The following is a 288,358-nucleotide window of genomic DNA, read 5'->3' as shown; positions in this document are numbered from 1 at the left end:
AATAAGTTGGGGGGAGGCAACATCTCTATGGTTCAGGTTCATGCCACATATCTGTACATGTTACCATTGGTACAATACATAGGGATATACCAGAGTCATCAGAGAAAGTCCAGTGGTACCCTGATTCAGGGAAGATTCTCTCCCAAACATGGCTGGATTAATAAACACTCCAGGTTTCAGGCAGCAATGAACACCTTCAAAGAGGCAATTACTGGTTGGCTTAATGTCAATTCCTGTCAAGACTGTAGAATGATAAATTAAAAGGATAGATTTTTTTAGCACATAGGGAAGATGCATGATTCTAAGAACATATGATGTCAGATGAATCTACTTTTTTTGACAAGGTTAATAAACTGGCAGTTAAGAGGAGTGGCATTTATATATATAGCATGTGGATTTCATGAAGACGTTTAACTGGATCCTGTGATATTCTTTGAAATAAAATGGAAAGAGGCTAGATAAGAGTAAGTTTAATGACTCAAAATTATTGAACAACTTTATCTCAAAATGTTTATTAATGGATCGATTTTAGTTTGGGGGAATTCTTTAATGCCAGGTTACAGGATTAAATACTTGTTGTAGTCAACATTTTTCTAAAATATAACCCAGATATGGACTGCCCCATCATTCTTCTGTTCCATCATGCTTACATGCTGTTGATAAGGAGTCCACTCACATCAGAAAGTGAGCATTGTGGATTTTACTGAAGATTCATAAGTCAGGGGAGAGGTTTTTATATTTTATACTCCAAAGTTAACAACTTATTCCTTCCATCAGAATTTTCTGAGTTTTATTGTCTCTTTGCTGCAGTGTCACCACTGAGAGTTATTTCTCTGTACTTTTTATGATACTTTGCCTAGCATTCCTGGCTCTTGTTTTTCCTCTGTCCTCAATTTTCCGTAGGCATTTTGAATTCCTTTATAAAGCAGGGCTGTTCATCTTGAGCCTTCTTTCTACTTCTAGCTCCTCTCTCCAAGTTTATATACCCAAATCCATCATGGCATTTGTCAAAACAAGGAACCCTCTAGAGTGACAGGATACACCCTCTTTGGAAAGCAGGCAAGATTATAAAGGAAAAGATTTCCATAACAGCCTTGACTTAGATGAAAAAAATTAGAACATGTATATACGAGGGTGAAGATGATAAGGGGGCTCAAAACCATGTTGTCTGGTTATCTATCACTGTGTAACAAATATCCTAAAGTGTGGTGGCTTAAACAACAATTCGTTATTTTCTCCATGGTTCTGAGAGTTGACTGTGCTCAGCTGGCTGGTTCTCTCTTGGGGATCTCACGTGCAGTTGTAGTCAGTTAGTGACTGGGACTGAAGTCTCCTGCAGGCTTGACTGGGCTGGATAGTCACACATCTGGTAACCTCAGTGCTGCTCCACACACCTCTTTTTCAGAAGAGTAGCCTGGACTTTTTACATGGTGGCTCAGGGCTCTAAGAGGAATGGACTTAAAGCACATGTTCTAAGGCAGAAGCTGAGGCTTTTTATCACCCATCCATGGATGTCCTAGAACTTCATTTTCACTGTATTCTATTGGTCAAGGCAAATCATTAAAGCCAGCCCAGATTCAAAAGGAGGGGAATTAGATTCCACCTTCTGAGTCGAGGAACAGCATGCATGTGTGAGTAGGGAAGGAATTGATGGTGCCATCTTTGACTTTCTTCCATTGTCTCCCCTGCCACAATTCACATCCCTCCCACATGCAAAATTACAGTCATTCTCTCCCAAGATCCCCAAAACTTCCTTTTATTTCAGCATTGCATCAGAGTCTAGGATCTGCTCATCTAATCAGGTACAGATACAATTCTTTGGATACCACACCTTGAGTATGGTTTCTGTTAACAAGAAGACCTTGAGCTAAAGAGACAAGGGTATCTGCCCTCTGCACACCCAAGATACTGTGGTGATACAGGATAGGATAGCTATACCATAAATTAACACTCCTGGCAAAAGGACATGGTAGTCACTGGTCCAATTCTGAAAACCACCTTTTCCTTTAAATGGGCCCATCCTGCTCCCTGACAATGATTCTCCGTGGTTCTTGGTTCTGAACTCTGAGTCATCCTTCCTTTTCTATAAGAAATGGTTCATGTTTGCAATGAAGTAGTTTTCTCAGCCTGCACCCCCATAGAAGTTTCGGGGTCCAAAGATGATCTAAAGGTATAAAGTGATATTTCATTGTGGTTTTAATTTTCATTTCCCTGATTACCATAAATATTAATGAATTTGAGTATCTTTTTTATGTTTCTAGGTAATTCATATTTCTTATTCTGTGAAACGCATATTTATGTCTTTTGCTTATTTTCCTTAAATGGATTGATTCCAATGGATTTGTAGAAATTCTTTATATTTTCTGGATTATAATCCTGGATTTTGTGTTAAAAATACCTTTTCCTAGTTTGTGGCTTGTCTTTTTACTTTCTTTATCATGTCGTTTGAACTGAAGTTATTAATTTTAATATATCAAACTTATCAGTTCCTTCTTTTGTGGTTGTGCTTTTTTGTTTCTTTTTAAAGAAATTCTTCTTTACCCTGAGATCATACATATATTTTTTATTTTCTTTGAAAAGTTTCATAGTTTTGATTTTCATATCGACATCAATTCATAAGCATGGTGTGAATTAAGGATCAATTTTCATTTATTTAATATGGATAACCTGCTTTACCAGCCTCATTCAACATTATGTACAATGTCAGCTCTGCCTTAAATCAGGTTTCCATATATTCTTGAGCTCTCTATCCTGTTAGCTGTGACCAATACTACATTGGCCTCTGTGATCAATACCATATTGCTTTAGTTATATATCTTTAAAATAAGTCCTAATATCTACTATGGCAAGTCCCCCAACGTGGTTTTCAGGACTGTCCTAGATCTCCTTGACCCTTTGTGCTTTCATACAAATTTTAGAAGCAGCCTGTCAGGTTCCATAAAAATAAAAGAAAGCAAACAACTCCTCATTCATGTTTTGATTGCAATTACAGACATTACTGCATTTTCACTGTCATTCACTCTCATGTCCTCATTTCCTTCCTCACCCATGTTTACTCACTCCCTTGCAAATACCCTTAATTCCCTTGTCCCTCTCTCCCTTCTTTTTACTGCTACCACATAATTGCTTTCTCTGTGCCTGTACCCAATTTCTTCAGCTATAATTGCTGGAGAAAAACAAATAACTACACTGAGTGGTTTCGTTTAAAATTCATGACGACAGATTTCAAATAAGGCCTCAATACTATTTAACATTCCTCTACACTTAACCGTTCTCCGAAATTACCTCTATCATACCTCTCCCTCTCTTGTCAAACCTGTTTCTTCCTGTTCCCTTCCCTTTTCACTCTCAGAAGATAATCTTGCCTCACTTGATTGAGAAGGTCAGAGCAACAAGGAGAAACTCTCTTATTATCCTATCTCCAAATCTACCTACCACATCAGTCCCAGTTTCTGCTCCCCTCCCACCACCTGTTCTTGGTTGTTACTAAAAACAAAACTCACTGTTCCTATCAAAGGCCAGCTCCTTCCTTGTGTTCTGGATCTCATCCCCTCTCATCTTTTCAAGATGTTTCCTTTTGCATTCTCTCTCATCTACTTCATGAAGTTTTCACTTTCCACTGACTAATTTCCATCAGCGTAAAAACAGGCTCTATTATCAAACTAACAAAAAAGCAAAACCTCTTAGGATCTCTCCTTTCAGCTAATGTCCCAGTAGAGGCAATATGATGTAGTGGTTAGGAATATATAGTCTGATGCCAGATTCCTTGGGTTCAAATTTCACCTCGTCACTTACTAGTATTGGGACCCTAGGCAAGCGACCCTATCCAGTTCAGTAGACACTAGCCACATGTAGCTATTTACATTTAAGTGTATATTAAAATTCAGTGAATTATTTTATTTATTTATTTATTTATTTATGGCTCCGTTGGGTCTTCGTTACTGCGTGCGGGCTTTCTCTAATTGTAGCGAGCGGACGCTACTCTTTGCTGCGGTGCGTGGGCTTCTCATTGCGGTGGCTTCTCTTGTTGCGGAGCACAGGCTCTAGGTGCCCGGCTTCAGTAGTTGTGGCACGTGGGCTCAGTAGTTGTGGCGCACGGGCTTAGCTTCTCCGCGGCATGTAGGATCTTCCCGGACCAAGGATTGAACCTGTGTCCCCTGCATTGGCAGGCAGATTCTTAACCACTGCGTCACCAGGGAAGTCCTAAAATTCAGTAAATAATTTAAATAAAAATTTAGTTATTCAGAGGGACTAGCCACATTTGTGGCTACCATATTGGACGGTGCAGCTGTTGAACTGTTCCATCATTGCAGAAAGTTCTATTACACACCACTGGTCTAGAACAGCAGGCTTCTTTTTTTTTTTCCATTTTTAAAAAAAATTGAAGTATAATTGATTTACAGTGTTTCAGGTGTACAGCAAAGTGATTCAGATATATGTATGTATCTATGTGTAAACATATATGTATATATATATATATTTATATTCTTTTTCAGATTCTTTTCCATTATAGGTTATTACAAGATGTTGAATATAGTTCCCTGTGCTATACAGTAGGTCATTGTTGTTTATCTGTTTTATACACAATAGTGTGCATCTGTTAATCCCAAATTCCTAATTTATCCCTCACCTTCCCCCTTTGGTAACCATAAGTTTATTTTCTATGTCTGTGAGTCTGTTTCTGTTTTGTAAATAAGTTCATTTGTATCATTTTTTAGATTCCACATATAAGTGATATCATATGATACTTGTCTTTCTCTGACTTACTTCACTTAGTATGATAATCTCTAGGTCCATCCATGTTGCTTGCAAATGGCATTATATCATTCTTTTTTTATGGTCAAGTAATATTCCATTGTATATATATGCCCCACATCTTCTTTATCCATCCGTCTGTTGATGGACATTTAGGTTGCTTCCACGTCTTGGCTATTGTGAATAGTGCTGCTATGAACATTGGGGTGCATGTATCTTTTCGAGTTAGAGTTTTCATCTTTTCTGGATATATGCCCAGGAGTGGGATTGCTGGATCATATGGTAACTCTAGTTTTAGTTTTTTAAAGAACCTCCATACTGTTCTCCATAGTGGCTGCACCAATTTACATTCCCAGCAACAGTGTGGGAGGGTTCCTTTCTCTCCATACCCTCTCCAGCATTTATTATTTGTAGATATTTTGATGATAGCAATTCTGACCAGTGTGAGGTGATACCTTATTGTGGTTTTGATTTGCGTTTCTCTAATAATTAGCAGTGTTGAGCATCTTTTCAAGTGCCTGTTGGCCATCTGTATTAGAACAGCCAGTCTTTAAAATTTTTTTTGATTTATTTTTACAAATTAAAAAATTATTTATTTTTCCAGCTTTATTGAGATGTAATTGACATATACATTATGTAAGTTTAAGTTATACAATGTGTTGATTCAATACACTTACATATTGCAAAATGATTATCCTGCTAGCATTAGCTAACACTTCCATCACATCACATAATTGTCAGTTGTTTTCTGTGATGAGAACATTTAAAAACCCCTTTCTAATTATATTCTATCATACCACAATTTAAGTTTTTATCAGCATTTGTCCCTATCCGATATAGTTTATGTTCACTTATTTGTTTATTTATTGCCTGTCTTTTCCTATCAGAATTCAAGCTCTGTGGGAACAGTTTCTGCTTCACCATGTGATTCTCAGTGCCTAGAACGATGCCTGACACTACTGAGTTCAATAAATATTTATTCAGTGATGGCTGATCAGACATTAAAAAGCTTTGGGCTGGGAAGAGAAATGTTTACTGAGACATAGTGTACTCATTTTTACATCGTTGATGGATATTAGCTGTAGTGTATTGATAATGAGGGATATAGTAATTACTAATATTTAGAGTTTGGTGAAAGTCAAGAAAAAGGAATAAGCAGCTATACTGAGACTGGGAGACTGGGTCCTGGTGTTTGTGCTGTGTCAGCAGTAGAATATTACAAACTAGCCCAAGGGCCTGATTAGAATATTTGAAAGTTTAAAACTTCGAGAACACATGTGAACCATTGTTGAGGAGTTAGACTCTATGTGTGAGTTTAGTTGCTTTGGAAGTAGGCTGCCTCACATTCTCGAGAATGTTCATTGCAGTATTGCCTGTGAGAGCAAACAGTTGGAAACAACTTAAAAGTTCTGCAATATGGGAATAGATAAACACATTATGGTACAATCATACAATGCAGCATTGTGGAGCAGTAAAATGACTAAAGTAGATCTCAATTTATCATTGGAAATAAATCTCAAAATCTAATAATGAGTTGAAAAGAACAATTTATAAATGGATAAATATGGTATAAACACATAAATTTTAAAAATAAATTTATTTATTTATATTTTATTTTTGGCTGCGTTGGGTCTTCGTTGCTGTGCACGGGCTTTCTCTAGTTGCAGCGAGTGGGGGCTACTCTTCGTTGCAGTGTGCGGGCTTCTCATTGCGGTGGCTTCTCTTATTGTGGAGCACAGGCCCTAGGCGAACGGGCTTCAGTAGTTGCAGCACACGGGCTTGCAGGCTCTGTAGCGCAGGCTCAGTAGTTGCTCCGTGGCATGTGGGATCTTCCCGGACCAGGGCTCGAACCCATGTCCCCTGCACTGGAAGGCGGATTCTTAACCACTGCACCACTAGGGAAGTCCAATACTTACATAAATTTTTTTTTTTTTTTTGGAATCAACAGTCAAGTACCTTATTTTTTTTATATACTACCCAAAGCAATCTACAGATTCAACACAAGCCCCATCAAACCACCAATGGCATTCTTCACAGAACCACAACAAAAAAATCTTAAAATTTGTATGGAGACACAAAAGACCCCAAACACCAAAGCAATCTTTTTTCTTTTTTTAACACCTTTATTGGAGTATAATTGCTTTACAATGGTGTATTAGTTTCTGCTTTACAACAAAGTGAATCAGCTGCATATATACATATATCCCCATAACTCCTCCCTCTTGCGTCTCCCTCCCACCCTCCCTAACCCACCCCTCTAGGTGGTCACAAAGCACTGAGCTGATTTCCCTGTGCTACGTGGCTGCTTCCCACTAGCTATCTATTTTACATTTGGTAGTGTATATATGTCCGTGCCACTCTCTCACTTCATTCCAGCTTACCCTCCCCCCTCCCCATGTCCTCAAGTCCATTCTCTATGTCTGCAACTTTATTCCTGTCCTGCCCCTAGGTTCTTCAGAACCATTTCTTTTTTTTTTTTTTTTTTTAGATTCCATATATATGTGTTAGGATATGGTATTTGTTTTTCTCTTTCTGACTTACTTCACTCTGTATGACAGACTCTAGGTCCATCTACCTCACTACAAATAACTCAATTTCATTTCTTTTTATGGCTGAGTAATAATCCTTGTATATATGTGCCACATCTTCTTTATCCATTCATCTGTCGATGGACAGTTAGGTTGCTTCCATGTCCTGGCAATTGTAAAGAGAGCTGCAATGAACACTGTGGTACATGACTCTTTTTGAATTATGGTTTTCTCAGGGTATATGCCCAGTAGTGGGATTGCTGGGTCGTATGGTAGTTCTATTTTTAGTTTTTTAAGGAACCGCCATACTGTTCTCCATAGTGGCTGTATCAATTGACATTCCCACCAACAGTGCAAGAGGGTTCCTTTTCTCCACACCCTCTCCAGCATTTATTGTTTGTAGATTTTTTTAAAATAAATTTATTTATTTATTTATTTTTGGCTGTGTTGGGTCTTCGTTTCTGTGCGAGGGCTTTCTCCAGTTGCTGCGAGTGGGGGCCACTCTTCGTCGCGGTGCGCGGACCTCTCACTGTCGTGGCCTCTCCCATTGCGGAGCACAGGCTCCAGACACGCAGGCTGAGTAGTTGCGGCTCATGGGCCTAGCCGCTCCGCGGCATGTGGGATCTTCCCGGACCGGGGCACGAACCCATGTCCCCTGCATTTGCAGGCGGATTCCTAACCACTGCGCCACCAGGGAAGCCCTGTTTGTAGATTTTTTGATGATGGCCATTCTTACTGGTGTGAGGTGATACCTCATTGTACTTTTGATTTGCATTTCTCTAATGATTAGTGATGGTGAGCATCCTTTCATGAGTTTGTTGGCAATCTGTATATGTTCTTTGGAGAAATGTCTATTTAGGTCTTCTACCCATTTTTGGATTGGGTTGTTTGCTTTTATGATATTGAGCTGCATGAGCTGCTTGTAAATTTTGGAGATTAATCCTTTGTTAGTTGCTTCATTTGCAAATATTTTCTCCCATTCTGAGGGCTGTCTTTTCGTCTTGTTTATGGTTTCCTTTGCTGTGCAAAAGATTTTAAGTTTCATTACTTTATTTTTGTTTTTATTTCCATTTCTCTAGGAGGTGGATCAAAAAGGATCCTGCTGTGATTTATGTCATAGAGGAGTGTTCTGCCTATGTTTTCCTCTAAGAGTTTGATAGTGTCTGGCCTTACATTTAGGTCTTTAAGCCATTTTGAGTTTATTTTTGTGTATGGTGTTAGGAAGTGTTCTAATTTCCTCTTTTACATGTAGCTGTCCAGTTTTCCCAGCACCACTTACTGAAGAGGCTGTCTTTTCTCCATTGTATATCCTTGCATCCTTTATCAAAGATAAGGTGACCATATGTGTGTGGGTTTATCTCTGGGCTTTCTATCCTGTTCCATTGATCTATATATCTGTTTTTGTGCCAGTACCATACTGATTTGATTACTGTAGCTTTGTAGTATAGTCTGAAGTCCGGGAGCCTGATTCCTCCAGCTCCGATTTTCTTTCTCAAGATTGCTTTGGCTATTCGGGATCTTTTGTGTTTCCATACAAATTGTGAAATTTTTTGTTCTAGTTCTGTGAAAAATGCCAGTGGTAGTTTGATAGGGATTGCATTGAATCTGTAGATTGCTTTGGGTAGCAGAGTCATTTTCACAATGTTGATTCTTCCAATCCAAGAACATGGTATATCTCTCCATCTATTTGTATCATCTTTAATTTCTTTCATCAGCGTCCTATAATTTTCTGCATACAGGTCTTTTGTCTCCTTAGGTAGGTTTATTCCTAGGTATTTTATTCTTTTTGTTGCAGTGATAAATGGGAGTGTTTCCTTAATTTCTCTTTCAGATTTTTCATCACTAGTGTATAGGAATGCAAGAGATTTCTGTGCATTAATTTTGTATCCTGCTACTTTACCAAATTCATTGATTAGTTCCAGTAGTTTTCTGGTAGCATCTTTAGGATCCTCTATATATAGTATCATGTCATCTGCAGACAGTTACAATTTTACTTCTTCTTTTTCAATTTGGATTCCTTTTATTTCTTTTTCTTCTCTGATTGCTGTGGCTAAAACTTCCAAAACTATGTTGCATAATAGTGGTGAGAGTGGGCAACCTTGTCTTCTTCCTGATCTTAGAGAATGGTTTCAGTTTTTCACCATTGAGAATGATGTTGGTTGCAGGTTTGTCTTATATGGCCTTTATCATGTTGAGGTAAGTTCTCTTTGTGTCTACATTCTGGAGGGGTTTTATCATAAATGGGTGTTGAATTTTGTCAAAAGCTTTTTCTGCATCTATTGTGATGATCATATGGTTTTTCTTTTTCAGTTTGTTAATATGGTGTATCACATTGATTGATATGTGTATATTGAAGAATCCTTCCATTCCTGGGATAAACCCCACTTGATCATGGTGTATGATCCTTTTAATGTGCTGATGGATTCTGTAGGCTAGTATTTTGTTGAGAATTTTTGCATCTATGTTCATCAGTGATTTTGGCCTGTAGTTTTCTTTCTTTGTGACATCTTTGTCTGGTTTTGGTATCAGGGTGGTGGTGGCCTCGTAGAATGAGTTTGGGAGTGTTCCTCCCTCTGCTATGTTTTGGAAGAGTTTGAGAAGGATAGGCGTTAGCTCTTCTCTAAATGTTTGGTAAAATTCTCCTGTGAATCCATTTGGTCCTGGGCTTTTGTTTGTTGGAAGAGTTTTAATCACAGTTTCAATATCCGTGCTTGTGATTGGTCTGTTTATATTATCTGTTTCTTCCTGGTTCAGTCTTGGAAGGTTGTGCTTTTCTAAGAATTTGTCCATTTCTTCCAGGTTTTCCATTTTATTGGCATAGAGTTGCTTGTAGTAATCTCTCATGATCCTTTGTATTTCTGCAGTGTCAGTTGTTACTTCTCCTTTTTCATTTCTAATTCTATTGATGTGGGTCTTCTCCTTTTTTTTCTTGATGAGTCTGGCTAATGGTTCATCAATTTTGTTTATCTTCTCAAAGAACCAGCTTTTAGTTTTATTGATCTTTGCTATTGTTTCCTTCATTTCTTTTTCATTTATTTCGGATCTGATCTTTATGATTTCTGTCCTTCTGTTAACTTTGGGGGGTTTTTGTTCTTCTTTCTCTAATTGCTTTAGGTTTAAGGTTAGGTTGTTTATTTGACATGTTTCTTGTTCCTTCAGGCAGGATTGTATTGCTATAAACTTCCCTCTTAGAACTGCTTTTGCTGCATCCCATAGGTTTTGGGTCATCGTGTTTTCACTGTCACTTGTTTCTAGGTATTTTTTGATTTCCTCTTTGATTTCGTCAGTGATCTCTTGGTTATTAAGTGGTGTATTGTTTAACCTCCATGTGTTTGTATTTTTTACAGATTTTTTTCCCTGTAATTGATATCTAGTCTCACAGCGTTGTGGTCGGAAAAAATACTTGACACGATTTCAATTTTCTAAAATTTACCAGGGCTTGATTTGTGACCCAAGATATGATCTATCCTGGAGAATGTTGTATGAGCACTTGAGAAGAAAGTGTATTCTGTTGTTTTTGGATGGAATGTCCTATAAATATCAATTAAGTCCATCTTATTTAATGTATCATTTAAAGCTTGTGTTTCCTTATTTATTTACATTTTGGATGATCTTCCATTGGTGAATGTGGGGTGTTAAAGTCCCCTACTATGATTGTATTACTGTTGATTTCCCCTTTTATGGCTGTTAGCATTTGCCCTATGTACTGAAGTGCTCCTATGTTGGGTGCATAAATATTTACAATTGTTATATCTTCTTCTTGGATTGATCCCTTGATCATTTTGTAGTGTCCTTCTTTGTCTCTTGTAATAGTCTTTATTTTAAAGTGTATTTTGTCTGATATGAGAATTGCTACTCCAGCTTTCTTTTGATTTCCAGTTGCATGGAATATCTTTTTCCATGCCCTCACTTTCAGTGTGGATGTGTTCCTAGGTCTGAAGTGGGTCTCTTGTAGACAGCATATATACGGTCTTGTTTTTGTATCCATTCAGCCAGTCTATGTCTTTTGGTTGGAGCACTAATCCATTTACATTTAAGGTAATTATCGATATGTATGTTCCTATGACCATTTTCTTAATTGTTTTGGGTTTGTTATTGTAGGTCTTTTCCTTCTCTTGTGTTTCCTGCCTAGCGAAGTTCCTTTAGCATTTGTTGTAAAGCTGGTTTTGTGGTGCTGAATTCTCTTAGCTTTTGCTTGCCTGTAAAGGTTTTAATTTCTCTGTCGAATCTGAATAAGGTACTTGCTGGATAGAGTAATCTTGGTTGTAGGTGTTTCCCTTTCATCACTTTAAATATGTCCTGCCATTCCCTTTTGTCTTGCAGAGTTTCTGCTGAAAGGTCAGCTCTTAACCTTATGGGGATTCCCTTGTATGTTATTTGTTGCTTTTCCCTTGCTGCTTTTAATATTTTTTCTTTGTATTTGATTTTTGGTAGTTTGATTAATATGTGTCTTGGCGTGTTTCTCCTTGGATTTATCCTGTATGGGACTGTCTGCATTTCCTCGACTTGATTGACCATTCCCTTTTCCATATTTGGGAAGTTTTCAACTATAATCTCTTCAAATATTTTCTCAGTCCCTTACTTTTTCTCTTCTTCCTCTGGGACCCCTATAATTCAAATATTGGTGCATTTAATATTGTCCCAGAGGTCTCTGAGCCTGTCCTCAATTCTTTTCATTCTTTTTTCTTTATATTGCTCTGCAGTAGTTATTTCCAGTATTTTGTCTTCCAGGTCACTTATCCATTCTTCTGCCTCAGTTATTCTGCTATTGATTCCTTCTAGAGAATTTTTAATTCCTTTATTGTGTTTTTCATCATTGTTTGTTTGCTCTTTAGTTCTTCTAGGTCCTTCTTAAATGTTTCTTGTATTTTCTCCATGCTATTTCCAAGATTTTGGGTATCTTTACTATCATTATTCTGAATTCTTTTTCAGAGAGACTGCCTATCTCCTCTTCATTTGTTTGGTCTGGTGGGTTTTTACCTGGCTCCTTCATCTGCTGTGTGTTTCTCTGTCTTCTCATTTTGCTTAACTTACTGTGTTTTAGGTTTCTTTTCACAGGCTGCAGGTTTGTAGTTTCCGTTATTTTTGGTGTCTGCCCCCAGTGGCTAAGGTTGGTTCAGTGGGTTGTGTAGGCTTCCTGGTGGAGGGGACTGGTACCTGTGCTCTGGTTGATGAGGCTGGATCTTGTCTTTCTGGTGGGCAGGACCACGAGCAGTGGTGTGTTTTGGGGTGCCTGTGAACTTAATATGATTTTATGCAGCCTCTCTGCTAATGGGTGGAGTTATGTTCTGGTCTTCCTAGTTGTTTGGCATTGGGTGTCCAGCACTGGAACTTGCTGGTCATTGAGTGGAGCTGGGTCTTAGTGTTGAGATGGAGATCTCTGGGAGAGCTCTTGCTGATTGATATTATGTGGGGCCAGGAGGTCTCTGGTGGACCATTGTCCTGAACTTGGCTCTCCCACCACAGAAGTTCCGACCTGACACCTGGCCAGAGCACCACGACCCTGTCAGCCACACGGCAGGGTTATTGCAGTAGCCTCCTGGTCTTCTTGCTTCTGTTCTTTTATGCTTTTTGATGGATTTTCAGAACAGCAGCATAGTGATCCTTTCTGCCCTCATCTCCTACAAGTCTTCTCCTCACCTTTGTTTCAGTCAGGATAGCCTGTTATGACTGCATGTCCATTGGGAGTTTGCTAGAGGCTCTGCTCTCATTGTCTTCATCTCAGGACCCAGTGTGACTAGAGTCCCTTACATAAATTTTAAAAACACAGAAAGTAGCATCTATGGCCAGATATATGAGTAGTCGAAGTATTAAAATGTTAATGGTAAAGACACATATCTAAATGAATACCTTCAGGGAAAGAGGTTGGAAATGGCATCAGGGAGAGGCACAAAAGACTTCAGCAGCATCTGCAAAGTATTATTGCCTTAAAATTTTGGAAGCAAACATGACAATCTAAAAATCGGGGTGCTCATTGTTATTCTCTAGAGTTTGCTATATATTTGAAACATTTTGTAACTAAAAACAAAAACAAAAAGAACATGAGCTGTTTCTATATCAAGTGATGGTGTATCACATTAATTCAGTAGTATTTCTTAAGAATTGACTGTGTGTGTGTCGTTGTGCTGGGTGTTGAGGATTATAGAGAAGTCATGTAAGGCAGGTCTTGCTCCCCAGAAGTCTGCTTTCTTAGGTGACATGGTAACACATCCTTACATAATGCAGTTGAGCCATGGAAGGTATCAAAATGAGGAGTAGAAGTCTAGAAGTCAGAGTTTCTGGAGAAGCTAGAGAAGACCTACTGGAGTAGGGGTAACTTGAAGAGTGAATCTTGGTAGACAGAAGGGAGGTTAAGTACTTTCTAGACTGAGGAAGATAAGTTTGAAAGGGATTAGTGAAAACCATCCTGTAGAAGTGTTTTTTGGAGAGAAAAACTGAATAGATAGCATTAAAGGTACTCTGAAATACTTTAATGACAGATCTAGGAATTTAAACTTTATCCAGTAGTTAAGTGGGGAACCATTCAGAGCTCTGAGGAATTGGAATGACATGTTGACTTTATTTCTTTGACTACTAATGTGATTGTGGCATGCAGGGTAGAGTAGAATAAGGGAAGACTAGGAACCTCGGCTAGTCTAGCAGTTAGCAGATGAAGGCCTCAGGTGAGTTGGTAGTAATGGGGATGGAGAAAAGAAGGAGCTAATATTTTCCAGCAGGGTAGGTATTACTGGTCACAATTTACAAAGGCCCAGAGGAGGTACATGTTTTAGTTGGCTTGGGCAACCATACAAAATACCATAGACTGGACAGCTTAAACAATAGAAAATTACTTCTTATGGTTCTGGAGGCTGGGAAATCCATGATCAAGGTGCTGGTGAGGTATGTTTTATTCTGAGGACTCCTCTTGGCTGGTAGGTGGCCAGCATCTCACTGTGTGCTCACAGGGAGAGAGAGGGCAAGTGGGCTCTCTGGTGTCTCTTCTTATAAGGGCACTAATCCCATCATTAGAGCCCTGCTCTCATGAACTTATCTAACCTTAATTACCTCCCAAAGGCCCCATATCCAAATACCATCACATTAGGTGTTAGGGCTTCAATACATGAATTTGGGGGGGGGGGCACAAACATTCAGTCTATAACAGTAAGTAATTTGTCCAAAGTTTTCATAGCTATTAAGTGCCAGAGTCTACAATCAAATCTAGGTCTTTTTTACTCCAAAGTTTGTGTTGAAATTTTGAAAAATGGACTTGAGGAGTGATTGGATTTAGAAGATGAAAGAGAAGGAGGGATAAAAGAACAACGAGGTTTTGGTTGCCAGTAGAGTACTTGATGGAAACTGGAAATTTGTGAGGTTAAGCTAGTTTGATGGAGAACAAAATGAGTTCATTGTGGAAGATGGAAAGTTGTTGGTGCAAATGGCTTGTAGACTGTTGGTACTCTGGTGGTTTAAGCTCTCCAGTCTAAAGTGTTGAAAGTCATCAGCATGGAGGTGGTGATGAAGGTCTGAAGACAGCAGTTCCCAGAAGGAATGAGTAGAAATAAAGAGAAGAGCCGACATTGTGTGCTTTAAGAGGGTAGATTTCATGGTAAGCATTCCTATTACAATTTAATGAGAGAGAAAGAGGGAGGGAGGGAAGGAAAGAGGGAGAGAGAGGGAGAAAGGAGGCGGGAAGGGGGAGAAAGTGTCTTTAGGAATGCTCACACTTAAAATTTTTCATTTGGTGAAATAGAACTGCCAACAAGGAAAGCAATAGAGGAGCAATCAGAGGAGAAAAACTGTTGATTTTTTGTTTTTTGTTTTTTTGTTTTTTGGGTGTGTGTGCCACTGAAGGCTGTTCATTGAGGGGAGTTTTAGGAAGAAGGGGGTGGTTGAATACATCAAATATAATAGTGTTGGTTAAAGAGAATGACAACTGGCACTGGATGGTCATAATATTCTGTGATTCAATGAAAAAGCCTTAGGATTAAGAAGAGATCTTCTAAAAAGTGTGGTTCCCAGACTTTTAGATTTCACAGACCAATAATATTTCAAAAAATATTTAGGGAACAAAATAAGACCATTTAAAAACACCACAATCTTGGGACTTCCCCAGTGGTGCAGTGGTTAAGAATCCGCCTGCCAATGTAGGGGACATGGGTTCGAGCCCTGGTTCAGGAAGATCGCACATGCCGCAGACCAACTAAGCCAGTGCGCCACAACTACTGAGCCTGCGCTCTAGAGCCCGCGAGCCACAACTACTGAAGCCCACGCACCTAGAGCCCGTGCTCTGCAACAATAGAAGCCACTGCAATGAGAAGCCTGCTCACCACAACGAAGAGCAGCCCCCGCTTGCTCCAACTAGAGAAAGCCTGCATGCAGCAGTGAAGACCCAACGCAGCCAAAAATAAATAAATAAATAAAATAAAATAAAATAAAAACACCACAATCTCTGATCAACCTAATTTTCATAAAAGGAAAAAACCTTTTAACATAAATTTAGAAGGTCATAATCATAGGGTAAGGGATGGTTTTAATGTGAACTGGCGCAAAGTCAGACTCGGACTGAGGCACAATCTGAGAACTTGCATTTGGGAACCATTGGAACAACATTTGTGGTGTCTCCTCTAACTCACACTCCCGGTAAGTCTGGTGTGTTATTGTTTTTAAAACCAACTTTTGTTTATAAAACATCTTTCCTCAGAGTACCAAAGAAGACATTTCAGGAAGTTTAGTAGATCCTTATACACATAATGAAGACAAATTAAAATTAACTAAGTGGTGAGGATGCTTGTGGAATATTCTTCCTGATGAAAGCAACTATTTTTGTTGAGGAAAGAGTGAGATTGTGGAAGTAATAATAATTTGCTCCATTAAATTGTTGTTGAATTTCCACACATGGCTAGGAGAAAAACCATGGATTATTTATTCCTTGACATTTCAAGGTATATTCAGTTCCCAAAAGGAATCCAGGGGTCTGATAATTCTCTAGGTCTAATCACCTTTGTTGTGATGTAAAGACAACCCTAATGATTCTGTGAAGTAGCTCCTGAAATATTACCATTTTCTACCTTCTGTCTGCCTGCCCCAACCAAAACTGAGTATTGGAAGCATGACTTCATCACTAAAGCTGCAGGAACTTGACAAACTCAGAAATGGGCTGACCTCAAGGACTGGGGCTAGCTTGGGGACAGATCAGATTCAGAGATAAAATAAAAATAAAAAGGCACTAACTGTCCTGTAATCCACTGCAGCAAAACTCAAATGGAATGTTTACATGTGGAACCTGAAGATTTATTATACAAAAACGGTTTTCTGCTGGTTTAACAAAGAAAAAATAGGAGTAACAACAACAACAAATCAACAAGTAACAACAACAAAAATGTATTACGCATTAAAATCTGTTTTGATTTTTAAAAATAAATAGCTCTTAGGCAGACACTGAAATTAACAGATTTCAGTGCCAAAAAAGATAAAAAATTGCCCACCCACTTACCACAAAATATTATCCTTTATCTATTACATATGTTTCTATTGGTTCTGCAGTTATATTTGGTAGTCATTTTTTTCACCAACTGTTCTCTTGATTTTGAAAATACTGTCTTTGGTCAAATTCTTCATTGGTGTGATCTACAAAAAGTGGACATTTCTAAGTTCCGGGAAAAAGCTTGTACAGGTCAAAATAACACTGTGATGATGCTAATGAAACCACCAACATGAAAAACATTTCCCCAGATAGTACTCTTTGTCATCAGTCTCCAAGGAAAAAAACAATTCTTACAAAATGTATTTACAAAGGCATTACTTAACTTTTCTCCTTTTATTGTGCAATAAAAAGTATATACAGAAAAGTACACAATATGCATGTACAGCTTAATGAGTAATTATAAGGCAACAACTCACGTAATAGCCATTCAGATGAAGAAATTGAACAATATGGATACAAAGTTCCTGTGCCTCCCTTCCCCATTGTATCCCCCCATCTTTCTCTCTAGAAATAGCAGATATTTACATTTTTAAATAATAATGCCTTGCCTTTTAAAAAGTTATATCTCTGGCTGATTTTAAGAGGATTTTCTTTTTGCCTTTGCTTCTCAGAAGTTTACTAGATGTATTTTGGAGTTGGTTGCAGGTCCTGAATCTTCTGTTGGTTTTGGAAATTTCTCAGCCATTATCTCTTCGAATATTGCTCTGCTTCATTCTCTCTTTCCCCTCATTCTGAACTATAGTTATACTTTCTGTAGGGCTAGTTCTTCCCTGCCCTTTGGATGAAATCACAGATAATTCTCTGTCTTTTCTAGTTGTTTTCAGGTAATGAAGTCTTCTGGTCACTTTAGTCCTTAAAGTAGTTCTGTAATTATAATGTTCATGTAAGAGTAAAAAATTCTAACTTCTTTTAAAAAATTATTTAACAGCTTTATTGAGGTCTAATTTACATGCCATAAAATTCATCCATTGTAAATGTACAATTTGATGGTGTTTAGTAAGTTTACGCAGTTGTGAAACCATCAGTATATCCCAGTTTCAGAGCCTGTCCATCATCTCGAGAAGTGCCTTCCTGCTCATTTGAGTCAGTCTCCACTCCTGTTTCCGGCTCCAGGCAGCCACTCATCTGTGTCCTGTCTCTGTTTTTGCCTTTTCTAGAAATTTCATATAAATGGAATCATATAAATGAAATATGTGGTCTTTTGTGTCTAGCTTCTTTCTTTTAAAAAAAATTTTTTTTAAATTTATTTTTGGCTGCGTTGGGTCTTCGTTGCTGCACGTTGGCTTTCTTTAGTTGCGGTGAGCGGGGACTACTCTTCGTTGCGGTGCACAGGCTTCTCATTGCGGTGGCTTCTCTTGTTGTGGAGCACGGGCTCTAGGCTCGTGGGCTTCAGTAGTTGTGGCTCGCGGGCTGTAGAGCGCAGGCTCAGTAGTTGTGGCACACGGGCTTCGTTGCTCCGTGGCATGTGGGATCTTCCCGAACCAGGGATCAAACCCGTGTCCCCTGCATTGGCGGGCGGATTCTTAACCACTGTGCCACCAGGGAAGTCCCTGTCTAGCTTCTTTCACTCAGCCTATTTTTGAAGCTCATTCATGTTGTTGCAGATAGCTATATCTATCTATCTATATCAGTAATTTGCTCTTTTATGTTGCTGAATGGTATTCTGTTGTATACCACATTGTGTTCGTCTAGTCACTAGTGATAGAAATTGGGATTATTTCCGGTTTGGGGGTACTCTGAATAAGCTGCTATGATCATTTACATAAGAGTCTTTGTGTAGACTTACGGTTTTGTTTCTCTGGGGTAGATAGAAAGGAGTGGAATCTCTGGGTGATATGGTAAGTTTATACTTAACTTTCTAAGAAACTGCTGAATGCTTTCCAAAGTTGCTGTACCAATTTACATCCCTACCAGCAATGTAGGAGCATTCTCCACATCCTTCTAACAATTGTTATTGTCTTCTTTAACAGCCATTCTAATGAGTGAGTAATGGTATTTTACTGTCATTTTAATTTGCATTTTCCTAGTGACAAATAATGTTGAACATCTTTACTTATTAGCTATTCATGTGTCCTCTCTGGTGAAGTGTCATTTCAAATCATTTGCCCATTTGTTAATTGGGTTGTTTGTCTTCTTATTGAATTATAAATATATATAACACACACACATGCATATATAAAGACACACACATGCTGGTTATACCTCCTTTATGAGATATAGGATTTACAAACATTTTTTCTCAACCTTTTCATTTTCTTAATGGTATCTTTTGGAGACAAATGTTTCTAATTTTGATAAAGTCCAGTTTATTATTTTTTCTTAATGGAGCATGCATTTGGTGTCATATCTAAGAAACTGAGGAGCTGTCAGAAGGGTTAAAAAAAAAAAAAAGGAAATCATGGTGTCATGAAACCCCAGGGAAGATAAAGTTTTAGGAAGAAGGAGGAAAATCACTAGTACCAAAACCTGCAAAAGGTTCAGAAAGGCTAAATGAGGCAAAAAGGTCACTAAATTGGAGAATAATAATAATAATAATACTGATGACTGATATTTATTGAATGCTTATTTTATGCCAGAGCCTATACTAAGTGTGATCTCTTTTCTAGTTTTAGTAAATAGATGGAGATTAGATGCTTTTCTTGAATTTTGGTATCAACATATTTTTTCCCCTATACCTCTAAAAATATTGATTCAGAGAATACAGCATAGGATTTAGAGACAGGAAGTTGTATTAAGCTTGAGTTCTACAACTTATTAGTTATGGGTGAGCAACTTACCTTTTTTTACCTATTACCTCACTTGTAAAGTAGGAATAATCATTTCTAATTTGGGGCACAGGGCTGTTGTAAAAGATAATGTAGCAGGACTTCCCTGGGGGCGCAGTGGTTGAGAATCCGCCTGCCAATGCAGGGGACACGGGTTTGATCCCTAGTCAGGGAAGATCCTACATGCCACGGATCAACTAAGCCCGTGAGCCACAACTACTGAGCCTGCATGCCACAACTACTGAAGCCCACGCGCCTAGAGACCACGCTCTGCAACAAGAGAAGCCACCACAATGAGAAGCCTGTGCACCACAATGAAGAGTAGCCCTGACTCACCACAACTAGAGAAAGCCTGCATACAGCAACGAAGACCCAATGCAGCCAAAAATAAATTAATTAATTGAAAAAAAAGATGCATTTCTTTTTGCTTAAAGAGTCCTAGCTAATAGAGAGGATTTCATCTTGGCATTGAGATTCAAAGGATAATAGGCAATGAGGAGCCATTAAAGAATTTTGAGCAAGGGAGCAATATGAACAGATTTGTGGGCTAGGATGTTTGCTCTAAAGGTGGCACGATGGAACCAGAATGGAGGCAAGAACACCAGTTATAGGTTAGTTGCTGTTGTCCAGGTGAGAGATGATGAAAGCCTGAGCTAGGACACTGACAGTGGGAATGCAGAGAAGAAAATATATATGAAAAATATCAAGGAGAAAGAATTAACAATGGTAGAATGACTAGATGGGAGAATAAAAGAACAGGGAGAAATTTGGATGACTCTCAGTTTTCTGGCTTGGACAGCTGTATGGATGAAGGTGCTAATCATCAAGATGATAGGAAATAGGGCTTCCCTGGTGGCACAGTGGTTAAGAATCCACCTGCCAATGCAGGGGACATGGGTTTGAGCCCTGGTCCGGGATGATCCCACAGGCTGCGGATCAACTAAGCCCGTGCACCACAACTACTGAGCCTGTGCTCTAGAGCCTGCATGCCACAACTACTGAGCCCACACACCACAACTACTGAAGACTGCACGCCTATAGCCTGTGCTCTGCAACAAGAGAAGCCACCGCAATTAGAAGCCTGCACGCAGCAACGAAGACCCAACACAGCCAAAATAAATAAATAAAATAATAAATAAATTTATTTTAAAAAAGCTGATGGGAAATAGGGTGTGTGGAGGGAGGACAATGGGAAGAAAGACAATGAGTTTAATTTTGGATGTGTTAAAATAAAAGTGCATGGGTTATTCAGTTGGCTTATGCGGGAGGCAGTTGGGCAATCAGATATAAACTGTGGTTGTTGAGAGATTACTCAGAAAGAGTTTGTGTGGTGAGAAAAGAAGAGGTACTGACCCATGGGGACACAGCCATTTAAAATTGTGGTTAGAAGGAGCAGCCAGAGAGGGAAGAGAAATAACCAGGGAGATGTCATAACCAAAATCAAGAGTGAAATAACTCTAAGAAGGATGGAGAGATTAAGGGCATCTGATATTCCAGAGAGGCAATTTTATAAGAGCTGAAAAGAGTGCATTGAATCTGGACACTAATAGGTAACTGGTGATGAGTGCAAAAAATGTTTTCAGGGGGCTCCATGATGTAAGGCCCAGACTGCAAGGCTCCAAAGAGGACTGGGAGATGAGGTAGCCTTTTTTGACCAGTTTTTCTCTGTTTCACTGTGAAGGACAAGAGAAAAAATAGTCCAGAAATTGGGAGCACATAGGCCTAGGAACGGTAGTTGTTTTTCACTTATGGAAGAGATGAAGCATGTTCATGTGCTTTGAAGAAAGAGTAAATGAAGAAGAAAAGGATGAAGATAAAGGAAAGAGAAAGAATATTAATGGAGCAAGGACCAAGAGGATGGAGATGAGGATGGGATCCAGAGAGCAGGTAAAGGGATGAGTAATGGACAAGGTAGTTGACCTGGTAGCCGTTTCTTTTTTCTTCTAGTTTTTTTAAAGTTTTGGTAAAATACACATAACTTAAAATGTACCATCATAATCATTTTAAAGATACAGTTTACTGGTATTAAATACATTCATAATGCTGTGCAACATCACTACCATCCATCTCCATAGCTCTTTACATCTTATGAAACAGAAACTCTATAAACATTAAATGATAACTCCCTATTCCCCCCCTCCTCCCAGCCCGTGGCAACCACCATTCTACTTTCTGTCTCTATGATTTTGACTACTCTAAGTATCTCATATAAGTGTAATCATTACAGTATTTGTCTTTTTGTGATTGGCTTATTGCATTTAGCATAATGTCCTCAAGGTTCATTCATGTTGTAGCATATGTCAGAATTTCCTTCCTTTTTAAGGCTGGATAATATTTCAATATATATGCCACAGTTTGCTTTATGGACACTTGGGTTGCTTTCACATTTTAGCTACTGTGAATAATTGTGCTACAGACATGGGTGTACAAATATCTCTTCAAGAGCCTGATTTCAATTCTTTTGGGTATATATCCAGAAGTTGAATTGCTGGGTCATATGGTATTTCTATTTTTAATATTTTGAGGAACTGCCATACTGTTTTCCACAGCAGTTGTACCATTTATACATTCCCATCAACAGTGTACAAGGGTTCAATTTCTCTACATTCTTGCCAGTGCTTGTTATTTTCTGTTGTTCTGATAGTAGCCATCATAATGGGTATGAGATGATATCTCATTGTAGTTTTGATTTACATTTCCCTAATGATTAATGATATTGAGTATCTTTTCATGTTCTTATTAGCCATTTGTATATATTCTTTGGAGAAATGTCTATTCAAGTCTTTTGCCCATTTTTGAATCAGGTTTTGTTGTTGAGTTTTAGGAGTTCACTGTATATTCAGAATATTAATACTTTATGAGGTGTTTGCTAACATTTTCTCCCAAAAAGGTGGGTTGCCTTTTTATTCTGTTGATAGTGTCTTTTGTGCACAACATTTTAAAATTTTCATGAAGTCCAATTTGTCTATTGTTTGTTGTTGTTGCCTCTGCCTTTTGTGTCATTTCCAAGAAACACTGCCAAATCCAATGTCGTGAAGTTTTTCCCTATGTTTTCTTCTAAGAGTCTTATAATTTTAGTTCTTGCATATAGGTCTTTAATCCATTTTAATTTATGAATATGGTGTTAGGTTAACAGTCCAACTTCATTCTCTTGCATGTAGATACCCAGTCTTCCCAGGACCATTTATTGAAAAGAATGTCCTATCCCCATTGAATGGTCTTGGCACCCTTGTCAAAAATCATTTGACCATATTTGTGAGGATTTATTTCTGGGTTCTCTGTTCTATTCCATTGGTCTGTATGTTTGTCATTATGCCAGTACCACACTGTTTTGATTACTATAGCTTTATGGTAAGTTTTGAAATCAGGAAGTGTGAGTCATCAGCTTTGTTCTTCTTTTTCAAAGTAATTTTGGTTATTCAGGGTCCCTTGAGATTCCATATGAATTTTAGGTTGGGTTTCTCTACCTCTGAAAAAACTTCATGGGATTTTGGCAGGGATTGCTTTCAGTCTGTAGATTGAATTGGGTAGTATTAACATCTTAACAATATCAGGTCTTTCAGTCCATGAACATGAGATGTGTTTCCATCTATTTATGTCTTCTCTAATTTCTTTTAGCAGTGTTTTGTAGTTTTCATGTGTTTCACCTCTTTGGTTAATTCCTAAGTATTTTATTCTTTTCGATGTTATTCGAACTGGAGTTGTTTTTGTAATTTCCTTTTCAGATTGTTCATTGTTAGTGTATAGAAATGCAACTGACTTTTGTGTGTTGACTTTGTATCCTGCTACTTTGCTGAATTTTTTTATTGGTTCTAACAGTTTGTGTGTGTGTGTGTGTGTGTGTGTGTGTGTGTGTGTGTATAATCATCAGGGTTTTTTGGATATAACATTATATTATCTGTGAACAGAGATAATTTTACTTCTTTCTTTCCAAATTGGATTCCTTCTATCTGTTTTTCTTGCCTACTGGCTCTGGATAGAACTTCCAGTGCCATGTTTAATAGAAGTGGTGAAAGTGGGCATCCTTGTCTTGTTCCTGACCTTAGCAGAAAAGCTTTCAGTCTTTCACCATTGAGTATAATGTTTGTTGTGGGTCTTCCATATCTGGCTTTTATTATGTTGCAGTGGTTTTCTTCTGTTCCTAATCTGTTAAGTGTTTTTATCATGAAAGGATGTTGAGTTTTGTCAAAAGCTTTTTTGCATCAATTGAGCTGATAATGTGGTTAATGTGGTATATTACATTGATCAATTTTCATATGTCAAACCATCCTTACATTCCTGTAATAAATCCCATTTGGCCTGTCATTAGGTGGATAAGTGTTTATAATTGTTATATCTTCTTGCAGTAGTAAACTTTTTATTAATATATAATGTCCTTCGTCTCTTGGAAACTTTTTAGATTTAAAGTCTATTTTGTCTGATATTAGTACAGCCACCCCTGCTCTCTTTTGGTTACTATATACATGGAATATCTTTTTCCATTCTTTCACTCTCAATGTATTTGCATATTTGGATCTCAAGTGAGTCTCTTGTAGACAGCGTACAGTTGGAGTATGTATTTTTATCCATTCTGACAATCTCTGTCTTTTGATTGAAGAGTTTAACCCACTTATATTCAAAGTAATTCTTGTTAAGAAGGGACTTACTTTTGTCATTTTGCTATTTGTTTTCTGTACTCCTAGAGCTTTTTTGTCCCTCATTTCCTCTATTACTGTCTCCTTTTGTGTTTAGTTGATATTATTGGTAATGAAATGTTTAAATTCCTTTCTCATTTATTTTTGTGTATATTCTATCATTTTTATTTTGTAGTTACCATGGGGGTTACATTCAACACCCTAAAGTTATAACACTGTAATATGAATTTATACCAGCTTCACTAAAATAACATACAAAAAATCTGCTCCTTTATAGCTCTATCCCCACACCTTTCAGTTGCTGATGTCACAAAGTTTCATCTTTATACATTGTGTGCCCTAAAACACAAACTAAAAATTCTTTTATTTTATTTTAAAGATTTATTATTTATTTATTTAATCTATTTTTGGCTGCATCGGGTCTTAGTTGCGGCAGGCGGGATCTTTCGTTGCGGAGCGTGGGCCCTTCATTGTGGTGTGCGGGCTTCTCTCTAGCTGTGGTGTTCGGGTTTTCTCTTCTCTAGTTGTGGTGCGCAGGCTCCAGGGTGTGTGGGCTCTGTAGTTTGCAGCACGTGGGCTCTAGTTGTGACACGCGGGCTTATTTGCCCTGTGGCATGTGCGATCTTAGTTCCCTGACCAGGGATCGAACCTGCATCCCCTGCATTGTCAGGCGGACTCTTTATCACTGGACCACCAGGGAAGTCCCTAATAATTCTTTTAAATGCATTAGTCTCTTAAAATATGTAGAAAACAAAAATGTGGAATTATAAACCAAAGTTAAAATAATACTAGCTTTTAGACAAAAATTTTTTAAAATGTATCAGCTTCTTAAACCGTGTAGAAAAGACAGAGTTTAAAAAGTTGTTACAATAATCCCAGCTTTTATAATTGCCCATGTATTTACCTTTTTTGAGATTGCATTTCTTCATGTGGCTTTGGGTTACTGTCTAGTGTCCTTTCATTTCCTCCTACAGGACTCCCCTGAGCATATCTTTCAGGGCAGGTCTAGTGGTCATGAGCTCCCTCAGCATTTGTTTACAGAGGAATGTCTTAATTTCTCCCTCACTTTTGGAGGACCGTTTTGCCAGACATAGGATTCTTTTTTTTTTTTTTTAACATCTTTATTGGAGTATAATTGCTTTACAATGGTGTGTTAGTTTCTGCTTTATAACAAAGTGAATCAGCTATACATATACATATATCCCTATATCTCGTCCCTCTTGCATCTCCCTCCCACCCTCCCTATCCTACCCCTCTAGGTGGTCACAAAACACTGAGCTGATCTCCCTGTGCTATGTGGCTGCTTCCCACTAGCTATCTATTTTACATTTGGTAGTATATGTAAGTCCATGACACTCTCTCACTTCGTCCCAGCTTACCCTTCCCCCTCCCTGTGTCCTCAACAGACATAGGATTCTTGATTGATTATTTTCTTTGAGCACTTAGAATATATTGGCCCACTGTCTTCTGGCCTCCAAAGTTTCTGATGAGAAATCTGCTTATAATCTTACTAAAGATCCCTTGACTATGATGAGTGCTTCTCTCTTGCTGCTTTCAAGATTCTCTCTTGTCTTTCAAAAGTTTGATTATAATGTGCCTTGGTATGGGTCTTTTCAAGTCCATTTTACTTGGAGTTCATTGAGATTCTTGGATACTTATATTCACATCTTTCATCAAATTTGGTAAGTTTTCAGCCACTTTTTTTTTTCAAATATTCTCTCAGCCCTTTTCTCTCTCTTTTGTGAGACTTTCCCTGGGCACATGTAGTCACTTTCTAATTTCCCCCATACATACAGTTATTTATGAATATCCTAGTTTGCTAATACCTGGTTCCTAAAAGGATTAAAAAAGAAAGACGACAGAGATAAGGGGATGAGCACCAGCCTTTTAAATCCTGTGGGAATCACTTTAGCCACAAGGAGAGGGGTTTGCAATAATGGGGGGGAGGTGCAACAACAATGGCTGCCCACCTTTTCGTTTGCACAATCAGCAGTCAGCAATCAAGCAGAGCACAGATCACTGGTATTTGGAGGACAGGGTCTTTTTGCCCACCCTAACTCCTGTACGCTGTGTGCAACCTGCTCCAGGCACACATGCACAAGTGCCTGACACATGGCTGAAGGTGGGAGATAGGTAGCTGCTGCTGTGGTAAGAGCTGCAGTGGACTGAAATGGACCACAGTTTGCCATCCAAGTCTTCCCCTGGAGGTTGCAGAACTTCAGAATGCTCCAGGATTCCAAAATGGTTACATCAGGCAGATTCTGCTGGTGCAATTGCTGTCTAGGTGGGGAGAGAGATTCCTGGTGCTTCCTACTCTGCCATCTTCCCAGAAGCCCTCTCCCTAACTATTTCTTGTCACATTGTTGTGTGTTTATATAGTTCCTAGTACTGTGCTATTTTGTGGGCATACTGAATATGTATTGGGTTGGCCAAAATGTTCATTCGTTTCTTTCTGTAAGAGCTTTAGTAGCACTTAGTTGCCTTTAACTTCATTCGAAACAATTTTGTTAGATTGTATTGTGACAGCTCTCACATCAGTGTGCATTTAAAAAGGAACTTATCAAAATTGGTGAATTTTTGTGTAGCCATTTTAATATTGAAGATGGAAGAAAAAAAGCAACATTTTCAGCATATTATGCTTTATTATTTCAAGAAAGGTAAAAATGCAACTGAAACGCAAAAAAAGATTTGTGCAGTGTATGGAGAAAGTGCTGGGACTGATCAAACGTGTCAAAAGTGGTTTGCAAAGTTTTGTGCTGGAGATTTCTCGCTGCACATTGCTCCAAGGTGGGGTAGACCAGTTGAAGTTGATAGCAATCAAATTGAGACATTAATTGAGAACAATCAATGTTATACCATGCGGGAGATAGCCGACATACTCAAAATATCCAAATCAAGTGTTGAAAATCATCTGCATTAGCTTGGTTATGTTAATCACTTTGATGTTTGGGTTCCATATAAGTTAAGGGAAAAAAACCTTCTTGGCTGTATTTCTGCCTGGAATTCTCTACTTAAATGTAACAAAAATGTTCTGTTTTTAAAACAAATTGTGACGGGAGATGAAAAGTGGATAGTGTACAATAATGTGGAATGGAAGAGATCGTGGGGCAAGCAAAATGAACCACCAGCAACCACACCAAAGTCCAGTCTTCATCCAAAGAACGTGATGTTGTGTATATGGTGGGATTAGAAGGGAGTCCTCTATTATGAGCTCCTTCCCGAAAACCAAATTATTAATTCCAACAAGTACTGCTCCCAATTAGAACAACTGAAAGCAGCACTCGATGAAAAGCATCCCGAAGTAGTCAACAGAAAACACAAAATCTTCCATCAGGATAATGCAAGACCGCATGTTTCTTTGATGACAAAGCAAAAACTGTTACAGCTTGGCTGGGAAGTTCTGATTCATCCGCTGTATTCACCAGATATTGCACCTTCAGATTTCCATCTATTTCAGTCTTTACAAAATTCTCTTAATGGAAAAAATTTCAATTCCCTGGAAGACTGTAAAAGGCACCTGGACCAGTTCTTTGCTCAAAAAATTAAAATGTTTTGGCAAGATGGAATTATGAAGTTGCCTGAAAAATGGCAGAAGGTAGTGGGAAAAAGGGTGAATACGTTGTGCAATAAAGTTCTTGGTAAAAATGAAAAATGTGTCTTTTGTTTTTACTTAAAAACAGAAGGCACTTTTTGGCCAACCCAATAGAAGCTACGGTACCGAAGACTATTGTGAAGCTAATTTTAGCTGGAGAGACAAACATGAAACAAATATTGATGGGTGTTAAGCAATCAATAATGCATAACAAATTACAAGGGTTTTGAGAGGAATGGCCAGAATATGACACTTTTACCCTTGCTTGTCCCTTCTTGACCCACAACAAACAACAATAACTAATTACAGTGTCTTTTCTGTGACCCAGTCTTGGACACATGATTCATCCCAGTGTTTTTGGCCGTCTCAGTTGATGAGTTGGTGCTTAAATTGAAAGCTATTTGCCATCCCTGGCTTATGGCAGAGATGGTAAGTACCGTAAGAACTAGAAGAAAGTTATACTGTTTCCTGGAATAAATTGTATGTTTTTCAAGGAAAAGGACAATATGTTCTATTTCTTTAGTACTTTCCACACCATTACAATCAGAGGCTCAATTAGGGCTTGTTGAATTAATTTAATAATTTTAAGAGATCTTATCATAAGGAAATAAGTCAACTTAAATATGTTAACTCACTGTTTACAGCACTTCTGTAAGTGCTAAAGAAAAAGCATAGTCTTTTCTTTAAATGAGTTTATATTCTAGCATCTGACAGCTTTTCCTACCCTTGCCATTTAAACTCATTTTCTCTTGTTTTCTTTGTTCTTATGGAAGATGGAAAACAGCTGGTCAGCATCCTCAACTAATACTTGTTAAATGCCTTCTTAAAAATAATCCTTTAGCTTGAGGACATTATGCTAAGTGAAATAAACCAGTCACAGAGGACAAATACTGTATGATTCTACTTCAGTGAGGTACCTAGGGTAGTCAAACTGGTAGGACAGAAAGTAGAATGGTGGTTGCCAGGGCCTGGGGGGAGGGGGCAATGGGGAATCAGTGTTTAATGGATAAAGAGTTTCAATTTCGCAAGATGAAAAGAGTTCTTTGGATGCAGTTATGGTAGCACAACAATGTGAATGTACTTAATGCTGTGGAAGTGAATATTTAAAAATAGTTCAGATGGTTAAACACTTCCTTACATGCAAAGCGAGGCCTATCTTTACCCTGTGGGGGTATCAGAGAAACCATTACCCAGTAATGTCATCCTCCACAGCATTCTTTGCTCTACTTCCATTTGTTTCTCATCTTTCTGTGTGGCCCCTTTTTCTGTTCTTCCAGTAACTTTTGTTCTCTTCTCTGGACCATCTTCAAGTCTTCCACAAACCAGATGTAGTTTTGGAAAGATGGCAGAGCCGGTGTAGTGGGGAGGCTGTCTCAGAGGTCCTCAGGTTTTGTGCAGGATTAGGGTTGCTGTGTTTGCTTGACTGCAGCCTGCATTGCCCATGGTTTTTACTAATCCATAGACATGGCTTCTGTTCTTTTCATCTATAAAGTTGGGGTGGATGAACTAGATGAATTCTAATGGAATTTACAGCTCACCCTTTCCTTGGGACTTTTTCATTGTGAATTTACGTATTAACATTGCTATCATTTTGGAATTTTATGCAGTGAAATGTCATACACCGGTTTTTCAAAATTATGAATTCAATACAAGCTAAACGCACCATGCTTGTGAACTTGTTTTTCCATTTTCCCCATCTCTTTTCTGTACTGAACTTCACTCTGTTGGAATGATTTTTTAAAAACAAACCCCCTCACTTTTTGATTAAGGACTATGATTCCTAAATAGAGCACCTGAATACAATCAGGCATTACGTCTAATTAGCGTGCTTTCTTTTACCCCCAGATACACTGAGCTGAGAGTCCTTAATTTCCTAGTTTGTAACCTACAACTAAATGTTATAGGTTGCAGGCCTTACTGGGAATGCCTCATCAGTTAAGTAGTTCAGCTGGCTTAGTTTTAAAACTCTCTCCTTTGCCCTTATCTAGCAGAAGGGCCTTTGGGTGAAGACCTGGAAACTTGGAAAGGAGTTCTTACTCTGTTCTAGGTAAGTGAGTGACTATTTTTCAGATTCCTCAAGGGAAAAAAGTCAAATAGCAGAGATATGCTCTTATGTTCTTGTCCTCATGATCTGACAATTATGTTGTTGGGTGCAGTATTAGCTTTCACTCATTAGCTGTTTCAGTGAGGAGCAGAGGAGAAGAGATGGGAGGTATTTAGTAGAGCAAGAGATTAAGATTCGCCCGCCCCCCCCGCCCCCAAATAATCTACCTAGAAACCCAACCCAAACTTTCTGCTTCTCTTTCTAAGATACAATTAATGTGAAATTGATGTTGTGCTAGTTAGAAATTGCACGTGTGTGTATGTGTATGTGTGTGTATCACCTCTGTAACCACCATCCAGAAGCCACTAACCTCCCAAAGGTTATGCTGGAATGATTTGGTGTTGTTGCTATCCATCCTGTGGGCGTATACTGCAATAAATATGGCTTTAATTTTGGTAGACCAATCACATCCCAGGATTTAAGTGAATCTGGATCTGTCCTCGTACTTAATATTCAGGGTGCTGAAAGGTGACACTAGTGGAACTGCTGGAGAAGTCAGATGTGGCATCTGTGGTAGGTCCAAGTTTTGCCCTGTACCAGAAGAGGTTAGATGCTACCACTGATTTTATAGAAGTTGATGTTGGTCTGGAGCTTGATGTCATGCTGGTGCCATGCTGTCTGCTGGCCTTTCAAAGGGAATTCTGGTCTTCTTAATTTGACTTCATATTTTTTGGATGACCCATGTATTTTGGACAGTATACTGCCTGTGTGGCAGAGTTTATTGGCACCGTTAAGCTCTGTGTTACCAGAAAGCATTGCTGGCAGAGCCCTTACATGAGCTGGTTGCTACATGTCCCTTGTTGGTCTTAGACTTCAGTCCTTGTTACCAAGCTGATGCTCCAAATGGGCCTGGGTGAGTTGTTTGTATTCTAGTCTGTATACAGTCAACACAACAGGGCAGTTTCAGAGTATCTTGACAATCTCAGTAGCTTAAGGAGAAAGCTGTTTCCCCAGTGTCTGGAAATGTGCAAACTTGTACTCCCAAGGGAGATGACATAGTGTTGATTACATAAAATCTATTATACCACAATATTGTTGTGTTGATGAAGTTAGAGCACTCTAAATTTCACACATGCAATCACATAATGCTGGGGAAGATTATTATGCTGGCAGATGAATCACAGAAGCTGTTCCCCAGCTCCTAGCACAATGTATGACAATGAATATGCACTCAAAATATGTGTGAACAAATGAACAAATTTAATTAGTAACTCTCAAAGTCTTGTCCTGCAAATTGTATTTAAAATTTCCAGAAAGCCTTGATACTGTTCCTTGCCATTTTCGTCTACCTGTTATGTAGCAAATATCACATTGCCCAACTATTTTGTAGTCTGAAGCTACAGAATGTTTTTCAGCAACTGATATTGAGAAACTAATCCAGGAGACTTTCTCCAGGGATTTTAGAGAGGAAAGGAACATGACTTCCAGTGCCTCCTGAGAATTTAACTGAGATTAGAAGAGGGCTACTCATCTCAACACTGTAGAAAATAGCAAAATACCTCTGAGAACTCAGGAGAGTAAAATTCAGTAGTAACTCACACATGGGAATCATCAGCTCAAAATTCAGTACCATATGTGTGTCACTGCTAGACTTTGTTGACATATCAAGGAAAATACTGCTGTTTTCAGAAGGTTGTTATAGGTTTTGAAACTGTTGGAGAGAAAGGCTGCAGGAACAGCTTTCTCTCAGTGTGAAAGGGCACAGCCACTTAAAAGGTGTCAGAAAAATAATACGTTCAGAAGAGGAGTCCCTAGGGAAAAGCCAGTGCTTCAGTGGCAACTATGGAAGACATAAGGACCAAAACTAAGAGGACAGGGAAGAGTCAGAAACGTGCCATCCTTCCCCAGCAAATTTACTACACGTGAAAGGGACACAGGAAGAATCATCTACCTCATCCTGGACACTAGGGAAGAAAGGAGAGGTAGATGATTTCAGATCAGTGTAAAATAGACTTTAAACACTGCCTAATGATCAAATCCTCATAGAAGGCATGTCTGCTTTCAACTGGAGGACGATTGTTTTTCTTTTCTTTTTTTCTTTCTTTTGTTTCCATCATTACCATCACAAGGGTTAACAGGTTTGAAAGAGTGAGAAATAGTGCAGCCTAGTTGTTTGTTTTCAGTTATTTCCTCTCTAATGTAAACAAAACCTTCCCTTATGTGTGTTGCTTGGGATATTTTAAAAATCAAAGGGAACAGTGGGAAGTCCAGGTGACATGGGAATAATCGGGGATTGTATCTGAAAAGGCTCTTGCCCCAGCAGGCGCATCCTGGGTTCCATTACTGGCTGTCCCTCCCAGTCCCTCCTTCCCTGTTTGAAGCAGCTGGGCGGACTGCCTATACCTGGAAGCTGATAAGACATGCTCACTGCCCTCTCTCATCATTTTCCAAGAAAAATAGCAAAGAATGCACTTGTGTTGAGGTACAGCAGTCGCTGACTGGCAAGGTCTCTCAAGAATCAACATGCCCACATTTCTACCTCCTCTCATGTTCCCAAGTTGATTCTCAGCTCAAAATGAATAAAATCAATGTGTTTTTGTAAATCAACAAGTATAGACCCTCCACTCCTTCTTTAAATATTGATGTGCCGATTTAAAAACATTCCCCTCTGCTCAAAACATTACTCTGCTGACAGCATTTGCAGGAAAGGCATTGTCCAGAAACTGGAAGTAGATAGTTGTAACTTTGTGTACGTTTGTTCATATTAATGATAATTCAACTAATATTTCTTGAGCGCCACTATGAGTCAGGCTCTATGGTTGGTAGTGGGATCAGGGCAGTGAATGAGTTTCCACCCTGAGAAGCTTCGATATTTAAGGAAAGGACTTGGATGTTTTTGAGGTGGTATTGCATAGAAAAACTGAACACTGACATTGTGGGTTTAAAAACATTGTGTGGCATTACACACCACGTATAACTTCTCAAAGACTTGTTTTTCATCGTTTTCTTGGGGAAGAACATTTAATGTCAAAATTTCTATTCTGAGTGGACATAATTAAAGAGGAGAAAACTCAAACCACAGAGGCTTGTGATTGTAGCAGAAGAAATTTTTTTTCAGATATCTGCCTCACCGAGTGCATCCATGGGATGCATTCTCATTGCAAGGAAGTTTAGCTTTGGTCCTCTTTCTTAGTCACCTGCTGTGTTTTGGGATTGAGGAGCAGCCATTTGTAGGAGAAGTGTCTGTACTTCTATTTCAAGCAGATTTACATACATGAAGCATAAGCATTACGTACTGTTCGTTTCCTTCCCGCTAGGTTGTACCCTATTATTTTGCAAAAGAGCAACCATACTTTAGAGCAGCGGGGATTCCGTAACTATTTCCTCAGGTTCATCTGAAACATCTCATTTGAGATTGAGCAGGGATGGAACCAGATTTCTGTGGAGTGTACTTGTTTACAACCAATGTTCTCTTGGAGCTTTCTTCGTTTCTTTTTTTGGTATGTCCTTTTACCAGAAATACTAGCCTCAAGATAATTAGCTCTATTTTGATGTGTTTTACCTGGCAGTTGACCTTTTCTCTTATCTTTTCTTGCCCTTTGCCTGCTTGCTCTGGACACCGTCAGGCTGTATGTTCCTTTTCTGAGTATCATTTACCTGGTCAGGCTGCATGTAAAGATAGCCTCAACCCTGCACTCTCATCCACCTCTGTAGCCTCAATAAGAAAAAGCTTTGATATGAGGAAATCCTAAGTTGAGTGGGTGAGGGCAAGCTGGTGCTCCTTGAGAGCCAGGGCCAACATGCACCAAGCTCCATGCAGGTGCAGCTCTGTCCAATCCCGAGCGCTTGGAGGAGCTCATTTTTATGTCCCCAGCAAGCACGCATAATCTTAGGCAAACAAACAGTCCTGCCAGAAGGGACATCCAACAACTCCTCAAGACAGAACAACAATTCTTGGCTCCTGGATCAGTAAAATTATCTATTTTCAAAACAATCCTTTTAAAAAAAGAAACCAACAAAGGGGATAGTGTTGTTTATGTAACTTCTTTGTCAGGTTATAAAACGTTTTTCTCTCTACGTACAAAATGGGTACAGTATGTGTTCCCAAGTCTAGAGAGTTTGTTTGGGAAAGCTATGCGATCTCTTGGGATTTTCCTTTGCTAATGATTTCAGACTCTCTCCCTTGTGGAAAAAAATTTTTTTTAATGTTCCACTCTGAAAGTCCTTAGGAATGGTTGCTGGGAGCTGGGTAAGTGGGATGGCCTCTCTTGCCCCTGGGAGCTGTTCTCAGGTCCCATGAGGTGGACAAGCAGGGGTGATCTTTGTTGAAGTGGGACAAGGTGTGGCAGGGTGGTTGCAGCAGCTCTGGATGCCCACTGTGACTCATTTAACCTGGGCCGAACACATTTTTCTTTCAGATTTCCCTTTTCTTACCTCTCCTTGGCCGTCAGCTTCTGCTAGCAGCCTGTCAGTTGTTGAAATTAACAAATGTGTTGGAGGAGGGAGGGACTTCATAATAGACTTCATGCAGCCTTAAAAATGGAATTGAAAATGTAAAAATGCACAAATAAGAGATTCAAAACCCTTATGTGCTCAGAAGGCTACTGTAGAGGGAAAAGCAAAGATGAAAGGGAGCAAAGGGCGCGCTGCCATCTTAAACAAGGAATTCAGAATAAATTGCTGTGAAGGGATCTTTGTAGAGGGAAGAATGTCCAAACAGAGAGATGAACACAAAGCTGACTTGAGGTCCAGGTGAAATGGAGTTGATGGGTCAGTGACTTCTCACCTAGCACAAGACCAGTGACAGCCAGGGGATGTGAAATATGGGAGGCTGTGGGATCTAGCCTCCACACCAGGCATTCATGGGCTTTCAGTGGGCGCCATCCCCAGAATGCTGTGCCCCGGGACTACCCTCCTTCATGCTGGTTGCCTGGTCAGTTAGTGGGGACAGAAGTGACTAAGGCAGTTATTTCTGTTTCAGGTCAGCTGTATCTATTAGCTGTATTTCATTTGTTTGTTTTGCAAGAGTAATTTAGGATGTGCAATCAAATTGTTGACTTTGCTAGTTGTCAGTGAGAAGCATTTCACAACAAATGTCAGCTGTATACCGTGTTTTCATCTTGGCTTCAGGCTTAGACTGGACCTGGTCTTGGGCCTCTTTGGGATCTGAGGGTGTTTCATTGCTCTGTGTTTCTTGGCTTAGGGAGAGTTTGCAGATATGTCTTAACTTTACTCATTTGTTAAGGGAGAATCTTTCAGGACAGGGTGAGGAATAAGGATACTGGGCCAAAGGTCATCTGTTGGTTTAGAATTTCTGGAAAACATAAAAAATGTTGTTATTACTTTTGACTATATGAGTAGAGCTTTAAATGTTAGTTATTTTATTTTATTTTAAAAGTACATCTTTCTCTTATTTTGGAGAAAGACAGTTCTCATCTACCAAGCATCTATTAATTTCGTACCTGCTAAATTCTGTCATAAAGCAGAATATAGAAAGGGCCTGGTTCATGTTGCCCATAGATTAGGGTAAGGCTTACCTGAAGTGGGCTTTGATAAATGAGTAGGAGCTCCTTAGATGGAGATGGGGGAGGAGGACATTGAGAGCATAGCCGAGTCCATGAAAATGAACAACCTGCAAGGGACAGTGGCAATTCCTAAGTGATTAGAGCCAGTCAGGTGGTGGGGCGAGAGGATGCTGAAGTTAGGAAGACAGATCAGGGTCAGGCACTGGGCATTCATCTAAAATTCTTCATCAGTGTCATGATGTGGGAGGCGTAGTGCACACTTTTCACTCTTCCAGAATTATGCTGGAGAGACAGTAGGGAACCTGCTTCCTGTGTTAGAGGAGTTCCCCACCTTGCGATGCAGAGTCTGCGTCTCTGCAGAAGCTGAAAGTGTTGTGTACGTTGTCTCCCAGTCTCACATGCAGTTGAGGAGTGGGCATATGACCTAGGCTCTGCCAGTCAGATGTCTCCACTCCAGACCTAAATCGTGACATGAAGAAGCAGGGACACCAAGAAAAATCCATTTCTGGAGATGGAGCATTCATTCCTAGAGGCAGCAGGGGGCAAGCACCTGAGGGTCAGGGCCTAGTGTCCGCTGTTTTGGGGTAGTGGTGGAAGCTGTAGTGTCTCTGCCCAGCATCAGCAATGATGTTATTACCTCACTGTCACCCCAGCATGATTTTGGACATGACTGCTGGCTACATAGCCTCTAAAGCTGGTTTCTCCAACTTTCCAAGAGATCCTGTGAACTATCCAATCCAGTTTTCTTTCTTTCCTTTCCTCTTCATTCTTTCCCCTTCTTTCCTTCATTCTTTCTTTCCTTTCTTCCTTCCATGTCATGTCTACTGAGGTATAACTCACTGACAATAAGATATACCCTTTTAAAGTTTATAATTCAGTGAGTTTTGCCAAGTGTATTCAGATGTGTAACCTATATCATAATACAGACTATTCCCATCACCCCAGAAAGTTCCTTTATGCCCCTTTATAGTCAGTCCTCTCTCCCTGTTCCCAGCCCCTCATTTGATCTCTTTGTCCTAGGAGTTTTGCCTTTTCCAAACCCTCATATAAATGGATCATACAATATGAGGCTTTTGTGTCTGACTTTTTTTTCACTTAGTATAATGCTTTTGAGATTCATCCATGTTGTGTGTAGCAATTCATTCCTTTTTATTGTTGAATAATATTTGATTATATCATAATTGGTTTATCCATTCACCAGTTGATGGACATTTGGTTTCTTTCCAGTTTCTGCCTATTATATACAAACTGCTGTGAATGTTCATGTACAAGTCCTTGTGTAGACATATGTTTTTATTTTTCTTAGATAAATACCTAGGAGTGAAATCACTGGGTTATATAGTAAGTATATGTTAAACTTTAAAAGAAACTGCCAAATTGTTTTCCAGAGTGGTTATATCATTTTGCATTCCCAGTTGCTCTGCATCCTCTATGACATTTGATATTGTCAGTTATATTAATTTTAATCATTTAGTAGGTATGTAGTGATGTCTCATGATAGTTTTCATTTCTTATGTCTTATAACATACTTGTAAATGATATAGTTTTTAAATTTCAGTTTTCAGTGGTTCATGGCTAGTATATACAATTGAATTTTTAAAAATATTTATTTATTTATTTATTTATTTATTTGGTTGCACCAGATCTTAGTTGCAGCAGGCGGGCTCCTTAGTTGTGGCTCGAGGGCTCCTTAGTTGTGGCATGCAAACTCTTGGTTGCGGCATGAATGTGGGATCTAGTTCCCTGACCAGGGATCGAACCTGGGCCCCCTGCATTGGGAGCACGGAGTCTTAACCACTGGGCCACCAGGGAAGTCCCTGATTTTTGCAATTGATTTTGTATCCTGCAACCTTGGTACACTCACCTATCAATTTTTATAGCTCTTTTTTTTTTTTTATAGATTCTTTAAGATTCTCTGTGAAGATAATCTTGTCAACTGTAAATAAAGATAGTTATATCTGCTCCTTTATAATCGGTATGATTTTTATTTCCTTATTGCTCTGGCTAAGACCTCTTTTTGAAGACTGTTGAATCAGTGGGAGCAGACTTCATTTTCGTGAAGTTTGTACAGCTTCTTTACTTGTACTGCTTCTTCACTTGTACAGCTTCTTACAAGGCTCTTTCTTTTGTCTAGATGCATATTTAGTTTTATACTTTTATACCTTACTTTTATAAGTAAGTTATATTTACTTTTATACCTTACTTTGTGTGACCCTATTTAAGAAAAAGAAGGCGAATTGTAAAAGCGTCAGTCCCCACCAAATCTGGAGTCTCCTGCCCTCTGCTTCCTTGGATCATTGCTTTATTTATTTGGTTATCCTCCTAGGCTTTCTGTAATATTATTTTTAATCTTTTCTGGGCTTTCAAAAATCTGATCAGACTGAAAAGAAAAAGAAATGTCATCTTAGTCCAGCTGAGGTTATTGGAACTGGGTGTTTGATCAATTGATTCTTGGTCAGGACTCAAAACTTGCTCTGGTGGTCCAAGGGGACTGTCACCAGGCCGTGGGTCACCAGCTGAGCTTCCTTTCTGTTATGTCTGTAAGACTTCTTAAGTCATACCTTTCTCATAGGTTTTTTTTGGGGGGGGGTATAGTTGCTTTACAATGTTGTGTTAGTTTCTGCTGTACAGCGAAGTGAATCAGCTATATGTATACATATATCCCCTCTTTTTTTGGATTTCCTTCCCATTTAGGTCACCGCAGACCATTGAGTAGAGCTCCCTGTGCTATACAACAGGTTCTCATTAGTTATCTATTTTACACATAGTATCAATAGTGTATATATGTCATTCCCAATCTCCCAATTCATCCCACCCCCGCCACCCCCGCTTTCCCCTCTTGGTGTCCATACGTTTGTTCTCTACGTCTGTGTCTCTATTTCTGCTTTGCAAATAAGATCATCTATACCATTATTCTAGATTCCAATATGTGGAATATACGATATTTGTGTTACATATATACATATGTGTTAATATACGATATTTGTTTTTCTCTTTCTGACTTACTTTACTCTGTATGACACTCTCTAGGTCCATCCACATCTCTACAAATGACCTAGTTTCGTTCCTTTTTATGGCTGAGTAATATTCCATTGTATATATGTACCACATCTGCTTTATCCATTCATCTGTCGATGGACATTTAGCCACTATGGAGAATAGTATGGCGGTTCCTTAAAAAACTAAAAATAGAACTACCATATGACCCAGCAGTCCCACTACTGGGTATATACCCTGAGAAAACCATAATTCAAAAAGACACATGCACCCCAATGTTCATTGCAGCACTATTTACAATAGCCAGGTCATGGAAGCAACCTAAATGTCTCATGGGTTTTAATTTTTTGCAACCTGATGTCTTTCCTCAAAATCATGGGCTTTCATTCTCACTTGGGCAGCAGTATATAACCTGTTGTCCTGTTTGATACATTGATGGGGACTTTTGCAGTTTTGAAAATTCATGTATTCCCACCGATATATTATTTTGTTACATTTATTTGGTCACCTAAAGGCTTCACTTCCTAGACGAGGAGGAATTGAGTCTGTGGAGTTAGCAGGACTCTAGGAGAGTTGGCTAATTAGTTCTCAGAACGTGCTGTCATCCTCACCTTCTCCTTGGTTATTGTATGTGAGCAGCCCACAGTTCCCGTTGTCTGGGACTATTTGATTTCTCACAGGTCTGTGAGTTGCTTTCCTTACCCAGGTGGGAACAAGTAAGTACATATACTTTATAAATAGATGTCTACTTAATAAAAAAGCAAAGTACCCATGTGTGTTAACATTATGTATCAAAATTAAAAAGTTAAACCTATCCTATTACAGTCATCTTTCTTGTGTGTTACAACTACATTTTTTGCACTCTTTTTCTATTTGGAACTTTCCTTTTTGGATTGTCATCATCAACTCATGGTCTTTCACAGATTCAACTCATCCAATAAGAATGACAATAGCAATAATAAAATAATTATCATATAATTATTGATGCTACAGAGTGAGGTTGGTTGCTTTGTCCTATTAGCACGGCTGGTGTTTAAAGCCTTATGGCTTTCTGACAAGAGGATGCTCCAATGCCATCTAGCCTGATTTGTTTTCCCCCAAGATGTGGGCTTAGTGCCCCTCCTTTGAGTGGAGAATGGTACACATGAGACTTATGAGAGTTGCTGATGGGGAGCAGACCTAATTTGTGTGTGTGTGTATGTGTCTGTGTGCATGTGTGTGTGTGTGTATTTGAAGTGTAGTTGATTTACAATGCTGTGTCAGTTTCAGGTGTACAGCAAAGTGATTCATTTTTGTATATATATATATATTTTTTTTTTTTTTCAGATTCTTTTTCATTATAGTTGTTATAAGATATTGAATACAGTTCCCTGTGTTATAGAGTAGGTCCTTGCTGTCTATCTATTTTATGGAGCAGACTTACTTTTAAAGGGAAAGCATTTGGTTTCTCACCACTAAGTATGATGATAACTGTAAGTTTTCATATGTGTTCTTTACCAGTTTCAGAAATGCCAGTTATACTAGTTTGCTGATAGCTTTTGTCATGAATGAATGTTGAATGTTGCCAAATGTTTTTTCTGCATTTATTGAGATCATCATTGGAATTTTTCTCTTTCTGTTAATATGGTGAATTACAATTGATTTTTTTCAAAAGTTGGTTCAAATGTTGAACCAACTTTGCATTGACGCTACTTGGTCCTGATGTAATATTATTTCTTTTTTCTGCTGGATTCAATTTGCTTATATTTGGGGAAGTAATTTTCATAGTTAGTTTTCTTTTCTTGTAATGTCTTTTTCTGGTTTTGGTATCAAGGCAATGCTGACCTCATAGGATGAATTAGGAAGAGACTGTGTATAATTGATATTATTTCTTCCTTAAAAGTTTGGTACAATTCATCAGTGAACTCATCTGGGCATGAATTTTTCTTTGAGGGAAGTTTTAAAACTAGGGCTCCAATCCTAGAGCCCTAGGCTTAATAAATATAGGGTTATTCATGTTATCTTTTTAAAAAGTGAACTTTCAAATAAATTATATGTCATCCATTTTTATCTGTTATCAAAGTTATTTGCCTTAATTGATTCAAATTTTTCCCTATTATCCTTTCAATATCTGTAAGCTCTCTAGTGATGTTTCTTCTTTAATTCCTAATATTGATAATTTGTATCTTCCTTCTTTTTTCTTGATTAGTCTGGCTAAAGGTTTATACATTTTATTGAACTTTTCAAAGAACTAGCTTTTAGTTTTATGAATTTCCTGTATTAATTTTCACTTTTTTATTTCTTTGGTTTCTGCTCTTTATCATTTGCTCCTTCAGCTTCTTTTGATAACCTACTCTTCTTAGTTTTTTAATATAGAAACTTAGATTATTGATTTAAGACTTTTTTTTTTCCTAATATAAGCATTTAATGCTATAAATTTCCCTCCAGGTACTGTTTTAGCTGCATTCAACAAATTTTGATACACTGTATTTTCATTTTTATTCCATTCAAAGTATTTACTAATTTCTTATGATTTCTTCTTTGGTTCAAGGGTTATCTAAGAGTGGGTTGTTTAGTTTTCAAATCTTCAGGAATCTTTCTATTATTGATTTCTCATCTAATTCCAACATGTTCAGAGGACATACTTTGTGTGATTCAGTGCTTTTATATTTGTTGAAAGTTGTTTTATGGCCCAAAATATGGTCCACCCTGATGAATGTTCCATGTTCACTTGAAAAATGTTTATTCGGCAGCTTCTTCTATCAAATACTAAGAGAAGAGCGTGTTGAAGTCTTTAAATATAGTTGAGAATTTGTCTATTTTTCCTTTTAGTTATATCAATTGTCCCTCATATATTTTGAAGGCTCTGTTATTAGCTACAAAGACATTTAAGATTACTATGTCTTCTTGATTAATTGACCCCATTATCTATAGGTAATATTTCTCTTTACCTCTGGAAATATTCTTTTCTGTAAAGTCTACTTTGTTGGACATTAATATAGTTACTCTAGCTCCCTTTTTAGTAGTGTTTGCATATTATAGTATATCTTTTCCCATTTTTTTACTTTTAATGTATCTATGTCTTTATATTTAAAGTGACATCGTTTTCAATGAATTTTTTCTTTCAATCTTACAATCTCTACCTCTTAATTATGTTAGACCATGTACATTTTATGTAATCATTTATGTGGTTGGATTTACATCTACCATCTTGCTAGTGATTTTCCACTTGTCCCATCTTTTCTTTGTTTTTATTCTTTTCCTGTGTTCTTTCAAAGTTATTGGGTTTTTAAAAATAATTCTATTTGTCTCTACTATTGGCTCATTAGTTACTTGTATTTTTCAAAAGATTTACTCTTGGGATCACAATATACATCTTTAACTTTTCACACTTAACCTTCAAATAATATCTTATAACCATATACTTTCATTTCTTTTCTTCCATCTTTTGTGCTACTGTTTCACTTGTTGCTTCTATATATGTTATTACCCCCCAAATATATAGTTACTATTTATGCTTTAGACAGTCAATAATCTTTTAAAAAGTTTGAAACTAAGGAAGAAACTTTAAAAAATATACATCCATTTTTTACCATCTTCAGGACTCTTCAGTTCTTTGTATAAATCCAAATTTTCATCTAGTTTCAACCTTTCTGCCTAGAGAACATTATTGTAGTACGTCAGTGCTAGCAATGAATTTTCTGTTTTTGTTTGTCTGGAAAAGTCTTTATTATTACTTTTGAAAGATTATTGCTGGGTGCAAAATTCTCAGTTGACTTTGTTTTTGTTTTTGTTTTTTAGTACAAAAACACATTGTCACTTCTGTTGTCTTCTGGCTTTCATATTTTCTGAAAAGAGCTTGCTGTATATCTTATCTTTCTTTCTTATTATGTAATGTTTCTTATTTTTCTGGATGCTATCTAGCTTTTCTCTTTAACATTGATTTCTAGCAGTTTGATTCTGATGTGTTTAGGTATGTGTGTGTATGCTTGAGTGTGTGTGTATTTTAAATTTATTCTGTTTGGGGTTCTCTGAGCTCCTTGGTTCTGTGGCTTGTTAATTTTGGAAAATATGTGGCCATAATCTCTTCAAATATTCCTTCTGTCCCATTCTTTATGTCTTCTATTTTTGCATCTTCAATTACTCTTATTTGATATTATTCCACAATATCTTAGATACTCTTTTTCCCCCTTACTCTTTTTTCTTCTCATGCTTCAGGTTGCATAATTCCTATTTACCTATTTTCAAGTTCACTAATTCTTTTCTCTGTTGTGTGTAGTCTACTGATAAACCCATTAAAGGGTTTTTTTTTCCCCAGAATTTCCATTTGACTTTTAAAAATTAATTTCCATCTATTGGCTGAAATTCTACATCTGTTATGTATATTATTTACCTGTTCCACTGGATCTTTTAACACATTACTTATAGCGACTTTAAAATTCCTTTCCAGTAGTTTCAATATCTGGTATACTGGATCTGGCTATGGGTCTGGTTCTGTTTATTGTTATGTGTCTTGAAAATGGCTTATGTTTTCTTGCTTTTGGTAATACTTGTAATTATCCCTGGATGCTGGACACTGTATATAGAACAGCAGAGAGTGAGGTAAGTCAGAATCAGGTATAATTTTTATTCTGCCAGGCCATTGCTGTGGAGGGTTGAGTCAGTCTAGTCAGCAGTCTAGATGGGCTTGAATTTTGTTGTTTCTATGGTTACATTCAGTGTACCACAGACTTCAAATTCCTCTGGTGATGGGCTGCTTTTACCTTATGCTTTGTCAGTGGCTCAGAATGCTGGAGGGCTTTTCTCAGTGTATGTATGTTTTTTTTGTTTTGTTTTGTTTTTCCTACTTCTACCTGTAGCTTTTAGCAGGCACTTTTGATCTGATAGGCTCACCAAAAGTAAAAATTTTTACACTACATTATTCAGTTTTCTATATTGTTAGGGTGTCTTGTGATTTTCTACATCTTAAGTGGAAGCAGAATTACACTTAATATTCTTTTAATAAACCCCTTTTCTATTTAAATCAGTTTTATGCAACAAAGGATTTTGGCTGATAGAAGAGACAATGTATGGTAGTAGTTAAGGTCAAACAAAAAAGGGTTCAGACACAACTGATTTTGAATGCCATCTCTACCACTTACCTTATCACTAACTTTACTTGCTAGGTGATCTTGAGCAAACCGTCATTCAGCTTCCTCATTTGTTAGATAAGGATGGAATAAAATAATATATGTAAAATGCTTAACACAACTCCTGACCCCTAAAAGTGCTTAGTGAGTGATCATTATTATCAGATTTGAATTTTATATGAGTAAGCCTGGTGACAGAGTGGAGAGTAGTCTGTAGGGAGGAGAGCCTAAGAGACTACAAGGCCAGTTAGCAAATAAATTCAGAAGGTCAGATGAAAGTCATGAGGGGTTGAAATAGGGCTACAACAAAGGAAATGGAAGAGGTGGACTCAGTGATTAACAGTCCTCTCATGTGCTGTCATGTGTTTGTTCTTCCATCTTCCCTCTACTTCTCTACCTTCTCCATTAACTTTTGTTCAGTCTAGTATCACATAACCTTATAATTGTGTGTTTGGATGTCTTTCTTTGTCTACTAAATGGGAATCCTTTGAGGGATGGGCCAAATCTGATTCATTAGTGTATTCCTAGTGCTTCATACAGTGTCTGGCATATAATAGCATCAGCAAGTTTATTACATTAAACTCAATAAGAAAGTTGCTCTCTTCTGTTTCTTGCTACTATAGCCACTGTTCAGATTGTCTGTAGTTGAATGTACAATTGTTGGACCATTTCCATCCCAGTAGCAGTGTCAAGCTGAGTAACTCTTCCATTTTAATTCTAGCTAGATCCTAGATTTTCTGGTGATCTTGTCCTATCTCTTGGTGTTCTGTAAAGAAAGACAAGGAGAGGACAGAGGCTAACTGTGAAATGTGTCGGGGACCTAGGCCCAAATCAAACAGCTAGACCATCCCACTGCTTTGTTTGGGAGCTTTATACTGTTATGTCAGATTCCCCAAAGATGTTTTCTTGATTTAAGTCCCAATTTTATTGACTATTAGTGCACAATTAACTAATGGGTTACCTGAGGGGCAGAAATTAGTGCAGAAATCCTTTCCTTCAGCATAGGAAATCCATGAAGGTTGTGTGATTTCTGCCTTCTTGGGTTTATCAGTTTATTGCTCTATGCCAGTTCTGCAAAGATCTTTATGTAACAAGAGAAAGAAATTGTATTCAGCAGAATTCCTTTCAGCAAGAGGGATGTTTTGTTTAGAAGAACTTCCTTGACAAACTTTCTTGGGTTAAAAAAAAATGAGACCTCATGGAACCTCACTGAGAAGAGAACAAATCTGAGTGAAAAGATGGGAGATTTGTCCATGGCCCCTGCAGGAGACCAAGGATCTGAAGCCAGAGAGATGGTGGGAAGCAACTTGTTTGTAATGTGACACCTCATGATTCCTCCTCATGATGTCCCATGTCATCAGTAAAGTTACCAACTTCATATCATGCTTGGAATGAGAGGCTTTAAAAAAGAAACAAAATTAATGTAGGAAAGAATTGAAAACAGGTGTTCAACTAAAAAACTTTTGCATGAATGTTGGAAGTAACCCAAATGTCCATCAATGGATGAATGGACAAATAAAATGTGGTACATCCATACAATGGAATATTATTTAGCCATTGAAAGGAATGAAGTACTGTTACAGGCTACAACATGGATAAACCATGAAAACACTATGCTAAGTGCAAGAAGCCAGACACAAAATGCCACATGTTGTATCATACCATTTATATGAAATAACCAGACTAGGCAAATTCATAGGGATAGAAAGCAGATTACTACTGGTTGCTAGTATGTAATATGGATTGACTACTTAATGGTTATGGGGTTTCTGTTTGGGGTGATGAGAAAGTTCTGGAACTAGATAGTGGTGAAAGTTGTACAACATTGAGAATGTACTTAATATCACGCAATTGAACACTTTAAGATAGTAAATTTTGTTTTGTATTTTAACACACACACACACACACGCACACACACACACACAATGTAGGGACTAGGCTCTGAACATACATGCGTTGGAGAGGGCAGCCAGGGCAGACGAGGGAACGTGGAAACAGTGAGAGGAAGTAAACTACAAGAACACCTAGAAAGAAGTGGAAGGCTTTTGGCTATTTTAGCCTAAGGCACTGGGGTTTGGGCCAAGGTTAACCAGATCCCTGGAAGCCCTGATGAAGACCCAAAGAGAAAGGAGAACGTTATAGAGGGTTTTTTAAATTTGAAAGGGTAAACAACATCTGAATGCTGTGGACTATAATGAAATCCAAAGTGTATAGACATTTATAGATTTACTGTTAATCCAAGTTTACAACATTGTTAAAAATGATTTTGTATAGTGCCATGAACTGAATGTTTGTGTTTCCTCAGAATTCATATGTTGAAATCCTAATCCCCTATGTAATGGTATTCAAAGGTGGGGCCTTAGGGAGATAATTAGGTCACGAGGGTGGAGCCTTCACGGATGGCATCAGTGTCCTTTGAAGAAGAGACTTGAGAGAGCTTGCTTCCTCCCTCTGCTCTTCACTGTGTGAGGGTACAATGAGAAAATGGCCGTTGGCAAATTAGGAAGCAGCCCCTCGTCGGACATTGGATCAGCCGGCACTTTGATCTTGGGCTTCCCAGCCTCCAGCACTGTGAGAAATAAGTGTTCGTTACTTAAGCCACCCAGTCTGTGGTAATTTGTTATATAGCAGCCCAACTGACAAGACAGAGAGTTGGGTGATCACTCAGTCTAATAAGCATTATCAATTGTGGGTATGGTTTAAGTCTGCTCAGTGGTAAAATCCTCAGATCAAAATTCAGTTTCGTGAATATGTAAATATGACCGGATATCAATCTTTATTGCCATGACTGTATCTCAAGGATGGATATACAAATTTATTTAATAAGAATGGACCTAGGATAAAGCTTCTCTGACAATTATCCATGGAAGATGATGCTAGGGACCCATAATTACTACAGAGGCAGCCGGGAGCAATGGGAAGAGAAGGGGCTTTGTCATTAGAACACCTGCTTGGGTCCCAGCTCACTAACAACTCTGATGTGCATGACTGGGAACCAGGGCCAGCATCTTACCCTGAGGAAGAGCAGAGGAATGCTGGGATTGTCCGCCTGTCTTCTTGTCTTCACCCCAAGTGTCTCTGTTGGAATCCTGAGGGCCAGCTTATCCTGGATGTCTGGGTCATGGTGGTGGGACTCCTTTTATGAAAAAATCTCACAGCATTTCTTCAAAGCTTCATCTCCTTCAAGTCTTTGGTTAACTCTGACCTTTTTAACAAAGCCAGCCCTGGACTACTTAATACTACTCTCTCCAACACATTTCCCACCCCCGACTTTGCAACACTTTTTCTTTTTCCAGTAGAATTTATAATCTTTTAACATAATAGGTAATTTATCCAAATTGTTGTTTATTTTCTGTGTTCCCTCTCTAGAATATCAACTCTATGAGGGTGAAACTTCACTTGTGAGGAATTGGTATCCTTCGCAGTGTAATTGTATTGACCTTTTGCCAACTTAGAGATGACTTTACCTACATAATGTCATCCTGCTATATGAGCTGTCAGGGATGCCGTTCTCACTGTTCATCTCACCAAGGTCAATGCTGCTGGAAACCCAGTTCAGAGACATCTGACTTCTGTGGAAGTCTTCTCAAAAATTAGCTTTTATTTTACATGTTAATAATGTTGATTTTGAACTTCAGTGAAATAGTTGAAAGTGCAGTATGTACAAATTTTTAAACACATTGGAAAAACTAGATAAAGATGTTGCCAATTCTTAAAATAGTTTGTTTGGCTAGTAAGAGTCACTCTTTTTTTGAAGTTTCAGCTACATAATTTAACATTTAAATTTTAGCTTAAAAGTAATTCATGTGCTTATTATAGCTAGCATAGCCCTGTTCTAGAATAACTCTTAGTGGAGGGCATTTAGGAGGACACCCAGTAAGGTTACACAGCTCAGTAACATTTCCAAACATTTCCTTAAAAACATGAAGAGAATAGCCCCATTGTTATAGACATAAACAGGGCAGTTCTGGTCCTTCTTAGAGGCTGAGGACTTTGATGATTTAGTCTATTTTTTCACATCACAAAACTTGCATATTTCAAAGGTTAATTTGACCTGAAAGAAGACTGTGGGGGTCAGGAAAAGTCGGGACTAAAATAGGCAGTTTGTGCTTTATCACCTTTTTACCTGGTAATGGATGTGTTCAGGAGATTTTATAGTATGAAATTTACAGTTTTGTTGTATGGTCCTGAAATTCATTCATTCATTCAGCTCTCTCTCTTCTTCCCTTTCTCTCTCCCTCCATCATTCCATCATTTCATGTATCAGGCATCATGCTGGGGTGGGGGAGACTGGGAGACTGAGATGAATTAAACTTTGTCTCTATACTAGAGAGACTCACAGTGTAGTAACAACTTACAGTGTAATGAGTAGGTAAAGTTAGTATACTGCAAACTTTTACCACTTAGATTCTATAACAGGCATTGTCAAGATCTGGTATGGCGGAAAGAGACTTAGAAATAGTACATTAACAATCTCTCACACCTGAAGAAACATTATTTTCTTCAAAATAAAGTCTTAAATATTTTTGGGCCTTCCTAATAACAGCAATAAATCAGAGTCCAGGCCAAGGGATTCACTGAGATTTTCCTAGCCCCATAACTATCCAAAGTCCCAGGCATGAGAAAAGCACAACGTGATTCTTGGTTGAGGCCAGCTGTGTGCCTTGAAGTTAGGACAGCAGTCATGTTTGTTAAAATTCAGAAGAAAATAAACACATTAGTGGTAAACCTTGACTAGCATGTCGTGTTCTGCAGTGCCTGAAAGGAGGCCAGAACACTGCTGCCTTTGGTTGTTGATTGGCCCAAGGAAGTAGACAAAAACCAACAAAGACAGGGCAAAGTTCTTAAGAAGGAGATGGCAGTAGAAGACTCCAGCTAATGTAATAGGTTTTTTTTTTTTTCAGTGTTTTTTTGCTACCCACCTCCCAGGAGTGTCAGAATCTCATTGTCAGATGGAGAACAAGGTCATGAGTATGGATAAGTTGATGGAGATATGGGGGCTAATTTAGGAAGAGGACCAGGAATACTAACAAGGCGATAACAGCATGGAAAAGCAAAGCCAGATGCGCTCCCCATAAATCATGCTGTCTGCAGCTATTGTCTGTGTCTGGCTTTGCCACTGCTGGGTCTTGAGGTTATATTGGAAGAAGTGTCTATTCCCAAAATATTTTTATTGAAATATAAAGTGACACTGGTTGATTGTTGGTTTAACAGTATAATTCTTTTGATGGTTGCTAGCTGCATGATTGGAGACTCACTCAGACTAACTCAAAGACTGGATGGCTTCACCCCAAGGATTCACACAGACCTAGGTTGTAGTCACATTGCCAGGCCCACGGACACCCAGGAACCGTCCTGCAGCTGGGCCTCTTGAGTCTGGAAAATAGTTCAGTCACCAGAAGGTCAATCAGGATGCCCGTGACTCTAGTGGCAGAGTCTTTTCTTTTCCCTTCAGCATCAGGACTTCACGAGATTAGCTAGCTGCCTGCCGTCACCTGGGTTCAGTCACTCTAGGGCTCTTTGTTCTGACTGCCTCTGAATGTCTTTCTTCTTTTGCGCCTGCTACCAACTGCTTCTTCTTCTGCAAACCTCTTAAGAGAGAAGATCGTTTGCTTCATCCACCATCCAGTATGGGATTCCCTTCTCGGGCTGAGATTGCTCCACGCCAGCTTATAGGTTGAGGCCACTCCAATCTAATCACCGATGGCCAGGGTGGTAGGTCATGTGCTGTAGAACGCGTGTAGGGTAGCAGGGCCTGTAAATATCGTGGTCTCCCTCAGAAAGAGCCAAATGAGTTAGGTGCTCAAGGTTCTTGCTGGAGCCGCTTCACTGTGACTGGAAGGCATCTAGCCATCTCATGCCCAGGGTAGGGTGAAGTAGATCACATACAAGTGGTCAGGGACGGCCAGGATGTCAGACCCTTCTATTCATAAATAAGCTATGATAGCACAGAATTCACACTAATATATCACTTGTCTCCCTACACATGTCTGGGCCTTCATCCAGATAATCCGAATGCTGCTAAGAGGATGGGCAGCAAAGTGAGGTGAAGGGCAGTCTTTGGAATCATAGTCTTGGCTTCTAATCTCAGCACTGTGACTTACCTTTCTATACCTGTGATGCTAGAAAACTTCTCTATGCCTCAGTTTTTCTCACTTGTAAAGTGGTTATATGAGTACCTGTCTCATGGAGTTGTAGTAAGGCCAGAGGAGAGAAAGTATGTATTTTGAATGTTACAGGCTCCCCAGCATAGTGTAAAACATATGGTCTGCTGCTCAATGCCTCTAATGTCACCTGGGCAGACCCTTGTCTGCCTGTTCTTGTGCCATTTGGGAGTCCCCAGTGGGCCTGAGGTGGTCATCCACTGTGTCTAGGCTACTTCCTGTGAATCTGTAATTCTTTTGACATGATAGTTTTTTAGGGTCTTTCTTCCAGCCACCTGACCATCTTCCCACTGAACTCTTTCTCTCCAACCAGAAGGAAAATACCTTTCCCCCCTTTTGTCCAGTTCTAGTTGAGAGATGGCAGGACCCATAGTGGTAGCAGCTTTTATCACCCACCTCACCTCCTTGGAATGGGGCACTTCCAACAGCATGGGTTGGGCTTTAGTGGCATAGTTTATTTTTACCCCAGGATCCTTCCTTTCCAGGACCCCCAGATAGTCCCCAGAGGGCTGTTTTTCCTATATTTCTTCCTCATTTAATGGTGATTTCCTTCCTCAAGTTACTTCTCTTGGCTCTCACCCTTCTTCATTACCCATGTCAGAATTCAAGCAATGGACAGGGATTCATTTTTCTCTTATGTGGCTCAGGGAAAACCAGTGAGGTGCTCCATACCGGCAAAGAGTCTTTGGCTGTGTTGTGCACCCAGAAGAACTCTTGAATGGTGACGCTTTAACTTCACAGCCAGCGACTTTAAATCCTCTCCTGCCCACCTGCAACCCCAGGGCGCATATGTAAAATGCTTGGCCAGTTCCCAGCACCTGAGAGATGCTTAGTCAGTGGTTGTTAGAATCATTATTTTTATTGATGCCTCAGGCCTGCTTTGTAAGTATTGCTCTCTGTTTATATCTTTCTTTCTGTCTGTTTGTTTGTCTATGTATCCATCCATCCATCCATCCATCATCTACCTATATTATAGTTATCCAGGGAAACAGGGAACAGGAAACAGAATCAACACCACTGCCCACCCACACTGGGGAGGGCAATCTACTTTACTGATCCCACAGATTCAAATGCTAATCTCATCAAGAAACACCCTCAGAGACATACCCAGAAATAATGTTTAATCTGGACACCCCGTGGTTGACACAAAATTAACCCTCATGCCATCATGATATCTGGTTTGTGTGTGTATGTATATATATATATCAAGAATACACACACATACACACATTATATATATATATATACACACACACATAAATGGTTACATGCACACACATCTACATGCAATCAGTTTTTCTTTGAAATACTGCCACTCCTGCTGGCTCCTCATCATACTTGGTATTTTCATGGCTTTCTTTTTTTTTTTTAATTTTTAACTTTTAACATTTTTATTGGAGTATAGTTGATTTACAATGTTGTGTTAGTTTCAGGTGTACAACAAAGTGAATCAGCTATCTATACATATCCATTCTTTTTCTGATTCTTTTCCCATATAGGTTATTACAGAATATTGAGTAGAGTTCCCTGTGCTATACAGTAGGTCCTTATTTGTTATCTTTTTTATATATGGTAGTGTGTATATGTTAATCACAAACTCCTAATTTATCATTTCCCCCCATGTTTCCCCTTTGGTAACCATAAGTTTGATTTCAAGATCTATGAGTCTGTTTCCATTTTGTAAATAAGTTCATTTGTTTCATTTTAAAAATTAGATTCTGCATGTAAGTGATATCATATTTGTCTTTGTCTGACTTACTTCACTTAGTATGATAATCTCTAGGTCCATTTCATGTTGCTGCAAATGGCATTATTTTGTGCTTTTTTATGGCTGACTAATATTCCACTGTATATATGTACCATATTTTCTTTATCTATTTGTCTCTTGATGGACATTTAGGTTGCTTCCATGTCTTGGCTATTGTTAATAGTGCTGCCATGAACATTGGTGGTGCATGTATGTTTTCAAATTAGAGTTTTCTCCAGATATATGCCTAGGGGTGGGATTGCTAGATCATATGGTAGTTCTATATTTAGTTTTTTAAGGAACTTCCATACTCTTCTCCATAATGGTTGTACCAACTTACATTCCCACCAACAATGTAGGAGGGTTCCTTTTCTCCACACTCTTGCCAGAATTTATTGTTTGTAGATTTTTTGATGATGGACATTCGGACTGGTTTTTGTGAGGTGACACCTCATTATAGTTTTGATTTGCATTTCTCTAATAATTAGTGATGTTGAGCATTTTTTCATGTACTTTCTGACCATCTATATGTCTTCTTTGGAGAAATGTCTATTTAAACATTAGATCTTCTGCCCATTTTTTGATTGGATTGTTTGTTTGTTTTGATATTGAGCTGCATGAGGTGTTTGTATATTTTGGAGATTAATCCCCTTTTGGTCTCTTTGTTTGCAAATATTTTCTCCCAGTCTGTGTGTTATCTTTTCATTTTGTTTATGGTTTCCTTTGCTCTGCAAGAGCTTTTAAGTTTAATTTGTTTATTTTTGTTTTTATTTTCATAACTCTAGTAGGAGGATCAAAAAAGTTATTGCTGTGATTTATATCAAAGAGTGTTCTGCTTATGTTTTCCTCTAAGAGTTTTATAGTATGTGACCTTATATTTAGGTCTTTAATTCATTTTGAGTTTATTTTTGTGTATGGGGTGAAGGAGTGTTCTAATTTCATTCTTTTACATGTAGCTGTCCACTTTTCCCAGCACCACTTATTGAAGAGACTGTCTTTAATCCATTGTATATTTTTGCCTCTTTGTCATAGATTAGCTGACCATAGGTGCTTGGGTGTAATCTCTGGACTTTCTATCCTGTTCCATAGATCTATATTTCTCTTTTTGTGCCACTACCACACTGTTTTGATGACTGTAGCTTTGTAGCATAGTCTGAAGTCAGGAAGCCTGATTCCTCCAGCTCCGTTTTTCTTTCTCAAGATTGCTTTGGCTCTTCAGGGTCTTTCTGTGTTTCCATACGAACTGTGAAATTTTTTGTTCTAGTTCTGTGAAAAATGCCATTGGTAATTTGATAGGGATTGCATTGAATCTGTAGATTGCTTTGGGTAGTATAGTCATTTTGACAATCTTGATTCTTTCAGTGTAAGAACATGGTATATCTCTCCATCTGTTTGTGTCATCTTTGATTTCTTTCATCAGCATCTTATAGATTTCTGAGTACAGGTCTTTTGCCTCCTTAGGTAGGTTTGTTCCTAGGTATTTTATTCGTATTGATGCGATGGTAAATGGGATTGTTTCCTTAATTTCTCCTTCTGATCTTTTCTTAGTGGATAGGAATTCAAGAGATTTCTGTGTATTAATTTTGTATCCTGCAACTTTACCAAATTGATTACTTAGCTCTAGCAGTTTTCTGGTAGCATCTTTAGGATTCTCTATGTATAGTATCATGTCATCTGCAAACAGTGACAGTTTTACTTCTTCTTTTCTAATTCGTATTCCTTTAATTTCTTTTTCTTCTCTGATTGCCGTGGCTAGGACTTCCAAAACTATGTTGAATAATAGTGACGAGAGTGGACATCCTTGTCTTGTTCCTGATCTTAGAGGAAATGTTTTAAGTTTTTCACCATAGAGAATGATGTTAGCTGTGGGTTTGTCATATATGGCCTTTATTATGTTGAGGTATGTTCCCTCTACCCACTTTCTGGAGAGTTTTTATCATAAATGGGTGTTGAATTTTGTCAAAATATTTTTCTGCATCTATTGAGATTATCATATGGTTTTTATTCTTCAGTTTGTTAATATAGTATATCACATTGATTGATTTGCTTATATTAAAGAATCCTTGCATCCCTTGGATAAATCCCACTTGATCATGGTGTATGATCCTTTCAATGTGTTGGATTCAGTTTGCTAGTATTTTGTTGAGGAGTTTTGCGTCTGTGTTCATCAGTGATTTTGGCCTGTGCTTTTCTTTTTTTGTGGTATCTTTGTCTGGTTTTGGTATCAGGATGATCGTGGCCTTGTAGAATGAGCTTGGGAGTATTCCTTTCTCTGAATTTTTTTGAAATAGTTTCAGAAGGATAGGTGTTAACTCTTCTCTTGATGTTTGTTAGAATTTGCATGTGAATCCATCTGGTCCTAGACTTTTGTTTCTTGGAAGTTTTTATTTTTATTTATTCATTTATTTTTTTTAACACCTTTATTGCAGTATAATTGCTTTACAATGGTGTGTTAGTTTCTGCTTTATAACAAAGTGAATCAGCTATACATATACATATATCCCCATATCTCCTCCCTCTTGCATCTCCCTCCCACCCTCTCTATCCCACCCCTCTAGGTGGTCACAAAGCAACGACCTGATCTCCCTGTGCTATGTGGCTGCTTCCCATGAGCTATCTGTTTTACATTTGGTAGTATGTATATGTCCATGCCACTCTCTCACTTCGTCCCAGCTTACCCTTCCCCATCCCAGTGTCCTCAAGTCTATTCTCTATGTCTGTGGCTTATTCCTGTCCTGCCCCTAGGTTCTTCAGAACCTTTTTCTTTTCTTTAAGATCCCATACATAGGTGTTAGGATACAGTATTTGTTTTTCTCTTTCTGACTTACTTCACTCTGTATGACAGACTCTAGGTCCATCCACCTCACTACAAATAACTCAATTTTGTTGCCTTTTATGGCTGAGTAATATTCCGTTGTGTATATGTGCCACATCTTCTTTATCCATTCATCTGTTGATGGGCACTTAAGTTGCTTCCATTTCCTGGCTATTGTAAATAGAGCTGCAATGAACATTGTGGTACATTACACTTTTTGAATTATGGTTTTCTCAGGGCATATGCCTAGTAGTGGGATTGCTGGGTCATATGGTAGTTGTATTTTTAGTTTTGTAAGGAACCTCCATACTGTTCTCCATAGTCGCTGTATCAATTTACATTCCTACCAACAGTTCAGGAGGGTTCCCTTTTCTCCAAACCCTCTCCAGCATTTATTGTTTGCAGGTTTTTTGATGATGGCCATTCTGACCGATGTGAGGTGATATCTCATTGTAGTTTTGATTTGCATTTCTCTAATGATTAGTGATGTTGAACATCCTTTCATGTGTTTGTTGGCAATCTGTATATGTTCTTTGGAGAAATGTTTATTTAGGGCTTCTGCCCATTTTTGGATTGGGTTGTTTGTTTTTTTGATATTGAGCTGCATGAGTGGCATACAAATTTTGGAGAATAATCCTTTGTCAGTTGCTTCATTTGCAAATACTTTCTCCCATTCTGAGGGTTGTCTTTTCATCTTGTTTATGTTTTACTTTGCTGTGTAAAAGCTTTTAAGTTTCCTTAGGTCCCATTTGTTTTGTTTTGTTTTTTGTTTTTTAATTTTTATTTATTTATTTATTTTATAACATCTTTATTGGAGTATAATTGCTTTACAATGGTGTGTTAGTTTCTGCTTTATAAGAAAGTGAATCAGTTATACATATACATATGTTCCCATATCTCTTCCCTCTTGCGTCTCCCTCCCTCTCACCCTCCCTATCCCACCCTTCTAGGTGGTCACAAAGCACTGAGCTGATCTCCCTGTGCTATGCGGCTGCTTGCCTCTAGCTATCTATTTTACGTTTGGTAGTGTATATATGTCCATGCCACTCTCTCACTTCGTCTCAGCTTACCCTTCCCCCTCCCCATGTCCTCAAGTCCATTCTCTATGTCTGTGTCTTTATTCCTGTCCTGCCCCTATGTTCATCAGAACCTTTTTTTTTTTTTTTTTTAGATTCCATATAGCATACGGTATTTGTTTTTCTCTTTCTGACTTACTTCACTCTGTATGACAGACTCTAGGTCCATCCACCTCACTACAAATAACTCAATTTCGTTTCTTTTTATGGCTGAGTAATATTCCATTGTATATATGTGCCACATCTCCTTTATCCATTCATCTGTTGATGGACACTTAGGTTGCTTCCATGTCCTGGCTATTGTAAATAGAGTTGCAGTGAACATTTTGGTACATGACTCCTTTTGAATTATGGTTTTCTCAGGGTATATGCCCACTAGTGGGATTGCTGGGTAGTAGGGTAGTTCTATTTTTAGTTTTTTAAGGAACCTCCATACTGTTCTCCATAGTGGCTGTATCAATTTACATTCCCACCAACAGTGCAAGAGGGTTCCCTTTTCTCCACACCTTCTCCAGCATTTATTGTTTGTAGATTTTTTGATGATGGCCATTCTGACCGGTGTGAGATGATATCTCATTGTAGTTTTGATTTGCATTTCTCTAATGATTAGTGATGTTGAGCATTCTTTCATGTGTTTGTGGGCAATCTGTATATCTTCTTGGGAGAAATGTCTATTTAGGTCTTCTGCCCAGTTTTGGATTGGGTTGTTTGTTTTTTTGATATTGAGCTGCATGAGCTGCTTGTAAATTTTGGAGATTAATCCTTTGTCAGTTGCTTCATTTGCAAATATTTTCTCCCATTCTGTGGGTTGTCTTTTCCTCTTGTTTATGGTTTCCTTGCTGTGCAAAAGCTTTTAAGTTTCATTAGGTCCCATATGTTTATTTTTGTTTTTATTTCCATTTCTCTAGGAGCTGGGTCAAAAAGGATCTTGCTGTGATTTATGTCATAGAGTGTTCTGCCTATGTTTTCCTCTAAGAGTTTTATAGTGTCTGGCCTTTCATTTAGGTCGTTAATCCATTTTGAGTTTATTTTTGTGTATGGTGTTAGGGAGTGTTCCAATTTCATTCTTTTACATGTAGCTATCCAGTTATCCCAGCACTACTTATTGAAGAGGCTGTCTTTTCTCCATTGTATATTCTTGCATCCTTTATCAAAGATAAGGTGACCATATGTGAATGGTTTTATGTCTGGGTTTTCTTGTTCCATTGATCTATATTTCTGTTTTTGTGCCAGTACCATACTGTCTTGATTACTGTAGCTTTGTAATATAGTTTGAAGTCTGGGGGTCTGATTCCTCCAGCTGTGTTTTTCTTTCTCAAGATTGCTTTGGCTATTCGGAGTCTTTTGTGTTTCCATACAAATTGTGAAATTTTTTGTTCTAGTTCTGTGAAAATGCCATTGGTAGTTTGATAGGTATTGCAGTGAATCTGTAGATTGCTTTGGGTAGTAGAGTCATTTTCACAATGTTATTCTTCCAATCCAAGAACATGGTATATCTCTCCATCTGTTTGTATCATCTTTAATTTCTTTCATCAGTGTCTTATAGTTTTCTGCCTGCAGGTCTTTTGTCTCCTTAGATAGGTTTATTCCTAGGTATTTTATTCTTTTTGTTGCAGTGGTAAATGGGAGTGTTTCCTTAATTTCTCTTTCAGATTTTCATCATTACCATATAGGAATGCAAGAGATTTCTGTGCCTTAATTTTGTATCCTGCTACTTTTCCAAATTCATTGATTAGCTCTAGTAGTTTTCTGGTAGCATCTTTAGGATTCTCTATGTATAGTATCATGTCATCTGTAAACAGTGACAGCTTTACTTCTTCTTTTCTGATTTGGATTCCTTTTATTTCTTTTTCTTCTCTGATTGCTGTGGCTAAAACTTCCAAAACTATGTTGAATAATAGTGGTGAGAGTGGACAACCTTGTCTTGTTCCTGATCTTAGAGGAAATGGTTTCAGTTTTTCACCATTGAGAACGATGTTGGCTGTGGGTTTGTCATATATGGCCTTTATTATGTTGAGGTAAGTTCCTTCTATTCCTACTTTTTGGAGGGTTTTTATATAAATGGGTGTTGAATTTTGTTGAAAGCTTTTTCTGCATCTGTTGAGATGATCATATGGTTTTTCTTCTTCAATTTGTTAATATGGTGTATCACATGATTGATTTGCCTATATTAAAGAATCCTTGCATTCCTGGGATAAACCCCACTTGATCATAATGTATGATCCTTTTAATGTGCTGTTGGATTCTGTTTGCCAGTATTTTGTTGAGGATTTTTGCATCTATGTTCATCAGTGACATTGGCCTATAATTTTCTTTCTGTGTGACATCTTCTTCTGATTTTGGTATCAGGGTGATGGTGGCCTCGTAGAATGACTTTGGGAGTGTTCCTCCCTCTGCTATATTTTGGAAGAGTTTGAGAAGGATAGGTTTTAGCTCGTCTCTAAATGTTTGATAGAATTCACCTGTGAAGCCATCTGCTCCTGGGCTTTTGTTTGTTGGAAGATTTTTAATCACAGTTTCAATCTCAGTGCTTGTGATTGGTCTGTTTATATTTTCTACTTCTTCCCGGTTCAGTCTTGGAAGGTTGCTTTTCTAAGAATTTGTCCATTTCTTCCAGGTTGTCCATTTTATTGGCATATAGTTGCTTGTAGTAATCTCTCATGATCCTTTGTATTTCTGCAGTGTCATTTGTTACTTCTCCTTTTTCATTTCTAATTCTATTGATTTGAGTCTTCTCTCTTTTTTTCTTGATGAGTCTGGCTAATGGTTTGTCAGTTTTGTTTATCTTCTCAAAGAACCAGCTTTTAGTTTTATTGATCTTTGCCATTGTTTCCTTCATTTCTTTTTCATTTATTTCTGATCTGATCTTTATGATTTGTTTCCTTCTGCTAACTTTGGGGTTTTTTTGTTCTTCTTTCTCTAATTGCTTTAGGTGTAAGGTTATGTTGTTTATTTAAGATGTTTCTTGTTTCTTGAGGTAGGATTGTATTGCTATAAACTTCCCTCTTAGAACTGCTTTTGCTGCATCCCATAGGTTTCGGATCATCTTGTGTTCATTGTCATTTTCTTCTAGGTATTTTGTGTTTTCCTCTTTGATTTCTTCAGTGATCTCTTGGTTATTAAGTAGTGTATTGTTTAACCTCCATGTGTTTGTATTTTTTACAGATTTTTCCCTGTAATTCATAACTAGTCTCATAGCGTTGTGGTCAGAAAAGATACTTGATACGATTTCAATTTTCTTAAATTTACCATGGCCTGATTTTTGACCCAGGATATGATCTATGCTGGAGAATGTTCCATGAGCACTTGAGAAGAAAGTGTATTCTGTTGTTTTTGGGTGGAATGTCCTATAAATATCAACTAAGTCCATCTTGTTTAATGTATAATTTAAAGCTTGTGTTTCCTTATTTATTTTCATTTTGGATGATCTGTCCATTGGTGAAAGTGGGGTGTTAATGTTCCTTGCTATGATTGTGTTACTGTTGATTTCCCCATTTATGGGTATTAGCATTTGCCTTATGTATTGAGGTGCTCCTGTGTTGGGTGCATAAATATTTACAATTGTTATATCTTCTGTTTGGATTGATCCCTTGATCATTATGTAGTGTCCATCTTTGTCTCTTGTAATAGTCTTTATTTTAAAGTCTACTTTGTCTGATATGAGAATTACTACTCCAGCTTATTTCCATTTGCATGGAATATCTTTTTCCATCCCCTCACTTTCAGTCTGTATGTGTCCCTAGGTCTTAAGTGGGTCTCTTATAGACGCAGATATACAGGTCTTGTTTTTGTATCCATTCAGCCAGTCTATGTCTTTTGGTTGGAGCATTTAATCCATTTACATTTAAGGTAGTTATTGATATGTATGTTCCTATGACCATTTTCTTAATTGTTTGGGGCTTGTTATTGTAGGTCTTTTCCTTCTCTTGTGTTTCCTGCCTAGCGAAGTTCCTTTGGCATTTGTTGTAAAGCTGGTTTTGTGGTGCTGAATTCTCTTAGCTTTTGCTTCTCTGTAACAGTTTTAATTTCTCCGTTGAATCTGAATGAGATCCTTGCTGGGTAGAGTAATCTTGGTTTTAGGTTTTTCCCTTTCATCACTTTAAGTATGTCCTGCTACTCGCTTCTCACTTGCAGAGTTTCTGCTGAAAGATCTGCTGTTAACCTTATGGGGATTCCCTTGTATGTTATTTGTTGTTTTTCCCTTGCTGCTTTTAATATTTTTTCTTTGTATTTAATTTTTGGTAGCTTGTTTAATATGTGTCTTGGCATGTTTCTCCTTGGATATATGCTGTATGGGACTCTCTGTTCTTCCTGGACTTGATTGACTATTTCCTTTCCCATATTAGGGAAGTTTTCAACTATAATCTCTTCAAACATTTTCTCAGTCCTTTTCTTTTTCTCTTCTTCTTCTGGGACCCCTATAATTCAAATGTTGGTGCATTTAATATTGTCCCAGAGATCTCTGAGACTTTCCTCAATTCTTTTCATTCTTTTTTCTTTATTCTGCTCTGTGGTAGTTATTTCCACTATTTTATCTTCCAGGTCACTTATCTGTTCCTCTGTCTCAGTTATTCTGCTATTGATTTCTTCTAGAGAATTTTTAATTTCATTTATTGTGTTGTTCATCATTGTTTGTTTGCTCTTTAGTTCTTCTAGGTCCTTGTTAATCATTTCTTGTATTTTCTCCATTCTATTTCCAAGATTTTGGATCATCTTTACTATCATTACTCTGAATTATTTTTCAGGTAGACTGCCTATCTCCTCTTCATTGTTGGTCTGGTGGGTTTTTGCATTGCTCCTTCATCTGCTGTGTGTTTCTCTGTCTTCTCATTTTGCTTAACTTACTGTGTTTGGGGTCTCCTTTTCCCAGGCTGAAGGTTCGTAGTTCCCGTTGTTTTTGGTGTCTGCTCCCAGTGACTAAGGTTGGTTCAGTGGGTTGTGTAGGCTTCCTGGTGGAGGGGACTGGTGCCTGTGTTTTCGTAGATGAGGCTGGATCTTGTCTTTCTGGTGGGCAGGACTGTGCCCGGTGGTATGTTTTGGGGTGTCTTTGACCTTATTATGATTTTAGGCAGCCTCTCTGCTAATGGGTGACGTTGTGTTCCTGTCTTGCTAGTTGTTTGGCATAGGGTGTTCAGCACTGTAGATTGCTGGTTGTTGAGTGGAGCTGGGTCTTAGCGTTGAAATGGAGATCTCTGGGAAAGCTTTTGCCATTTGTTATTATGTGGAGCCAGGAGTTCTCTTGTGGATCAAGGTCTTGAACTTGGCTCTCCCACCTCAGAGCACAGGCCTGACACCCGGCCGGATCACCAAGACCCTGTCAGCCACACGGCTCAGAAGAAAAGGGAGAAAGAAAGAGAGAAAGAGAGAAAGAGAGAAAGAGAGAGAGAGAGAGAGAGAGAGAGAGAGAGAAAGAAAGAAAGAAAGAAAGAAAGAAAGAAAGAAAGAAAGAAAGAAAGAAAGAAAGAAAGAAAGAAAGAAAGAAAGAAAGAAAGAGAGAGAGAAAGAGAGGAAGGGAGGAAGGGAGGAAGGAAGGAGAGAAAGAGAGAAAGAGAGAAAGAGAGAGAGAGAGAGAGAGAGAAAGAAAGAAAGAAAGAAAGAAAGAAAGAAAGAAAGAAAGAAAGAGAGAGAGAAAGAGAGGAAGGGAGGAAGGGAGGAAGGAAGGAGAGAAAGAAGGAAGGAGAGAAAGAAGGAAGGAGAGAAAGAAGGAAAGAGAGAAAGAAGGAAAGAGAGAAAGAAGGAAAGAGAGAAAGAAGGAAAGAGAGAAGGAAGGAAAGAAAGAAGGAAAGGAAGGAAGGAAGGAAGAAAGGAAGGAAGAAAGGAAGGAAGAAAGGAAGGAAGGAAAGAGAAAAGAAAAGAAAGTTATTAAAGTAAAAAAATAATTATTAAAAATAAAAAAATTAAAAAGTAATAAAAATAAAAGAGAAAGAAAGAAAGAAGAGAGCAACCAAGCCAAAAAACAAATCCACCAGTGATAACAAGTGCTTAAAAACTATACTACAAACAATAGAAAACGGACAGACAGAACCCTAGGACAAATGGTAAAAGTAAAGCTATACAGACAAACTCTCACAAAGAAGCATACACATACACACTCACAAAAAGAGAAAAAAAAATACATATCTATATATTAAAAAAAAAAGAGAGAGCAATCAAATCAATAAACAAATCTACCAATGATAATAAACTCTAAATACTAAACTAAGATAAACATAAAACCAGAAATAAATTAGATGCAGAAAGAAAACCCCAAGTCTACAGTTGCTCCCAAAGTCCACCATCTCAATTTTGGGATGACCTGTTGTCTATTCAGGTATTTCAGAGATGCAGGGTACATCAAGTTGATTCTGGAGATTTCATCTGCTGCTCTTGAGGCTGCTGGGAGAAATTTCTCTTTCTCTTCTTTGTTCGCACAGCTCCTGGGGTTCACCTTTGGATTTAGACCTGCCTCTGCATGTAGGTCGCCTGAGGGTGTCTGTTCTTCATTCAAACAGGACTGGGGGTTAAAGTAGCAGCTGATTAGGTGGCTCTGGCTCACTCAGGCCATGGGGAGGGAGGGGTACGGAATGCGGGGCAAGCCTGCAGTGGCAGAGGCCAGCATGACGTTGCAACAGCCTGAGGCACGCCATGTGTTCTTCCAGGGAAGTTGTCCCTGGATCATGGGACCCTGGCAGTGGCAGGCTGTAGAGGCTCCCGGGAGGAGAGGTGTGGATAGTGACCTGTGGTTGCACAAAGGCTTCTTGGTGGCTGCAGCATCAGCCTTAGCGTCTCATGCCCGTCTCTGGTGTCCGTGCTGATAGCCGTGGCTCACACCCATCTCTAGAGCTTGTTTAGGCGGTGCTCTGTATTCCCTCTCCTCGTGCACCCTGAAACAGTGGTCTCTTGCCTCTTAGGCAGGTCCAGACTTTTTCCCGGACTCCCTCCCCGCTAGCTGTGGCACACTAGCCCCCTTCAGGCTGTTTTCACGCAGCCAACCCCAGTCCTCTCCCTGGGATCTGACCTCCGAAGCCCCGAGCCTCAGCTCCCAGTCCTGCCCCACCCTGCAGGTTGAGCAGACAAGCCTCTCAGGCTAGTGAGTGCTTGTCGGCACTGATCCTCTGTGTGGGAATCTCTCCGCTTTGTCCTCTGCACCCCTGTTGCTGTGCTCTCCTCCATTGCTCTGAAGCTTCCCCCCCGCCCACCTGCCATCTCCACCAGTGAAGGGGCTTCTTAGTGTGTGGAAACTTTTCCTCCTTCACAGCTCCCTCCCCGAGGTGCAGGTCCTGTCCCTATTCTTTTGTCTCTGTTTTTTCTTTTGACCTGCCCAGGTACATGGGGGAGTTTCTTGCCTTTTGGGAAGTCTGAGGTCTTCTGCCAGCATTCAGTAGGTGTTCTGTAGGAGTTGTTCCACGTGTAGATGTATTTCTGATGTATTTGTGGGGAGGGAGGTGATCTCCACATCTTACTCCTCCACCATCTTGAAGGTCTCTCTCCTGTTGGAATTTTTAAAATCACAGTTTCGAATGGTTGGTCTGTTCATATTTTCTGTTTCTTCCTGGCTCATTCTTGGAAGGTTGTACCTTTCTAAGAATTTGTCCATTTCTTCTAGGTTGTCCATTTTATTGGCATATAGTTGCTTGCAGTAATCTCTTATGATCCTCTGTATTTCTGTGGTGTCAGTTGTAACTTCTCCTTTTTCTTTTCTAATTTTACAGATTTGAGCCGTCTCCCTTTTTTTCCTGATCAGTCTGGCTAAAGGTTCATCAACTTTGTTTATCTTTTCAAAGAACCAGCTTTTAGTTTCATGGATTTTTTCTATTGTTTTCTTCATCTCTATTTATTTCTGCTTTGAACTTAATGATTTCTTTCCTTCTACTACCTCTGGGTTTTGTTTGTTCTTCTTTCTCTAGTTGCTTTAGGTGTAAGGTTAGGTTGTTTACTTGAGATTTTTCTTGTTTCCTGAGGTAAGATTGTATTGCTATAAACTTCCCTCTTAGAACTGCTTTTGTTGCATCCCATAGGTTTTGGATCATTGTGCTTTCATTTTCATTTGTTTCTAGGCGTTTTTTAATTTCCTCTTTGATTTATTCAGTGATCCATTCGTTGTTTAGTAACATATTGTTTAGCTTCCAAGTGTTTGTGTTTTTTTCCCTGTAATTTATTTCTAATCTCATAGCATTGTCGTTGGAAAAGATGCTTGATATGATTTCAGTATTTTTTTTTAATTTACCAAGGCTTGATCTGTGGCCCAAGATGTGATCTATCCTGGAGAATGTTCTGTGTGCAGTTGAGAAGAAAGTGTATTCTGCTGCTTTTGGATGGAATGTTCTATAAATGTCAATTAAGTCCGTCTGTTCTAATGTGTCATTTAAGGCCTGTATTTCCAGATTTATTTTCTGTCTCGATGATCTGTCCGTTGGTGTATTTCATGGCTTTGTAGGTGGTCTATATTAAGCTTTTATTACTTTAGCAACTCTTATATGAGGCATAAATTTCTTAAGGAGGAATTAAGTGAAAGATCTTCATCATTTATTTTGTGTGTGTATGTGTATCTAGCTGATATAATTTCTTCTGACAGAAACCTTAGAGTTTAGAATAGGCAGAACTTTTCCAGGGTATTTGGATTTTCCTCTTTCTTTTCTCCTTTATACACAACTGAACATCTCCACTGAAACTGAAAGTGAATGAAATGCTGAGCCCGCTGTGGTTTTTGCCTGCTGATGACCACAAGGCCCATCTCTTTAGGTACATGGGTGCACCACAGAAAACAAAAGACAGGGAAAAGGAAGGTTGGCTTCAATCTGATGCCTGAGTTTTACTGTGCTGACAAAGCCTTCCTAGTGTTTGCCTCCTAGTGGTGAGTGCCTTTCATCTGGGAGGATGCCAGCAGACCTATTTATTATATGAATATGGTGGATGCTATTCTTTGTGTATAACCATGTTACTCTGCAGAAGAGATGTTTTTAGTAAGTGGGACTCATAAACACTGTGTCAGGATCTAGGGTGTCTTCGAAAGTGAAGACTTTCGGAGAATTAGTGAGGTTTCTCTCTTTAAGAAGACTTCTGTTTATATGTGCACCAGCAGATTGCCTGCTCTCTGATGGCTGATTGATAAGCATTTCCTTCAAGACAGGTTGGTACCTTTATAATTAGGTGATGAAGAGAAGCATGGTGTCAGAAGTTTGACCTGCTCGTGCATGTGTGAAGGTGGAATTTCCTGAGCTTTCCTATAGTCTGGCTCAGCTGTCCAAGGATGTGTCTGGTTGCCTCAGAAAGAAGGTACAGCCCTGACCCTGAAGGACTGCTGGGCTGGGCGGGGGCTGGGTTCGTGCAGGTGTGATAGAGGGGATTTGAACAGTTAGACTGGGCCACTTGGAGGCCCCTTCAATCCTGAGCTTCTTCTGTCTTACAGTTCCAGAAGTTTTCATTTGAGAGAATGAGGCAATGGCTCCCAAACCCCAATGCTCTCTATTCACTTATTACCATCCTCTCTTTTTCCTTCTGTTAAAATGAAATAATTTCATTATAATTTTTGAAAACAAGACATCCAGTCCCGATGGGCAGAGATGAGGACATAGCCTGAGGTCAGATGATACAATGCTCTAGCTCCTTAGTAAGCATGCACAGGGACATGGGAGTTAGAAGGTAAATTAAATTGGAATATTTAAAAGCAGTTGGGAAAAGCTTCTTTAATTTTTCTTATCCTTGGGCATCTATTTTCTGGATATATTTGGGCTAAATCTATCAACCTTGGAGTTCCCTATTGATATGCAAGGTGGGGTTTGTGAGGAGGTGGAAGAAGGAAAGAAAACATCAGCTGAGAAGGGCGTTTGCCTAAAGAGGACAAAGGACAAAGGTCTCCTTGAAGTGGGAGCTTATTTCTACATTTTGTAAACTATTATCCTTATTTTTACCAACTTCAAAATCAAAGTGGTCTCTTTCACTCTCGCCTTTGGACAGCTTTCCTTCTAAACACAAGCAGTTTATTAGAAACCTGAGTACCAAGCACTCTGGAGCCAAAGGATTGTTTCCAGGGCTGGATTCTGATGTCAGCATCAGGGTCTTGGACCACCAAACATTTCTCTGAATTCAGGGCGCCTGAATGCCGGGGATCATGAGGCTGAATCCTGGTCTTTGTTGAGACGCAGGAGCAGCCTCTTGGTGTCATGTTAGGATTCAGAGTTCATGCCAAGGCAGATCCACGGGTGTAGACATTGGCAGGTTTGCCACATGGGCAGCCAGGAGAGAGGTGATAGCTGGCACGCATTACCCACCTGCAGACCACATGGGGGGGATCACATCAGACACTGTGCCAGGAGAGAGACAGAGCAAATCACAGATGACATCTGAGGAACGAGAAAATTGGTTGATTTATTTCCTTCCCTTCCTGTTACTACAGCATAGGGGACAACTTGGGACATTTTGTGGTTCTCCAAGAGGAGATATTTGAACAGATGGCTACAGAGAGGCTGGTGAGGGTCTTGCCTTCCTGACTGGAGGAATAGGATTGTGTACACAGAGGAGGGCTGCACCTTTGACACCAACTTTTAGCAGCTGAGAGAAGTGTAGAATGGGGCAGAGAATTTTGCTTTGCTGTCTATATAATCTTGCTCCTATGCCCGAGGACTTGTGTCTTGGCCACAGCAGGCTTCTTGAACAACAGAGTGACACCAGAGTCTTTAGGAAGGTCTCGGGCACATCCCTGATGTAGCCACGTGGAGCCCAAAGGTTGCAGTGTTGAGGGCCTGGCTCCTGGGTTCTTGTTTGTGAGAACCACTCCCAAGGCGCTCATAGCACCTTGTGGCAGGAAAGGTCTCTGCTGGACCACTTAGCTGTCCCCTGAGTGGATCACAGAGTCCTGCCCTTGAGAAACTTACATCATGGGACTTAGTCATAGCTGACATGGACCGAGCTTCAGACCTTGTAACTAGCACTTTCATGGATTATGTCATTTAATCTGCACAACAATTTTATGAGATTGTAAAATTATTTCCCCTTTGTAGAGATGAGGAGGTTGAAGCTTTCAAAAATTAAGGAGCTTGCCTGGGGCCACACAGGTAAGAGGAGATAAGGCTGGGGTTGAATGCAGGTAGTCTGGCTCCAATGCTCAGTTGTAGATTAGTATTTTTTAATATAGATGTTAATATCAACCTGTGTAGTGTTGCATAGCTGTTCTTGATTTTTCACAAATGGCAAGATGTGGTAAAACCAGCTGTTCCTATACAAAGTATTCTATGACAAAGCCAATGGTACTTTCTTCTCTTGATTCTTATCCAGGGTGTCTGAATCTCAGGAATGACAGGAACAGATGGCAAATCAAATGGTACTTTTAAGTCACGGAGGCTAAAGAAGGAGAATTTTAAGAAGGGAGTAGACAACAATGTTAAATGCTATGGAGAGAGAAAGTAAAATGGGAACTTAAAAGATCCTATCAGATTTGCGATTAGATTTTGTGAGCTGAAACAATCTATTGTCTCCTGGTATATATACCACAAAAGGTCTCTCCCCCCACTCAATTTTAATGAAGTACATAATGCACATACGGTATTAAATTCAAAATATATAAAAGGTAGACAATGAAAAGCCTCTAGGTCTCCCTCACATACCTGTACCCCAGGCACCCTTTCCAGGAAGCAAACACTATTACCAATTTCTTGTGTATCCTTCCTGAGCTATTCTATAGACATATAATAAGTGTACATACTTTCTTTTTTCTTTTTTTACACATAGAATACTATATGCAGTGTTCTGCATCTTTTTTTTTTAACTTAACAGTATATCTGTAGTCTTGTAGACTATCCCATGATAGTACAGCAAGAGTTTCTTTATTACTTTTTGCAGCTGCACAGGGTTCCACGGTATGGATGTGTTCTCATTTATTTAATGAAGATATGTTTTCAGCTTGCCCTGAAAAAACACCAACATCTAGGAAAGATACTGGAAAGGACTTTCTCTTTCAAGGACAGAAAGGCAACTATCTGAAGGAAGTAGTTAGAGCTGAGGACCATTCACGTGCTAAGGGTTGCCTGTACTAGGTCTAATTGAACCCAGCAAGAACTAGCTTATTGCTCAAGGGTTTTCTTACAACCTACCACCCTGCATATGATTTAGAAACTTCATTTCTGAAAATGGTGTAACTCCTTATACACTGGCTAGAAGAAGTCAAGATACTGTCTCCAATCTTTTGGGAAATGAGGGAAGTTATAATTGTGTCTTTTTGACTTTGTAACTCTAGCATCCCCAGAGTATTTTGCACATAAGAGGCTTTTAATAAATGTTTGTTTACTTGAATGAATGAATGAGGGCACATGGCCACATTGGATTTCTGAAACAGAGTCAGTGAATGAGGGTTTGTGGCTAGAATTTTCATTCATCTATCATCTAACCTCCCATCAAACATTTACTGTAAGTACCAGCCTCTGCTAGTCAGTCCTGGTTATTGAGCAAACATATACATTTGGCCCTCCATATCCTCTGGTTCTGCGTCTGTGAATTCAACCAGCTGTGGATCAAAAATATTTTTTAAAAAAATTCCAGAAAGTTCTAAAAAGCAAAACTTGAATTTGCTCCACACTGGCAACTATTTACATAGCGCTTACATTGTATAAGGTATTATAAGTAATCTAGAGATGATTTAAAGTATAGAGGAGGATGTGCTTAGGTTATATGCAGATACTATACCATTTTATATAAGGGACTTGAGCATTCATGGATTTTGGTATCTATGGGGGTCCTGGAACCCATCCCCATGGATATCAAGGGACAACTATACTTAGACAAGTCATCAGGCTGAAATAACTTGGTAGAAGTATCTCTTAGTATCTCTAACCTCTATGTCCTCTAATTTCTAATATCCTAATTTTCCTAATATCCTCTAATTCCTCATTTCAAAAGAAAAGGCTCTAGACTCAGATCTGAGCAGTACAAATTCCACCACTTACTAACTGAGTGACCTTGTATAGTGGCTGAATTCTGAACTTATATTTCCTCATCTGCAAAGCAGGAATAGTATTACGTATTTTCTTAGGGGTTTTATGAGGATTAAATGAGCTAATATTTAAAACACCTAAGAAAGTCCTTGTCCGATAACAGAAGTTTAAAGCTGTTAATTTCCTCTTCTTTGGTCTTCTGCCTCTCATAAGGTATGACCCATGCAGTTGACCACTGCTGATTTTTAGTATGTTAAGTTATCAATAAATTGGAATACAGGTTTATAAATCAGTTTTCTGTAAGTTTGGTTGTAATCTTAGAATATTAATTATGGTAGGGCACTTGAGGATTGTCTAATCCAAGTTGTCTTTTGTTTTTTAAGTAGAGGATACATGATCAGAAATTTGTTTGTGTGTAAACTGCATAATGTAAAAAATTACTCACAGAATTAACAATTAAAAACATTTTAGCAGCACAAACAGAAAGTAGTCCATAAACAGTTTAATCAATTTTATTCTCACAAAGGTTCATAGTTTTAGGCCTAGTGTAAGTAACTGGTCAAATATGAAAATCAATGAGAATTCTTATATCTAACAGACTAGGGAGTTCTTGATTTATGGCTTGTATTCTGCAGACACATCTCAATTCTGAATCTACATCCACGTTTCTGTTGATAGTAGCTGTCAGCATTGGTTTTAGCAGTTCTGTGAAAGAGAATGTGTTTTCCCAGAATCAGTTAGACTGATATAATTTCCAGAATTTGGCAACTATTTCATGGCTTTTTTGTTTGTTTGTTTTTGTTTCTGTTTTGTTTTGTTTTGCAAATGGCAGAAAGTCCTCTCAAACTGTCTTAAGCCAAAAAGTGAATTTATTGACTCAGGTAATTGGCATAAAAGAGCTTCAGGTATGTCTTAAGGCTGTCACTGTAAGTTTATGGTCATAGAAAACACTTTTGTTTAAAAAGTTGACTTTTGGTTCATTAAACCCCAAACTGAAAAAGCCCAAGTCTTCTTAAGCTTTAAGTTCAATTTATAAATATGATTATTCTACAAATATATCTAGCAAATTTTTAATCTGAGACATTGAATGTTTTATTTCTATTAAGTTCAATTGGGGCCTTTTAAAAAATATCCTCTACATCGCTACTTAAAAATGCTTAAACTTTCTTCTACCTTCTTGAATATATGGAATGTAGTTATAATAATTGTTTTAATGTCTTTGTCTATTAATTCTGTCAGCCCTGGCATTTCTGGGTAGGTTTCTATTGAGAATTTTTCTCTTCATTGTGTGCTTTACTGTCCTATAATCTTATCTGATAAGTTTTGATTGGATTTTAGACACTAATTTTTTTTTATTGAAATATAGTTGATGTACAGTGTTGTGTTAGTTTCTGGTGTACAGCAAAGTGATTCAGTTATACATATATATATATATATATATATATATATATATATATATATATATTCTTTTTCATATTCTTTTCCATTATGGTTTATTACAGGATATTGAATATAGTTCCCTGTGCTATACAGCAGGACTTTGTTGTTTTTCTATTCTATATGCAGTAGCTTGCATCTGCTAGTCCCAAACGCCCAATCCAACCTTTCCCCACTCCCCTCCCTCTTGGCAACTGCAAGTCTGTTCTTCTATGTCTGTGAGTCTGTTTCGTAGATAAGTTCATTTGTGTCATATTTTAGATTCCACATATAAGTGATATCATATGATATCTGTCTTTCTCTGTCTGACTTGCTTTGCTTGGTATGATAATCTCTAGGTTCATCCATGTTGCTGCAAATGGCATTATTTCTTTTTTTTTATGGCTGAGTAGTAAGCCATTGTATATATGCACCACATCTTCTTTATCCATTCATCTGTCGATGGACATTTAGGTTGTTTCTATGTCTTGGCTATTGTAATAGTGCTGCTATGAACATTGGGGTGCATGTATCTTTTCAAGTTAGAGTGTTCTTCAGATATATACCCAGGAGTGGGATTGCTGGATCATATGGCAACTCTATTTTTAGTTTTTTGAGGAACCTCCACACTGTTCTCCATAGTGTCTGCACCAATTTACATTCTCACCAACAGTGTAGGAGGGTTCCCATTTCTTCTCACCCTTTTCAGCATTTCTTATTTTTAGACTCTTTAATCATGGCCATTCTGACAGGTGTTAGGTGATACCTCACTGTAGTTTTGATTTGCATTTCTCTAATAATTAGTGATGTTGAGCATCTTTTCATATTCCTGTTGGCCATCTGTATGTCTTCTTTGGAGAAATGTCTATTTAGGTCTTCTGCCCATTTTTTGATTGGGTTGTTTGTTTTTTGTTGTTGAGTTGTATGAGGTGTTGGTATGTTTTGGAAATTAACTCCTTATTGGTCACATCATTTGCAAATATTTTCTCCCAGTCCGTAGGTTCTTTTCTTTTTTTTATGCTTTCCTTTGCTGTGCAAAAGCTTATAATTTTGATTAGGTCCCATTTGTTTATTTTTGCTTTTATTTCTATTGCTTTGGTAGACTGACCTAAGAAAACATTAGTATGATTTATTAGATGCTGTAACTTGTATCTTGTTGGTGGCTTAGATATGTTTGTATTTCTCTATTCTTGAGCTTTTTTGCACAAGGTTAAGTTACTTAGAAACAATCCTTTTGAATTTTGCTTTTAAGGTTTGTTAGATGGGACCACAATAGCATTTAGTCAGGTTAATTTTCCCCACTACTGAGGCAAAACCCTTTAGAGTACTTTGCCAATCCCTGCATGATTTATGAGGTAATTGGTTGATGGGAACAAATACTATTTCTGACCCCACATGAGCAAAGACAATTGTTCCTGCTCCCTGTATAACTCTTTTAGGTAGTTCTTTCCCTACCTTGGGTAGTTTCTTCACACACAGGTACTGATCAGTATTCATCTGACCCTCTGAAGATCTCTAGAACTCTCTACCTGTGTAGCTTTCTTCTTTCCATTATTCTACCCTATGACCTCAAGCTGCCTCAACCTTCCCAGATGTCCAACTCTGTCTCCTCTGGACCAGCCCTGCCTGTGCTGCACCCTGAAAAAAGTCTCTCCAGGAAGTAAGCTGGTGCAATTGTAGGGCTCATCTTGTTTGTTTTCTTCTCTTAGGGATCCCTGTCCTGTGCTTCCTGACATCCATTGTCTGAAAAATCACTGTTTCTTATGTTTTGTCTGGTTTACATTTCTTTGGCTTTCAAAGGATGTTGCAATCATCCGTTGCATTTTACTGTGTCTGCCTCTGGCTCCAACACTCAGATTTGAACCCAGCAGGTTCAAATGATGTCATTAGGACATCTCTGGGCTCTGCATTGGTTTCATTCTCATGCATCTTGTGGCAATATCGACAACCTCATATTTAAGGCCGTCCAGTTTAAGTCCAGCAGAAAAGAGAGTGGCCCTGTTTTGTCTCAGCAGGAATCTAATTGCCTCTCCTTGGCTGGATTTGTTTACTTATCTATCCCTTAACCATTTACTTGTCAGGAATGGTGTCGGCTCCACCTGAGTCACATGGTGAAAGAAGAGGAAGAAAAGATTGGGGTGACAAAAATCAGGGAACAGGATACTGGCAGAAAAGTCAACATGTTATTACAGCCACTTAGCCATGGTCCTTCAGGAGAGTCTTGGAGTTGATGTAGCTATCTCTGGATTCTTAGGATACCATGTCATCTTCGTACATAGAGCTTGCTTTTAGCACAATCTGCTGTTCCTCTTGAAACTGAGCCACATTGATGGGGTTGAGATGATTGATAATTTAGAATCATCCTGAGGTTTCCATGATAAAAGCAGCTACAAACATTTTTTTTTCTACCTTAATTTTTTCCTTCTCTTTTTTTTTTTTAACATCTTTATTGGAGTATAATTGCTTTACAATGGTGTGTTAGTTTCTGCTTTATAACAAAGTGAATCAGTTATACATATACATATGTTCCCATATCTCTATCCTCTTGCATCTCCCTCCGTCTCTCCCACCCTCCCTATCCCAACCCTCTAGGTGGTCACAAAGCACCGAGCTGATCTCCCTGTGCTATGCGGCTGCTTCCCACTAGCTATCTATTTTACATTTGGTAGTGTATATATGTCCATGCCACTCTCTCACTTTGTCACAGATTACCCTTCCCCCTCCCCATATCCTCAAGTCCATTCTCTAGTAGGTCTGTGTCTTTATTCCCGTCTTACCACTACGTTCTTTGTGACCTTTTTTTTTTTCTCCTTAGATTCCATATATATGTGTTAGCATACTGTATTTGTTTTTCTCTTTCTGACTTACTTCACCCTGTATGAGAGACTCTAAATCCATCCACCTCACTACAAATCACTCAATTTCGTTTCTTTTTATGGCTGAGTAATATTCCATTGTATATATGTGCCACATCTTCTTTATCCATTCATCTGATGATGGACACTTAGGTTGCTTCCATGTCCTGGCTATTGTAAATAGTGCTGCAATGAACATTTTGGTACATGACTCTTTTTGAATTATGGTTTTCTCAGGGTATATGCCCAGTAATGGGATTGCTAGGTCGTATGGTAGTTCTATTTTTAGTTTTTTAAGGAACCTCCATACTGTTCTCCATAGTGGCTGTATCAATTTACATTCCCACCAACAGTGCAAGAGGGTTCCCTTTTCTCCACACCCTCTCCAGCATTTATTGTTTGTAGATTTTTTGTTGATGGTCATTCTGACTGGTATGAGATGATATCTCATTGTAGTTTTGATTTGCATTTCTCTAATGATTAATGATGTTGAGCATTTTTTCATGTGTTTGTTGGCAATCTGTATATCTTCTTTGGAGAAATGTCTGTTTAGGTCTTCTGCCCATTTTTGGATTGGGTTGTTTGTTGTTTTGATATTGAGCTGCATGAGCTGCTTGTAAATTTTGGAGATTAATCCTTTGTCAGTTGCTTCATTTGCAAATATTTTCTCCCATTCTGAGGGTTGTCTTTTCGTCTTGTTTATGGTTTTCTTTGCTGTGCAAAAGCTTTTAAGTTTCATTAGGTCCCATATGTTTATTTTTGTTTTTATTTCCATTTCTCTAGGAGGTGGGTCAAAAAGGATCTTGCTGTGATTTATGTCATAGAGTGTTCTGCCTATGTTTTCCTCTAAGAGTTTGATGGTGCCTGGCCTTACATTTAGGTCTTTAATCCATTTTAAGTTTATTTTTGAGTATGGTGTTAGGGAGTGTTCTAATTTCATACTTTTACATGTAGCTGTCCAGTTTTCCCAGCACCACTTATTGAAGAGGCTGTCTTTTCTCCACTGGATATGCTTGCCTCCTTTATCAAAGATAAGGTGACCATATGTGCGTGGGTTTATCTCTGGGCTTTCTATCCTGTTCCATTGATCTATATTTCTGTTTTTGTGCCAGTACCATACTGTCTTGATTACTGTAGCTTTGTAGTATAGTCTGAAGTCAGGGAGCCTGATTCCTCCAGCTCCATTTTTCGTTCTGAAGATTGCTTTGGCTATTCGGGGTCTTTTGTGTTTCCATACAAATTGTGAAATTTTTTGTTCTAGTTCTGTGAAAAATGCCGGTGGTAGTAGCTACAAACATTTAAAGCCTGGTACACACTCATCAACATCCAGAAACTTCTTTGGATATAAACTTTTTAAAATTGAAGTATAGTTGATGTATAATATTATATGTTACAGGTGTACAGTATAGTGATGCACAATTTCTAAAGGTTATACTCCATTATAGTTATTATAAAATATTTGTTATATTCCCTGAATTGTATAATATATCCATGTAGCTTATTTTATGCATAATAGTTTAATAGTTTGTACCTCTTAATCCCCTACCCCTATATTGCCCCTCTCCCCTTCACTCTCCCCACTGGTAACCACTGGTTTGTTCTCTATATCTGTGAATCTGCTACTTTTTTGCTATATTCACTAGTTTGTTGTATTTTTAGATTCCACATATAAGTGATATCATACTGTATTGTCTTTCTGTGTCTGACTTATTTCACTTGGCATAATAACCTTCAAGTCCATCCCTGTTGCTGAAAATGGCAAAATTTCATTCTTTTTTATGGCTAATATTCCATTGTATCTATGTACCACATCTTCTTTGTCCATTCGCCTGTTGATGGACACTTGGGTTGCCTCCTTGTCTTGGCTATTGTAAATAACGCTGGATATAAGCGTTTGAGATTTATGATTCTGTTGAACCCAGGGCAATTCAACAAAGCAAAGTTGAATAGTCCCTAGTTCTCTCTGCTAAGTCTATGTCTAATTTGATGTGGTCACTATAACAAATCAGAAATTCAGTTTCCAGTTTTCTTTAGTCACATGTCACCTCAGTACAGTCTCATCAGCCCCTGGAGTCAGGTTTCTCTGTGCCTTGCAATCTTAAAAAATCGTGAAAAAATTTCTCCAAATGTCTATGGTGCGATGATCTGGGTCTATTGAAGTAAGTTAAAAAGTCTTCACACAACTTCTATTCACCTTCTTTTGAATATTACCTAAAAATTGTGAATTTTAAGGGCATGAGTTGAAAATTCACAGTTTAGATCACACTGCGATGGGGTCTGTCTTGCAGTTTGTCACAGCACAAAAGTACCCAATGGTGAGGAAACAGAAGCTTCCGTTTCAGGGCAAACTTCCGTCTTCACTTGAATTTCCTCTCAGTCCTTTTTAATTTTGCCTTTCCCTTTCATTGCAGAGCCCCATCTGACCTTTCCCACGTTTATGCCAAACTACTCAAATTCTTCCAGACAGGCGGCTGAGTCTGCCAGTTCCTGTGTGTGAACTCATCGGTAAGGTGTTTGTTTTGTTGAACATCCTGAGCTGGCTGGTTCAGGTGAGCTGCATTGCCTGGAGGGCCCCATGTTAGATGCCCCTACTCTGTACCACTCATTATGCACAGGAGGAAAAAGAGGGGTAAAGTGACTGACTCAGGTTGATCGGTGAGGAGTGGCTTGGCAAGACTCCAAGCTTCCTGCTTCCTCAGCCAGGAGATTTTCAGCAGTGGGACTTAAAGCAGACAGATGTGCATGCTGTCTTTGGCTCCACCATGTACCAGCCTTGACTTTGAGCAGGGTATTTAACCCTCTGAGTTTTGCTTCCATCTATAAAATCGGAGCTGTACCACCTACTTGACAGTGCTGTTGTGAGGATTAATTGATGCATGCAACTTTTGTAAATCACCTGGCAGAGCAGTTCCCTTTCCTATTGATCTTTGCCTCTCATCTGAGCTTTCTCGGGGCAGGAATCAATTCCTCTGAAGAGAATAACCCTTGTGGAGACAGATGAAACTGGTTTCTGAATCAGTCAAGCTCTGGCCTTGCTGGTTCAGACTTGCTGAGCTCCCTAGCCCAAGATAGCAGCAACTGTGACCCTGGCAATATTGTGGATGACCATGCTAGGTAACGCACACCAGGACAGATGGGACTAAGCTTGGATAGTTTGAGAAAGGCCAAAGTTTCCCCAGAGATTTCTTTAAAAGGCCCAAAACCTTTATAGTCCCACAAAAAGGTTTCTGTATCAGAACATTTTATATGAACTTAAGGCAAGCTTGAAAGAAATTACTGTACATTCATTGACAAGACTATTTTTCTAACTCATTTTTTTCTTCTATTTTTAAAATTGAAGTAGAGTTGATTTACAGTGTTGTGGTAATCTCTGCTGTACAGCAAAGTGACTCACACACACATATATATATATATTTATATTCTTTTCCATTATGGTTTATCACAGGATATTGAATATAGTTCCCTGTGCTTTACAGTAGGACCTTGTTGTTTATCCATTCTAAATGTAATAGTTTGCATCTACTAACCCCAAACTCCCAGTCCATCCCTCTCCCTCCCCCATCCCCCCTTGGCAACCACAAGTCTGTTCTCTATGTCTGTGAGTCTGTTTCTGTTTTGTAGATAGGTTCATTGTGCCATATTTTAGATTCCACATATAAGTGATATCGTATGGTATTTGTCTTTCTCTTTCTGACTTACTTCACTTAGTATGATAATCCCTAGCTGCATCCATGTTGCTGCAAATAGCATTATTTCATTCTTTCTTAATGGCCATTGTGTATATGTACCACATCTTCTTTATCCATTCATCAGTTGATAGACATTTAGGTTGTTTCCATGTTTTGGCTATTGTGACTAGTGCTACTATGAACACAGGGGTGCATGTATCTTTTTGCTTTTTTGGTTTTTTTTTAATATACTGTTTTATATTTGCTTCAAACAGTGGATTATGTTTTTTTGTTGTTTAGTTTTTTTAATCTTTATTGGAGTATAATTCCTTTACAATGTTGTGTTGGTTTCTGCCACACAACAAAGTGAATCAGCTATATGTATACATATATCCCCATATCCCCTCTCTTGAGCCTCCCTCCCACCCTCCCTATCCCACCCCTCTAGGTGGTCACAAAGCATCGAGCTGATCTCCCTGTGCTATGCAACAGCTTCCCACTAGCCATCCATATTATATTTGGTAGCATATATATGTCAATGCTACTCTCTCATTTTGTCCCAGCTTCCCCTCCCCCATGTCCTCAAGCCCCTTCTCTACATCTGTGTCTTTATTCCTGCCCTGCCACTAGGTTCATCAGTACCGTTTTTTTAGATTCCATATATGTGCGTTAGCATACAGTATTTGTTTTTTTCTTTCTGACTTACTTCACTCGGTATGACAGACTCTAGGTCCATCCACCTCATTACAAATAACTCAATTTCGTTCGTTTTTATGGCTGAGTAATATTCCATTGTATATATGTGCCACATCTTCTTTATCCATTCATCTGTCAATGGACATCTAGGTTGCTTCCATGTCCTGGCTATTGTAAATAGTGCTGCAATGAACATTGTGGTACATGTATCTTTTTGAATTATGTTTTTCTCAGGGTATATGCCCAGTAGTAGGATTGCTGGGTCATATGGTAGTTGTAGTTTTAGTTCTTTAAGGAACCTCCATACTGTTCTCCATAGTGGCTGTATCAATTTACATTCCCACCAACAGTGCAGGAGGGTTCCCTTTTCTCCACACCCTCTCCAGCATTCAATTGTAGACTTTTTAATGATGGCCATTCTGACCCTAACTCATTTTAAAATGCAAAGGTAAGAAAAAAAGAGCATTCTGAACATTTATTTAGAGTCTGACTTCTCCATTTCTAAGGAGACAGGGACGTTGCTTTTTCTCCTCTGTAGCTTATCACCTTGATTAGCCTTATTGTCTTTGCATAATGGTCTCTCCTGAAGCCCTGAGTGCCAGCCACTTTGGCAGATGTAGTGCTATGGACTGAATGTGTCTCCCACAAATTCAAATGCTGAAGCCTTAATCACCAATGTAATGGTATTTATCTTTATTTTGTATTGGAGTACAGTTGATTTACAATGTTGTGTTAGTTTCAGGTGTACAGCAAAGTGATTCTGTTATATGTATACACGTATCTATTCTTTTTCAAATTCTTTTCCCATTTAGGTTGTTACAGAATATTGATCAGAGTTCCCTCTGCTATACAGTCCTTGTTTGTTGTTTATTTTAAATGTAGTAGTGTGTATATGTCAAACCCAAACTCCCAATTTATCCCTCCCCCCCACCCTTCCCCTTTGGTAACCATAAGTTTGTTTTCTAAGTCTGTGAGTCTGTTTCTGTTTTGTAAATAAGTTCATTTGTATAAATTTTTTTTTTTTTTAGCTTTCCCATATAAGCGATATCATATGATATTTGTCTTTCTCTGATTTATTTCACCTATTATGATAATCTCCAGGTCTATTCATGTTGCTGCGAATGGCAGTATGGCATTATTTCATTATTTTTAATGGCTGAATAATATTCCATTGTATGTATGTACCACATCTTCCTTATCCATTCCTCTGTTGATGGACATTTAGGTTGCACTTAGGGACATTTATGTTCCCTTTCCTCCACACCCACTCCAGCATTTATTGTTTGTAGACTTTTTGATGACGGCCATTCTGACTGGTGTGAGGTGATGTCTCATTGTAGTTTTGATTTGCATTTCTTTAATAATCAGCAATGTTGAGCATCTTCTCATGTGCCTGTTGGCCATCGGTATGTTTTCTTTGGAGAAATGTCTATTCAGGTCTTCTGTCCACTTTCTGATTGGGTTGTTTGTTTTTTTGATATTGAGCTGGATGAGTTGTTTGTAAATTTTGGAAATGTATCCCTCCTTGGTAACATTGTTTGCGAATATTTTCTCCTATTCTGTGGGTTGTCTTTTCATTTTTTTTATGGTTTCCTTTGTGTGCAAAAAAGCTTTTGAGTTTAATTAGGTCCCGTTTGTTTATTTTTGTCTTTATCTCCATTGCTCTAGGAGACGGATCAAAAAAGATATTGCGCCATTTATGTCAAAAATTGTTCTGCCTATGTTTTCCTCTAAGAGCTTTATAGTATTAGGTCTTACATTTAGGTCTTTAATCCATTTTGAGTTTGTTTTTGTGTATGGTGTTAAAGAATGTTCTAATTTCATTCTTTTACGTGTAGCTGTCCAGTTTTCCCAGCACCATTTATTGAAGAGACTGTCTTTTCCCCAATGTAATGGTATTTGGAGGTAGGGTCTTTGGGAGGTAACTGGGTTTGGATGAGGTCATGGGGTGGAGTCCCCACAATGGGATTAGTGCCTTTAAAAGGGGATGGAGGGACCAGAGCTTGCTCTGTACTCTCCACCATGTGAGGACACATGGCTGTCTGCAAATCAGGACGAAGGTTCTCACCAGACAGTGGCTCTGCTGGTACCTTGATCTTAGAATTCCCAGCATCCAGAATTGTGAGAAATACATGTTTGTTGTATAAGCCACCCAGCCTATGGTAATTTGTTATAGCAGTCCAAACATGCTTTAAATTTCATCCCAGGAATAAGTCAGATTAGCCAACCACTACCCACCTAGAATTATTTTTCTTGACCTGTGCTTTGGTACCATGGCATTGACTCATGGTAGGTGGGGGTGCAGAAAGAAGCAGTTCTGTTAATTAATCTGTTGTTTTATCTATTATCAGGATGTTGTCTGTAACACTACAGATTTCTCTTGATGAGGCTCATTAGGAGGAAAAGCTCCCTGGCCTTTATAATAGGAACAGTTTTTTTCTCTGGAGCGATTGGTTTGCTTTTATCTTATGACTGCCTTGAGATATATAACTGATCAACATTCCTTTTTAGTGCTGCGTGCCAGGCAGATAGGAAGGTTAGAATCAAATTTAACACTTACTTTTACATATTATTTAGAACTTTACAGGATAATATTTTGTATTTGTCCGTTCCAGATGTTAATGTTTGACTTTTGACATTATATAAAGGAGGGATTTTATGTGATAAAATGTATGTAGGTGTGCCAGACAGAGAAGAGACAGACATTAAAGTGGCTATAAACTCTAGAGGCAACATGGGAAACAAACCATGGGAAGGTAATTTTACAATTAAAATGCATACAATTTAGGAGATGTAGGAGATTCATGAACCAATCAAATAACACTTGTATAGTACATTCTTAAATTTTTACTAGCTTCAATCATAACATATTGGTTATTATATTAATATTTTAACATTATATTCAGACAGAGCTTTCCTTCCTTCCAAAGTACTTTCTTTCTCATTTGTCAAACATAACAGGAGAGATAATGTACAATGTTAAAATTTATTTCTGAAATGTTTTATTGTTTTAATCAGTACACATTATATTAAGTATAGAATTTCCTTAAAAATTAACAAATAACTCTAAGTTTCACTGTTAGGACATTGATATGAAGAAAGGAAACATCTGGCTCTTTTGACTTTTTACATTTATCCAAGTTCTAAATAGAGTCTCATGTTAAGGTTCTTCTGTGTTATTTTTGTCCAAGTTGTGACAGCTAAAACAAAACAAAACATAAAATCATAAATATTACTGTTTTTAATCACAAAAGAAACTTGGGCTTCAATTATATTTGTAAACACCTTAAACGCACACTTTTATCATGGTAAAATCCAGGCTTTCTATTTCATGCACTGCATTTCTAGAATAATACATTTTCATTCAATATTCACCACTAACTCAAATGTTTAAGATTCGTAGATATTTAAAAACTGTCATGGCAAAAAGATGTGTAAACATTATATAGGAGTAAATTCAAGTAATGGAAAACAAAAACCTGAGAGAGAATAAAAAAATTAATATTAACTCAGTATGAAAATGTAAAGAAAAGCAACATCATGTGTGACTTTACTGCTGACAGTTCACTTTTCTATACATTTTATTTCTAAAAGAAATTAGAAATACATTTAATATATTTCTAAAGATCATTAAAAGGAAGGGAAAAGGCTTTCAATTCTGGAAGGCTGGGTAAACTATTGCACCAAGTCTATGAGAGAGAGAGAGAGAGAGAGAGAAATTATAAACTTTAAACAAATACAAAAACCAACTACCTGTAGGCAACGGGGAGCAACTGAAAGCAGGTGGCTTCTGGAACAGAATCAACACTTGCAAGGAGGGAATAGCACGGACTGAGTTCTCTGGTTCTGTGGCTCTTAGCCCGAAGGCAGGCCACAGTTGGTGCTATACTGGCAGCTAAAACTGACAGAAAACCTGCAGTCGTCTTTCTGGCCTGAAAAACCAGAGGAAAGAGTTTGGGGGCAACTAAAGCTACTGGAAAGTGAGGGGGAAATCCTGGAGAGGGCCAATGTGAGGGAGCCCTAAATTCTGTATATAGACTTCCTAAATCTATGGTGAAACCCTGAACCACTCATGAATGAGAGAGACTAACAAACAAACAAACAGGTGAGATTTGAACTGCTGCCCAAGAGACAGAGTTTGAACTTTGGTTCTGACCAACACTCTTCAGAGAAATAGAATTCAGTTTCCAAAATATAACATTCACAATGTAAAGGATACAATCTAAAATTAGTAAACATATGAAGAAACAGGAAAATGGAGCCATTCTCTAGGGGGAAAGACAATGGAAACCAACAGTGAGATGATCCACGTGTAGTAATAATAGACCAGGGTTTTTTTTTGGCCATGCCGCATGGCATATGGGATCCTACTTCACCAACCAGGGATTGAACCTGTACCCCTTGCATTGGAAGTGCAGTGTCTTAACCACTGGACCCCAAGGGTGGGCCCATAGTAGACCACGTTTTAAAAGCAGCTAGGACAATATCCTCAATGAAATAATGAAAAATAGGCTCACAATGAATGAAAAAAGGAAAGCTCAACACAAAAATATAAACTACATTTTTTAAAAATACAAGTGAAAATTAAAGAACTGGTAAATACATCAAACAGCAGAATGGAGATAGCAGAAGAAAGACTTATTGAATCTGAAGACAGAGCAACTTATAGACGTTAAAGAACAGAATCCTCAGGGATTTGTGGGACACTATAAAAAGTTAAACATAAATGTAAATGGAGTCCCAAAAGGAGAGACAAAAGTGGGCATAAAAATTCTTGAAGAACTAACAAACAGCTGAAAATTCCCTAAATTTGGTGAAGGTATAAATTTATAGATTCAGGAAGCTCAGTGATCCCCAAGCAGGATACACAGAAGTCATGCATAGATACATTATAATTAAGTTGCTGAAAACCAAAGATAATGATAAAATCTTGAAAGCACCAGAGAGAGATTACGCATTACATATAAATTTACACTGATCTGACCCTGAGAAAACCATAATTCAAAAAGGGTCATGTACCAAAATGTTCATTGCAGCTCTATTTACAATAGCCAGGACATGGAAGCAACCTAAGTGTCCACAACAGATGAATGGATAAAGAAGATGTGGCACATATATACAATGGAATATTACTCAGCCATAAAAAGAAACGAAATTGAGTTATTTGTAGCAAGGTGGATGGACCTAGAGTCTGTCATACAGAGTGAAGTAAGTCAGAAAGAGAAAAACAAATATCATGTGCTAACACATATATATGGAATCTAAAAAAAAAGGTCATGAAGAACCTAGGGGCAAGATCGGAATAAAGACACAGACCTACTAGAGAATGGACTTGAGGATACGGGAAGGGGGAAGGGTAAGCTGGGACAAAGTGAGAGAGTGGCATGGACATATATACACTACCAAATGTAAAATAGATAGCTAGTGGGAAGCAGCCTCATAGCACAGGGAGATCAGCTCAGTGTTTTGTTACCACCTAGAGGGGTGGGATAGGGAGGGTGGGAGGGAGGGAGACACAAGAGGGAAGAGATACAGGGATATATGTATATGTATAACTGATTCACTTTGTTATAAAGCAGAAACTAACACACCATTGTAAAGCAATTATACTCCAATAAAGATGTTAAAAAAAAAATTTACACTGATCTGAATGGGTGCTGACTTCCTATAAGAAACAATGAAGGACAGAAGACAGCAGACTGACATCTTTAAAGTGCTGAAAAACTGTCTATCAGAATTTTGTATCCAGAAAAAATATTTATATATATGTACATATGTACAGATGTGTGTGTGTGTATATATATATATATAATTATTTAAGAATAAAGGTGAAATAAAGACATTTTCATCTAATAAAAAATTAAGAGAACTCACTGCTAGCATACCAGAGCTACGGTGAATGCTAAAAGTTTTTCAGTCAACAGATGGAAATTAAAATCTCTAAGTAGGGGGACTTCCCTGGTGGCACAGTGGTTAAGAATCCGCCTGCCAATGGAGGGGACACAGGGTTCGAGCCCTGGTCCGGGAAGATCCTACATGCCGCGGAGCAACTAAGCCTGTGCACCACAACTACTGAGCCTGTGCACTAGAGCCTGCATGCCACAACTACTGAAGCCCACGCACCTAAAGCCCATGCTCCGTAACAAGAGAAGCCACTGCAATGAGAATTTCCGTGCATCGCAACAATGAGTAGACCCCGTTTATGGCAACTAGAGAAAGCCCACGTGCAGCAATGCAGACCCAATGCAGCCAAAAAAAAAAGAAAAAAAAGAAAAGCTATAAGTAGGGATGAAGAGCACTGGAATTTATATCCATATAAATGCAAAGATTTATGTCTTTATTATAAACATGACTGAAGCACAAATGGTAACACTGTCCACTGTCTTGTGAGGTTAATGATGTAGGTAGATGTAAAATATGACAATCACAGCATAAATGTTGAGGGTATGTATGGTTGCAAGGTTTCTACATTTAACGCAAGTGGCATAACAGAGCAACCCTAAATTCGTAATGCAGAGATATAGCTAAAAAAAAATCTGTGGATGAATTAAAGTAGAATTCTAAAAAGTGTTCAAATAATACAAAGAAAGGTAGGAAAGAGGAACAGAGGAAATAGTAAAGTGCTAGACCTAAATCTAATCATATTAATAATTACATTAGATGTTAATAGACCAATAGACTCCAATTAAAAGAGACTGTATAATGGTTTAAAAAAAAACAACACAAGATCCAATTATATTCTACCTACAAGATATATGCTTTAAATATAAATTCATAGACAAGTTGAAAGTAAACAGATGGAAAAGTTATAAGATGCAAACTAAGTGTAAGAATGCTAGGGTGGCTATATTAATGTCAGATAAAGCAGACCTCAAGACAAAGAGCATTACCAGATATGTAGAGGAATACTGCATATAAAAGAATCCATTCATCAGGAATAGACAATAATCATAAGTCTGTATGTACCTAATAACAGAACTTAAAAACACAAAAAGCAGAAATTGACAGAACTAAAGGAAGAGACAATTCTACAATCACAGTCAGAGATTTTAATACCAATCTTTCAATACCTGATAGAACTAGGCCAAAAAAAAAAAAAAATCAATAAAGACATAGAGGATCTAAGTAATGCTATCGACTACCTTGACCAAATTAATGTTTATAGAACCCTTCCTTCAACTTCTGCATAATGCATGTTCTTTTTTAAGTGCATATGGAGTGCTTAACAAGATAGATCATATGTTGGGCCAGAAAAGGAATTTAAATAAATTCTGAAATAATGAACTTATGTATAGAATGTTCTATGACAAAAAGGGAATTAAATTAGAAATCAGTAAGAGTAAGATATCTAGAAACCCACAAATACTTGAAACAACAATAGATCTCTATACATTCGCTAAAGAATAAACTACCAGGTAAATTAAAAATATTTTCAACAATGGTAATAAAAACATAACATCAACATTTGTAGAATGCGGCTAAAGCAGTGTTTGGCGAGAGTTTAAATTTTATGATTTTCAATGCTTATTTTAGAAAAGAAAAACTAAAGTTAATGACTTAATGATTATCCAATATCAGAAGCTAGTAAAAGAAGAACAAAGTAAACTCAAAGTAATCAACACAAAGGAAATAATAAAAAGTAGAAACCAATGAACAGAAAACAAATAGAGTATAAAATAGGTAAGTAATAAGAACCTCCAGTGTAAAAAAAAATAAGTAAAATTCAAAAAAAATAAAATAAAATTCGAGGTTAAAAAAAAAAGAAAACAAATAGAGAAAATTAGCATTAACACCATCTGGTTCATTAAAAGGATTAATAAAATTGAGAATCTTCTAGTTAACCTAATGAAGAAAAATTCCATTTACATGATGTTCTAAAATAGGCAAGACTAATCTATGGTGGAAAAACATCAAGACAGTGTTTTGGGAGCAGGCTTTGACTAGGAGCAAGGATTGGCTGGCAAAGGCCATAAAGGAACTCTGTGGTGTAATGGTTCTGTATCTTGATAGGGGTTTGGGTTATACTCAGGTGAACGAAACATCTGACAAAGTTAGGAATGTACACTTAAGATACGTGTATTTCACTATTGTAAATTTTATCTCCAAAGGTAAAACAACAACAACAACAAACTAAACAAATAATGAAATCTAGTTAATGATATTGGCAGTGAAGTATTAAGGGGGAAGTGTACTGATAGCTACAACTTACTCTGAAATTAATAAAGGTGGAGCAAGGAATAGAATGAAGAATGGAAAGATGGACAGGTATCTTATAAAGCAAGTACAATAAAATGTTAATGGGGAGTATGCACGTGTTCAATGCAAATTCTCTTCAGTTTTTCTGTATGTCTGAAATTCTCATAATACCACTGGGCCACCACATTAAGGTTAAAAATACAAGAACCATATAATGTGGGTAAGAAACTTGTGCTAGAAAAAGATGCTAGGAAGAGCTGCTAAAAACGAGCACAGGGTACAGTTATGATTTTTATGGCAGCCAAGGCAAAGGTGAATGGATATTATTGGTCAGCCTATTGAGCATCTCAGGTAGTTTAAGCTTTAAAAAGTTGAAGTTAACGTAATTACTGAGAACAGTAGTGGGAACAATAGTAAAAGAATGTAAAGACTCTGTACACCTCAGCTACTGCTGTCATTAACTTGCAAGGTGAATGTAATTCTGCTGTATCAACTGAGCACATACAACCCCTTAATAAGGTTACTTAATTTCTCAGCTTGGCAAAGTCAGAAATACGGACAGTATGTCAAGGAAATGCTGAACTGAATTTAGCCTAAGTGAGTAACACTACTCCAATTTAAAATTTTCTGAATTAAATTTACCTTTTCATAGATTTGGGATAATGGAAATAATGTTACTTATAAGAGTTTCCTTTATAGTTGTCCATGGTAAAACCTTACATTCTTTTAGCTCTATGGCTTTTAGTTTCAGCTGGTTCAGATGAACATGATTATCTTGCTCTCTTCTGAAAAATATCAACAGCAACTTAGGGTATGTTAACAGAAACAATCTAAAAAGTACACTTTACCTGTTTTATGAACTGTGTAGCATTAAAAAGTTCACTGCAGCCATATAAGATGTGCTTGCCTTGTTTCCCCTGTAAAAAATCAGATACAGAACTCAGATACAAGTAACAAGTAATATTTTCAATATCCCCAAGAAGAGGGGTTAAACCTAGTAAGACTTTTTGTTATTCTTAAAAGTTTTAATTTTTTTGGGGGGGGAGTATTGGATTTTAGTGTACACATGTCTATCCTAAAATTACATGGAATAAAGGAGTGAAATGGGCATAGTTTTTTTTTTTCCCTCAAAATATAGGTGGTAGGTACACTTCTAGTGCCATTTACACTGAAAATAGAAGGAATGTGATTACTGACACATTTCATGGGAGCCACAATTATTTATAAAATCTTAGGCCAACATTCTTCCAATATAAGATCTGTAACTACTTGAAGAAAACATTCTTCAAGTTTTGTTACACTGAAAGTAGGATATGGTGTGAGTAGCATGGACTGTCATTTCAGACTCATTTGTGATAATACAGTATTTATGTCTTAATATACCCTATTCCATTCTGTAACTCTATGAATTTCATTCTGAATTTTGACAGAATGTTGGAACCCAATTACAAGCAGTCAAAACTTTGTGACTGGAGAATTTTGGTAAGTTCTTAATGCTAAAATTCTTACATGTATTGTGAACTTGAAGGCAAATTTGTAAGATTTCTTTTGTAAAGTAAAAAGTTTATTCCATAACAAAGCAAATATGATTAATTAATCAGGAACAAAAAGAATTACAGTTTTGTAATACAAGATAAGGACATCTCTCTGTGATGTATGAGCCGAATAACATCGCTGGCTTAATAAATGTTCTAGCTGACCTTCTCTGAGAACAAGTAAAACGAAAGTCACACCTCACTCTCCTTTTCTTCAAAATGAGATGGTACGTGCAGCCATTAAATAGGGTCATATAATTGGGATTCTTGAGGCTATACTCACAAAAGGGTAGAGGTCACAGTACATAGGGAAACATGAGAGGGGTCCAAAACTTCTAGGCACAGCTCCCAGGACCCCATCTCAGTAATATGACACATTTCATTTTCAGTTGTGAACCACCAAGATACAGTGGAGATACCCTGGTCTCAGTGGAGCCCCAGTCTTGTCCAAGAAAGGGTCTTTTATACCTCTCTGATCACATAGCCAGAATCAGGCTCCGTGACTAGGCTTAACAGCAGAAACAAGAAAACATGACAGAAACCAGGTGCAAATCAATCTTACATTTTCCGTTAAAGAATGTTGACAAGCTAGTGCAAGTTGCCCCCTAGTCTATCTTGGACCCTAGCACAGGCCTATTTTAAACACTAGTTAATACATTTCATTCAGGGTTGGCCAAACGTTAGCACAGGGTATATTAACTAGCTGAGATTAATCTTGTGCTTATATAAGTACATTCCCTCGCCACTCTTGACAAGCTTTCTTAATTCTAATTATTTGTCATTATTTTTCATCTTTTATAGCATTTATAGAATACAAAAACAAAGATAAACACAAAAATTCTAATCTTTTGTATCATCCAGTAAGGTAGGTATAGCTTTAATTTTTAACACTGCAGTTTAGTAATATTTCAATGTAAATTTATTCTTAATTATGCACAAATTTGATATTTCTTCCTTCCATTAAAAATTGAACTAATGTACTAATACCTTGATTCAATGTAACAATTAATTATTAACTAAATCTAGTTAATTCTCTAGCCAATCACCTTCCATCAAAAGAACAACTTGTGGTGGCTTTAAGTAAAATTCCCAATACATTTGGTCATTGATATCAGTATTATCAAATGTCTTGTTAAAAATCAACCCAATTAATTTTTATCAAATACATCAGTGTTATACCAAATAGCAGTTACATTGTAAGTTAGACTAACATCACTACTAAATAAATCACCTAGAACCATTATAGTATTTTCTTTGCCTTCCCAACAAAAATGGCACTTGACCGTTGTTTTGTGAACTGGTGTAAATCAAGTGCCATGTTAGATAAATTCTCAATTACAAGTCTCTTGTAGGCATAAGCCATAAGTTTTGTTTCATACTACAAGGTTGCACTAACATGGGTTTCCAATGTCATGAGGGAGGCTGTCATAGACCTACTAGCTCAGTTTCCCCTGAATGGGGCTGAATGATAGGAAGAAGAAGAAGATGAAGATTACTCAGAACAAAGGAAACAGTAAGACCAAACGGGATTAAAAAACAAAGAATTCTCAGGATAATTAAACTACATGGCTTAGCAGCTACTAAACATTAATGGCTCTATTAAAAACCCATAGGTAACAGCAAACTTAATGGTGAAAGATTGGATACTTTATCCCTAAGATCAGGAAGAAGATAAAGAGGTCTGCTCTGGACTCTTCTATTAAATATTGTACTGGAGGTTCTAGCCAGGGTGGCTAGGCAAGAAAAACATTCCAGATAGGTTAAGGAAGAAGTTAAACTAATTCTATTCAGAGATAACATGATCTTGTATATAGAAAATCCTAAAAATCCAAAAAAAAAAAAAAACTATCAGAACTAATAAATGAGTTCAATAGGGTTGCCGGACACAAGATCAATATATAACAATCAGATTTCTATACTGTTGCAAAAATGAAATGCAAACAATTCCATTCATAATAGCATAAAAAATACATAGGAGTAAACCTCAAAGAAATACAAAGCTTAAACTCTTAAAATAACAACAAACTGCAAAGGAACCAAAAAATGTTGAAAGAAAAAGATGTAAATAAACGGAAAAACAGTCCATGTCATGGATTAGAAGACTTAATAGTGTTAAGTTTTGGGGAGTATTTTCATCTTATCTATAGGTTCAATGCAATCCCTATTAATCAGAATCCAACTGCCATTAACAGCTGATCCTCAAATTCATACGGAATTGCAAGGAACCCAGAAAATCCAAAACAATCTTGAAAAAGGATAAAGTAGGAGGACTCACATATCCTGATTTCAAAACTTACTACAGTGTAGTACTGGCTCAAGGATAGACCTATGGATCAATGGGATAGAGTTGAGAGTCCAGAAATAAACCCATACATGTGCAGTCAACTGATTTTCAACAAGCCCGCCAAGACTGTTACCAAAACGCAAGTCCATGTGCCTGACGCACAGTGAGGCCAAACAATACCAAAACGTCGAAGTTTGGAACAGAGAAAGGTTTATTGCAGGGCCATGCAAGGAGATGGGTGGCTCATGCCTTAAAACCCCCAAACTCCCCGAAAGCTTTCAGCAAAGACCTTTTTATAGGAGAAGTGAGGGACGGCTTGGTTAGTTGTTGCAAACTTCTTGGTGTCAGATCCTTTGTTCTTGAGGTCAGGTCATGGTCAGGTAACGATGTTCCTGTAAATCTCCACCAAACAAATGTTATTCTCTGTTCTGACAAGAAAGGGCAAGGTCCCAAGGCACAACTTTCACCTTCCAAGGTCCAGGTCCTGGCTAAGAAGAGGCAGATCTCAGTTGGTGGCTCCCTCAGGGCCAGGTCCCCAGACCCTGCCCAGCTGTCATCGCTGAGGGAGCCAGGCACCCAGGACCCAACTGGCCCTCAGGCTCCTCAGGCCGCCCAAATGGCAGGGGCCAGGTCCCGCAGACTGTGTCCCATGCAGACTGCCGCCGCCATCAGGTCATGGAGGTAGGGATGGGGGAGAGGTTCACCGCCGCCTCAAGGCCTGTGCCTGGCCAGTGGGTGGCCTTGGCGAGGGCTCTAGAGCTCTGCAGGACACAGCCCCCAGCCTGTTCCCTGGGGCCCTCTAGCTCATCTGCTGGCCTGAGGCTGGGTGAGCTGGAGGGCCCCAGGGAGGAGGCCAGGATCCGCCTCTTACCTCGCTCCACCTGATGACCACCACTCTGCCGACCAATGACTGAGCGGGACCTCCTAGCCCCGGCTCTAGTTAGTGGTCTCTCAGTAACCGTTGCCTGGTAATGGGTTGCCCAGTAATGGCACCCAGCAAAGGCTGCGTGCTAAGGGCTGCACACTGCCTCCCTCTATTACAAGACCACTCAGTGGGGAAAAATAGTCTTTTCAATAAATGGTGCTAGGACAACCTGGATAGCCATATGTAAAAGAATGAAGCTGGACTTTATTCTATACACAAAAATTAAAATGGATCAAAGACCTAAATGTAAGAGCAAAAACTATAAAACCTATAGAAGAAAACACAGGAGTAAATTTTCATGACCTTGGCTTTGGCAAAGAATTCCTAGATATGACACCAAAAGCACACGCAACAAAAGAAAAAATAAAGGTTTGTACTTTAAAGGACACCAGGTAGAAGGTGAAAAGATCAAAGAATGGGAGAAAATATTTGCAATCATATATCAAGATAAGGGACTTATATCTAGATTATATAAAGAACTCTTACAAGTCAGTAGTAAAAAGGCAAAATAACCCAATTAAAAAATGGGCAAAGGATCTCAATAGATATTTCTCCAAAGAAGATATACAAATGGCCAATAAGCACATGAAAAGATGCTTGACATCATTTAAGTCATCATGGAAATGCAATCAAAACCACAATGAGATACCACTTCACACCCACTAGTAAGGCCGAAATCAAAAAGTCAGATAAGTCCTGGCAATGATGTGGAGAAATCAGAACCCTCATACACTGCTGGTGGGAATGTAAAATGGTGCATTTTATATTGTTTTTGGAAACAATCTGGCAGTTCCTCACATGGTTAAACACAGTTATTATGACCCAGCAATTCCAAACACATGTTTACATAGAATTACACTGGCCCCATTACCTATGGTTCCAGGTGGACAGCAATAGGTTTTACCAAGAATAGACACTCATTTTGGATTTGGACTTATACACCTGGTGACTAAAGCAAATACCTTTAATACCTTTAACATCACAGCAGAAACTGTTTCAATTTGGACTTCCTTTATATACATCACTTGACAAAGGAACCCATTTTGCTGCAGGTGCAGTTCAACAGCATGCTAAGAAGCATACACAATAGACCGACATCATATACCTTACCAAACACAAAGTAGCGGACTGACTGAAAACTGAAACTGACATTTGAAACATCTACTTTCTAAATTAGGCACATCTCTTTCTAATAAGAGACAGAAAGAGTGGCTTGCATGACAGAATGTGTGTTAAAACATAACAGGCATTTAATTAAAGGGGGAATCAACAGCGAAGAGATTGTTGAGATACCGTAGGAAAAACAGGGGAGGGAGGAAGTGGGGTAGTAACACAGAAACCACTAAAAATTTCTCCTGCAATTCTAAAAATGTTTCTTTTTCTCTGCCTGATCCTGTAGTACAGGGACATGAATCACGTTTACAAGGTCTGAAGAAAGGATTAACTGCAAGCAAGACATCAAGACAATACCTCTAAATCTGTCTGAGGAATGATGGAATGGGATGTTTCTTCTTTTCATCTGTGTAAACTGGGATTAATAGTTTCTGCATCTGTACTAACCAGTGGACAACACAGTCCTATAAACTCGCACTTATCCTACCTGCCTCCTATGACTGGGAATGAAGAAAGGGGAAAGTACTGGCCAATCTCATACTGTTGCCAGCTCTATGGATCAGGCGTCTTGCTGAATCTGATCGTCTTCTAAACCAAGGGCCAAATTCTGGGTAAGAATTAATGACACATGGATGATGGAGAAGTCTTGATTCTCAGGAATGTAGCCAATAAGTAAATAATACCAAAAACAGAAAAGAAAAAGCTAACATTATCTTGTTACCTTGCAAGAGGCTGAGAGCAAGAGAATAATACTCTTACCTATATTTATAGATGCCCATAACACCTGCAGAAATAGCCTCCTTTATTTGAAGCTGAAGGTCCAAGATGGGTTCTGGGAGGTTTATGAAGGATTTAATCTGGGCTTATTCACGTGCTATGTTTTGATGATGCCAATATATCTAGGGGATAAACACCTAGAATAATTCTAATGCTTCCTTTTGTTTTACGTATTCTCATTTTATAGGTTTTATATATTCCAGAGGACCCCTTTCGGAAGGCAAAATTAGGATATTGTTGCTGCTCAAATGCGTACAAAAGAAACTGTTCAACAAAAGAGCCAAAGACCATTGTGTAAATATGAACCTGAGTGATGATCTGTTAAGAAAGGTGCCTGGATACAGGGACATAAAATACCTGTTACATGCCTGATGAGTCATAGTATCATGTGCCCTACTACCTATACACCATGTTTTTGTGGGTGGAGGGTAATAATCAAGGTAAAAAAAATATTTTGTAACCTGAAACCAAGTAAAGAATAACTTGGTGGGCTTACATATCTACCACTGATAACCCTGATGTTGTTCTGATGGAGGTGATTGATCAAAGAAAGAACTAGACTTAGTTAATAAACAATTAATTGTTACATCGATTCAACTTATTAATACATTCACAAAATTAAAATTTCTGTGGTGGAGAGAGGTAAGAGTTGTGAGGCCTATACATGATTAAAAACAAGTTTGCACTGGAATACCTGGTAAACTGCAATGTTTCTTTAAAGTTATACCTGCGTTTCAGTCACTACACTATCCAAATGGTTAGTATTTTAACCATTTTAAAAAACCAAAAGGTTTTTTATCCTTCCTGTTTTTCTGTCCTATAATGTAAAAAAAAAAAAAAGCAGAAAGAATGCTGACAAATGTAATTATGAAAGCTTAACCAAGGATGGGGTATAAGTACAGGATTAATTTCAGCTGGTCTGTTGTAACCCTGTGTTTATCCTTGGGAACACACCTGGAACCAATCATGTTGTTGACCCTTGGCCAAACTTGAATGAAATAGATTAATATAGTCCTGCCCAAGGTTCACAGACAGACCAAGGGACAACTTACACTAGCTTGTCAGCACTGTTTGTTTAAAAATAAAAATTGTACAGATTGATGGTTTACACCTAGTTTCTGTTATGTTCCCTTGGTTTTTGCCTTTGAGCCTAGTCATGCAGCCTGATTCTGGCTATATGAACAGAGAGGGGTATAAAAGACCTCTCCTAGTATAAGATGGATGCTCCCCTGAGACCAAGGTATAGATCTTAGTGGTGGTTCACATTCTGAAGCATGTTATGTGCAACTGAGCTAGGATCCTTGGAGGTACCTGGTGGTTTTGAAGCTCTGGGCCATCTGCCTATGTATTTTTTTCTCCTGCTGTACCAAAACCTCTACCTTTATTGAAGTTTTATGTAATACAGGACATAAGGAATAATCATTATTCAATATTAAGTGAATAAATGAAGATTACAAAATGTCATTGCAACAATCACTAGTTCTGTTGCCTCTACATTTTAAATGGTGTTTTTGCTCTTCAAGTTACACCTTTCCCTTCATATTCTTTTGCTTAGTTGTCTGTCACTCCCTGCTGCTGTCAGTTTTGAATAGCACACCACTTCTAATGTGCTACCTCTAAAGCACCTGTTTGCTGAAAAAGCAGACATTCCAAGTTTGTTCGAACTATGTTGCTGACTTAGGTCAATAAGATGAGAGAAAAGTGCTTATTATTCAGGTAAATGGGGTTCAGTAAATCATCTCACCAAGGGAGACTTTTTTGGAACAGGAGCTTATTTGAGGTATCTAAACATTTAAAGTCAAAATAAGAGAGCTGCAAAGTACATTACATCAATAAGATACATTATTTTCCAAATCAAGTAAAATTTTAGGCCAGAAATGAATGTGACAGGAAAACAATGAACATATGGGCATTTTTCCCTATCTGCTGGATTTTTAAACTACCTCTAGAAAAGGGCTTATGTAAGAATCAGGTGAGCCACCAGAGAATGTTAGTATGTTAAAGACATGGAACAACTGTGAAACCTCAAATGATAAAAGAATATAAAGGTCAAATGTACCTTTATGTAGTCAACAAGATTTTGATATTCAATGTAGTTGCCTCCTCCCACCACAAAGACAATTGCCTAAAAATGCAAACAGAAAAAAAAATAGGTAAGTTAAAAGAAATAGTTAAAACAGTATTTTAACTCTCAAACATGGGGTTTAGTCTGGAGCCCATTCCACAACTTAGGATGTGATCCCTTGCTAGCCAGTATTTTTTTACCTAAGTGCCTGATGCTACTTCAATTATAAAGAAATTTATTTCTTAAAAAAGTCTATCAATTTATAAATTTCTAATTTCTATTGAGTAGTAAAATGAAGTAGAGATTTTTCAGAAACAATTCTGAGGAAAATAAACTTCATCCTTCAATTAAACAATACAAAATAAATCCAAAGGGCTTTTTCCAAAAGTCATTTTTGAATTTGTCATTTATAAAGACTCTTAGGTACATAGAATTGGATTTATCAAGACTGCCATACAGTAACCATCATAAAGCTATGTTTAGGACAAAGATATTCTTCAAGACTGCTTGGTTACCTTTCATCCTTCCATTTCAGGGACAGAGGGTTTTTATATGAACTTACCTCTTGGAATGGATTTTTGTTCCTTGGAACTGAGCTGTAAGAACAACAACAAAAAACACACACGAAAATTTCACCCAAAGCTTTACTTAAGGATAAAATAGGCATGGGAAACACACACACACACGCACGCACTATTAGCTATGTATTTACAATTCTTCTTCCTTCACCTTCTTTGAGCCAGGTAGTGAAGTGGGATTCAGAGGAACAGCTAGATGAAGTACATATCTCAGTGTCTAAAAGGGAATGGGACAACTTGTTGACTTCAAAATAAAATTCTAGGAGAAGACTGAGAGGGAAAAGGAAAGACTGAGCAACAGTTCCCACGAGGAGTGGAAATCTGGGTACAAGGTGAATTAATAAAATATATACTTTAGTGGTAAATTATGTAAAATTTTTACCATACTCAACATATTACAGTTTGTGGGTATCTACATTTGTGAAAAAACTATGCAAACACATGTATGGGAAGGATAACAATTTAGGAAGGAAAGAGGGGATGGAAGAAGGGATGTGTATTTTGCTATAGCTTTGTTATATTTATATATTAATTACATATTTATATATTTGTAATATATTTCAAAAATACTTTCTTGGTGTCAAAGAGGTCTTTTAATAAACACAATTTTCAAAGCTTTTGTGAGTCAAATATATATTTGAGTGCTAAAATAGGCTTTACAAAGATAACTTAGGTTTTCCTCACAAGCCATTTTTGAAAATCTCAGCCAAGGGGAGAGAGCTATTATAACCTCTCAATTATTCAGAGGCTGATTCCACAGTTCCATCTTTTCCTCATTTCTGTGGCCTGTCTCAATATTCCATAGAAGGAGCCAGTAGCTGCCCTGACAGAAATGCCTCACAAACTTCCTTCTAGAGTGCTTTAAGTTCCTCTAAGAGTAGACATGAGATGAGGAGACGTGAGACTTAAATAGCACAGCATTACTAGTTATTAAAAACCAAGATCTAATTGTGATGAGACAGCTCAAGAGAAGGCTGAGTCTATTAAAAAATGAAACTGTGTTTCACTGTCTTATCAATGCTAATATTCCTCCTCATTATCATGCATAAACTATAGGGAAGATTAAAAGAATTTCTCAGAAGTTTCTAAAAAGCAAAATATATCTACTGATGCAAATACAAGGAAGGAAAAATTGTAAGCTCGAGAACATCAAGAGTTGCAAATCCACCATTTTAAAGTGTACAATCAGTGGTTTTTAGAATATTTGCAGAGTTGTACAACCATCACCACTGTCTCATTTCAGAACATTTTAATCACTCGCCAAAGAAGCCCCATACCCATTAGTTGTCACTCCTCATTCTCTCCCTTCTATAATTTATTCTTTGTCAAATTCTTTCCTGCCAGCTGCAGTTGCTACCAGCAGCTTCTTTTGTAACTTTGGTAGTGTTTCTGATAAGTTCAGAAAAAAGAATAATCTTTTAGGTTACCAAAACAATCTAATAATCAACTTTCTAGTGACTAGATTATCTGTTCTGACTACCTACAAAGATGTGAAAGCTTGGGATAGAGCAAAGACAAAGTTCTAAAGATCCCAAACATAGGGTATAGGCAATAAAGAAGCTTCACCCAAGTTTTGGTGCTAAAGACCATCCCTCCAGGAAGGTTTTTCCCTCCTAATTCTGCCTATTCTTTTTCTGTATCTTGTAGGCTATTTTTCATACCACCATGGATTAAATCTTAAAAAATAATATCCAGAATAAAGTTAACAAATACCTTACCATACCATGTTTGTCATAAAGTATATAAATTATTTGCAGAATGTTTCATTGCTATAAAAAGGTATTCACAGCAATGATTCCCAGGGGCTTAGATTTTATGGACCAGTTAAATAAAAAGCCAACAACTGGTATCCAACATAAAGCTCCCATCTTTTCATTTGGTCCAATAAGAATATTCATTTAAAAACACACAGATTATCCAAATTCTCTTCACCCACACACAGTTTGTAATACCCTCATCATTTCATTAAAAACAACAAACATCTAAATGTATTTTTTTGCATGTATACACTTGGAAGGAAAAGCATCAAAGTGTTAAGTATAATTACCAGTGATTACCTCTGGGTAAAGAGATTATACATACTGTTTACTTACCAGTTTTCTATATAGTTTGAATTTTTAATAATAAGCAGTTACTGATTTATAACAAAAAATCAGTAAAGTTATTTCCGTTCTTGGTGAGGGTGGGGAAACCTACAACAAATTACACAAGACAAGAGCTGCTTACCTGTCATTGCCCCGCAGCATTTTGGGATCAAAATATCTATAGTCATCAGTTTCCTATTAAAAAAAAAAAGAACTTTACCATGACTATGGAATTTTTCTTTAGAAAGTTCAAGTTTGGCTTATTTTAAGAATACTTGATGAATCTACTAATGAATCTATTAATTTGGTAGAGTGGGTAACCACCATCAACATTTACCGAGCACTTACTATGTGTTAAACATTGTTCTAAGTAAAATTACATAATCCCGTCTATCACCTATGAGGTAGTTATTATTATCCCTATTTTTCAGATGGGCAAGTTGGGGTACAGAGAAGTTATTTTAACTTTCCTAAAGTCACATGACAAGTAAGTGTGGGAACTCCAGGATTTGAACCCAGGTAGTCTAGTTTCAATGCCCCAGCTCTTAACCACTATGCATATTGCTTCTCAAAAATATACCTGTTTTGACATAGACAACAAATTTATGGTTACCAAGGCGGGGAAGGGGCGGAGGGATAAATTAGGAGTTTAGGATTAACATAAGAATACTACTATATAAAAAATAGATAACCAACAAGGACCTACTGTATAGCACAGGGAACTATATTCAATATTCTGTAATAATCTATAAGGGAAAAGAATCTGAAAAAGAATATATATATATAACTGAAATCACTTTGCTGTATACCTGAAACTAACACAACACTGTAAAATCAACTATACTTCAAAAAAGAGTAACTAAGAAAAATAAATATACCTGTTTTATTACCTAATGTACTTAAATATTTTTGCTTTTAGAATTTATTATATTATTATTATATGTCTATGATTTTACTGAATGTCCAGAATACCTAATACAGGTTCACAGTCTCTCATAATTGAAACCTCTGCAGTTAGATGTATTTTGGAATTCTGAATTTAAAAAATTGCAGATAGATAATATCATGCATAAACTACATATAATATTCCTAGCGGGCAGCACCCCATCATCTAACACGTTAATATTTCTGGAGCTAAACAGATGAATATTAACAAAAAGTAGGATAAATCAAAAGTACGAAGAACCTCAACTTGAGTTAAGGTTAGGTTTTGCCACCAAATGAGTTATATAAAATCTCTTAGTTTTCAGAACTCTTTGGACTTCAGAAGTTGTGGATAAGGGGTTGCTGACCGCCATACTACATTGGAAACTAGCTTCTTGATATTAAAGGAGCTGGAAAGTACTGCTTTACTGTTTATAATGTAGTCACTTCCTAATCTCTGCCTCCTTTGCCCTCCATGGTACAATCAGCCAAAGGAACTCATTCTTTTCTGAAATGTTTTCTGGTTCTTTTCTGGATGAACCTACCCAAACGTGATCAATGACAAACCATGCATTGTTGCCACTACCTAGTCCTGCATTCAATGGTGGACGATGCTAATCAATCACAGAACTCTCCCTGAACCCAAAGGCAGTGCCATAATCCTTCAACACTTTGCTCCAGGAAACCACTACTAGCCAGATGTACAAGGGAAGATGAAACTTACCTGATATCTTGCCTAATCCCTTTCTTTCACTATATCCAATCAAGACAAATCAAAGAACACTTAATAAACGTTAGTGATAAGAATTCATCTAGAATTAGGTTATAGCATTTTAAAGCCTTTGAGATACGATATACTCAAGATGATTAGTCAGGTCTAACTTAGTACACTTTGTTAATCTCTTCAAAGCCTCCAAATCAATTTGTCAATATGGGAACAAGACAGGGATAAGAGAGGGAGCAGGCATCTGTCTCATCTAGCAGATGGATGAAAAAATGCTTTCAAAGCTGAAAAATTTTACTTTTTCTAATTAATTAAAAAATATCTGTCTGTAGTAATGTGCCTTCAGTTATAAAGTCAAAGTCAATAGAACTGATAAATGAACTTACAGAACTTGGAGAAACATCTGAATAAGACCCATAATTTAGCCATCTGTATGTCTATGACAGAAATGTGGAAGGTGTGTATATGTTGGTAGGTATATGTAGGTAGGAATTCAGAAGTAGTGGGTTTTTGGTTCCAATTCTGTTATTAAAAATAGTGTGCCTTGGAAAAAGTCACTTAATATCTCTTCGTTTCCTCTCCTTCACAGTTAAGATTCTACAGTTTCATTAAACTCTAAAGTTCTATGATTCTATGAAGGGCATGGCTCTTGCCCTAATCAATATAGCACAGTGGTGAAAAATGTGGCCTGTCCAGCTCTGCCATTTATTAGCTGTGTGTCCTTGGGCAAGTTAATTGTGCCACAGTTTCTTCATCTATAAAATGAGAATAATTAAAAAAAATAGTATTTTTCTTAGAAGGTTCGAATGAGGATTAAATGAGCTATATGAAAAATGTTTTGACTGGTTCCTGGCTAAAGAAATGCACAATAAATGTTAGCTATTATCATTATTATTGTCCTTATCCATCATCTCGACTTCTAGATTAGGGACAGCAACAAAATATCCTGAACTTGCCTAACCCCTTGTGGATATGGTGTCTAAAATTTTGCATTTGTTTATATTTTTAATCTTTATTATTGTTTGGGATAATATCTTCCAGAAATTTACTGCCTATTATGAAGTAGTAGTCTATAAGACAATTAATCATAAATCATACTTCTCTCAGGCTTTTCAAGAATCATTCCTGGGCTTCCCTGGTGGAGCAGTGGTTGAGAATCTGCCTGCCAATGCAGGGGACACGGGTTCGAGCCCTGGTCTGGGAAGATCCCACATGCCACGGAGCAACTGGGCCCGTGAGCCACAACTACTGAGCCTGCACATCTGGAGCCTGTGCTCCGCAACAAGAGAGGCCGCGACAGTGAGAGGCCCGCGCACCGCGATGAAGAGTGGCCCCCGCTTGCCGCAACTAGAGAAAGCCCTTGCACAGAAACGAAGACCCAACACACCCAAAAATAAATTTTAAAAAAATCCCATAAAATTAAAATGACCAGGGAAAAAATTTAAAAAAAAAAAGCATTCCTTCTTCATATATTCTAGGATGTAGTAATAAATCTATTTTTACTACATTGTATACCACTTTCTCTATATTGATTCCCAGATAGAAGAATCCAATCCTTTTTAGCTTATCATTATAGACAATTCTCTCATTCCTTTCATAACTGTAATTGCCCCTTTTTGGGCTTTTTTATAACACTATATCTTTGTTTTCACATGGACAGATTTTAAAATTTGTTTTTGCTAATTTCCTTTAATGTTATAATAATGTTTTAACAATTACAAAATAATGACATATTTAACTGAAGATTCTGTTCTCACTCTCTCTCTCAGCCTGGTATCCTAAGTCTTGATGCCAAGTCTATAGTGATCCAGATCAACCCAAATGAGGGTTTTGATCATGCGGCTTTTCTCTATTGCAGATAACCACTCTCTTTCTAGTTGCCACAGTAACAGGATGGGCTCTTTTATGAAACAGATTGTGTTGATTTTTACATTCCTTTCTTGAATTATAAACAGATAGCTTGAAAACCCATTCTTTAAGTAAATGCTCATATTTATTTACCCATTTATCTCTTCATCAAACAATTTATCTCTCTCAATTTACTTTTCAGCCCAAAGAACTTAGTGCCATCTGAATACATGCACTCCTCTCCTAATTTAATTTCATAAAATTTAAACTGATCTGGTACTCTTTATAGTACACCAACTGATGCTCACTAGTTCTTTTTTATTTATAGAAACTTGCTCCTTAGGACATATATAGGATATAATCTACATTTACTTTGGATGAAAGCTGGCCAGAGTGATGTAGCAGCCGAGAAACCAATTCCCATTATCTGTGATAATGGCTAAAAAAGGCTGTTTAAGAACATGGACTCTTTCCTTTCCATCATGTAGTCTGCTGTGATTAAGCCCACAACAAACTCTGAGTGTATCACTTTTTGTATATAGTCTGGTATGTTCAAGAACTTACAAGTACAGTGTTATATGCTACTCACAGGGTTTGACTTCATCTCCATGAGATTGTCTAAAATACGAGTAACAGGTAGATTCTGTGGAAGAGATCAGTGAGTATTTTGTTAAATATTAGAAGAAATAACAAACCAAAATTCTTCTCTAGTAGCAAAACCACCTAATCATTCTATAGTTCAGTATGCTTACCTTTCAATTAAACACATTCTAAGATTAAGTATTCTGTGAATGGTGTCATAGTTGTAAATACCCTTGGCATTACTCAAGGTTCCATAGAAAAAACGTAATTTTTAAAAATGTGTAGGTGTATCCAGGTTTTAGTACAAATACATATTTGGGCTTTTTACTTTGTTGGATGTCTGCTTTTTAACACCAGTAATTGTAGGCTTTTGTTTTAATTGAGTAAGAATCCCCACCCCCTTTTTTTCATTTCCTTTCTGCAGATTTGTTTATTTAAAAAATAGTACTTTAAGTTTGCAGAAATATATGAGATTAAATGACCTAACAGAGTTTTTTCATTTCTAATGTATATTCTTCTAGCCAAACATACTTGTGTTCTTTGAAAAAATGGGGAAATGGATGCACACACAACTTTATTGACCGCTTTAATTTTGCCTGGGATAAATTCCAAATTTTCAATGACATACTACATTATCTTCTTACAAAACACATTCCACTTTGAACATAAAATGTATAACACTGGTGTTGACAGAAGATTGCCCCTTGACATGCTTACATGCATGGGGATATGAAATACTATTGCTATGTTTCAATCTGACCATTTTAACCATTATTTTGAACGTAACAACACATTGGGTACAGAAAATTTACTAAGTGACTATTATGCCTATTCAAAGTACCTTCCTACTGGGATGGTATTCTGCCCACTTTGAACTGATATTTCCTTTGTGAACTGTACAGAATATTCTGGAAAGAATAGTTTTGTATCTTAGAAATTTCATACAACAGAGGCAACATTAAATCTCATTATTCAAATAACTGTAGATAACACATTACTATTTTACAAGTTTTACTTTCTTTAGGTCATAAAACATTTTATTGTTACTAAAATGGACCATCACTAAGGAAAATGCTGCTTTGCCCAGACAGAAAATAAGCATTTCTTTTTCCTTTTTCTTTCTCTAGATCGGCAAGTAAAAATCTTTCAAGATAATCTTAGGCAAATAAAATTAAAGCTATTTCATTATTCTCTGATATTTTTGTTGGCCAGGAACTTCTTAATATAAACACAAGCACCAAATGTTCAAGATGACTGAATGTACTTCCTGAATTCTATTTAGAATTTGAAAAAGAGAGCTCAAAATTTTACCTTTTAAGTTTTGTTTCAAATAAACTTGAGTTTGTTCACTTAAGAATGTAAGTCTAAACCATAACTTTCTCTAAAGAATAACTGGGTACAGATTTAAATCTATAAAAATGCTTTATTCAAAAGAAAAAACTACAGTTACAAATTTGTTCTAAGTAACACCAACAAAAGATGAAGTACTTTGCAACATAACAGGAACAATAAAAAGAATTCTGGAGCAAGGCAACATTATAAATTATAACATTTTACTAAAATTAATTTTATATCCATTTCTCTATTTACTTTTAATTCTCAGTTTAGCTCTCTGAATTGTACTATGGTATTAGACATGTGCAATGGAGAAAAGTTCAGAAAAGATTTTATATAACTGATAAAGCCATATGAGTCATATTACTTTTATTGTATTTGTGAAAATAACTGGAAATTTGAATATTTCATTTAGTATAAAAATAAAATTTTTCTAAAAGGTACAGTTAAATTTTACTTTGCATTTCATATCTCTGCTGTATCTGAAGATAAGCCTGCCAGTGAATAGGTCATTAAATAACACAAGAAAAATTTCTTTCTAGCAGTACAGTTCAAAAGTTTAAGAGCCCAGAGACAATTCTTTATGTTTTTGTTTGGTCTTTACAACCAGATAACACCAAAAGAGTCATCTACTACTGCCACACCACACAATAATTCACACACTGTCACACATTAAGGAAAACCTGCAGTGTAGAAAATGATAAAGGAAATACACAATGTCTTTAAAGGCCTAAGAAAGAGTACTTCAGGAAACAACTTCTGAGAGCTCTGTCATCAACTAATGCTCTATCTGGCCTACATGAAGACTTAATCATTTAAAAATGAATTTTATATTGATAATAATTTATATACAAGATAACTAAGTTCTACTAATTGAAAAAACTGAACTGTGGCAGCTAACAGAGAGAAAACAGCAGAACAAAACCATACAATTTTCTTCACTCAACAAATGGTCTGTTCACTCATCTTTAAAGACACAAAAAAATTGTGTACCTCAATAACAGAGGTACAAATGAAATTTAATCAAATGAAAGCCCATTATTTTAAAAATTCCCAAGCATATTTTTCATTGTTTTTAGAAACTGTTTCAGAAATAAAATGAAAAATGTTATTGTCTAGGTTACTAACTAAATTTTTATTAGTAGAAAGCCTCTCTATATATTTAGATTTGAGAGACAGAGTCCCATACATGTGAATAGCCTAAATTAAGGATCACTATTTCCAAGATGTTCAAATTTCAAATATATGAACTAGAAACATTACTGGGAGAAAAAAAAATACAGTGAGAAATTAATTTCTAAAAATCCTTAATAGTTTTATGACCATAGTCACGTTTTATGATTTTAGTCACTGGAAAAGTTTAAATAAAAACAATGTTAATTTTGTCTCTGATGGCATAATTGCTTAAAAACAAAATAAAAATAAAATATGCAAAGAAATTAAAAAACAGACAATCTAAAAAACGTAATACAGCCCTATATCCAAAACAGTTAAAAACATTTTTCCCCTCTAATTCTCCTAGGATTAGCCACTTGTTGCCCTGTATTGCCATCTGGTCTATGGTGACTATTTCCAACTCCCCCCCCCCGCCACCCCCCCCCGCAACCGGTAGCCTTGGATTTGGGATGATACTCTGACGATGAACTAGGCAGTGAAGTTGGGACAAGAGTTGCTGCTGTCTTGATTATCAAAGTCCTGAAGAATGAAAAGCAGTATGTGTACCTTCTTGAAGAGAATACTTATCTGGAAGACTGTATTAGCCAAGTAAAGAATAAGATGCAGTATGCGGATATTGGAAAGTTGTCAGTGAAGTAGATAGGAGGAAGGGGAGTAAGATGGATCATCTATTTCCAAAATTTTAAAATTATAAATCAGAAGGGATCTACAGAGTGAATCCAACATCCACATCTTACAGATGAGGAAAGAATAAAATATATAAAGTGGTATTTTTTCCAAAACCATAGCATATTAATGGCAATAAAATCAAGAAACAGGATTACCTAGACCCAATAAAACACATCCAATTTCCATCATTCAGGTTCAACAATTATCAGCTCATGGCAAATTCTTATTTTATCTATACTCTCACTCCCCACTCCCTAGGCTGTTTTAAAACAAGTCCCCAATATCAAATCATTTTATCAATAAATATTTCAGTATATATATCGCCACAATATAAGAATTCCTAAAAGAAAAAAAAACCCTATAACACTATCGCACCTAAAATAATCAGCAAATATTTCTTAATACAGCTCAATATCTAGTCAGTATCAAAATTTTCCTGCTCCATAAATTTATTTCTTACAGTTTCATTGTTCAAATTATAATGTTAATAAGGGCTATACATTGCAATTAGGTGATATATCTTTTAAGTCTTTTTTAATCTACTGAATTCCACTGCTTGCAATTTATTTGTTGTTAATTCATTTTTAAAAGAGGGATTATTTAAGCAAACAAGCCAAAGAAAGTGAAATAGAAGACTTTTTAATTATGCAACTTAGCACTACATTATTCATCATCATGTTCTTGTACAATTATCCTCACATAAATATATTTCAAATCTGCGAATATCATTCAAATGGTTTTATGTGATAGCTAATACTTGTGATACATAAAACTTATGCTGCCCAAGAAACAAAAAAGTATAAAAGGCTCTTATAAGTGACCTAGAAAACTGGACATGACAAGACATCCTATTCTATCTAATTTTTTTATAGCTTAAAATGTTTATTCAGATAAAAAATTGGAACAAATACTTAGAGACTTAAGAGGCATAAATTAAACAGAATTTTACAAGTGTGAAACAAAGAATTCATCTCTTCCAGTCTCTTCTCTGACATTTTTCTCAGTTCCCAACCTGCCCTGTATCTACCTGTAGCAGTTCTTCTAAATTTTAGAACGTTAGGACAGTGTAACTTTAAAAATGGCTTTCTACGAGTTTAAATATTTCTAGAACAAGAGACTTTTTAAAAGTATTAAATTTACAAAGATTACACATATACACATACACACAGGTCAAAGTCTGGGAGGGATATAGAGAAACAGGTGCTGTAAATCACTGCAAATTGGTACAACTTTTCTGGACAGCAATTTGGTAACATTTACTAAGAACAATTAGAAATGTTCACTCTTTTGATTCCATAATTCAAGTCTAGTAATTTATCATATGGAAGTAATCAGATGTGAATACTCTCCCCTAGAAAAACTAACATTTAAAATCTAGTTATATATCCTTGCGTATCTTCTATTTTTTTCTTTTTTTAAACAAAAACAAAAAGATCATATTGAATTTACTGTTTTATAATGACTTTTATTTTTACTTCACAATATATAATGAATCACTATCCCCCAATCAATAACCAGTGTCCCCCAAATCAATAAATATTTCCTAAAAAGTCTTATTAACATCTATTTAAAAAACCGGCCTGGCTCTCTTAGCAGTGGTGATAGAAATGTGATGTAGAAAGAGGTAACCACCAGTCATTTCAAATTTTACTTCTGTAAGTGAGAAACTGCCTATATCAAAGCAGTATGTTATTTGCAATGTTAAGAAAAGCAAAAGGATTTGAGGTCACAGAGGATAATCTGTTTTTATATTTTATAAACTTAACTTTAAATAAAACACACTGTTGTGTTAGCACAATAAAATATTTAAGTCGATCACTTTAGACCCTTCTTACAGGCATCATTTGGGGATGTATATCATGTGACTCTAAGGTAATAAGTTCAAAAAGTAAATGTGATCATTTAAAAGATTAAAAGGACTTCCCTGGTGGCGCAGTGGTTAAGAATCCACCTGCTAAATTCATGGAAAAGACTCTGACAAGTACAGGTTTCTGGTACCTGACTGTACTGCTGAACTGAATGAATAAGCATTTTCAGAACTCTAATGAAAAACTGATGAGCTCATAAAAGTGCTAACAAAAGATCAAGATGAAAAAAAAAATTAATTACATGGGACTGAGTGAACTGATGAGGATGAGTATAATTTTTGTGACTTTCTGGTTGAATTTAAAAAAAGAAAAAATCCCACAAGAACTCAGAGGCAAAGAATATACAAATCAATTTTCACTGCAAAGTAAAGGAGCTGTTACAGTGGAGGATTACTGGACTGAATGTCAATATTATGACATAGTATGAGTGTGTTTCATGTTTGGTAATTGCAATCATTGTTGCTTTTGTTGTGGTCATCCATGTACAAGGCTTGGTGTCAGTCTATTTATCTCTTGTAAAAATAAAATACAGTGTGTGTGGAAAAAAAAAAAAAAAAAAAAAAAGAATCCACCTGCTAATGCAGGGGACTCGGGTTGGCGCAGTGGTTAAGAATCCACCTGCTAATGCAGGGGACATGATCCCTGGTCCGGGAAGATCCCACATGCCGTGGAGCAACTAAGCCCATGCACCACAACTACTGGGCCTGTGCTCTAGGGCCCATGTGCCACAACTACTGAGCCCACGTGCCACAACTACTGAAGCCCGTGCGCCTAGAGCCTGTGCTCCGCAACAAGAGAAGCCACCACAATGAGAAGCCTGCACACTGCAAGGAAGAGTAGCCCCCGCTCACTGCAACTAGAGAAAGTCCGCGTGCAGCAAGAAAGACCCAATGCAGCCAAAAATAAATAAATATTTTAAAAAAAGATTAAAGCCTGTAATTTCTCAATGCTATCAGTTATTTGTGATAAGGATTCCTTTGTTTAGGGACTCTTACTACTGGGATTTCCTTCTAACAGTGACATGTTAAGTAAAATATGTAATTTTCCTTAAAACTAAATTTAACTATACGTAGTTATACAATAGCCAGTCTATCTAGCAAAAGGCAGACGTAGTCTTAGAAACTGGTGGTTCCCCCTTTGTCTCACATATGAAATCATCTTGTCCATAGTTGATAATAAATAGAGTGCTATGACAAAGATTCTCTCCTAGACGAGATTCTACTCAGGCTCTCTGAACTTTTTCAACTGGGCCTCGACCTGTGGACTTCTGTGTCCATCTCTGCATTGTCCAATTTTAGAAAGAATCCTGCTAAAGTCAGTTTATAGCCAGCACCTCCATCCTCGGTATCTAACCACCCTCGGTATCTCATCGGGTTCCTCACCTTCTACCACCTCCCAGGTGATGTCCAATCACATTAGCCTGCTTTCAGCAAGAATCCTGTTAGGTTGGTTTAGCCAGGATCCCCCTTTATCCCTGATATTTCCTGTTAGTAATTTTCCAACCACTGATACCCTACACCCTGCTCCTTGGCTATAAATTCCCACTTTTCCTTGTTGTATTTGTACTTAAGCCCAATCTCTCTCCCAGACTTCAAAACTCCATTGTGGTGGTCCCAACATCTTTCTCAATGGTCCCCCTGAATAAAGTCTGCCTTACTGTACTTTAATGAGTGCCATGAGTAATTTTTTCTTTAACAGGTGCTAGGTTAAACTGTAAGTACAGTATGTTGGTCACTAATGTGCCCAACCTCCTATTTTTATGTCTCTTCACCTTCAGTAGTCTAAGAGAGTAAAGATAAACTGACTCAGGGAAGTACTGTGAACCAGTAAAAAAGTGGAGTAAGTATTTAGTAGTAGCCCCTTACGAGAAGAGAGACAGAATGGGAAGGACTGAAAATAATTCCTAAGAGTGATAATGAAGCTAAAAAGTCTTCCCAAGTACTTAGGAAATAAAGCAATCTGGAATGTCTCTGAAGGAAAGTTAGGAAGTAATCAGCGTTTTAGTTAAAGACAGCAAATTAGGATTTTTCACTGTTCTTTATTAACACTACATTTTTTTTTACAATAAAATCTTATTCACTTATTCAAACAAAAATTGAATACCTACTTTCTGCAAACTGCTATGGAAAATTCAAAGATGGGGAAAAAAACTCTTTGCCATCAATAAGTAAAACAGGGGCTTCCCTGGTGGCGCAGTGGTTGAGAATCTGCCTGCTAATGCAGGGCACATGGGTTCAAGCCCTGGTCTGGGAAGATCCCACATGCCGCGGAGCAACTAGGCCTGTGAGCCACAACTACTGAGCCTGCGCGTCTGGAGCCTGTGCTCCGCAACAAGAGAGGCCACGATAGTGAGAGGCCCGCGCACCACGATGAAGAGTGGCCCCCGCTTGCCACAACTAGAGAAAGCCCTCACACAGAAACGAAGACCCAACACAGCCAAAAATAAATAAATTAATTAATTAAAAAAAAAAAAAAAAAAGCTCAGGAACCATATAATTTAGCATTGAGTCCCAGCAAATAACTAGAAATGTTTTAAAAAAAAAAATAAGTAAAACAATATGTATCAATTGTATCTCAATAAAACTGGGAAAAAAAAGAAGTAAAATATAAATAATGTTAATACAAAATACCACAGGTAAACATCATAAGAAAGATAAAAAGTGTGGAAGAAGTTCAGAGAAACAAAAGAACTAGTTTATTCTGAAAACAAGTAAGTAAACACTTAATATTCAGATCTGAATAACTGATAATTAACTCTATTTCTTTTCTTAATTTGGCCTTTAAAATCCTTCTCACTACAAACTGTAGTATTTATGTGTGAAATATTATATCTCAGATTTGCCTTAAAATATCCCAGTTAAAAATAAATCAAATAAAACAATATAAGTGGGGAAGATGAAACAAGAATGGCAAGATGTTGAGTATTGAAGCTTGGTGAAGTGCTCAGGAGAGTTTGACATACTAACGTGTATTTGAAAATTTCCATAACAAAAAGTTAAAAACAAGTCCAGTTTGAAAACAAACCAAATCAATTAATGATGACTCTGAAGCAGAAATATCTATATATGAGAATAACAGGAAAACAACAAAAATACAAAAGTCATTAAAAAAAGTCTTATGTTTAAAACTAAGACTGTTATTCCAAAATGAAGTATGAAATCAAGCTATAGTTACATTATTTCAAAACATATATTCTACTTAAAATATTTTTATTTTAATTTACACAGGCTTTTAGACTATTAAGGCTATTAGCTTATTAATATTCTCCTAATATACGTTAAAACTTAAATGATATGCATTTATGTAACAGTTCATTATTCTAAGGTTAAGTTCATTTTTTTTCAATTAATATACTTTCACAAACCTTCTAATAGTTAAAGGAAATCAAAATGTCAGTAAAGTCCAATTAGCAAATTAAAAAAAAAAAAAGCATAAAATTACAGAGTTGTGAACTATACCTGTAAAACACCCTCACATCCTTAAATATACCAGTAAAGGACCCCTTGATTTTATTTTATTCCTAATATTTGTACTTGAATATATGTAGAAGTTGCTCTATCTGAGCAATCAACCTGCCAACATTTATATTCAAAAGTTACCAGCGTGTTTTCTAACAATTGTACTTACTTGCTGTTTCAATACCAGGTTCTTCACTCCTTCCATCACAAATTGTGATCCTGTATTCATGACTCGTGATAAGAGACTAGGTGCAAAAGAAGAGGACTGCACTAAGTACAAATTAACTCTCCAATTACAGACAGAGTACTTGTCTGATTACACAATACATGCTGATGCTCTCTGTGCCTACCACCTTTGTTTTCACTAAACAGAAGTGACCTGAGAATTTCTGCTTCCATGGACATCACTGCCACAATTTTATTTAACAATGAAATAGTAATAAAACTTTCTGACTAGTTGATATTAATAAAATACAAAAATTGAGAGCTGCCCTCAATATAAATATTTTAATTGCTAAGCCTTAGCTATAGTATTTAAGCAAATTATTAACTGAAGAGAATTCCTTGCTTTCCTGGTTGTCTTAATGTTAAAACAATAAATTAAAGATAGTAATCTAAAATATTAAGAAATGTATATGTATGTATAACTGAATCACTTTACTGTACAGCAAAAATTAACACAGCATTGTAAATCAACGATACTTCAATTAAAAAAAAGATAGTAATTCAGATGACTCACTTTAGGAGTTCAAAACACACTGACATATTCAAAACATATATGTCTATAAGTATTATGAATAGGTCAAAAGTTACTGTGTTCTCTATATCATAGCTGCTAGACCTAATCCTGCATTGTATACTTTCTCCCCTCATACACAAAATCTATCATATAAAAATGTGAAGCACAACATACTTGATGAATTCTACCTCAACTCAGAAGACTGTTTAGTGTCTGAATTTTTAACAACAAAAATAACACAAATGACTTGCCATATTGGTTTTATATTTGTCGTTCAAAAAGTCTCTCACATGGAATCAAAGGATGCTTTGTGGGACAGAATGGTAATTTTGCATTTTGATATTAGAAGGCTAGGGAGATAACTAACGAGAACCTACTGTTTAGCACAGGGAACTCTACTCAATGCTCTGTGGTGATCTAAATGGGAAGGAAATCCAAAAAAGAGAGGATATATGTATACGTATAGTTGATTCACTTTGCTGTACAGTAGAAACTAACACATTGTAAAGCACTATATTCCAATAAAAATTAATTTAAAAAAAAAGAAGGCTAGGGAAAGCCTTCAAATCATCCAAGGTTTTCTTATAACACATTTTATTAAAATCCTCAACTACAAAATCCATAAGAAATCTAATAGGCTTTTAAGATTCAGTAAGATTTTAAGACAAAGAACTGGAAAGTCTGTTTCATTAAATGCATGAGAGTAATTTTCCAAATATATTTTCATTTTTCCTATCTTGTCCTACTCCCCTCTGAAATGAAGAGATGGACAGGATGGAAATCATTTCTTTAACAAAAACAAGAGAAAGTAATCTCTGTTGGAGTGGACAGTTCTGAGGCAATTCCCAGGTACCAGGTAACCCTCAGGGAGTTAGTGGGCTCACCTGCACAGCACTGTCTGAAGGTGAGGCCAGATGGATTCATTTTGCCAAGCGCTTACAAGGCCCAGCCTTAGGCCAAGTACTTTTACTTTTTGGAAACTGTTTCATTAAAACTGGCAACTCGGGGTAGGTAAACCGGTTTTCCCCCAGTTTCATGCTTTTGTTCTAAGCTCCAAAAAATAAGCTAGGAATTTGAAGCTAGTATGGTATGGAAAAGAGCAGTTAGAATCACTTTGTTCAGCTCCTCTGAAAACCACACAAACTGTACAGGATTTTCTGGAGTCAGAAGTCATACCCAGCCCTGAGGATTTCCTCTCTATCATTTAGCAGTATGCCTAGTTCCATCTTGAAGCTAGGTCTTGAGTGTCTAGCTTCAAGTCTATATTATCAACATTGATATAAAAAGTTTTTAAACTTCATGTATCTTCTGAAAATGAAAAACATAATGTTTTAAGAACAAGGAAGCATACAAAGCCATACCACGTAAAATACAGAATTTAAACTACCTACGGAAGCTAAAGGCATGCTGACATTTGTTCTGTATCACAATGAAAACTTTCTGCATCCAAAGTGTCACACTGTGTTTTTAAGGCACAAAAGTCCAATTATGGTCTGGAGTACCAGACTTATTCAATCAGAATTATTAAAAATACTTACCCCATTGGTTTAGTGGTAGTGTTGCCATAGCTGGTAGGAGCTGAAGCCATCTTGGCAAAAGCCCTATGACATAAGAAAGTTATATTTAAACGCTGATTATTTGAGCTAACATTTAGTATCATGGCATTAAAATATCTACTGACTAACCGTAAGTTTTACTATGCAGTTTCTGAAAAGAAATTTTTCAACTAATACAGTGTTTCAGTACAATTAACACTGAAACAATTATACAAACATTGATTATATAATTTGTAACCATGAAAAATAATGTTCAAGTAGAGAGCAACTGGTACTAAAACAGTGAAATTCTTTAAAAAACACAAATGTATTAGTTCCCCAAACTTCAGGATTTCTCTTTTCTTTTTTAAGTATCTAATCATTAACATGAAATAGAGACTTTCTGTTTTAAAAGAACAATCACATACTGATTAAGTTTAGTCTCTTTACTATTCTCCACATTCTATACTCTCTCATTCCCAGACACATGCCTTTGGGATGCTGTCCTTTGGGGGTATAAACTCACTGTCTTCTCCAATAAAAAACTACATTTCCTTTTAAGATTCAGCTCAAAACCACCACTTTCCTCATTCACACTATTCTAATTCTACTACTCAATGATATTTCCTTTTAGTTACATATACACTTTTATACTGAATTGCATATAGTCATTTATTTTCAAATCTTTCTAAATGAATGTCTAGAATGTCTTTAACTAAACTATAGAATTCTTGACGGCTCTGCAAAAATATGGCACTTAGTTATGTTTTAAAAAATATTTTCCTTCTGGGAATATGTTTACTGTAGAGAATCCAGAAAACAGAATGCTCCCAGAAGAACCCTACCACTAAGAAGTAACCACTGTTAGGATTTCGGCATATATTCTTCTAATCTTTGAACATATGCATATACAACATATATACTTTAAAAACAAAATTAGTATCATATTGTACATATTGTTCTATAACATTTTAATAATAGCATGCCATAAACATTTTTATGTGAATCAATATTCTTTTATAATTCCTAATCATTTCAAATGCTTTTGTAAATGGAAAAAAACCCTACCTAAATACAAGAAAACATTATGAGAGTAAAAAAAGAATGGGAATCACTAAGATGTGGAAGATGAAACGCTTAAAATATTCTATTTCAATCTGGACAAAATTTGCTGATACCATTAGAGAAATCCCAAACACAAAAATCACAATTTTGTTCTGAAAGGAGGATTTGAATCAGCTGTTTTCAGCAGTAGGCTGGAATTTCCGTCTTTAACAAAAATTTATTTTTCACCAGAAATAGCAATATCTAAATATAAATAATACGTATCTAACTATCTCTAAGTAATAAAGGGTTAAATAAAGAATATTACGTTTATATGGCTGAATATCATGCAAACACTAAATACTACCATTGGAGATTACAGCTGGAACCTTGAACAACATGGGTTTGAACTATGCAGGTCCACTTATACTCATATTTTTATCAATAAATACTACAGTACTACACGATCTGTGGTTGGTTGAATCTATGGATGCAGAACCAGGGATACAGAGGGCCAGCCCACTGTAAAGTAATACTTGGATTTCTAACTGTGCAGAGGGTTGGCGTCCCTAACCCCCAAGTTGTTCTAGGGTCGGCTGTATTTAAGACGATGAAAAACTGGCATAATGAAAGTTATTGGAAAACTAGAATACAAACTGCATCTATAACAATGATTTCCTGATTAAAAATATAAATATGTAATATGCATAAGAAGGATAAACACTACGGTTTACTATAGACTCTGAATCGGGAGACTACAGGTAAATTTTTACTTTCTTTATACCTTTCTGAGTTTTCTAAAATTTTCTTCAATAAACTGATATAACCCTTATAATTAGAAAGAAGAATGTTACAAATTAGAAATTATATATTGAATATTTTGTAACCATGTAAAATGATGCCCAAGACTGCCTTTCCTCTTTTAACACCAAATATTTGATTAGGGAGTACCACATAAGTCATAATGTAAAACACAATGACATATACGACACAGCCAAATATTTAAGTGTATATGTTATAAAAATTAGAAAAGACAGTTTTCGGTTTCTTTTGTTAACCTAAGGTTTGTTGTCTACTTTTTTCTTATCATAAGAACACAGTGAAGAGGGAAGACAGCAGAAGCAAGAAGAACTACAATTCTGCAGCCTGTGGAAGGAAAACCACATTCACAGAAAGATAGACAAAATGAAAACGCAGAGGACTATGCACCAGATGAAAGAACAAGATAAAACCCCAGAAAAACAACTAAATGAAGTGGAGATAGGCAACCTTCCAGAAAAAAATTCAGAATAATGATAATGAAGATGATCCAGGACCTTGGAAAAAGAATGGAGGCAAAGATCGAGAAGATACAAGAAATGTTTAACAAAGACCTAGAAGAATTAAAGAAAAAAGACCTAGAAGAATTAAAAAACAAACAAACAGAGATGAACAATACAATAACTGAAATGAAAAATACACTAGAAGGAATCAATAGCAGAATAACTGAGGCAGAAGAACAGATAAGTGACCTGGAAGACAGAATGGTGGAATTCACTGCTGTGGTACAGAATAAAGAAAAAAGAATGAAAAGAAATGAAGACAGCCTAAGAGACCTCTGGGACAACATTAAACACAACAACTTTCGCATTATAGGGGTCCCAGAAGGAGAAGAAGAGAGAAAAGACCCGAGAAAATATTTGAAGAGATTATAGTCAAAAACTTCCCTAACATGGGAAAGGAAATAGCCACCTAAGTCCAGGAAGTGCAGAGAGTCCCATACAGGATAAACCCAAGGAGAAACATGCCGAGACACACAGTAATCAAATTGACAAAAATTAAAGACAAAGAAAAATTATTGAAAGCAACAAGGGAAAAACAACAAATAACATACAAGGGAACTCCCATAAGGTTAACAGCTGATTTCTCAGCAGAAACTCTACAAGCCAGAAGGGAGTGGCATGATATATTTAAAGTGATGAAAGGGAAGAACCTACAACCAAGATTACTCTACCCAGCAAGGATCTCATTCAGATTCAACGGAGAAATCAAAAGCTTTACAGACAAGCAAAAGCTAAGAGAATTCTGCACCACCAAACCAGCTCTATAACAAATGCTGAAGGAACTTCTCTAAGTGGGAAACACAAGTGAAGAAAAGGACCTACTAAAACAAACCCATAACAATTAAGAAAATGGTAACAGGAACATACATATTGATAATTACCTTAAACATGAATGGATTAAATGCTCCAACCAAAAGACACAGGTTTGCTGAATGGATAAAAAAACAAGACCCATATATATGCTATCTACAAGAGACCCACTTCAGACCTAGGGACACATAACAGACTGAAAGTGAGGGGATGGAAAAAGATATTCCATGCAAATGGAAATCAAAAGAAAGCTGGAGTAGCAATTCTAATATCAGATAAAATAGACTTTAAAATAAAGACTATTACAAGAAGCAAAGAAGGACACTACATAATGATCAAGGGATCAATCCAAGAAGAAGATATAACAATTATAAATATATATGCACCCAACATAGGAGCACCTCAATACATAAGACAACTGCTGACAGCTATAAAAGAGGAAATTGATAGTAACACAATAATAGTGGGGGACTTTAACAGCTCACTTACACCAATGGACAGATCATCCAGACAGAAAATTAATAAGGAAAAACAAGCTTTAAATGACACAACAGACCAGATAGATTTAATTGATATTTATAGGACATTCCATCCAAAAACAGCAGATTACACTTTCTTCTCAAGTGCACGTGTAACATTTGACAAGATAGATAACATCTTGGGTCACAAATCAAGCCTCGGTAAATATAAGAAAATTGAAATCATATCAAGCATCTTTTCTGACCACAACGCTATGAGATTAGAAATCAATTACAGGGAAAAAAAAAGTAAAAAACACAAACACGTGGAGGCTAAACAGTATGCTACTAAATAACCAGGAGATCACTGAAGATATCAAAAAGGAAATCAAAAAATACCTAGAGACAAATTACAATGAAAACACGATGATGAAAAACCTATGGTATGCAACAAAAGCAGTTGTAAGAGGGAAGTTTATAGCAATACAAGCCTACCTCAAAAAACAAGAAAAATCTCAAATAAACAATCTAACCTTATACTTAAAGGAACAGAGAAAGAACAAACAAAACCCAAAGTTAGTAGAAGGAAAGAAATCATAAAGATCAGAGCAGAAATAAATGAAATAGAAACAAAGAAAACAAGAGCAAAAATCAGTAAAACTAAAAGCTGGTTGTTTGAGAAGATAAATAAAATTGATAAACCTTTAGCCACTCATCAAGAAAAAGAGGGAGAGGACTCAAATCAATAAAATTAGAAATGAAAAAGGAGAAGTTACAACGGACACCGCAGAAATACAAAGCATCATAAGAGACTACTACAAGCAACTCTATGCCAATAAAATGGACACCCGGGAAGAAATGGACAAATTCTTAGAAAGGTATAACCTTCCAAGACTGAACCAGGAAGAAATAGAAAATATGAACAGACCAATCACAAGTAATGAAATTGAAACTGTGATTAAAAGTCTTCCAACAAACGAAAGTCCAGGACCAGATGGCTTCACAGGGAATTCTATCAAACATTTAGAGAAGAGCTAACACCCATCCTTCTCAAACTTTACCAAAAATTGCAGAAGAAGGAACACTCCCAAACTTATTCTACGAGGCCACCATCAACCTGATACCAAAACCAGACAAAGATACTACAAAAAAAGAAAATTACAGACCTATATCACTGATGAATATAGACGCAAAAATCCTCAACAAAATACTAGCAAACAGAATCCAACAACACGTTAAAAGGATCATACACCATGGTCAAGTGGGATTTATGCCAGGAATGCAAGGATTCTTCAATATACGCAAATCAATCAATGTGATACAACATATTAAAAAATTGAAGTAGAAAAACCATATGATCATCTCAACAGATGCAGAAAAGCTTTTGACAAAATTCAACACCCATTTATGATAAAAACTCTCCAGAAAGTGGGCATAGAGGGAGCCTACCTCAACATAATAAAAGCCATATATGACAAACCCACAGCCAACATCATTCTCAATGGTGAAAAACTGAAAGCATTTCCTCTAAGATCAGGAACAAGACAAGGGTGCCCACTCTCACCACTATTATTCAACATAATTTAGGAAGTTTTAGCCATGGCAATCAAAGAAGAAAAAGAAATAAAAGGAATATAAGTTGGAAAAGAAGAAGTAAAACTGTCACTGTTTGCAGATGACATGATACTATACATAGAGAATCCTAAAGATGCCACCAGAAAACTACTGGAGCTAATCAATGAACTTGGTAAAGTTGCAGGATACAAAATTAATGCACAGAAATCTCTTGCATTCCTATGCACTAACAACAAAAGATCAGAAAGAGAAATAAGGAAAGAATCCCATTCATCATTGCAACAAAAAGAATAAAATACCTAGGAATAAGGAGGTAAAAGACCTATACTCAGAACACTATAACACACTGATGAAAAAAATGAAAGATGACACAAACAGATGGAGATATACCATGTTCTTGGATTGGAATAATCAATACTGTGAAAATGACTATACTACCCACAGCAATCTACAGATTCAATGCAATCCCTATCAAATTACCAGTGGCATTTTTTACAGAACTAGAACAAAAAATCTTAAAATTTGTATGGAGACACAAAAGACCCCGAATAGCCAAAGCAGTCTTGAGGGAAAAAAACGGAGCTGGAGAAATCAGATTCCCTGACTTCAGACTATACTACAAAGCTACAGTAATCAAGACAATATGGCACTGGCACAAAAACAGAAATATAGATCAATGGAACTGGATAGAAAGCCCAGAGATAAACCCATGCACCTATGGTCAACTAATCTATGACAAAGGAGGCAAGGATATACAATGTAGAAAAGACAGTTTCTTCAATAAGTGGTGCTGGGAAAAATGGACAGCTACATGTAAAATAATGAAATTAGAACACTCCCTAACACCATACACAAAAATAAACTCAAAATGATTAGAGACCTAAATGTAAGACTGGACACTATAAAACTCTTAGAGGAAAACATAGGAAGAAGAAGAACACTCTTTGACATAAATCACAGCAAGATCTTTTCGGATCCACCTCCTAGAGTAATGGAAATAAAAACAAAAATAAAAAAATGGGACCTAATGAAACTTAAAAGCTTTTGCAAAGCAAAGGAAACTACAAACAAGACGAAAAGACAACCCTCAGAATGGGAGAAAATATTTGCAAAAGAATCAACGGACAATGGATTAATCTCCAAAATATATACACAGCTCATGCAGCTCAATATTAAAAAAACAAACAACCCAATCAAAAAATGGGCAGAAGACCTAAATAGACATTTCTCCAGAGAAGACATAGAGATGGCCAGAAGCACATGAAAAGCTGCTCAACATCACTTTTAGAGAAATGCAAATCAAAACTACAATGAGGTATCACCTCACACCAGTTAGAATGGGCATCATTAGAAAATCTACAAACAACAAATGCTGGAGAGGGTGTGGAGAAAAGGGAATCCTCTTGCATTGTTGGTGGGAATGCAAATTGATACAGCCGCTATGGAGAACAGTATGGAGGTTCCTTAAAAAACTAAAAATAGAATTACCATATGACCCAGCAATCCCACTACTGGGCATATACCCAGAGAAAACCATAATTCAAAAAGACACATGCACCCCAATGTTCATTGCAGCACTATTTACAATAGCCAGCTCATGGAAGCAACCTACATGTTCACTGACAGACGAATGGATAAAGAAGATGTGGTACATATATACAATGGAATATTACTCAGCCATAAAAAGGAATGAAATTGGGTTATTTGCAGAGATGTGGATGGATCTAGAGACTGTCATACAGAGTGAAGTCAGAAAGAGAAAAACAAATATCGTATATTAACGCATATGTGGAACCTAGAAAAATGGTACAGATGAACTGGTTTGCAGGGTAGAAACAGAGACACAGATGTAGAGAACAAACGTATGGACACCAAAGGGGGAAAGTGGCGGGGGGTTGTGGTGGTGGTGGGATGAATTGGGAGATTGGGATTGACATATATATACTAATATGTAAAAAATAGATAACTAATCAGAACCTGCTGTATAAAAAATAAATAAAATTCAAAAAAAAAGAAAACAGTGAAATAAAAGCAAATTGGAAAAAAAAAACAAACAGAAACATAGATAATAAAACGCAATCATAAACTCACTACTCAGAGATATCCCCTGTTAACAATTTGGTATATTTCTCTTCTATACATATTTTTTTGATACACGTGAGATCAGAAGCATATTCCATCCTCTAATCTTAAAAAAAAATTATTTTAAGAAATAATCTGAAGATACTGTTGTAGAAAATTTGGAAATAAAGAAAAGAACCCAAAAGGAAAAAAATTCTACTACTCGGAGTCACCCACTATTAGCATTTAAGTGAACAGCATTTTAGCTATGCAGTTATATGTATATATGTGTATGTCCATACACACACACACACACACACACACACACAAATGGATGGATAAATGGATAGATAATAGGGATCATAATGTAAAAAATGTCATCTAAGTTTTGGCTCAAGTGTTACCTACCCAGAGGCTTACCCTGATCTCCTCAACAAATTTAGCTAATACCCCAACAAATTAAGATCTTATCACTTAGTTTTATTTTCTTTATATCACTTAATATGGTGAATATGGTTTAGCAGAACTCTGTTCATTTGTTTGCTTATTTGTTGACTTATTGTTCCCTCAACACAAATGTAAATTCAGTGAAAGTAGGAGGCTTCCATAGCATGTTTACTATTGTATTCTTTTTAAAAAAAAATTTTATTTATTTATTTTTATTTTTGGCTGCGTTGGGTCTTTGTTGCTGTGCATGGGCTTTCTCTGGTTGTGGCGAGCAGGGGCTACTCTTTGTTGCGGTGCACGGGCTTCTCATTGCAGTGGCTTCTCTTGTTGCAGAGCACGGGCTCTAGGCGCACGGGCTTCAGTAGTTGTGGCACGTGGGCTCAGTAGTTGTGGCACGCGAGCTCTAGGGTGCAGGCTCAGTAGTTGTGGCGCATGGGTTTAGTTGCTCCGCAGCATGTGGGATCTTCCCGGGCCAGGGCTCGAACCCGTGTCCCCTGCATTAGCAGGCGGATTCTTAACCACTGTGACACCAGGGAAGGCCCACTATTGTATTCTTAATGTCTAGAAGAGTCCCTAGTCACTGAGACAAAGGAAGTTATTTATCAAACAAATCATTGAATAATAAACTATATTTCACTTTGTAACATAACATGGCCATTTCTCAATGGTCATTAGAATAAGTCTTCCACAACATGATTTTTAATGACTCAGTTGCATTCCTGTGGAAATGACATAATTTCAATCCTTGACATTCAGGTTGATTTTCAAAATTTGATTATTACAATTGCTTCTAAGATTTTACAACTCCAATTTCTTCTTCGGGATTAATTCTTAAGAGAAGTGCTAGGTCAAAGCTATTCTTTTAAAAAACTTTTCATACCAGCCAGCAAAATTTTGACAATTTATATTTCTAATAGTAGAGTATAAATGCATCAGTTAATTTTCCTGGATCCTTGGCACAATATTTTCTAAATCTTTGTATTATATTAATCTGCATTTCTCTGATTATTAGTGAAATTAAAACATTTTAAAAATGTTTTTGAGACATTTGACCCACAACATTTCAGTCTTTCTCATCTCACATCTTTGAAGAAAATATAGGAAAAAATATGTCTAGGAAAGAAAGGCATCACTATTTTATATAAAGTTGTGGAAAGGGTGGGGGAGATAAGGAAATATTTATGCCATTGAATAAAAAAAATACTAAGGCACTGTTCAGTTTTCTTAGTAACATTCCCATTTTCTTGGGAACTCAACTTCCATCATACTCTCTTAAATGGTAAGAACTGAAGAATAAAATAAAACTTACTTCCACTGTTTGATATATTGTAAGGGATTAAGGTTGCATCCAGCATCAGTTAAAGCTTTTTTGTATTGCTCCAAATCAGCCTGAAATAAGAAAAGAATCATATGACAAAAAATTTTACTTTCATGAAAGAGACCATTTTGTTTGTTGTCATTGGATTAATCAGAAAGTTAGACTAAAGGCATGAGCACCTAAGTAGAGTGGAGTGGTATCTTAAGGGAGTACCCAAATGAGCATCTGAGATAAAAATCACGTATAATGAAAATTACCTTTGACAGGCTCCCAAATCACCTATAAAGTACAGTATTTTGTCATCCCTCAGTAAGCCCAACAGAGTCAGTTTTTCCTCCACTGTTGACATAGATTGCTTGTCCTTGGGATAAGCATTAAATGAAAGATCTGGCTTGATCAAGAGTATTCCAAAATTGGAAACATGCGGGGAATGACATTGACTTAGGGGACCTGCAGATTCAGGTTATCCCATCTCATATTCACTGCAGAGGTCCAAATTTATTAACTGAACGGCAGGTGTCCTACACTTTTTAAATAGTTTTCTTTCTTACTCTTTTTTTATTTGCCGATGAGTAAAGTCTAGTTGAATTCATATATGTCACGGGAGCCTATCATCACAGTGACTCCATTATAAAAATTTAAAAGAAAGAAACTTTTACGCTCACCATCAAATCAGAGATGTTCACTACTTTGCATTTTGGGGGCTATTACATTAGTGGTCAAAATTTGCTTCAAGCCTCTTAATGACCACTTAAACTTATGAAAAGACATAATTCTTACCAAAAATAAATGAAATAAAATAATGTGGTCAAATTAAGGGAAACCGCATTAAGTTTTAAAATCATATATTCCTAAGAAAATATAAATAGGCTATTAGAATCCCTTAAAGGAACACTCCCATTAATGACAGAGATGTTTCTAGAAAGAAAACTATACAGTAATCCCCTCCCTTCAGCAGTTTTGCTTTCCATGGTTTCAGTTGCTGTGGTCAACTGAGGTCTGAAAATACTAAATGGAAATTCCCAGAAATAAACAATTCATATTGTGTGCTGTTTTGAGTAGTGTGATGAAAACTTGTGCTTTCCTGATCAGTCCTGCCCCAACCATTGACATCATCTGCTCCTGACATCTAACAATCGACACCATCATGGCTTGATGACACAGGATCATCTGAAGCAGATGATTCTCCTTCAGTCAGAAGGTCAATAGTAGCCTAATGCTACATCACCATGCCTGTGTCATTCACCTCACTTCATCTCATCATGCAGGCATTTTATCAGCTCACATCATCATCATAGGAAGGATGACTACAGTACAATATATTTTGAGAGAGCCCACATTCACATAACTTTTATTATAGCATATTGTTATAATTATTCTATTTTATTATTAGTTATTGCTGTTAATCTCTTACTGTGCCTAATTTATAAATTAAACTTTATCATAGGTATGTATGTATGTATGTATAGAAAAAAACAGTATATATGGTAGTGGGGGGGGGGGGCGTTTGGTACTCTCCATGGTTTCAGGCATCCACTGTGGGTCCTGAAACATATCTCCCTTGGATAAGGGGGGGACTACTGAACTTTCTTACTGAATTAAAATAAAAGTCAAGAAATGTATTCTTAGGATAAAGCAGAATTGACCTAAAGCAAATATTGGGTTTACTATGCTGTTTTAACATGCCAAACAAAAAGAAGCCTTACAATCTACCGACATTAGAAAAATAAATGCTACCAGCAAAGGAAAGGAGTTTACAACAGCCATATCATTCTAGGTGTCATTCCCAAGTTCCTTATGCTAGTTGCTCATCCAGTAAAATTATACGAAGTTAACATTAGAAAGAGTTAACAGGTCTCTAACCCAGCAACAAGACTGACAGCAAAATCACTGCTTTCCTTCACAGTATTACCTCTACATACTTAAAAAATTTTTTTTCCTCAAAAGCAATTGATGGCTTATTACAGAAAAAGAAAACAACAAAATATCGCACAATCTACTCTTCCAGTGAGAAAAAAATCTAGAAAGGAAGATAGATTATTTTCCAATCATTCTTAGAAATTTATTCTGATATAAAAAGTAGCTTTTTTACTGCAATACAGTCTCTCAACTTTATTTTTATATGGATCAAATGATAGATGTGAACCTGAAGTTTAATCTTAGGAAATTATTGATACAATATTTATATAACTTTTGGAAATTTAGATATTTTCCTCCAAGTGACTTCTCTATATTCTATAATGGACATTAGTTTTTTGTTTTTTTTTTAAATTTGTTTATTTTTGGCTGCGTTGGGTCTTCGTTGCTGCACGTGGGCTTTCTCTAGTTGCGGTGAGGGGGGCTACTCTTCGTTGCGGTGCGGGCGCTTCTCATTGTGGTGGCTTCTCTTGTTGTGGAGCACGGGCTCTAGGCACACGGGCTTCAGCAGCTGAGGGCTCAGTAGTTGTGGCTCGCGGGCTCTAGAGCGTAGGCTCAGTAGTTGTGGCGCACGGGCTTAGTTGCTCTGCGGCACGTGGGATCTTCCTGGGCCAGGGATCAAACCCGTATCCCCCTGCACTGGCAGGCGGATTCTTAACCCCTATGCCACCAGGGAAGTCCCTGGACATTAGTTTTAAAACAACTGCAAAATATTACCAAACTTTTACTTTAGGTTAAAGCTAAATTCCTTATAAGGAAAATAAGTATTAGTGGCTATAGCTTAAAGAAATGGAACGTCTAGATCATCACATCATGAGAAATGATAAGATCAATCTTTCAAAAGGCAGAGCAAGCTTGGTTAACTTAGTTTAGAATAGTTATTTTCCAGAAATAAGAATTTTGGTCACGAATTCAGTTCATATTCTAACAACTTAAAAGTGGTGAGATATTTCATGAGTAAATAGTTCTCTTGGTGACAATAAATACTGCTATAATATTCAGAGGTAAATAGAACTAGCCTTAAGAAATTGTTTTTCTTTTAAAGGAAGGAATGAAGTAATTATTTGGTTACAGTGATTTTTACTTCTATTTTCTGAAACAAGCGAGTATTCTCCCTTCCTCCCAATAACTGAATACAGAGGACATACCTCAGAAGGTGCTTGCTGTGCACTTATGTAATAGATAAGAAACAGCCTCATTTTATCTTCTGGAGTTCCTGCTACAAAGGGGAAAATAGATAAGGAAAAAAAGACTTTCATAATTCTGGTTGTTATGTATTATAGTCAACACTATTAACTCAAGGCATACATAAATGTGACAAGACAAACTAAGGTTCTTGATTCAAATGATTTAACGTTATAGGCACTAAATTACAACCATGTAAAACACAGATATGGAAAAAGATTAAATACTATGGGATTATAGGGATGAGCTATGGAAGCATCTCTATTCTATCTTCCAAACTGTCTATAGTGTTGTGATTTATGTTTCAGATCTAAACTCAAAAAGGTACAGGTAGGATAATCATACAATTCTAAAATAGTACACTTTTGAGATGAAAAGGGGGATGCTAGTAATAAGTATGTAAGGACAACTGGTATATAAATGGGACTATGCTGGGAAACCAGCTGCATGGTCCCCTTAGGTACTGGGTTATGAAAACCTGCTGGCTAAAATCATCTAACTGAGCCTAAGGTCATACTTTTGAAATTGGAGCCACTAAATATACATTTCTCCCCTTTCTGAAGGGTCTATGAAGATTTGGAAAAACCATATGTCTATAGTATAATAAACACCATTGTATTATGCAGATTATATCTGCCTGAAATTTTAAGACAAAACAAAAGATTTCAGAGAGATTTCTTGCTTGCAGTGCATCCTTTGAGCTGCTACTCCTATTATCCAAAGCCCGAGACTGTCCAGAGAATCCTTTTATTTTCCCCTCAGTTACTGGGTGTACTTCGATGCAAAGTGATAAGGCACTGGTCATGGGTAACTCAGTTTCACTATTCAACAAATACCAATATGCACTCTCACTTCAAAGTGTGTCCCAATACGTAAGAACTCAGAATTGTTATACTTTATTATAGAATAAAAACAAGAATAATTTTTTCAAAACATATTGACTGATGACCCATTGATTTTCTATCTTCAAATTATCCTTACTCCCTAAATATGACAAAGACTGGTAATAAAGATCAATGACAGGTTCGCCAACATTCTCATGTTTACAAATAAATATTGTATTTTAGATATACTGAAGTAGGTTACTGGATTCAGGGTTTTGTTTAAATCCTAGGAGAAAGCTGATATTTTTGTTTTAGGAGGTAATTAGCCTTGATGGGTTCAGGCCAAAGCTCCTACCAGCCTCTGTGAGCCGTTTCCATCATGGATTCTATTTTTAAAATGTCTGCAGTGCTACTGGGATCTGTCCCACTGCCCAGCAGCCAGTACGGGAACTTGGAGGTCATCTAGTCCTTCACCTCTCAGTCTTTGGAATGCTGTTTAGGATCAGATTCATGCACGTACAACTCAGAGGTGAGCCCAGGAATTCATAAACAACTTTATGGGGTTGCTTTCCTGAGCTCCTTCCTTCTGCAATCTCCCTGGTACTTTCCAGTTTCCTTGGCCTTCCCTTTTTAGTGCTCCAGCCAGAAAGCTCTGGCTTTAGGTACCCTGCTCCACTGTGTATTTCCTGCAACTATGACGAAGCAGTTAAAGGACAAAAAGAAAAAGAGGAACGGGGCTTGCTGTAGGCTCTTGGGGCAATGGCTCCTAAGATACGAGAGAAAGGTTCCCCTCCGTCAGAGTTTTAGGGGCCTGTGGGCTCCTGCTGGTGCTTTTAATATCCGCAGCACAGAGCATAGCCTCTTCAAGCTGACTTCTGGGTCCTTTGGACATGTTCCATCATGTTTTAAGTACTTTTCTTGCTTTCTGACACAAGAAAACGTTTCAGGCTCATTTTGTACTTTCTCCCCCTGGAATCAACCATACTCCAATGAGTCCTAGTGGAAAGTGGAATATATAAGGCTAAAATTTTTACTACTGGGGAACTGTTGCTCCTAGTCCTGCTCAGTTGGCAGAGTTAGGGAATACATATATATGTGTACACACACACACGCATATCTATATTTATTTCTCTATTTGGCAAGTATTTAACAAAAACACCAAGTCTACATCAGCACCTCCAATTTCAATCCAATATTACTAGGGTTCATTCTAGTTTTCTTCGTTTCCATAGTTATAACTTCCATTTCTGACAGTGGGAAACCTGGCTCCCTTTTTATTACCCGATATATTTACTTATTTATCCAGTCCCCTGTATGTAACAATTATCTTATCTCTGCCACTGTCCCCTTGCCTGCATGGACGTCGTCTCCTCCACTTGGGCTCTGATTCTATACAATGGACCCACCCACATGCCTGGCTATAATTCTCACCCCACCTGAGCCAATGTTTGGTTTGTCCTATGCAGGGTCACCCTCCTTAATCTGATAGGACTCTTATACCCTGTGCGGAACTGCTCCCACATGTGGACACTCCACTCACTTCACTTGGACTTTGACACTTCAGGCTGGATTACCAACCCTCCCTCTACTGGATATGTGGATGCCCTTCTCATCCTGCTCAGGTTCTGACATCTTGTTCTGGGCTGAAGTGGTACTACACTGCTACTTTGCATGAATGCCTACCTTGCTCTGCTCTACTTAATGTCTTTAATAATAAATGGTTTGAAAAGTAAGGGAAAGGAAAAAGAAAGGTTCTGATTGCTTTTTTTAATCAACACACTTAATTGCTTCAACTTTACTCAAAACTTATTGTAAATAACAAGGAATAGCTCAGAAGTGATGGACTTAGATGTATTTTTCATATTTTTAATTGTAAAGTACACATATCTTCAAAATGTTATGTTCTCCCCACAAATCTAACTTTTTAAAAGTGTGAGAAATACTATGGCTTCTCAGAAGTTTTTATGAATACAACCCTTTAATTACAAACAAGTCAAGAAAAATTTTAAACTTACTTTCCAACGTGATATAAAATCTAAAAGTCATACCAAAACTATAACTCAAAAAACACTATTATTTACTTGAAGAGCTTATATGTAAAATATAAGCTAAATAGCTTATATGCTTTTTATTAATTTTTCAAAAGAGCTGAGATTTGAATTGAAAACTCTTCTGAAATTATCAAGCCTGTAAAGTTTAGAGAATTTTAGTGGCTAAAACCCTATGAAGATCTTATGATCGTTATGATTGAAAACAATGATTAGATTATATTTTCTAAGTACAAATAGTTATACCTTGTTTTAAGAAAATCTAACAAACATATATTTAGGTAAATATAAATATAAAGGGATTGTCTACAGAGTTTCTCTAAAAGTGAATTCCCAGGGGCCTCGGACGTGAATCCAGGGTGCAGACGCCTGTCAAGCCCAGGCGGAGTCCCTGGCACGCTGGGCGGCGCGGGTGGTGCAGATGGCCCGGCTCTGATCCCGAGGACACCAGGTCACCCTGTGCACCTCTGGCCACCGCCCTGCCCCTCTGGCAGCTCCGGGTCCCCATGGCTGCGCACCAGCCAGGAGGTTCCAGGGATTTGGATGTACCTGTCTCTGGGGGACCATTACTTCGCCTGCCACATGCTGTGTGGCTGACAGGGTCTTGGTGCTCTGGTGGGGTGTCAGGCCTGTGCCTCTGAGGTGGGAGAGCCAACTTCAGGACACTGGTCCACCAGAGACCTCCCAGCTCCACATAATGTCAAACAGCAAAAATCTCCCAGAGATCTCCATCTCAACGCCAAGACCCAGCTTCACTCAACGACCAGCAAACTACAGTGCTGGACACCCTATGCCAAACAACTAGCAAGACAGGAACATAGCCCCATCCATTAGCAGAGAGGCTGCCTAAAATCATAATAAGGCCACAGACACCACAAAACACACCACCAGACGTGGACCTGCCCACCAGAAAGACAAGATCCAGCCTCATCCACCAGAACACAGCACTAATCTCCTCCACCAGGAAGCCTACACAACCCACTGAACAAACCTTAGCCACTAGGGGCAGACACCAAAAACAACGAGAACTACGAACCTGCAGCCTGTGAAAAGGAGACCCCAAACACAGTAAGTTAAGCAAAATGAGAAGACAGAGAAACACACAGCAGATGAAGGAGCAAGGTAAAAACCCACCACACCAAACAAATGAAGAGGAAATAGGAAGTCTACATGAAAAAGAATTCAGAATAATGACAGTAAAGATGATCTAAAATCTTGGAAATAGAATGGAGAAATTACAAGAAACCTTTAAGAAGGACCTGGAAAAATTAAAGAGCAAACAAACAATGATGAACAACACAACAAATAAAATTAAAAATTCTCTAGAAGGAATCAACAGCAGAATAACTGAGGCAGAAGAACGAATAAGTGACCTGGAAGATAAAATAGTGGAAATAACTACTGCAAAGCAGAATAAAGAAAAAAGAATGAAAAGAATTGAGGACAGTCTCAGAGACCTCTGGGACAACATTAAACACACCAATATTCGAATTATAGGGGTCCCAGAAGAAGAAGAGAAAAAGAAAGGGACTGAGAAAATATTTGAAGAGATTATAGTTGAAAACTTCCCTAATATGGGAAAGTAAATAGTCAATCAGGTCCAGGAAGCACAGAGAGTCCGATACAGGATAAATCCAAGGAGAAACACACTAAGACACATATTAGTCAAACTATCAAAAATTAAGTACAAAGAAAAAATATTAAAAGCAGCAAGGGAAAAACAACAAATAACATACAAGGGAATCCCCATAAGGTTAACAGCTGAACTTTCAGCAGAAACTCTGCAAGCCAGAAGGGAGTGGCAGGACATATTTAAAGTGAAGAACGGGAAAAACCTACAACCAAGATTACTCTACGAAGTAAGGATCTCATTCAGATTTGACGGAGAAATTAAAACCTTTACAGACAAGCAAAAGCTAAGCGGATTCAGCACCACCAAACCAGCTGTACAACAAATGCTAAAGGAACTTCTCTAGGCAGGAAACACAAGAGAAGGAAAAGACTTACAATAACAAACTGAAACCTATTAAGAAAATGGTAATAGGAACATAAATATCGATAACTACCTTAAATGTAAATAGATTAAATGCTCCAACCAAAAGATACAGACTGGCTGAATGGATATAAAAACAAGACCCGTATATATGCTGTCTACAAGAGACCCACTTCAGACCTAAGGACATATAGACTGAAAGTGAGGGGATGGAAAGAGATATTCCATGCAAATGGAAATCAAAAGAAAGCTGGAGTAGCAATTCTCATATCAGACAAAATAGACGTTAAAATAAAGACTATTACAAGAGACAAAGAAGGACACTACATAATGATCAAGGGATCAATCCAAGAAGAAGATATAAGAATTGGAAATATTTATGCACCCAACATAGGAGCACCTCAATACATAAGGCAAATGCTAATAACCATAAAAGGGGAAATCGACAGTAACACAATCATAGTAGGGGACTTTAACAGCCCAATGGACAGATCATCCAAAATGAAAATAAATAAGGAAACACAAGCTTTAAATGATACATTAAACAAAATGGACTTCATTGATATTTATAGGACATTCCATCCAAAAACAACAGAATACACTTTATTCTCAAGTGCTCATGGAACATTCTCCAGGATAGATCATATCTTGGGTCACAAATCAAGGCTTGGTAAATTTAAGAAAATTGAAATTGTATCAAGTATCTTTTCCGACCACAATGCTATGACACCAGATATCAATTACAGGAAAAAAACTGTAAAAAATACAAACACATCAGGCTAAACAATACACTAGTAAATAACCAAGAGATCACTGAAGAAATCAAAGAGGAAATCAAAAAATACCTAGAAACAAATGACAATGAAAACACGATGACCCAAAATCTATGGGATGCAGGAAAAGCAGTTCTAAGAGGGACATTTATAGCAATACAATCCTACCTCAAGAAACAAGAAACATCTTAAATAAACAACCTAACCTTACACCTAAAGCAATTAGAGAAAGAAGAACAAAAAAACCCCCAAAGTTAGCAGAAGGAAACAAATCATAAAGATCAGATCAGAAATAAATGAAAAAGAAATGAAGGAAACGATAGCAAAGATCAATAAAACTAAAAGCTAGTACTTTGAGAAGATAAAGTTGACAAACCATTAGCCAGACTCATCAAGAAAAAAAGGTAGAAGACTCAAATCAATACAATTAGAAATGAAAAAGGAGAGGTAACAACTGACATTGCAGAAATACAGAGGATCACAAGAGATTACTACAAGCAACTCTATGCCAATAAAATGAACAACGTGGAAAAACGGACAAATTCTTAGAAAAGCATAACCTTCTGAGACTGAACCAGGAAGAAATAGAAAATATAAACAGACCAATCACAAGCACTGATATTGAGACTGTGATTAAAAATCTTCCAAAAAACAAAAGCCCAGGACCAGATGGATTCACAGGCGAATTCTATCAAACATTTAGAGAAGAGCTAACACCTATACTTCTCAAACTCTTCCAAAATATAGCAGAGGGAGGAACACTCCCAAACTCATTCTACAAGGGCACCATAACGCTGATACCAAAACCAGACAAAGATGTCACAAAGAAAGAAAACTACAGGCCAATTATCACTGATGAACATAGATGCAAAAATCCTCAACAAAATACTAGCAAACAGAATCCAACAACATATTAAAAGGATCATACACCATGATCAAGTCGGGTTTATCCCAGGAATGCAAAGGATTATTCAATATACACAAATCAATCAATGTGATACACCATAATAACAAATTGAAGAATAAAAACCATATGATCATCTCAATAGATGCAGAGAAAGCTTTCAACAAAATTCAACACCCATTTATGATAAAAACTCTCCAGATAGTAGGCATAGAGGGAACTTCCCTCAACCTAATAAAGGCCATATATGACAAACGCACAGCCAACATCGTTCGCAATGATGAAAAACTGAAAACATTTCCTCTAAGATCAGGAACAAGACAAGGTTGTCCACTCTCACCACTATTATTCAACATAGTTTTAGAAGTTTTAGCCACGGCAATCAGAGAAGAAAAAGAAATAAAGGGAATCCAAATCAGAAAAGAAGAAGTAAAGCTGTCACTGTTTACAGATGACATGATACTATACATAAAGAATCCTAAAGATGCTACCAGAAAACTACTAGAGCTAATCAATGAATTTGGTAAAGTAGCAGGATACAAAATTAATGCACAGAAATTTCTTGAATTCCTACACACTAATGATGAAAAATCTGAAAGAGAAATTAAGGAAACACTCTCATTTACCATTGCAACAAAAAGAATAAAGCACCTAGGAATAAACCTACCTAAGGAGACAAAAGACCTGTATGCAGAAAACTATGAGATACTGATGAAAGAAATTAAAGATGATACAAACAGATAGAAAGATATACCATGTTCTTGGATTGGAAGAATCAACATTGTGAAAATGACTGTACTACCCAAAGCAATCTACAGATTCAATGCAATCCCTATCAAACTACCAATGGCATTTTTCACAGAACTACAACAAAAAGTTGCACAATTTGTTTGGAACACGAAAGGCCCCGAATAGCCAAAGCAATCTTGAGAAAGAAAAACAGAGCTGGAGGAATCAGGCTCCCAGACTTCAGACTATACTACAAAGCTACAGTCATCAAGACAATATGGTACTGGCACAAAAACAGAAATATAGATCAATGGAACTGGATAGAAAGCACAGAGATAAACTCACGCACCTATGGTAACCTTATTTTTGATAAAGGAGGCAAGAATATGCAATGGAGAAAAGACAGTGTCTTCAATAAGTGGTGCTGGGAAACCTGGACAGCTACATGTAAAAAAATGAAATTAGAACACTCCCTAACACCATACACAAAAATAAACTCAAAATGGATTAAAGACCTAAATGTAAGGCCAGACACTATTAAACTCTTAGAGGAAAACATAGGCAGAACACTCTATGACATGAATCACAGCAAGATCCTTTTTGACCCAGCTCCTAGAGAAATGGAGATAAAAACAAAAATAAACAAATGGGACCTAATGAAACTTAAAAGCTTTTGCACAGCAAAGGAAACCATAAACAAGACCAAAAGACAACCCTCAGAATGGGAGAAAATATTTGCAATTGAAGCAACTGACAAAGGATTAATCTCCAAAATTTACAAGCAGCTCATGCAGCTCAATATCAAAAACACAAACAACCCAATCCAAAAATGGGCAGAAAAGCTAAATAGACATTTCTCCAAAGAAGATATACAGATTGCCAACAAACACATGAAAGGATGCTCAACATCACTAATCATTAGAGAAATGCAAGTCAAAACTACAATGAGGTATCACCTCACACCAGTCAGAATGGCCATCATCAAAAAATCTACAAACAATAAATGCTGGAGACGGTGTGGAAAAAAGGGAAGCCTCCTGCACTGTTGGTGGGAATGTAAATTCATACAGCCACTACGGAGAACAGTATGGAGGTTCCTTAAAAAACTAAAAATAGAACTACCCTACTACCCAGCAATCCCACTAGTGGGCATATACCCTGAGAAAACCATAATTCAAAGAGTCATGGACAAGCCTCTTATATATCCTCATCCACCAGAGGGCAGACAGCAGAAGCAAGAAGAACTACAATCCTGCAGCCTGTGGAACAAAAACCACATTCACAGAAAGATAGACAAGATGAAAAGGCAGAGGGCTATGTACCAGATGAAGGAACAAGATAAAACCCCAGAAAAACAACTAAATGAAATGGAGACAGGCAATCTTCCAGAAAAAGAATTCAGAATAATGATAGTGAAGATGATCCAGGACCTTGGAAAAAGAATGGAGGCAAAGATCGAGAAGATGCAAGAAATCTTCCAAGAAACAAAAGTCCAGGACCAGATGGCTTCACAGGTGAATTCTATCAAACATTTAGAGAAGAGCTAACACCTATCCTTCTCAAACTCTTCCAAAAATTGCAGACGAAGGAACACTCCCAAACTCATTTGTGAGGCCACCATCACCCTGATACCAAAACCAGACAAATATACTACAAAAATAGAAAATTACAGACCAATATCACTGATGAATATAGATGCAAAAATCCTCAAGAAAATACTAGCAAACAGAATCCAACAACACATTAAAAGGATCATACACCATGATCAAGTAGGATTTATCCCAGGGATGCAAGGATTCTTCAATATACGCAAATCAATCAATGTGACATACCATATTAACAAACTGAAGGAGAAAACCCATATGATCATCTCAATAGATGCAGAAAAAGCTTTTGACAAAATTCAACACCCATTTATGATAAAAACTCTCCAGAAAGTGGGCATAGAGGGAAACTACCTCAATATAATAAAGGCCATATACGAAAAAAAAAAAAAAAAAAAAAAGCCATGTACCACAATGTTCATTGCAGCTCTATTTACAATAGCCAGGACATGGAAGCAACCTAAGTGTCCATCAACAGATGAATGGATAAAGAAGATGTGGCACATATACACAATGGAATATTAGCCATAAAAAGAAACAAAATTGAGTTATCTGTAGTGAGGTGGAGGAACCTAGAGAATGTCATACAGAGTGAAGTAAGTCAGAAAGAGAAAAATAAATACTGTATGCTAACACATATATATGGAATCTAAAAAAAAAAAAAAAAAAGGTTCTGAAGAACCTAGAGGCAGGACAGGAATAAAGACGCAGACATAGAGAATGGACTTGAGGACACGGGGATGGGGAAGGGTAAGCTGGGACAAAGTGAGAGAGTGGCATGGACTTATGTATACTAACCAATGTAAAGTAGATAGCTATTGGGAAGCAGCCTCATACACAGGGAGATCAGCTCGGTGCTTTGTGACCACCTAGAGGGGTGGGATAGGGAGGGCGGGAGGGAGACGCAAGGGGGAGGAGATATGGGGATATATGTATATGTATAGCTGATTCACTTTGTTATAAAGCAGAAACTAACACACCATTGTTTAGCAATTATACTCCAATAAAGGTGTTTAAAAAAAAGTGAGTTCCCTAAATATTTAAAACAAAATTCAGTTTTAGATACATCTTTTTAGGAAACTCTTTAGGGTGAAACCAAAGTAATTAGAAACTGCGTCACTTAGAGATGCTTGCTTTGAATATTTTACCTTCAAATCTTCCTGGAGCCAGCAGAAATTGAGCTTCAAATGTATCACTTTAAACAAATGAATATAAAAAGTGCTTGAATACCTCCCCCTCCCCCCAAAAAAGCACTTACATACCATCAAAGAAAAGTTCAATAAAATAAAATGTAAATCATTTTTCTACCTTAGTAACTGCTATGCTACAAACTTCTCAACAGGAAATAGCTCATTTAATTATCTCATTAATAGCAAAGATTGTGAGAAAAACAATGATTCTATTCAGATTTTACTCAAATTGAAAATGCTGGATCCATCAGAAGTAAAACTTACATTAACCTGAAATTCATGGTACATACCATCAGGGTCTGATATTATATCTAGAAGAGATTTATCCAGAGTAGTTTTGCTCATTATTTTTTCTTCATATTCAAAATATACATCCAATTTTCTTGCCTGTTTCAAAATAGGTGTCAGATTAGAATACATCAAGTAATAAAAACATACTAAAGGACTCTCAGCTTACAAGTTTCTATTTTCTATGATCACTTTGAAAAACAAATGTTCATTTCCTAGTAGAATTTAAAGTTTCTTACTTTTGATCATATAGTTAATGTAAAAAAAAAAAGATAGATTGACTATTATATTTATCATATTTTACTTATAAATTCAGAATTAACTCTGCATGTCATATATTAGCAAAGACAAAAAGTCACACAAATCTCAATTATTGTATTAATTAGTAACTAGCATACAAATAACACTGTATTCCATGCAAATTAATGTCAAGTGGTCGTGTTACATTTACTTTTTTAGTGAGTAAATTCAGATATTTTCATCCTAACCGGAAAGTTACCCTAATTATTTTCAATGGTTTTTAAATAAACTATTTTCCTACTTAATACTTTGAAGTTTAGATAATGGAAAAGTAGTCAAACTTAGCTTTTCTGTATGGCAGCTTTTCTAATTTAAAATTCGTTGATTAAAATTATCCAAATGAAATTAACATGTTAGGATAATCCAAGGTAAATAAAAATTATCGAGTATCTATTAAATTATGCTTCAAATAAGACAAAAGAGAGAAAAGAACATGCTCTACTACTGAAGGTATTACCAATCTAAGTAGAAACCATTCATGAAATAAATGAGAATACTTATGAGATACCAACAAGAACCAAAATATAAATATAGAATATAAATAAATATATCAAGCTCAGATGATAGAATGAAATAAATGATTAACCAATTGTGGAGAAGGAAGTGATGAGTTTTGAATTGTTTTGAAGGTGATTTGGGGACATGGATAGACAGAGTTCATTTCAGTTAAAGGGATCATACCAAGGCATAATCAGAGTGGACAGATGTGAGTGGCAGACTCAGGAGTGATTTCATATATGAGGCAACAGGCAATCAACCAGAGTCCCTCAATCCCACTCCCCTGCAGTGGCACACAAGGCCAGAGCTTTAAACAGATGAAATATTCCGTTTGAAAATCCAAACAACATGAAAAGGTAAATACATTGAGACCTGTCTTCACTCCTGTCCTTTTCCACCCAATTTCCACCTGCTTCTTTGGATATTCTTTATTTCTTCTATAGTTTTTCACTTTCTCTATGCAAATAGTATCTATACCCTAAGATCCCTCTGCTTTCTGCCACAAAAGGTAATATACTATACCCTTCTGTCCCTTGTTTTCACTTAATATAACCAGTACATGGAGAATTTCCTTATTAGTGAAGTCTAGATAAGAGTTAATAAACTCTGTCAGAGTTTTCCTTTTTATAAATGGCTCTTCATATTCTTCAGATTCCCTGATACAGGAACCATTTTAACTACTGTATAAAGCTACTTTGAATAACAAAGTAGATGAGAGGTAAAGTCCTAGGAATGAAAAAATGTAATATCAAAAATGAACAAAAGAAACAGAAAGGAGATCCTAGGAAAGAGAACATGGTGGTGACTGTGTGAATGGAAAGGAAGAGACAGATACTTAATAACTAACATGAGAATGTATATGGGAAGGAAGCTAGTGAAAAAAGTCAAAGATAACTCCTGGGGAACTAGGATAATAGTAGTAGGAACTATGTTAACATAAATATTAGATTGGGAAAGGCTAATTATCTGTAGAGTAAAGCTAGGAATGGAAGGGGGAAGGCGATAAAATAAGGTGTTAGGCTGACTTTCGGGCCCTCACAATCTGCTCCAGCCAACTTTTCTGTTTTATCACTATTCACTAGGTTCAGTTCCCTCTAGTCACATCAATTAACTCACTGACTTTCATTAAACGTAGTGTATGCTTTTAATCCTCAAGGCTTAGGCTTGGGTTATACTCCTGGCTTTTTTAGAATGTATTTCTCCTCCATCACCCGCCCAGTGAATTCTACTCATTTTTCAAGGTCCAGCCTCTTTGCAGCCTCTCTGTAACTGTTCAGTCTCTGTTCTTTCCCTTTCCTGCCCCTCCCACAATCTTCTTCACTGGGAGAATTTATTAATCCCTTAAGTGTGTACTGACAGCACTTTGTACACTTCTCCATAATAATGATCACACCACATTACTGTCTTTGGTTTACCTGTTACCCTTCTAAAACTGTAAACTCCTTGAAGTGTGTCTAATTAATTGTTTAACCCTAGGAGTCTAACACAGCACCTGGCTCATAACAAGTACTTGATAAAATATTTGTTGAATGTCTAAGCTAAGAGCAGGACATATACAGATCAAGTAGTCATCTTTAAAAGTTATGAAAGTAGATAAATGAACTTCTAGAAGTGAAAAATGTAAAGAATCAAGTCTTTAGTGATTTAATATATAAAATTAAGTAGGCTAAATGCCATAATGGAATCTAATGTCTGTACCTACATAAATCAATGAAGAAACATGGTTCACTGATTTATGGAGGTACAGACATTAGATTCATTTTGCTCTTCTTGATGTATTAACTTACCCACAGTTTAACTTCTAATTAACAATGGAAACAGAATTCAAAAACAAGTTAATTCAACTGCTAATGGGTAGAGTTTCTTTTGAAGGTGATGATAATGTTCTAAAATTGCACTGTGATTATGGTTGCATAACTCTGTGAATATACTAAAAAGCACTAAATTGTACACTTTAAATAGGTGAATTGTATGGTATGTGAATTATATCTCAATAAAGGAGTTAAAGAAAAATAGCATAGCATTTCAATATACTGATTGGAAGGGAGCCTCATGTGGGAGAGAAAGGAGTGGAGATTTTCTAACCTGCATGAAAGAACTAGTATCTGTTCAGTATCTATTATGTGCAAGGCACTTTACTTACAGCTATGGCTTTCAAATGTTTTTAAACAGAGAACCTCAGGACCCTCTTTCTCAAACCAAATCTTCTGCAGAACCCTAAACATAAAGATACAAGTGACCCATTAAATGTCTCTATTGAGCTCTAGGGTACCAGAGAACAGTGTTTAAAAACTACAAACTTAGATTATCTCATTTAATTCTCCAGATAACACTATGAGCTAGGAATTATTAGTCCCGTTTTAAAGATGAAGAAACAGACACAAAGAAACATAAATTTATTCAAGGTTACCAGAGTAGAAGTAGTAGAGAGTTGAGATTCAAATCCAGGTCAGACTCCAATGTACACCACAGATAAAGAGTAGGGAAAATTACATTTTCCTCAAGAACAATTTATTGCTTCCTTTGCATATGCTTTATGAAAGAAAGTATATGTGTCAATTAGTATATATTTGGGTTTTTTTGGTAATACACATAATTTACATATATGTGGTAAAAGGTTACTTTGTCCAGAGACATAATATCTATAGGTCGGTCCTTTTTCACTTTCTTGAAATAAGGGAAAATACTAAGAGAAACAACTTCTGTCCCAAAGATTGATTATTCTTCTACAATATGGATTCAAAGGAGGACAAAAATTGGATAACAAGGGTTACATAGAAAATAGACAAATTAAAAATATAAAACAAAATAACAAGGTCAAGATAATAAACAGATTTTTGGTAGCTTCAATAAATATCAAGAATAAATGACCAAGAAGGGAATATTACAGAAAAATAAAGGACTATATATGGAATACAAATTATATCTAGTGAATATAAACTCTGAGAGCCATGAATTTCCTAAAAATCCCTTTAGAAGAGCTAAGAGAAGAATCTGATTTAAAAAAAAAAAATTCTAGTGTTTTTCTCCCAATGTCAGAGTTATCAGTTGACAATCAGGCTGATGTTTTTCATTTCTCAGTGCACTGTGTCAACATTCACATCAAATTAACCACATATATATGCATTTTATATATATTATCCAACTAAATGTACTGAATTGTCATTTACCTGTAACTGTGTTTATAATTTTGTTAATTTGAAATAAAGTGTAAAGTGTTATGTATATGTCTGTGTGTATGGCATTTTTTGACTGGTGACAGCCAATAGTCTACTGGGTTTAAAAAGAACAAAAGAAGGGACACTTCTAAAAACCCTCAAGTCATTCGGGATGTATAAGTAGCATGCATTTCTTGCCTTTTGAGAACCCATTACCTAGGAAGATTTATTGATGACCCATACAGGACATGAAAGGAATTCCTTTTTCCTCCTACGACTGTGGGGGATTTTTTTCCTTCTCTTTTACCATTCCTCTGTTTATCCTAGCTACAGACACCACCATTCTGGGACTCCCTATTCACTGCTAGCTACAACCTCAGTCATAGACTGAGGTGATGACAAAGACTAGAGTGGTATTTCTTGGCCTTCCTTCTTCTCCAAGCCCCAATTCTATTCCCTAGTCAGCAGTAAAAGTAAAGACATGAAGGGATTAGACAGTTATTACTTCCTTTCACTACTAAGAATCCCAATATTCTTCTACCAGTACTTCTTACAGGAGAGAGAGGGGATGATAAACCCTTCTTTGCTGCAATACAACATTTGAAATATTCCAGATTATGAATTAAATAGGGTTTGTAGGACAGGGACCTATCTGCCATGTTAATGTCTATACGAAAGTATATCCTTAAGCTAAAATGAACTTAGAACTATACTTTTAGGATATAACCTAATCTTAAGTTGAAGATCCTTTATACTCTAGCCTTTTCTTGTTTTTCCTTTCTTTTTTAAATGTGTAGTTCCTATCATCATTCAAGGCTGTTTTGGATAATTCTTCTTCCAGGTGAATGGCCTCTGTATGCTGTATTATAATAGTCTGTGGTCTGTATATGTCACTAGAGTATAAAGTCTAGATTATACTAAGCTATTTGTTCATTATTTTATGCCTTGTGCCCCTCAAGATGACTGGAATTCTCTAAAACTCAACTGCCTTTCATAATATAACACAATAGCATGTTAATATATTTTTAGTTATTTAGGTGTATTTTTTGCTGCATTTCATGCCAGTGGGTTTATATGGGTTTGCTAACGTGAAAAATTATGTTGCACTAAAACTGGATGTTCCATGAAAATATTTAAGGTGTTCTATAGCACAGCTGGCTGAGAATATTTATTCTGGAGCATTTGCTCATATGCCACAGTGACTTAGAAATCTTGAATAAAATTCATCATTATACTTCCACCTCACTTCTGTGCAGAGATGGGACAGTATACTGTCAAGGTGACGAACCTGATTAGGATCTTCAATTTCTACAACAGGCTATCAACCTTACTAGTTAGTTATCTCATTTCCAAATATATGCATTTTTCTCTCTACCAAGAACACTGAGTTTCTAGCATTCCAGGCCCAAATCAGAAGGTGTAACCTCAACTTCTCTGCTATCTAAATCCAGCCAATTTAAAAAAGTGATATTATTATATTATTTAAAGAATGCAAAGTAGTTCCACTTTAGATACTAAAAATTCTATTCTTAGTGTAAGAAAAAAACACTAGAATGCTATAAACTTAGACTTTTTTACATTGGTCACTCATAAAACTGCCCTCAATGAATTATATTTTAATATTATGCCCTTAACGTTCATTAAGTTGCTGTGTAAAATCCATGACAGTAACTGATATTAAAATATTGCATTGTTACATCACTAAATTTACTCTAGATAATGCCCAATATGAACAATGTCTTTTGTAACACAATACTAAGGAACACTTTGCTTAGAATAAAAAACAAATTCTTTCTGAGAAATTTTTCAAGAATTTAATCGTATCTCTTTACTGTGGTTGCCAGAAAATTCAAAGCCAAATTTGAGAATTACAATTATAACTATATAGAAACTATTATGAGTTTCTATTTCATGATTTCTGCTGTATGTGCTAGTCGTGGAAGCTGACTTAAATCTGTTTTAGAATAAGAAAACAAGTTTATTTAATCTATAAATTTATCATATATATTGACTCCTAAAAATATTTAAATTCTAACAAAAATGATCTAGGTAATAAGAAATTTTAAATGTATACGAAATGATCTTTATAGATGACAAATATTAAAATACTAATATTAGCAACCTTATTATAATGAAATACAAAAAATTGCTTTATCTATAATATTTCTGGAGAAAACAGAGGTTTATATGGCACCTGTAAACTATTATGTCTTATTTTATCATAACTCTCATTTAGTTTTATCTCACTAATATGTTGAACTCTCAAAAGATATACCCAGGAAAAGAACAGCAAATTAAATCCAAGTAAACAGAAGAAAAGAAATGATAAAAATCAGAGCAGAAATCAATGAAATTAAAAACAAGAAATCACTAGAGAAAAATCACTGGAACCAAAAGCTGGTTCTTTGAAATGATCAAACAAATTGGTAAAACTTCTAGCCAGGTTAACTAAGAATAAAGAAGAGAAGACATAAATAGTATCAGAAATGAAAGAGGGGCCATCATTACTGATCCCATGACATTAAAAGGATAACAAAAATATTTTAAACAACTCTGTGCCCATAAATTTGACAACCTAGATGAAATGAACCAATTCCTTGAAAGACACAATCTATCAAAACTCACTTATGGTATGAATAGGCCTATATTATTAAAGAAATTGATCAATAATGAATAGCTTTCCAAAATAGAAAGCATCAGGTCTAGGTGAGTTAGTAGTGAATTCTACCAAATATTTAAGAAAGAAATCATTCCAAATCTCTAAAATCTCTTCCAGAAAACAGAATGCAAACGAACTAGATGTTTTCTTACTAAGATCAGGAACAAGGTAAAGATGTTCCCTCTCACACTCCTACTCAACCTTGTACTAGAAGTCCTAGCTAATGCAATAAACAAGAAAAGGAAATAAAAAGCATACAGATTGGGAAGGAAGAATAAAGCTGTCTTTGTTTGCAGATGACACTACTGTCTATGTAGAAAATCCCAAAGAAACACCAAAAAATCTCCTGGAACTAATAAGTGATTATAGCAAGATTGTAGGACACAAGGTTAATATACAAAAGTCAACTGGTTTCCAATATACTAGCAATGGACAATTGAACTTTGAAATTAAAGGAAATACCATTTTCATTAGTACTCAAAAAATAAATGAAGAGATATTTCTTATTTATGAATAGGTAGACTCATTATTGTCAAGATGTCAGTTCTTCCCACTTGATCTATAGATTCAACACAATTCCAGTCAAAATCTCAGCAGGTTATTTGGTGGATATTGACAAACTCATTCTAAGGTTTATATGGAGACAGGAAAGACCCAGAATAGTCAACACATTATTGAAGGAGGGAAAAAAAAAGGATGGAGGACTGACAACACCTGATTTTAATGCTTAACTTAAAAGCTGCAATAATTAAGACAGTGTGGTGTTTGTGAAAAAAAACCAGACAAATATATCAATGATAGTACAGAAACAGACTCATGCAAATACAGTTGACTAATCTTTGACAGAAGCGCAAATGCAATTCAATGGAGGAGGAAAGTCTTTTCAACAAATGGTGAAGGAACAACCAGACATCCACATGCAAAAAAAAAATGACATACCCAACACCTTTCACAAAAATTGACTCAAAATGGATCACAGACCTAAATGTAAATGCAAAACTAAAACTCCTAAAAGATACCAGGAGAAAATTTAGATGACCTGGGTATAGTGATGACTTTTTAGATAGAACACCAAAGGCATGATCCATGAAAGAAATAATTAAAAATATGGACTTGATTAAAATTAGAGGCCTCTGTTCTGTGAAAGATACTACCAAGAGAATGAGAAGACAAGCCATAGACTGGGATAAGATAATTTGCAAAGACACATCCATGAAGGGATTCTAATCGCCCCCCACCCCGACCCCAAATACAAAAAACTCTTAAAATTCAGCAATAAGAAAACAAAATACAATTTAAAGATGGGCCAAAGACCTGAACAGACGTTTCACAAAAGAAGATAGGCAGATGGCAAGTAAGTGTATGAAAAGATGCTTCACATCGTATTACATCAGAAAATTGCAAATTAAAATAAGACACACTTGGGACTTCCCTGGCAGTCCAGTGGTTAAGACTCCACCCTTCCAATGCAGGAGGCGTGGGTTCGATCCCTGGTCGGGGAACTAAGATCCCGCATGCTGCTGCGGAGTGGCCAAAAATAAAATAAATAAATAAATAAAATTAAATAAATAATAAAAGTATGTACATGTAATAACCTATAAGGGAAAAGAATCTGAAAAAGAGTGTGTATATAACTCAATCACTGTGCTGTACACATGAAACTAACACGACATTGTATATAAATCAACTATACTTCAATAAAAATAAAGGATGTACAAAAAATAGGACATCATATATAAAAAAAAGACACACTACATACCTATCAGAATGACTAAAATCCAACACTGGCAACACCAGATGCTGGTGAAGATATGAAGCAACAGGAACTCTCATTCACTGCTGATGGGAATGTAAAATGGTACAGCCACCTTGGAAGACAGTTTGGCAGTTGGCAGTTTTTTACAATTCTAAACATACTCTGGCCATATGATCCAGCAATCATGCTCTTAGATATTTACTGGAAGGAGTTGAAAACTTATGTCCACCCCAAAACCATCACATGGATGTTTATAGCAGCTTTATTCATAAATGCCAAGAGTTGGGAGCAACCAAGATGTCCTTCAATAACTGAATGAATGAATAAACTATGGTACATCCAGACAATGGAATATTAATTAGCAATAAAAAGAAATGAGCTATTAAGTCATGAAAAGACACAGAAGGGTCTTAAATGCATTTTACAAAATAAAAGAAACTACTCTGAAAAAGTTACATACTGTATGATTCCAACTATCTGATATTCTGGAAAACAATACTGTGGAGACAGTAAAAAATCAGTGGTTGTCAGGGATTGGGGGGAGGGATATATAGGTGGAGCACAGGGGATTTTAGAGCAGTTGAACAGTATGATATTGTAACGATGGATACATGTCATTATACATTTGTCAAAACCCACAGAATGTACAACACAAAGAGTGAACCCTAATGTAACTACAGACTTTAGTTGGTATTAATAATGTATTAATACTGGCTTATCAATTGTAACAAATGTACCACATTAATGCAAGAGATTAATAACAGGGGAAACTGGGGACGGGTGGGTAAGAAGATACATGGAAATCCTCTGTAGTTTTCACTCATTTTCCTGCAAACATAAAACTGCTCTAAAAAAATAGTCTATTAATTAAAAAAAACCTAAAGCCAAAAAAGACATGCATCTAATGTAAAACAAAAGAAAGGGCCATATTTAATAGAGAGTTTGCAATATCTTGGAAAGATTTGTGTAGCTTTGAATAATAACACCTTTCACTTTTACTTCTCCATAGATATTATATAAAATAAACCAAAGGAAAACAACACAGATATGATTTTGCATGTGCTTCAAAAAAAAGATAGCTTTAGGACTGTAGTCTTACATTGACAATGAATACACAAAGCATATAATACATACATATATTTGTATGTATTCATGTTCGCTATGACAGTCAATAAGTAACCCTAGCATGGGATTTTTCTTGAGGTATTTATTGGTATTTCAACATAACTGACCTTTGAAACAAATCCATTATTTTAAAAAGTATACTTGTTTAACGAAACAATTTAAAAGTTGACTAAATTTTCATTTCCTATTTAAGCATTCATGGACATAAAAGACTAGGCCAACTGAGTATTTTTAAAATGAATGAATGAACACATTGGTCAAATATTTTAATAAGACAACTGGGGCTCCCTACTTCTACTTTTTGCTTGTTTACATTACTTTTGAACCCATGGTTACTCTAAAGGGATTATAAAAGAGCAAAACCATTCTCATTACATTTTTGGTGATTATGTTTTAAGGAACTACAGTACGGTAGACAGAGTACGGGATTTAAAAGTCAAAAGCCAAAGTTTAAGTTCAGGCTCTGGCAGTTGGTCTCAAGTCATGTACTCAGTACCTCTGAGATTCGTTTTCCTCTGTAGAATGAGAGAACGTATCTATTATGTTAAATTATCTGATATACAAGTGCACAAAAGAAGTTTGTTCTCTTTAAAAGGAAAAAAATACATCACATGTTCATATTTTTCAGCCAACGATCATGATCTGAGGATGCTATGTTTGATAATAAAATATTTGTGAAGTGTAAAGCACTCTATAAGGCATTGTAGTAAAAACACGTTCATTTACATAGTATCTTAAAATACATGTTTTTTAAAGGTACTCTAGTACTCACATAACAATCAGGGTGTAAATATTTTCACTCGATTAAAATAAGAACCGTCTACAGAACTGTACATTGTAGGTGATCAATAAGTATAGAGAAAAGAAAGCAAAAATGGCAGTATCAGGAGTCAGGTAAAAGAATGCAAAATTCTTTAAGGCATTTCTTTAAATGAAACATTTCTTTCTTTTTTTTTTTAATATTTATTTATTTATTTATTTATTTATTTATGGCTGTGTTGGGTCTTCGTTTCTGTGCGAGGGCTTTCTCCAGTTGCGGCAAGCGGGGGCCACTCTTCATCGCGGTGCGCGGGCCTCTCACTATCGCGGCCTCTCCCGTTGCGGAGCACAGGCTCCAGACGCGCAGGCTCAGTAATTGTGGCTCACGGGCCTAGTCGCTCCGTGGCATGTGGGATCTTCCCAGACCAGGGCTCGAACCCGTGTCCCCTGCATTGGCAGGCAGATTCTCAACCACTGCGCCACCAGGGAAGCCCTAAATGAAACATTTCTTGACTTTACTTGATAAACTGAACCGGACTGAAACTGAATAACAATGATAAATGGTATGGTAAAGAGATAACAAGACAAAATACAAAAAGTTCCAGGTTTGAGTTCCAACTCTGCCATTAACTAGGGAACATTTAACCTTTTCTGGAGATATGAGAAGTGTATCTTATTTCCTTCACTGATTAAATGAAGAATATATCACAAAACATGTCCTGCAGAATGCTAGTTCTCAGAGTTGGTTATAAGAAATAATCCCTAGAGGTGTTCCAAAGTCAACGGAGTTTGAGAAATATTGGCTAAATAAGTTTTTTAAATGCATATATTGGGCTTCCCTGGTGGCACAGTGGTTAAGAATCCACCTGCCAATGCAGGGGACACGGGCTTGAGCCCTGGTCTGGGAAGATCCCACGTGCCATGGAGCAACTAAGCCCGTGTGCCATAACTACTGAGCCTGTGCTCTAGAGCCCGTGAGCCACAACTACTGAAGTCCACGCATCTAGAGCCCATGCTGCGCAACAAGAGAAGCCACCACAATAAGAAGCCCGTGCTATGCAACGAAGAGTAGCCCCCGCTCGCCGCAACTAGAGAAAGCTCGTGTGCAGCAACGAAGACCCAATGCAGCCAAAAATAAATAAATAAATTTTTAAAAATAAAATAAAATGTGTATATTATACTGCATTATGAATCTCCAAGAGGGGGATACAGTAAATTTTATTTTTAACCTTATTTCACCAAGGAAGAAACCTCTCTAATTTGTGGAATCTACTAAAAACTCTGTCCCACCGTTCCTTCTAGCTTGAAAATCCTAGTTCCACAGGAGGTTCGTGAAGGACTTTGGAAAGTGGGTGCTACAGGACTGAGGAATTATAAGGGCTATGTTTGATTTTTTACTTTCTACTTTGATTTGTATATCCCTGGTGCTCATGAATTATTCTCTATTCTGCTATTCTATGTGTTGTCATTGTAAGTGACCTCAAATTCTGTAGAACAAGTCAAGGTATAAATAAATAAATAAAATGTGAGAACTCTAAATCTAAAAAAGTAAGGAATGCATCTGTCCTCTCCTTTTATTTTAAACACTTGACTGTTCATCTCAATTCTGCTTCTATTCTCTGCATTTAACCTACTGTATATTCCTAAAAGGGAAAAGTCTGTAAAAAACTCCCGGGTTTACCCACTCACAAATTACGTAGCATATTCTCTGTTTCTTAATATTCTATGTCACTTAAAACGCAATGCCAAAAATTCACACTACCAAAATTAGTCTTTGGCTTTCTCCATGACTTAATTAAAATCTGTTTTCTTATCTATAAAAGACCTGAAATAGATGAACACTAAGCTTTGTTTGAATTTTTCACTTTTATTGATGTATAATGACATGCAATACACAGAATTTGTTCAGTTTTAACATATGTATATACCCATGAAACCATGAACACAATCCAAACACTGAACATATCATTCATCACCCAAGGAAATTTTCTCAATGTACTTCTTTCCTTTTGGCCCTCCAACACCCTTCTCTATGTCCTGCTTTCTGTCACTATAGATTAGCTTGCATTTTTATGAATTTTATGTAAATGCAATTATAGATTATGTACTTTTTGTGTGTGTGTGGCTTCTTTCACTCAGTGTAATTACTCTGAGATTCATCCATTCATCTTTCACTCAGTGCAATTACTCTGAGATTCATCCAACAATACATACTGTATGTATTAATAGTATCTTCCTTTTAATTGTAGAATATCCCATTGTATAGATATACCATAATTTGTTCATTCAATTCACCTGTTGATAGACATTTGGGTTGTTTCCAGTTTTGGGCTATGACAAAGAGCTGCTATAAATATTCATGTACAATGAACGTATATGCTTTCATTTATCTTGAGTAAACACCTAGGAGTAGAATGGCTGGAGCATATAATGGGTTTGTGTTTAACGTTTTAAGGAACAGAGATACTGTTTTCCAAAGTGGGTGTACCATTTTACATTCCTACCAGCAATATATGAGAGTTCTAGTTCTTCTGCATCCTTGCCAAAGGTTGGCATGATCAATATTTTAAATTTTAGACATTTTAATAGATGTATAGAGGTATCTCACTATGGTTTTAGTTGTATTTTTCTAATGATTGTTGACACTGAACTTATTTGTCACCCGTGTATCTTTTTTAGTCAAATCTTTGTTCAAATCTTTTACCCTTTTAAAAATTGGGTTGTTCATTTTCCCTTTATTGAGTTTTGAGAAGTCTTTATTTCTATGAATTTAACGTTTATGAATCTATTAAACTGGGTCTTGCTAAATGACAATGCTTCATCTTCATGAAAGCAGATGGCAGAAAAGTGAGAGCAAAGAGCTAGGAAAAGGTAATTTCACACTTTGTTTGTTGAGGATGTGGAAGTAGCCTCCAGAAATTCATAGTGAGTAAGAAACTGAAGGATATTTCACTCATTCAAGAGCTGTCTTTGGTCATACTTGGAGTCAAGAAAACTTTAAGTTCTGATAGTGACTAATCATAATTGGGATGAAAAGAGGTAGAAGATAGCAACAGTATGTCCATTGGGGACTTCCTGCTACAAGATATATTTTTCCCTGCCTTGAAGAAAAGACACCAAGGTCATATGAACATTCACTTGGTATGTGTACTGGACAAGAGATCATTTAAAAGAGATCAGTCAAAATCCAGCCAGAGAAATGTTCTGATTTATAGTACAGTAAAATTTCTTCCCTACTGTGATCAGGAGAGTAGTGATCAGTTAATCAAAGTCAGTTAATGTAAAGAATAAAAAAGGACCTGTGTTGTATATAAACATTTTAAACACTACCTTTTAACTTAAGGTCTAAAATGTATAATTGTCTGTCAATCTTGATGTAGATCCAAGACCTTTCCCTTGAGTACTGAGGTTCACTGACTGAAATTTTTTTCTTTCTTGCATAATGCACACCTATAAGGGATCACCTACAACTTCTAGTTTGTTTCTTTGAATTGAAATTAAAAAATTTATAAACATTTACAAAGCAATTTTAGTATTTTTCAAGATTTTCTAATGTCTTACAGTTTTTCTGTGGTTTTTTTTTACCTGCTACTAAATTAAGCAATAATTAAATCACCATCTTCATTGAGTCTAAGGCATGTAACTTAGTTTTATAGAAACAATCCTTTTTTCCTACTCATACCATTGACATAAACAGATTGGAATCAAATACAAATAACTCTTTGGTAAGCAAAAAATTCAACTTGCAAACATACTAGCTGTCAAATGTCAGCATGTCAATAATGTGGCCAGCAACCACTGTTTTACCAAGGGAGTAAAGGGCATCAGCTAATTTGATGTGTTGACTAGTGAAGATCAGTTCAGTTTCTACTTTATTTTGAAAGCTTATTTTCCCCTAAGAAAGATAGTGAAGTTGAACCAAAGAAAAATTAAGTCCCCTGAAGGAGGGGCTCCAGTTAAAAGCTAGCATCGCTAGCAAGGGCTAAACCTTGTTCAGAGTGTAGACCTAAGGCAGTACATGTTTGCTTGACCAGATGATGTCTTTAGATCTAATTCAGTACCTCTTAACTTTCTCCACAAGAAGAACAAAAATTAAGATTCAGCACCAATGAAGCCTTGATCCACAACAGCTTATTAACAGCTAATTCTTTGCCGGCTACCTCGGGAAGGCGCATTCAGATGTAAGAGCATTAGGGGAAAAAGCATATAATGCCATTTCTCTCTCTCATCTACTATGACTTCCAGCTAGGTAACTTTTCCTTTTCTTAGGTTTCTGATGCTAGAGAGTAATTGATTCAGTGTGATTATGCAGGTGAGACAACAATAAGTAAAATAAATTAAAATTTGTCTACAAATTATTTAAGTAATCTCAGAATCCATTCTGTAACAACCAGCAAGTGGGGGAAAATCTTATTTGTATTAGAAATGAAAAAATTGCTAAAGAGGTTTCAAAAGATAAGGTTTACTTTAAACAAATGAGGATTCAACAATTTAATCTAGTAGACCAACGCTAACGACCCAAGCCACTAAAATCCTTAGAATATCAATACATTTACATGATAATATTTGCCAAACTTGTTGCAAACTGCTGTGCTCCTTCTATCTTTCCACTGAAACATCAACTACTGGGTAACTGCCAGGACTTCTCTTCTAGTATTCTGCTTCAGAAAACCATCTAAAGAAATGTAAGAAGCAGCTATAATCTAAACACCCCAAAAGAATATGCAAAATTGCAAGACAAATACCAAGAGAAGTGTTCTGAGATCTCTGCATTAAAAGTCATAATATTCTTGCTAATAAGTATTTACTACTCAGGTGAATAAATGTTTACAAAGAAGTAAATAAAGCTCAGGTGGTCAACAAATTCTAATGAAAAGAGTAAGAGATGATGGGGGGGTGGGATGAATTGGGAGATTGGGATTGACATATATACACTATTGATACTATGTATAAAATAGGTAACTAATGAGAACATACTGTATAGCACAGGGAACTCTACTCAATGTTCTGTAGTGACCTAAATGGGAAGGAAAACCAAAAAAGAGGGGATATATGTATACATATGACTGATTCACTTTGCTGTACAGCAAGAAACTAACACAACATTGTTAAGCAACTATACTCCAATAAAAATTAAAAAAAAAAAGAGATAATGGAGAAAAATAATTCTTTAATTATTATTGACATTATATAGCCAGGGGCAGATGGTGTAACATAATAATGGCACAAATAAACATGCCACTTAAAAGTAAATATTTTAAAACTGGAAATTTAATAATTATGAAAAACTGTAAGAAAAAATTTTATAACTAGAAGTAATGAGAAAAAATGGAAACAATAGCATTTACGTGCTAGTTTTGACAAGGGAGAATAACTTAAGAAAGATGGTTAACACTAAAACAGGACTCTTCACAGAAGACATCCCAATTTTTCTATACTAATAGAATTTCTTTTTTATTATTATTAATTAATTAATTAATTTAATTTTTGGCTGCATTGGGTCTTTTGTTGCTGCTCGTGGGCTTTTCTCCAGTTGCAGTGAGCGGGGGCTACTCTTTGTTGTGGTGCGCGGGCTTCTCATTGGGTGGCTTCCCTTGTTGCAGAGCACGGGCTCTAGGCGCGCAGGCTCAGTAGTTGTGGCTCACAGGCTCTAGAGAGCAGGGTCAGTAGTTGTGGCGCACGGGTTTAGTTGCTCTGCGGCATGTGGGATCTTCCTGGACCAGGGCTTGAACCTGTGTCCCCTGCATTGGCAGGCGGATTCCTAACCACTGCGCCACCAGGGAAGCCCTAATAGAATTTCTTATATCAGAACAACTCAGAGTATGTGGCTTATTAAATACAACTATAATTTATATGTAAATATTTAAAATAAATATGCTCCTTTATCTATGATTTAAAAAAAAACTTCTACTATTAATTGGGTTTCCTAGAATGATCCAATGAGGAATACTGTGTTCTATACATGATATTATTTTCCCTCTGCAAGTGAATGACCTTATATATAATGTCCTTTATAGTTTCTTTATATCAGATCCTACTAGGAATATGGTGTCTTCCTTGAGTTACAGCACAAAAATCATTCCAAAATATGTAGATTTTATATACAAGTATTTAACACCCTGAATGACAAATTAGTTTCTTAGCATAAGATGCTCTGCCAGACAATTAGCAGCCCTGGAAGAAACAAGTTCCTTTATAAAGAGAGCCAAGCAACCAGGTCTTAAAGCAGAATTTTTGGGTCAGGCATGGTGGCTTATTAAAGTATCTCAGACAGACGGCATCTATTAGAACAAAGTGATTCTCAAAAACTCATATACAATCATAAATAAGCATCATAAAGAACTTCGTAGGCAAATTTTGCCTTAAAAAACACCATTTTTCACCTAGTCAGGTATAATAGCCGTCTTCCAGTTCTCCACTTACTTCCAGAACTCACCCATCCCTCACACAGCTCAGACCATTCTCTTGTTAAAACATAAATCAGATCATGGCATTAACCTCATCATACTTAAATCCCTATTTCTCTTGACCCCATAGTCTATCACTCTTTCTCTCCTCACTATAAGTACATCAGTCTTCTTCTAGGTCCTCCAAAACAATTTGTTCCTGCCTTAAGGCCTTTGCAGCACATATTAGTCCCTCTGCCTGGAATACGTGGCCCTGAAATTTTCACTAACTGGTTCCTTCGTGTGATTCGGGTCTCAATTAAAACATCACCTTATCAAAGGTGATTTCCTTTGATGGTGATTTCACTTACTCTATAACAGCCCTCTGAGCCAGCGCCTATCATATCACAGCACCCTAATTTGGTGTTTTCATATCACCTAAATGCCTGACGTTATCCTGTTTCCTAATTTGCTTACTTTGTTTGTTGTCACTACTATATTAGCTCCAAGAGAACAAAGAACTTGTCTGTCCTGTTTATTACAGAATCTCTAGGGCCCAGCACAACACCTACAGAGCCACTTAACATAATTGAGTAAGTAAATTACTTTAACCAGAATTTTCTCAAACCATAAGCGCTAGTCTCTGACCTAGGGTATATTCATATAAATTTGTGGCAGGATAATGTTTGTAAAGTTTTATGAATAAGATGAAACTGTGCACTTTCCATTGGTATGATAATTAGTTACTTTGGGTTACACAATTCAGTCTGGAAGTAGAAGCTAAGCTTGGCACTTTCCTGGTTTTACAACTGTGAGAACTGAAGTCAGAAAGTAAAATACAAGAATTAATAAACGTTAATAATGAAAAAAAATAATGAAAAACTATATGTCAAAAAAATCCACGGAACAGTTTAAATCTCAAGGTACACATAGGACTATTAACAACTGTCATAAACAGCATGTAATCAAGAAACATTTGTTTAATGAATCATAAGATCTTGATTACATAATTATAGTTCAGTAGATGTAAAGCAGAACCTATATTTTGTTTTAATGCAATAAATTTTTGTTTAACTTTTTATATTAGATTCATAGTCTTCATATTTAGCCTTGTAAGCAAAGCCTTTACTTTCCTAGTGAAGTAAATTCTCAATATAGCTCTCTGTTGCATTTTACCGGTTATATAAATTATCTCCACAGGAGACAATGATCTCAGGTAAAAAAATTTGATCAGCGTTTTCCCACTTTACAGAGATGCAACATATTGAAGTGAAAATATCAGCAGCAGAAATCATCTATAGACTGCTCAGTTATGTTTCTATTCCTGTAGGTACATGAAAATAGCAAGCATCACTATCAAGATGTGGGGAAAAAAAAATCGGGTTGTCAGCTTAATAGAAATTATGCAGGTTTAAATTCTATGCTGTACAATGTCCATTATCTATCTATATTAGCTCCTTTCTAATGCTCTAAGGCTTTTTAAATTATTAAAAAAGAAAAATGTTTAATCCCCTTTTCCATAAATCCAAGTTGTTATCAATACTTTGGACAGGAAGCAAGCATATTCAGCTTTTTTACATTGCTTTTTCAAATGTATCATCTCAAATGGAAAGTAGGGGTCAGTAATAGCCACATTCTAGTATACCATCAATCTGTCACTGGAATTCAGTTCCATGTCCAGAGAATAAATGACAGTAGAATACTGAAGAATGGATTAAGTCCAGCTGATAGTTACCATGAATGAAGTAATGAGAAAAAAGAACTATGATAACAACATACAGAATATCCAATACATTTGTTTCAAAATCACAGTACAGCAGGTAACAGTAAGAAGCAATAATGCTAACAGACTAATCTAAAACTAAAAAGTTCAGAACCAAGTTACATAATGAAGTGATGTTATTAATAGATATTTTAGATAGTACTATAGTAAAAGGAATGTCTAAATCTGTATTACTGATGTTTAGATACAGGTCTACTATTAACAAAGTAATACGATAAAACGTAAATAAAAATATCACAGATGCTAACTTCTCTTTACTGAACATGTGACCTTGGGCAAATCACTAATCTTCCTGGATTGGTTTCCTCATTTGCAAAAATGAAGGTAATAATGCTGCCTTCAATAATTATATCTCTTAACATTACAGTGAGGGCTCAACGAGATAATGAATATGAAAGAATCTTACAAAGTCTAAAACCCTACAAAAATAGTAGCTATATTGTGGGGAAGGAAAAGCTAAATTTACCTTTATATGTTCTAAAACAGCAGTGGCAACATTTGTATGGAGATCAATAAGTCTTTTTTTTTCAAGGAGCTCTGGCAAAGAACTACAAGTATCAAAAAATTGAAAATTAACCATTAAATTCTCTAAGGAAATGACATAAATTTAAATAAAACACACACCTGGTTGCTTCCTCTGAGGATACTTGGAACAGTAAAACAGGGACAAAATTACATGTTAAACTATCAACTGAACTTAATCTCTAGGCTTGAACACATACAGTATTTACCACTTTAATACAGTTGAAATGCTTCTTATTTTAAAATAACCTGCCTCCCAAATATCATTATTCTACCATTTAACTTTCTGATTCCAAAATTTGGAGGTTTAGAATAAAATCAGATTAATGTGATATTTCTAAAACACGAAACTCTCTCTCCTTGATGGCATTTAAAGTATGAAAAAGATACTGCTTAAACTTTAGCTAATAAAGTAATAGCAGCAATGATAAAATTAACAATAACTCACCTTACTTTATCAGCGATACTATCTCGGTGGCAAAATTACCCCCATTATACAATTCTAACTAGTAAAAGGAACAAATGATCTGCTATATAAAAAGGAGGGAACTTAAATCAGCTTGAACATATTAAAAACACAATTTAGTTCTTTAGTCTTAAAGGTATATGCTATTACTATTATTTCCTATCATGAAAAATATTAATCAATTTTTTAACCTCCAAAATAAATCTTATCAACAGAAAGATTTCAAAGAGGATAAACTGCCTGCTTACCTAACGGCTGATGTTAACTTAGCAGTATTGTCAGACAGCATACTTATGGCTCCTTCATCTTCCCCTTCTAGTCCCTGGAAGGAAAAAAAGGTCCCAGTAACTACTCAGAAATCCCAAGCCCAAGCATGAAAATCAATATATTCCTAAGATCACTGATAAACAGTAAGATTCTGGTCACCCAGGATAATAATTCTTCCCTTCTAAGGAGCAAGCATCTGCATTTTTGGCAGTTATAGAAAAGTTCTAGTCACCACCAATCTAATGAATGGTTGGATGACTAAAAAAAGGACCAGCTGGCATTTTCAGATAAAGAAATAGGCCCAGAGACTTCCCTGGTGGCACAGTGGTTAAGAATCCACCTGCCTATGCAGGGGACACGGGTTCGAGCCCTGGTCCAGGAAGATCCCACATGCCACAGAGCAACTAAGCCCATGCGCCACAACTACTGAGCCTGCGCTCTACAGCCCGCGAGCCACAACTACTGAGCCCACGTCCCACGACTACTGAAGCCCGTGTGCCTAGAGCCCGTGCTCCATAACAAGAGAAGCCACCGCAATGAGAAGCCCGTGCGCCGCAACAAAGAGTAGCCCCCGCTCGCCATAACTAGAGAAAGCCCACACGCAGCCAAAAATAAATAAATAAATTTATTAAAAAAAAGAAAAAAGAAAAAGAAGTAGGCCCAGAGACTTGCCACAGGTCACACAGTAATAAATAGTACAGCTGAAATTTGAAGTTAGATCAAAAATATAGTAAAATGAGCAGCACTGGAACATACATCTCTAAAATATACTCACATTATACATTTTTTCAAATCATAAATTCATATTATTTTTTTTAAAGAGTTCACTCTTCTCCTTAGAACTTAGATTTCTTTTTAAAAAAGATCTTTTATGTAAGTTGAGAATATTTTGTTTTGTTATTAAAGCAATGAATGGCCTTGAATTTTTGTAAGGAAAAAAAGTTAACCTCTTTCTCCCTCCAGATGTCCTTCTGCTGCCCTATATTTCCAAGAAAGTAAACAGAATCTTACCATAATGCTTTTAAGTCGTTTAACCTCATCTTCCTGTGCTCTGTAAGACTCTAGTTCTTGCTGAACTGATTCTGCAACTTCTGGGAATGGACTGAAACAGTATTGCACAAGAGGAACTATAAGTATGAGATTAGAAGATTGATTTTTGTGTGAATTTTGAAATATATACAATGAGGATTTATTATTATTTCAAATGTATTCATTTAGATTTGAATGTATATTATATATAACACAGGCAGAAAACATTTAGGATAAATACAACTATATATCCTTGTGATATCTATTTACATTGTAAATACTATTTCTTTAAAATGCATATCATAATACTTATATATATAAACAAATTTAAATTTTATTTCTATTCTTTTCATTAACTGTATCAATTTTCTCTTCACCTATACACTATTAGAAAAAATAAAAAGATATTTAAGTGACTGAAAAACAAAGGAAGAGAAACCACAGTATATCAAACATCAATTAAATATTACCAGCCAAATTAACATATAGTGTCAAAGGGTCCATGTAACTACAAAGATGTACTAAAAAATATTACATGCTGTGAAAAAAACTGTAACTGTGAAAAAAAATCTTTTAATTCTGTAAATTCAATATCTAGAACACCACTGGTAAAAATAGAACGTGGGCCCAGTTTTTGTTTGTTTTGTTTTTATTAATTTTTACTGGAGTATAGTTGCTTAACAATGTTGTGTTAGTTTCTGCTATACAGCAAAGTGAATCAGCTATACATTAGGCCACAGTTTTGTTGGTCCAGTCCCTGATATCTTCCCAGTAAGTGCAGTTTAGCAGCGATTTCCAGACTTCAGAGACAACTGATCTGCAATCACTGAGCAGCTCAGGTAGAAAAAGTGTCATGCAGCATCAATCTTGACTATATCTAGATGAATGTATGCTGACCATGAAATGGTTCCTAACATGAGTATTTTTTTTTTTTTTAACATCTTTATTGGAGTATAATTGCTTTACAATGTTGTGTTAGTTTCTGCTGCATAACAAAGTGAATCAGCTATATGTATCCATATATCCCCATATCCCTTCCCTCTTGCATCTCCCTCCCACCCTCCCTATCCCACCCCTCTAGGTGGTCATAAAGTACCGAGCTGATCTCCCTGTGCTATAACATGCGTATTTTTCATCTACAGCCTTAGGGGAGGCCAGAAGCTTTTTCTCCTTTAAGAAAGAAATGGTCACGTCCCCCTTCCTCCACGCTGACACTTGATAACACTTCACTAATGATCAGCACAGAAATGACAAAAGCTCCTGAAAGGATTGTGCGAAACAGAGTCCAGTTTTACATGACAACTGCAGGCCCTAACGGAGGTCCAGCAGAGTCTATGTTGTCAGAAAACAGCAGTGAGCAGGTAAAATGTGCTGGTTAAACTAAATGATCCTTAAAATCTCTAGTGTCTTTAGGTCTCAGGGCTAACAGACGATAATAACTGCTTGTATTTATTGAGTGTTGACTGTATGACAAACACTATCCTAAGAATCTGTCTCTATTGTCTCATTTAATTCTGACCACAGTCTTGGTGAGGTACATATACACTACTGACAGCTAAGACCAGGGACTTTAGAATCTGCCAGAACTGGTTTTTATACCTGGTTTTACCAATGAAAGCTGGATGATTTGGGGCAAGTTACTTCTTTATATTATGTCAATCTTCACAACAACCTTCTGAAATAGGACAATAGGTAGAAGAATCATCCCACATTTTACTGATGAGGAAAATGAAGCTCAGAGAGATTTAAGTAGCTTGTTTAACTCTATGCTGTCTCCCAGCATCTGTGCCCACATTGCTATTGTAGCATGACATTCAGAGTGAGGGCTATTCCTACCTGACAAACAAAAAATTAAAGTTCTTACTATTCAACTGACCTCTTAAGTTGTTCCTAAACATATGGTCTAAAGAAAATATTCAAAATTTCCATATATGAATAAAGAAATTGTTTTCTTAAGCTTTTGTTTTTCTATTAGGGAATGTGAACTTTAAAATTAACTTTAAAATATCCTGCATCCTCTATAAATAATGTAAATTCTTATACTTTACCATTCTAAAAGGAAATGTAGACTATATATAGGATTCCAAAGAGAAGAAAATAATTTAAAATAAATCATAACAGTACCCAAAATTGCATTAGTCAGAGAGAAAGATAGTGACTTTTCATTGCAGAGAAACTAAAATTCTTTGTTATAGCAATGTGATTTTCCAGTGTTTAAAAAAAAAGTTATAAATAAAAAAAAGATAAAACGTACAAAAAAACCAATTGTATTGAACCAAGTCTATATCCTATTTCTCTTTAAACATAAATGAGACCAAAAAGAACAGCCATATCAAGGAGATATACATATATATATATATGTAGACAGATAGATAGATACAGTAACAGTTGAAATAATCCAGATTATAATAAATAACATTGTATTTCCATAATTGTTGATGAGCAACATTCTTTTTCTCTCAGAGGAATGATTTTTTTGTTTGTTTTTTAGAATGATTCCTCTAGCCATAATGACCACTAGACAACTTTTATAGCAGTTACTGAGCTCATGAAGTACCTCAACTTTAAGGGGTCATAGCAACACATGGGATCTGCATATCTACCTATAATAAATCACATGGCAAATTGTTACAATTTTTTCACCTATTATTTCTAATGTACTTTGAATAAATCTTGTTTTCAGGCTTAGGTATTTTCTCCACAGATATCTAAAATTGGGTTTGTATGAAGGCAAACATGGAACAAAAAAGGAAAATCACACCTTGATGTTTCCCTATCACAAAAACCGATTTTAATGAAAGGTAGAAATGGTGCTGCAGAGGGTCAATGGGGATAGAAATGAAATTCAGAAAGACTATCTGTAAAATCTATAAAATCATATGGTGTGAACTTATTGAAAAGGGAAGTGGCAAAACACTAACAATACAACTAACAAAAACAACATAAGAACTAGGAAATTAAGCAATAAGACAGAGCTCCATAGACTATTTAATTATAGTTCTTATTCATGGTGTAGATGAACCACTGTGACCTGTTTTGATTTTTTTTTTTATAAACCCATTAAGTCATATGACATCTGCATATCTTTTTAGGGGGTGAATCTTTTACTTATTGTTTTTCTTATTTACCTTCCTTTATGTTTCTGCCAAAATTTATCAGCTGGAGTTAAATCATAAGACTTCTTGTTTTTTCTCTTTGGTCTAGCACCAGCTGGGGAATTCTCCACTCCTGAAGACTCTTCCAAATTAACTCTGTTCAAGTGGAAATCCTAGGAAAAAGTAATTCTGTTTTAAGTAACAGTTTTCTGAATTTAAGAACATTGCCTACAATAAGAAAAATAACACAGATTCTTACTGCCTTTTCTACTATTTCCAAGGACAAAATACAGATCTGAAATTAAAAGACCTCCATCCAATGTTTTGTTACATAAAGGTACCTTTAATTGTTTATGTATTTTAATTTAGTAGTAGATGCATATGATTACAATTTCAAAAAACACATAAAACTGTGTTAAGGTTCTTGTGTATCCTTCTAGAAAAATATTTTTGTATATGTCAGCAAACATATCCTTTAAATTTTAAAGAATGCGATTACATTATACATACTTTGTACTTTACTTTTCTCATTTAATAATGTATCAATATTTTGAGCTCTTCCTGTATTTGAATACGCACATCTACCTCATTTTTATCATGTCTACATAGTAGACAAATATTTGGCTACATTTATTTGACCACATCTCTTGATGCTTAATTGTTTCCAGTAACAAACATAACCTTAAATGTAATTTTTAAACTCTTAGAGAGTCTTAACAGTCTGACCTGTTACTTGATGGATTGCATTAAAAAAAAAAATTACAACAGAAGTTACAATAATAATAGCACTCCCTTTCACATAAATGCTAAGAGCCAGTCATACTAATAGTTGCTAAGCTTTTCTGCGTAGACATAATTTTACTCATGTGAGGCTTGATTTTTTTGCCCTTTCTCAAAAAACAAACATACAAAAAAACAAAACAAAAGTGAGCTATCTTTTCTATTCTTTCTCCCTCCTTCTTGCATTAGACTTGTGGGTTCCTTTATGTAATAGCAGTATTTTATGGTTCAACTCTACTCTGAAGAATAGTGAGCTAGAGATAAAATATGGATATCAACAAGCAAATGAATGATGAGCAAAAGAAATTATATGGAGAAATTATCTAGCATGACTGTGATACAATCATCTTCGTTCTAAGATATAAGTTCTTAATGATTAAACTTCTAGGTCTTAGCAAATTAAATGTACTGAATATAATTTAATTTCCTCTTGACAGGAAAAGGTCATTAATACTGAGATTGGATCCTTAGACCATACCCTGTAACTTTCTCAAATAAATCCTTTACAATAGCTTACTTCCTTGTCATTTTCCCCTATGACATAAAAAAAAAGAGTGCAAAATATATAGATGTCTAACTGCCAGTAGAGTAACAAGCCTCTTGACAAAGAAGAGTATACTATATTGTATTTCAACCTGTTAGTATTATGTCTTTCCTATAGGCTCCTTATATTATCATAGGATAAACATAACATAATATAACCCTATTTAATCCCTTTTCCCATCCCATACCTTAACCTCACCTTGGCACAGCAAATCATCCATATAGGAAGAAAGTACAATAAACAGGTGTTAACAGCTACATCTGAGAAGAACTTTTGTTTTTAAAAGTTATCTAACAAAACAAAGATACTGAAGAAAAGAAACATTTTTAAATAGTTAAGCTTTATTAACTAGAATTTCTAGTGAAGTACTATTTCCGTGGTGATGACACACAGCTCATTCAAAACACAAGTAACTTGTTAGCAAAATTACTGCTCTAAAAATAGGACAGCATATTATTACTAAAGTATTGATGGAATACTCAAAACACAAAATGATAAAGGAATCAAAGATGTTAAGAGTTTTGAGAAATAACATAATAGCGGCAAGAAACATTCCTATTGTTTACACTAATAGCCAGGCAAATAAGGAAAAGTAATTTCAGTCTTGAAAATTGGGAAATCAGAACATTCTGTGCTGTACTCAATCATGTTAAAGGAACTGAAGACATGGATATAGAAGACAACAGAATTAGTTTTCCCTAATTCCCTAACAATTCCCACTGATATTCACACTTTCCTGACTTAGAAAACCAGATAAGGGTGTGCCAAATCACCAGATATAAGTAAATCCCACTGGGAAAACATGGGTAAGTCTTCAGCGGTCTTGTTTTCCTTTCATGAGTTACAGCAGACCAGGAGAGGCAGACACAGCTAATATTAACAAAGTTACATTTGGGTAATATAGGTTAACACCTATTTATGCAGAGCTAAGATTTATATTCACATGAGAAAAAAAGCCAAGCAAAGTAAAAGTAACTTTTATTTTGGCAAGGAATTGCGCCAAATCTAATTAAGTCTCTAGATCTATCAGTTTACAGGAAATACTAGAAAAAAGAGAAATAATGTCAAATTGTACCCCACAAAGATACAATCAACCAAATGCAGAATGTCATATATCTTTAAGAAAATGAGTGCCTCTAAAATGTTTTTCTAATAACCTTTTAAAAGTATATATTAACTTGGAAATGACTTCCTTTTCTCTTCTTGAGTGGCAAGAACAAAATAAACTTTACTAAAGTCCTTATGTAATTAGTACAAATTCTGATTTAATATTTTAAATAATGAGGGTCAGTAGCAGAGGGCCAAAGGCACAAACAAGGGCACCTAAGATTCAAAAAAACAAAGGCCAACTAAAGGACAAGACACGGCAATGAAATAATGTCCACCCTTTGCCTAAAACTACTCATTGCAGTTGAACAATCAGATCCACAGCCCCTGCAACAAAGACACGACAAAAAGGAATCATGACTTTCTAATTACTAATTTTGCTTCTTATATCCTGAGAAAAGGAAAAGGACACTGCAAAGTTTTTCATCAGAAGAGTGTATCTCCCATGTTAAAGGACAACAATCACCTTTCTGACACACAGAGAGGCTGTGTGAATTTTCACAGCAGTTTCCAGGGCCTGATATATAAATATTATCAATGTTCTGGATTTTCAGGCAAAGATATTTAATATAAAAAGCAAGCTCCAATTTCAAGTTAAACTTGAAACTCCCATCTACAACTTTTACTCCATCTTGTGGAGGTGGAGGGTATAACTATTAAGAAGTTTGAAAGCTCGGAAGAAAACTCAAAAGCTGCAGTTTTAACAATCAACAAATAATGGCTTGCTTACAATTGGTTATGATATCTCAGTTGTAGTTTTTTCACATCTAGAAAGTGTATTAAAATTAATGAACAGGATTAACTCATTGTAAGTTGTATAGGTTGTTATATCCAATTTTCTCAGAGACTATTTTCACAAGACCTAAATATTCTAATAATACTGTTACTGAGAAAAGACGGCTTAAAGGGTAATATGGAATCTGAGAACCTCGCCTAAGAAAGAAAGTTAACTAGAGATGTGCATTGCTCTATTATTTATAACAAAAAATAAAAACAACAATAACCCAAATGTCCACAGGAATCCACTATTGTAACCTCCACGCAAGCAGGGATCATGTCTCCTTTGTTTACCTTGTAGCCCAGTGACCAGCAGTGTCTGGTACAGAGGAGGCGCTTAATAAATATTTGTTGAATTGAATTCCTTGGAAACACATGGTTTCCAACTTTTTATTCTGTGAAGTGAAGAAGATTAGAACAAAGCCCCCCAAACCCCTACCATATACTTTTACCGTCTTGTATTTTTAAAATAATATTTTAACTTCAAATAGTAGAAAATAAAAATTAGTATATCTCACAAGGATGCAAGGTCAGTTGTAAAAACTCATTTCATATTCCTTATTATTCTCATTTCACTCTGCAACAGTAAAACCCTCAAAATCAGTATTAGCCTTGTCTAGTTTTGGGGAATGTCTGCCATAACTTATGTTTCCCAATTTCTCTTCTGACAATGGGGACTCAGCATATTCCTTTACATTGCAATTACCTGTACACACATCTTATCGCCTGCACTCAAAGCATCATTTACCTTAATTTCCCCCAGGAACTCTTCAAGTTTAGGAATTAGAAAGGATCCCAGTATCTTGATGTGCTATATGGCCTCCACACACCACTGGCAGGAATGAAGAGGTGACCCCTGATCTGTATGCTCTAAGATCCTTGCTCCCACCCAACAGGCAGGGCCCCACCAACCAAATCTAATTTGAGACTATCAAAACTATCTCATCATGCCACCCCTTTTCAGATTCCATCTCTCATTCTTACTGGATTCCTGAAACCATTCTGTCTACCCTCTGGAACTCATACTCAGTCATCAGCAAAATCTCCTATTCTGAACATCTACTCTCAACTTCCACTGAACACTTTCTTGCTCTAGTTGAACACCAACTGGCTATCCCCTGTAGCCTTCTCAGACCACAACCATTTTTTTTTTTTACTTGTCACACATCTCAAACCACTGGACCCAGGATTGGGCTAGGTGTCTTCCTTGTTACTCCCAGACTCTTCACTTGTCCTCTTCCCTAAAACAACTCCAGCTTTGAAACTCCCATCATCAGCCTATAACCGTAATTCTTAATCAGCGACAATTTTGCCCCTCTCCACCCCATGGGAATATTTGACAATGAAGACATTTTGGTTGTCCAGAACTAAGGATTGCTACTGGTATCTAGAGGGTAGAGGTCAGGGATGCTGCTAAACATCCTACAATACACAGGACAGCCCCCTACAGCAAAGAATTATCAGGCCCAAAATGTCAATAATGCCAAGGTTGAGAAATCCTGGTCTGTAGTCATCCTGGTCACTAATGCCTCATACAGACCTGCAGGACACTCTTATCTCCACAACCAACTCTTCTCTTTCGATCATTCCCCAATAGGGAATACACAAACATGCTGTACTTTCTCTCATTTAAAAATCTTTTTTTGACTTCACGTCCCCTTCCAGCAGTCACCCCTTTTCTCAGCTCTCCTATACAGCAAAACTCTTTCAAGGTTTGTCTATATTCTCTCACCTATGCCTCTTCTCCCAATCTCTCTTATACCTACTTCAGTGTTTAACCCCTACACTACAGAAGCCACTCTTTTTTTTTTTTTTAACATCTTTATTAGAGTACAATTGCTTTACAATGGTGTGTCAGTTTCTGCTTTATAACAAAGTGAATCAGTTATACATATACATATGTCCCCATATCTCTTCCCTCTTGCATCTCCCTCCCTCCCACCCTCCCCATCCCACCCCTCTAGGTGGTCACAAAGCACCGAGCTGATCTCCCTGTGCTATGCGGCTGCTTCCCACTAGCTATCTATTTTACGTTTGGTAGTGTATATATGTCCATGCCACTCTCTCACTTTGTCCCAGCTTACCCTTCCCCTTCCCCGTATCCTCAAGTCCATTCTCTAGTAGGTCTGCATCTTTATTCCCGTCTTGCCCCTAGGTTCTTCTGACAATCTTTTTTTTTTTTTTTAGATTCCATATATATGTGCTAGTATATGGTATTTGTTTTTCTCTTTCTGACTTATTTCACTCTGTATGACAGTCTCTAGGTCCATCCACCTCACTACAAATAACTCAGTTTCGTTCCTTTTTATGGCTGAGTAATATTCCATTGTATATATGTGGCACATCTTATTTATCCATTCATCTGTTGATGGACACTTAGGTTGCTTCCATGTCCTGGCTATTGTAAATAGAGCTGCAATGAACATTTTGGTACATGACTCTTTCTGAATTATGGTTTTCTCAGGGTATATGCCCAGTAGTGGGATTACTGGGTCGTATGGTAGTTCTATTTTTAGTTTTTTAAGGAACCTCCATACTGTTCTCCATAGTGGCTGTATCAATTTATATTCCCAGCAACAGTGCAAAAGGGTTCCCTTTTCTCCATACCCTCTCCAGCATTTATTGTTTGTAGATTTTTTGATGATGGCCATTCTGACTGGTGTGAGATAATATCTCATTGTAGTTTTGATTTGCATTTCTCTAATGATTAATGATGTTGGGCATTCTTTCATGTGTTTGCTGACAATCTGTATATCTTCTTTGGAGAAATGTCTATTTAGCTCTTCTGCCCATTTTTGGATTGGGTTGTTTGGTTTTTTGATATTGAGCTGCATGAGTTGCTTGTAAATCTTGGAGATTAATCCTTTGTCAGTTGCTTCATTTGCAAATATTTTCTCCCATTCTGAGGGTTGTCTTTTTGTCTTGTTTATGGTTTCCTTTGCTGTGCAAAAGCTTTTAAGTTTCATTAGGTCTCATTTGTTTATTTTTGTTTTTATCTCCACTTCTCTAGGAGCTGGGTCAAAAAGGATCTTGCTGTGATTTATGTCATACAGTGTTCTGCCTATGTTTTCCTCTAAGAGTTTGATAGTGTCTGGCCTTACATTTAGGTCTTTAATCCATTTTGAGTTTATTTTTGTGTATGGTGTTAGGGAGTGTTCTAATTTCATACTTTTACATGTAGCTGTCCAGTTTTCCCAGCACCACTTATTGAAGAGGCTGTCTTTTCTCCACTGTATATGCTTGCCTCCTTTATCAAAGATAAGGTGACCATATGTGCGTGGGCTTATCTCTGTGCTTTCTATCCTGTTCCATTGATCTATATTTCTGTTTTTGTGCCAGTACCATACTGTCTTGATTACTGTAGCTTTGTAATATAGTCTGAAGTCAGGGAGCCTGATTCCTCCAGCTCCATTTTTCTTTCTCAAGGTTGCTTTGGCTATTCAGAGTCTTTTGTGTTTCCATACAAATTGTGAAATTTTTTGTTCTAGTTCTGTGAAAAATGCCATTGGTAGTTTGATAGGGATTGCATTGAATCTGTAGATTTATTTGGGGAGTAGAGTCATTTTCACAATGTTGATTCTTCCAATCCAAGAACATGGTATATCTCTCCATCTATTTGTATCATCTTTAATTTCTTTCATCAGTGTCTTATAATTTTCTGCATAAAGGTCTTTTGTCTCCTTAGGTAGGTTTATTCCTAGATATTTTATTCTTTTTGTTGCAATGTTAATGGGAGTGTTTTCTTAATTTCACTTTCCGATTTTTCATCATTAGTGTATAGGAATGCAAGAGATTTCTGTGCATTAATTTTGTATCCTGCTACCTTACCAAATTCATTGATTAGCTCTAGTAGTTTTCTGGTAGCATCTTTAGGATTCTCTATGTATAGTATCATGTCAACTGCAAACAGTGACAGCTTTACTTCTTCTTTTCCAATTTGGATTCCTTTTATTTCTTTTTCTTCTCTGATTGCTGTGGCTAAAACTTCCAAAACTATGTTGAATAATAGTGGTGAGAGTGGGCAACCTTGTCTTGTTCCTGATCTTAGTGGAAATGGTTTCAATTTTTCACCATTGAGGACGATGTTGGCTGTGGGTTTGTCATATATGGCCTTTATTATGTTGAGGAAAGTTCCCTCTATGCCTACTTTCTGGAGGGTTTTTATCATAAATAGGTGTTGAATTTTGTCAAAAGCTTTCTCTGCATCGATTGAGATGATCATATAGTTTTTCTCCTTCAATTTGTTAATATGGTGTATCACATTGATTGATTTGCGTATATTGAAGAATCCTTGCATTCCTGGGATAAACCCCACTTGATCATAGTGTATGATCCTTTTAATGTGCTGTTGGATTCTGTTTGCTAGTATTTTGTTGAGGATTTTGGCATCTATGTTCATTAGTGATATTGGCCTGTAGTTTTCTTTCTTTGTGACATCTTTGTCTGGTTTTGGTATCAGAGTGATCAGAAGCCACTCTTACCAAATTCACTAATAACCCTGACACTGCCACATGCCATGGTGACTTCTTAGTCCTCAGCATTTGTACAAGTTAATTTCTGCCTCCTGTTTGAAACATTTAATTCACTGGCTTCCAAAACAACACAGACCTAGTTCTCATACCTCACTGGCTGCTACTTCCTATATTATATTGTTCATTCCTACTCACCACGCCAATATCTAAATGGTGAAATGCCTCAGAGATCAGTTCTCAGACCTCTTCTCTCTTCTATCTATACTCACTCCCTTGGTGATCTCATCTTACCTCTTGGCTTTAAATGCCATCTATATATGAACTACTTCTAAATTTATTTCTCTAGACTAGATGTTTCACCTTAACTCCAGGCTCATATATCTAACTATCTAATGATATCTACACTTGAATATCTTAATGGGCATCTCACATTTAACATGTCCAAAACTCAACCTCTGATCTTCCCCCGAAAACTGCTTCTCCCACGTCTTTCCCATCTCAATAAAGAACATCTGTCCATTTGCAAAGGCCAAAACTTTGGAGTCATCTTTGCCTCCTCTCTCTTATATCTCACATCCAATTCATCGGTCAATCCTATACTCTACCTTCAATAGATTATTACAACCCTCACCATTTCCATCTCGGTGTAAAACACCAACATCTCTTGCTAAGATAACTGCAACTCCTAACTGGTCTCCTTGACTCTTCCCATGCCCCCAAAGAGTCTTTTTCAATATAGTAGCTAGGATGATACTCTTAAAATGTGTATCACATGTCATTCCTTTACTCAAAACTATGTGAGGTTCTCTGCTTCCCTCAAATTAAAAATCAATATCCTTACATTGGCCTTTAATGTCCTATGCTACATTGCATCCCATATTCTATTTAACTTCATCTCCTGCTACTTTTCCCTGCCTTACTTGCTCTGGCCACTTTGGCTGCCTTGCCATCTTTTAAACATATCAGGCATCCTTCTGCCTGGAATGCTATTCTCCCAAATAGCTATATAATTCACTACCTTCTCTCCATTAGATCTTTCCTCAAATGTCTCTTTTTCAGTGAGGTCTTCCCTATTTTAAAACTGCAATCCTGGGGGCAGCTTCAAGATGGCGGAAGAGTAAGACACGGAGATCACCTTCCTATGCACAGATACATCAGAAATACATCTATAGGTGGAACTGCTCCTATAAAACACCTACTGAACGCTGGCAGAAGACCTCAGACCTCCCAAAAGGCAAGAAACTCCCCATGTACCTGGGTAGGGCAAAAGAAAAAAGAAAAACCAGAGACAAAGAATAGGGATGGAACCTGCACCAGTGGGAGGGAGCTGTTGGGGAGGAAAGGTTTCCACATACTAGGAAGGCCCTTCGCGGGCAGAGACTGCGGGTGGTGGAGGGGGGAAGCTTTGGAGCCACAGAGGAGAGCGCAGCAACAGGGGTGCAGAGGGCAAAGCGGAGAGGTTCCCGCACAGAGAATCGGTGCCGACCAGCACTCACCAGCCCGAGAGGCTTGTCTGCTCACCCACCGGGGTGAGGTGGGGCTGGGAGCTGAGGCTCCAGCTTCGGAGGTCAGATCCCAGGGAGAGGACTGCGGTTGGCTGCGTGAACACAGCCTGAAGGGGGCTGGTGCGCCACGGCTAGCCAGGAGGGAGTCCAGGAAAAGGTCTGGAACGGCCGAAGAGGGAAGAAACTTTTCCTTGCCTCTTTGTTTCCTGGTGCGCGAGGAGAGGGGATTCAGAGCGCCGCCTAAACGAGCTCCAGAGACGGGCGCGAGCCGCGGCTATCAGCGCAGACCCCAGAGACGGGCATGAGACGCTAAGGCTGCTGCTGCCGCCACCAAGAAGCCTGTGTGCCAGCCCAGGTCACTGTCCACACCTCCCCTCCCAGGAGCCTCTGCAGCCCGCCACTGCCAGGGTCCCGTGATCCAGGGACAACTTCCCCGGGAGAATGCACAGCGCACCTCAGGCTGGTGCAACGTCCTGCCAGCCTCTGCCGCCGCAGGCTCGCCCCACATCCGTACCCCTACCTTCCCCCGGCCTGAGTGAGCCAGAGCCCCTGAATCAGCTGCTCCTTTAACCCCGTCCTGTCTGAGCGAAGAACAGATGCCCTCAGGCGACCTACACGCAGAGGTGGGGCCAAATCCAAAGCTGAACCCCGGGAGCTGTGTGAACAAAGAAGAGAAAGGGAAATCTCTCCCAGCAGCCTCAGGAGCAGAGGATTAAATCTCCACAATCAACGTGATGTACCCTGCATCTGTGGAATACCTGAATAGACAACGAATCATCCCAAATTGAGGAGGTGGACTTTGGGAGCAAAGATATATTATTTTTTCCCCTTTTTCTCTTTTTGTGAGTGTGTATGTGTATGCTTCTGTGTGTGATTTTGTCTGTATAGCTTTGCTTTCACCATTTGTCCTAGGGTTCTGTCGTCCGTTTTTTTGTTTTTTTTTAAATTTTTTTAATTAAAAAATTTTTTTTCGTAATAATTATTTTTTACTCTTTATTTTAATAACTTTATTTTATTTTACTTTACTTTATTTTATTTTATTCTCTTTCTTTCTTTCTTTCTATTTTTTCTCCCTTTTGTTCTGAGCCGTGTTGATGAAAAGCTCTTGGTGCTCCAGCCAGGCATCAGGGCTGTGCCTCTGAGGTGGGAGAGCCAACTTCAGGACACTGGTCCACAAGAGACCTCCCAGCTCCACATAATATGAAACGGCAAAAATCTCCGAGAGATCTCCATCTCAACGCCAAGACCCAGCTTCACTCAACGACCAGCAAACTACAGTGCTGGACACCCTATGCCGAACAACTAGCAAGACAGGAACACAGCCCCATCCATTAGCAGAGAGGCTGCTTAAAATCATAATAAGGCCACAGACACCACAAAACACACCACCAGACGTGGACCTGCCCACCAGAAAGACAAGATCCAGCCTCATCCACCAGAACACAGGCACCAGTCCCCTCCACCAGGAAGCCTACACAACCCACTGAACCAACCTTAGCCACTGGGGACAGACACCAAAAACAATGGGAACTACGAACCTGCAGCCTGCGAAAAGGAGACCCCAAACACAGTAAGTTAAGCAAAATGAGAAGACAGAAAAACACACAGCAGATGAAGGAGCAAGGTAAAAACCCGTAAGACCTAATAAATGAAGAGGAAATAGGCAGTCTACCTGAAAAAGAATTCAGAATAATGATAGTAAAGATGATCCAAAATCTTGGAAATAGAGTAGACAAAATAGAAGAAACATTTAACAAGGACCTAGAAGAACTAAACAGCAAACAAACAATGATGAACAACACAATAAATGAAATTAAAAATTCTCTAGAAGGGATCAATAGCAGAATAACTGAGGCAGAAGAACGGATAAGTGACCTGGAAGATAAAAAAGTGGAAATAACTACTGCAGAGCAGAATAAAGAAAAAAGAATGAAAAGAACTGAGGACAGTCTCAGAGACCTCTGGGACAACATTAAACGCACCAACATTCGAATTATAGGGGTCCCAGAAGAAGAAGAGAAAAAGAAAGGCACTGAGAAAATATTTGAAGAGATTTTTGTTGAAAACTTCCCTAATATGGGAAAGTAAATAGTTAATCAAGTCCAGGAAGCACAGAGAGTCCCATACAGGATAAATCCAAGGAGAAACACGCCAAGACACATATTAATCAAACTATCAAAAATTAAATACAAAGAAAAATTATTAAAAGCAGCAAGGGGAAAACAGCAAATAACATGCAAGAGAATCCCCATAAGGTTGACAGCTGATCTTTCAGCAGAAACTCTGCAAGCCAGAAGGGAGTGGCAGGACATATTTAAAGTGATGAAGGAGAAAAACCTACAACTAAGATTACTCTACCCAGCAAGGATCTCATTCAGATTTGATGGAGAAATTAAAACCTTTACAGACAAGCAAAAGCTGAGAGAGTTCAGCACCACCAAACCAGCTTTACAACAAATGCTAAAGGAACTTCTCTAGGCAGGAAACACAAGAGAAGGAAAAGACCTACAATAACAAACCCAAAACAATTAAGAAAATGGGAATAGGAACATACATATCAATAATTACCTTAAATGTAAATGGATTAAATGCTCCCATCAAAAGACACAGACTCGGGCTTCCCTGGTGGCGCAGTGGTTGAGAATCTGCCTGCTAATGCAGGGGACACGGGTTCGAGCCCTGGTCTGGGAAGATCCCACATGCCACGGAGCAACTAGGCCCGTGAGCCACAACTACTGAGCCTGCGCATCTGGAGCCTGTGCTCCGTAACAAGAGAGGCTGCGATAGTGAGAGGCCCACGCACCGCGATGAAGAGTGGCCCCCGCTTGCCACAACTAGAGAAAGCCCTCCCACAGAAACGAAGACCCAACACAGCCAAAAATAAATAAATAAATAAATAAATTTAAAAAAAGAGTATTAAAAAAAAAAGACACAGACTCGCTGAATGGATACAAAAACAAGACCCGTATATATGCTGTCTACAAGAGACCCACTTCAGACCTAGGGACACATACAGACTGAAAGTGAGGGGATGGAAAAAGATATTCCATGCAAATGGAAATCAAAAGAAAGCTGGAGTAGCAATTCTCATATCAGACAAAACAGACTTTAAAATAAAGACTATTACAAGAGACAAAGAAGGACACTATATAATGATCAAGGGATCGATCCAAGAAAAAGATATAACAATTGTAAATATTCATGCACCCACCATAGGAGCACCTCAATACATACGGCAAATACTAACAGCCATAAAAGGGGAAATCGACAGTAACACAATCATAGTAGGGGACTTTAACACCCCACTTTCACCAATGGACAGATCATCCAAAATGAAAATAAATAAGGAAACACAAGCTTTAAATGATACATTAAACAAGATGGACTTAATTGATATTTATAGGACATTCCATCCAAAAACAACAGACTACACATTCTTCTCAAGTGCTCATGGAACATTCTCCAGCATAGATCATATCATGGGTCACAAATCAAGCCTTGGTAAATTTAAGAAAATTGAAATCGTATCAAGTATCTTTTCCGACCACAACGCTATGAGACTAGATATCAATTACAGGAAAAGATCTGTAAAAAATACAAACACATGGAGGTTAAACAATACACTACTTAACAACCAAGTGATCACTGAAGAAATCAAAGAGGAAATCAAAAAATACCTAGAAACAAATAACAATGGAGACACGACGACCCAAAACCTAAGGGATGCAGCAAAAGCAGTTCTAAGAGGGAAGTTTATAGCAATACAATCCTACCTTAAGGAACAGGAAACAACTCAAATAAACAACCTAACCTTGCACCTAAAGCAATTAGAGAAAGAAGAACAAAAAAACCCCAAAGTTAGCAGAAGGAAAGAAATCATAAAGATCAGATCAGAAATAAATGAAAAAGAAATGAAGGAAACGATAGCAAAGATCAATAAAACTAAAAGCTGGTTCTTACAGAAGACAAACAAAATTGATGAACCATTAGCCAGACTCATCAAGAGAAAAAGGGAGAAGACTCAAATCAATAAAATTAGAAATGAAAAAGGAGAAGTAACAACTGACACTGCAGAAATACAAAGGATCATGAGAGATTACTACAAGCAACTCTATGCCAATAAAATGGACAACCTGGAAGAAATGGACAAATTCTTAGAAATGCGCAACCTGCCGAGACTGAACCAGGAAGAAATAGAAAATATGAACAGACCAATCACAAGCACTGAAATTGAAACTGTGATGAAAAATCTTCCAACAAACAAAAGCCCAGGACCAGACGGCTTCACAGGTGAATTCTATCAAACATTTAGAGAAGAGCTAACACCTATCCTTCTCAAACTCTTCCAAAATATAGCAGAGGGAGGAACACTCCCAAACTCATTCTACGAGGCCACCATCACCCTGATACCAAAACCAGACAACGATGTCACAAAGAAAGAAAACTACAGGCCAATATCACTGATGAACATAGATGCAAAAATCCTCAACAAAATACTAGCAAACAGAATCCAACAGCACATTACAAGGATCATACACTATGATCAAGTGGGGTTTATTCCAGGAATGCAAGGATTCTTCAATATACGCAAATCAATCAACGTGATACACCATATTAACAAATTGAAGGAGAAAAACCATATGATCATCTCAATCGATGCAGAGGAAGCTTTCGACAAAATTCAACACCCATTTATGATAAAAACCCTGCAGAAAGTAGGCATAGAGGGAACTTTCCTCAACATAATAAAGGCCATATATAACAAACCCACAGCCAACATCATCCTCAATGGTGAAAAATTGAAACCATTTCCACTAAGATCAGGAACAAGACAAGGCTGCCCACTCTCACCACTATTATTCAACGTAGTTTTGGAAGTTTTAGCCACAGCAATCAGAGAAGAAAAAGAAATAAAAGGAATCCAAATTGGAAAAGAAGAAGTAAAGCTGTCACTGCTTGCAGATGACATGATACTATACATAGAGAATCCTAAAGATGCTACCAGAAAACTACTAGAGCTAATTAATGAATTTGGTAAAGTAGCAGGATACAAAATTAATGCACAGAAATCTCTAGCATTCCTATACACTAATGATGAAAAATCTGAAAGTGAAATTAAGAAAACACTCCCATTAACATTGCAACAAAAGAAGAAAATATCCAGGAATAAACCTACCTAAGGAGACAATAGACCTGCATGCAGAAAACTATAAGACACTGATGAAAGAAATTAAAGATGATACAAATAGATGGAGAGATATACCATGTTCTTGGATTGGAAGAATCAACATTGTGAAAATGACTCTACTCCCCAAAGCAATCTACAGATTTAATGCAATCCCTTTCAAAGTATCACGGGCATTTTTCACAGAACTAGAACAAAAAATTTCACAATTTGTATGGAAACACAAAAGACCCTGAATAGCCAAAGCAATCTTGAGAACGAAAAATGGAGCTGGAGGAATCAGGCTCCTTGACTTCAGACTATATTACAAAGCTACAGTAATCAAGACAGTATGGTACTGGCACAAAAACAGAAATATAGATCAATGGAACAGGATAGAAAGCACAGAGATAAACCCACGCACATATGGTCACCTTATCTTTGATAAAGGGGGTAAGAATATACAGTGGAGGAAAGACAGCCTCTTCAATAAGTGGTGCTGGGAAAACTGGACAGCTACATGTAAAAGTATGAAATTAGAACACTCCCTAACACCATACACAAAAATAAACTCAAAATGGATTAAAGACCTAAATGTAAGGCCAGACACTATCAAACTCTTAGAGGAAAACATAGGCAGAACACTGTATGACATAAATCACAGCAAGATCCTTTGTGACCCACCTCCTAGAGAAATGGAAATAAAAATAAAAATAATCAAATGGGACCTAATGAAACTTCAAAGCTGTTGCACAGCAAAGGAAACCATAACCAAGACCAAATGACAACCCTTAGAATGGGAGAAAATATTTGCAAATGAAGCAACTGACAAAGGATTAATCTCCAAAATTTAAAAGTAGCTCATGCAGCTCAATATCAAAAAAACAAACAACTCAATCCTAAAATGGGCAGAAGATCTAAATAGACATTTCTCCAAAGAAGATATACAGATTGCCAAAAAAAACATGAAAAAATGCTCAACATCATTAATCATTAGAGAAATGCAAATCAAAACTACAATGAGGTATCATCTCACACCGGTCAGAATGGCCATCATCAAGAAATCTAGAAACAATAAATGCTGGAGAGGGTGTGGAGAAAAGGGAACCCTCTTGCACTGTTGTTGGGAATGTAAATTGATACAGCCACTATGGAGAACAGTATGGAGGTTCCTTAAAAAACTAAAAATAGAACTACCATACGACCCAGTAATCCCACTAGTGGGCATATACCCTGAGAAAACCATAATTCAGAAAGAGTCATGTACCAAAATGTTCATTGCAGCTCTATTTACAATAGCCAGGACATGGAAGCAACCTAAGTGTCCATCAACAGATGAATGGATAAAGAAGATGTGGCACATATATACAATGGAATATTACTCAGCCATAAAAAGAAACGAAATTGAGGTATTTGTAGTGAGGTGGATGGACCTAGAGTCTGTCATACAGAGTGAAGTAAGTCAGAAAGAGAAAAAGAAATACCGTATGCTAACACATATATATGGAATCTAAGGAAAAAAAAAAAAAAAGAAAAAAAATGTCATGAAGAACCTAGGGGCAAGACGGGAAGAAAGACACAGACCTACTAGAGAATGGACTTGAGGATATGTGGAGGGGGAAGGGTAAGCTGGGACAAAGTGAGAGAGTGGCATGGACATATATACACTACCAAACGTAAAATAGATAGCTAGTGGGAAGCAGCCGCATAGCACAGTGAGATCAGCTCGGTGTTTTATGACCACCTAGAGGGGTGGGATGGGGAGGGTGGGAGGGAGGGAGACGCAAGAGGGAAGAGATATGGGAACATATGTATATGTATAACTGATTCACTTTATTATAAAGCAGAAACTAACGCAGGATTGTAAAGCAATTATACTCTAATAAAGATGTTAAAAAGAAAAGAAAACAAAACAAAAAACTGCAATCCTGTTCACCATTACTTAATTTTACTTTTCTCCAGAGTATTTTTCACCTTATGAAATATTACGTATTTTATTTTATTTATTGCCTGTCTCTCCTACTAGAATGTAAGATACAGGAAGAAAGGAATATTTTCATTTGCTTTATTTATTGCTAAAACCAGGGTCTAGAATGTTCTGTCAAAGAGTAGGCACTCCAGGGCTTCCCTGGTGGCGCAGTGGTTGAGAGTCTGCCTGCCAATGCAGGGGACATGGGTTCGAGCCCTGGTCTGGGAGGATCGCTCATGCCGCGGAGCGACTAGGCCCGTGAGCCACAATTACTGAGCCTGCGCGTCTGGAGCCTGTGCTCCCAACAAGAGAGCCCGTGATAGTGAGAGGCCCGCGCACGGCAATGAAGAGTGGCCCCCGCTTGCCACAACTAGAGAAAGCCCTCGCACAGAAACGAAGACCCAACACAGCCAAAAATAAATAAATTAATTAATTAATTTAAAACAAAAAGAGTAGGCACTCCAATAGTGGTCCTTCAGCCTCTTACTGACCTATGAAAACTACTTTCCATGTTCTGTTACTGAGGGTTGGATCCAGTGTCCCTTTGATTCTTCTCACTCTCTCTACTGAATCAGAGTTGACTACTATCATTGACACTTATCCTTGAGTCCAGAATCGCAGAGGACTCCAGGATAGAGAAGTGTGCAGAACTGCCAATTTCCATCAGTAATCCTAAAATATGATTTATTAAAAGAAATACTTTACAGTTAGAGTCTGTGTTTTAAAGAAATAAACCACTAAACCAAAACCATCTATTGAATGTCTTTCATTTCCTTTCTGTATGACATTTCAGGCAATCTTTGCAATAATGATGCTATTATATACTATAATCCCTAGAGGCTTGGGCTAGGATTTAGTAAATTAGAGTGCTGGTCTTGGCAAAGCCAGTAATTTAGGTTCATATTCTTTAACTTCTGTGTCTCAATTTTTCTATCTTACAAATGGGGACTATTCTGGCCCTTTTACATAGTGTCTTATAAAGAAATTATTTGTATACATCTTTTCTTTCCATTGTCTTTGAAGATTGGGGCTGTTTTTATTTATCTGTGTATATCACATGCTATTTACAATGTTTAGTAGATCAATATATGCATGGATAAAACAGATTTTAGTTTTAAGCATGAAATTACCTATGTGGAATTACTTCAAAAAAATATGACGTAATATAAAAAATACTATTTATTTTTACCATAAAATGAGGCTTAACAGGTTCCCAGGAAAAAAAGGAGAAATTACATCTTTTCTCCCCAAGGAGAACAAATTTATTTACTTACTCAGTATGAAAAATTAAAAAAAAACCCTGCCACTCATTTTCCTCCATTCTTTTGTTCCCCATCATTCCAACAATACCACTGATTTATTCTGTAATTTAAAGACCATAAATTTGGAACTTTAAACCTCAAGGCTTCACTATTCTCCAGCATCCACATCTAGTGATACCAAATTCCATCACCTTTTTTGTTTCTATTTCTCAGCTCCATCCTTCTCATCTGTATTTCTGTAGCCATGATGTTAATTTTAAATTAAGACCATTGAATGTTACTACATTTTAGCAAGAAGTGGTAATATTTAGCCTCTTACCAGTACATCATGCACCAAGGCTTGATATGTCCAAGTATGGTGTAAAGGAGTTGCCAAATCTATGTTTCTGTCAACAAGGACTAATAAAGGCCTTTGGAAGCTGTAAATATATTAAAAAAAAATTATGTAACTCTTAATACCTGTGTATACATCTACATTCTTCTACTACTTTCAGTATATGTCATTTTCATATGAACAATAAGTATACTAATATTGACATTCCATAATACTTTGCTTTCTAAAAAATTTTCTAGTACAATCAAGTAAAGCAATGTTTTGTACTACCTAGAGCCTGTGTATGATGCTAGATTATAAGTCTTACTTAGGGAACTTTCTTAAAGGAAAAAATCTACACAAATACTTCTACAGAATAATTTTTATAGTTATCAAAGTAAGAATAAGTTGCTTTTGCTTAGATTTATATTTTACATTTTTGAATAAAAGGAAAAAAAGAAAACCCTTTGTCAGGTTCAGGGAAAACAATTACAGAGAGTAGGATCTTACGAATTTATACAAATGTTCAATAGTTTCATAAATTACAAATTCCAATTTTTTCCTGAAAACACAAATTCAAAAAAGCAGACTCAAGAGAAGAGGCTCACAAAACCCTATCCCATTATAAGATATGAAACTAAAACATTATACTATAACAGTAACTAATTATATAATTACTCACTTACCAGACATGTCATATATTGTTTAACTCCATCACTATCATTTAGATATGAAATAAACTACATTTAAAGCAAATTGAGGCACAAAGTCATCTGGTTACCACGTGTCTCCAAAAGGCATAGAGATTTCGCTTTAGAGGCACTACTGTATCAAGAGTACACGTCAATTTTCAATAGGCATTGCTATCTGATTTTATTTACTATATGTATTTTCTCCTGAAAGACCTCTGACAATTTCAGTAACTCATTACACCCTACTGGGTGTAAGACAGTGAACTCCCAACTGCATTAATTATAAGACTTGGCGATAAAAAGGTAGGAGTGGCACCCTTACCACCACCTACTATCGTTTATTATTCCAGAGCTAGGTGGAGGGCAGGGAGGATAGCCTACGGCAGGGTTTCTTAACTCAGCACTACTGACATTTGTGGCTGGATAATTTCTTATTATGGGGAGTTGTCCTGTGCAGTGTAGGATGTGTAGCAGCATCCCATAATGCACCCCACTAGATTCCAGTAGCAACTAACCAGTTGTGACGACTGACATGTCTCTAGACATTACCAAATTCTCGTTGAGAATCATTAGCTTACAATTGGATTCAAATACATTTAACAATAGTCTGACAAGGCTGCTGACCCCTAATTCAAATAATTTAGAAATGCATACAACAAACTAAAAGTAAGACAACTATATTATGATTATGTGAATACACTAAAAAAAAATTTATCTAAATACAACAGTGCCTTTATATTGGTTTCTAAGGCCTATACCAGAGCACAATAAAAAAGGAACTGTTCAGTAAGGTATGACATAGTGGTTGCTTCTGTTGAAAAAAAAATCAGATGAGAATTTGATGTCTCTGCTCTACTTAATAAGAAATATCATTATTTAGAAGAATATCTAGACCAGCAATGAAATTGCAAAACAGTTTAAAGTAACATGGGAGGTCAAACAGTTGAACAAACAATTGAAACACAATGTTAGTATCAACTGCAAATTATAGGAATAGTACATAAAACTGTAAAAGCCATCAAACTGACTTAAAATGAAGTCTATGAAAGTTTACCATAAGAGTATAATTCCTGGAAGGCAGTTATACTGAGTATCAGTTTATTTTCACAGGCTTTACTTATTAATTCACCTAAAATTAGGGATAATAATTAATTTTCCAAAATACTGTCTATTCCCCTTGAAATAATTTTCAGCCATTGGTGTGGGTTTCTTTACTGCCTCACCCCAATACTGTCCATTATTTTTAATAAACAAAAGTTAAATACACTATAATGGACAGTTTAAAAAAAATATTTCTATTCAATAATAATTGAGCAGTCAGTAACTTTGGCATTATCTACTCATGCTAGACATGGTAACAAAGACAAAAATACTTTGCCAGTATTTTAATGTAAAAATGGAAACCAGTTAATAGACAGGTAGAAATAGACATAGGCATCACAAGTTATTCAACTTACTTTTTTTCATTACCAAGAGGCTTAATGATAATTAAAAGGAAGTGGCTTCTTACTTCAAAAGCCGTATAAACAGAAAAATTTATCCTACAGATGATAAAAATGAAAAACAGAAAATTCTAACAAAAGAAGGTAAATTAAATAAAATATTCCATTTGTATTTTTAAGAATGATTTGAATCAAAACCCTGATCTAGACTTTCCAGTATAAGGGTATTCTATCATACAAGGAAAAACAACCCAAAAAACTCTACAAATGTTTCATTTTCAAGCATATAAGGTGTATTAACTAACATAATACCTGAACTGGCCAGCTCCAAGTGTGTCACCTGTAAAAAGACTGTTTCTTGCATCTCTCAGATTTTCCCGAAGTTTCTTATCTAGTTTCTGAAAAATGAAATTTTACATTAACTCTTTTTCTAAAAATATTTAATTTTATTGGAGCATAGTTGATTTACAATGTTGTGTTAGTTTCAGGTGTACAGCAAAGTGATTCAGTTATACATATACATATATTCATCTTTTTTTAGATTCTTTTCTTATATAGGTTATCACAGAATATTGAGTAGAGTTCCCTGTGCTACATTAACTCTTGAAGAACAGTTTCAGACAACTTTACATGGGGTAATACACAACGTATTCTTAATTTTGGAACTAAGAAATTTAGAATTCCTTTACAAAACAGCAATTCTCACATTTTAGCTTCTTTACTATTCAATATTATCCTAACTTGGACTTGAAAAGACCAATGCTTTTTCTATTGTGACTCAGACCTGATTTCACTAATAATCACTTTTTGTTGACTATTTTTACTTTAGGTATGGGAAACGTTTTGCAGTAATAACCCACACTCTCTCCCAAAGCATAACTTGCTGCACCGAGGAAGCTATCTCAATAGTGGTGGTTGCAAGAGGCTCCAGAATAGAAATGGAATATGTGAAAGAAACTAGCCTTCCATCTGTCAATGATTCATTTGGGCTACTAAAACTCAAAAATGTTAGTGTATCTTCCTCCATCTTTCCATACCATTTACCTTCTTTTCAGTAACTCTGTAATTTCTCTAATATCTTATTTTTTAATCTTTAAAGCAAATTATTGAATGCTCATTTTACACAGAATGTTCTACTCCAGTATTATGGGAAAGCAAAATACACTTCATCAAGTTAAAAATGATTATAATTGTTAATAAATGTTTGCTAAGTGAAGTTAAATATTAAATGATTTGGGGAATCAAATAAGTGTAAAATACTACTTAGAGAGACAAAGCTAAATAAGGAATATTTATTTGAGTAAAAAAGAAACAGGGCTGGAATAGCACATTCACATTGGAATAAATCATTTTACTTCATCACATGATCACAATGATTACTTTTTATTTTTGGTGGAATCCCAATGTTATAAAATAAAAATATTTGCCTTTGGCACTTAATATATAACCCATAACAACTGTATTAGTATACATACTTAATATTAACAAAAATACTTGAGGTATTTAGGGAAAACAACTGACACATTATTTATCCCCAATGGATATTTGCATGAACTCACCACTGCTACCATTTCTGCTGCTGTTCCTCTCGAACATCTGATTATAGGGACAGCACCTATTTTAACAACAGATGTTAGCAATGATTTCAGCTCTTAATAATTAAAATGGATACTTATAAAATACATCAGCATCAAATAATAACATACAATAGATATATACAATTTCAGGCTACAAACATAAAAGGATTTATAATCTTGAGAATAAAAGCAAGGTTTCAGAAATAGACCTTACCATTTATAAAGACAACATGAGGGAGTCAGAAAAACATGGTTTTTATACTGTGTGGGTCAATCAGTGTGACCATATTTTTTCAATGGACTGACTAAATCAGCACTTTGACTAATTTAAAAGATAATATCAATAGAAAACACATTCTTTGCATAATGTAAAATGCTCCTAAAAGTTGGCCTCAATTTATTATCAAATCAACTCATTTTAGACTTCTAAATTTCTCTCTATTATTCCAAGTTTTATTGGAGGCTGAAATCCTAAAATGAGAAAAAAAATCAAACTGCACTGAAAATCTCATAAAACAAAGAACATTGTAATATTTATATGCTGAAATTCTTACATTTTAGATTCTATACAAAGCATGCTCAGTCAGTTGTAAAAGTAAAAACGTGAAATATTAGTACGTTTTTTAAAACTTTGTTTTCTTCTGATGGCAAGCTATACATGTCTGTCCTAAGAAAATCCAAATAACATTAGAAATGTATAAAGTTAATCCTCTTGATTCAAGCACCCCAAAATAATCCCCATTAAGAATTAGATATGAATGTTTCCAGGTTATATTCTACATATAGTCTAAATAAGTGTGTGTGTGGAGTACATAAAAAACAAAAATAGGATACTTTGCATACCATCCTTATATTTGCTTTTTTTCCACTTAATTTACTGTTGATATCTTTCTATGTCAGGTTGGCAGTAATTTCAACTTTTCCTTTGAGAAAAATCACTTTCTGATACTCTACATAATAAAAGTGGCTCTAACACTTCAGTGGTCTGTACACTTCTTTTTCAATCTACCTTAACCTTGAAAATATAGTTATCATCAAGCAAAAATAACCTTAATGTCCACAATAACCCTAGCATTCAGAAAAATTCTGGAGACTGTGTGCAAAAATAGAAAGATTAATTATGTCTGTTTAATGACTAAAAGTGGTATACATGTGCGTTCTTTAACAAACAAAAAAAGACCCAACAACAACTCCATTTGAAGGTACTGAGAGCAATCGAAAGCAAGCAGAAAGTGGAGGAGGGTAAAACTCTTGAAAGAAGAGAAATACTTGAACAGTGAGAGATACTTTTAACCAGCTTTCCTCTTGAGGGTACTTTCCAGTTTGCATGGCACAGAGGAGAAAGAGCTCAAGCAGAAAACAGAAGACTCACTGAGCTGGGAAATCAAAGCCTGGAGTTCAGGGCTGGAAATTAAAGGGAAAAATCCCTGAAAGGAGGGACCTGCAAAATCTGTATGCAAATTCTCCTCAAGCTTTTGTCTATATCTTAAACTATGCATGTATCTCTCAATTTTCTCATTTGTGAAAAAGAGAGAAATTTTATTAATGTAGTGTGAGGATCATTTTAACTGAAAAGTTTTCAGTGTCTGCAAAATTAAAATTGCAATTAGAGGATTTCTAAACATATCCATTATTAGTAGTAACGAATAAAATCATACATTAGACACTAAACACAATGTAGCTGTAAGTAAATTTAGATACTCCAAAGAAATGTTTAAAATTTTGAGAATATGTTGGGTAAGTGTTTTACGTAAATTTACTGTTTTCTAGAGCCTTGGGAGTTTGCCTTAATACTTACCAGGCATATATCTCTCTAATTAGAAGTGCATTTGAAATTTTTCAAAATGAAATATTAAAAGAAAATTAGCAGGCACGTAGGTGAAGCCACCAGCAAACACTCAAACAATATATTAGGAAGTTACAATTACCAAAGACACCTAAGGCGACAACTCAAGAGAGCTGCTAAATGCTAACTTCATCAAATTATTAGAAGAATTGTGGTTTTATATAGTACAGAATGTATATTTTATCTCAACTCTGGAGAGAGGGACTGTAGAGATCTAGATAGATAATAAGGGATCATATTGCAGTGTAACAGGTTAAAATGAGCTGTTAAATAATTAATTTACTTTCAAGAAATAAACAAAGGTTTGAAAACTTACCCAGTGTAACAAAAAAGCAAAAGAGGCTGTCAACAATAGTGTCCATAACAGTTTCCATTTCCGTGTCTGTGATATCTGGTCTGTTAATGGCTAAAATGACATAGATAAAGGAGAAGAAAGCAACCAAAATTTATCCCTTATTTTTGTTAAAATTATTACTCAACACCTATCAATATTCAGTTTGATAATATTTGTAATAGTTAAAGAAGTAAAAATTTTTATGCTTTAAATTTTAAGTGAACAAGTATCCACAAAAATTATAATACTTCAAAAAAAATACCACCTCAATATCAGTAGTAGTAATGAGTAGTATCAATATTAGAGCAGTAATAAGAAGAAAAAACCCACCACATAAATTATACAAAATTTTTGCCAGAGCAAATAGGAAAATAAATATCGTCTTCCATAATTTTATTCACAAACATTAAATGGCCTCAAGAAACTACTGATCTTACTATCCAAATACTGCCAGAAAAGGACAATGTATCAATAAATCAACTACGGCAAGACCAACATCACATACATTTTCTTTGTATTATAACAAATTATATAAATTTCTTTTCTGATCTACTAGACTGTACTTAAGTGGTTCTCAAACTTCAGTGGATAGAAGAATCATTCTAAGAATAGGAGAGAAGAGAAAGAAGTTTCTCTGGAAGCTATTAAGAATGAAAGATTCTTAGCCCTTTCCCTCAGGGATTCGATTCAATAGATTTGGGATAATTCTAGGTAATCTGCAATTCTGACAAACACCTCAGGTGATACTTGGGGCTACACGTTTTTTTCTTTTCTGTCCCATTTCTTTCTTGGAACTTTAAGAACCAACATGTCAAATGTTTTTAAAAGGTAAGAGTAATAATGGTCCCTAGCCAGGAGGGAAGAATAAATGGAAAGGTGGCAAGCCTACTCACTAGGTTGACAACCAGTGACTTTGCTATCCTGGCTGCTCTACTACGCGATGGCTTCCACATTTGAAAAACAGGTTGTTGGGGCTACACTTTAAGAAACATTGCTGTGAAGACTTTCCTTGACAGTCAAAGACCTTGCCTTATTCATCTTCCTATCTCTCAGAGTACCTAGGCTCAGTGTCTGACAAGTAGATGCTCAGTAACTATTTGTTAAAAGACTGACTGGACTAAAATATTATCTATATAATACGTTTAATTTCCCAGCATCTTGAATGTGAAAACAAATATAAAATTCAATACAACTTGTGATCAGCATAAGCGGAAATCAGAATCCAACTGGATACATCAGAGTGTTCAAAGAAAGTATGGTACATGCAGAGAACATAAAAATAACAAAGACTTTAACCATAATCTGGATGAGGAAACGTGCTGCTATTCAGTGTTGCAGACTGCCATCTATCCAAATCAGATGACAGAAATGGCATAAGGATACAATGTGAATTATATAAATTCAGGGGATACCAATCCAGTGAAATACTCAGCTCATTCTGCCAATCACTGGTTCAGGTAAAATCTATATGAAGCCTCCATCCTTCAGGTTCATACCCTTCAGCCCCACACCTCTGAAACAACTGACCTCAACAGTCAAAACACTGTCCATCACTAACTTCAACTCACTTTCAACAACAACTTGGTCTGAGACATTAGCCTAAGTCTAACTAAGGTGACAAGTCTGCGTCCTTTATTGGATAAATTCCCAATCCGTGGAAAACAGGTGATAAAAATTAAATCCATGATATCAATATGGTTGATTTATGTTTTGAATAATCTGTTTAAGATTATTAATTAAAGCACTTGTAATGTTTGAGAGGATTTGCCACATAATTACATAATAATTAAGAGCACTAACTCTGGAGTGAGTGCCTGGATTTAGTAACCCGGTTTTGCCATTTCCTTATCAAGTTACTTAGTATCTGTGCCTCAGTTTTTTCATCTAGAAAACAGAAATAATATTAATTCCTACTTCATTAAGTTATTCTGAGGAGTAAATGAGCTTATATTGTAAAATGTGTATAGGGCAATCTATTATATAGATTATAATTATAATATAATAATTAATAATTATATTATTAATATAATAATTATTAGCCCAATAATTATATTATAATTATACTATTGAGAATCTGGGCGATTATGCATGTGATTATACTTTAAAATTAATAAATTAAATTTATACTTTTAATTCAATAATTATTAATTTCAGACTTGTGATTTTTAAGTTGAGAGATATAAGAAAACAAATTTATAAACACTTGAATGTTTAATGAATTTAGACTCCCTATAAATTTAATTATTTTTAATAATTATTTAAATATTTGGGCAGATTTTGTTTGTTAGATTTATAAAGTTGCCTGGTCTGGTGTTTGAAGTACTTAAAACTACTCAGCCATAAAAAATCATGAAATTTTGCTGTTTGCAGCAACATGGATGGACTTGGAGAGTATTATGTTAAGTGAAATAAGTCAGACAGAAAGACAAATACTGCATGGTATCACTTATAAGTGGAATCTAAAAAATGCAACAAACTAGTGAATGTAACAGAAAAGAAGCAGACTCACAGCTGCAGATAACAGATGAGTGGTTACCAGTGGGGAGAGGGAAGGGGGGGCAACTTAGGGGTAGGGATTAAGAGGTGCAAATTATTATGTATAAAATAAGCTACAAGAATACATTGTACAGCATAGGGAATACAGCCAATATTTTATAATAACTATAAATGGAATATAACCTTTAAAAATTGTGAATCACTATATTATACACCTGTAACTTACATAATATTGTACATCGACTATACATCAATTAAAAAACAAATAATTAAAAAATTAATAGGCTGAATTTATAAATGCAACTTAAACTGTTTAAGGAAATTTAACAAACTAAGTTTGTTGACTAAGTTTGTTAAATGAGACTGATTAGAATTTAGTCAGTTCAACCTGAGTTAATCAAAGAAAAAGTAAAGGTGCTTGTTTTCAAATAAACAGATTTATAAATAAAATTTACAAGTTTAGCTTAAAGGCTTAAGGGAAACTAGGTTTTAAACATGTAACTTAAGTAGCTAATTAAGTTAAAGGTCAGTTAAATGTAAATAGACTTCTGTAAATAACTAGAGTACTGTCAAAAATCTCTTACATGGGCAATTCAGCAAATACTTACACCCATTTAGAGATGTTGCTTAATTTCAGCAAGAAGGCATACTATGGAGCTCAGTGAAACCAAAAGATTCATGCTCTCTTCTCTTGGGAGCTTACCACCTGGTCCAGTGTGTTATGATAGGATACCACTAGCATTTTGAGCAGAACAATTTTCTGTGTGGGTATGGTTTACACACTGCAGAAGATTTAGCATCCCTAGTCCCTGCTCACTAAATGCTAGTGCTAATTGTGACAATCAAAAATGTCCTTGCACATTTCCAAATGCCCCCATGGGAGGCCCCTACTTTAGAACCTCTGAAACTCTAGTCATCCCCAAACATCTCAATCCTTAGGTATCAAATTAATAATTATTTCTATGAATTGGCTAATCACATCTTCTATAGTCTGCAATTTTCTTTAAAATATTTGACATAACTAATCAATGGGCACAAAGTTTCAGCTAGGCAAGATGAATAAGTTCTAGAGATCTGCCATACAACATTGTACCTAAATCAACAATACTGTATTATATACTTAAAAATGTTAAGAGGGTAGATCTCATGTCAAGTGTTTTTACGAAGAAAAAGAATCAGCATAGACAATAAAACATGGTGTGGGTGTCCGTGTGCGTGCATGCATGTGTGTGTGTGTATGCATGTGTGTCTGTTAACTGTGTGTATGCGTGTGCGTCTGTTAAGTTTAATCTACATCCAAGGAATGGTCAGTTTATCAAAGCTGGGAATACAAACTTCAGAGGTGGTTAGATAGCATTTGATCAAATACCAATACTCAATCCTACCACTGCATGAACAGGGTGTAAGAATCAAGGGTGTCTAACAACCTATATTTGAGAATGGTACTTATATCAATACTTCATTCCATAATAGGACATTAGTAGCTGCTGACTCTTTGTTGTTGTCTGATCTTGACAAATAGCAACATTAACCAACCTTTTCTGAGTGCTTACGATATGCCAGTAACTTTTCCAAGCATTTTACATACACTAATGCATTTAACTCCCATAAAAACTCTGAGGTAGATAGTATTATTATTCCCGTTTTACAGATTTGGAAACTAAAGCACAGAGAAGCAAAGTAAACTTGTTCTTGTCCAAGGATCAAAGTACTAAAAGATTAACTGAATCTTACTACTAAAATACTGTCTTACTCACCATGAGTGAACCATTCATGCAAGTTGCTGTGGGGTAACTAAAAGGTCAGATAATTGGTCCTTCATTGAGCTTACAAAACAGATTTAGTAAGTGTTGTCTACATGTGACAGAACTCAGTCTGAGACTTGTTTTCTTTATGTGCTGTAAACAAAGCTGGTTTTGGAGTGCACTAAACATGTTTACTATTGTTTTTTTACAGTACACTGTTCATTTTGTTAACAATGAATTATAAAATTTCTATTTTTACATACCACGATATGAAACAAGCTCCTTATTTTGATTACATAATACAAACATATCATCTTCCAAAGTAATAAAATTGAGGTACTGATCGAAAACCTAGAAACAAAAGAAAAGGTTTTCAAATCAATTTTACAATATTGAATGCACATTTAGTTTGATTTAATCTACTAATGATAAAATGAAAAAAATTATAATTATATTCAATAACTAAAAATTATACCATGTAGCATGTAGATTGCCTAATTGGGCAAGAATGAGAAATTAACATTAAAAAGCAATAAAAAAAAAACAAGACTCTGGGCAATAAATTATCAAGGAGAGTAACAGTTTCAGAAAACAAAATTTAAGAAGATATAAAATTTTAAAACAAATTGTGGTTGGGATGGGAATGGATATCAAATATGAAGAAAAACCACAATTATAATTTTTATATTCATTTTAATCATACTTCTCTAAGAAAGTCATAGTAACTGTTTTTACACTGTGAACTATATTTATAGGTGGGGAAAAGTTACACTAGTTCTTTAGAAGTGTAAATCAGGAGAAAAATGAAGAAAACTATCTGAGATATGTTAAATGTAGTTAAATCGAAAACTGTTCCTATTATTTCATGTAAAACTAATGATAAATTTTGGAAGAGAAAGAATAATAAGACATAAGCCTTAAAAACTAATCAGAAGTAGTTAGTGGACTATCTAAATCTAAGAATGAAAAATCTATTAGTATGAAAGAATGGGAATTAAATGCATGGTTGTTTAGTCTTTTATTCGCCCTATAACATTCTGTAGAATTTTCAGTTATATCTTGTCCAAATTCAAGAAACAAAGGGCAAAACAGGGCTACAACCAAGAAAATATTTTACAGATTTATTTATAATTAAGCCGAACATGACTAAAAGTGACTATGATATAGAATTGCTGGCCTTCTTTCTTATAATATGCAATATAGCCCCCTTGGATACTCTCTCCTAACTAACAAAATATCTGAAGATAGTATGGTGACTATAGTGATCACTGATAAAACAATGTCAAAATATTTTGGGTATAATTTGTGACAACACAACTGTCAAACTATTTCTAAGCTGAGCTAAAAAAATTATACAAATCCCAGCCCAAAACAAAAATTGATTCAGCTTTTTATTTTTGTCTTTCAAATTAATTGAGTAATAAGTTCCTTTAGTTTGGTTTATTTTGCCTAGTTCAAATTGAAGATAATTTACACTATCAGAACTTTTTCTAGAAGTATTGGGTCTAAATATTTCTTAGGTTGTTCCAGTCCTTTGTAAATTAGACACCAATGTCGATTTATAGGTTTCAGAATATTACTAAATTTTACATTAACAAAATGTTATCAGCCAACCAAAACCTCTTACCTTGGCTACTTGTGTTACTGCACTAGCTGCTAATGCTGCATTTGCAATATCTTCCAGTTTACTTCTTGAAATAGCAGAAATAAAATTTAAATAATATGATTCATAGAGTTGATTGCGAAGATCCTACGAATACAATGAATACTTCATTCTTATAGGATAGTATAAAGGATGATGACCAATGCAAATCTTTTAGATACAATAAGAGCAAGGTTTTAGAGGATAATATGCATATTTAAAAGACAGGTTATACAAATGATACAAAAAAAGTATCTCAGGAGAATAAAGTTATGAAGAGGTACTGGTTACTTGGTTACCAGATATAACTGACATGTATTTTAATAATTAAAGTTATGATACTATAATTATATTATCAATAAAATCCTATTCATTACAGTAGTATACAAAACTGCTTTGAATTACCATACTTGTATTCTTCTTAAAAAAATCCAGAAGTGGCTCTCTTATATAGCTTAAATGCTTATTATAATTGGCAGACACTACCTTCTACTGTTTCTAGTCATGTGATGATACAACAAATATTTCCTTCACTGTACACAGACATGTTATAATTCTAATGAACAATTCTAGAACTATTCCGTCTCAATCACCCAAAAACAGTGTCATTTAAACTTATGTTAATTCTTAAATCAAATTTACTTAGATTCTTAAACTCTAGGCAAATAAATACCTAAATAAGCATATTTCTTCAAATCTAAGATAATGTCATTATAACAGGCACTGCTGTTTTATGTAGCACTAAGGAAGAATGAATGCTGCCAATAAAATTCTGTAACACACCATCAATTTTAAGATACATATGATTTCAAAGATGCTGAAATGTGAAAACCTGAGGGTCTGGAGCCTGTGTGAGGAAGGTGGCTGAGCAGAGCAGTGGTTCAACAAAGACTGGGAGATTGGTTAAGGAATTGAGAATTGATAAATAAGTAATTATGTTGAGGACTGGAATATTTTATTATGGAAAAAAGTAAGGAAGTGATCAAAGAATGAGGGAGACATTTCAAAAGAATCTGAGCAATGTTGCAGGACATAAAATCAATACATAAAAGTCAACTGGGTATCTACACACTTGCAATGAACAACACTAAAAATGAAATTAAGAAAACGATTCCATTCACAATAGCATTAAAAGGATACAAAGGAATAAATTCAGCAAAAGAAGTGCAAAACTTACATTCTGCACAGTATAAAATATTATTAAAAGATTGAAATAAATAGAAAGATATCCCATGCTCATGGATCAGAAAATTTAATATTGTTAAGATGGCTGACAATCATCAACAGGAAGACACTGGAACTCACCAAAAAAGATGCCCCATATCCAAAGACAAAGGAGAAGCCACAATGGAACAGTAGGAGGGCACAATCACAGTAAAATCAAATCCCATACCTGCTGGGTGGGTGACTCACAGACTGGAGAACACTTATACCACAGAAGTCCACCCATTGGAGTGAAGGTTCTGAGCCCCACGTCAGGTTCCCAACCTGGGGGTCCGGCAACAGGAGGAGGAATTCCTAGAGAATCAGACTTTGAAGGCTAGTGGGATTTGATTGCAGGACTTCGACAGGACTGGGGGAAACAGAGACTCAAATCTTGGAGGGCACACACAAAGTAGTGTGTGCATCGGGACCCAGGGGAAGGAGCAGTGACCACAGGGGAGACTGAACCAGACCTACCTGCTAGTGTTGAAGGGTCTCCTGCAGAGGCGGGCGGTGGCTGTGGCTCACCATGGGGACAAGGACACTGGCAGCAGAAGTTCTGGGAAGTACTCCATGGCATGAGCCCTCCCAGAGTCCGCCATTAGCCCCACCAAAGAGCCCAGGTAGGCTCCAGTGTCGGCTTGCCTCAGGCCAAAAAACCAACAGGGAGGGAACCCAGCCCCACCCATCTGCAGTCAAGCGGATTAAAGTTTTACTGAGCTCTGCCCACCAGAACAAAAGTCAGCTCTACCCACCACCAGTCCCTCCCATCAGGAAACTTGCACAAGCCTCTTAGATAGCGACATCCACCAGAGGGCAGACAGCAGAAGCAAGAAGAACTACAATTTTGCAGCCTGTGGAACAAAAACCACTTTCACAGAAAGATAGACAAGATGAAAAGGCAGAGCGCTATGTACCAGATGAAGGAACAAGATAAAACCTCAGAAAAACAACTAAATGAAGTGGAGATAGGCAACCTGCCAGTAAAAGAATTCAAAATAATGATAGTGAAGATGATCCAAGATCTTGGAAAAAGAATGGAGGCAAAGATCGAGAAGATGCAAGAAATGTTTAACAAAGACCTAGAAGAATTAAAGAACAAACAGAGATGAACAATACAATAACTGAAATGAAAACTACACTAGAAGGAATCAATAGCAGAATAACTGAGGCAGAAGAACGGGTAAGTGATCTGGAGGACAGAATGGTGGAATTCACTGCTGCAGAAGAGAATAAAGAAAAAAGAATGAAAAGAAATGAAGACAGCCTAAGAGAGCTCTGGGACAACATTAAATGCAACAACTTTCGCATTATAGGGGTCCAAGAAGGAGAAGAGAGAGAGAAAGGACCCGAGAAAATATTTGAAGAGATTATAGTCAAAAACTTCCCTAACATGGGAAAGGAAATAGCTACCCAAGTCCAGGAAGCGCAGAGAGTCCCATACAGGATAAACCCAAGGAGAAACACGCCGAGACACATAGTAATCAAATTGGCAAAAATTAAAGACAAAGAAAAACTATTGAAAGCAGCAAGGGAAAAACGACAAATAACATACAAGGGAACTCCCATAAGGTTAACAGCTGATTTCTCAGCAGAAACTCTATAAGCCAGAAGGGAGTGGCATGATATACTTAAAGTGATGAAAGGGAAAGACCTACAACCAAGACTGTGCTACCCGGCAAGGATCTCATTCAGATTCGATGGAGAAATCAAAAGCTTTACAGACAAGCAAAAGCTAAGAGAATTCAGCACCACCAACCAAGCTCTTCAACAAATGCTAAAGGAACTTCTCTAAGTGGGAAACACAAGAAAAGACAAGGACCTACAAAAACAAACCCAAAACAGTTAAGAAAATGGTCATAGGAACATACATATCGATAATTACCTTAAACGTGAATGGATTAAATGCTCCAAACCAAAACACACAGGCTTGCTGAATGGATACAAAAACAAGACCCATATATATGCTGTCTACAAGAGACCCACTTCAGATCTAGGGACAGATACAGACTGAAAGTGAGGGGATGGAAAAAGATATTCCATTCAAATGGAAATCAAAAGAAAGCTGGAGTGGCAATACTCATATCAGATAAAATAGACTTTAAAATAAAGAATGTTACAAGAGACAAGGAAGGACACTACATAATGATCAATGGATAAATCCAAGAAGAAGATATAACAATTAAAAATATATATGCACCCAACAAAGGAGCACCTCAATACTAAGGCAACAACTCAATACATAACTGCTAACAGCTATAAAAGAGGAAATTGACTGTAACACAATAATAGTGGGGGACTTTAACACCTCACTTACACCAATGGACAGATCATCCAAACAGAAAATTAATAAGGAAAAAACAAGTTTTAAATGACACAATAGACCAGATAGATTTCATTGATATTTATAGGACATTCCATCCAAAAACAGCAGTTTACACTTTCTTCTCAAGTGCACATGGAATATTCTCCAGGACAGAACACATCTTGGGTCACAAATCAAGCCTCAGTAAACTTAAGAAAATTGAAATCATATCAAGCATCTTTTCTGACCACAACGCTATGAGATGAGAAATGAAATACAGGGAAAAAAAAGTAAAAAACACAAACACATGGACGCTAAACAATATGTTACTAAATAACCAAGAGGTCACTGAAGAAATCAAAGAGGAAAGCAAAAAATACCTAGAGACAAATGACAATGAAAACGCAACGATCCAAAACCTATGGGATGCAGCAAGAGCAGTTCTAAGAGGGAAGTTTATAGCTATACAAGCCTACCTCAAGAAATAAGAAAAATCTCAAATAAACAACCTAACCTTTCACCTAAAGGAACTAGAGAAAGAAGAACAAACAAAACCCAAAGTTAGCAGAAGGAAAGAAATCATAAAGATCAGAGCAGAAATAAATGGAACAGAAACAGAGAAAACAATAGCAAAGATCAATAAAATTAAAGCTGGTTCTTTGAGAAGATAAACAAAATTGATAAACCATTAGCCAGACTCATCAAGAAAAAGAGGGAGAGGACTCAAATCAATAAAATTAGGAATGAAAAAGGAAAAGTTAAAACAGACACTGCAGAAATACAAAGCATCCTAAGAGACTACTACAAGCAACTCTATGTCAATAAAATGGACAACATGGAAGAAATGGACAAATTCTTAGAAAGGTACAACCTTCCAAGACCAAAGTAGGAAGAAACAGAAAATATGAACAGACCAATCACAAGTAATGAAATTGAAACTGTGATTAAAAATCATCCAACAAAACAAAAGCCCAGGCCCAGATGGCTTCACAGGTGAATTCTATCAATCATTTAAAGAGCTAACACCCAGCCTTCTCAAACTCTTCCAAAAATTGTGACGGAAGGAATATTCCCAAACTCATTCTATGAGGCCACCATCACCCTGATACCAAAACCAGACAGAGATACTACAAAAAAAAGAAAATTACAGACCAATATCACTGATGAATACAGACGCAAAAATCCTCAACAAAATGCTAGCAAACAAAATCCAACAACACATTAAAAGGATCACACACCATGATCAAGTGGGATTTATCCCAGGGATGGAAGGATTCTTCAATATACGTAAATCAATCAATGTGATAAACCATATAAACAAATTGCAGAATAAAAAGCATATGATCATCTCAATAGATGCAGAAAAAGCTTTTGACAAAATTCAACACCCATTTATGATAAAAACTCTCCAGAAAATGGGCTTAGAGGGAACCTACCTCAACATAATAAAGGCCATACACGACAAACACACAGCAAATATCATTCTCAATGGTGAAACACTGGAAGCATTTCCTCTAAGGTCAGGAACAAGACAAGGATGTCCACTCTCACCACTATTATTCAACATAGTTTTGGAAGTCCTAGCCACAGCAATCAGAGAAGAAAAAGAAATAAAAGGAACACAAATTGGAAAAGAAGAAGTAAAACTGTCACTGTTTGCAGTTGACATGATACTATACATAGAGAATCCTAAAGATGCCACCAGAAAACTACTAGAGCTAAGCAATAAATTCGGTAAAGTTGCAGGATACAAAATTAATGCACAGAAATCTCTTGCATTCCTATACACTAATGATGCAAAATCTGAAAGAGAAATTACCAAAACACTCCCATTTACCATTGCAACAAAAAAAATAAAATACCTAGGAATAAACCTACCTAGGGACACAAAAGACCTGTATGCAGAAAACTATAAGACACTGATGAAAGAAATTAAAGATGATACCAACAGATGGACAGATATACCACGTTCTTGGATTGGAAGAATCAATATTGTGAAAATTGCTATACCACCCAGAGTAATCTACAGATTCAATGCAATCCCTATCAAATTACCAATGGCATTTTTTATGGAACTACAACAAACAATCTTAAAATTTCTATGGAGACACAAACGACCCTGAATGGCCAAAGCACTCTGGAGGGAAAAATATGGAACTGGAGGAATCAGACTCCCTGACTTCAGACTATACTACAAAACTACAGTAATCAAGACAATATGGTACTGGCACAAAAACAGAAACATAGATCAATGGAACAAGATAGAAAGCCCAGAGATAAACCCACACAACTATGGTCAACTAATCTATGACAAAGGAGGCAAGGATATACAATGGAGACAAGGCAGTCTCGTCAATAAGTGGTGCTGGGAAAACTGGACAGCTACATATAAAAGAATGAAATTAGAACACTCCCTAACACTATACACAAAAATAAACTCAAAATGGATTAGAGACCTAAATGTAAGACCTGACACTATAAAACTCTTAGAGGAAACCATAGGAGGAACACTCTCTGACATAAATCACAGCAAGATCTTTTTTGATCCACCTCCTAGAGTAATGGAAATAAAAACAAAAATAAACAAATGGGACCCAATGAAACTTCAAAGCTTTTGCACAGTAAAGGAAACCATAAACAAGACGAAAAGACAACACTCAGAATGGGAGAAAATATTTGCAAACGAATCAATGGACAAAGGATTAATCTCCAAAATATATAAGCAGCTCATGCAGCTCAATACTAAAAAAACAAACAACCTAATCCAAAAACGGGCAGAAGACCTAAATAGACATTTCTCTAAAGAAGACATACAGATGGCCAAGAAGCACTTGAAAAGCTGCTCAACACCACTAATTATTAGAGAAATGCAAATCAAAACTACAATGAGGTATCACCTCACACCAGTTAGAATGGGCATCATCAGAAAATCTACAAACAACAAATGCTGGAGAGGGGGTGGAGAAAAGGGAACCCTCTTGCACTTTTGGTGGGAATGTAAATTGATATAGCCACTATGGAGAACAGTATGGAGGTTCCTTAAAAAATTAAAAATAGAATTACCATATGACCCAGCAATCCCACTACTGGGCATATACCCAGAGAAAACCATAATTCAAAAAGACACATGCACCCCAATGTTCATTTCAGCACTATTTACAATAGCCAGCTCATGTAGGCAACCTAAATGCCCACTGACAGACGAATGGAAAAAGAAGATGTAGTACATATATACAATGGAATACTACTCAGCTATAAAAAGTAACGAAATTGGGTCATTTGTAGAGACGTGGATGTATCTAGAGACCGTCATACAGAGTGAAGTAAGTCAGAAAGAGAAAAACAAATATTGTATATTAACGTATATATGTGGAACCTAGAAAAATGGTACAGATGAACCGGTTTGCACGGTGGAAGTTGAGACACAGATGTAGAGTACAAACGTATGGACACCAAGGGGGGAAAGCAGTGGAGGGGCTGGTGTGGTGGTGTGATGAATTGGGCGATTGGGACTGACATGTATACACTGATGTGTATAAAATTGATGAGTAATAAGGACCTGCTGTATAAAAAAATAAATTAAATAAAATTCAAAAATTAAAAAAAAATTAATAAAAAAATACAAAAGATGGCAATACTCTCCAAATTGATCTACAGATTCAGTGAAATACCTATCAGTTGATTTCTTTATAGAAACTGACAAGCTAATCTTAAAATTAATATGAAAATTTAAGGGATCCAGAAAAGCCAAAACAATGTTGAAAAAAAATGTACAAAGTTGGACGACTCAACTTCCCAATTTCAAAACTTGCTACAGAGCAGAAGCAAGAAGAACTACAATCCTGCAGCCTGTGGAACAAAAACCACATTCACAGAAAGAGAGACTAAATGAAAAGGCAGAGGACTATGTACCAGATGAAGGAACAAGATAAAACCTCAGAAAAACAACTAAATGAAGTGGAGATAGGCAACCTGCCAGTAAAAGAATTCAGAATAATGATAATGAAGATGATCCAGGGCCTCGGAAAAAGAATGGAGGCAAAGATCGAGAAGATGCAAGAAATGTTTAACAAAGACCTAGAAGAATTAAAGAACAAACAGAGATGAACAATACAATAACTGAAATGAAAACTACACTGGAAGGAATCAATAGCAGAATAACTGAGGCAGAAGAACGGATAAGTGACCTGGAGGATAGAATGGTGGAATTCACTGCCATGGAATACAATTAAGAAAAAAGAATGAAAAGAAATGAAGACAGCCTAAGAGACCTCTGGAACAATATTAAACGCAACAATATTCGCATTATAGGGGTCCCAGAAGGAAAAGAGAGAGAGAAAGGACCTGAGAAAATATTTGAAGAGATTATAGTCGAAAACTTCCCTAACATGGGAAAGGAAATAGCCACCCAAGTCCAGGAAGCACAGAGAGTCCCAGGCAGGTTAAACCCAAGGAGAAACAAGCCAAGACATGTATTAATGAAATTGACAAAAATTAAAGACAAAGAAAAATTATTGAAAGCAACAAGGGAAAAACGACAAATAACATACAAGGGAACTCCCATAAGGTTAACAGCTGATTTCTCAGGAGAAACTCTACAAGCCAGAAGGGAGTGGCACAATATATTTAAAGTGATGAAAGGGAAGAATCTACAACCAAGATTACTCTACCTGGCAAGGATCTCATTCAGATTCGAAGGAGAAATCAAAAGCTTTTACAGACAAGCAAAAGCTAAGAGAATTCAGCACCACAAACCAGCTCTACAACAAATGCTAAAGGAACTTCTCTGAGTGGGAAACACAAGAGAAGAAAAGGACCTACAAAAACAAACCCAAAACAATTAAAATGGTAATAGGAACATACGTAGCAATAATTACCTTAAATGTGAATAGATTAAATGCTCCAACCAAAAGACACAGGCTCAACGAATGGAATCAAAAACAAGACCCATATATATGCCATGTACAAGAGACCCACTTCAGACCTAGGGACACATACAGACTGAAAGTGAGGGGATGGAAAACGATATTCCATGCAAATGGAAATGAAAAGAAAGCTGGAGTAGCAATTCTCATATCAGACAAAATAGACTTTAAAATAGAGAATGTTACAAGAGACAAGGAAGGATACTACATAATGATCAAGGGATCAAGAAGAAGAAATAACAATTAGAAATACATATGCACCCAACAGAGGAGCACCTCAATACATAAGGCAAATGCTATCAGCTATAAAAGAGGAAATCAACAGTAACACAATAATAGTGGGGGACTTTAACACCTCACTTACACCAATGAACAGATCATCCAGACAGAAAATTAATAAGGAAACACAAGCTTTAAATAACACAATAGACCACATAGATTTAATTGATATTTGTAGGACATTCTAACCGAAAACAGCAGATTACACTTTCTTCTCAAGTGCACATGGAACATTCTCCAGGATAGATCACATCTTGGGTCACAAATCAAGCTTCAGTAAATTTAAGAAAATTGAAATCATATCAAGCATCTTTTCCGACCACAACAACGCTATGAGATTAGAAGTAAATTACAGGGAAAAAAAACCACATAAAAATCAGAAACACATGTAGGCTAAACAATATGTTACTGAAAAATCAAGAGATCACTGAAGAAATCAAAGAGGAAATCAAAAAATACCTAGAGACAAATGACAACGAAAGCACGATGATCCAAAACCTATGGGATGTAGCAAGAGCAGTTCTAAGAGGGAAGTTTATAGCAATACAGTCCTACCTCAAGAAACAAGAAAAATCTCAAACAATCTAACCTTACACCTAAAGGAATTAGACAAAGAAGAACAAACAAAACCCAAAGTTAGTAGAAGGAAAGAAATCATAAAGATCAGAGCAGAAATAAATGGAATAGAAACAAAGAAAACAATAGCAAAGATCAATAAAACTAAAAGCTGGTTCTTTGAGAAGATAAACAAAATTCATAAAACTTTAGCCACTCATCAAGAAAAAGAGCGAGAGGCCTCAAATCATAAAATTAGAAATGAAAAAGGAGAAGTTACAACAGTCATTGCAGAAATACAAAGCATCATAAGAGACTACTACAAGGAACTCTATGCCAATAAAAAGGACAACCTGGAAGAAATGGACAAATTCTTAGAAAGGTATAACCTTCCAAGACCAAAGCAGGAAGTAATAGAAAACATGAACAGACCAATCACAAGTAATGAAATTGAAACTGTGATTAAAAATCTTCCAACAAACTAAAGTCCAGGACCAGATGGCTTCACAGGTGAATTCTATCAAACATTTAGAGAAGAGCTAACACCTGTCCTTCTCAAACTCTTCCAAAAAATTGCAGAGGAAGGAACACTCCCAAACTCATTCTACGAGGCCATCATCACCCTGATATCAAAACCAGACAAAGATACCACAAAAAAAGAAAATTACAGACCAATATCACTGATGAATATAGACGCAAAAATCCTCAAGAAAATACTAGCAAACAGAATCCAACAACACATTAAAAGGATCATACACCATGATCAAGTGGGATTTAGCCCAGGGATGCAAGGATTCTTCAACATATGCAAATCAATCAATGTGATACACCATATTAACAAATTGAAGAATAAAAACCATGTGATCCTCTCAATAGATGCAGAAAAAGCTTTTGACAAAAATCAACACCCATTTCTAATAAAAACTCTCCAGAAAGTGGGCATAGAGGGAACCTACCTCAACATAATAGAAGCCATATGTGACAAACCCACAGCAAACATCATTCTCAATGGTGAAAAACTGAAAGCATTTCCTCTAAGATCAGGAAATAGACAAGGACGTCCACTCTTGCCACCATTATTCAACATAGTTTTGGAAGTCCTAGCCACGGCAATCAGAGAAGAAAAAGAAATAAAAGGAATACAAATTGGAAAAGAAAAAGTAAAAGTGTCACTGTTTGCAGATGACATGATACTACACATAGATAATCCTAAAGATGCCACCAGAAAACTAATAGAGCTCATCAATGAATCCGGTAAAGTTGTAGGATACCAAATTAATGCACAGAAATCTCTTGCATTACTATACACTAACAACAAAAGATCAGAAAGAGAAATTAAGGAAACAATCCCATTCACCACTGCAACAAAAAGAATAAAATAGCTAGGAATAAACCTACCTAAAAGACCTGTACTAAGAAAACTATAAGACACTGATGAAAGAAATCAAAGATGACAGAAACAGATGGACAGATATACCATGTTCTTGGATTGGAAGAATCAACATTGTGAAAATGACTATACTACCCAAAGCAATCTACAGATTCAATGCAATCCCTATCAAATTACCAATGGCATTTTTTACAGAACTAGAACAAAAAATGTTAAAATTTGTATGGAGACACAAAAGACCCTGAATAGCCAATGCAATCTTGAGGGAAAAAAACGGAGCTGGAGGAATCAGGCTCCCTGACTTCAGACTATACCACATAGCTACAGCCATCAAGACAGTATGGTACTGGCACAAAAACAGAAATATAGATCAATGGAACAGGATAGAAAGCCCAGAGATAAATCCACACACCTACGGTCAACTAAGCTGTGATAAAAGAGGCAAGAATATACAGTGGAGAAAAGACAGTCTCTTCAATAAGTGGTGCTGGGAAAACTGGACAGCTACATGTAAAAGAATGAAATTAGAACACTCCCTAACACGATACACAAAAATAAACTCAAAATGGATTAAAGACCTAAATTAAGACTGGACATCCTAAAACTCTCAGAGGAAAACATACAAAGAACACTCTCTGACATAAATCAGAGCAAGATCTCTTTTGACCCACCTTCTAGTGTAATGGATATAAAAAGAAAAATAAACAAATGGGACCTAATGAAACTTAAAAGCTTTTGCACAGCAAAGGAAACCATAAACAAGACAAAAAGACAGCCCTCAGAATGGGAGAAAATATTTGTAAACGAATCAATGGACAAAGGATTAATCTCTAAAATATATAAACAGCTCATGCAGCTCAATATGAAAAAAACAAACCACCCAATCAAAAAATGGGCAGAAGACCTAAATAGACAATTCTCCAAAGAAGACATACAGATGGCCACAGGCACATGAAAAGCTGTGCAACATCACTAATTATTAGAGAAGTGCAAAGCAAAACTACAATGAGGTATCACCTCACACTGTTTAGAATGGGCATTATTAGAAAATCTACAAACAACAAATGCTGGAGAGGGTATGGAGAAAAGGGAACCCTCTTGCACTGTTGGCGGGAATGTAAACTGATACAGCCCCTATGGAGAACAGCCTTAAAAAACTAAAAACAGAATTACCATATGACCCAGCAATCCCACTACTGGGCATATACCCAGAGAAAACCATAATTCAAAAAGACACATGCACCCCAATGTTCACTGCAGCACTATTTACAATACCCAGGTCATGGAAGCAACCTAAACGTCCATCGACAGACGAATGGATAAAGCAGATGTGGTACATATATACAATGGAATATTACTCAGCCATATAAAGAAACAAAATTGGGTCATTTGTAGAGACTTGGATGGACCTATAGACCATCATATAGAGTGAAGTAAGCCAGAAAGAGAAAAACAAATATTGTACATTAACGCATATATGTGGTATCTAGAAAAATGGTACAGATGATTCGGTTTGCAAGGCAAAAATAAGAGACACAGATGTAGAGAACTTTTGGACACCAAGTGGGGCAAGTGGGGGTGGGGTGGGGGGTGGTGCTGGTGGGATGAATTGGGAGATTGGAATTGACATATATACACTAATATGTATAAAATACATAACTAATAACCTGCTGTATAAAAAATAAATTAATTAAATTAAATTTAAAAAAAGGAAAATGTAATAAGTTAATAAACAAAAATCTCAATTAAATAGAGTTGGGAGACCAGAAGGGGGAGCTCTCACACCCTGTGATGATAGAACCTAACAGGAAGAAGACAGACTCCTTTCCAGGCAAGGACTCAGCCAATGCAAAGCCATGAGCTCTTTGTTTTAGTTATGGTCTGTATATTTTCACACTGGACTGACGGCTTTCCTTGAAGACAGACTACCTCTTTTTTGGCTAAAGTCTTTTTAGAAAAGGTTATCCTTACCTGGGCAACTCCTCTAGAACTCTGAGGTACCCATCTTACTGGCCAGGTGCTTTGACAAGTCCTTTTCCTCTCTATATAAGTGTTCTCCTTCCTTCGCCATGCCGGGACTTGCATGTGGTTTGGCATGGTTGCAGACCCCAAATTGCAATTCTCTGCTAATACTGAATAAACCCATCTTTGCTGGAGAAATATTTGGCAGTGTTTTTGTCTCAGGTCAACAGCAGTCTATGTGCTAGCATGTGCACTGTTAATGGGTTTGTCACTGTTTCTATGCTTTTTCAGGGGGCAGAGTAAGGAAATCCTTTTTTTTTTTTTTTTTTAAGGAGATAATATATCATGAGTTCATACTGATATTTCCAATTCAAGTTTAAGAGTATAGGGTTATTTCTTAACCTCTGATTTTCTATTTCCATCTGTTTTCTCTCACACTAAAAAAAACAAAAACAACAAAATAAAAAACTTGCCACAAAGCAAGACTAATCAAGACAGGGTGGTACTGGCATAAGGACAGACACAGAAATCAATGGAAAAGAACTGACAGTCCAGAAATAAACCAATTTATCTATTTTTAATTAATTTCTGACAAGGCTGCCAAGACTGTTCATTGGGGAAAGAACAGTCTCTTCAAAAAAGGATGCTGGGAGAACTGGATAGCCACATGCAAAAGAATGAAGTTGGATACCTACCTTATAGCACATATAAAAATTAACTCAAAAAGTATGAAATACCTAAATACAAGCCCCAAAACTATAAAAATCTTCAAACAAAACAGAGATTTGGCAATGGTTTCTTTTTCTTTTTCTAAGAAATACACATTTATTTGTATTTTCAATACCACAAGTTCAGTAGCAATTATGAGCTGGCAATGGTTTCTTAAATATGACACCAAAAGCACAGGCAACTAAAGAAAAAATGAAATTAAGTTTAAAATCACAATTAAAAATTTTTGTGCTCCACAGGATACTATTTAGAAAGTGAAAAGATAACCCACAGGATGGGAGAAAACATCTGCAAATAATACACTTGATAAAGGTCCAGTATTCAAAATATATAAAGTACTCTAACAACAATAAAAAGACAACCCAATTTAAAACTGGACAAGGGATCTGAATTGACATTTCCCCAAAGATACAAACTGCCAATAAACACATGAAAAGATGCTTAATATCATTAGTCATCAGGGAAATGCAAATCAAAACCACAGCGAGATACCATTTTACACCCAGTAGGATGACTACAATCAAAATGTCAGATAATAAGAAGTACTGGCGAGGATCTGGAGGAACTGGAACACTCAAACACTGCTGGAGGGAATAGAAAATGATGCAACCACCTCGGAAAATAGTCTGGCAATTCCTCAAAAGGTTAACCATGGTGTTACCATTTGACGTAGCAATTCCATTCCTAGGTGTTCATGGACACAGGAGAAATGAAAACATATGCCTACACAGAAACTTGTACACAAATGTTTACAGTAGCATTACTTACAACAGCCAAAAGGTGGAAACAACCCAAATGATAAATGGATAAACAAAATTTGGTATATCCATACAATGGAATATTATTCAGCAATAAAAAGGAAAGAAGTACTGATAACATCTACAGTATGGATGAATTTTGAAAACATTATGCTAAGAGAAAGAAGCCAGATACAACAGACCATGTATATGATTCCATTCATATGTAATATGCTGAACAGGCAAATATACAGAAACAAATAGTACCTTAGGGATGGGGGTTCAGGGGTTGGGGATGTAATAGTTAAGGTGATGAAAATGTTCTTTAATCCATTATGGTGATGGCTGCACACCTGTGCGAATATACTAAAAACCAATGAACTGCTTTGGGTAAATTGTATGGTATGTAAATTATATGTCAATAAAGATGTTTTAAAACAAGGAAAGAAGAAGGGATTGGTAAATCGTACTTCTTTTAAAAATGGCATAGTTGGGTTTATGCAGGGTAAAAGAGAAAGCTGGGCATTATTAGCTCTATAGGACACAAAATATGTGACCCTCACTAACAAACAAAGTAATTTGATTCAACGGTCAATAACAAGTAAAGATGCTTGTGACTTACAGCAGACACCGTTAGCTACCTATCCAATATCTATTTTCCCCTTCTTCCTTGCTAAAAGAATACAGATTTTATTTGGGGGTGACAATACACTCATCTAAATATTAACTTTTGTGGCCTCCCTTGATGCTAATTCTATGCAGTGAGACATAAATGAAAGTCTTCTGGGAGCTTCTGGGAAAGCTTAGCTTTCCTGACCAAAATCAACAGTCAGGGCTGGCATAGTTAATTTCTCCCTTCTTCTTGCCTTGAACATATATTGTGATGTCTAAAGTTGCAGCTGCCATCTTGCATCCATGAAGCAAGGAGCAAGACAGTGAAAAACAACAAACTAAAGATGACAGCTCAAAAAGACAGAAGGGGCCTGGATCTTTGATTACTTAAAAGAGCTGCTATACCAAGCTGGACTTCCTATTCAGACTCTCTATTATCTTAGAAAAATAAAACCTTATTTTTAAAAGCTCATATAGTTAGGTTTTCTGTTTTTTAAAGCCAGACTCAGTCTCAATCAAAATAATGTTTCCTCAGCCAAAAAATTTTAAATCTTTCAGTCTATTTAAAATTCAAAGATAGTCTCAAAAATCGAAGTGGGAAATTGGGTTAAGTAAATTTCTGATTTTTCGCACTGGACATCTAAGATTTTTTTTTTGAAAAAAAATCTGTTTCCACCTTCAAGAATAAGGAAAATAAGAACTCATATTACCTGACACATTCTGTCAATATTTTCTTCAGTTGGCATTACGAAGTACACTGCAGGAACATCTGGAATAGGATCTCGATCAGAGTGCAAAAGCCTAGGACACATAAAGAATATAAAACTTTTTTCTTAGTCACTTACCTAAAAAGATAGCTAAAAATTTTACAGTATTTCTCAAACTAGTTCACCAGTTCAAGGACAGTGACCAGTACTCTAAAAGCTCTTGATGCAATTAATTATTTAACCCAGCTTTCTCCTTATATCAATGTTAATATTATTTATTAGTAAGATCCTAATCTCAGTCTTCATTTCTTGTACTCCAATCACCTTATTTCTAATACCTCTTATGGTCAGTCTCTTCTACCAATATTCTCCTTGAATGAGAACTAAAGCACACTCAAAATCAATTTTATTCCCATTTTTCATAGAAATATGGTGGGGGGAGGTAAGAGGGAGGAAAGTACCGTTCTCTGAGAGGGAAAACAGAAAGCTGGAACTATCTTTAGAAGCAATGAAAAAATTTAACCATAAATAAAATCAAATATATTTTTTAAATGAAAGGTATATGAATGCTTCCTTAAAACTTTAAGACAATCTATATTGTTCTACTTGTTGCTTCATAAGAGAATGCATAAGAGATCGGCTAAGCATCTTATAGATTGTACCACTTGATAGTTTTCTCTTTTACAGTTCAGGAAGTATATTCATTCAAATATCCCAATATCAACTGAGAAAATATCTTTATTCTCCACTGTAAGATTTCACCATGCTTATATCAGGAAATATGAGAAATGTTCTATTTCTACAATATTCTAGTCATCCTTCTATACGCAATATTCCATACACAATCTACATACATCCTTCTATATATACAATTATTTCAGTCATCCTTATAAAGGAGAGAGTCAAGGAGGCACATGCTGCCAGTGAGTCTGCATTTGATAACTTTTTTCCCTCTGTTTGGCTGCTGCTAACACCAGAAGGATTATAATGTGCTGGCAGCCATTGTTTGTTGTCTTCTTACACTGGCTGTCCAACTACCTAAAGGGCTACAACCACCAATTCATGTTCTGGAAACTGTAATTATTGTTTCCTATAAATCAGCCTAAACCAGCTTGTAGAATATAAAGTAACTGATGAAGTATTCTCCAGCAAAAAAGGAAGAATAGTCAGAGGCAAGGTGCACAGGAATTTACCAGAGTCGCTGTGTAATCCTTTCATGCTCTGATGGCAATAGCAACAGGTGGGCAGCAAGAATGCACAACTCTCAAACTGGCAGAATATCTTGTCACTCCTTAAGGAAGTACTGAGGCCTCACTGTTATTAGTCACTGTTTCTGAGTCACTATGGTTCAGTAGACAAACAGCCCAGAAACAGTGGTCAAGCAATCTGGCCACGACTCTGCTATTAATTACCTGTACAATCATGGGACAATCACTCGAACTCTACAAACTTCAGTCTTTTTATTAGTAAAATAAAATAAAGGAGTTAAATAGTAAGGTAGCAATAGTAACCAATGCTTATAATAAACCATCATTTTGAAGGATGGCATCAAGCTTAACTCCAGTTTAGGTCATAAGCATTAACATGTCACCACCAACAAATGTGTAGTTTAAGTCTGACATAAAAACGAGAGGAAGAACCTGCCAAATACCACGTTTCATCAGACCTAAGGTGCTATCAATTTTAAAACATATTATTAAAACAGGCAGAAAATGCTGCCAATTAAACTATGTCATGGCATTATTAAGTAGACCTTAATTTCAGAAATATTAAATTAAAAAGTAAAAAGTATATTTTAGAATTAATGCAATATTCTATTAATTTAAAACAAATATTCAATATAAAATTGAAGAATTGAAGAATTTAACAAGATTCTGATACGCTACTCACTGGAAATCTAAAACCACATTCCCAATAAAAGAGCACACTATAATTCAATATATTAAAATATCACAGAATGAAAACTGATTATAACATCATAAAAGAACAAAATGCAACTAAGTTAGAACACCGTAAAACTGTACTCCTTCAGTACATAAAAGTATTAGTAGCTATTCATGTATACAGCCCCTCTTTAAATGTTCTATTGTTCTATTAGGCCAAGTCTACAAAGTAATGCAATTTGTTTTATTTATGAGACATATCATAAGGAATATAATCAAATAAATTTAGTAGTTAAGAAGACAACACAGATAGTTCCCTATGGTGATTAAGTCATTACTTCCTAGTTACTTAAATTTTTCATATTAATGATATACTAATTTAGGTATTCCTCTTTTTAAAAAGTGTATTTGAATTAAAGAAATAAAAAATTTTCAGAGCTGAAAGAGACCTTGAAACAACCAGTTCTCTTCCTTTACATAAGAGAGTAAACCAGTCTTTAGGAAAAGACACAAGAGAGAAAATTTAAATTATGAAATTTCAAATTCTCAGACTGAGGATTATTTTTAACTTCAGAAATAAAGGGTTGAATAAAACAAGATAACGGAAAAAATGTTCTCTATATGCAAGTACTATAACCTAATACTATTTTCTTGATAAATGTCCCTTAGTAATTTGATTTCAGGGTGGCTAAAGACATTTTTAAAAATGTATTTGAGGGACTTCCCTGGTGGTGTAATACTTAAGAATCCGCCTGCCAATGCAGGGGACATGGGTTCAAGCCCTGGTCCGGGAAGATCCCACATGCCTCAGAGCAACTAAGCCCGTGCGTCACAACTACTGAGCCTGCGCTCTAGAGCCCACGGGCCACAACTACTGAAGGCCACGCGCCTAGAGCCTGTGCTTCGCAACAAGAGAAGCCAACGCAGTGAGAAGCCCGTGCACTGCAACAAAGAGAAGTCCCCGCTCGCCACAACTAGAGAAAGCCCGTGCGCAGCAACAAAGACCCAATGCAGCCAAAAATAAATAAGATAAAATAAAAGGCCTCAAGTATTAAGTCTTCTAAAAAAAGATATAAATAAATTTATTAAAACAAAAGAAAACAAAACAATGTATTTGAAAACAAATGCCATTACTAGAAACACGTTAAAACTCACAGATGCAGAGTGATTCCCATGTCTCTCAGCTCCTTCACAGATAGCAGAGGAGAGATGATATCTTGGCCAAATCTGTCATAAATGAGCACCTAGCAGAAACAAAAGTCATGCGTTTTTTTAAACATTATTATCAGTGAACAGTCAACAGAGAACCCAATATTAAGATAATGTTCAAGTACATTTTATTTTAATATACTGAATTCTTATACTTACCTCAATTTAATATTTTCCATAATTATTTACCAAAATGTCCATTCATCTAGTAATCCATTCTTAAAAGCATTATTACTTGGGCTAAAATAAATTATTATATAAATTTTTTCTTATAAAATACTTTTTCTAAGTTAAAAAACATACCAGAGACTATAAAATCTTCATCTTAGGTTATAATAAAGGACTTGGAACATACAGCAGACTCACTTACACTCCCCTATCCCATTCACATATATCCTTTCTAAAAAGAGAAGTAAAAATTAGTCACTTTCAAAACTAATGCTTAACAAGTTCCAAGACTGTAAAGAAAATTTAGTAATTTAAGTATCTCATGCATTTCCTCACATTCTGAAAGTGTTAAAACTGACACCTCTGATGAGTAGTAAGTATTCCAACTGGGTCTTCTAACTCAGAATTAGTTTTAGAGTTTAGGCAAATAAAAGAGACCCTTCAACTAATAGGTGTTTTCCACTACTAAATCAATAATTCTTAATGGAGTAAGAAATTGCTAATGAGAGGATGAAACATGCTGTCATACAAAAACATGGTTTGTTTGAATGCCAGCATTTCCTTTAGAAAAGCTAAAAATCTTCCTGCTCCAGTTACAAAAGGCTGGATGTTATATCCTTCAAAAATCTTCCTTCCTTACACCGCAATATATTTGTATTATTAATCTTGTGATAGAGAAGTGATGGGTAGGGAAAGAATCTGACACAAATCTATAACCCAGAAATTCTCAAGTTATTTAATTCAAATGCTGAACATAGGCACTAGAAAGAATAAACAAGTATAGTTTATGCAAAGGGCAATAAGAAGATGACTACAAATAAACAGGAAGGAAGAGGAAAATGAGGGGACACGCTAAAGCTTAAATTATAAATCATTTTTCAGATGACTTTAATCACCTTTAGAGTTAATCCAAAGGACTTAGCAGGACTCATGAGAGTTTTCAAAACACCCCAAACTGTAACCAAGTTGATCTGTTCTTGATTCTTACAAAGAGAGAAGTATAAACTGACTATAATCTAACAAGTTTAGACCTAATCAACTGTATTATAATCTCTTTGAAGAAAAAGAAACAGTGATCATGAAGTTTAGAATGAAGGAGCTCAAAGAATAGGAATTTTAAAAGATTCTCCAGCATTTCTCAAAGGAAAAAGATTATAGATTGCTTTCTGGTCCAATTAACATTTTTACTGACAGTTTTACATATCATAAATTAATGAAATGCATTCTGGTTTACAGATCACTCTCTCATTAGTTGATTAAAATGGACCAGTATCCCTAAGTCTGAGTAACCTTAAGAAAGCTTGCAAGATCAAAATTCTGGATTTGTAAAGCTAAGGAACAAAACTTCAACTGGAATAAAGACCTATCAGTGAGGCCCCACCTAAGAAATCAGCTGGATTCTCTAGATGAATATTATTATCATTGCCTGTGTCATTCCATAAAATATTTATCAAAACGGATTCACATTTTCTCCCATTCTGCAGGTTGTCTTTTCATTTTGTTGATGATTTCCTTAGCTGTGCAAAAGCTTTTAAGTTTGATAAGGTCCCATTTGTTTATTTTTGCTTTTATTTCCTTTGCCTTGGGAGATTGATAAGAAAATACTGCTATGATTTATGTCAGAGAATGTTTTGCCTATATCCTCTTCTAGGAGTTTTATGATGTCATGTCTTACATTTAGGTCTTTAAACCATTTTGAACTTATTTTTGTATATGGTATGAGGGAATGTTCTAATTTCACTGATTTACATGTACCTGTCCATCACTTGTTGAAGACACTGTCTTTTCTCCATTGTATGTTCTTGCCTCCTTTGTCATAGATTGACCGTAGGTGTGTGGGTCTCTTTCTGGGCTCTCTATTCTGATACATTGATCTATTTGTCTGTTTTTGTGCCAATACCATGCTGTTGGATTATTGTAACTTTGTAGTATTGTCTGAAGTCTGGGAGGATTATGCCTCCAGCTTTGTTCTTTTTTCTCAGGATTGCTTTGGCAATTCTGGGTCTTTTGTGGTTCCATATAAATTTTAGGATTATTTGTTCTAGTTCTGTGAAAAATGTTATGAGAGAAAATATTTGCAAGTAATGCGGCCAACAGTGGGTTAATATCCAAAATATACTAACAGCTCATACAACTCAATATCAAAAAAACCAACAATTCAATCAAAAAATGGGCAGAAGATCTAAATAGACATCTCTCCAAAGAAGACATACAGATGGCAAACAGGCACATGAAAAGATGCTCAACATCACTAATCATTAGAGAAATCCAAATCAAACCCACAGTGAGGTATCGCCTCACATTGGTCAGAATGGCTATCATCATAAAGTCGACAAATAAATGCTGGAGAGAGTGTGGAGAAAAGGGAACCCTCATACACTGCTGGTGGTAATGTAAACTGGTACAGCCACTATGGAAAACAGTACAGAGGTTCCTTAAAAAACTAAAAATAGAGCTACAATATGATCCAGGATTCCCACTCCTGGGTATATATCTGGAAAAAATGAAAACTCTAATTTGAAAAGATATATGTACCCCAATGTTCATAGCAGCACTATTTACAATAGCCAAGATGTGGAAACAACCCAAGGGCCCATAAACAGATGACTGGTTTAAGAGGATGTGGTATGAGGAGAAACAAGAAGAACTACAATCCTGCAGCCTGTGGAACAAAAACCACATTCACAGAAAGACAGACAAAATGAAAAGGCAGAAGGCTATGTACCAGATGAAGGAACAAGATAAAACCCCAGAAAAACAATAAATGAAGTGGAGATAGGCAACCTGCCAGAAAAAGAATTCAGAATAATGATAGTGAAGATGATCCAGGACCTTGGAAAAAGAATGGAGGCAAAGATGAAGAAGATGCAAGAAATGTTTAACAAAGACCTAGAAGTATTAAAGAACAAACAAACAGAGATGAACAATATGATAACTGAAATGAAAAATACACTAGAAGGAATCAATAGCAGAATAACTGAGGTAGAAGAATGGATAAGTGACCTGAAAGAATGGTGGAATACACTGCCGCAGAACAAAATTAAGAAAAAAGAATGAAAAGAAATGAAGACAGCCTGAGCCCTCTGGAACAACATTAAACACAACAACATTCACATTATAGGGGTGCCAGGAGGAGAAGAGAGAGAGAAAGGACCCGAGAAAATATTTGAAGAGATTATAGTCAAAAAATTCCCTAACATGGGAAAGGAAATAGCCACCCAAGTCCAGGAAACAAAGAGAGTCCCAGGCAGGATAAACCTAAGGAGAAACATGCTGAGACACATAGTAATCAAATTGGCAAAAATTAAAGACAAAGGAAAATTATTGAAAGCAACAAGGGAAAAACGACAAATAACATACAAGGGAACTCCCATAAGGTTAACAGCTGATTTCTCAGCAGAAACTCTACAAGCCAGAAGGGAGTGGCACAATATATTTAAAGTGATGAAAGGGAAGAACCTACAATCAAGATACTCTACCCAGCAGGGATCTCATTCAGATTCGAAGGAGAAATCAAAAGCTTTACAGACAAGCAAAAGCTAAGAGAATTCAGCACCGCAAAACCAGCTCTACAACAAATTCTAAAGGAACTTCTCTGAGTGGGAAACACAAGAGAAGAAAAGGACCTACAAAAACAACCCAAAACAATTAAGAAAATGGTAATAGGAACATATGTATCAATAATTACCTTAAATGTGAATGGATTAAATACTCCAACCAAAAGACACAGGTTTGCTGAATGGATACAAAAACAAGACCCATATGTATGCTATCTACAAGAGACCCACTTCAGACCTAGGGACACATATAGACTGAAAGTGAGGGGATGGAAAACGATATTCCATGCAAATGGAAATGAAAAGAAAGCTGGAGTAGCAATTCTAATATCAGATAAAATAGACTTTAAAATAGAGAATGTTACAAGAGACAAGGAAGGACACTACATAATGATCAAGGGATCAATCCAAGAAGATATAACAATTATAAATACATATGCACACAACATAGGAGCACCTCAACACATAAGGCAAATGCTAACAGCTATAAAAGAGGAAATCAACAGTGACACAGTAATAGTGGGGGACTTTAACACCTCACTTACACCAATGAACAGATCATCCAGACAGAAAATTAATAAGGAAACACAAGCTTTAAATAACACAATAGACCACATAGACTTAATTGATATTTGTAGGACATTCCATCCGAAAACAGCAGATTATACTTTCTTCTCAAGTGCACACAGAACATTCTCCAGGATAGATCACATCTTGGGTCATAAATCAAGCCTTGGTAAATGTAAGAAAATTGAAATCATATCAAGTAACTTTTCTGAACACACGCTATGAGATTAGAAATAAATTGCAGGGAAAAAAACCCCGTAAAAATCACAAACACATGGAGGCTAAACAATACATTACTAAATAACCAAGATATCAATGAAGAAATCAAAGAGGAAATCAAAAAATACCTAGAGACAAATGACAACAAAAACACAACGATCCAGAACCTATGGGATGTAGCAAGAGCAGTTCTAAGAGGGAAGTTTATAGCAATACAATCCTACCTCAAGAAACAAGAAAAATCTCAAATAAACAATCTAACCTTACACCTAAAGGAACTAGAGAAAGAAAAACAAACAAAACCCGAAGTTAGTAGAAGGAAAGAAATCATAAAGATCAAAGCAGAAATAAATGGAATAGAAACAAAGAAAACAATAGCAAAGATCAATAAAATTAAAAGCTGGTTCTTTGAGAAGATAAACAAAATTGATAAACCTTTAGCCAGACTCATCAAGAAAAAGAGGGACAGGACTCAAATAAATAAAATTAGAAATGAAAAGGGAGAAGTTACAACGGACACCGCAGAAATACAAAGCATCGTAAGAGACTGCTACAAGGAACTCTATGCCAATAAAATGGACAACCTGGAAGAAATGGACAAATTCTTACAAAGGTATAACCTACCAAGACCAAAGCAGGAAGAAATAGAAAATATGAACAGACCAATCACAAGTAATGAAATTGAAACTGTGATTAAAAATCTTCCAACAAACGAAAGTCCAGGACCAGATGGCTTCACAGGTGAATTCTATCAAACATTTAGAGAAGAGCTAACACCTGTCCTTCTCAAACTCTTCCAAAAAATTGCAGAGGAAGGAACACTCCCAAACTCATTCTACGAGGCCATCATCACCCTGATATCAAAACCAGACAAAGATACCACAAAAAAAGAAAATTACAGACCAATATCACTGATGAATTTAGACACAAAAATCCTCAACAAAATACTAGCAAACAGAATCCAACAACACATTAAAAGGATCATACACCATGATCAAGTGGGATTTAGCCCAGGGATGCAAGGATTCTTCAACATATGCAAATCAATCAATGTGATACCCATATTAACAAATTGAAGAATAAAAACCATACGATCTTCTCAATAGATGCAGAAAAAGCTTTTGACAAAAATCAACACCCATTTCTAATAAAAACTCTCCAGAAAGTGGGCATAGAGGGAACCTACCTCAACATAATAGAAGCCATATGTGACAAACCCACAGCAAACATCATTCTCAATGGTGAAAAACTGAAAGCATTTCCTCTAAGATCAGGAAATAGACAAGGACGTCCACTCTTGCCACCATTATTCAACATAGTTTTGGAAGTCCTAGCCACGCAATCAGAGAAGAAAAAGAAATAAAAGGAATACAAATTGGAAAAGAAAAAGTAAAAGTGTCACTGTTTGCAGATGACATGATACTACACATAGATAATCCTAAAGATGCCACCAGAAAACTAATAGAGCTCATCAATGAATCCGGTAAAGTTGTAGGATACCAAATTAATGCACAGAAATCTCTTGCATTACTATACACTAACAACAAAAGATCAGAAAGAGAAATTAAGGAAACAATCCCATTCACCACTGCAACAAAAAGAATAAAATAGCTAGGAATAAACCTACCTAAAAGACCTGTACTCAGAAAACTATAAGACACTGATGAAAGAAATCAAAGATGACAGAAACAGATGGACAGATATACCATGTTCTTGGATTGGAAGAATCAACATTGTGAAAATGACTATACTACCCAAAGCAATCTACAGATTCAATGCAATCCCTATCAAATTACCAATGGCATTTTTTTACAGAACTAGAACAAAAAATGTTAAAATTTGTATGGAGACACAAAAGACCCTGAATAGCCAACGCAATCTTGAGGGAAAAAAACAGAGCTGGAGGAATCAGGCTCCCTGACTTCAGACTATACCACATAGCTACAGCCATCAAGACAGTATGGTACTGGCACAAAAACAGAAATATAGATCAATGGAACAGGATAGAAAGCCCAGAGATAAATCCACACACCTATGGTCAACTAAGCTGTGATAAAAGAGGCAAGAATATACAGTGGAGAAAAGACAGTCTCTTCAATAAGTGGTGCTGGGAAAACTGGACAGCTACATGTAAAATGAAATTAGAACACTCCCTAACACCATATACAAAAATAAACTCAAAATGGATTAAAGACCTAAATGTAAGACTGGACACCATAAAACTCTTAGAGGAAAACATACGAAGAACACTCTCTGACATAAATCACGGCAAGATCTTTTTGACCCACCTCCTAGAGTAATGGAAATAAAACCAAAAATAAACAAATGGGACCTAATGAAACTTAAAAGCTTTTGCACTGCAAAGGAAACTATAAATAAGACAAAAAGACAGCCCTCAGAATGGGAGAAAATATTTGCAAATGAATCAATGGACAAAGGATTAATCTCCAAACTATATAAACAGCTCATGCAGCTCAATATAAAAAAAAAAAAACAACCCAATCAAAAAATGGGCAGAAGACCTAAATAGACAATTCTCCAAAGAAGACATACAGATGGCCACAGGCACATGAAAAGCTGCACAACATCACTAATTATTAGAGAAATGCAAATCAAAACTACAATGAGGTATCACCTCACACTGGTTAGAAAGGGCATCATCAGAAAATCTACAAACAGCAAATGCTGGAGAGGGTATGGAGAAAAGGGAACCCTCTTGCACTGTTGGTGCTAATGTAAACTGATACAGCCCCTATGGAGGACAGCCTTAAAAAACTAAAAGCAGAATTACCATATGACCCAGCAATCCCACTACTGGGCATATACCCAGAGAAAACCATAATTCAAAAAGAGTCATGTACCCCAATGTTCATTGCAGCGCTATTTACAATACCCAGGTCATGGAAGCAACCTAAATGCCCATCGACAGACGAATGGATAAAGCAGATGTGGTACGTATATACAATGGAATATTACTCAGCCATAAAAAGGAACGAAATTGGGTCATTTGTAGAGACGTGGATGGACCTAGAGAGTGTCATAGAGAGTGAAGTAAGGGAAAAACAAATACCGTATATTAACGCATATATATGGAATCTAGAAAAATGGCACCGATGAACTGGTTTGCAAGGCAGAAATAGAGACACAGATGTAGAGAACCAACGTATGGACACCAAGGGGGGAAAGCGGGGTGGGGAGGGGGGTGGTGGTGGTGGCGGGATGAATTGGGAGATTGGGATTGACATATATACACTAATATGTATAAAATAAAGAACTAATAAGAACCTGCTGTATAAAAAACAAATAAATAAAATTAAATTCAAAAATAAAATAAAATTTTTCCCAATACTGGGAGAAAAAAAAAAGAGGATGTGGTATATATATACAATGAAATATTAGTCAGTCATAAAAAAGAATGAAATATTGCTATTTGCAGCAAGATGGATGGACCTAGAGAATATCACACTAAGTGAAGTAAGTCAGAGAGACAAAGACAAATATTATATGATATCACTTATATGTGGAATCTAAAAAATAATAGAAATGAATCTATATAAAAAAGAGAAACAGACTCACAGACATAGAAAACAAACTTATGGTTACCAAATGGGAAAGGGAAGGGGGGGAGGGATAAATCAGGAGTACGGATTAACAGATACAAACTACTGTATGTAAAATAGATACACAACAAGCATTTACTGTATAACATAGGGAAATACATTCAATATCTTGTAATAACCTATAATGGAAAATAATCTGAAAAAATTCTACATGTATAACTGAATCACTTTGCTGTACACCTGAAATGAACACAATATTGTACATCAACTATACTTCAGTTTAAAAAAAAAAGATTCACATTAATAAGCCATGCTAAGTAAAAGTAAAATATTCAGGCATTACAACTAAAATGTGCTACTGTTCAGTATTAGCAAGAAATTCCCTCCAATCACCACCAATAAGGGCTGAGAGAAAGAAAATAATCCCCATTAACATAAAGTCTCTTACCTTCCATACTGGTTCTCCAGTGCTGTTTTTAATATGAGGCACATTAAAATTCAACATACGCTTCAAAGCCACTGGAAATGAAAACAGTCTTATTAAATATTACCAATGTTTTTAGGATTTCACTTTTCCACCACACTTACTACTTATTACCTCAAAACAAAACGCACAAATCACTCTAGTAAAACTGATTAATCAATATTAATGCATATGTAGAAGTAGGATCAGACTTTGTAAGACAGTTTCATCAACAACTAAAGGGATGTTGTCTAGGAGATTTTCTAATTTAAGCGTCTTTGCCCAGATTAAAATGTGAAAAATGTTCAGGAAGAAGCCTTTTCCATGTCTCCTGATGATACTACACTACATTTTATATAGATGCAAAAAGAAATTGTCAATCACGACCTTGCAGTGGCCTCGATAGATAACTGGTGCTGTTGTCTATTTACTGTGTGGCTGAAAGCATAGATTAAGATAAGTTTTTCTAAAAACAAAAATCCTCTATGATATATTTAATTGGTTCATATTTAAATGGTTTAAAACCTAAATACAGCAGATCTATTTTTTAGTTATCCTGGAGTGCATTCTACGGCCAATTTATCCTGTCAGATTCACTAGTGAGACTTTCCTATAGATGTGGTAGGTAACTGATAACTCCTGCTTAAAAAATATACAAGTCTATAATCATAGCAGTTACACTCTATGTCTTACAGTATTTTGTGGTTTTTACTGCTCATCTGTTCATGTGTTACAGCAGACTCAAATATTTTCTAAGGGAAATAAAAATCTTGATACACTTTTATGTGAAGTTGAGACGGCCAAATATTCAAGGGAGGGTAGTAGTTATCTGATTAAATGTTTAAATGATTGGTAACCCTAAAATCTACTTGGTTGATTTTTAAAAAGCATTTGGATTAGGTTTTATTAAGTAATACAGAATAATCTACAAGCTAAACACCTACCAGAGATTATAATACTCAAATCACCTGCGTATCAATTTATAGCATATTCACTCACTAGAAAAACTTCTATTCAATGCTTATTTCTTGAAGCAGGTTAAAATAATACGAGATTGCACTTCAGTGATATATTTATATATGTATAGAGATACAGAGGTGATTTGTTGGTAAAATGTTAGTACCTAATGTCCAGCCAATAATACAGATCGCCCATAATTTAGACCTACTTCAGAAGCTCACAGATGTTACAATAGTTCACAGAGGACACCTAGGAAGAATCACAGCCTGTGGTACATATGAGTTCCAGGTACATGGTGTTCTCCAGAGCTTGGCTAACTGAAAGAAGCCCCTATCAGCAGGTATTCCCACGCTTGCCTTCTCAGCTCCATCTTGGTGAATTTCCCCATTTCTGAGCCTTGGCTAACTTGTTAACAGGGATTTTGACACAATGGATTTGTTAATAAAGTACATGGCCTAAGACTCAATTGTGATTTATTTCCCAAAACATTCTCAATAGGCATCAGGGAAATGTTTACTTGTCCTACTATAGCACATAGTTAACCTTTCTCCCAAAGTAAGACAGAACTCAACTGGAGTACTAATTTGATAAACCTGGCATAACCTATGTAGTAATGATGTGAAATCTTGCTACAATGAAGTTTATTTCTGCAGAAATCCATATTATACTACTAGACTTTAACATTCTACAAAGTTTCTGCATATAAAAATTACTACCATCCAAACTTCATTTTTCAAAAAGCTCCTTTATATTGGTACAGAGTCTCCCTTAACATGTTATTTTTTATTTTAATATGTAGTATGACCTAATTCATTGAGGTTCATTAAGCTGTCAGAACCATAGTGCAAAGACAAGTGGGGCTTCTATTTGCTTACACAGATATAATGAATGGCAGTTATTTCCCAAATTTTATTTGGACTTTCATACATTTAAGTTACACCTGACTTCATCTGATAGCTTACACTACATTATCTATTGGGGAAATGCAGAACACAACTCATTATGCACTGTGTGTCGTTAGTAGATTAAAGTCTATCATTAATTTTTCTTTGAATTCCAAAGGAAGGAATCAAGTACAGCCAAAATCCTTTCTGTAGGTCATATTAATTGTAACCAGTTATATTCCTATTCCGATTTATATGCAAAAGAACATAATTAAAAGAGACCGAACTTCCAAATATGCAAATTCTTAATGGCTTATCTCTATTAGCTTCTCAGAATTAACAGTTTGCCAACTTTCAAGACAATTAGCTAACAGGTATAAACCAAGTTGCCATCAGAAGTTTCCAAAAAATAAGGCAAAACTAAAATTATCTAAGGTGGAAAAAATATCAAAGCTCAAGGGAAAGAATATGTATTTTTAAAAACCATACTTCACGGTATAAATGGAAGCTATATAACCATGCTCTGTTAAACATGAAACTAATAATGCGTAGTTTAAAAACACTAATTTGCCAAATAATTAAAATGGGAAAGGTATTAATTCATTCGTTTTGCCATTCTTATATCCCATTCCAGCATGCTGAAGACGGAAATCTTTATCACAAGGCGTTTCTCTTCAGGTACCCCCAAAGACTGGTCCACAGGAGAGAAATGGCAGAATGTAATCTGCTCTGAAAAGAGCATCTAAATTTGTAACTGTGGTGTAAGTGCCGGAAAATGAAACTCTCAACATTAAAATGGGAGAGAACTTAACCACGCGCAGAAACAAACCCGAAGACCTCATAGGTGGCAACACGGGGCGGGAAATGCCAGGTGCCAGATCTGGTCGCCATGGCCTTTTGAGGCCCAGTAGGAAAAAGACAAGAGCAGGACCGCAGCAACCCGCTTACCCCTGAAGCCCCTTCTCTGGCACCACATCTGAGAGCCGAGTTCTCAAGCTAATGGCATCTCTTCCCTAAAAACTCAAAAGGGGAAGGGCTCTCGATGGTCTGAGAACGGGATTAAACTATTGGAGGTCCGTCTCCGAACTGCACTCACCGCGACCAAGTGAGGGCGACAAGAAGAGGAATATGTCCTCACGGCAAGCACAAAACCGCAGGGAAGAGAAGGGAATAAGTCGGTACCTGTTTGTCTCTCTCGAATACTGGCTGCTGCGGCCGCCGCCATCTTGACTCCCACCATACACTGCCCGGCTGGAGACCAGAGGCCGATCTTGACGTGGCCGCCCCGACCGCCCCGGAAGCAAAGATCGGAGGGGCGGGACCATAGAAGGCCGAACCCCGCCTCCTCCAGGGTGACCCTCCCATACTCTCAGCTCTCTCCACAAAACTTAGAGACCCAACGTGGGAATAATACCCGAACACCTGGCAGTGTTTACTTTCCAGCGGCGGAATAGTAGGAATTTTTATCCTGTCTAATCAAGCCACAGCTTCTCAAAGGGTAGCTGCTTTAAAGTGAGCTCTTAGCGCAGGAGCGTGTTGTAGTGCTAAGAACCTAAATACTGAACTGTTAGTTTGGTCGTCTACAGATCTCTTGTGGTGATAATAATCTAGGAGCTTAAGGATCACAGGACTAAAGTAAATGAAGCTCCTGGAACAAAACTGGCACTTAAATGCTAGCTCCCTTCTGTTTCCCCAGTGCAGCAGGAGGGGTCTCCCGTTTGCTCCTTTTCTGGGAAACAGGCGGCTTCGGAGCATTGCTCTAATCAGGCAGATTTCTTAATCTCATGTTAGGCATAATGGTCTAGCTGCATGGGGTTGTTTTGCCTACACGGACACAGAAGCCAGGAAGGCGCAAAATGGCAGTTCGTATTTTCCTCCTTTTAGTAACTGCAAAACCACAAAACATTACTTTGGCAGAGGGTGTAAGTGGATAGTGCAGGTGTCTTAATGTACACAAAGCCATGTGATGACAAGATGTATCCAATATTAATGATTTCTAATTTAATCCATAGATTTTTTTACTGGCTGTCAAAAATGGACACAACTCATTTCCCATATGGTCAACAGAGTTCACTTAGGATATTGCATTAGTTATTGAATATGTTCATTCTGAAGCTTCACCAAATTCTGAAATGAAATTATAGACCCTGTGCCTCAAAAACTGGTTTGAAAACTTAACTTTTTGAATTTATGAGAAATCAAGTTACCCCAACAATTACATAAAGAGCAAATTTTTTAAACAAAACACAAAAGTTTATTTTTATGAAACTTAAAGACAGGTGATTTCATTCTTAATGTCATTAGGGAACACCCTAGAACTGGACCTACATTCTTTTTTTTTCCTTGTGTAAATTTTTTTCACCTTTTTTGAGGGTATAATTGATAAATTTGGCAACATATCTGAAACGTACATTGTGATGATATGATATACATGTATACATTGTGAAAGAATTCCCCCCACTTAGTTATTTACCACATCTATCATCCCACACACACATATATATATATATTTATTTTTTGGTGAAAACTTTTGCATTCTACTCTCTTAGCATATTTCAATTATACAGTACAGCAGTTAACTACAGTCACGTTATATATTAGATCCTCAGACCATACTCATCTTATAGCTGATTTTTTACTGCTTCCTATACGTGGAATAAAAAAAAGTGGAATCACCAATGAACTAGGTGTGTTGCATTTAAACAGAGATGACAGTTCCTGCCCTATGGGAAAGTTCTACTTAATTTTTTGTCTTCATGGAATATAAAATAAACAGGCTTTCCCACTGTCAACATCTGAGAGCCCAATCTTGTTCATTTGGTTACTTCTACTTTCAAATGCAAATCTATCTAACCATTTCAGAGCTCCAGCATAGACCTCCCAAAATATATGACTCATATGACATAGAACACTAAGGCATGTTTAACATTTGTGTACAGTATATACATTTGAAATGATAAAAACTGTCCTGACCAAGGAGTGCACATAGTGTGGGCAAACAAATGTATAGGAAATATATGTACCACAGAACAGTGGCAGTAAACAGTCCCTGTAATGCTAAGACTGAGTAAGGTATTTGTCATGTGTTATTAGAATAAGGAAAGGATTAAACTATGGCTGTTAGAGTGTTAGTTAACCAAATTTTTTTAGCCGTTTAACTGACTCTACCTATCCAGATTTTTGGCTAAAATAATATTATTATTCTGGCAAACTATTATTTTACATTAGGGGATAGTTTTAACAGAGAATACCTCAGAACAGCTCATTCAAGAGAGGTTCCTAGGTGTCAGCCAACAACTGCTCGCAGGATCTCTCAAATGGGGAAAGGATCTATTATCTACACAGTATTATCAGAATCTTAACCTTGTTAAATCCTAACAAGTTACTTGATTTAGTTTATATAAGCACTTCACATTTAGTAGCAGAAACACATTTATTTAGAAAACTTCATTATAAGTGTCATGTTTTTTTGTTGTATCTGAAGTCTTTTAAAAAAAGGGAAACTAGGCTGACATAAACTATCACCTAACATAATACCTGGCATACAGTAGACATTGGAATATGTTTGGCAATTTGAAAAGATAACAGTCAAAATAAGAACTTGAAAATGGGATTTCTTCAAAGCAATCCAAATTTTCCTAAACTATACATAATACACATTCAAGTAATCCATCAATGTGTTTTTATGCTTTACATTGCATCACTTAGAGCATAAACCTAGTTTAATAGCTTATTGTAAAATTAGCAACAAAGCTGTGATAAGCACTATATATAAGAATTACACATTTATAAATAGAATCTTGTTCTAATCATTTTCTTATAATGACTGAATGTAAAAGGCAAAGTCACCGAGAAAACTTACCTATTATATCACATTCTCCTTTACTGCACATTTAGCATTGAGTACAAAAGTTCCAAGAGCTTCCATATAATTAGGGGAAAAAATTATAAGAAGTTTGGAATAAAGCAGAAGCCAAAGTAAATTCTCAAGTTAGTAATCAAATGAAAGCTTTTTACTTGACCCAAACAATGACTAATTTATAATATGGAAATTAAATATTACAAAGTATAAAGTCATGAGCTAGTTTCTGATGAGATATTTTAAAGAATCTTTACCTTAAATACTAAAATAGTAAAATGACTAAGTACAAGAATAGTAGAGAATTGTATAAAATGCCTTCAGATGCAGTTCTCACACCAAAAAATTTAAAATTGTTTAAAAAAAATGAGTATAAAACTAACCTAAGACCATTAACAGTAGATGCACACAAGGCGAATTTATGCTTTTTCTTGATAATGAGAGTAACAGAAAACAAGCCTGAAATATATGGCATTTAGACCATTGAAATATTTAAGAAATACATATACACATTTATAAAGGTTTATAGCATAATTCCTTTTTAAAATCAATGTCAGTAGGAACTATGCATTGGCTATAACAATGAACAGAAAAAGAACAAACATAATACCAACCATTTGACATAGTAACAATGCAGAAAATAACCTACGGGTTTCTCTGACATATCTTGACTGTAAAGATTAATCTAAAATCATACTGATGGAACATCCTTAAAGCCAGAAAATATTTTGCAATATGAATATTTACACTTCACTTTAAAATGTGAATATACTAAGTAATTTACATCACCTTATCCCTAAGGCCCTGTCTACACATAAAAGAAGAATTGAAACACTGTTTTTAATTGTAGCCAACCCAAGCACACTGCCTCCCCACCAGCCCTCCCCACCCAAAAAGCATGTGAGCTTTAACAGCTTTAATTACCACTGTAATTAAATGAATTCAAACTACAAACAACCAGAAAATAGCTTTAATTAGGTTTTCTGGTTTGTATTGGTTTAATGGCTTTTAAAATTTTATAAAAACTAGGTAGGTTAAGAAATAAAATATCCAGTTTATCAACACATTTGGAATAAAAGCTGTATGGTGAGGTTAAACCTTTTTTGATAATTGATCCTTTAATTACTTTTGATAATTTAACAGAATTCAACACAAGACAAAGAAATGCCTTGTTTAATGTTTTAAAACCTTCAAGTTAAACTTTAATTTGCGGGGTCTGTTAGAAAATGTAACAAAATTATACTAGGATTATGTTTTAGTTTTCCTTTGGTATTAATAAGAGATTTATTACCAGTATCAAACCAATCCTGTCATTTGTCTTTAAAAATATCAATAATTTAAGGATGCTTCTTGGAGAGGATGAGAATATGATGGCTGATACCTGCTTTATGTAGCAAGAAAAATGCGCTTAAAATCAAGCATTTTACCTCTCATACGATTTATTCTGGTGAAAAACCCATTTATATTCGATAACAGATTAGGGACATTAGACTTTTCCAGTTTCTTCTTTTGCAAGAGTACAAATATGGTGACACAACTATGGGATTAGGTATCTTCAAATTGTTATTACATAATCTCTTGTTACTTCTAGGTATTCTTTGACTTTTAGTAGCATTAATAAAGTTAAAAAAGAAAGGAAATGGAAGAGTTTATAGAAGGATGACAGTTAATTCTGCATGGTTGAGATTAGAGTGGGTTTTTCATTCTATTTGTAATTCTTTCTTACACATTTCTACATTGTTTATATAACAGGTATCTTTCAAAAGCAAAGAAGATAACTATATAATGCAATGGTGCCAGCTTACCTTTCATACAACCATCTTGATAATAAATAACTGTCAAATAGCCAAACCTACCAAATGGCAATCCACAGAGATCATTCTATTCAGATAACCTAAAATGTGGATCAGACATAATGTGGTCTAATGCCACACATGGGATACAGGAAAAAAAAAAAAATCCTATGATTAAAGCCAAAGGCTTTAAAGAAGACACTTACTTAGGGATTTTCAACTGTATTTTAATCCACCTCAGAAGTGTTTTAAGACTATGGAATGTCCATAGATTCTAGAATATTTGTGCAATTCTGCTTTTTAATATAATACTTCCCTTTAGGCATAATCTAATTGCAGTGTGGATCTATTTTAACATAACTTAATAATCTAAAAACATTTTTAACAACGAATTTAGTGCCATCCTAGAAAAGGATACATATAACACATACCCCAAAATATATGCCTTTGATTTATATAACAAGATTTATCATTTAGCTTTCCTATTTAATGCTTTAAAATAAAATAAGTAATAATTTGAAAATTGCATAAAACTAGAAAAATCACTGTGGCATCCTATAGCTAATCCCAATTTACAAAAACAGTGAGTACAAGTTTTCTTCTTATATATAGCATGCTACTATACTTGAAAGTCTGTACAGCCATTCTAAAAGTATTTATATTGAGGTTTATGAAGCATGTATATTAAGAAAATAGAAAAGTATCAACTCTGACTGGTACACCTTAACAAAAAAACTTTTTAGCTTAAGTGGCCAAAATATTCCTTTATGTTCATATCATATATTTTATTGGGCCAAGTTTGCTCAAAAGTGATGATGGACAGATTTCTGAAACAAAAAGTATCAACAGCAGCTTTTAAAGAAGCATCTCTTTGTTCAAAACAGTTAATGTCCAATGAAGTGAGAATTTTCTTCCTTTTCTAAGCTTAGAGTGTTTTTTATGGCAAAGTCCATATTTTCTTGAAATTCTTCATATGTACTGGTGATAGGAAGAGCTAAGCAGTTATTACACTTGTTTCCAACAGGAAAATCCATATGAAGGCACTCAATTGATGGAGTGGGTTTAAATCCAGCAGGTGGAATGGAACTGCAACCAGTAGCAAAAATAAGAATGTCTTCCATTGTTACTGTAGATTTACCATCTGAAAAGAATACCAAAAAAGGAAAAAAAGAAAAAAAAAAATCCATGTTATATATTGCTACCATCATAGACTCTTCCCCAACTAGACTAGACATGTTGAAAGGCAGAGACACCCACATTAACAGTAGATGCATAAGAGGCAAACTAAATCACTAAGTGTAGTAATAGGAAAATGGTATATTGAATACATGTTTATTTGAATTTCAAAGTAGGACTCATACAATCATTTGGTTGACGTACTCACTGTATATTTAAATGTCTTCCTTAATATAAAATTATCATATAGTCCAAGAGGTTCAGTAGGTTTTGAAACTCCATCTTTCGGGGATATGATCCTACAAACAATTTTAAACCACTTCTAGACCATTGCTATTTGATAAACTATTTCAACAAAGGAAAAACTAAGATGGTATAAAACATCCAAACAACCTAGCTAAAAAATTTTCAACTAAAAGTTAAATTGTTTTATACCATATTAAACAGAATGAATTTACATTGCTAAGGCTTGATGATAAATATCATTACCATGCTCTGACCAATGGATGAGGAATAATTCAATTTAACTTAAAATTTTAAAAGGTGAAGTAAATGACTAGCTTTGAGACTATCCTGTGCTGTGGCAATCACCCGTATATTTAAAGTTTTCTAGGAAGAATGCCTCTCACTTCAAATTACCTAGAGGAAAACAACCGAAAAATATAACTTTACTATGTAACCTTTCCTATCACTTTCAACTCAGTCATATAAACTTGTTTTGAAACAAGTTTTGTAAATAAGTAGTTAAAGTCTTACTATAAAAAGCAAAACTCAAAGAAATAAATATCCCAAAACAAAATTTCTAAGACAGTTAAATAAAAATAAAACATCTACATACCCTCAACAGCCTGTAAGTAACTGTTCCAAAACCCCAAAGCCTGTACGTCAGATAATGTGTGTACTGTAAAAAGATCACTAAGAATTTTTGTGGAAAGATTCTCAGGTTTATGACAGAAGATGTTACAAAATGCTTCTGGATAAGTCTGAATTTTCTCCAAAACGCCAAGAGTTTTCAGACCCTGTTTAAAACTTAAGAGAAGAAAAATAATGAGCCAACCTTCATACACATGTGTTTGGAATGAACATTTCTAGCTAATTTACTATCACATATATGTGTGAAAAAGACAGAGAAAAAAAAGGAAAAACACAGAAAAATATGGATACACTTTATGTGATATGATATTTTCAAATCAATAACAAGCAAATGTATTAATATAAAATGAATATTTTACATGCCTACATTGTTTGGCTTTATGGAATAGTTTTAAAATTAAGCTAACAATTTTTTATTAAGAGGAAAAAAGTAGATATCTAAAATTTTACACTTCAAAGCTAGTTAGTATAAAATGAAAGACTGCAAAGAAAAAGAATCATAAACTTGAGCCACATAAAAATTTAAAACTTATGTATTGCTAAAAAGAAATTAACAAAGACAAAACAAAGTGGGAAAATACTGATACATGATAGAACACTAATTTCTCTAATATAACAAAAATACAAATCATTTTTCTAAAAGAACTCAATAGGAAATACAAAATATGAATGCATTATTAAGAAAATACAAGTAACAAATGAATTTTTAAAAATGCACATTCTCACTAATAAGCAAAGAATGAAGAAGATACCATTTTTGCCTACCAGACTGACTAAGCCCTAACTGTGGCTCTGGATTCCCTATCCACCTCCTCAGGTACCCTGCTACACTGACTCATCTTCCCTTCTATTAGCTCTTCCTCAAGAGCACAAAAATATGCTTATCTTTCCCATTTTTGAATAAGGGAAAAAATTCACTCAATCCCATCTGCTTTCCTTTGAGACAACCTATGTGAAAGACTTACCTACATTTACTGTCTCCTTTTCTTAATTTCCTATTCACTTTCCCTCCACTCCTTTCTACATCTGAGGAATAACTGCCCTAAGTGCATGAATGACGTATGGGACCAGTCTCCTGGTTTCCCCTTATATCTCTGGCCAGACCTTCTGAGTCTCTTACAAAGCTTCTTCTTTCTTTGCTTTGCCTTAAATGTTAGTTTGTCCCTCATGGATCTGTAACAAGGCAAATTTCTCTTTTTTCTTACCATGTCCCATGGCTTTATTTAAGCAGGTTTATGTTCATTAACTATAAAATCTATTATTTCCAGCCCAGAATATATACCCAACAGACTGCTGGGTACCACATATTCCAAGCACCCAAACTTATTAAGTCCAAAAGAAAGCTAATTACCTTACTACCAAAATCAGAACCGTAAGTGACAACAAATGCCTCCATTATTCATCCTATTAGTGTAGCTAAATCTGAAAGTCATTCTTAACTCTTCCCTCTGCCACTCCTAATTACAAATCCTATGAATTTCCTTTTTTGAAATCCCTTTTATCTGCTCATTTCTCCATATACCAGTGGAACTGTTGTACCAGGTGTGTAAGCTTCCAAGTTGATTTTCCATGTAAACCCCCGTACTGTCATTCATCCTTAGGTATGTTGGATGGAGGCCCCCAAAAGATATGTCCACATCCTATTCCCTGGAACCTGTGAATGTGATCTTAGTTGGAAAAAGGGTCCAGGCAGATGCAATTAAGTTAACGATCTTGAAATCATTCTACCTAGGTTATCTGGGCTCACCCTAAGTCCAATGACAACTGTCTTTATAAAAGATACACAGAGAGGAAAAGGCCATGTGATATAGATTCAGAGATTGGAGTTATGCAACCACAAGCCACCAGAAGCTAAAAGAAGCAAAGAATGGATTCTCTTCCTAAATTCCCAGAAAGAATGAAGCCCTGCCAACACCAAGACTTTGGACTTCTAGCCTCCAAAACTATGGGAGAATAAATTTCTGTTGTTTTAAGCCACTCAGTTTGTGATAATTTTTTACAACTGCCATAGAAAACTAATAATACACACTCTGCACATGAAATAAAGTCCAAACTCCTTAACATGGCTTTTAAGGTCCTCCACAATACAATTGCTGCCTTTCTTGCTTGCTTTTAACTTTCACCTTACACCTCCCTTTGAAGCAAATTTCAGCCAAACTTAAGTTCACCTTTATAATTTTACTTTTAATTAAAATGAAATACTTCAAGCTTATATAAAAATCCAGGAAATAACAGAAAACCACGACTGTAACTTGATTTTGAAAGACATTAACATTTTATATTTGCTCAGATTATTTTTAAGAAAACATTCTATTCACTCAACTAAATCTGCCCATTCATCAGTTTCCCTTCTCTCCTTTTACAAAGAAAACTATCTGAAACTGCTATTTACCTATTCTGAAATTTTTACTATAGCCTGCATTTCATTTTAGTTTCACTCTATATGTATCCCTAAAAAATAACTAGTATTGGTTTGCTTGTTTTGAAACTTTCCAATAATGGTACCATACTGTATACTTATTTTTCTGCAATTTGCTTTTTTGAGAGTAATTTTTTCTAATTGCTATATAGTAATAGTTATTACTACATTTAGGAAACTAGTTCTGTCACTTTATTTTGGGCAACTGTACTGAATTACAAAAAAATTTTTTATTCCTTCCTGCCGATTTTTGTATTTTTTTTAAAAAATTCCAATTTACCTTCTATTTAAAAAGTTATACTAGTTCTTATTTTTTAAATGGTTACCTCAAAATTTTAATTGGCATATTTGAACTCTAAAGTGAATCAGGTATTTACCCTCTTCCTGAACAATACAAAGACCTTAGAACACTTGCAATTCTGGTAGCTCTCTCTTCCTATGCTACTTAAACATTTTGTTCCACCTTGTATCATAAATCCCCAAAGTAAACATTAATTTTTTGTACAATCAGTGTTTAGTTACTCTAAAATTAACAACTTTCTTTACCATTCCTTCTCACTTGCACACCTCCCTGTTAGAGTCCTTTACCTCTTGTAACCTTGCTACACTCTTTACAGAAGAAGTTCTAAGATTATTTTAGTTGGACAGTCATGTAGACTACCAATGATAATTTTAATTCTTCCAATCCTTAATAACATTCACTTATTCATTTAGTCTTGCTGCTCTACTAGGACCTCCTGCATATTGTAGAAATGAAGGGGGTAATTATATGTATCCCAGGCTTGTCATGGCCTTAAGAGGAATGTCTATCACACTTCATTAAGGATAATGTTTGCTGAATCTTTACTAGATAATCTTTATAAGGATATTTCAAATTGTTAGTTTAAAATTATGTATAAATGTTTAAATGTAGCAATTGCTTTTTTCGCATGTATAACTGTATGAAGATTGTTTGATTTTTCTCTTTTAATGTATTAGTGGAGTGCACTAAAGCAAGATTTTTTTTTTGATGTTCTACCTGCCTTGCTTCCTTTTATAAACAGTCCTCAGAATTGTTAGTAAATTTTGAGGCCATGTTGCTAGGTACAAATAGATTCAAGACTGCTGAATCCTAAAGAATTTGTTCTTTTTAACACTATTAGGCTCATTTAAGGACAAGGCTTTTTAAAAAGATTATTAGAATTTCTTTCTCTCTTTTTTTGCTTTAAAGTCATTTATTTGCAATGCAATTTAAGATCCTGTTTTTTTAATATGAATCTAAGCTATTTACATGTAATATAATTACCTATATGTTTTCTGTCTTATGTTTTCTTTGAACATGTGTTTTTCCTTGCTTGTTTTCATCCCTCTTTTTCTGTTCACTGTATGATTAAATATGTTTTCTTTATTTCTACCCCCACCCCTATCAAACTGGTTTGGAAGTTACACACTCTGCTCCTGTTTAGAGTTTTCCCTTAAAATATATATACTTGGCTTAACAATCTAAAGGTAATTAATGCTTCCCCACTACTACCTCAAGCATACAAGTTCCTTAAAACAATAAATACAATGTCCATTCTCTTCTTACAGATGAACCTTTAGCTAGTATTTTAATTATTTTAACCATTTCTTACCAAAATCTAGTTGTCTTTTAAATGGCCAATGCTTGTTTTTATTTATTCAGGTTTTTTCATTTCTTTGCTTACTCCTGGTGCTTGTATCTTACTTTTTCCTTCTGGGTTCAATTTCTTTCTTCCTTAAGTAGGTACTTTATTAATGTCTCCAGGAGAGAAGTAAACCTGTCTCAAAATGTCTTTATTTCCTCCTCTCTCTTGAATGATAACGTAACTAGCTCTGTGAAGTTACTATCTTGGCTGTCTGTTTTCAACGTTGATGTCACTGAAAAAAAGGCGTCCAGTATAATTGATGCTCATTTTTACAATAATGTCTTTTTGCTCAGAACACTATTTCATCACAAAGTACACTACACTTCAGCATGTTAAACCCTGTGAACCTGAAGAACTTCTCAAGCAGCATTTTCTATAATATTGCCCAGCCTCCGTCTCTTTTGTCAAATATATATGTGGGTGCTCTTATTCTAACTTTCATGACATTTCTTGTTTCAGTCTTTTTCTCTCTTTTCTCTCTTTTTCTCTTCAATGGCCTAGCATTTAACAACCACCAAGTTTCATTTCCATGATCATTTTTGTTTCTGTTTCGTCTTCCTTGTTTTCCTGTTGGCTGCTTGAATATTTTTTTGGATTCCATTTTTATCTATAGTGTTTTGAGTGTATCTCTATGAGATTTTTTAAAAAATGTAATAATTTACTGCTGCCAACATTTTATCAGTTCAACCATAGAAACATTACTTCCCTTCATGTCCCTTTGCCTTTTGCTGTTTATAATTTCCTAAGTATTTCTTTTATATACATTGTGAACCACATTAGAGAATGTTATAATTTTTGCCTCAACCGTCAAACATAATTTAGTAGACACAAGAGGAGAAGGAAACATGCTTTTATTCTTTTCATTATTCTTTCTTCCTTCCTGATGTTCCAAGATTCCACCTTTAATAATTTGCTTTCTATTTCAAAAAATTCCCATAGGCATTCTTTTAGGGTAGATCTGCTGGTGACAAATCGTTTAGTTTTCCTTCAAATAAGAATGTCTAGACTTCTCTCTGCTGTGTCCTTGCTGAGATCCCCAGCTGGTCTGCTTTCATCTCTCTACCTTTCAAAAGTCTTCTTAAGTTTGTTTTATAAACACTGTTCAGGGTTTTTAACTGTACTTATCAGGAAGAATAGAGAGAAGAGTGTCTATTCCATGTTATCCACAACGGGAAGTCTATGATCATTTTTCAACTTAGAAGCACTATTTGATTCATTTCACATTTTATGTTTGGGGATTTTTTTTTTCCTTTTAAATCACTGTAATAACACTTTTTATGTCTCAGTTTGTCCTGTTATTTAAATCCTTGATGTGCTATGCCCAATACTTGCTGTTTAGGATGGTTGTGTTTTGTCTTTTATTGGAACCTCCTCTTCTTTAGCAATGTAACTTTAGCATTCCCATCAGGCTCAGATGTAGAAATTTCCCTAAACACTGTTATGTATTTGCTTTTGCCTGGCACTCTATAAGTACTATGAATCCTAAGACCAATTACTTTGTTAATGTCTTTGGTTCAGATTGGGGTCCATTCAGAATGCCAAACCCAAGTTTGGGGCAAACTGAGGGTTCTGATTTCATATGACATTTAGGGTACTATGGCTTTTTTTTTTTTTTTTAATAGATCTTTATTGGAGTATAATTACTTCACAACACTGTGTTAGTTTCTGTTGCACAACAAAGCGAATCAGCCATATGCATACACATGTCCCCATATCCCCTCCCTCTTGAGCCTCCCTCCCATCCTCCCTATCCCACCCCTCTAGGTCATCTCAAAGCACTGAGCCAATCTCCCTGTACTATGCTGCAGCTTCCCACCAGCCAACTATTTTACCTTCGGTAGTGTATATATGTCGATGCTACTCTCACTTCCCCCCCCCAACTTCGCCCTCCTACCCCATGATGAACCTAGTTGCAGGGCAGGAATAAAGAGGTACTATGGCTTTTGATTTCCTTGTTATTTCTGACATCTACAGGCCTCTTGAGCTCAGATATATTTAAAACATTGTTTTTTGCTATATGATTTATCTTTCACATAAAAGGAGGGATCATCAGTCTTCAGCTTCTTTTCTCTTGCCCTCTTCATCTTGATCTGCCTAACTCCTGTTTATAAATCAGGGTTTAATTTAAACACCACTTATACAGATAAGGAAGCCTTTCCTGACAACTAGACTACTCATACCTATAAACACACACACACACAAAATAAACAAACAGCAATGAATTATCTAACTTAGCAATGAGAAAAAATACATCTGTAGACATATGAATTCCTTGGGAAAAAAATATTTTGTACATCTATGTCATTAAGAGATACATTTCAAATAAGTTTTTAAATAACTGTATCAAAATTTATAGTATATTTGGATTTTTCTGTGTATTAATCATAAGTATGAATGGTAATTCTAACTGTAAGAAAATTTTGCTATGTAAGAGTCTTATAGTCAGAAGACACTTGGATACATTTTAAACAGTTATGTAACAGTGTTATTTTAATTGCAGTATTAAAAATACATTGGAGGGCTTCCCTGGCGGCTCAGTGGTTAAGAGTCCACCTGCCAATGCAGGGGACATGGGTTCGAGCCCTGGTCTGGGAAAATCCCACATTGCCGTGGAGTAGCTGGGCCTGTGTGCTACAACTGCTGAGCCTGTGCTCTAGAGCCTGCGAGCCACAACTGCTGAGTCTGTGCACTGCAACTGCTGAGGCCCGCGCGCCTAGAGCCCATGCTCCACAACAAGAGAAGCCACCGCAATGACAGGCCCGCACACTGCAACGAAGAGTAGCCCCCGCTTGCCGCAACTAGAGAAAGCCCGCGCGCAGCAATGAGGACCCAATGCAGCCAAAAATAAATAAATAAATAAATTTATTAAAATAATATATATATTGGAAATTATATCCTTTACAACTGTTTAAGCTTATGATGTCATATTAAATTTTAATTTGGAAGAGTGCTAAAGTTCTGTAGAGCTCGAAAAAAAGAATGAGGACTATATACTGTCAAGTAAAAAATGAGGAGGAAAAAGGGTGGATGGTATGTTACTATTTATCTAATAAAAGAAATGAATATACACACACACATATACTCATATATTTATCTGCTATCATTTAAAAAAAATAATGGAAGGATAAACAGTAAAAGCCACTAAAATAATTACTTCATAGGGGATGGAAGGTAGATGTGATAAGGATGAAAGCTATACTTATCTTAATATAATTTGTATGACAGAGCTGAGTTCTTTCAATGTACTTTCATTATAGATTTGACTTTGGAATCATGCAAACATTTTATATAATTTTAAAATAAAATCAAACTTTAATAAAAGTCAGTAAAAAGAAAAAATAAGATAAACAATGAAAATAAAATGTATACCCAGTTAGTAATATAACAACAAAGAAAATAACTATGCCAAATGACTTTAAAACACAGTAATTTGACTGCATAGCCCTAGAACAAAAAGAAATAGAAAAACAAATTTAACCTATTTTTAATAATGTTATGTTACTGATGATAATGTTGGCGTTATTATTCTGTGACTATTATTTACGAAATGTGGAATAAATCAAGGAATTACTTCATACTCTAATACACCAATGTCTTTGAGAACTGGGATTATGAACATGGGACAAAGAAAAAGTCAAAAATCTTGTAGTAGTGAATCTGAAGTATCAGTAGAAACCCATGATGTATTTTACCTTAAAAAAATCAAAAAAAAAACCCCTATATTTCTTCTTTTAGTCCACTGAAAAGGCCTAGAAACTATGACCAACGTGGCAAAAACAAGCATCCCTAGCATCCAGATTGTGGATTTGAAATACCATTTCCCATTCAAAGAAACAAAGCTCATTAGGTCAGAATGTACAAAAGGAGCATGAAACACCTTGTCATACCATATAGCAAGAAGGCTATCAAAGACCATTAAGGGTCAACATCAAAAGAACTCAAAATAAACAACATAAAGAGGTTTATACTGGTTAAAGATGAGACAATCTGAACTTCAGTAAGGATAGCAACTATAACAGTTTTGAATACATTAAATACATAGATTAATGATACTGAAATTTTAAAATGTGCTTGAAAATAAAACTGGAGTCAATAACAAGGGAAGGCTAGCTAAACGAGACTGGCCACCGGTTGGGTTGATAACTGTTAGATCTGGGTGGTGATTACATGGTGTATCACTCTGCCTACTTTCATATATATTTTAGATTTCCCACTATTAAAAAACAGCAGCGTGTGAGGACATAAAAATAACTTTTATTTAGAAAAATTAATTATAAATTGAGATAACGATTACTTTTCCTAAGCAGTATACATTTAAGCAATTCTGTGTAGAATGGTAAGAACAGTATTCATCCTTAAGAGGTTAGTTTTAAAGCACTAGTTTAAAATAGCATTTACATTTTATCAAATATATCTCACATTGTAAGACAATTAACCACCTTAAACATGTAATTTGAGAGAATCCTTAACATATGAACAACTTACCTTTCAAAAGGTGCTTGGACTCTCTTAATTACATGATAAACAAGTATGTCTTTTGCCAACATATATTTATCACTTAATGATGTTATAAGTCTTAGGCATCCAATAAGCTCTAGGTAGTTATAATATTCATTTATTAAAGAGTTTAAGTCAGTCATAGTTGCTGCAGTATTTATCTGTAATGAAGAAGAAAATACACCCAGTTGACTCATTTACTTGTGAAAGATATTTACATTTCAAATGACACATTACTTTATACTCAATTCTTGAGTACACCTGGGTGAAGTGAAAGCATACTAAGAATTATTTTCCTAGAATAAATGTCTGATAATCCAGTTTAATAAATACTGTATATTTCTGCCAAAACCTAGGTTTCAAGAAATCTAGACTATAATGCCACTTTAATATAGGAAATTACTTCCATAAAAGGCGGTAACTGACATAGAACAGTTACATAGCACTAGAGAGGCAAGAAAGAGGACCTGCAGAGATTTCATGAAAGAAAGAATAGCTGAGACTTAAAAAAATGGATACACTCAAGAGTATTTAAGGGAACAGCATAAACAAAGATATACTTAACCATTTATGTGCCAGACACTTCCACATAGGTTAGCTCTTGAACAAAGTTACAGAGGGAGAAAGATAAAATTAGAAGGCAGTCAAAGTCCATTTGAATGGAAAATCTCCTTGGTATTTCTTTCTTCCAAAAAACTCTTCTTCCAGGTATTTACATGATTCCCTCAATTATTTCAGATCTCTCCTGTGATCTCAGAAGTTTTTCCTGACTACCCTGTTCAAACTACCTTCACACGCTAATAGCTGGGTATATGTTCTCATCCTCCCAAACCCATCACCCTAAGTTTTAGCTGGGCATATGGCCAAACTTTCCTTACAGCTAGTGTGGCCTTATGTGACTAAGAGCTGTCCAATGGGACATGAGTGAAAATGTGTCAAATTTTCCTGCACTCTACTTCCACTTTCTCCCTGTACAGCAAGCTTCAGCTATGAAGACAGTATCCTAAATGGTTACAAAACAAGAGGAAGGAATCCAATTCTCTGGGTGACTTGGTGTATTCACAATTGTACCTCTAAAACAGGAGCCATTTCTGTAAAGGCCAGATAGCACTTTATGCTTTGTGGGCCATACGGTGCTTGTCACAACTACTAAACTCCATCACTGTAGTATAAAAGCAGTCACAGACTCATAACAAATGGGTGTGTTTGTGTTCCAATAAAACTTTAAAAAGGCAGCAGGCAAGACTTGGCCTACGGCTATAGTTTACCAAGCCCTACTCTAAAATCTAGATTTTAGAAAAAAATAAATATCTGCCTTTTTTGAGCCATTGTCTTTTGGGTCTCTTTGTTACAGAAGCTTAGCCTATGCTTTAACTTACTATACCCCAAGCATTATCTTGGAAAAGATATCCTTCCTCTTATTCTGTTCTATTTTTATAATATATTTTACTACATGACAGTATATTATATATTTATTTACCTTGTTGTTCCTCTAATATGTAAATTCCAAGAAGGCAGGGGCTTTGTTTGGTTCACTACTTTATCTTCAGTGATAAAACAGTATGGGATACAGGGACTTCCCTGGTGGCACAGTAGTTAAGATTCCACGTTCCCAATGCAGGGGGCCCGGGTTCGATCCCTGGTCAGGGAACTAGATCCCACATGCATGTCGCAACTAAGAGTTCCCATGCCACAACTAAGGAGCCCACGGGCTGCAACTAAGGAGCCCACCTGCCACAACTAAGACCTGGCAGAACCAAATAAATAATAAAAACAAACAAAAAACCGTATGGGGTACATAGCACCTTGTAGATATATCTGTTGACTAAATCAGTGAAGGAACACTGGCTAGGAGTACAAAAACTGGAGTTAGTAAAGCCATGAGGAGAGCTCCAAGTGCCCTAATGAAGAACTCAAACTCCATTCAATAGAGAATCAGGTGAAAGAATCATCCTGAAGAAGATGATTAGAATAATATCTTAATTGTTTAAACTTAGATATAACCTGAGTTTGGTATAGTAAGCATACTAGAAATAAGAAGGAAAGGGCACTGTTAGAGACAGATGACTTGACACAAACTGATAAATGGAGTATGGAAGAATGAAAACAACCCTGTCTCCAGAATAACTTGGAAATAAGAAATCTCTTGAAAAGAAAAGGAAAATCAGGCAAAAAACCAAATTCTGGGAAAAAAATTAGTTCTGCCCTAAACATGCTGTGCTCAGTTTGGTAGGAAGACCCAGATCTTATCTGGATATAAACATCTAGGGGCTCAAAAATACAGGTCTGGAAATCATCAGAAAGGTTATAGATGAGGAGACTCTTTCCAAATAGTATAGAAGGAGGACTGTTAAGACAACACTGAAAATTACCTAAGTTTTAGGGGTAGGAAGAAGAAGCATCAAAAAAGACAGTAGTAGTCGAAAGTAGGAGGGAGTAGATATTATAGAAAACAATAGAGATGAATTCAAATACAGTGGTGATTGCAGAAGTCAGAGGAGATGAGGAATTAGGAAAGCAAGGCCTTTGCATGTGGAGATTTAGATCCCTGCATATCAGCAATGAACTAGCTAACTCAGAAGAGTAGTGGTGGGAACAGAAGCCTGACTGTAAGTTAAATGAGTAGGAAAGAGGAAGTGGAGACAATGAAGTTAAAGGACATTTTTTCTGGTAAAGAGGAGAAAAGAAAAAATAAATTGAAGGGTTAAAGGGTCAGTTTAAAATACCATTTTAGAATGAGGAGTCTTGGGCAAAATACATAGAATTATTAAAATAACACATTTCGAGGTTTCTTACTTTCTGGTTTAGAAACTTGAGGCTTAACAAGATTAACCCAACATGCCCAAGGTCACATAGCTTATATCAGTTATTTCAAACTAAAACCTGACTTCTGAGCATTTGTTTTTAACCATTTAACTATACTGCCTATTAACTGAGACAATGGATAGAGAGTAGGCTTAAGTATGGGACAAGTTAAGGGAAGAAAAGTTGAATTGGATTTCATTGTCTCAACTGTTTCATTACTTTCTAAATCAGTAACACATGGGCAATGTTACTTATAGGGTATTATGATAAGTAAACTGAGTTTGTACAGATAACATGTGTAGTACAGGGCTTAATAAATGGTAACTATTTTGAGGGGAGGAACACTGAGTCTCCCCAACTGTTTCCACAGAGAAGAAATTCAGCCTGGTCTTTCTCTCCACCCATCACTCATATCTCCCTGTAGGAGGAAGGATAAATTTTCTGCTGGTAACCATCCTTTCTTCAGTTCCACCTGATGACAGGAAAGTGCACTTTCATCTGCTCTTGAGCATGCAACAAGGAACCTGCCTTATGTTGTCCCTAGCAGGGCAGATAAATCCATCTAGTTCTGAGGAGTGTTAGCAAGCCATTCTGACCACAGATCTAAGTCACATTATCCAACTGATTTTATCAACATTAAACATGGCACTTTGATCTCTAGCTGCCTGCCCTTTACATCTGTCTCTTAAATGGTTGTTAACTTTGTTGGTAAACAAAAATATTGACACCCCTTAACTACTCCACAAAGAGTATTATTCTATTGCAGATCCATCATTTATATTCAAATACACCTAGAACATAGTCTACATCTGAACAGACAGGTACATTTCTTACCCTGATTATAATCTGTGCCACATCAAAGTCTGAGACGTCGTCTAAAATTGGTTGGGTACTTTCTGGTCCATAAACAAGGCAGTTAAATAAGGTTTTAGAAAAGAAACCAGGTGAAGGACCACCATGAACCAAAGAAATGGCAAGTATTTTGCCAGCTTCATAGTAAAGATTCTCTTTCAGAGCTGTAAATACAGATAAAATATATCAAATACACTTCATTATTATATAACCATCATATGTAATTAATACATATATAGTAAATTAAAAATTAAAAAATCCAAGCATTAGACAAATGTAAAATAACCTAATTCATAGAAGGTATAATAATGTATAAAATATAAATTTCAACTAAAATATACAATTTTACAAATTTTTTTTCTGAATTCAAAGTAACAATCTATTGTAGAAAAATATGTAAATACAGAAAATCTTTTTATAAAATCACCTACAATCCTACCACCATAATAACCAGCGTACACACTTTGGTGTATTTATAATATGTCTCATGTGCATATAAATATATACATAAATAGTTTGACTTCTTTTTCCACTTACCATATTGTAAATTTTTAAAATATACTTGAAATTATTCAAATATACAGTTAATGAATGCATTCAAACTAATTTACAGATGTGCTGCAATGTAAACCATCCCCTTATTACTGGCTAGCCCAGTTTCAACTACATGAGACACAATGTTACAGTCAACATCTATTTACACATTCTTGTTTATATATCTTTGATTATTAGGATAGATTCCTACATACGGTATTAGTGGTTCAAAGGATATGAACAATTTTAAGGTTGTTGATATACAAAATGGTACAAATTAACTCTCAACACTATATGCTATCTTACTGTATCATCACAATATTTTTCAATGTGTCATTTAAAATGTTTTAGCTACTTTGATAAGTCAAAAGATATCATGTAAATTTTCTTTTATTTTTTCTAAAAAATCAAAGTAATTTATTAATAAATAACATTAACAATACCTGAAATAATAATAAAATCTCCTCAACAATAACCTTATATACTACATATTAGTAGTCACATCTTACAGATGAAGAAACTGAGATCCAGAGAGGCTATGCAATTAATCTAGGGAAATAAAGCTACTGAAGTAGATGTGTACAAACTGAACTCAGATTTTGTGACTTAAATTCCATGTACTCTCTCCACTGTACCAAAACTGCCATGAGTTAACATACTGATTACTTGGAGCGTTTTTGTTTTTTTTTGAAGGGAGTATAGAATTAAACTGTGTGTACTATACATAGTACTAATGATCCTTGGTAGTTTCTCAATTATTTCAATGATACTTCAGGCAATGGTGAGGAAGTTCTAAAGAAAACATAGAAGGAAGTCAAATGGGATGATATGTCTTCTCACTCTCTCTCAAATTCCTATTACAGCAAAAGCGGTTATAAAAGCTCCTAAAAAAAGAATGCTAGAATTAACCAGTGTTTTGAGATGCCTGTTTTAATCACATTAATTCCTTACCAGAAGTAAAGACAGAAAAGTACCATATACATAATTCTGTTAAATTAAAAAAAAAAAAAACTCTTGAAAGCAAAAGTATGCTAAAAATCTGTTATATGCGAACCAAAAAATTATGTCATAAAAATCCTAGGTTGTGAAGAAACATGCCAACTGCAAATTTCAAATATACGAACAAGAAGAGCTCAAAAACTCATTCATCCCATTTGGCCACTCTATTCAAATGAATTAAAATTAAAATAAAGTACATTTTTAAGAAGTTATACTTAATTATGGAATCACTTTAAGGAGGATATTGTCATAAAGAAATTAAGGATATTCTAAAATAAAAAATGTTTCACTACAAAATTTATTTTAAAAAACATCACTTCCCCCCTTTTCTGTGATTCTATCATTATTTTAGTAACAAAGTGATTATACATTTTGACCACAGGTATTGAGTATCGATTCTAACCTGCTATCTCTTTCTTAACACATGGTGTATTCGTATGTACAATAATAAAGAAAATAGTTACCTTGAGAATTGAGAGACAAGTTCTTTGACAAGGACCCTTCAAACAATGGTGAGTTCTCAAGTTGCTGCATTAAGAGACTTAGGAATTCTTGCTTTGATCCAGGCTGCTCTTTTCCAAAATGATCATTTTCATTAACATATGCTATTTCAATTGTATATGAAGGATTAAAGTTTTGATTTCTGAATCCATCTAAGGCACTATTCCAGATATTGGCTTTGTTGATAAATAATCTTTTAGTTTTTTTTTTAATTTGGAATCCTAGCTCTATTATTAGAGTCGAAATATCTCTTCTAAATTTGCTGCCTTGCCTATAAAACATGAATTTAAACATAGAGGTAAGTACTCTAAAGTACTTTACGTGTCACAGCAGTTACACAGCCAAATAAAAAAAGAATAGAAAGAAGTTCTTCCCCAACTCCCACCCAAAAGCAAACAATGGCCGCCAGTGGAACCAAAAAGTTATTTGATAACCTTAGTTCTAAATTCTTGATTCCCTCTATCCAATCTTCTACCAAATTAAAATCACCTAACGTTATACAATTCACTGGATTTAGGTATAAGAGTCAAAAGTTCAAACTCTTACCTCTCTGGACATACTTGCTTAACTGCATCTTTTTTTTTTTTTTTTTTTTTTCTAACATCTTTATTGGAGTATAATTGCTTTACAATGGTGTGTTAGTTTCTGCTTTTAATTGCATCTTATTTCATTTTCACTAGATCCTTTAAAACTAGAGCAAATGTAATCTCTGCTTACTGTATGAGAGAACTACATTTTTAAGAGGTCACATATTTTAAACAGAACTCACACTCCTTTAAATAGTACTTTTCAGTTTATACTATTAATTCTCAAAGCGTGGCCCCAGACCAGTGACAGCAGCAGCTGCCGCTCCTGGAAGCTTGTTAGAAATGCAGCTTCTTAAGCCCCGCAGCAGATACACAGAATCAGAACCTCTGAGCATGAGGCCAGGCAACCAGTGTCCTAACAAGACCTCCAGACAATTATCTGGACTAACTCAATTGTTCCCTGCCTCAGTTTCTCCATCTGTAATTGGAATTAATGTACTCAAAATAATCCTGTTAGGGGCAATGTCCATGATCATCCTTCTACATCAGATTAGGGACTGCAGTTTGAAAAATACCCTTCCAAACTACTCTGAGAACAGCTAATACTCTAAGTGTATATACCTACTTCCTGTTATAATTTTCTCAAAACAAGAGTTTTATATTTTTCTCCAATTCAAAATACACACCTCAGCAGATCTTTACGCTGGGCTCCAGGAGACTGTCTGGGTAATTTAGGTGAGGATTCCTCCAACAAACAATCAGTTATTCCCACATTAGTGTTGGGTAATGTGTGTTTTTTGGCTTTTTGGAAATCGCCTACAGATTTAAAACCCAATGTTAGTATAATAGGAATATAGGTAGAAACTTTTTAATAATATGCATTTAAATAAAAACATCTTTATTCAAAATGACAAAATATTACCTGAATTGTAAAGAATACCTCTACATTCCAAACATTCCCAATTTTGTTCCCATGATTGTAGTGAGGAACAGGCTAAATGTGTTCCGCGAGAACCACAACACTGACAGCGCTTTATTTCCCATTTGCTGGGGACATAAAGAGAAGCAGATTATTTACATGTGGTATTAACTTAGTCTAATTCCGACCATCAGCACCACTGCACACCTCACTGGCCACCTCACACACACAACCAACCCTTTTACCCAAGGAAGGAAAATAAATTATCTGCTTTGATACTGCATTACTTTTTCCTAAACTAGTTTTTTTCCCCATTTCATTTATTATGTTTGTAACTTCCTTCTTTAAATATTCTCTATCTTAAAATACCTAAACTAAATATCAGCATGTACATGCACATATACCCAAAGTATGTCTGAAATGGAAGAAGCATTCAGTAAATACATTATCTTACCTAAAATACTATCTTTCCCATTCAAGATGAGGAACTATTTCCTGTAATAAGCTTGCTCAGACACCCCAAGTACTGTGCAGCTCAACAGGATCCAGACTTACTACCTGACCCGCATTCATATTCTCTCTCATCTTTTCCCCTCAATCCCCCACTCCCAATGTTTCCCCACTGTGTTGTGTGACATGTGCCAGTCAGCATTCACATTTTCTGTACGGGTGTGGGTTATAGCGTGCAGCCTCCTCTTTGTTTGGTTATGAATACATCCGTCTGTACAGAAATGGATATACTCCCTGAGTGTGTGGATATGTGGGTGATAAGAGACTTAGCTGTGTAACTTCACCTCTGGTAGGTGTGGGTGAATCTCCCTCTGTGTGGGTATGCGTGTGTAGGGGTATGTCCTCTCTGTGTCTCCCTCTCTTCCCCAGATAGTTCTGCCAACTGATGATGAAGAGAAAGAAAGATGACAGCTAACGAGTGCTTATACACCAGGCCCAGTTCTCACTCTTTACATGTAAAGTTTCAGAAGGCTGGAAAAATTTCAGAAGGTTGGAAAATTTCAGAAGGTTACCTCCACTTTGAAGAAGAGGAAACCAAAGCATAGAGGGGTAAATTGCTTGCCCAAACAAGTTCACACTGCTAGTAAGTCTCAGAGTGAGGCTTCCAATCCAGTTTACCTGGCTTCAGACCCATGCTCCTAACCACTCCACCATGCTGCCTTTCAGCAAAATTACCTTCCTATCACTAGGATGAGAGGGAGTGAGACTGCAAAGAAAGCATTCAGATAGCAGGACTCCGTGTCCTAGGAGAAAAGGCAAAGTAGCTGCCAGAAAGAAAAGGGAGTTTGGTAGCAAATGATTAGGTGACCAGAGGTATACAAGAAATATGTACATCAGTTAATCAAAATAGCCTAAAATGAATTTAGAAAATATCATTATTAATGAATATATTGCTTCTTAGAACTCTAAAGTGCTTTACTGTCTGCAAAGCACATTTATATACATTAATCTCATCTCTACCTCAGCACAACCCTTAAGCAGGGTATTATTAGTGTTTACAGATGAATAATCAGGGTCACCAGATCAAGTAACTTAGGCAAGAATACACATTACTTGACATCTTCAATGAGACCTCCACCCTTAATGAATCTTTAGTCTAATGGCAAAGACAAATTTAAACAATGTCAACTCTATTGTAACAAGCACAATGAAGGGAAAACCCAGCCCAGAACAGGGAATCAGGAATAGTAAGAGCTTCTTAGGGGAAACTTTCCAAAGCTTACAAGACTTCAGCTGAGTCTTCCAAAATAAGTAGTAGCTCACCTAGCCAAATCACTTTCCATAAGAGACAAGGCTCCCAATATTCTGCTCTGCACTTTAAGTTTCAGTTTGTCATATTCATTAAGACTATATAACAGGGATAAAAATTTATCAAAATTTCCTATAAAAATTTCAACAAAATTAGATTTGTTACTTTTTATCCTGCATCTTAAAAAATAAAGATACTCTTGATTTCTAATACCCCACACAGTATAGTGTACAGAGAAGGCAAAAAACGATTGTTAACATTATAGCCAATGTCTACGGATACTACAAAAGAGTAATCAATAAATTTCAAATGCCAAATCCTTTTTATAGTGATCCAAAACAAACACTGATAGATTAATCTAGTTTCTTAACCTCTAGAACAGTGTCTTCCAATAGAAATATAATGTAAGTCATATATGTAATTTAAACTTTCCTAGTAACCTAGATTTCCTAGATTTAAAAAGGTAAAAGAAACAGGTGAAATAAATTTGAGTATTTCCAAAATATAGTCATTTTGTTTGGCATGTAATCAATTTAAAAAATTATTAACAAGATATTTTAAGGTCTTTTTTTCTTACTGTTACGGGCTGAATTCTGTCACGCCCAGAATTCATATGTTGAAGACCTAACACCCAGTACTTCACAATGTGACTGTAGTTGGAGATAGGGCCTTTAAAGGGATAATTAAGATAAAATGAGGCCATATGCGTGGGTCCTAATCCAATATGACTGGTATCCTAGTAAGAAAAAAAGATTAAGGCACAGACAGAAGGACACAGCTGGAAGGGAGCAATGTGCAAGCCAAGGAGAGAGGCTTCAAAAGAAATCAAACCTGCCAATGTCTTTATCTTGGATGTCTAGCCTCTAGGATTCTGAGAAGAAAAATTTCTGTTGTTTAAGCCACCCGGTTTGTGGTATTTTGTTATGGCAGTCCTAGTAAACTAAGACACACATTAGTCTTCAGTGTGTATTTTACACTTACGACACCTCTCAATTTGGAATAGCCACATTTCAAGTGCTCAACAGCCACCTGTGGTTACTGGCTACCACAGTAGAGCTCTAGAAAACAGAGCCTCATGAAAACACACCACAAAAGTTACAGTTATGCCAACTGCAATAATTTCTCTGTAAACAGATGTAAATATACATTTAATAAATATACCTCATCTCAAGTTAAAATTTCAAACATCCTAAGAGCAAAAGTACATTTCAGTAACTAGAAAACCTCCTTTCTCAAGCTGAAGGTTTAAAAAAGGACACTAAGCACAACTGAACTTCCCCATATACCTGTCAGGCACATTATAGTCTCGCCCTTCTTTGCAACGACATCGTCGGACATCACAATGCTCATAGTGCTGCAGAAGCTCTTGATAAGCATTTTCCTCTAATTCCCAAGATGCATCTCTGTAAATGAATCAAGATATAAAATATACTTTGGCCTAAAATGTTACATAAAAGGACTGATAATGAATCTAAAAATAAAAACTCTTCTAAAAATAAAGACTTAGGAACAAGGATAAAACTTGTTCTTTTTAGGATTAATCATTCACTTCAAGATATAAATCCCTTAGTGTCATTTTATCCTACAGTTAATTAGTCTCACAGTGAATTTCAAATGCTAAATGAAAAATTAAGTAGAAATTTTCTGAAACTTACATTTTTCCTAATATTTCACTTCCAATTTTTTGAATTTCAAGTTTAGTACCATATTTCTGGATTCCTCACCTTTAAGTATTAAGAAACTTCTTCTTATACATTTTAAACCACATCTTGATTCTCTCAAATAATTTATACATACCATTTTGAAGCCTATTATACTTGTGTATCAATCAATCAATCAATATTGTACACAAGTGAGGTGTACAATTATTAAGAGACTATAAACAACTAATGAGACGTTTAAGTCTCAGTACCTGGTTCTCAAGAACTAGCAATCTGGGGAGGAGGAAAGGTGGCGGGGATGGTTTTACATTTCCCTATTTGAAATGGCTGCTTGTCCATGAGTCATTAATCAGACATAAATGATTATTTCCATTGTTATTAAATCCTATATTTAAAACCTCTTTTCATCAAAAGGCTAAATGTTACTCACTTTTCAGGAATATGAATTCCCATTCTCAACATCTCTTTCTGAAATATATCACTATTATTGCATATTGTGCACCTGAAGAAAAACACTCCTGCATTTACTGCTTGAACCTATAGTGGAAAATAGAAAATATATGATTAATAATTTAACAGGTTATCAGGTTATGAATTATATAGCTAATAGCACACGTGTGCTACTTTTCACATATATATTATGGAAACTTATTTTTTATGTTTGTGGTTCATAAACTTTGAAAAACTAAGTTACCCCACTGCTAAAATTTGGGGATATTTCTCCCAATGGGAAAAAAAATTAAGCTAATGAATTGACTGTTCTTTACATCTATCACCCATATGTGTTTCTCAACCCTTTGTATCTAATGTCATTTCTGTTCCCAAATATTGTGTTGTCCATCACTCTCTGTGAATAAAACAGTAAACATCTTCAGTTACTTCATCTAGGAAGGATGGTTAAATAAATGTTACATATAAAGCATCGTTGGTTCTGTTTTTAACTCAATCTCTGTAAGTTTTCTTCCTAAGGGGGAGAAGCATAAAACCTATTCTCACTGCTTCAGCAAATAAAAATACAGAAGCAGCAGAAAGAGAGAGAAACAGTAGCCAATCACCAGTTTAAAAAGCTAGTAGCACACACTCATTTAATAAATATTTAATCCCTACTATATAGGCGCCAAACACTATGCTAGTACCAAAAATAGAAACACAAAATGACTTAGATCCTGTTTCAAGGAATTCTTGTGAGTAGGCATATACTATAAAAGTATTATTATTTTTTTATGCATTTATTTATTTATTTATGGCTGCATTGGGTCTTTGCTGCTGCACGCGGGCTTTCTCTAGTTGCAGCGAGTGGGGGCTACTCTTTGTTGCGGTGCACGGGCTTCTCATTGTGGTGGCTTCTCTTGTTGCGGAGCATGGGCTCTAGGCGTGCGGGCTTGAGTAGTTGTGGCACATGGGCTTAGTTGCTCTGCGGCATGTGGGATCTTCCCGGAACAGGGCTCAAACCCGTGTCCCCTGCATTGGCAGGCGGATTCTTAACCACTGCACCACCAGGGAAGTCCTAAAAGTATTTTTAAAAAAGTATCTATGGAAGAGAGGGCTTCCCTGGTGGCGCAGTGGTTAAGAATCCGCCTGCCAATGCAGGGGACACGGGTTCGAGACCTGGTCCGGGAAGATCCCACATGCCGCAGAACAACTAAGCCCGTGCACCACAACTACTGAGCCTGCGCTCTAGAGCCCACGAGCCACAACTATTGAAGCCTGCGTGCCCAGAGCCCGTGCTCTGCAACAAGAGAAGCCACCGCAATGAGAAGCCCGCGCACTGCAACGAAGAGTAGCCCCTGCTCACTGCAACCAGCGAAAGCCCGCGAGCAGCAACGAAGACCCAACACAGCCAAAAATAAATAAATAAATTTATTTTAAAATAACTAAACAAATAAATAAAAAGTATATACAGAAGAGAAAGGAAGAAGTACTTAAGTTTATGTAAGAGCCTGACAAAAACGTCACAGGGATGGTACGGTCAAAGTTAAGTTTGAAAGAAGTAGGGGTTTGCCAGGAAAATAGGACAAAAGACAATACAAGGAGAGGGAATAGCATATATCAAGTCTCAGTGGCAAAAGAGTACATGTGATTGGGGAACTAATAATAATATACTTAGAAATTACATGCTGATCATACTGAACTAGGTAATTAAAATAGGTAAATCAAAGTCAGTAGTGTGAAGAATTGACAGAGAATAAGGCATGCAGGAGTTAGTGGCCTCCGGCAAAAGTCTAGTTTAAAAAAAAAAGTGTCTGAAGTGAAATCACAAAGGGTTTAAGGCAGAGGGTAGCAACAAAAAAGGATACACCAAAAATATTAAGCAGACCTGACAGACTTGGAGAGTGATTTGTGGATGGTGAAGAAAGAAGTGGACAAAGAGGAATCCAGGTTCAAACAACTAGCAGGTAGCACACACACAACATGTGAGAGGGAAGCAACAAGTTAATGAAATCTCTGCTGAACCTAAAGGATCTTTGAGCAATTGTACACAGATACCAAGATCTTACTAAGTATAGGATATGATACAAGGAAGTGCCTAGCATGGAGAAAAGACAAACAGCATAGGACATATGAAAGATACCAACAAGACCACAGCAACGATGGAGAAATCCAAACTGAACAAGAATAGTGACAATTCTCTGCATACAGAGTGAAAAGTCAATTTCTTTGGTATTAATCTATAGTCTCTCCTCACAAAATCCCAATGTATATAGCATTTGTAGTGGTCACAAATGAAATTTGCTTAACCACATACAATTCTCATCCTACTGCATAGGTTTGTTCTTCCTGCAACTCTTTTATATTCATGGAGTTCAGAGATTTAAAAAAAATTTCTTTGGGTATTATTATAGCTACCTAAACAGGGTAGACTCCATTTACTATTTCAGTTAAGACTTGTATCAGAGTGGAAAAGCCACTGGAGTTCCTTTAAGGAACATGACTCAAGAATTAGCTCTGTCCTGGTGTGCTCTAACCAAGTAATAATTGCTTGCTTGTTAATATTTATATCACAGACAGGTGTCCATGGGGCCATGACCTTATATCTGCATAAAGTAGACCTACATTTTTGTTAGTAGTACTATTTCTAGTTTTTAATGACAGAATTAGAAACTTGGTATTTTCGGAGTTCACAAAAAGTCCTATGAATACTAGGTCAGATTTGAGAACCTCTCTCTGTTTCATTATTAATGCATAATGAGGCAAATCTTATTTGTCCTGAAAAATAACATACTATTATTACAAAGTTAACAAGATGATACATTTGGCAGCAATTACATTCAATTCATTCAAATACAAACCCTGAATTAAGATAAATTACCTTTTAAAGATTCTCACATAATGTGAACTTCTTCCTCAATAGGTAAAGATAGCACTTCATGATGTTTATGAACTGCACTCTCTAGATCCCTTTACAAACACTTCTTTGTGAGAATGAACAGGATTTCTAATATTTACCCAACAAAATAGGCTCCACCCTGCCACTTTTAACTGATAACTAATAATAACTAACTAATACTAAGAATAAGAGTTCAAGGCTCATACAAAAAAACAGAAAGTAATCAAGCTTTACTACTTTGACTACTGGTAGTACTTTTAAGATTTTGTTGAAATATAAGAGGATTTACATCTCCTAACTTAAAAAAAAGAACTTTTGTAGTTAATTTGTAATCAATAATAACATTTCATTTTACTAAACAATAATAAAAGCCAAGCTTTAAAAAACAGTATAAACTTAAGTGAACCCTTTGTCACTTGGCATTCTATCAACTATAATTGTCTATCAATTGGCACTCTCACACATTTATACTATATATTGGACATCATTAATAACTGGGATCTTTTAAAAATTTTAAATTATCTTCTGAATTGAAGAAACTAAATTGTTTAATGTGCATTTTATGATATTTCATTTACTTGAAAACTTGTTGTCAGGTTTGACATACAAGGTGGCTCTCAAAGAACTAATATTAATATCAATTCATTAGACAGTAATCAGTTTACTGTCAAAAAGTTATGATAAAGTGTTTACCACAGCTAAAAAAATAGACCTCTTAACATTAAATTATCTTAGCTTACAGTTAATTATTTCACATATCTTGGTTTTCTAAGCTTAAATATATAAATGAACTTGGGAATTAAAATCTGTGTATTATTCATTGTGAAATACAAACAAAATCCTTGGGTAAAAACAACAAAATTTTAAAAGTGTAAATATACATTAAAAGGTAGTATCTAAAGTATTTATTAAAACATTAATTGTACACTTCAATAGGGTGAATTTTATATGTAAAATTTGATTCAATAAAGCTGTTTTAAAAAGTTACAAGTAGTAAGAGCTAAAATACACATCAATTTTTTCTAATTTAAAATTCAAATCAGCAAGCAACAAATTTTATACCAGAAAAAGCTGACAAAACATCTTACCTGTAAACAGTCTCTATGGAACCAAGCATTCTTACAACAAGGACTTCGTAATATGCTGTAAGTTGGAATAGGCTCAATAAATTCCAAGCAAATGGTGCATGGTAAGGAGTCTCTATAATTATTAGATGTAATTATCTGAACAGGTCGATGGTTCCAACAAAATGACCTAAAAACGTATATTATTTTAAAACATCTAATAAATTATACAGCACAACTAGACTAGCTTTACAATTCACATTTATAAGAGAAAATTCATTCGTCTCTCTCGTAATTAACCTACAACAGACTGGAACAACGGCACTATAAATCAGTCTCATAAGCTATAATTAAGGAGAGCTGAATTTTCAAAATGTGAACCTTTTGCTGGTGAGATTTACTTCACAGAATTTCAGTAACTAATATTATGTTGAGAATCCTAGGTAATACTGTTAGCAAAAGAGTATACACACCATTGTACTCAACCTTGCACAAAATCAAAGGAAGGAACTTAAACTTAAAAATAATATATTAATAATATAACAAATAAAATGCAAATAATAACTTATTCTTAACCCACTAAATGTATTTCCATTTGTATTTTCTAAACTGCAATTTTCATAGATAACAATCCATTAAATAGGTCAAGAACACAAAGACTAAAAGAAATAGAGCACTCATGATACCAAATACCAAAATTCATAAAATCTTGATGTTTAGAGCTGAAGTCAAGAAGCAAATATTTTTAGGGGCATCCCAGGGCATAATATTTATTTTTTGGATTCCACCAAATTTACATGCCTTCACTTTACTCAATGAGAAACACATATGTCCCTGTGAAAGAAAAGTAAACTATTAAATCTAAAGAATGACATAAAATCTAGAATTATGTAAGATGGAAATTTTCACTGAATATGAGTATATTAACAGTTCCATATTATATTCTAGAGCTGAAAGCTAGAGGTGAATATTAATCATTAAGTCCATTACAGATATTGCAATTCTCCAGACTTTGCAAATAGAAATGATCATAAAGGAAGGGGACAGAAATTATATATATATATGTACACACACCCACACACACATATCTAAAGTATACATATAACCTCAATGCAGCTTTGAAAAGAAATTTGACAAAGGAATTATATAATTGGGAGATCCATATCCATTTTCCATTTTTCTTTTACATTTTCTTTCATATTCAACAGTTAATTAACTCACGCAAAATTGCCAGTGAACTGGAAAATACATTCTCTCTGAAGTCCGCATGGGAAATGATAACTTCGTTTACATCGGGGTGCGACACATCCAATTGAAGCACCGGTTTTCTTGCAAATACAGCATTTCTAAAAGAAAGTATAAAAACAGGAGTTATAACATGTACAAAACTTGAGTACTATAGATAAGACCGAGGTATAAATGTATATTCTTTGTGGAGAGTCTGAAAATTATTTTCATCATACAACAGCTGTGAAGATAGTATATTAAAGAAATTTCCTGAAAAAAAACTGTTCTACCCAGAAACAATCTAAAGGGACTAAAGATTCACTCCCATAACAATTTCTGGTAAAGGAAACCTCTAACCCGAGAAGCTTCGTTTCCTTCCTATCTGCTAAAATATTTTAAACTGAAGGGTTTGTAAACATAATGGTTATACATGAAAGTGTCATTCAAATTTCAATAGAAAACACATAGTTAGGAAATATTTATTAAGGACAACATCAGAACAATACTAAAAAACAATCTGTAAAATATTGGCTAGGATCACTCTATCCTAACCAAATGAAAAAGTGTTAGATACCCACAGTAGGTTAAGTAGTGATTCCCTCAAAAGATACGTTCAAGTCCTAATTCCTGGTACCTTTGAATGTGACCTTATTTGGAAACAAGGTCTTTGTAGATACTTGATTTACAAGTATCTACAAAGCTATCTTTAGCTTACAAGTATCTTGAAAGCTAAAGATTTCAAGATGAGTTCATCTTGGATTTAGAGCGGTCCCTCAATCAAAAGGCTGGTGTCCTTATAAGTAAAAGGAGAGGCAGATTTAAGACACACACACAGGGGGAGGCCACATGAAGATGGAAGCAGAGATTGGAGTTATGCTGCCACAAACCAAGGAATGCCAAAGGTTGCCAAGCAGGCATCAGAAGTTCGAAGAGAAGCATGGAACAGATTATCCCTCAGAGCTTCCAGAAGGAATCAATCCCTCTAACAGCTTGATTTGGAACTTTCAGTCTCCGGAATTGTGAGAGAATAAATTTCTGTTTCAAGCAACCCAGTCTGTGGTAATCTATTACAGCAGCCCTAGCAAACAAATACAATACCACTGCCACTAACTTAAATATAACGGTGGTATATAAAGAGAAAGACTATTAGATGAATCAATCATTAGTAAAATACAGAACAGTACCTAAAATATCTTGGAACCCTTGAGATGACAATTATAATGGCCACTGATGGAGGGATTATACCGCTGACCCGTCAAGCAACACCAGGTTGTATACTTTGCCAACCTGAGGCTCTCCCTGTAAACTGACGTATGGAATTCTACTGTAAGGTCACAAATAGAGACGCCTCTTCAGTATCAAGATTCACAGTATACTCAGAGAGGTTACAGATGTCTTAAGAAAACATTTCCAAACTGCAAGGGGACCTTTAGAGGCCATGTTTCATGACAAGTTCACTATCACCAGAAGATTGAGAAATTTTGATACTAATACTCCCACATGGCCCTTAGATAAATGCCACTGTTAACCTTTTTCCCAAGGTTTTCCCTTGTGCCTTAGAACCTCTATTTTACTGTTAACTCCTCTGCATCTTCAGCATCTTTAAAAATAATTGCTTCCATTTCTTTGTCTCAACTAAAATAAAGGTCTCTGCATGCTTCCCTTATAGAATCTCTTGAATGAAGCTGCTTATTTTTCCATCCTCCTTAATTTCCAGACTTGGCAAGGAGTGGGAGTGGGATATGGATAGAGGCAGGAAGGAGGACAAGCAGAACATTATTTTAGTTCTGTGTTGCAGATTGTAGGCCACTACTCTATCAGACTTAAAAAGATCTGGTCCTTTGAACCTAATGACATCTACTCTCTGCCATCTAATAATTTCCTGGTCAGTTCTCCACCTCCAGACTTTGGCACCTTTCTCTGTATTTTAATTCTTGCTGTCATTCTAAATGACTTCTGCACTGATGGGACAATCTTTCTTTGACTTCCTCAACTAAAATGTGTCAATGCACTTCATCACCACTCCAGTGTAACGAAGAATCCTCTCATCACCCAAAACTGCTCCACCACGGAAATCATCAATTCCATTATCACATTCTCTGAACAGAAGCCACTGTACTTCCAATCTTCTCATTCTCTTAACTCTCATTATTTCTACTCAGGCCACATGGAGACCTATAGTCTGTTCCTTGCACATAATATAGTAAGCTATCACACAGAAGATTCACAAATTATAACTGAATGAGTAAGGAGTTAAGGTTTAGAATATCTATCTTGGAGAACAGAAGGCATGGAACACAAGAACACCATGTCACAGAAGAGTCACAAGAGATGTGGAGATCATAAATTATTAGTCTGTATAGTTGTGTAATTTCCATGTCAATCTTTCATTCCAACCCAACAAATGAGGTATAAGAATGAAAAGTGAATAGTTGGGTTGCCTCAGGATTGAAGGTCTGAAGAACAGCTGAGTGGAAGTATGGTCATAATTCTGATGGTAAGAGTGGATGAAATGATGGGTAGGTCGGAAGAAGATAAGGAAGTGAAACCAGTATCGTCACATCTTATCCAGGGTTGGTTTAGCAAAATGTTCTTCTAAAATTTAATGTATTTGACAAAAATAAGCATTGGAACGTAAAAACAATATCTTACAGATTTCTAGTAAAGAAAGTGATAGAATAGACTTCCTTAGTATTGACAATATTTATGGTATTAGGTGTAATGAGTAAAATAATTTACTTACCAGTTTCGAAGCCCTAGTCACTTCTTTCCTGATATCTTCTATTAGAAAACCATAAACTCCTTCTTCTTCTTTACCCCTCTGCCAAATTCCACTTGACATCAACTATGAATATATTCTCAATTAGAAAATAAACTCTAAGAAACTAGTTTGGAATAAAAAATATATACCTATAATATTCCAATAAAAAATGGGCATAAAACAACTCAAATTTTAAGTATCTCTTACCTATAATAGTTATTTTTCATGGTCAAAGTAAGAGGCTACTCACATTCTTTGATTTGGAAGACACTGTATATTAACAGTTCATGTAACCAAACTGGTTTCTAAAAAGTATTACAGAAAATAACAGAAAAAGAAAGGAAGAAAAACAACAAAAAACACTTATAATCAAGCTTTAGGGGAAAAAAAAGTGGCAAATACTTAAAGGTGTATATGTAATAATAACGAATACTATGGAGATAATTATCAGTGATATTTCAGGTTAACTTGAAATCTCGCTGGATTCTGAATCATAAAAGGCATATTTATAGGGAATCTACTGAATTGTAGTTAATGCAAACGAATTTTGAAAAATCTGTTTTAACTTCAATTTAAATATGTTAAAGGAACATGAATCAAGAAAAAGCATGAGACTGTGAATAAGAAATCCTGACTTTGAAAACCAGGCTCTGTGTTCAACTTTCTGAAAGCCTAGGCAAGTAATTTAATGTTTCTGACATTAAACACAGAAATAAAAACAACAGACTAGGTTGTTTCCAAGTCTCTTTCAGCTCTAACATTCCATTACCATTTATAACATTACTATACTTTCGTGTTCACAATGAAATAGAATCTTATAAGTGTTGAGCCTAGGGTCAGTATGTTTCAGGATTAATATACTCATTAATAAATAAGGGAAATTTTGATATGACCAACTTAAGCATATTAAATAACTCCAACATACTTCAGATTTGTGATCAGAGTTTTATTTTAATCAGTATAATACATCCTTAAAAAAACCCAAAAGTGATATATGTTACGTAAGAATTATGAAAAAATAACCCACTGACTAATAAAATAGTTCTCCTAACTCTACTACATAAAAAGTAAAATACACTCTTTAGAAAAATGAAAAGGTTTTCTTTTGTGATGCAAACTATAAGGCTCTAACTTACAAATACGTTTGGAATGTCAACTTCATGGTCCCTTAAATCTTGGTACAAAGTAGGTAGGTTCCTAGACCAGTCTACAAATTTTAGAGAACCACCAAGAATTTATGTTAGATGATTTCTCAAGGAAGCATCTGAAGAGTTTTAACATGGATGCTGTTGCGGGTATAAAAATATGTCCACAAATTTGTTGATACTCCTTCCTTAAAGTGGTGGGAACTAATTCCTTCCCCTTAAGTGTGGGCTAGAATTAACGACTCACCTCTAACAGAATAAAGCAAAAGTAACAGTGGTATGCAACTGTAAAAACTAGGTCATATGGTTCCATCTTGGTGTATATCTATCCCTCTGTCTCTCTCTTTTATCACTTCCTCTGGGAGAAGGCAGATGTCATGCTGTGAGCCGCCCTATAGCCCAGGAAGTACGGAACTGAGACCTTCTGCCAACAGTTAGGAGGAACTGAGGCCAAAAGCCACGTGAGTGAGCCACTGGAGATGGATACTCCAGCCCAGTCAAGCTTTCAGATGACTGAACCATGGCTGACATCTCAATTGCATCCTCATGAGAGACCCTGAGCCAGAACCACCCAGCTCAGCCAACACCAGATTCCCGTCCTTCAGAAACCATTTGAGAACAGAAATAGTCACAGATGTAGAAAACAAACTTATGGTTACCAAGGGGGAAGTGGGGGGGAGGGAGGGCTAAATTGGGAGATTGGGATTGACACATACACACTACTATACATAAAATAGATAATAAGAACCTACCACATAGCACAGAAAACTCTACTCAATACTCTGTAATGACCTATATGGGAAAAGCATCTAAAAAAGAGTGAATATATGTATATGTATAACTGATTCACTTTGCTGTACAGCAGAAACTAACACAACATTGTAAATCAACTATAAAAATAAAAATTAATTAAAAAAAAGAAACCATTTGAGATAATAAATGTTGCTTAAGCTGCTAAATTTCAGGATAATTAGTTAAGCAGCAATATATAACTAATACAAGTGCCAAGAAATGCTGCATGTGCTCATGGTGCCACTAATATCTTAAGGCAGATTCAGTGAGGTGAGAAGTTGGTAGAGGGAATGCGGAACAAATGAGAGACGAATTCTCAATATGACATCATTTTTTCTTTCTTCTGAGTGACACATAAATTAACCTATTTCCTTTTACACAAATATTTATTACCTTTAGTCAGAACTTTTCTTTCCAGGTTCTCTGTGAAATAAAATACTTTTCTTTTACTTCTTAAGCCTTCAAACAAGTCTTTTCTGAGATTTATCACTAGCAACAATGAAAACAAAGTAGTAAAATGAACAACTCCCTTAGAGACCTAACCATTTTCTCCTTTTTTCCACTGAGGCCCTAAAGGGTTAGACAAAAATAAGCAGGTAATGATGACAGGTATTTCTACGTACCAAGTAATTTCAGAATCTTAGAATTTGATAAATGAAAAATCTTATTTTTACATATAAGCAAAAGGAGATCCAGAAAAGTTAAATGACTTATCCATTTCTCAGAAACCAGCCATCAGGATCGAATTCTCTTCTTTAGAAGAATATCAGATTGCTAGGATTTAATTAAAAATTATACTCACCAAACAATAGTAATGTACAGTGAGATTCCATTTCTCATTAGTTTTCTTTTCTCCATATTTAATAGGACAGTCATCATTTTTTCGACAGAAAACACACGCTAACAGTGAAAAAAGTAATAGATATAAAAATATTTTAAACAAAAACAAAAAAAAACCCTATGGAATTGGTGCTTCTCTCAATTGATGTGTTCAATTCTTTTTGAGAGAGCAAATCACTTTATATTGTTATCAGTAAATTAAAACTTCCAATACGTACTTCTAAAACAATAATGTGACTTTACATTTTTTTCATTAATCTTTAATGATGAATCCCAGTGTGTTGTTAAAATGGCAACTCATTGAAAACAACCGATTAGGAAACTCTGAAACTCCATCTCTCTAAAGCAATAAAACCTGCCAAATGCTGGTTGTGCATTTGGTTATGCTGCCAAAACCATCAGAATTAACTTTTCAGAAAATCTGAAATCTGATAAACTTAAAATAATCAAAAGAATGCTTAATAAAGAAACAAGCTGCCAAAATTTGATGAGAGATTTGTGGCATTTTAACTTACCTGCCAACCATCCCCCACTCTCCAGCTGGGCAATGGCCTTAGGCCCATGTTCAATGTGTATTGTTCCTTAGGCCCATGTTCCTGGTGTGGATTGTCTAAGAGGAGGTAATATGGACCTTGTCAAAGAAATGTGATTGTGTGTTCTGACCTGTATGGTGGCTCCCCAAGGGACCGGCTCAGATGCCTGCCCTTGTTTCACCTGCCTCAGAACTTTCTCAGGGCTGGAGTCTGACTGTCAAAAACGTTTAAGACAAATATACTAGAGGCAGCAGCTTGAAGCAAAGGATAACAGACAGGTGAAGCAGGTCACAGACCAAAAAGGCTAGGAAAGAAGAGTCTGGAAAAGGAAGATACATGGGAAAATAAGGGCTTTGAAAAGCTCCCAAATATACCAGGTAATCTAGAAGGACACCACATGCCCAGGACTGGATGCATGCTCAGAAATGACCCTAGAAACTCCAAGCTTTCACCTCTGGCTGATCTTTAGGCTTGTAGACTCATATAGCAAGCCTATATGAAAAAGGAAAGATCCCAAATCAATGACTTTATTTTAACCTTAAAGAACCAGAAAAAGAACAAACTAAACCCAAAACTAGCAGAAGAAAGGAAATAATAAAGATTAGAACAGAGGTAAATGACATAGAGAATAGGAAAGCAATAGAATAAATATAAACAAAGTTGGTTCTTTGAAAAGGTCAACAAAACTGGCAAACCTTTAGCTAGACAAAGAGAGAAGACTCAAAACTTATAACAAAGGTACAGAAATCAAGTGTGGTAATGACATACAGATAGACATATAGATCAATGGAAAAGAATCCAGAATGACCATACATCTATGGTCAATTAATTTTGAACAAGTATTCCAAGATCATTCCATGGGGAAAGAATAGACTCTTTTAACAAATGGGGCTGGGACAATTGGATAGCCACATGCAAGATAATAAATTAAATCCCTATCTCATACCTTATACAAAAATTAATTCAAAATAGATCAAAGACTTAAACATAAGAGCCAAAACTATAAAACTCTTTCTTAGAAGAAAATGCAGGGGTAAATCTTCAAAACCGTGGTTTGGGAATGGTTTTTCAGATATCACGTGACACCAAAAGCAAAAGTAATAATAGATAAATTGGGGCTTCCCTGGTGGCGCAGTGGTTGAGAATCTGCCTGCTAATGCAGGGGACACGGGTTCGAGCCCTGGTCTGGGAGGATCCCACATGCCGCGGAGCAACTAGGCCCGTGAGCCACAACTACTGAGCCTGCGCGTCTGGAGCCTGTGCTCCGCAACAAGAGAGGCCGCGATAGTGAGAGGCCCGCGCACCACGATGAAGAGTGGCCCCCACTTGCCACAACTGGAGAAAGCCCTAGCACAGAAACGAAGAACCAACATAGCAATCAATCAATCAATCAATCAATCAATAAATCTTAAAAAAAAAATTAAAAATAATAGATAAATTGGACTTCATCAAAGTTTAAAATTTTTGTGCATCAAAGAACACTATCAACAAAGTGAAAAGATAATCTACAGAATGGTTAAATATACTTGGAAATCATATACCTTTTAAGGGTCTAGTGTCCAGAGTATGTAAGTATTACAACCCAACAATAAACACACAACTCAATTTTAAAATGGGACAAAGGATCTGAATAAACATTTCTCCAAAGAAGATATAAAATAGCCAATAAGCACATTAAAAGATGCTTAATATTATCAGTCATCAGGGAAATGCAAATCCCACAATGAGATACCACTTCACACCCACTAAGATGGCTACAATAAAAATGTCAGATAATAACAAATGCTGGCAAGGAGCTGGTGAAATCAGAACCCTCATATACTGCTAGCTGAAATGTAAAATGGTACAGCCACTTTGGAAAATAGTTAGCAGTTCCTCAAAAAGTTAAACACAGTTACCATGTGATATAACAATTCCACTCCTGAGTATATATAATACCAAAGAATTAAAAACAGATGTTCAAATACTTGTACACTAATGTTCACAGTAGCACTGTTCACAATAGCCAAAAACAAATCAAATTTCCATCAATGGATGGATGAATGGGTAAACAAAATATACCATATCCATACAATGGAGTATCTTTCAGCTATAAAAAGCAATGAAATACTGATACATGCTACAACACGGATGAGCCTAGAAACATTATGCTAAATCAAAGAATACAAGCACAAAAGGTCACATATTATATGATTCCATTTATACAATAGATTACATTATCCAAAATAGGTAAATCCACAGAGACAGACAAAAAGCAGGCTGGTAGTCTCCACGGGTTGAGGACAGGGGAAATGAGAAGTGACTGCCTAATGGATAGAGTTTTCTTTTGGGGGGATGATAATGTTTTGGAACCAGATAGTGGTAACGGTTGCACAACACTGTGAATGTATGAAGTGCCATCAAATCGTACCCTTCAAAATAGTTAAAATGATGAATTCTATTGATATGTTATATGTATTTTACCACAATAATAAAAAAAATTTCTTAAAGGCAAATTGTAGAGTCAGGAAGATCTGAGTTAAGACTCGGCTCCACACTCTTGCTGTGTAACCTTGAACAAGTCACATAAACACTTTATCGTTCCAGTTCCTCATCTTAAAAATAAGGACAACAATAGCACCTACCTCAAACTATGCCTTAATGAGGATTAAATGAGAGAGTATACAGCAATATAATTAAAAGGGTATGGCACACAGATAGCACTGAATGTTAGTACTATAATTACCAATCCTTTCTATCTTATGATATTTACCTGTTCAGCAAATTTCTAATACCATACTAATAAAACAATAAGAAAATCAGTAGCTGCAAAGACTCTGAGCATCTCAAGGCGGCAAACCAATACAAGATGAAATGAACGTGAATCTAAATGACTGCATGGAGCAGAAACTCCCTACCTGTCCAATCTCCCCTAACCACTCCACGTTGAACTGTAACATGACCAGTAATAAATGTTTACTGTATTAACCATTAAAACTTCAGGGTTTACCTATTACAGCAGCTAATCTTATTTACCTTAACTAATACATGTAATCAAGAATGGATGTTATGTGTTGAAAATATACTGTATCTGTTAATAGGCTACTCAGAAAATAGATTGCAGGACTGGAAAGAAACAGCATGAGCTAATACTTAATATTGTGAAACATCCCCCCTATATTTGTCCTCCCTCACTCCAGCTTCATAAGCAATAACTGAAAGGCCCTTCCCTCAATCTTTTAAAAGGTTTCAGCTCCCCTTCCTCCCCCATACAGAGTACCTGACCACATTAATTGCAGCAAATTGCCATTTGTTTACTGGACATCTTACACCAGCAGCTCCCGCCTTAACTTCTTCATCCCCAGTGCCTATACTTTCAGCTGTAAGTGTGCATGCAGCTATCAAGAGGAAGAGGAATACAAGGAATTAGCTGAGATTACATAAGAGGAGTCCTTAAGGTGAATGCTGGATGGAGCTGCATCTGCTATATGCTGCGGACCTGTGCTTTCCATCTGTTCTCCTCCTCCCTTTGCCCAGTACCGAGACCCTTGGACACAGAACAGACTAGGTTTCAGGCATGCATTTTTATAAGTAGGTTACCTTTCTTTTTCTTTATACTTTGCTGTTGTTTAATTTTACTGTTTAAAATTCAGTAAAACTGTTCTGACTTCATTATATTTATTAAGACCATCTTCTATTATACTCCAGCAAATGATACTGGTTATGTTACAATAATAAAATGAGCACATTCATGTAAGTAAAAAACTGAGTCAATCTTAAGAAAAATATTAATAACAGTAAGAGGTCGTATTTCCATTTGGCAAATATATGAAGGTAGTCCGTGAATTACTAAGTTTCAGAACTATTAGCACAGTTGATAGAAGTCTGTAGGTAAAAGCAGGAAAGCAAAGTAGAGGAGGTTTAAGAGCACAAATTTCCTTATCCAACATGATATGGAGTTAACAGATACTCTATAAGTGAGAGTCAAGATACAGAGTTTTAAGTGTAATACCTTGAGAGGGAATCAAAAAGTAAATTTTATAAAGGGTAGATCAGGGAGAAGTAGTGGCAAAGGAGTATAAAGTAACAATTTAAAATTTTCATCTTCCATAGTAGCTAATCAATATGTACTGTTTATAACTAATAAATGAAGAAAACAACCAAAAGCAAAGGTCTACATCTGTTTGAGGAGACTGTTGTGGGCGCTAATAGGCAAGTTTTCCTTTTCACGTTAAACTTTCATACGTTGTTTAAATTGTTCTCATCTGCATTTTATCTTTTGTAAGAAGAAAAATCACACAAAAAGGTAAAAAAATCATATTTATTAAATAAGTAATACTGTTTTATTCAGATACAAACCATACTTGATAAATACACATAGAGAATACAAATAATATTTGGCATATTATCCTTTTCTAGCAGATTTTTGTTGAAATGAATACACACAACATTATATTTTAGTATACAGAAACATGAACTAAGAATATCAGGAAATTCATTCCTATTGTTTGAGTACCAGTCTAAAAAGATTCATTGTAATAAAAAAGCAAGAGTAAAATATCTTAACATTTTAAATTAAATTTGAAAATATTTTAAATATGGTTACTTACTGGGATTCTGTGAGCCTCCAGGTTTACTTTCATTCATTTTACTAGGAAAAATAAGAATATACAATCAGCCATTTTAATTTTAAAATTCTCAAATTATCCATTTTAATTAGATTTAGTCAGTGTATGATTACAAATACGTTGCATCATTTCTTACTCTAGCACTTAATTTCCTCACCTTTCCAAATCTAAGACCAGTAATTCTCAACAAGGGTGGTAAATTCTGGGGACAGTGTTGAAATTAGAGGGAATGTTTTTTAGTTACCAAAAAGATTAAGATGACTACTGGCATTTAGTGGAAAGGAGCCAGGACTGCAGGACATACCAGGAACAAAGAGACCCATACTTTCTAATTTCTAGCAGTTTCACAAATCTATTGCAGAAAATTCCATAAACACACGATAACAGTCCTTCACCTAGAGTAAACATAAACATTTTAACTTATAAATAATATTTAGTTAGTATCCCAACAACACAGATTTATATTTGAGATCCAATCTCTCCAGCTTCTAATTTCTTACCCCTCTCTCTTGTGCAGATGAATTGCAACTACTGCTTACTTTTAAGTTTACTGTAATTCAGAATAATGATTGAGGTCCAAAATATAGGTAACTTACATGGTTATAGACTAATTTTGCTTTATAAGGAAATCACAATTTCTATGTGGCTCTGTCTTCTCCTCCTCTTTCCCTTCAAACTGTCAATACAAGGACCCAAGGCATCTCTCTTGGTTGGACAGTGCAATGAAGTTCTGTCTAGATCTGTATATGTATAGACAGCTATGCTACTTAAAGAAAGGTACCTGAAGTTTCTTACTTACTAGCCTCAGAACTCTGTACTACACAAGTGCTTTCTCATCTTTACAATAGAAGAGAATAAAAGTGAACATCAATCTCGCATGTCACAAAAAAAGTAGCATAGGAATATATAGAGTACCATGCTGAAAAGCCTCCAAATATCACTGGCTACAGGATGATCATACGAAAGCTCTCCAGTGCTATCAAAACATGAACGGGAAAGGTTTTTCCTATTTGTACCAATCTAATAAGTATTCTATATAGTTTTTCAAAGTGTATTAATATACAGTATTCCACATAGACCAATGGAACAAAAATAAAGAGCCTAGAAACAGACCCAGACTTTTCCAGTCACTTGATTTTTAACAAAGGTACCAAAGCAATTCAGTGAGAAAAAGAAGTCTTTTCAACAAATGATGCTGAAAAAAATGGATCTCCACATGGAAAACAAATGAACCTTGAGATTCACACTTTACACTATAAATAAAAATTAATTTCAAGTGGATCATAGACCTTACTGTAAAAGCTAAAACTATAAAAGTTTTAAAAGAAAAAGTAATGCATTATACTTCATCAAAACTAAAAGCTTCCACTCATCAAAAGATACCATTAAGAAAGTGAATTATGTATGCCACACGCTGGGAGAAAATATTTGTAAAAGATGTGTCTGACAAAGACTTATACCCAGAATACATAAAGAACTCCTACAATAATATAAAGCAAACATTTAAAGAAATGGGCAAAAGACATGAACAGACACTTCATGAAGGAAGATATACAAATGGCCAATAAACAAATGGAAAGATGCTCAACATCACTGGTAGTTAAGATGATAAAAATTAAAACCACTATGAAAGACTACTTTATACCTGTAATAATGGCTAAGATTAAAAAGACTATCAACACCAAACATTGGACAGGATATGAAGCAACTGGGGAACTCTCATAAACTGTTGATGTGAATAATCAACAATAATCAAAATGGAATAATCATTTTGAAAAGTTTTAGTAGTTTCATAGAAGTTAAACATAAATGCCCATGAACCTAGCCTTTGATGTAGGAATTTCACACCCAGGTGTACATCCAAGAGAAATAAAAAAACATATAGACAAAAAACTTTATACAGAAAAGTTCATAGTAGTCACCTTCATGATACTCCAAAACTGGAAGCCTAGAAGTCCATCAACAGGAAAATGGATTAAAAAAATTGAAGTATATTAATAAAATGCAATACTACTTAGCAATGAAAAGGTAACAAGTGCTGCAGGATGCAACAAAACAGATGAATCTTATAAATATTATGCTAAGTGAAAGAAACTGTACACTATTCTTATCCACATCATTCCATTCATATGAAGTTCTAGGACAGGCAAAACTAATCTATCATGAAAAATATTAGAACAGTGCTTGTCTCTCAAGTGGGAAGATGACTGGAAGGTACTTAAGTAAACTTTCTGAAATATCCTACTTTTGCTAAGAGGATCTAAGTAAGCAACTTTGATAGAGAGAAGAAATCTCGGTTTCTAACGGAGGTACAGAACTACAGACAAGAGCTTTCTGAACACAACAGTCCTCCTCTTACTTTTGTAGTTTTCAAGGAAACACCCTAGGCCCACTTCGTAGCTCAGATCTGATGTTGACTCTTTTACACACAGCCTTGGCTTCGCTTTGACCCCATTAAAACACTACTTCATTTAAATTTCACGTCAATGCCACCCTTCTCCAACATGTTATAAGAAATCTATTTTACCCTTTGCTTGGTGCAAAGCCTTGTGGTTCCTCGGGTCTGCGACCTCTCTCATTGCAATGAGTCAACAAACCTAACTTTATCAGACTACAGATTTATCCCTGGTGGTTTTAGGCTGACTAGGCTAGGAGAGGTGAAAGAATAAGGCAAATGTCACAAAACATAAATAATTGGTGAACCTGTTTAAAGGGTATATAGGAGTTCCTTTTACTATTCATATAATTTTTTTCTAAGTTTAAGATTATATCAAATTAGGGACTTCCCTGGTGGCGCAGTGGTTGGGAGTCCCCCTGCCAGTGCAGGGGACTCAGGTTCAGGCCCTGGTCTGGGAGGATCCCACGTGCCGCGGAGTGGCTGGGCCCACGTGCCACAGCTGTTCAGGCTGCGCTCTGGAGCCCGTGAGCCACAGCTGCTGGGCCTGCGTGCCACAACTGCTGAAGCCTGCGTGCTGCAACTGCTGAAGCCCATGCGCCTGGAGCCTGTGCTCCGCAGTGGAGGAGGCCACCACAGTGAGAAGCCCACGCAGCGCAACGAAGACCCAACGCAGCCAAAAATATAAATAAATTATTAAAATAAAAAAGATTACATCAAATTAAAAGTTACCCCTGAGCGCTTCCCTGGTAGTGTAGTGGTGAGGAGTCCGCCTGCCAATGCAGGGGACGCGGGTTCAAGCCCTGGTCTGGGAAGATCCCACATACCCTGGAGCAACTAAGCCCATGCGCCACAACTACTGAGTCTGCGCTCTAGAGCCCGAGAGCCACAACTACTGAGCCCGCGCGCCTAGAGCCTGTGCTCCGCAACAAGAGAAGCCACCGCAATGAGAAGCCCACACACCACGATGAAGAGTAGCCCCCGCTCTCCACAACTAGAGAAAGCCCGCGCACGGCAACAAAGACCCATTGCAGCCAAAAATAAATAAATTAAATAAATTAATTAAAAGAAAAAAAAAGTTATCCCCGAATCGGATAATGTTCTAAAGATATTACAAAATTCATATTTTTGACTGGTTCACATCAGCTTTCTTACTAATCCACAGCATCCGAAATAAAACTTTTGCTGCTAAATCCTGATGATGAATTTCTTTATTTCAATCAACAGTCTCCAAACCAAAACTTCAGAAAAAAAAAATTCACATATTTTTAGTTGGATTTTATCATTTGTTTTCTTTCCAGTACATGAATTTTAAGACTTCCTAAGTGGAAGGAGGAAAACAATGCTAGGTAAGTATATATCTCAATAACAGCCCAAGTCTTAACAACAGTCTTGGTCTTAGAAATAATATCAAAGCATTCCCCCCTTCCTTGAGAAATCATTAACAATTTAACGAAGAGCTCCAGGAAGCCGCTATCAAGAGGTATTCTGAGTCTCTTGCACTGCTTACCTCCACTTGGTCAGTGACACTCAGTTTGATACTCCTCCCCCTTCAAAATGTGGAGCCTGATTTCCTTCTCCTTGACTGTGGCTGTGCTTAGTAACTTCCACCAAAATGCCTGGCAGAAATGACAAAGTGTAACTAGGTCATAAAAGGCATCATGACTTCCTCCTTGCTCTCTGTCATGGATCACCTGCACTGGTGGAAACTGGCTGCCACGTCATAAAGGCTTTCTTTTAAGGTGCTCCTTGGAGAGGTCTGCTTGGCAAAGAACTGAGGCATTTACCCACATCATACGAGTGAGCCGTTTTAGAAGTAAATTGTCCAGCCCCACTCAGGCCTTCATTAAGACTGCAGCCTGGCTGACAGCCTGAGAGCAACGTCATGGGAGACCCTAAGGCAGAACCACACAGCTAAGCTGCTCCCGAATTTCTGACCCACAGAAACTGTCAGATAATAAATGTCTGTTGTTTTAAGGCACCAAGTTTTGGAGTGATTTGTTACACAGCAATAGATAACTAACACAATAAAGTAAGCCAAACTCCCTCTCACTCTAGCTGCGTGGCTGTTCTTAGTTTTTTTGGTGGGATCCTTAGGATTTTCAATAAATAAGATCATGTCATCTGCAAACAGACATTTTTACTTCCTCTTTTCCGACATGGATATAAACTTTCTTTTCCGACATGGATAAAAACTTTCTTTTTCTCATGGATATAACTTTTTCTTGCCTGACTGCCCTGGCTAGGACTTCCAGTACTATACTGAATAGGAGTGGAGAGAGTGGGTACCCTATCTTGTTCCTGATCTTACAGGAAAAGTTTTCAACCTTTTACCATTGAGTATGATGTTAGCTGTGGGCTTGTCATGTACGGCCCTTATAATGTTGAGGTACATCCCTTCTATACCCAATTTGTTGAGAATTTTTATCATGAAGGGATGTTAAATTTTGTTAAATGTTTTCTTGCACCTTTTGAGATGACTTTGATTTTTATTTCTCCTTCCATTAGTGTGCACACAGGGATAAATCCTGGTTGGTCATGATGTATGATCCTTCTAATGTGCTGCTGAATTTAGTTTGCTAGTGTTTTGCTGAGAATTTCTGCATCTATACTCATCAGGGATATTGGCCTATAGTTCTGTTTTCTTGTAGTGTCTTTAGCTGGCTTTGGTATCAGGGTAATGTTGGCCTCAAAAAGTGAGCTTGGGAGTAGAACATACACTTCAGAAAAGAAATAGGACATGGCCAACAAGCAAATGAAAGAAGGAACACTCAAAAATTCTCAAAAATGTAGGGATTAAACAACACAATCTTAAACAAGCAAAAGAGGGAAGAAGAAACCACAGGGAAATCAGAAAATACTTAGAGACCAATGAAAATGAGAACATAACATACTAAAAATCTACAGTACACAGCAAAAAGTGATCAGAGGGAAATTTATATCTGTAATGCAGACACTGAAAAAGAAGATCCCAAAACAATAACTTAATTTTATACCTCAAGGAGCTAGAAAAAGAAGAGCAAACTAAAACCAAACCTAGTAGAAGGAAGGAATTCATAAAGATTAGAGTGGAGATAAATGTAAAGAAAAGAAAAACAAGAGAGTAATATCAAAAGTTGGTTCCTTAAAAAGATCAACTAAATTGACAAACCTTTAGCTAGACTAGTCATTTGACAAAATCCAACACTCTTTCATGATAAAAAATACTCATCAATCTAGGAATAGAAGGCAACTTCCTCAGCATGATAAAGAGCATCTTTGAAAAACCCAGCTAACATCAAACTCAATGGTGAAAAACTGGAAACTTTCCACATAAGATCCAGAGCAAAACAATGATGTTCACTCTCACCATATCTATTCAACATTGTACTAGAAGTTCTAGCCAGAACAATTAGGCAAGAAAAGAAATAAAAAGCATCCAAACTGAAAGCAAGAAGTAGCTCTTCTTGCAGAAGCCATGATCTTATATGCAGGAAATCCTAATGAATTCATAAAACACTGTGAGTTAATAAACAAATTCAGCAAAGTGGCAGGACGCAAGGTCAATACACAAAAAATCAGACAAATTTCTACACGATAGCAAAGAACAATCCATAAAGAAAATTAAGAAATCCATTTCATTTACAATACCATCAAAAAGAATGAACTATTTAGGAATAGATGTAACAAAGAGGTGCAAGATTTGTACACTGAAAGCCATTAAATATTGCAAAAAGAAATTAAAGAACCCAAATAAATGGAAAGAACTGTTCATGGTTGAAAGACTTAATATTGTTAAGATGGCCATACTCCCCAAAGCAATCTACAGATTCAATGTAATCCTTATCAAAATCCAATGGCCATTTTTGTAGAAATGGAAAACCTGATCCTAAAATTCATAAGAAATTACAAGGGACCTTGAATAGTCAAAACAATGCAAAAAGAAAAAGTTGAATGACTCATACTTCCCAATTTGAAAACTTACTACAAAGCTACAGTAATTTAAAAAAGATGGGATGGGACTGGCATAAGGAAAAACATAGAGAAAAAGTTAAGAGTCAAGAAATAAACGCATACATATACGATCAATTAATTTTCAACAAGGATGTCAAAACCATTGAATGGAGAAAGAATAGTCTCCTCAGCAAATGGTGCTGTGACAACTGGGTAGCCTCATGTAAAGGAATAAAGTTGGACCTCTACCTCACACTAGATACAAAAATTAACTCAAAATGGATCCAAGATTTAGTATGTAAGAGCCAAAACTATAAAAATCTTAAAAGAAAACATAGTATTATGTAAATCTTCATGACCTTGGATTTGGCAACGGTTCCTTATGTATGACACCAAAATCATAGCAGCAAATAAATAAATAAATAAATAAATTGGACTACGTAATCAAGACAGTGAAAACACAATCCCCAAAATGGAAGAAAATATTTGAAAATCATATACTTGATAAGGATCTAATATCCAGAATATGTAAGAAACTCTTAGAACTCAACAACAAAAAGACAAATAACAGAACTTAAAAATAGGGAAAGGATCTGAATAGACATTTCTCCAAAGAAAATACTTAAATGGTCAACAAGCACATGAAAAAATGCTCAACATCATTACTCCTTAGGGATATGCAAATGAAAACAACAATGAGAATACCACTTGATGCCTGTTAAGGTGATGATAATTTTAAAAAAAAAGGAAAATAAGCGCTGCAAAGGATATGGAGAAATTGGAACCCTCATACATTGCTAATGGGAATGTAAAATGGTACAGCTACTATGCACCAACAGTTTGGCAGTTGTTCAACACATCAGAGAGTTACCACATCACCCAACAATCACACTAGGTACAGGTATTCCCCACTTGTCGAAAGTTCCCTTTATGCCACTTCACTTCTACAAAAGACCTATATTAATACCTGTTTTTGCTAACCAAAGAAATCAAAAAAAAGATTTTCACCTTTATAAAAAAAGATAATTACTTCTTTACTCTATGCCATTTCAGCCTACAAAAGGTTCCACAGGAATGTTCTACTTTCAGGTGGCTGGGGAAACCTGTACTTACTGAAAAGATTTGAAAACAGGTATTCAAACAAAAACTTGTACAAAGATGTTCATAACAGCACTATTCACAATAGCTAAAAAACAGAAACAACTCATTTGTCTGTCAACTGATTAACAGGTATACAAAATGTGGTATATCCATACAATAGACTATTATTCCGCTATTAAAAAATATGTAGTACTGATTTATGCGACAACATAGATGAACCTCAAAAACATACTAAGTAAAACAAACCAGAAACAAAAGGTCAGATATTGTATAATCCCACTTATATGAAATATCTAGAATAGGTAAATCCATAGAGACATAAAGCAGATTTGTGGTTTCTAGGGATGGCGAAATAGGAAATGCGAAGTGACTGCCTAATGGGTATGAGTTTTCCTTCTGGGGTGATGAAAATGTTTTGGAACTAGATAGAGGTGATGGTTGCACAACACTGTGAATGTACTAAATGGCACTGAATTGTATACCTCAAAATGGTTAATTTTATGAATGTGAATTTTATTACAATAAAAAAAGTTAAATGGACACCTACCATATGATGCAACCAAAAGAAATAAAGGCATATGTTCACTGTACACAAATGTCCATAGCTGCTTTACCTGTAATAGCCAAAAACTATAAACAACCTAAATGCCCATCAACAGACAACTGATAAAACAAATTGTGGAATATTCATATAATGAAATACAATTACTAAAACTCACTGAACTATATACTCTTAAAATGCGTTAATTTTATTCTATACTATTATATTACCAGACAGATGTTTAAAAGTTAACAACCACCATTTAAAAATAAAGATATTTATTTAAATTAAAAGGAAAAGCACCAGGTAAGAAGCTTGTAAGTCACCCCTCCATCCTAACAGCAAGAGCTGAAAAGACTGAAAAACCAGCAGCACTTCTTGGATCTGTAAGAAGGGAGGACACAGCAAGCCACTGCCTCCAAGACTAGAGAGAAAGGTGAATACAGGGAGTCACAGCTTACCTGAGCAGAGTTACCAGCTGAAACTGCTGTAGGATCCAGCACTGCAGTGGGAAAACCTGAACTATAATCGACTAATTGATTGCTGGAGGCTCAGTGTGGACAACTTTGAGAGTTAAAAACTCAAGGGGCATCCAATCATGGGGCCTCTCACAATACTGTGAGATTTATCACCAGGAACTCAATGAGGGTCCACAGTAAACATCAGAGAAAAATCCCCTTGTGATTTTGGCAAGGGGAGGGGAAAAGGTGCCATTTTGAAATACACCAAAGCACTCTGTTCTTCTTAATAAGGCCTGCCCTCAAGAGAAACTAGTTAACCAGAGCCTAAGCTGCTGGGGTATTATCAGAGCCTAAATGACCCAGGGAAAGGAAACACCCAACTCCAGCATAATGTAGCCATCCCACATAAGAGGGGAGAAAAAAGCTGAGATACTTGTGAACTTCAAAGTCCAGAGGCATAGGCTCACAAAAAGACTGAGACTTAAATCACAGGACTATAAAACACTTCCCCTTCTTCCACACCTTACCACCATGGTACTAATGGCTTATTTACAACAATTCCTTTTACTCAGTACCTCATGTCTGGCTATCAAGAAAAAACTTACAAGACATATCAAAGAGCAAAAAGCACAATTTGAAAAGGCAGAGCAAACATCAGAACCAAACATGGCAGGGATGTTGGATTTATCAGAACAGGAATTTGAAATTATGATTAATAAGCTAAGGGCGCTAATGGATAAAGTAGACAATACACAAGACCAGATAGGCAATGTAGGCAGAGAAATGGAAATTCTAAGAAAGAATCAGAAAGAAATGGTACAGATCAAAAATATTAATGGAAACGAAGAATTGTTTGATAGGATTACTAGTAGATGGGACAAGGCTGAGAAGAGACCTCTGGGCTTAAAGATAACTCGACAGAAACTTTGAAAACTAAAAAGCAAAGAGGACAAAAACTGAAAAAAAACAACATAATATCCAAGGACTGTGAGACAACCACAGACAGTGTAACAAAAGTGTTCTAGCAATACCAGAAGAGAAAAAGGAACAGGAGAAATATTTGAAACAATAACAAATTAATGTCAGACACCAAACCACAGATCCAGAAAGTTCCAGAAAACCAAGCAGGATAACTGCCAAAAAACTACACCTAGGTCTATCATTTCAAACTACAGAAAATCAACGGTAAAGAAAAAAATCCTGAAAAAAGCTACAGGGGGAAAAAAAATCTTACCTATAGAGGAACAAAGACAGGAATTATATCCAACTTCTCAGAAACAATGCAAGCAAAAAGAGAGTGGAGTGAAATATTTAAAGCATTGGGGGATGGGAGGGAGGAGAAAAGCCAACCTAGAATTCTGTATCCTGTGAAATTACCCTTCAGAAATGTAAGAGAAATAAAGACTTCCTCAAACAAAAACTGATGGAATATTTTGCCAGTAGACCTGCCTTGTGAGAAATGTTAAAAGTTCTTGAGAGAGAAAGAAAATGATATAGATCAGAAATTCAGATCTACATAAAGTATCAGGCAAAGAATAAGTAAAGGTAAAATAAACTGTTTTATTTTTCTTATTCTTAATAATGAGTTAACAGTTTTTCAAAATAACAATAGCACCAATGTATTTGATTATGTATTAGTTGTGTACTGCAAACTCTAGGGCAACCACTAAAAAAAGTTAAAAGAGTATAACTGATATCTTAAGAAAGGAGAGAAAATCATATAAAATGCTCAGTTAAAATCACAAAAAGCAGGGACTTCCCTGGTGGTCCAGTGGTAAAGAATCCGCCTTCAAATGCGGGGGACGCAGGTTCGATCCCTTGTTGGGGAACTAAGATCCCACATGCCGCAGGGCACTAAGCCCGTGCACACCACAACTACTGAGCATGTGCACCTCAACTAGAGAGCCCACGTGTCGCAACCTACAGAACCCACACGCTCTGGAGCCTGTGCACCACAACTAGAGAGAGAAAACCCACAGGCCACAACTAGAGAGAAGCCCACACACTGCAACAAAGAGCCCATGTGCCGCAACAACAAAAAAAGATCTTGCATGCTGCAACGAAGATCCCACATGCCACAACAAAGACCCAATGCAGCCAAAAAAAATAAATAAATAAAAATAAATAAATGAAAAGACAGATCCTTGTTTAAAAAAAAATCACGAAAGACAGAAAAAGAGTAGAGACAAATATAGGAACAAAGAACAAGGGTAGCAAATAGAAAACAGTAACAAATACGGTAGCTATTAATCTAACTATATCAATAATCACTTTGAACGTCAATGGTCTAAATGCACCAATTAAAAGACAGATTTAAAGACGAAGACCTACTAGAGAATGGACTTGAGGACGCGGGGAGGGGGAAGGGTAAGCTGGGACAAAGTGAGAGAGTGGCATGGACATATATACACTATCAAATGTAAAACCGATAGCTAGTGCGAAGCAGCCGCACAACACAGGGAGATCAGCTCAGTGCTTTGTGACCACCTAGAGGGGTGGGATAGGGAGGGTGGGAGGGAGGGAGACACAACGGGGAAGAGATATGGGGATACATGTATATGTATAACTGATTCACTGTTATAAAGCAGAAACTAACACACCATTGTAAAGCAATTATACTCCAATAAAGATGTTAAAAAAAAAAAAAAGATTTGTCAGAGTGGATCAAAAAATAAGACCTAACTATACGTTGTCTCAAGATGTCCACTTTATACATAGATTAAAAGTAAACAGATGGAGAAAATATACCATGCTAACATTAATCAAAAGAAAGCAGGAGTAGCTATATTAATTTCAGAAACAGCAGACTTCAAAGTAAGGAAATTTATCAGGAATAAAGAAGGACATTACATAATGATAAAGGGGTCAATTTCCCAAGAAGGTATAAAATACTTAATATGTATGTACCTAACAACAGAATGTTAAAATATATGAGGCAAAAACTAATAGAACTGCCAAGAGAAGCAGATGAATACACAACCATAGTTGGAGCCCTCAACATCCCCTCTATCAGAAATGGACAGATCCGGCACAAAGAGAATCAGTAAGGACAACACTCACCTTGGTGTTTACCCAAAGGCAGTAAAAACTTATGTCCACATCAAAACCTTCACACGGATGTTTACAGCATCTTTATTCATAATTGCAAAAACCTGGAAGCACCTAAGATCTCCTTCAGTAGATGAACAGATAAACAAACTATGGTACACCCAGACAATGAAATATTACTCAGTGCTAAGAAAAAAAAAAAAAAAAAGCTATCAAGCCATGAAAAGACATGGGGGAAACCTAAATGCATATTACTAAGTTAAAGAAGCCAATCTGAAAAGGCTACATACTGTATGATTCCACCTATATGATATTCTGGAAGAGGCAAAACTATGGAGATAGTAAAAAGATCAGTGGTTACAAAGGGCAAAGGAGGGATGAGTAGGTGAAGCACATATGATTTTTAGAACAGTGAAAATACTGTGTATGATACCATAATAATAGACACATGTCATCATTCATTTGTCCAAACTCATAGAATGTATAACACCCAGAGTGAACTATAATTTAAACTATAGACTTTGAGTGATTACCTTGTGTCAATGTAAGCTCATCAGTTATAACAAATGTACCACCCTAGCGGGGGATGTTGATAATGGGAGAGGTTATGCATGTGTGGGGGTGGGGTACACGGGAAATCTCTACCATCTTCCCCTCAATTTTGCTGTGAACCTAAAACTGCTCCTATAAAAATATACTCCTTCTTATTAGCAAAGCAGAAATGGAGACAAAGATGTAGAGGACAAACATATGGACACCAAGGGGGGAAAGAAGGGGGGTGGGATGAATTGGGACATTGGGATTGAGATATATACACTATTGATACTATGTATAAAATAGATAACTAATGAGAAACCACTGTACAGCTCAGGGAACTCTACTCAATGCTCTGTGGAGACCTAAATGGGAAGGAACTCCAAAAAAGAGAGGATATACGTATACACATAGCTGATTCACTTTGCTGTACGGCAGAAACTAGCACATTATAAAGCAACTATACTCTAATAAATATTAATTAAAAAAAAGAACAGTTGAAAACCCTAATTAGTTAATACAGTAATGAATAAACTTTTTTGCTTCATGTAAAATGTGTTTATAAAAAATATTCGAAAGTTATATGTTTTGTCTTAAAAAATAAAAAATAAAAATATAGTCTTAAAAAAAAGGAAAAGCAATAAAGTTATAAGTTTATATTGACTTACTTTATAGCTAGTCCTCCAGAAATAGGTTTTCCCTCCCTCCCTCTCTATATATTGGCTCCCTATGCCCACTGTTCATGTTTCTTCATCATTCCATTGTCATCTCAGCACATAAAGACCTTTCCAGCTTGGTTACCAATAGTTTCTTGGTATCCCAATTCCAAATTCAAGAAGAAACAATGTGAATGGTTTAGTCTGCATCAGATATTCAGCTCTGATTCAAATACATGGTGCTACTTTGGCTGGAGAAGGTATGTGGGATGAGAGCATATTAGGATCATATGCTCCTTAGTCCAACCCCTTACCCACTGCCCACTGGTCCTTAGAATGATGTGCCTACAACGTTGGCGGGTTTTTAAAGAAAAGGTTGTGGGCAAGGAGGTCAGGTAACCATCTTAACTGTTCAAACTGAAAAGGAAAGGCAAACGTTTCTGGTTTTAATTTCCCAATATTTCCTTAATTTAGAATTGAATTAATGTTGGGACTTCCCTGGCAGTCCAGTGGTTAAGACTCCGCACTTCCACTGCAGGGGGTGCAGGTTCGACCCCTGGTCAGGGAACTAAGATCCCGCATGCTGTGTGGTGTGGCCAAAAAAAAAAAAAAAAAAAAAAACATAATATATATATATATAGAATTGAATTACTGTAGAAGTGAACATTCATGTACAAATGAGGCTAATTCTCTGTTATAAAGTTAATTCTTAAATTACACTTAACATATATCATTCTTATAATAAAAAAAAAAATCCTGCACAGGAGGAAATTAAATGCAAAAAAAAACCCAAAAACAAACAGACAAAAAAAAAAGCTTTTTTTTTTTTTTTTTTTTTAAAGTTACTAAATCTTTCAGTGCTTCAGTTTCTTCACCTTAATATAGGGATAATAATAAAACGGCTGTAAAGGCTAAGTGAGAAATATGTATAAAGCATTTGGAGTTCTGTGAATATTAGCAAATACTGCTCTAAATTTTTTCCCACATGACATGTCTTCTGAGCCTACAATTTCAATACTTATTTTTCCATAGTTGTGAAATTTACAAACTATATGCTATCACTAAAATCCCTCTACTAACCTACACAGAATTATATTGTCATCTTTTAAACTTTTTCAGCTTAATAAGATACAATGTGTTAAATGGCCATCATCAAAAAATCTAGAAACAATAAATGCTGGAGAGGGTGTGGAGAAAAGGGAACACTCTTGCACTGTTGGTGGGAATGTAAATTGATACAGCCACTATGGAGAACAGTATGGAGGTTCCTTAAAAAACTAAAAATAGAACTACCATATGACCCAGCAATCCCACTACTGGGCATATACCCTGAGAAAACCATAATTCAGAAAGAGTCATGTACCAAAATATTCATTGCAGCTCTGTTTACAATAGCCAGGACATGGAAGCAACCTAGGTGTCCATCATCGGATGAATGGATAAAGAAGATGTGGCACATATATACAATGGAATATTACTCAGCCATAAAAAGAAATGAAATGGAGGTGTTTGTAATGAGGTGGATGGAGTTAGAGTCTGTCATACAGAGTGAAGTAAGTCAGAAAGAGAAAAACAAATACAGTATGCTAACACATATATATGGAATCTAAGGGAAAAAAAAAAAAAAAAAAAAAGAGGTCATGAAGAACCTAGTGGCAAGATGGGAATAAAGACACAGACCTACTAGAGAATGGACTTGAGGATATGGGGAGGGGGAGGGGTGAGATGTGACAGGGTGAGAGAGTGTCATGGACATATATACACTACCAAATGTAAAATAGATAACTAGTGGGAAGCAGCCGCATAGCACAGGGAGATCAGCTCGGTGCTTTGTGACCACCTAGAGGGGTGGGATAGGGAGGGTGGGAGGGAGGGAGATGCAAGAGGGAAGAGATATGGCAACATATGTATATGTGTAACTGATTCACTTTGTTGTAAAGCAGAAGCTAGCACACCATTGTAAAGCAATTATACTTCAATAAAGATGTTTAAAAAAAAAAAAAAAAGATACAATGTGTTAAAACTGTTACACACCCTGAACATACACAGTTTCAGACTGTAAGGATACTTACTCACTGTTCTGCACCTAGAATTGCAGATACAGAGACAAAGAAGATGGGAGCTCTCAGTCTAGTGCTATTTTGTTTGCAACTAAACTGCACTGAGGAAGAAGCACTCTACTGGGGGAAGTCTAGGAAAGTATGTGAAACCCACTGGATAAAATTTTAAGGAGAAATAAAAAAGGTCAATGGCTAAGTATGCATAAACATGATAGAGAATAGATTTGGAGAATTGTGGTAGTATGACAGAGCATCACAGGTTGGAAAAAAATGGTGGAATATTATGAAGCTGATTCTTAAAAACAGAGGTTGGAACCAGATTGAGAAGGGCTTTGTAAAAAAAAAAAAAAAAAGAAAAGAAAAAGCTAAGAAATTTGAAATATATATGGTAGACAATGGGAAGCCATCAGAGATTTTTATAGAGCAACATTTGGAAGGAGAGATTGCAGACAGGGGCAGGAAGCATTACAATCAATCAATCAGTAAGAGTTATAAATTTTCTGACTAAATCTAGTTTTTGACCCCAGTTAAACATTTTACTAGTTGTGTGAGAACAAATTACAGAACCCATCTTAGCCTCAGTTTTCTTATGTGAAAATTCCAGTACATATCTCAGTGCTATTTGCGAAGATTAATGAGATAATGTATGTAAATACTGCACAATGCTTAGTTACTCAATATAATAGGAGATATATGTATCATTTACTATGTGTCACACACTATTCTAAGATTTTAATACGTACTGATTCATTTGATTCTCCCAACAGCCCTACAAGATAGGTATTGTTATTATCTCCACTATAGTTGAGGGAATCGGAAGCACTGAAAGGTTAAGCAGCTTCCTTAGGGTCAGGCAACTACCAAGTCGTGGAGATGAAATTCAAATGCAAGCAATCTGGGTCCAGTTTCATGCCCTTAACCAACATATTACAATGCCTCTCTAGGAAAGATCAAGTCAGTGTTTTAAAAATTCTGGTCAAGTTTTCTAACCTTCAAGTTAAATTTACAGAACCCCATCCTCCAGACCTATGGGATCAGAATCTCTGAGATCGGAAATACAGAAATCAGCAATTGACAAACCCTTCAAGGTAATGTGTACACAATAAAAGTTGAAACTCACTGATTTAGGTAGATAGAGCAAAAATCCAAACAAAAGAGTCCAGGTAAGGAAAAGGAACAGATTAAAATGTAGAGACTAACCTTTTTTTGGAAATTACCATTTGCTGGTAGCTTATATGAAATAAACAGAATCTTAAGGTTTGAATAAGCAAAGTTTAACAAAGTATAGCTTATATCTTTGCTGCAGTCCTACACAAAATGTTTAAATTTTAACGATAACTACTGAATATTTAAATTTATTTTTCCTGGCTAATAACGAAACAAAAGTTCATTACCAGGGATGGGAGAGTAGGAGTAGCCAGCATGGATGAAGGAACGTTTATTCTGAATATTATTAAGTCCTACTTTTTAAAAGAAATTTATACATTTATATGGTAAGATACCCTGGTGTTAAAACCTTAAAAGAAGCATAAAATATCTGATCCTATAAAGCAACAAAATTACTCTGACAGTTTTCAATAAGGCAAGATATAAAATTTCTACACACTTAAATGCTCACTTATAGTTTACATGTAGGGTACACATTTAAATTATTCCAGAAAGCATGACTTTGTTAGAAGGTTAGAGTTTGATATCTGAGGTAGTTAGTCATTAAAAATAAATAAAACAAAAAACCGAAACAGAGAAAACCCGATGCTGGAAACATTAGTAGAGTACTTTCAAAATGACTCCCCAATAACCCAGTTGGCCAATGAATGAAGGGGGTGAAAAGGCAGGTCTGTGGAACTAAACCTCATCCCTATTGTTAGCAAACTAAGACCCCTGTGAATCACCGCTGTTACAACATAGCCAGTTTAAATGAGCAAGAGTCTCGGATTTTTGCGTTACGTGAAAAATGTCAACCGTGAAAGAAAAATATCCGTGTTTTGAACACAAAGGATACTCAGATTTCAGTTTAAATCCCCACCAGGCATTTCAAAGGCTGTCAATTACCTGCGGTCCAGAGTAATAAAGACTACTCCTCTTCGGAGGTACTCGGATCCCCACAGAGCATCTCTTCATTCTAAACCTGCCCCCAACCTTCCATCTTTAATAAAGAAAGATTCTTTTGCTTACGGTAAAGCTTTCGCAATAACTACTGTTGAAGCTTCAGCGTTCGAGACGAATTGGCGGAAATATTGAACTGCGATTACTAGAAAGTCAGAGATTAAACAAGGTTTAATCTCGGGGGCGGTCTGGCTTCTGAATCCTCAGTACTCTATAGAGTTGGCGTGTGTGCGCCAACCGTGTGCCCCGACGTCCCAAAGTCCCCACGTCCGGCCCCACCACCCGACACCCCCAAAGGCACTCCGAGGCCCCCGCTACACTGTCCCGCCTCCCGACCCCCTGTGCCATCCGACGGTTCCGCTTCTCCCCCTGAAATACTCAGTTCCTTGCCGTTCGCCATCCACTCACCGAGGCGCGCTGGGCAGAAGTTCCAGAGCGGCCGTGACACTTTTCCCTTCTCGCGCTGCGCCACACGCCATCCGGGAGCTGCCCCATCCAACGGCCCACACAATTCAAATTCGTCCACTTCCGCCTGCAACCCGGAAGGAGGGCTCAGCTCCGCCCCCTGAAAGGCGGGGCCCGCGGCGACGCGGGAGTTGTGGAAGGGTGAGGCGCCTCCCGCTTTTATTCCGCGGGGTGCCGTCTCTGCTCGGTCCTTTTCCGTTCAGTTTCTTTTGTCTCTCTCCCTACTTAGGTCCAGAGAGAAGTGCGGGAGCGGGGTTGGTGTTGCTGCCGGGTGGCTCGTGAGAGGATCCTCTTGTTTCTGAAATGGATCGAGACATGCTGAATTTTCTTCACTTCCAGGAAAGGAGAGAATAAAAGCACTAACCGAGTCCGGACGTTTTTACCCCTCCGCCGTCTCTTAAGCACGAGCTACAGCCGGAAGGAAGAAACGAACCCTCCGCATACTTAGTACGGGGTTCCTTTGGGTCTCCTGAGACCTGTCGCGGCACAGTCAGGACTTTTAACCTCTTTCCCTCCCCTGTTTGAGGGAGACAAAAAGCCAAGTGCGCCAATCACCTTATTCCAGCAACAGATTGAAAATGGAGTGGTCGGAAAGGTTCCTGGTCCCAAATAACATTTTTGAGGATAAGTGTTAGAAAGCGACAAATTTTTTTCCCCCTCTTACAGACCATTTTACAAGATTACTATGTGGTTGTCCTATGAGATTCTTGGGACAACAGTGTCATTTTCCTTTGCCAAGGACCGCACAATGTATCCTTGATCTGAAAAGTCTACAGAAAGGAAAGGAAGGACAGACAACATGTTGTTAGGCAAAAACAAACAAACAAAAAAACCTCTCTAACTCTGATCTTGACCTTACCACCAGATCATCCTCACATCTAAAAGCATCGATTGACCTAAACTGATCAGTTCAAACCAAGCCATAACAGAACATCTTCAGACTCTATCAAACTGAAATTTGAAAGATTCACTAGATTTCTGGGAATTTATTTTATAGATAATCTGACATAAGGGTGTGTAAAGCAATTAAGTGATATACTGTTTTTAACAGTGGAAAGTAGAAAATAACCTATGTGTTTACCAATAAGGAAATGATTAAATACTGTAAGTTATGATAATTTAGTAGCTGATATACTGACACTGTGCAGGCACTAAAAATAATGATGTAGATCAGTAGGTACTCAATTGAAAATCAGCTTCAGAAAGACTATATATATATATATATATATATATGTAGCATCCTTTTAAAGTATGTGTATGTGTATGGCATACAAAATTTGGATACATAAACTGTAAAATGTTACCCCATTGGTGAATGGGGACGGGAAGAAACTTTTGCTTTATAACCAGCTGAATTTTTTAAATAAGCATGTTTTACTCTTGCAATTTTAATTGCTTTTAAAAGAAGATTGCTAGAAATTGAGTATATTCTAGATGAAGAATCAGGTTTAATAAATGTGGAAATGTATAATGTTTGAATAATCTGTGTCCATTCATTCATTCATCAATTCATTCAGCAGTTACATAGTAATGGTTTGACCACACATTTTGTCATTCATGATATGCTGTATTACTTAATGTCCCACATTTTTAATACTGCCCCATTAAATATATTGCTGTTTCAAGTTCCTTGAAGGCAGAAACTATGTCATATATTTTCCTATATTTTTCATAATTCTTGGCACCTTCCCACCATTAAGTTCCATCCTTCACAGGAATTAAATTCTCAAGTTAATCTGCAAGCAAAAGTTAAATGTACTCAGGGAATTCCCTGGTGGTCCAGTGGGTAAGACTGGGCGCTTTCACTGCCATGGCCAGGGTTCAATCCCTGGTCGGGGAACTAACATCCTGCAAGCTGCACAGTGCAGCCAAAAAAAAAAAAAGTTAAATGTACTCAAAGTGCCCTTGAAAAACTCCCCAAACAATCATAAAAATATGTATAGTATATATAGATAGAATATATAGATACATTATTTTTTTATTTTATTTTATTTTATTTTATTTTATTTTTGGCTGTGTTGGGTCTTTGTTGCTGCGTGCAGGCTTTCCTCTGGTTGCAGCAAGCGGGGGCTACTCTTCGTTGCGGTGCGTGGGCTTCTCTTGTTGCGGAGCACGGGCTCTAGGCGCGCAGGCTTCAGTAGTTGTGGCACACGGGCTCAGTAGTTGTGGCTCACAGGCTCTAGAGCGCAGGCTCAGTAGTTGTGGCACACGGGCTTCGTTGCTCCACAGCATGTGGGATCTTCCCGGCCCAGGGCTCGAACCCGTGTCCCCTGCCTTGGCAGGCGGATTCTTAACCACTGCGCCACCAGGGAAGCGCTAGATATATGATTTTTTAAATATGACTATATAAGCAGGTTTTGTTTTGTTTTTTTAATGTTTGTCCTCTGAGTTTGTTTTTTTTTAGTCAGTCCTTCTTTAGGACCCTTAATGAATTCTTCAGTTTTTTCCACCAAAATGTTGACAAAGTTATCATCACCCAGCAGCCCTGCCATCAGTCAGTCCAATGAGATTAATTATTCCTCAGCAATAGAGAGCGCCTTAAAGTCATTGACATATTTTTCTCGTAGGACTGGTCAGGCTTAATGTATAAATTGCCTAGGGCTAGTGTTTATTGAATGGAATATCAAGTTATTTGCATATTTAAACTATTATTCCCTTTTTTACCAAGAGTGAGTGCAGGTGAATTTGAATACAATCAGTATTCAAGTAATGTTACAGTATTTCATGAACAAAGAAGATCTGCAATAAATACCCACTGACTATTTCAAGGAGCCTGAGTAAATCCAGACTTAAGAACTTTTTAAAGAAAATATTCACTACAGGGCTTCCCTGGTGGCGCAGTGGTTGGGAGTCTGCCTGCCAGTGCAGGGGACATGGGTTCGAGCCCTGGTCTGGGAGGATCCCACGTGCCGCGGAGCAACTAGGCCCGTGAGCCACAATTACTGAGCCTGCGCGTCCGGAGCCTGTGCTCCGCAACAAGAGAGGCCACGATAGTGAGAGGCCCGCGCACCACGATGAAGAGTGGCCCCCACTTGCTGCAACTAGAGAAAGCCCTCGCACAGAAACGAAGAACCAACACAGCCATAAATAAATAAATAAATAAATAAATAAAATAAATTTAAAAAATCTCTTTAAAAAAAAAAAAAAAAAGAAAATATTCACTACAGGACATATTTAAATCTAACAAATATGGCCATTGGACTGGACATTCTGATAGCTAATAATTTTTTTTAATTAACTGAAATATATTGATGTGAATATTGCACTTAATAAAAGCTGCAAAAACTGAAAAAAAAAAAAGAACAAAGAATTTTATGTAGTTTCTGATAACCCCTCAGGAGTCTGAGCTAGCTGAGAACTGAATTCATAGAAAATCTGAATCATAGCTAATGGAACTTTCTCTCTTCCCTGCCTTCCTCCTTCTATTCACTCCTTAGGCAGCAGAAAACAAAACAAAAGCACTCCTGGGACCAGTGGTCCTCAGCTCACACACAAGAGCCAATACAGAATGCTTTGGCAGAAGCACTCCTGGACCCTACTTTGAAAGGTTCTTACTACAACCAACATGAGTTACAATAACAATAAAATGGCTAGAAATATATTTTAAAGAAAAGTATAAAACCTGATGTTTTAAAAAATATAATTGGTGAACATAAGTAATTTCAATATTTGTAAATGGAGAATGAGTATTTAAGAATCGTTAAGACATTTAAAAAAGAAGATTAGCAAAAGCTGGGAGTAGACAATTTATATTACTAAATAGAAAAACTTACCACAAAGCTACTATAATCAAAGAGTGATAGTGAAAAAAAATTCAAATGCAGAGAGAATCAGAAAAATTCAGTTGTACGCTGATACAAAGGTGGCATTTCAGTTTAGTGGGAAAAGGATGTTTTCGTTCATAAATTAACAACAAATGGCAATAACTGGCTATACGGAAGATACAGAGTTAGGCCTCCACCTTGCACCATAGGCCAAAATAAATTCTAGAAGGATTATAGATTGAAATATAAAAAATATAATTAAAATGAAATGGGAGAAAAATTAGAAGAATAACTATGACTTTCGGTTAGAAGGGACTTCTTACAGAAGGAAGGAAACTTAGAAGCCATAAAATAAAAGATGTGTATATGCCACCCCAAAATATGCCACTTTGGTATAAAGATTATTTTGAGCTGAAGACAATTGAGAAAAAGCAGACACAGGAAGAACTCTCTGCCCCCCTGTCTAACTAAAAGCAGGGCATAAATTTCCCTTTGTGAAGCTGTCCCCCTCCTCCACACCCCTTATCACTGAGATGGAGATGACACTCAGATGGGTCTGCATAAAAAAGCCCTACTAAATAACCCTTTTCTACTATTAGTTTCCCCCACATATGTACCTTCCCACAATTTACCACTCCCAGAAGCCCAAATCCTTCCTCTTTTGTCTAGTCACTCCACAATTTATTACCCTTTGTTAAAATGGTATATAAGCACTCAAGCCCAACCACTTCTTTGGGTTTTCACTTTTCTGTGGACCCCCTGTGTCTGTAAAATTACAAAGAAAAATTTTATAACTTTTCTCCTGTTAATTTGTCAGTTTAATTTGCAGAACTCCAAGTAATGAACATAAGAGGGTAAGGGTAAAAAATTTTCCTCCCCTATAAAGACATAGGACTATGTTAAAGTTTAAAGTATTTCTTTGGCAAGACTCACCATAAAACATCAAAAGATAAATGAGAGATCGTGAGAAAATATTTATAGTACATACAGTACAAGGTTAACAACTCTAATGTGAACAATTTTTATTGATTTTTTCAAAAAGTAATGAAAATAATCAAAAGAAACAAACAAGTAATCACTGAAGAGGAAATGAGAAAGGACAATAAAAAAAAAAAATACTCAACCTCACTACCACACAACCTAAAAACTAATTTTCCTTTCTTGGATTGGCAAAAATTTTTTAAATTTACAACATCCAATACCAGGAGGGTGTAGTAGTAAAATATACATACTCATATACTGGGAGCATGCACTGCTACAACTCTTTTGGAAAATAACTCTTTGACCAAATCTTCTCAACTTTGGGGTTCTCCTATAGAAATAAACATACTAGTGCTTTTGAAGCACTTCTAATTAAAAACAACTGTCTATCAGGAGGGAGGTGATTGAATAAGTTAGAGTACATCCCTACTATTAAGGAGACTTCACAAAGCTCTGTGGCTTTGCCCCCTAAACTGCTGCCTCCAAAGTTAGGGCTGTTGAACCCCCAAAGACATACAAATGAAAATGAAGAATGGTACTATTTAATTAGAAAAGTAACAATATTCTGCTATACAATAATGCTGATAGGCCTGGCCCTGCATCATGGCACTAATTCTTACATTACCACTCACCTAGAATCAATTCACATTGTTGGACTAAACTGTCCTTTACAGCAACCCATTCCTCCCCTGGTTAGCCCTACTGAAGTTCTGCTAACCCTTTTTGTCTTTCACATGGGGCAGATTTTCTTGATCCTCATCTCCTACCCACACTTGAAACAAATACTTGACCCATATTTTTGGCAGATCCTAGTCTCATCTGCTTACCTGCTTACCAAGATAGGTCTCTGAATGTCTGTCTACCTTGAGGATAAATTTCTAGCTTTTTGCCCTTAAAGCACTCCTTATCAATTCCTGTCAACATTCTGTCTAGCACCCAAGGTCACCTCATCTATCTGCTCCCCTAACTAGTAATCATCCCTGAGATCTTGAAACAAAACTTTTATTATATTAATTTTCCTGCTACTCAGAACCCTAGCAGAGGCACACAATGAGAAATACACTTTTAAAAGGGAGCATTCAAAAAAGTCTAATTAGCGGGCTAGTCAGGTTCTTATGTTACTTGACCTAGAAATGGAGCGTGGGTGTGTGTTGGGAAGGGGGAGGGGGCCAGGGAGGGGGCTGTTGGTAGATGTTGAGGAAGTGAGCAAACATGTAAAAACACTTTTATGTTTCCCACTTTGGCTTTCACACATCTTTCTTCAATATCTTTTATTATATCATTATAGACTTAAGTCTAATGTCAATATACTGCCTTACAAAAAAGTACTTCTTTTGGAGGCTATGCAAGGGGAGCAACAAATAGCTTCCCTACTCCCTCCTACTTCTGTCCCTTACATGCCAGTTTTTCTCTGTTCCACTTACTAGTCTACCATGTGCAATGGTGCTAAAACAACTAAAAGACAGGGGTAAAAACAATAGGTAGGCAAGTTGACTGTTTCTCCTTTCAGGAACTCTAGACTAGAGTCCGTCTAGTCTCTCCTCAGCAATTCTTTAGACCATCACTGCCCAATACGAGTGTTAGCCACATATATAGTTTGCAATTTTCTAGTAGTCATATTTAAAAAAATCAAAAGAAATAGGTGAAGTTAATTGAAGTAATATATTTTATTTAACCCAATATGTCTATAATGTTATCATTTTAACATGCAATCAGTGAAATAGATTATTGAGACATTTTACATTTTTTTGTACTAAGTCTTGAAATTGGTATATGTTTTACATTACAGCCCATCTCAATTTGTACTAGCCACATTTCAAGTGTTCATTAGCCACACATGGGTAATGGCTACCATACTGGCCAGCACAGTTTAAAATACGTCACAATTTTTCCCTTCTAAGAATACAGGCTACCATGGGACTCTGTTCCCAAAATTCTATTTCACCAACTTCTAACAAACATTTGAAAGCATGAAATAGAAGTAATTATCTTTCCCCCAGCTTTAATTATTCCTACTCTACCATGATCTTGTCACTGCTTCCATATTTACCTCAGATTTGTTTTTTTCACTTCCTCCTTTAATGAATTTTTTTCTTACCCTCTCTATTCTCACTCTCCTTGTCTATTCCTAAAGCTTTCTTCTCTATTTTTCAGCAAAGTATTTGAATACTTTGGAATATATTTAACATCTATAATTATGGCATTAGTGCTACAGAGTTTCCATCCCGTGGTTGCAAAACAAATTAGTCGATTTAATTGATCACCTCGTGTATGGGTCATAATGAGAATACTGTACAAAATAAGCATATGACCATTATTAGCGTATGGCTCCATGATCAAGAAGTATTTGTCAAGCATATTCTATGCTATCAGCAGTGTTAATAAATTTCTGAATGGAGTTTTCACAGTGTATACTAAAATGTTCCTTATATTAGTTTGCCTGACCAGTCTTTTTACATCAATTTTGAACTTGAATCAAAATAGATTTTAGGAAACGTGGGTTGTTGTTTGCTGCCAAACAGAATTCTTTTTCTCAATGTCCCATTCACATGAATGTTTTGATCTAAATTTTTAATCTAACCCTGGTTCAGTGTCTTTTAAATCAAACACACCACCTCCTGGCAGCAGGAAGCACCACCCAAAACATCAATTTCAGGTCTCTTGTTTCAGGGTTGTTTGGATAATAAGCAGGTTTATTAACAGCAGTGTTTGGAATGATACCGTTCCTGCTGGGTAACTACATGATTTTTAGCTAAAAGGGCTCAAAGATTGCCTGTAGCCAATATGAAACATGGTGTTCCAATATAGGTCTAAGGTATGATATGCTTATGTTAACTTTCCTCCTCTCCACGTTGGTGTTTCAAACAAATCTTTGTCCAGATTGCTTTTCTTAATTGCTGCCTTTTGTCCTGAAGTGTTTACACAGAAATCAGAGCCTCTTTCCAGTTAAGAGTAACTCCAAATGTAGGCATACACATTGATAATGCCACCCAGAAAAAAATCAAGTCATGAACAACATGTTTGAAGAGAATCTGAAAAATTCTTGGATACAATTGCTGGCAATCAAAACTGTTTTCAGTTTATTTTGTGTACTTTGATTTTTTAATCCCTGCCAGAATACTCCAGGAAAATGACCTCTCAAGTGTGTCGATAAACTGATTCAGTTATAATGAGCCCGATTCTCACCAGCATATCTTGACGAAGGTGGAAAAAGACCAAATTCTCACAAAAGTCCAGGACATAGAATTACCATTTAGGAAGCAGGCAATTGCTTAAAGTTTGGCTTAGACCTTTATGGCTGTTCTTTAGGGAAAATTCTTCAAGGACACCAGAGTACAATGTTAAGAGCCTGGACTTTAGATCTAGACAGGCTGGGATTTAAATGCTAGCACTATTACCTGCAAGCTAAGTATGAAGAACCCAACCTGACCCTCTGAGCATCACTATTGGTTAAAAAAAATGTAAATCATAATAACTACTTTACAGGTTTGTTGTGAACTTTATTCTTTTAATTTTTATTGAAATACAGTTGATTTACAATATTGTGTTAGTTTCAGGTGTACAGCACAGTGATTCAGTTATACGTACATATACACACACACATATATATATTCCTTTTCAGATTCTTTTCCCTTACAGGTTATTACAAAATACTGAGTATAGTTCCCTGTGCTATACAGTAAGTCCTTACTGGTTATCGATTCTATATATAGTAGTGTGTATATTTTAATCCCAAACTTCTAATTTATCCCTCCCCCCCTTTCCCCTTTGGTAACTGTAAATTTGTATTCTATGTCTGTCAGTCTGTTTCTGTTTTGTAAATAAGTTTATTTGTGTAGTATTTTAGATTCCACATATAAGCTATATCATATGATATTTGTCTTTGTCTGACTTACTTCACTTAGTGTGATAATCTCTAGTTCCATCCATGTTGCTGCAAATGGCATTATTTCATTCTTTTTTATGAGCAATGTTGTGAACTTTAAATGAGAGAATATTTTTAATGATAATTATGATTAGGCAAAACATACAGTCAACATCCCCTTCCTTCTCCTCTTGGTGGCATGTGGCATTCCACGTCCAGTTCCTTTCAGCTGGTGGTACACTTTAGAGTCACCCAGGACTCTCCTCCCAAGTGGATCTTAGCCTCACTCCTTTCTTCTTCCCTTCAGTGCCCACAATAAATTCCTCCGTGACTCACTCTCTACTTTCCACCTTTGCAGCTAACCTGAAAATTTTAACCACGTTCATATACAGAGTTAATAATAGATTAGCTTTAACAAGCTATATCTGCAGCTCAAGTAGATAGTGAGAATTTGGGGGAGTCAGATGTTATGTTAGCTACGTCCTCCTCTTTTCACTAACTTCAGTTTGCAACTCTAGTATCTCAGAAGTGGCTTGTGTCTTCTTTGATATTTGTACAGTAACAGATATTAAATTTCAGTATGTGGACAGAGATCATAAATGGCAATCAGATTTCTTGTAAATGTAAACTAACAAAAGGAAATTGGAAAAGAGAAAGGGAACTAACATTTGTTCAATACTTTCTGTATTCCAAACACTATGCTAAAACTACCCAAAAGTTGATTTACTTAATCCTGACTAATATAATAGGTGATGAAACCAGGATTTAATTTGACTAAGTAATTTGCCCAAGGCCACAGTAGGCAGAACTGATATTTTAATTCCAGCTTGTTTGTATATAAAGCCTGCTCTTTTTCCTTCACAATATTTTGATTCATACATCCTGAGTAGTTCTGTTTTAGTTTTTTGAGGAACCTCCATACGATTTCCATAGGGGCTGAAACAGTTTACATTCCCACCGACAGTGAAAGAGGTTTCCCTTTTCTACATATCCTCGCCAACATTTATTATTTGTGGTCTTTTTGATGACAGCCATTCTGACAGATGTGAGGTGATATCTCTTTGTGGTTTTGATTGCACTTCTCTGATGATAGAGATGTTGTGCATCATTGCGTGTGCCTATTGGCCATTTGTATGTCCTCTTTGTCTATGCAGGTCTTCTGCCCATTTTTAAATCAGGTTGTTTAATTTTTTTATATTGAGTTGTATGAACTGTTTATATATTTTGGATATTAACCCTTTATTGGTCATATCATTTGCAAATATTTTCTCCCATTCAGTAGGTTGTCTTTTCATTTGTTTCCTTTGTGGAGCAAAAGCTTTTATGTTTAATTAGGTCCCATTTGTTTATTTTTGCTTTTGTTTCCTTTGCCTTAGGAGACAGACCCAAAAATATTGCTACGATTTATGTCAGAGTGTTCTGCCTATATTTTCTTCCAGGAATTTTATGGTTTCCAGTCTTACATTTAGGTCTTTAATCCATTTTGAGTTTATATTTGCAAATGGTGTGAGAAAATGTTCTAATCTCATTCTTTTACATGTAGCTGTCCAGTTCTCCCAGTGCCACTTATTGAAGGGACTATATTTCCCCACTCTATATTCTTGCTTTCTTTGTTGTAGATTAACTGACCACAAGCATGTGGGTTTATTTCTGGGCTTTCTATTCTATTCCACTGGTCTATGTGTCTGTTTTGGTGTCAGTACCATACTGTTTTGATTACTGTAGCTTTGTAGTCTAGTTTGAAGTCAGGAAGCAAGATGCCTCCAGTTCTGTTCTTCTTTCTCAAGATTGCTTTGGCTATTCAGGGTCTTTTGTTTCCATACAAATTTTAGAATTGTTTGTTCTACTTCTGTGAAAAATGCCATTCGTATTTTGATAAGGATTACACTGAATCTGTAGATTGCCTTGGATGTTAAAGTACCCTAGTATTATTGTGTTACTGTCAATTTCTCCCTTTATGTCTGTTAATATTTGCTTTGTGCATTTAGGTGCTCCTACGTTGGGTGCATATATATTTACAATTGTTATATCTTCTTCTTGTATTGATCCGTTGATCATTATGTAATGCCCTTCTTTGTCTCTTGTTACAGTCTTTGTTTTAAAGTCTGTTTTGTCTGTATAAGTATTGCTACTGTGGCTTTCTTTTTGTTTCCATTTTCATGGAAATCCTTATTCCATCCCCTCACTTTCAGTCTGTGTGTGTCTTTAGATCTGAAGTGAGTTTCTTGTAGGCAGCATGTATATAGATCTTGTTTTTGTATCCATTCAGCCACTCTGTGCTTTTGATTGGAGCATTAATCCATTTACAATTAAAGTAATTATTGATAGGTATAAACTTATTGCCATTTTGTTAATTGTTTTTGTAGTCTTTTTTTGTTCCTTTCTTCTTCTTTTGTTCTCTTCCCTCATGATTTCATGACTATATTTAGTGTTATGTTTGGATCCCTTTGTCTTTTTTGTGCTTGTATCTATTGCAGATTTTTGGTTTGTGGTTACCATGAGGTATATAAATAGCAATCTATATACAGGTAAAAGCATTATTAATATTAGTACAGAGAAGATTTCAGTACCAGGTTAGAGCAATTCTTAAAATGTGGTCCATGATATCAAACCATTTACATAATAATGCTAAGATTCTTTGCTTTTTTTCACTTGAATTCTGTCATAAGTGTACAGTCGAGTTTTCTGGAGGCTATCTGTGGTGTAATATTGTGACAGATTGAATGCAATAACTGATATAAGGATCTAATTATTTTTATTAAGTCATACATTAATGCATAAATATAAAACAATGCCATACTTCTCACTAAATTATTTTTGTTCCGGAAAATAAAAATATTTATGTTAACATGTAATGGGGGGGGGGGCGGAGGAGAAGATGGCGGAAGAGTAAGACGCGGAGATCACCTTCCTCCCCACATATACATCAGAAATACACCTACACGTGGAACTGCTCCTATAGAACACCCACTGAACGCTGGCAGAAGACGTCAGACCTTGCAAAAGGCAAGAGACTCCCCACGTACCTGGGTAGGGTAAAAGAAAAAAGAAACAACGGAGACAAAAGAATAGGGACAGGACCTGCACCAGTGGGAGGGAGCTGTGAAGGAGGAAAGGTTTCCACACACTAGGAAGCCCCTTCGTGGGCGGAGACTGCGGGTGGCAGAGGGGGGACGCTTCGGAGCCACAGAGGAGAGCGCAGCAACAGGGGTGCGGAGGGCAAAGCGGAGAGATTCCTGCACAGAGGAGCGGTGCCGACCAGCACTCACCAGCCCGAGAGGCTTGTCTGCTCACCCGCCGGGGAGGGCGGGGGCTGGGAGCTGAGGCTC

The 288,358-nt window shown here is 36.3% G+C and overlaps 2 protein-coding genes across 3 annotated transcripts; both read right to left on the bottom strand.

The window, feature by feature from the left end:
- Positions 1–79,766: 79,766 nt before the first annotated feature.
- SCFD1 (sec1 family domain containing 1) lies at positions 79,767–217,282 on the bottom strand. 2 transcript variants are annotated; one of them, XM_061182420.1, is made up of 25 exons: positions 217,185–217,282; positions 214,144–214,214; positions 205,571–205,659; positions 202,536–202,626; positions 187,114–187,236; positions 185,750–185,837; positions 181,228–181,317; positions 179,048–179,103; positions 177,801–177,886; positions 175,361–175,460; positions 157,495–157,634; positions 154,349–154,439; positions 153,319–153,392; positions 152,549–152,630; positions 133,661–133,757; positions 123,269–123,339; positions 120,195–120,274; positions 111,172–111,234; positions 109,064–109,139; positions 100,396–100,449; positions 96,453–96,505; positions 94,211–94,244; positions 93,643–93,708; positions 85,798–85,866; positions 79,767–79,953 (listed from the first exon to the last, which is right to left on the bottom strand). In XM_061182420.1, exons 1-25 carry the CDS (start codon positions 217,240–217,242, stop codon positions 79,930–79,932), a joined length of 1,926 nt encoding a protein of 641 aa, XP_061038403.1. In that variant the 5' UTR covers positions 217,243–217,282; the 3' UTR covers positions 79,767–79,929. The 2 variants fall into 2 exon arrangements, with proteins under 2 accessions (XP_061038403.1, XP_061038404.1); XM_061182421.1 differs by lacking the exon at positions 217,185–217,282 and adding an exon at positions 217,099–217,178.
- A 5,226-nt stretch (positions 217,283–222,508) lies between these two features.
- On the bottom strand, positions 222,509–276,451 carry G2E3 (G2/M-phase specific E3 ubiquitin protein ligase). The gene is made up of 15 exons (XM_061182418.1): positions 276,363–276,451; positions 259,102–259,142; positions 253,942–254,039; positions 251,185–251,286; positions 248,436–248,560; positions 247,239–247,404; positions 243,253–243,359; positions 242,448–242,564; positions 239,406–239,530; positions 239,170–239,299; positions 237,920–238,227; positions 235,905–236,086; positions 232,254–232,426; positions 223,669–223,859; positions 222,509–222,795 (listed from the first exon to the last, which is right to left on the bottom strand). Exons 1-15 carry the CDS (start codon positions 276,431–276,433, stop codon positions 222,539–222,541), a joined length of 2,193 nt encoding a protein of 730 aa, XP_061038401.1. The 5' UTR covers positions 276,434–276,451; the 3' UTR covers positions 222,509–222,538.
- Between the last annotated feature and the right edge of the window lie 11,907 nt (positions 276,452–288,358).

Source organism: Eubalaena glacialis, chromosome 2 (assembly GCF_028564815.1).
Source record: "Eubalaena glacialis isolate mEubGla1 chromosome 2, mEubGla1.1.hap2.+ XY, whole genome shotgun sequence".
NCBI classification, from domain to species: Eukaryota; Metazoa; Chordata; class Mammalia; order Artiodactyla; family Balaenidae; genus Eubalaena; species Eubalaena glacialis.
The sequence above is the reverse complement of the archived record's forward strand: the minus strand, read 5'-3'. Positions and strand labels throughout refer to the sequence as shown.

What these genes read in the sequence shown, in the direction of transcription:
- G2E3 (XM_061182418.1), bottom strand. Translation starts at nt 276,433, where the DNA reads ATGGCGTGTGGCGCAGCGCGAGAAGGGAAAAGTGTCACGGCCGCTCTG. An exon ending in TGGAGGCTCACAGAATCCCA is followed by an intron (nt 254,040 to 259,101) that starts GTAAGTAACCAT and finishes TTTCACTGTTAG; the next exon opens with CGTGTGTTTTCTGTCGAAAA. An exon ending in GACTATAATGTGCCTGACAG is followed by an intron (nt 239,531 to 242,447) that starts GTATATGGGGAA and finishes TTATGTCCCCAG; the next exon opens with CAAATGGGAAATAAAGCGCT.
- SCFD1 (XM_061182420.1), bottom strand. Translation starts at nt 217,242, where the DNA reads ATGGTGGGAGTCAAGATGGCGGCGGCCGCAGCAGCCAGTATTCGAGAG. An exon ending in ACAAAAATCCATTCCAAGAG is followed by an intron (nt 93,709 to 94,210) that starts GTAAGTTCATAT and finishes TTGCATTTTTAG; the next exon opens with GCAATTGTCTTTGTGGTGGG. An exon ending in ATCTTGTTGACTACATAAAG is followed by an intron (nt 85,867 to 93,642) that starts GTACATTTGACC and finishes GATTTTTTACAG; the next exon opens with GGGAAACAAGGCAAGCACAT.